General features: G+C 39.2%; 1 protein-coding gene across 1 annotated transcript; it reads right to left on the reverse strand.

Moving 5' to 3' along the window:
* Positions 1 to 15,301: 15,301 nt before the first annotated feature.
* LOC137498890 (chymotrypsin-1-like) lies at positions 15,302 to 179,402 on the reverse strand. Its single transcript, XM_068226608.1, has 7 exons — positions 179,284 to 179,402; positions 158,871 to 158,944; positions 118,285 to 118,394; positions 64,341 to 64,467; positions 51,575 to 51,688; positions 25,975 to 26,103; positions 15,302 to 15,521 (listed from the first exon to the last, which is right to left on the reverse strand). The coding sequence occupies exons 1-7, from the start codon at positions 179,336 to 179,338 to the stop codon at positions 15,366 to 15,368; spliced, it is 765 nt and encodes a 254-aa protein (XP_068082709.1). The 5' UTR covers positions 179,339 to 179,402; the 3' UTR covers positions 15,302 to 15,365.
* Between the last annotated feature and the right edge of the window lie 84,059 nt (positions 179,403 to 263,461).

A 263,461-nucleotide genomic window follows, 5' to 3' on the forward strand; every position in this document is an offset into this window, starting at 1 on the left:
TGTCGCGGTATGTCCTATATCCGTAAATTGAACTATATCCGTCAGGATTCGATAAGATGAACTTAACTGCGTTGACTCGATGCGAGTGTGCATTTCTTCCCCAGGTTGTTGTTTTATTTTGTAAATAATTTTATTTAAAAAACGGGACATTGCCCGTCTTTTTGTGACATGTAATAATTTTGTGCTAATTATGTGCACGGCACATACTGGAATTTCTGGCATTTGTTTGAGACATGTTTTGAATCGTTTTCATATTAATTTGTTTTTTCGAGTTTCAATAATGTTTTCTTAGATAATAAATCTATCTTACCCCCTTATTTTGAATTTTATTTCGGAATTATGTTACTGTTTCCCGTTCACATACACAGTGTATAATTGTTTCCTGAGATTTTAAATTTATTTTTGCCCTGATCATATTTTTACGAACCGAACACGCAGCTCTCCGAAGGCGCCGGTAGAATATTGTTTAAGACGGGAACGGCACAGTAGGGTATAGTCTTTACAGTGTTAATTAGGCTGTACGCCATCAGCGTTGCTTGTGTTATAGAACAGTTTAGTGATATCAATAGAACATGATCTATTTCTATGCATGTAGCACGAATATTTCAGTTGTAACTAGTTATGCGACAGTATTTCATTCATCGTTGTAATTAGATCACTATCTTCGACTTTCGGGGAAGTGAGTTCAAGGAAGGCTGAGGTGTCGAACCTATGATATGTTGCGTGAGAGACTGAAAATGCTATAAAATGTTGATGGGGCTACATTTATTCGAGATATGCGATTACGTAGTGATATATATAGACTGGGAGCGCTGATTGTAATGTGGAAAGGAGCCAACCAGCGAATTAGCTTAAGAATACTTGTGGCTGAGCGATGATATTTTTAAGAGAGATGTTGTGCATTGCTGCAGAGATAAAGCCGACCTTTGGTCCGAACCTACTCTTTGTTTCTCCAATCAGGTAGCCCGTCGTCAGCTATTGTACTTAACCCCATTTAGAAGGAAATTTTTTGAGTCCGCCCGCTATTTTCCAAGAACTACCGCATGCCACCCAGGTCATTTACGTGTTGTCGTTCTACAGCTGATTGTCTAAGTCACGTAGAGATTTACATCAGAGTGGTGTCTTGTTGAGACACATGTCTACAGAGCCTGGAAATACCGATATCGATTACTCTATCATTCCCAGTGTATTTGTATATGTGTTTGATTTGCAGGCGATTTCCTTTCTGTACCGTGTGCTGTTTATTTTTGTCTTGTCCTTTTTGTTTGTTTGTGACGGCGTCTTGTGTTAAGGGGATATTTTAGCCTGCACGGCTACTAGAGGGAAGCAGGTTTTTCCTGATTCGCTTGCTAATGGGAACGCCCCGTTATTACAATCTGTGTTATTTTATAAAGGAAAACTAGGGACAGCCCTAAACAAGTGTTTTATTTCATTGTATTCTAGTTTTCGGAATGTTAATCTGTTATTCGAACCAATTACTAGTGTACCGATTATTACCTGCGCATATAATAGACGGTTGTTTGGTCGAGCCTACGGGCAACAGACATAAGAATTTAACGATGCGGTCATACTTACGAAGCTATGTAACGCGACCCCAATTCCATGTAACATTTTGTAAATTAATTTACGGGTCGTCACCTACGTTGTTCTGTTTAAATTTTGATGATATGTAATTATCGTAATGAGCTTCTCACCGTTGGACCGATTTTGACGATCGATTTTATGTTGTTTTGATATTTCATTTTTATTAGTATGAACTAAAAACATGCTTTTAGATCCATAGATCCATGTTACCCGAATACCTGATTTCTTATTCAGCTATGTATCCGTATTTCCTGCCTATATTTTTTAGGATATCTAAGTTTTATTTAGAGGTTTCGATAGTTGCCCACTTTCGAACGTACCGCGCACTTCTACCCTGAGAGTAGCGAAATTTCTATAGGATACGGTGCAAGGCTGTTATCCCTAAGAAAGCCTGGAGATTTGGTCTGTATATACTTATTTGGTCATGCTATCAAAGGAATGTTTCCGTATCAGTATGTTTTTGTTGTGAGGGACGCTTTCTCAAAGTTAGGAAGGTAATATCCGATGAGAAAAGCCACAGGAATAGGTAGTAGTCGTGTGATACAAGATAGATTAAGTGCAGGAATTGGGTAATCCATGGAGAATACTGTCATACCGTTGGCCACAATTTACTTCTAGAAATTGGAAGACGATGATAAAGGGAATTAGGAATTACGCATATCTTTTCGAAGATACGGAATCCTCAGGGTAAAATGTGTGAAGGAGTGATGAAAACATTGAGTCGTACGTTTAGGTCTCTGGTACATGAGGAATATTCTGCCTGGTTATCACACTTACCTGTGATTGAAACTTGGATATACATCGTCCACCACGAGAGTACTGTCTCCATTTAGGTAGGAAGCCCCGGAATGAATTGACACGAGTCTTAGGCATAACCGAAGGACCTCAAAAGGACACCGAATATTATATGAGGTTGGCACGTGAGAATTTAATGAAGTCCGGTGAAAAGCGTAAGAGCCTACAGAAGCATCAAGTATTAAATGAGTTTCAGGAAATGGATTTGGTACTTTTAAGAGTTCCTGTGTTATCAAACAGTGAAGAGAAGGTTACTAAGAAGTTTTTCTTGTTATACCAAGTACCACATCTCATTCATAGCAGAGTAGGACCTTGTGCGTATAAGCTGGCAGACGGCGACAGTATTGTGCTAGGCTTTTACAATGGTAGAAGTTTACGCAATTATATTTCAGGCAACGTAGAGAACCGGTAAGGCTGGAAGTAGGTCGCCTAGTTTTGTGTCTGAGCTGTTATGTTAGGAGACATCTGTGTCCGTAGTAATGGAACCTGTTAAGATGTGTCACCGGGATGTTTTGGTTACGAGCGTGACGTCAATTGTGCATTAGTTAGGTCATTGAAATACACTTTAACTTATGTGAAGCCATGGATGTAAGCTAACGTAGTTCACGATCCGAGCTGCCAAACAAGGAAAATGAATGCAGTAAATATAATGTTCAGTTGAAGTAATTTGAAAATTGAATATGATTGCAAATATTGTCAAAGGCGAACCCCGTGTGTAATGACGTGTGGAGTGTGCTTTACAATAGATCATGAAGAGATACAGAACTTACAGGGAATGGAAAGAAAATGCATAAAACGTATTTTGTAAATGCTCTGTATGTCAGGATATTGTTCGGTGTTACGTAAATAAGCACGATAATGTCCCAACATAGTCACCAAAATCTGGTGATGCCCCAACTAACCAGCCACTCAGGCGTGTTCGGTCCTAACCCTATTACAGATTTTTGGGAACATATAATTCGATAAACAGACATTTATGACGAGTGAAGCTATCTGCTGAATAATGGGCAACAGTTGATTTAAAACAGATCCTAATTTATTCAAATAAGCAAACAAATAGTAAGGCAAAATAAACAACAATAAGTTAAACATCCCTGGATTCAATAACTGTAAACTCATTGCGTATATGAACGTCCAAAGTCCTTTATATAATTAACACGATATTCCCATTTACACTCGTGGATATAAATAACTTAATGTTGAAGCAAAACAAAATCTGTACTTGTATTTCATTTCTCGTGAATGGCGTGAGTAGCTAAATTTCATGCCCACAAATCATTGTGGTGAAATCCCATCCGACCTCAACGTAAATATTTAAGGGATGACTAACACTAACTCTAAAGCTTGGTAGAATGAATCGCACTAATTTCTTATGCACAAACAATATTACAAAATCATTTATATCATCCCTCACGTCGATTTCAATTTACCACGGACACACATTATTTGCAATATAAATTAAACACAAGACGCACTCACAACACCTAGCATATGCCCTTCCCAAGGTCATTTACCGAAAGCACTGTCTACTCATTACGTAAAACTGTGGGTGATGAATGCGCATGGCCCTTCGTTTATGACAATCCTTGGGATATTAACTATTCCCTTCGCCCGACCACACTAGCCCTGCCGGCATTTACACACTGGGAGATCACACACGCTCCCTAATCTCTATAACTTGAGGAATTACACTTCTTAATCTTACTATTACCTTCCCAAGGCCTGTCTGTATATTAATTTGTTTCTCTCGAATATTCCTTTGCCTCCTAGTACCTTCATCCTTACAATCTGATTTCACATGACTATCGTGTCATTGCAATGAAGACTCTATCCACGTCTAGTTAGACCATTCTATTAATACGAGGAACTGTAAATCTGAACTCTTCCTACGATAATATGAATTATTCCTTGAATTTACATCTGACTACTTGGTTCATTCCTAGATGCTGAATGTTAACACTTCTCAACACACATTTGACGGCCGAAAATCTCACTGATTTAATTTAACACTTTGAATTCTCTCGATGACTCTACTCTCGATTAGGATCGAAAAACTGACAACATGCATGTAACAATCACCCTCATTCTCTAGCATATGGAGAAAATCACACATATCCGTGCATGTCCTCATTCGTTTCAAAGCATGCATACTACTAGATTACACTAGGCCTGACATTATATTTGAGGCTTGTCTGCGCGTTTATTAAGAAAGGAAAAACTATCACTGAATGAAATGTAATTATCCACATTGATTTGACCCTTATTTTAATTTATTTCCAAATGACATGCATTCTTACGTTAAGTTCCCACACAAAACAAGACGAAATGAGATGAAATAGGTCGATTCATTTACCAATTCTAGCTTTTACTCTTACGTTACTGGCGATTGCCTCTTAGAAATACCAAATTCCACAAATTAAAACTACTATTTACAAATCCCCCTAAATTTCTACGTAAAGTGCTGCATAATTTAAATGGTATGTTTGCTACTCAGCTTTCAGGTCACTCCTTGCTTTGGATCGGACGGCCCCATTCTGTTTAAGCCATCATTGTAGTGGGCGTAGGATGTCCAGATCTCAGTTCCGTCTTCCCTTTGGTCCAGCTGCTGTTCTCCATTGTCGCGCCTTCGTCTTGGATAGGGTGCTCCTGAGGCTGCGTCTCCGGAATATCTCGTGCAATGATGTCTCGTCGGTAGCCTAGTGACACTATAAAATTATGGTCACCTTATGAGCTATGTGTAACTGAGCTCCTGAGTTTGTGTGGCTACTATAGCATCCTAGAATTTGTACTGGTGTTAAATTTAGGTGCTAACATTGTCTATCTCTCCCTCTGCTCACAGTTCATGTGTCTAACTGTTCGTTCGTGCCGCGGTCGCCCGATAGAACATTTCCCGCACTGCCGATTAACAATGTTCTGTATTTCCGGGACACAATTTGGACCTCGACGTCGGTCAAGCACACGTTTGCCACTTTGTGGTGAATAACAGCCTTCCACCGTCGCACATGTTCTGATGGACTCCACTGTGAAATGATAACTCGGAATAAGTAAGACGGTTTCTCTGATTATTATTTGTTTCCAAGTTCAGACGATTGCGTTTCCCGCCCGTGAGATTCAGAGTGCCTAAACAACTCTCTAACAGGAGGTAAAGTGATATCTAAATATTAACACAATGTAACATTGTCTCAACGCCTCTTTCTGTAAATACCAACGTCACCAGTCAATAAGTAGAGTGTATAAGTGAGACGTCCAAAATAACACGAAACAGCTTGCCGACTCACAAGTACAAGAGTCTGACCGTCTGAGAACGAGAATAAAACTGTCCGACGAATGATGCTAAGACTGATAGTGCTAAAAATGCTGATCTCGATAAGACTACGAATGCGATGACGATACCACTAAGGATTAAAGAGTGCCTTTCCATGCCCTGCGCGGCTAAATTTATCAATTCGGTTTTCTCCCTCCAGTATGTTCTTCATTTTGGTTTCTCTTGGACTCAATCAATCCTACAGGGATAATTTACACGACGCTTTTCCTCATTGGCTGGTCAGTTGTGATTCCTTGCGCTGAACTCGATTCTTCCCCTGTTTCTGCGAGCTAGGGTTAGACTTTCTACTAATGTTCGAGCTAGGCCATATTTTCTGGGCCTCCACTCTATATTTTTGACGTTACTTCAGATCGGTTGTGAATGTATCACTTGGCTCAATTGCGTTCCTTTTCAATTGTTTTTATGACCCTTCCGTCACTCTACTTTTAACCGTGAAGCTGGATATCGAGAGTATTGTTTCCTCCCAGTCAATTGTCTTTCCTCGGCCCCAACTTGCCTGTTGTTCTTCCCGGTCAGTCCTCGCGACAATTTATGGCAGATTTGGCATTTTAACTCCTCGTCGTAAACACTTGCCCGTCAACCCCGGGCTCTCTCTCCGTTTGCTGTATACGATTTATTTTCTCTTTCCTTCTTTACGAAATAATCTAATTGATGCCAAGATACGCTCGTATTGAAACGGGTGCAATAATCAGTACAAGAAAATTCACTATATATATATTGTTTTATGAGGGATGCGCACAAATTGTGGGAGAGAAGGGTTTATGTAATTTTAGGGATTCTGGGGAAAAGTCGAAATGGGAGATAATTAGGAAATAGTATGTGATTAATGTTATGTATATTTCAAATGAAATTGACGTTTGTATTACATGCCGAGCTGATGGACACTTGGAAAATACTCAGTGCGAAGAAATAATATATATATAGGCCTATGTAGTTAATATTTAGAAGTGTTCTGTAAGGGCGGAGGAGATAATAAGTTGTACTTTGACAAATGATGGTAGAAGTTAAAGGTGTGAGTCCTCAACAAAATATTGTGAATATTTGTCAATGACTCAGGAGGGCGCATGTGACTTCTAGGTCGTGACAGGCATCTGAAGTATGTTATAGTGTGTACAATTTAAAATAATGTTTGATAAAATTTAATATCGTGCTATATGTGTATATATCCACATATATAGATATATTTATAGGTTTATTTGATCATTTCATATTGTCATTTCATTCATTTACGTACGATAAATGTTAGCTAGAGCTGACAAGAAAGGTTTCATTCAAGTAGTATATTGCAACATATGTGCTAAAATTAACTTTTTACTTGAGCGTTCATGACAACAGCAAGTTGTATTTACTAACCCCAGACGGAGGCTAGCTTATTCCTGGAATTTAAAGACAGTAGCCAGCCAACGTCAACGTTTAAGATTCTCCTTGTTCGCTTCAATTTTAATGCGGCAACACCTCTTTAGCCTGTTAGCGTGGGACCCTATGTATGAAGCGAGAAAACTCGACCTATTAAGAAGAAACTGCTAGAATGGTCTTGATGGAGGGATCGATTGATGTAGGAGAGGGAGTTTAAACTTCTAAATGTTTGGAACGTAGGATATATCAACTGAGGAGTTCATTAAATTGTTATTACGAGAGACTTAGGACCCTCGGTCTCAATTGGCATTAGTATTTCGAGAGTTTCACTTGGAATTGTAACTTAGGTAGAGCCACATAATATTATGTCAGTGGAGAGACTTACTTCTGGACTGCGGTAGCAATGACTTATTGCAGTACTGCGGAAGAACTCTTATACTTTGATTTATTTTACTTTGTACATTCACTTACGGCGAGCTACTTCATTCGACGACTTGTAGTCATGTTTTCCAGTCCAAAACGGACAAGAGACCTATTGCTTCTCAACCAGGCAGAGATAGATGTTTACAGTATATCTAGTGGAAGCATCATTTTAATTTGGAAAAATTCCGATCTTGGAATTTTCTCTGCTATAAAGTACCTACGGCTGTCTGTTTCAGTAGGACTGATATCTGCTTTATAGGTATTGGTGTAATAGGGAGAGGTAATGATAGAGAAGACGTCTTTCAACTCATGATCGACGCACGTAACAGGCAGGTCAATACGAAGATGACGAGATGAGCAGCCCAAATGTAGGAATGCGACAATCACGGAACCAAACCATATCAGAAGGATGTCCAAATGAACGAGTCTACAGTCGCTGAGCGTTTGATTAAATTACAGCAAGCATTCGCGGAGTCAGTTAAAGTTAATGAGTCACTTTCCAATCATTATCAGCATTTCACTTTCACCTAATTAAATTGTTGTCTTTGCTTTATAATTAACTAGCAGAAGTACCCGTTCTTTGTACGGGTTATCAGAAACTGGCTTTAGTAACTCATACTATCGGTGTGACTGACTTCTTTAGATATTTATATCACTGGTGTATTTACACAAGTACGTAGACATTATTTGTCATGTTTGGAATTATAGTGTAAGTATCTTCTTCTTCTTTCCTTCATGGGGGCCTCCAAATATTAGTTCTTAATTAGCGTCGACCTCTAAGATCTTTTAAAATAATAATAATGTTATTTGTTTTACGTCCCACTAACTATTTCTTAAGGTCTTCGGAGAAGCGGAGGTGCCGGAATTTAGTCACACAGGAGTTCTTTTACGTGCCAGTAAAGCTACCGACACGAGGCTGTCGTGTTTGAGCACCTTCAAATACCACCGGACTGAGCCAGGATCGAACCTGCCAAGTTGGGGTTAGAAAGCCAGCGCCTTAACCGTCTGAGTCACTCAGTCCGGCTAAGATCTTTTGCTACCATGATTTTCCTTCATTCCCACCTAGATATACCTGCTCCCTTCACAAACTGCAGGAGTGTAAGTACACTTCCGCTAGATAGTACCACAAATATAAATACACTGACTGACAGAGCAAATGCAACACCAAGAAGGAGTGGTTCGACAGGGATGAAAGTTGGGGAAAAGACAGAGACGGCACGGACGAATAATTGATGTTTATTTCAAACCGATATACAGGTTACACAATGCGCACGGCATCGACTCAGTAGGATGTAGGACCACCGCGAGCGGCTATGCACGCAGAAACACGTCGAGGTACAGAGCCACTAAGAGTGCGGATGGTGTCCTGAGGGATGGTTCTCCATTCTCTGTCAACCATTTGCCACAGTTGGTCGTCCGTACGAGGCTGGGGCAGAGTTTGCAAACGGCGTCCAATGAGATCCCACACGTGTTCGATTGGTGAGAGATCCGGAGAGTACGCTGGCCACGGAAGCATCTGTACACCTCGTAGAGCCTGTTGGGAGATGCGAGCAGTGTGTGGGCGGGCATTATCCTGCTGAAACAGAGCATTGGGCAGCCCCTGAAGGTACGGGAGTGCCACCGGCCGCAGCACATGCTGCACGTAGCGGTGGGCATTTAACGTGCCTTGAATACGCACTAGAGGTGACGTGGAATCATACGCAATAACGCCCCAAACCATGATGCCGCGTTGTCTAGCGGTAGGGCGCTCCACAGTTCCTGCCGGATTTGACCTTTCTCCACGCCGACGCCACACTCGTCTGCGGTGACTATCACTGACAGAACAGAAGCGTGACTCATTCCCTCATCCAAGTCGCTCTAGCCCGGCACCATGCCAGGCGTGCACGTCTATGCTGTGGAGTCAATGGTAGTCTTCCGAGCGGGCGCCGGGAGTGCAGGCCAGCTTCAACCAATCGACGGGAAATTGTTCTGGTCGATATTGGAACAGCCAGGGTGTCTTGCACATGCTGAAGAATGGCGGTTGACGTGGCGTGCGGGGCTGCCACCGCTTGGCGGCGAATGCGCCGATCCTCGCGTGCTGACGTCACTCGGGCTGCGCCTGGACCCCTCGCACGTGCCACATGTCCCTGTGCCAACCATCTTCGCCACAGGCGCTGCACCGTGGACACATCCCTATGGTTATCGGCTGCGATTTGACGAAGCGACCAACCTGCCCTTCTCAGCCCGATCACCATACCCCTCGTAAAGTCGTCTGTCTGCTGGAAATGCCTCCGTTGACGGCGGCCTGGCATTCTTAGCTATACACGTGTCCTGTGGCACACGACAACACGTTCTACAATGAGTGTCGGCTGAGAAATCACGGTACGAAGTGGGCCATTCGCCAACGCCGTGTCCCATTTATCGTTCGCTACGTGCGCAGCACAGCGGCGCATTTCACATCATGAGCATACCTCAGTGACGTCAGTCTACCCTGCAATTGGCATAAAGTTCTGACCACTCCTTCTTGGTGTTGCATTTGCTCTGTCAGTCAGTGTATTATTGAAGGTATTTGTTTGATCCGACATTTCATAACTATTACAAATGATAAAGGAAATACGCGATGCATAAAAACTACTATAATTATCGAGAATTATAATTCTCTGGGCTTGTCACTCATGTCGCACATCATATAACGAATCCGAGTATAAATGTTGAGAAATTTATTCAAGTCATGGGCTGTTCTTTGCGTCAAGGGGCTTAAAATGAGTTTTGTCTCGTCCTTGTACGACAAATTCGATTTCGCCTATATCAGCCTATTATTTTAATATTTTTATATCTCCCCCCCGTCGCCCTCCCTCGAAATGTTTTGAAAATGAAATGCAGCCCATGTTACTCACTGGCAAAGTAGCTTTCTATAGGTGAAGTCATTTTTAAAATCGGTTCAGTATTTTTTGAATCTATCCGTTACAAACAAATATACACATTTTTCCTCTTCATAATATTAAGTATAGAAGTATAAATTACATCCATACACATACGGTTGACGTCAGGAAGGGCATCTAGCCGTAAAACAGGGTCAAATCCACATGTGCTACGCACTTCGCACCCGCAACCCCACAGGTGTGGGTAAAGCTATAGAAGAAGAAGATACCCATTTTAAAAATTCACCCGCTTTCTTTTCACCCCCTTAAGTGGCTTTTCCAAGAAAGTGTGTTCATTTTTAAAAGAGATTCCAAGTACCAGTTTTAAAGTCTGTAATTCATTTTTTGAGTTATATGTATCCTGACATAAATAATTCAACTCCTTTCTCACTTCTTTTCACACCCGTCCCCTTTAAGTGGATTTTCTGAAAACGAATGTTTGTGTTCTTTCATTTTTAAAGGGGATTCCAAATATCAATTTACATGTCTGTAACATGTTAAATTTTTGTGATTTATCTATGTAATTAAAGTTGAAGGGGGTCCGCTGTCTGTAATTTCGTTTGTTTTTGCAATTTTTCAGATATTTATCCATTTTGGGTCAACTAAAGACAGAATCGGTGGTTTTTACTTTTCGTGTCTGTTTGTCTGTTTGTCTGTCTGTCTGTCTGTTTGTCTGTTCCACCATCACGTCGAAACGGCTGGGTAGATCTCAACCAAACTTCATATTTAGAGCATACGCATCCAGGGGTAGGTTTCGATATGCATATCATTTTAAAATTTTTGAATAGACAGGGGTTTATGGGGAAACCAGGACGGTTTTCCTCCATTTTCTCTTATACTATTGATTTTCTGTAAACTCCGTGGATCGTACGTGAAACGTCTCTTTAAATTCGTGGTTGTTTCTTGGGTAGAAGGCAAGAGAGGCGTCAATCGGCCTATCTGCGAGATTTTGGCGGAATATTGTTTGAGGTTATAACCGCCCTCGAATAGCTTCTTATTTGTTTACTAAGAATCACTGCGCCTAAATTTCTCCTCTGTTACCGCTTTATTACATCCATAACTCACGCCAGCATAATTTATTGAGGAACATTTGATTTTCCAATACATTCACTTGGGATTTACATATTTGTCGTTATACAGCTCCTCAGTTATAATCCATTTTCTATTAATTTCAACTTTCTTAACTGTATTAGTTTTTCCTTAATTATTCCGTATGTACGCGAGTGCTAGAATCTACTGGATATATTTCCACCAAACTTCATATTTAGAATCCACCTGTCCTTCGGTAGGTCTTAGGGCAAATATTGTTTCTAAATCCCTGAACTAACTGGGGATTTATACGAAACCGAAACCATGATTTTGCACTCCCACAAAATATACACAACCAAACTTAATGGAAATCTACCTGCCTTAAGGGAAATTAATTTCTAAACCTTTTTTCGCATGTGCATCATTTCCATACGAGGATTCATAAGGGAGATATTACTAACGGACCGTTTTTCGGTACAAGTCCCATCGGACTTAACTCAAGAGTGGGTGCGTGTAAATCGTATTCCTTACAACTTGAAAACTACAGAAGATATTCGAACCAAACTTTATATTTAGCATCCACCAGTCCAAAGGTAGGTTTAAAGGTCTATAACATTCATGTTTCCGGAATGGACTGGTGGTTTATGGGGATCCGAAATGGTGATTCTTCCAAAATATATACAGTACAAGACCAACCTGACTGGAAATCGACCAAACATGATGGAATTCCATCTCTAAAACTTCTTTTCATGAGCATTTTTTCGTCAGGAGGATTAATAAGGGAGATATTATGAAAGGTCTGTTTTGCAGGTTAAGGCCAGCGGACATAGCCCAAAAGGTGTTGTACGTGGAGCAGATTCCTTATCTATCTATATAAATAAAATCGTAACGACTGTGTGCCTGTACATTGACTATTTTGGCGAAAGTTTTGCGCAGCTGCCCGTTTAAGCGGTAATAATGGCCAATTGCATATTTTTTTGGTTTAGTTTCCTGAAAGTCCTAATTTTTACCCTCCTCGCCAAAAATCTAGATTACGGCATAATCTGCCAGACGAAAAAGAAAATGGAAATTTGACAAAATTGTACGTTTTAGCCTGTAACGGACGGAAAACTACCAAGATCTTTAAATCTTTCCCTTTTTATCCCCGAAGAATATCGAAATATGGAGGCAATTTTAATGATGGTGCAGACCTTCGGAAATTCCTATCACGTAACGGATTGCACAATCTCCGTTCAATTTGGAATGATCTACAACCTTGGTCTTATGACCTTTCTGTCGTATCTGTATCCCTTTTACGTTTGATTTTTCTCTGCTAATCGATGTTAAGTAAATTTGGACTTTTCACATGCGTAATTCATATTTTCAATCATTTATAGGGAATATAGAATCACCAAACTTTTCACGAAAATGGGCCCACCCAGTAGCCATATGTGAGCCAAATGCTATGTATGTAGCTGTCACATAATTATCCGAAAAGTAATGCAATGTGAGATAATCTTACAAGAACTTTACCCTGTTCAACGTTTCTAACTCAATCTGACCCAAGCATAGATGAGATATCATAGGACCAGCCATTTAGGGCAGTAAATCCAGCGTCTTATGGTACAATGCTTTGTCGATATGACGTACGTTTAGCAGCAGTTATCTGTAAATGAAGGTCTGCAATATTGTAAACAAGTATATACTTTCGTATGTCGATCTATATATATTCACTGATGTAGATTTGTAGCGACCGAGAAAGGGTGTGTCTGCTTTGACTGGCAGTAGGAACGGGGTCCTTCTCCAACTCCTGTGTAACGGGCATTACTAAGGAAGGCCTACCATTGTAATGAATAATTCACTTCTCGATTTGACTTGCAGAAGGCAAGGGAGCATGCAGTTTTGTTTAAAACTCCCCTACCCGATTGTGTTTGGCAGTAGGCAATGGTGCTCGCAATTATAAACAAATGTCCTCATCTAAAATGTGACTGGCATTAGGCATAGTGGCCTGCTATTTTGATGGAACTCACCATCTTGGTGTGACTGGCAGTAAGCTAGCTGGCAGTAGGATAAGGGGCCTGACATTATAATGATAACTGCACAACTCAATTTCGACTGATAGTAGGGTAGTTGCCTGCCATTATAATAAAAACTCCTCAACTGTTATGTGTGTGGAAGTAGGAAAGGGGGCTGCCATTGTAACGAAAACTCCCCGAATCGATTGTGAGCGCGCAGTAGGCAATGGGGCCTGCAATGATAATGTAAACTTCCCAACTCGATTGTGAATGGCAGTAGGCATGTGAGCCTGCCGTTATCATCACAAATCCGTAACAAAGACTTTACATTGGAAACAGCGTATGGGGACCTCCCCATGTTGTTTCTCGGATAACGCTAAGAGATATGCGATTTTAAAACAATCTAATTTACTGCATATACAGTATTTACTTCGATATTCGAATACAATTTAGAATACCGTAGCGAAGCACGGGTACATTTGCTAGTTGTAGATAATTTCGCTGCTGTAGAATCCTAGAGCTGACGTTGCCATGGTTACGGCAGTTCATTACTTTATCGGATTCCTAGAGGAGGCGTAGTGTGGTGCCAATATCTCTGTAACGGTTGGTTTTAGGGCCTTAAAACATGGTTTTCGGGCCCGTAGAGCTTACCGAGTTTTGATTTTTGCGTCAAGAGGATTAAATTGAGCTTTGTCTCGTCCTTATACGACAAATTCGATATTTTGCCTATATTAGCCTATTATTTTTATATCCCCCCCCGTGCCCCCCACCTCGAATTGTTTTGAAAATAAAATCTAGCCCATGTTACTCACTTGCAATGTAGCTTTCTATAGGTGAAGTAATTTTTAAAATCGGTTCAGTAGTTTTTGAGTCTATTCGTTACAAACAAACAAACAAACAAACAAACAAACAAACAAACAAACAAACAAACAAACAAACAAACAAACAAATGTTTCCTCTTTATAATATTAGTATAGATAGCTTTAGACTATATTAATTATCTTTGTTCCTCAATATAGTACTAATGGCTAGTGACCTATCACCCTATCTCTGGGATTATCTTGTGTCTCTCCTTTTAAATAGTATAAGTTGTTACCTAGAGTCTTCACTTCTGGTCTGGCTTCCAACCACATCGCAAGAGAGTACTAACGTTAATTTTGGATTGTTAACTACGGAACTATTTTAATTAAAATTAATACTTTGAAGTATCTGAATGTATGCTCCATAATGTGGCAATTTATGGGCACATCACAATTAATCAGACCTTTCAAAGTAGTAATTGATAATATACATATTGTCGCAAGAGCGGCTCCACCACAGGTTTGTGCATCGTAACTGGATTAATCGTAACAAGCCTGTGTAGTAGCAGAATTAAAGCAAAAAATATCACTGGTGAACAATCCGGCAATGAAGTGCATTTCGTATAATCACCCTAGATTGCAAAAAACATCATCGAGGATGTACAATGCAACGATAAATTTCCAATAAGACCTGCATTTTATATTACGGTGCACAATGAGAAGGGCCAACTGTTCGACTTGTGGGCGTGGACCCAAAAATATCGCTATGTTTATGATTCTAAGATACCTTTAAGGAGTTTACAGGTGCAAAAACCGTAATTCAGTAGCAATATATCAAAAAATGGGGAAGAAATTGGTCCCAACATATATAACGTTTCATGCTGTATGGACACTAGAGATGTTAGATCATCTTTTCATTTTACACATACTGGGTCTTTTACTTCAGTAGAAAACTACCCTTAATAGACGGTGAAGTTGAACAAATTGTTGTATCCTGGCTTGAGATGCATGATTCTGATTACCTCTCAAATTTAAAAAAAGAAAAAAAAAAGAAAGAAAAGGATGGGGTCTGTGGAAAAAATGTACACCTCCAGGTTATTTCGAAATTATTTTATTTTCAGGTGGTTGCATTTACAACAATTGCTGTACGTTATTTCCTCTATTCAGTTTTCATTTTAAGATCTATCCACGATCGGTAGCTGGATACTTTGGTGTATGCAATCTTTGAAATTCGTTTGAAACAAAAAGTCGGAAAAAGGCCGTGTAGTTCACCCACCACCTTTCCGTCGACGAATAGTGGACTGCCGGAATCCCCCTATTATGAAAAGACAAAATCAACATTGACAAGACATATTTTGATATACTGTATAAAAGTAATAGAATTATCATCTACACGCGCGGCATTTGATTTAATCGAGTACAAAGCCTTTTTAACCTGATTTTCTGTGACACTGTGAAATGTGAATGGTGGATTCGCTGGAGGGGAGGGCGGTGAGTCGGTGCAGTTAACTGGGGTAGGTTGAATATTTATTCTACTAGAGTAATCGTTCAGTTCGTCAAGTAGAATGTCAGGAGTTGTCTGGCTCTGTTGATGTTTTCCTATTCCCAGAGCTCTAAATTGGTCCCATGCGCGACTGGAATTAAAGTTCTTAGCTAAATTCCGGAAATATGCACATTTTTAAAAATTTCTGATTAACTGCTTTGTGCGATTTCTTAAGATGCGGTAAGATTTGAAGTCTGTGTAATCTAAGGTTTGTTTAAAATGTCGAAATAACGAGTCACGGTAGGCCATCATTCTCTTGGTTTCAGCATCTAGCCATGGAGAAGGGCGAGAAACCTTTATTCGACGTGTATGTGTGTGTTTCTTTGCCGCATTAATCGTATAAAATGTCACATCTTTATAGCTTATCACATGACCATTATTATAATAAAATTACCGTATTTATATTCTGGCTTGGGGACTTGATGTTTGTCCCAACATTTTCCTCTTCATATTCAGACAACATACTACACTACCAAGCACCAAAGAAACGCACAAAAGTGATTACTTCGCTCCATATATGGTTGGCGTCGGGAAGAGCATCCGGCCGTAAAACAGGGCCAAATTCACATGTGCGACACAGTTCGCACCCGTGACCCCACAGATGTAGGAAAAACGGAAGAAGAAGAAGAAGAAGAAGAAGATGAAGATGATGATGATGATGATGATGATGATGATTACTATTAGCTTCCGGAATCCGCATGAATCCACCACTCTTACTTGGATCCAAGGACACTCACTTCCTTTTTAGGTATTCTATACCACCTAAACTCTGGAAGTTTGGTCACCTATCAAAATAAATGCCCCCCCCCCCAAACTGAAATCCTGGCTACGCTACTGGGGAAGTGACTCACCACTGTTTAGCGATTGCGTACCTGTGCTGGTTATGAGGAAGTGTTTGCTTAATGCGTGAATGGTTTTACATTTGTAAACTGTTAACCTGACTAGTGTTGGTCTGTGGGATGCTGGGCAGTGATTTGGATTATTTCCTCTGCGTCACCTTCTTTGGGCAATGTTTTTTGTTGTGTGGTACTGTCGATTGGTGTCAGAGATGGTTACGTGCTTGCTTCGTTCATAGCTTTGTGTCTTCACAGCATTCCGCCTTCGTTATCAATTGTATTCTAATCTGTTTCAAACAACCTTGGTGCCCTACTCTTAATTATTCTCATTATCTTTATGTTGAGGATACATACTGAAAAGGAGTCTACCACTAGTTTCATCCGCTTAATAATTTTCCGGTGTGGTATTAGATTAGCCTAACCTGTCATTCTTAAAATTCTGATTCTGTGATTTATTCAACGTAAATTGTAGTTGAGGTGTCATGGCATGTTTTATTAATGTGCACCCTGGGAATTAATTCTGCACACTGCGCACTGCTGTAATCTTCTAAAAATTCATATCCTCTTTATGTACTGTATTGTCCCGTTTGTGTTGTAGATCGCTTAGGTGTGTCGGAAGTGAGCCTATTCCACTTGATGGTGTTATTTTATGTAGTGTAAGAAATAATTCATAACATGAGAAGTTTATCTTCTTTTGACTCTTATGTTTGGTTTGGTGTTCCTCTGCCTGTGATAGTGTGTTACGTTTCCGTGGATGTGATGTAGGTTGAGTTGGGTGACTTATGGCATGACGTCGAGGATGGTAATTGTCATTTGACCATCGTGATCTGACGCATGGACCTGGTGTATATGGTTGTAGGTTGTTTACGGTTGGTTTGTTTAATGACACTTTAGTGGGTGGTTAATCACCTTTGTAATTAAACCTCTGTGTCTAGTGGAGATGGCAATTATTTGTTTGGTATGAATCTGCAACACATGTGGAATAATAATATGGTCTTGGTGAATGTAATTGGTGTTTACCTGCATAACCTGTTGCCCTGATATCACCATTAATTTAATATATGATACTGTAAAGCTAATTTTGAAGTTAACCTACCAGTATACGCTGTTTTTCTTGGTGGAATTTCTAAATATCTGTTGATATTGCTCATTTTATACCGTACCGTTCAGTGTTTTTGATGGATAAGTATGGGATTATTTGGCGATTTCCGGTCGGTACTAAAGTCATCCTGCTAATCGATTATTGGGTCTTTTAATGGAGTTACCTCCTTCTTCCGTATGTTGTTGAGCGTTTTCGATCGAGCTACCCCGTAATCAGCCATCTATATTCGATTTGCCTCGTTTCTGTGCGATTGGATAGGTACCTGTTTGCTGGGATGCGGCAGTGAGAATCTGCGGATGTCACCTATTTTTATACCGAGTTTGACCGAAGTCCTTCATGGACAACTGGTAGTATATGGAGTAGTGTCGTTGGTCTTTGGTTTTCCTGCTGGCCACATAATTTGAGGTATTTCATAACCTTTCTCTAAATTTACGAGGATTGGGGCAAACGTTATGGCAACTACTTTTATCTGGTAGATATGTGAACGGATCACAAACGTATATGTGTCGTACGAAGGTTCTGTAGGCATAGTGCATATGCAGAACAACAGATGGCTCTGTGATATGTGGTAGAAGCGCAGCGAGGGCTATGAAATCTCTCAGTTTCTGAGTGTCGTGTGAGATGGACGTAACCCGTGTTGAGCAGCGCGCTAACGTCAAAATAGCCATTCTCCGAGGGAGAAAGGCGATGGAATGTTATAGTGAATTAGTGGAAGTCTTTGGGAATAATGCATTACCATACCGTACAGTAGCACGGTGGGTAGGAAAGTTTCATCAAGTACGTGTGTCAACCAGTGATGAGCAACGTTCGAGAAAATCTGTCACTGTGTGGACCGACGTGGCACGTGCCGTCATCGAGCAGCGTCTGGATGAAGACAGACGATGGGCGCTACTGGAGTTAGAGAGGGCAAGTGGCATCGAGAAACGCACCGTCCACAGGATATTGTGTAATGAGCTGCAACTGCGCAAAATCGCATCGCGGTGGGTACCGCTTGCTCTGACGGAAGTTCAAAGGTGGGTGCGCTATGCAATATGCTCCGACCACCTTGCACACTGGCAAGAGGACGGCTATCAATTCTTGTCACGAATAATTGCCGTTGATGAATTTTGGGCCAGGGCATACGAACCAGAACTGAAACATCAGTCCACGGAGTGGCTACATGCTGGATCACCAAGGAGGCAGAAGGTCTGTCAGAATCCTTCCCCACTCAAATTGATGGTGATCGTCGCGTATGACGTCAGGGGTGTCATTGTTTGCCTTTTTGTTCCAGATGGCAGGACAGTGACCGCACAGTACTTCAGGGACTTCCTGCTGCGACAGGTACGACGTGGCGTTCGGGATAAACGTCTGGATCTTATGGACAGTGCAATAATCCTGCACGACAATGCAAAATCACATAAAGCATAGTGTGTAGAGCAGCTACTGCGACGTTGGGGATGGGAAGAATTTGAGCATCCACCGTAGTCTCCCGACATTTCGCCCTGTGACTTTGATCTCATTCGAAATATTAAGGAACTACTACGTGGTAGGCGATTTGCAACACAAGAGGATATTGTTAATACTGTGCGCCAACAGGTGACCCGATTCACACACGGTGCGGCAAATGCTGAGGCAGATGGTATTCAGCACCTCCCACATCTTTGGCAGCGTGTGGTGTTAGTCCCAGGGGACTACATTGAGAGTCTTTAGTACCAGGTTTGTCATGTCAACTTTATGTGTACTGTGTTGTCATTCTTTTGCACCGGGAAGGCCATATTGCCATGTATACTATCGTAATAAATTAGTGTGTTACGATATTTCAGTGCTATTCACAGTCCACACATGTAGTTAACACGGCCTTTCGTCTGTTTATGTCACATTTTCCAATCGGACTGGTATCTTCAAGAAAAAAATTAGTTGCCATGGATTTTGCCCCATCCCACGTAACTGAGTATACCATTTTGGAATGAAAATATTAAATACTTCGGTGAAGCTGGTTGGTAGTATGACTTCAGAAATGAGTACCCTCCTGTGCTTTCTTCTCAAAACTATTCCTATTCCATACCGCCCTTTGTGTTAAAGATGTATTTATCATGAATCAATTGCTTTTCATTCTTCAGTTATTCATTGCTTGGTGTTACTTGATGGATAGGTTGTTGATGACAGACTAATCGCGTCCCCACCATCTAAAACTACTAGAGGTCTCCAACTGATTCACTCAAAGTTATCCTTGCGTTAGAGAATCGTTATCCTTAACCCAAGGGTTTAGTAATATTCTTCATCATTTTCATTTTGTGTATTGTTAATTTGTTGGTGTGATTGTTTTTGATCTTTACTCTTGTCCGCTAGATTATGTGAGGTCATGTACATGAGATGTTGAACCAGACTAAGTTGAGAATTTATTAAATGAATTTTGTTGTGTATTTGAGAAGATTTGGAAAATTGATAAGCTCATTGATTTGTGATACTTGGAGGTACAGGTGAAAAAGCGACAATCAAGATAGGGGGAGAAATTATTGAACAGGTGAATAAGTATCTTTGAAGTATTGTGACTGAAGACCCTCACTCTATAACAGGCATAAAAGCTAGAATTGCCTTAGCCAAGGAAAGCTTCAACAAGAAAAGTATGTTTTGTAGCCCGCTAGAGAAAGAGCTCCGGAAGAGACTTGAAAAGGTGTTAAGTATGGAGTATAGCTCTATAAGGCACTAAAAAATGGACATTAAGGCAGGAAGAATAGAGAAGAATAGAGGCATTTGAGATGTGGATTTGGCGAAGAATTGAAGGAGAAAGTGGGATGATATAAATATCAAATTAGGAAGTTCTGAAGAGAGTGGGAGACATGAGGAGCATGCTGATCGTAATCCAACATAGGAAGAAAAATTGGATGGACATAATCTAAGACACAACACTTCACTACGAGTAGCGATTGAAGGGATGATAAAAGGAAAACAAGGAACGGGAAGGAGACGATATAAGTTATTAGACTGCACTAGAAAAAGAAAGGAAGATTATGCAGAAGTGAAGAAAAGTACACAAGATTGAGAGATATGGAGATCACAGCCATGAATGGACCTGCCGGATGGCAGAACAACCTATGATGATGAATTTTTCCCGAAGAAGTAGCTTGTTTTTCTTTAACTAGCTTTTACAGATTTCATACCGTACCAGAATATCCTCATTTGATGGACATTGGGTAATACCCTCTCCACTTGAGGTATGTCCTGTTGGTCACTTCTTTTTTGCTGCGTTAAGGGTGGTCTGTACATTTTGGTGCTGCAGTTAGTGTGCTTTTTATGACTACGCTAGCCTGGTGCAGTTAGTGGTAGCAGCGCGTGGTTTTTATTTTGAGTACGGACTGCTCATAACTACCCGAAGATTTACCGCATCCTTCTTTAGTTTTAGTGTTCCTGGTACGGTATTGAATTGGTGGGGAGTTAAAAGAGAGAGAAGAGACGCGAAAACCGTGTAAAATAACATTGTGAAAAGGAGTTCATATAACTCGATTCGAGTTATCAAACCAGCTGGTAATGTTGCTATGTATTCTGCCTCCCAGCCTTGCTGTTTTCTGGTGCCCTTTAATCATCCTCTCTTGTAACATGTAAAATTGGTGAGCCATTGCATGTCATGTATTATATTTTGTTGAAATTATTGAACAACTCATAGTCGAGAACAGATCAGTTGGCTTGGGGCTATCGGTGTGCCACTACTCGCAGCGTGTTTTGAATAATTCGTGTTGTTAAACTGATTTGTGAATTAATTTTCAACCATAGTGTACGGACTGCAATATAAAAGAGTCAATTAATTTGTTTTCATTAAGTTTTTAAATTTATTTTTCATTTTATATGTGAAGTTCCTCTGCTAAACTTTATTATGATTGTTGGCCTAAGATCTGGGAATATTGTGTAACGTTATTTTCCTTGGCGTAACTGTACTGGTTCTCAGGCTTGTTATTATTTCCTTTCTGGCATTATGATTCAGTAGTGTGCACGATAACTACGCTTATTTACCTTGGGTAATATTTCCTATTGCATTGAAACTGCATGTAAACATTATGAAAACCTTAACCTAGCTTTTGGCGAGGCACTACGTCTGTACCAGGACGGTATTGCAACAGGCGGCACCCGGCTGCTACGATGTTCCGCCGTGTTGAAAGACGCTTAAGGGCAAAAGGAGTAATTTCCAACCAGCCACGAGTCTGCGATAGGCCAGTTACATCAGGTGAAACAGAAGAAGCCGTCCTGGAGGCAGCTCGTAATAATCCACACATCAGTACAAGGGCGAATGCATGGCAGGTGAACGCCAGCCGTCTGGCGAATACTGCATGAACAAAACTTTCACCCATACCATCTTGAGCTGCACCAAGAGCTCCATGGGCGGAATTTCGAAGCTCGAATTGTTCTGGCTGTGGCTATAAGGCAGTCTGTACAATGATGCAGCATTCGTATCGCATATCTTGTTCCTGGACGAATCGCGCTTTCACAATAATGGGAACGGCAATCGCTGCAACATGCACTATTGGAGTGCTGACAATCCTCACTGGGAGCTACAGGCGGCACATCAGGTACGATGGGGAGTGAATGTTTGGTGTGGAATCCTCGGGGATCGCCTGATTGGACCTTATTTCTTTGAGGGCCATTGGACGGGCGCACGCAACCTGCACTTTCTCCGTCAGGAACTCCCACTGCTTCTAGGAGATGTGCCCTTGCACGATCGTTTGGTTGCAACAGGATGCAGCTCCATCACATTCGACTTTGCCCGTTCGTTCATAACCATCTGTACGAGAAACTGCCAGGAAAATGGATAGGACAAGGAGACCCTATTTCTTGGCCCGTCACATCACCGGATTAACGCCGTTAGACTTCTTCTTGTGAGGACATTTGAAGAACGTCGTTTACACTCAAGTGCTGGAAAATCCCGACCAGCTCCGGCAACTTTTCACGGTCGCCTGCCGAGCAGTTACACCTGGAATGCCTCAGCGCGCAAGACAATCTATTGGACACCGGGCCCGAATGTGCATAAACCAAAACGGTCATCACTTCGAGCATTTGCTGCGATAAAACATTGTCATCACATCGAGCATTTGCTGTGATAAAACATTGTCAGGGCATTTTTGTACCTATTACTTCCGGTCTGTCTATGTCCGGCCTGCTAACTAATCGGCCCTTCTTAGGCCACAAACATATCCATTCACACACAATTTGCATGAAAGGGGGTACTGAACTTACATTAAACAAATTTTTCCAAAATTTTTAATCTCCGCCCCGGACCCGAATCTCCTACCTGACATGGAAGCCCGTTCCGCCACACCTTTACCAACCACACTATGGTTCCGTACGGCAAAATAGGCAGCTTATAGCAAGTATTAGGTTTACTGCGGTCAAAATATTAATTTATGGTTTCGTCGGCGTGACAGGTTCATATGATATAGAAGGCACACGCATGTCTTCCAGTGTTTAACACGACCATAACATTATAACATGTAATGCTATCTAATTTTATGATTTTTCGTCACTAATAGTGATACGAGAATAATTCAGCACACAGTGATACATTGAAGAAACCTGCGGCTTCAAGTCATTTGTTACAGGTAGTGGTACGAGAATCAGAAAGTACAAAAAAGCTCAAAGAGTTCTTTTTCAGCAAGTTAACGCTCTGTAGTTCGAAGCTAAGAACATGTTCACGAGGCAAATGGTTGATGGAATTGATTGCCTGGCCGAAGATTTACGAAAATACTGTGAGAAACCGGCCACATTGGTTCATGCAATTCCTCACTGCCAATAGATAAAATGGTATATAGGATTGAGAAACTACTTTTTTTTGCGTTGACCGGGCGATTTGGCCGTCCGGTTAGAATCGCACAGCTGTGAGCTTATATCCGGAGGATAGTGGGTTCGAATCCCACTGCCGGCAGCCCTGAAGATGGTTTTCCGTGGTTTCCTATTTTCACACCAGGAAAATGCTTGGGCTGTACTTTAACTAAGGCCACGGCCGCTTTCTTCCCTATCCCATCGTCGCCATAAGATCTATCTGTCAAAGCAAATACAAGGAACAAAACAAATCTCGCGTTGCTCATAAAGAAAAATGAGAAAAGCATGGATTCTATGCTATCGACGCGGTTGGAGGCTGGAGGTAAATGTTTAGCATATTTATATTACTGGTCTTTGCGTGGATGAAACTACAGTTGTCAATTGCCATGGGATGTACAAGGTGCCAAATTTCGACGCATTTGTAGGTTCCGTAAGGCTATTTATTTTCACGCTCTTACCCATATTTGACAATGAACGCGAAAGCTACAACCCTTGTTCATTACTTCCTGAGTTCCACAGTCAACAATCTGCAGTGGACGTTGGTAAGAACTGGTAACAAAAATGGTATTAACATGGGCAAATTTCATAATAATTCTGTAACTCCAGCAGCAGTCACTCTGAGCTGGGAGAAAGCAACTGTCGGCAACTGTTTCCCGGCCTGAAAACTACAGTTGCCACCCATGAAAGCATTTTGTTAAACACTTACTCGGTGAGCAATGACACATTGTTGCTCACCCAATAAATATGAAGTCAAAATACTGCAGAAGAACAGGTCCCCAAAAAGCAAAATACACGTTAGCTATATCTGTGATCTCGAAGAGGAGATGAAGCACGAGGCTGATGAGATGGAATTTTTATGCTAACAGAGCGTTTTCTCTCGATTCAAATAATTCTAACTGTGGTCACCCCGTGCGACACGATGCTATGTTTCAATTTGATGATCTCAAGTAGTGTTATAGACTATTTTCCTTTTGGTATAGGTTTTTTCTTCATTCACGGTCCGTATTTATCTCGGCTTCTAGCAAATATCCGATTGACTACCTCATTTTCATTTATTGAGTTTTAATTATCCTGGAGTCATTAATGCAACTTTCACGCGTCTTACTTGGCATGTGATTACATGTTGCGAGCCAGCAACAGTTCTCTTTTCATTTTTATTTGTGATTTGTCTAATGCATTGGTTAAATAACCGTCTGGCTTGAATTCCGTTTGGTGCAGTGTAATTGCGTGCGTTTCTATTATGACTTGAGTGCATATGATTAGTAAGAATGACATTTGATTTCTCTCTTTCTATCTCTCAGCCAGGTCTGTTCATAGTGCAGCATACAGTTCTATGACATATTTATCTTGCAGGACCCTGCGTGGCTTTGGGTACTCGTTCTGGGACTGTCGGCAAGTGGCTATTGAAAATGTGTATTGGATACGAAATGATCTGCCAGATTACGGCTCATGATGATGATGAGGTTTTTGGGGAGGGATCTGCGAAAAGATTTTTGTTTGCTGTACGGCGTCTCCTGGGATTCATGTGAGAGGTACCTTATTTAAACGGCACAGTTTGCTTCGTGTGAATGTTATTTGAATGGGGAAAGTGTGCAATGCTCTCCGTCGGGTTTTATCTTTCATTTAATTCTGCTCTGAAGTTCATATGCTTTATATTTTATCTGTATCAGTAATCTTCTCTCTTTAATGATTTACGGATTGTAATGGACGCCTGGGAACGGTTATATTTATTTTATATTTACTTTCAGAGTTTTCCGTGATTTTTTTTCATGTTCTCCGTTTACCAGCACTCTCGTCCCATCCTTTTGTTGACGTCAGCCTTATCTCGATTTATCTTTGATTTATGCTTTTTCTATGATAAGTGCAATGTTATGGGGGAATAGAGTCAAGTGATGCCGCAGGATCACTGAGGATTTCTGGACCACTCATCCGATATTTAGTGTTGCTTTTGTGTTATAGCGTGGTGGTTACCGTGGTTATAATGGCTTTATCTTCGCCTTGTGCTAGGCTACTATCTGATGGAATATACATGAAAATTTCATGATCAGACCCTTCGTTGGGCGCCGATAAATATATATTGTGCTGCTATTAATGTCCACTATTCTTTAATCTGCTGAATACTTTAAGTAACGACAAACTGATTTATTTTTAGTGCATTTTGGTTTTACCTTTTCTCCCTTTATATTACTTGTTTTAGTGCTCATATTTCACTTTTCAATAAACGCAGTACCATCAATACATTTAATACCCTCTTTCTTTTGGTAGATGGCGCCTTTGTAGAAATATTGTCTCCTTTTATATTGTTAAGGATTGCCGAGTTCAAATTCAGGCAGTCTACAAGCCTACCCTATCCGAAGGTCTATGGCCTATATTTACCAGCGTTTCTACTGCATCTTCGACTCTGCGTTAGTATTGTTTGGTTTTGTTATGCACTTTAGCTGGTAGTGACTGGGTGTAAGAAGATAGAACGATGTAGGTTAGAATGCTCTCCTTTACTTACGTGGCATAGGCCTTTCTGGCTCCCCTCAATGACACACAGGATTTTTGCATCAGAATACAACATCGGACGGTGGCATTCGGTTAGTTTTGTTTCCATTTTCTGCAGTATCGTAGCTGATGAACCGTAAGCCTGTAACAAAGAAAAAAGAATAGAATACCTCTATCCCTAGTTCCGGATTTCCAGGAACTGGGGAGGGAGTAATCATTATTGCAATCTACATGATTTGACACATGCGCGGTTTTGTTACAATTAACTTACCTATTAACTACTTTAAATTGTACTCAATAATTACACCAGATCTCTAAATTGCAGTTTCTAAGTTTTTTATTTATTATTCTTGTAAAGACGTTAACAGTGTTATATAGTCTGGGACAACATACATCTTACCCCTATTAATTTGTGTTCATGCAAGTGTCTTAAGTCTTAACAGTGTTATCCTTAGCTTATAATAGACATTATGTGTTAACTGAATGACTATGTGGCGGGTAGATGGTTATATTATCATTATTATTATTTATTCACGAAAGATAGGGAGGTAACCTGGAAGCGACATATTCAAGTGCTGGGCAACGAGAGGTAAACCGTGGGTGGTACAAAGGGGGAAGATTCAAATAGCAATAAGTACGAGCAGTTAGAAAATACAAGGGCACTGGGGGATGAACAAGAATTTCCAACTTCGGATGAACAAAATAGATGTATTCAAACACGAGACACAAGTTAGAAATATCACAGCAAGAAAATGTTGGAGGATTATAACACACTTCACAATAGATTTTACAGATATCAGTTACACAAATACTATGACTCGGATTTTATCCGAATAGAATAAACGAACACGCACATGAAACAACACAGACGTTTCTGAACGAATTGCACAACGAGTAATAAGAAACATTAGGGCATTAGGAAAACAATACATTGTATAGGAGAGTGAGCCAAAGAAAACCATTTTAAATGATGAAGTCCAGGGATACCATAAGACTTGACCTGAATAGAGAATAGTGCGTTGTGGCAAAGGACAAGTTTTAGAAAACAGTTGATACAGTAGAGATGCATTAAGGCCCAATAGAATGAAGCTACCAGTCCATAAGTTGAGTATAAGAGGTCTTCAAAGTAGAAAAATATTTAAAGCACAGAAGTACGAAAGGTTTTCGAGTATATTGACAAAATAATGTTCATCTTCACATAAATTTCAACAGCATATAAGTTAAAGGAATTAGAGATCCACTTATCCGTTATCGATAACGATCGAGTGCAACTATTCGAAAACATAGTAATGCGAAGTTTACAAATTAGAAGTTTACAATACCCCATGGTCGAATAGTAAAGCACAAAGATGTTCCCCTCTCTCCAACAGCCGAAGATCGCCTCCAAGTAGTAGGCAAAGAGTGCTGCTTATACAGCCAGCTGGAAATGGGAGGTACAGGAGAAAACATGACACACGGCACTAAAAACGCCGAGAACGTCCATGAAGGGTGTAGAGTGGATGAGTCGATGACGTAATTCAGTTTTGACGCAGGTAATCGGCTGACAGTAGCCCCGTAGCTGTGGCAGAGTGGGGATGTCAAACATGGGGAAGAAAGCAGCAGAAAATGACGAATGCGGCGGAGGTGAGTTGACAATGTTACAACTCTATGAATGAATGAATGAATGAATGGAAGAATATATTATTTACTGAATGGATGAATTGCTTGATTAGATGATATTGGGACACTGCATGAATGAATGATGAATGAATGAATAGGTGATTGTATGAATTGAATGCTCTCAGCCTACAGCTACGGAACTCCAGCAGATAAGGAGATAACATTTCATTTGTATAAATGTATGACTGACTGTCTGATGAATGAATGCAGGAATGACTTACCTGAACTCATGCATGCGTGAAAAGAGTTCTCTCCGCGAGTCACTGAAAAACATCAACTGGGGAGAGAGCATTCGTTATTGAATGAGTGATTGAATGAATTGAGTGCCCTCAGCCTACATCTACGGCACTCCAGCAGATAAGACGAGAACATTCCGTATGGGACAATGCATGATTGAAATTCAGCGAATGTAACTGGGTCATGAGGGTGCTGCATCGCATATCATTCGCCGTGTCATGCCGCGCTTAAATTATGATTATCCAGGGAGATGATCAGGCCGTGGTGGGCCAGTTAAATAGAGTCCGCGCTTGGCTGATTAAACTCCCATGGACTTTTCTTGTTACGTGAAGGTCGAAGTTGAAGCGGGAAATATTGAACGTTTACTGTAATCAAATAATTGTGCGTGTTATTTCGTTCAGTATTTGATTCCGTTTACAATTTCTTTAAACTATGCGTAAGGAGCATCTGGAAGAAATAGTAAGTAACAAACCTCTACATAGGTACGGTAATTTTAATGATAATAAATTGAGTTCCTCTCATCGGTTGGCCGGCAGGTGCGCACAGCTTTTCTGCCTCCCGTTGACTCATCACTTCCCGTTACACAGCGCAGGAATGCCTGCACTTCGCAGTTCAGGTCCGTGTTTAGAACGTGTACTAAGTGTTGATCTGTCGCTACATCTGTTTTCCCAGTTGTGAAGTGTTACTTCGGGGTATAATTCTCATAATGCCTCCACCTGTGTACACTGTAGGGGAAAATGAATTTATGTACGATAATTGTGTGAAAACAGAGTCTTGCATGGAACTCGTTAGGCGATTTTTAACACAACTTCCAAGTGTACTCGTTACACGATAAGAAACCAAGTGTTTAAAACGCGTAGGCCTACTTAACGAGAAAAAAGTAAATAAAATTGCAGGTAGATTACAACATACGCCTAAAAATCCCTAAGACGACTTGGGCAAGAAGCTGGGATTTCGAAGAGATCAACATGGCGGGCTACGAAAATGTTAAAGTGGAAACCGTACAAGAAATAGCCTCAATTACGGAAGACGAACTTATGCGTGTGAATAGGAGTTTCCTAAGACGATACCAGAAATATGTGGATGCAGGAGGAGAGTATTTCCAACATCTCCTGTCATAAGATACGAGCTTATTTTCGTAATTCTCCATTTTCTTAGTTTCAATAGTTATCTCATGTCATGCGCGGATAAAGTGAGCGAAGTGCTATCCTTGTTGCTATGGTGCGGAGCGGGGAGTGATGAGTCAACGGGAGGCAGATAAGCTGAGCGCGCCTGCCGGCCAATGGATGAGAGAAACTCACTGTATTTCTGTATTTCAATTAGTGGTGATATTTTCTTATTATTTTATTCTGTAGTTGTTAAATATCTTGATTTTCCGGTTGTAACGTAATACGCTCACTGCAGGAAAATGTGAGCCGGGTTCCATTGTAATCTAGTTTCCTCCTTTTGTCGCCTGTCACCTGTTTTCCCTCGCTGCAGTTCAGAGAGCCAGAAGCTGGCCAGAGGTGAGACTGTCGCAGTTAACTCCGAAAGTAAGCGCTTTAACAAGAGATCTTGTGGCAGGGGCGTAACTTTAGGGCCTGCAGGGCCTGCAACACAGGGAGGCCCGGGTTCATAAGGTCACCCGCAGACTTCTCACAAGAAAAAAGTGTATACCCCAGCATAAAGTCGCCGGCCCCGTGATGTAGGGGTAGCGTTCTTGCCTCTTACCTGGAAGCTCCGGGTTCGATTCCCGTTCAGGTCAGGGATTTTACCTGGATCTGAGGGTTAATTCGAGGTGGGATAGTGGCCAAGGTCTAGAAAGACAATAATGACGGCCGAGGTGATTCGTCGTGCTGACCATACGACACCTTGTGATCTGCAGGCCTTCGGGCTGAGAGCGGTCGCTTGGTAGGCCAAGGCTCTTCAGGGCTGTAGTTAACCGAAAGTCACCCTGTACGCGTATGATCAGGGCGGTTTTGAAGAATAAATCGTAATATTGTTTATTTTCTATTTAATCTTTTACAAATTTTACGTAGTGGAATTGCCACTTGGTTGCATCTAGCAGCAGTTTATTGTGTTAAGTGTAACACAGTACAGCTGTGAAACGTACTTGCCCTTGCCGTGTCTCTCAACACCGCGACACGTTCTTCAGAAAGGATCTACATCAAATTGTAAAAACATAATTACAGCAATAAAAATGGATACCATAATATCATATTTTTGTTAGGAAATTATATTTTATTGATGTGTAGTGCAATCTGTAATTGTATTATGCACAAATTTCGCAGAACATTTAACTTTTCTCACACATTTATTTGACGACAGTGTATAATGTCAATATGAATTTGTAGTAACAATCAGTCAACTCAGCTTCGAAGGAGCTCTCTTTGCTCGAAGTTAATAAAAAATTTATCAGTTCTGCGGTTTAATATTTTTCAAACTTTCTTTGAACAGTGTTTATCATTTAACTTCGTTCGTGTAATATTCTGTGATGTAATCGAATAAATTATAGTAACCGGGACTTCAGTATCGGTTACACAGTATGGTGTTTGGAACAGTGTTTATCATTTAACTTTGTTCGTGTAATATTCTGTGTTGTAATCGAATAAATTATAGTAACCGGGACTTCAGTATCGGTTACACAGTATGGTGTTTGGAACAGTGTTTATCATTTAACTTTGTTCGTGTAATATTCTGTGTTGTAATCGAATAAATTATAGTAACCGGGACTTCAGTATCGGTTACGCAGTATGGTGTTTGGTGCTACCTATTTAACCGCATCGTTCGTGGTAAGAGAAAATGATATTTAACGCGGCCGAAATATAGCGTCAGAGCATCGAAGTCACAATTGGCGCGAAGCCGAGCTCAGCGTTTTTTAGGCGGATGAGGCCTGCGGCGACGGGCAAGACACAGGGAGTGAGCTAGAAAGAATAGCAGATGAAGGAAGGAAATAGATGGGTTCTTACTAAAAATTTACGCAGCAGGAATCAGGATTAACATTTTCGGAAATCAGGCCATATCTTCTCTCCTGGAAGGATATTAGAGAAATGAAAATCACACTTATATTCCTCATAATTTACTGGGTTACGTGATGTGTCTTGAGATGCTTATAAGAAGTGTTTCTCGTAACACAACATTCGCGCGGAAACTGTGGGAATCTAGCGACTCACTTCACATTGATCTGAAGTGTGTATCTTGATGAAGCCCCAGGCTTTTCGTCACCTACCGTTCCTTATAAATAGTGAAAGATGTGAAGAGGCACGGCATTCCATTCTAATATTTTCTTCAGTGCGGTCGTGAGTGTGTCAGTCCGGCTGATACTGCGCCGTGAACTTACGATCGTACAAGGACTTCCTCATTGAAGCTGAATAGATGAACTGTGTGCAATTCGAGAAAGGAGTGTAGCTAGAGCATAAATTAGAACGTGAGAGATTTATAGACTTCTAATGATTCGTGTGTGGTTGAGCACAAGGCATTAATTATGTACATTTCGGCTATCTAGGCCATAATCTTTACCTAAACGTAAAGTCAGACTTTTAACAAGTATTCGTGTGCGGTGTAGCGTGAGGCATTAAAATGTACATTTCGGCTAGCTAGACCATAATGTTTGTCTAAACATAAAGTTAGATTTATAACATGAGTTCGCGTGCGGTTGTTTTTTAGGCATTCAGTAAGTACATTTGGCTTCATACAAGGCAAATATCTGCCATAAAGTAAATGTGAAGGAGTAAGAGAGTCCGGAGTACGTCGCAGGCGACTGACAGGGTGTTTGATTGCAGTTAGTTCCATGGAAACTACAACAAGAGCTGCCAATAGCACGAGACCTTCCAACATTCAATTTCAAGAAGAAAGCATCACGACGAAGCCATTCCAGGAGCTGAGACTAGGGTTAACAACCCAAGATGACAACAGCCTGATGATGGGCTAAATACAACTACCAAGACCGCAATTAAGGGATCAGGAGGTCTACAGTAATAAGATAGGTTGAACAGGTTTATTTTGGCATGAGTTAGGGACAGCAATTGAATGGATGAAAACCATAACGGTATAAGTAGCATTTTGGTCATTCAGAGGAAAAGGCATTTAAACATCTTAACACTCATATAAAGCATGCTATTTGTAGTTACACCACCCATCACTAGAGCGCAGATTATTACCGCTATCACTTGTATCTCTTTGCTGGTGGAAAGATACATCCTCCCGGAGTTACATCCTGCACCTAACTCATTTTTTTAATGTCACTTATACTGTTATGGTTTTCATCCATTAAATTTTTGCAGATTTTTCTCTCAATTTGATTTAAATCTTTATTTAAGCCCTTTTGGAAACCAAATGTAAATATCAGGACTAATGCATCTGTAGCCAGTGTTTTAGCCTTGTTTTCTTATGTTTAACGAGGAGATAGGTCCAATCGAGGTTTTTGTCATGTAAATATTTTTTCCTTTGTGTGTGTTAACGTAGTTAGTTGTAAAGTCAGGGTCTTTAAAACATAAGGATCTGCTGCCTTATACTATTGAGTGGGAATGCATTTAGATACATTGGGCTACTTAAAGTCAAGGCTTGCATGTTTATATGTGTGTATGAATTTCACAGGAAGGGGCGAAGCAGAGAAGCACATCAACGTTGAAACAATGAGACTTACCGAATTTTTCAGGCGGGGCTTTCCACAACTGTGCACTCGATTTGAACCGGGAACTCAGAGATAAAGAGATATAATGTACGGATGGTACTCCGTAGATTTTGATAGAGATGTGATTTACGGAAGACTTTCCAGTTAATGAAATTGACCCGATATGAGCTCAGGCACGTGTGCCTTGATGTGAATCAGAATAGAATGGTCCCCGTGTGTATTATGATGAGGCCCAGAATACCGAAAGAATGCCTGCTTTGGGAGAAGCGGAATGTTAAAGTCCCATTACCCCGAGACAGTACCCCGTTGTAAGTAAGGCCGAGCTAAGATGGACCTGTTGATAATTTTTGTATGGCTGGAAGTATAACAACCATGTGTCCACTCCCTTGCCACGAATAGGTCATTGCCACAGCCCAGCAGAGTAAAAGGGAGAATTCCATCCCTTATGAAGGCTGCAACAAGTGTGAAGGGCTTTTATTCACATTGGTTTGTAATTATTTTCAGATGCTGCAGAATTTGTTTTCTTAATGTATGATATTTTTGTGCTGTTCTTATTTGTTAAGTTTTCATGTGTTTTGTTAGAATTTGCAGTAGTACGTACGCTACTTATGGGTTTAGGTTTCAAGCCCCATCCTTGTCTGTGATTTTGGGATCACACTTAACTTCTGTGATTTTGGGGGTAACCAATGGTCCTGCAGTTATATTTATGTTTATGTGTAATTATATCCCGTATGTGAGGGAATTGACGTTAGGTTTAAATTACAAATCTGCGAAGTGTTTCTGTTCCTAACATCATAAAATATAAAGGTTGTGCCTCGGCATTTTCGTAAATAACCTGTTAAAACTTATCGCAAAGTCAACTCTAAGCTAAAGCAATGGCGACGCCACTTCATGGCCAACGACTTAAATATTGTATTATGTAATGTGAATTTTTGTGTTACCTGTGATTTCTTTCTATATTTTTCGTTTATGCTTTTCATTCATTAAATCAGTTTATTTATTCTCTTTCCTCATTTACTCAAACAACGACGTTTACTGTCCTGTTAGATCTTTAAGATCCTCTTTAATTATAATTAAATTTAATACCGAACCAACCACGCGCCCTCCGAAGACCTAGCCAGGTGAAGAGAGGACAGGAACGGTAGTTAAGTTTCCCATCTCTGTACCCACCCATTTTGATTTATTTATCCACGTGTCTATCGGGTGTACTCTTGTGGTCTTTTTCCGAACCAGTTGCCTGAAGTGTGTTGACATTCATTTCATGTTATATTGCTGAAATGTCGCTCCATTTCGGTTGGTGCGTTTATGCGCTGGTATATCATCTATTACATGTCTATATTCAGTGGCTTAAGATATATTGCAATGAGTTACTGACAGTTCATTAACATTATAAACCGTCAGTCCGTAGGTGCTTTTTATGCCAGAGTACTTTCATTTTAATTGTCATTTCACAGCATATTTATAATTTTTCGCCGCTCTAGAGGAAGTAGTTTTTTCACAATTTCCGCCGTCAATCTCATAAGTCATTATCATTAAACAAACTTGATAATGCTGATTAATAACGTAATATAAAATTACTTATTTTGTTCAAATTTAAAAACATTTACCATTCTAATTCCATGCATGATTTTAAACCAGCAATTTTGATCCTAGTTGCGGTTTAAGATTAACTAATTGTGTTTTTAAAATAACGCCCTCTTTTTTTCTGGCACATTGTTTCATGGGCGCCCTATTCTTTCTTCAGAGACTGTGTGTTCGAGATCGTGGTGTGACGACTAGCGTTGCTGCTTCCCCCTCTTATGACTGAAGATATTAGCTCTGGGGAAATCTGCATATTTGATTTTCATACATTTCGTGGCCGTTTCCTTCCTTTTACTAATACTCCCTCTCCCCAACTTTTTAAATTCAATATTATAACCACCTTATACCTTGGGCGTTGTGCCACGGCCATTTATGGTTGCTGCTAGCTCCTAGAACATTCTCAGCACTAAGAGCCATACACTAAAGAAAAATAAGAAAGACTTGGTAATCCATTGGTTACCTCCAAAGATATTGCATTTCCTTTCTTTCATCTCATTGCCTCTCAGATCGCTTAGCTGCATGGAAATTCACTGTTAAGGTGACCGACTACCCCAATTTCGTGGGTTCGATTCCGGCTGAGGTCGTTGTTTTTTGAAGGTTAGGCAAAATTCTTGGCACACTATGTCATTGTTGTAGGCGTTAAGTACCTCTGGTGGTGCACTCACTGCCACCTGATAAAATGAAATAAACGCAGCCATAAGAACTGTAAAATAAATTCCACTTTCTTTGTAGAATATGATAAGCAGGACTGCCGAAGGTAGCTGAGATGGTGATGGCGGTTATCATTTTAAGAGGAAATACAACTTGGCAATCATCTTCTCTTAAACTAATCCAAACAAAACAGAAAAGGAAACATAAATTATATATTTGTGCATTTATCTATACAGGTTGCTAATCGATGTCATGGATAATTGGGATCATGTGAGATGTTTCATAATGAAATACTCCCAAACCCAGTAGAATAGAGGAGAAATGGACATTCGAATCTACAGCTGATATATGTGAATGAATGAGTCTAATGGACTGGCCGATAAAATTTAGGTCAAATTATATTTCAGTAATTGATTCACAGGAATAAGGAATTCAAATGATAATAATTTTTAAAAGAATAACCAAGTGGAAGTTTTCAATATTACAGTTGAAAGATACAGATATGTGTAATTACTGCAGCAAATACGGATTTGAGTTGTACAGTGTCGACTTCCGTGACAGTTCAAATTGCCATACATTCTCGCAAGAAAGAAGAAGGGCGGCCTTCATTCCTTCATATTCTATAACGTCAGACATATTGGATTGAAATAGGAAAACGCAAGAGGACACACTGTCTTACCTAGGAAAACGAGCCTTTAAAGATTAATAATAGACCAAGTCTAGCTCTGAGATTGCTTTGTTGGCAGAAAAGTACTACTACTAAAATGTATTCATTCCTACTCCGATGGGGGAGGCGGGCCTCTTAGACGGTGACGCCGTCTCTCAGGCCAGGAGGTTTGTTAGGATGAAGGAAATGCTCAGAGAAGTTGAGGGGATTGGCGGCCATGGACTATACTACCAACTGTCCCGGCATTCCCTCTGTGCTGGAGAATGGAAAACCATGGAAAACCGTGATGTGAGTATAATGGTGTGTCAGTAACAGAGATGAAAACGTGTTGTTTCTGCAGGTGACGTCACGCGGGGAGCATTGCGAGAAACTGGCTCCATGGCCACATACCTTGCCGCTGTTTTATAACATACTTGGCAGATGCAAATACAGACCACAACTTGCTATTGGCAGATATAAGAACACTGCTGAAACACATCAGAAGCAAACACCCTGGAAGGAAATGCGACGTAACAAAACTGAAGAATGAAAATGTCGGGATTTATGAGAAGGACTGAAGAAAAGTTGGAAAACTCGAGAATGAGTATGGATGTATCACAGGACAAACCTTGGAATAAGAAGTAGGTACAGTCGGAAGGAAAAGAAATAAAAAGGAATGGATAACGAAGGTTTTAGATGCAATAGATGAACGCAGGAAATGGAAAATAACTCCTCGGATAAGGCAAAAATACAATACAGAAAACTAAACAAGTAGGTGAGACGGACAACTGATAAGGCCAGGGAATAATGGATGAAAAACCAATGTGAAGAAAAAGAAAAGTTGGAAAAGGAGGGAAAAATAGGGGAGATGTATCGAACAGCAAGTAGCCTGATGAGGAGAAATCCAAGGAAGACCAGCAAGCAAGGAATAATTAATATATAAGGAAAGATGACATTAAGTTTTGAAGAAAGTAGGGGAGGTGTGGACGGATTGTATAATAGATCTATTTGATCATCAAGCTAATTATGAAACAGTAATACTGGAGAATGAGCAGGATTGTAACGAAGAATCCAGAGGACTAAGGATAGAAAAATGGGAAGTAGAGGAAGCAATCCAGGTCTTAAAGGAAAGAAAGCGATGGGCTATGACCAGATAACATGTGAAGCATTAAAGGCTTTAGAAAATGGTGGAATTAGTTAGACTGACCAATCTGGTGAACACAATATACGACACAGGCATTTGGCCAGAAGATCTTCTTAGGACCATTATGGTTCCCTTACCGAAGAAATGTAATACTAAACAATGTAAAGACTACAGAACAGTTGGTTATATATGTCATGTTACTAAAGCAGTGACAAAGGTAGTGTTGATAAGAATAGTAAATAGAGGAGAATAAGGGAGATGACCAGTTTGGTTTTAGAAAGGGAAGAGGAACCAGAGATGCAAATGGATGCCTAAGGATAATTGAAGAAAGGATGTTAGAAGTGAATAGAGAAATGTATATATGTTTCACTGAAGGGAAAAAGCGTTTGACAGAGTGAACTGGTGTATTCTGATGAGGATTCTGAAAGATATGTGTAGACTGGAAAGACAGAAGACTGATAACAGGGTTGTATAAGAATCAGAAAGTGTTGGTCAGAGTGAAAGAATATGAAACAGAAGAAGTGGGTATCGGAAGAGCAGTCAGACAAGGAAGTTGTTCAATATATATGCCGAGAAACTGTTACAGAAGGTCCTGTAAAAATCAAGAGGTGTTGTAGTGAGTGGAGAACCAATGAAGACCATAAAATATACAGTTGATGTGGCGGGATTAGTAAAATCAGAAAAAGATCTGCAAGTCATGTTGGAAAATATTGACAGAGTGGACAAAGAGTTCGGAATAAAAATCAACATTGGGAAGACTAAGGTGATGCGAATCGGAAAGGAGGAGATTTCTGTTAATATAACACTAGAATGGAAAGAAATTGGAACAAGTAAAGTCATTCAGATATTTGGGAAGTTTGATGACTGGGAATGGGAGCTGTACAGAAGAAATAAGAAGCAGAATATATATGGGAAAATAAGCTTTCGGAAACGTGAGAGGGCTTTTGACATCTAAGACAATCCCTATGGATTTAAGAAAGAGGTTCGCATAGTGTCATATGTAGATGAAAAATGGACATTAAGAAAGAAACAAAGTATTTCGAAAGTTTGGAAATATGGTTGCAGGGAAGAAGGGGAAAAGTGAAGTGGACAGATAAGAAATGATGAAGTGCTAAGAAAAGTAGGAGAGAAAAGACACCTGGTGAAAACGCTAAGGAGGAAAATATCCTGGTTGTGTCACATACTGTGACCGTTCATCACCATGCCATAGGCATGTTAGGAGGTTTAGTAAATTATATATGCCGTTTTCCGCAACATTCTGTGACATATAATGTCGTAATTAGCAGTGTACATGCCGAACCGGGATGTGATTCGCGATACGCCAGTCCGAAGGGAGCAGTTTTCTCACGCTGTATCGAGAAAAGGATAGTGCATTACTGCTGAACCTTGAAATCGCGCTCTCTTTTCGAGTGAGCGAGAAGGAGAGATGACTCTACGCGTGGAAATGCAGGTTGTCGGAAACTGAGCTGAATTGAGGTGTGTTAACCCCCTGAAATAAATGTCCTCTACTAATTCAACACCGCATTCATTGGTGCCACTTCACCATAATTTACTAAAAAGAGGAAGAAGAAGAACACATTCATCTGAAATAATTTTTGGAAATTTATGAGTCAGGTCTCATTCGAACCGATGTATTTAATGCTAATTGTTGATGTATATAAATGCAATACTTTAATAATGGATCGGTAATGACGTCTGTCATACAGTAGTACGTAGATTAAAGATGACTGCTGAAATCTGACAACGTGTGGAAAAAAGTGGGAGATCTTGCGTGATGAACCATGACGCGTGATTTTCTAAAAAAACGATCTTGAGATAGTGAATGACCCACTGATCGTTTTGGTTTTATATGAAATCAGTAGAAAGTAGGGATTGCGAGCTATAATTTGATTGTTTTCACGTCGCTGAATGATTCCGATTACCGGAGCTTCATTTCAACCAGGGGCATGATTTACCTTCCCCCTGACCATTCTGTCCGGATGCTATAAGTATAACCGGGACTTAGATACAGTATCCAATTGTCATTTGTGTAGCCGCAGTACTCACACGTTAGGAGTGAACTTCGATATCAGTGTATGAAGTGTTGTATCCATGAAGAAAAACACGTCAGTGCGATGTAAAATATCGCGAAATAAGCCGTGTGGTACAAGACAATGTACAGTATTGATGAATAAAAGTCTTAACTCAATATTTTATATTTTAAATATCAACGACAGACAGTTGCGGCTTATGATGCAATCATCAGTGAAAGGGCAAACGCGTCAGGTTGTTTAGAGGTAGTGAGACAGCTAATTACGTTCAGTAATTAATAGTGACCGATCCAAAGCATTTTAAGAGTGAGCGACTTTCAATAAAATTAAAGAACTATCACTGATAAAATTAGCGTTTGCATACTCCATGGACAGTCATGGTGATAGATTGAGAGATTAATGGGGAAATGAACAGTGATTTCTACAAACATGCCACTATTTGCATTGATCTATTTAAAGTTATTAGTGGATCTTATCACCAGTAGATCCCTTTTAAAGTATATAAACAGAGCTTAATAACTGATTTCCCATTTTTGCCTGTATGTTTGAGAGTGGTCGTCGAACCCCGAGATCTGGAGCCTACAAGAATCGCGCCTAAGTGCCTGCAGTCATTTCTGCAAGGGACGTCCAGGGACCCAACTAAGAAGACTACAGTTCGAGATATGGGTTGTGTTAGGATGAAGAGGAACCCAGGACTCTCAAAGAGAAGACCACTCATCATGACGGAGTAGAAGTCTAAGGTGTACCTCGAGATGACGGCAAACCATACCCAGCATTTGATAAGTACACCTAATTTGAATACATTAAACCACGATATTTGCATGCCAGTAGCAATTTTTATTTTGTAAATATTAAAATGTATGATTAACAATATTAAATGTAGGGAACACTATACGCGTGTGACTGGAAAAAGATTATTTATTATTATAATTAGGGTTTTTAGGGGATTTAAGAATAATCATTGATATTTAGCAGGTTTATTTGCATGAATTATTATATAGATCCCATAAATTCTTAGTGTATATGAAGCACATATTTTGAGAAGAATAGCGATTTCGCTAAACTTATAACTTCTTCATAACGTTACTATCTGGTAAAGATTTTCATAGTCATTTGAATATAAACTATATGTTTGCTTCAAGGTGATTCAGGTATTTACATATCCCGTATGATAATAGATGATCATTGTAGATGTTCAAACCGAGGTATTATGTGAATTATATAGATATGCGAGAAGAATTAAATAACCTGTAAGAATGGAGTCTTCTCTGTAAATTAATAGAACGGATTTGAGACGCAGTGATATGATATGGAAGGGTGAAGCTTGTGACATGTTTGTGATGTTGGAATGATAAAATATTATAATAATTATGGCTGTTGTGATATATTGAATTAGGCTGAATATATAGCCAAATAATGAATAATAAGAAGTAATGGCTCTCAAATGAATGCGTACTTGAGAACAAGCCGAGATGGTATATAAAAGAAAGAAAGAAAGAAAGAGAGAAAGAAAGAAAGAAATGACGAGTTCAATGTGTTTTTGTAGCCGCAGAGCTGGACACACAGCCATTGTCATAACTGACAGATTTACAACGTGAGGACTTGTAGGGTCTGAGGAAGATGGTGTTGTTCAAACGAGCCTCGAGTTTCACTGCGAGATCTCTTCATTTGCCAGGGCAGTCTCAATTCCATTATAATGATATGTTATGAGTAACGCGGATAATTTTCTGATTTTGCGAAGGATAGACCCCTTCCCATTTTTACGCATTAAATTAGCTCGTGATAGGAGTTTAAATTTTTTTACCTCGGAAGCCGGAGTACCTGAGTTCGACTCATGTTGGAACGAAGAATTTAACCTGATACTATGGCTTGATTAAGCCATACCTTCAAGATTTATTGTGTGATATATGTTTGATATTTTTCTATGTAATGTGTTTACGTGTTTTATTATTCCCCAAAGTGTTCTATGGTGATGGGTTCGATTCCAGAATTGGCTGATTTTTCTTTGAATGTAATTTCTTAGGTAAACCCAGGATACACGTATGTGTTCAGTGTAGTATATAAATTGTCATGGTCAAATAAACCATGTATTTGATATGCGGCGATGCAATCTCGTGTGTAAAGTAGATGTACTTGTGATACGAATCCATTCCAAATCATGACTATGGTAATTAATTAATCAATCAACAGGATGGGTGCTATTTAATATCCATTTTTGAACATCTATTAAAATAAGAGATGCCATTTAGTATCACTGTTATAGATAAATAAATCCACGTATCAGTGTGTATTAATCAAATGATTTGAGGTATGCCAAGGACCAACTACAACTGTGAATAAACTAAAAGGACGTTAAGGCATATTATATATATAATTTTTGCATCCGTCTTGATTGTTTCTTTGTTTATATGTTATAGTATGGCACCATCTCGTGTGATTTTATCAGCATAATAAAATGTTTACAAATAATATTTCAACGAAGATTCTTCTCATTTAATAATATTAGTGTATTCCTCTCACATTATAGAGAATCCTACTTTCGTTATATTTTATGTAGTGCCTATTTTCTTTTTCGAACATTCCATTGCCCGTATGCTTTATGAGTTCAGCCGGTGACTCAATGAAAGTAGGGAGGACGAGACTTCATGCCTGGTAAGTGACTTCTGGAAGTTCTCATCCAACAATTCCATCTATACATCTGTTTGTGAAACCGAATTATGTAATAGCTGCCCTAAATTACCCAGTATGGGTACAATACTATGTAGAAATTGACTTCAACAGAAGGTGATGGAGGGAAAAACAGATGGAAGAAAAGGCAGAGGAAGAAGATTTGGAATGTTAACAGATGTCAAACAAGGGAGATGCTATGAACAACTGAAGAAAGATGCTCACGACAGAGAATCATGGAGGATGTCCAGTTTATACCTGTCTCAAGACAGATTCAGAGAAGAAGAAGAAAATATTAATCTGTACATATTTACATTAATTAAATGTCAATTAAGGCGTGTATTCATCTAGAACTGTGAGAAGATCATAGGCGACAGGTACAAATTACCGTGTTAACACTACCTATCTGAGTTTACAGGTACTGAAGGCATGTTCGTGTTTATTATCAACCAGCACTCTACCAACAGAATGAGACGACATTAAAGAGGATCCGAGGCCTAGGAGGATGGGCCAGTATTTGATGGTGTATACAGGCTAAATGTGAGATAAAATCCAGGTTGAGTCCAGGGATAACCCAACAGTACTACATGGATGTATCTAACCAAGGACGTTGAATTGACTCTAAAACGTCAAATTACAGATACGTTTAAATGTTTCTGTTCTCTAAATAAATGCCCAAGTTGGTTATATCTCCATATATTTTTTCAAGTAGCACATATATTTTCCGTATGAAAATTTTCTTCCTTTGCAAGTTTAAGTTAAGAATATTATACATGTTGATAATATTCTTCCGTGCCAGCCCCGTGGTAGCCTCTTTCGGCACTTCCAGGAAGGGACTAGTGACTCACACGACCTGGGATCTCCCAGCCGGCTTGTAGGATGGGGCCGGCCTTTCGGTGTATTGTTCTCGTCGACCAGCTTACCTGTGAGTTTCTTGGAGATTCAACGGGAATGTTCTGTCTCTAGTGACATCGCGAATTTTCTGGCTCAAATGACACGAGCTATAAAAATAGAGGCTAGCCGCGGAATGTCTGTCAGTGCTGGACTCGGAGTTAGTGTTGGACTCGGAGTCAGTACTGGACTCGGAGTGACAGTTGGGCTCCGAGATGGAGTCGGTGTTTTGGGGTTCGGTGGCTGGGATGAGGGCGACAGAGGTGTTGGCTGTCGCTTGTGTTCCACCGAGGTCTGAACGAGCGAGCTGTTGTTAAGGTGTCCGAGAGTCCAGTGAGTGGGGTGGAAACGACAGAACGGAAGACTGTACTGTGTGTTCGTGTAATTCTGTGGACTGAAGATCGCCGTGAGCCAGCGAGGAAACCCGCTATCGTGAGCGCGAGGATAAATGGACCTGTGTTAATGTTCGCTGTTGTGAGTATCGTCCTGCTGTTGAATACTGTTGAGTTGTTCAGTTGTTCACTACACGTGTCTCTGTGAATTACTGGACTGTCTGCTGAATCGAAACAACGAAAAGTCATCGTGTGTTGTGTAGCCAGTGGCACTGTGTTCAAATCCAGCGGTCTACACACAGCTGCTGTACGAGTTGACTGGACTTGGGGAAGTGAAAATAAGGATTATAGCCGTCCCCAAGTCATTCCAACCGGCCGGGATTCCCTGGTGTGTGTACAGATGAGAGATTTATAAATAGACGGTAATTAGTAAGTGTGGCCATTCACAGCTGGTTAGAATTGTGTTTATAAATATGCGTGCACAGTTTAACCAGGGCGAGTGAGGAGTACGGACGTGCAGTGTGAAGTGTGCCAGGTGAGCGGAGTGGGAGCGAGGTGCGGGCAGGACGAGTTGAGTGATATAAGAAAGATGGTTAGCGTCGAGCAATATAGCGCCATCATTGGAGGATGGCAGGGAAGTAAGAAGATTGTTACAGCCAAAAACAATGAAGCCAGCTCAGGGAGGAGGCTGAAAGGCGGGATGCTGTTGGTGGCTGCGGTTGTCACTGTCCTAGTGGTTATTGGGGGTGTTGAAGTAAACCCAGGACCACAGGCCAGTGGAAACATGAATTGGGAGGACGTGGAAGTAATAAGGAAAGTGGTCAAGGATGTTATAGAAGAACTTTGCCCGTTTGAGCAGTTCAAACAGATGATACAAGAACAAGGCAAGGAGCATGAAAAGACAAGAAGGTGGATCTAAGAAAGCACTAATGAAGTCAAAGGCAAAATGGAAAACAGTGAGAGAGAGGTAGTACTTTTAAAGGAGAGAATAAAAAAACATGGAAGACGAGGTAGAGACATTGAAGAAAGAAGTTGAAGCCCACAGACACGAAACCATGAAGAAAGCTATTTTTATTTATGGAGTACAAGAATGAGTCTAAAGTGAACATAATATACAAGGTGGTAGATGTAATACAAAAAAAAATGAAAATCAACTTCAGTGAGGTAGATATAGATGACGTAAAGCGGATAGGAAGGCGGAAGGGATGCGGACCTATAAAGGTCACGTTGATATTCTCACTGATGGCGGACATAATAATCAGAAATGCTGGAAACCTACGGGACAAAATGTGGATTGAGAGAGACTGGGGGTAGAGATTGGAATAGAAATTTCAAAATCCTGAGAAAGCATTTGAATAGGGCAAAACTGCAAGGGTTGAGAGCTTATGTTAGATTCCAAGTGCTGGTGGTGTCCAATGGAAAGTCGTCTCGGGAGTGGGGAGTAGAGAAACTTTTATCCGTGGAGGACGATTTACATAAGGACGAAACGAGTGTAGATGAGGGAGTGCAGGTTGAAAATGTGCATATCACCAAGAGAGGAGCACCGTGTAGAAGTGATTCCTTCGAAGCAATCATGAAAAGAGGCGATGAAGAAGCAAATGGTAGGAGGATGGAAGTAGTCAGGAAAGTAATAAATGAACTAGTGATGGAGGTCTGCGCGAGAGAAGAAAGTAGAAGGCAAGAAGCAGTGCTGGAAGAAGAGGCACAGGAAAGGACGAGTGGGCATAAACGAATCGAAAATAATGGTTGCAGGGAAGGAGCAGAAGTAAGGGGTGCCTTGACTAAAGGGAGAAGCCTGAGACTGAAGGAGATATGGGGAAAAAGGGCGAAACTAATGAAGGAGTAATTACGAGAAGCAAAAGACAAGTGGCAATAGTAAGTAATATGGAGTGCCTTCGAAATGATTAGTGTACGAAAAAAAGTGTGTGACTGTATACGTGCTTAGAGAGATATTGAGCGTGATTTGTCTGATAAAAGGTAATTGTATTTGAAATGTCTAATGTCTTGTGTATATAGTAAGAAAAGGAAGCTGTATTTGGTATGCAAGTGAACGGTGGTTTGTGGTGAAAGTAGGTGTGTTGATTGTGAGAGAGAGGGAGAGGATGAGGTGGAGCTGGAGGTATTTATTATTGAGTCGGTAAATATATGTAGAGAGTTTGTTAGTGTGATAATGTTATCTGTATGGAGGAAACCTGCTGAAATGTTTAAGTGTGGAGATGGAGAAGTGATGGAATACGGAATGGCAGAATTGAAGAAATGAGAGGGAGGAGAACTGATGTGGTGTTTGTTTATAGGAAGTGTGTTTGTGTTTATTTTAATGAGTCGTAATGGCAAAATTGAACGTGGAGATGGTATATGGTGATATAAGGTTGAGAGAAGTGAATATTGGGTGTAATATTAGTTGGTATATGTCAGATGTGTTGTTTATTGAATTAGAGTGAAGTATGGTAATTCTAATATGGAGTCTGGCTTGGTATTTTAAGGTAATTTGGAAGAGTAATTAGTTAAAGGAGAAGAGTTGGACTCAGGTGGATAAGCATATTTGATTGATGAGTTGATGCGTTGTTTGGTATTTTAAGGTAATTTGGAAAAGTAATTAGAAGAAATATAAGAGTTAGGGTGAATTTATTGGTGAAATGTGATTTGGAGGTGTGATTATGGAGGTTGGTGCCTGTATAGTGAATTCAAGGATGGTGAAGTGTGATTATGAGATGTTTGTTTATAGCTTAGATGGTATATGGTGGTATAAGGCTGAGAAAAGTGAATATGTTGGAGGTGTTGTTTATTGGATTTAAGAGTGAAGTATGATGGTGTTAGAAGGCTGTGAAAAGTGAATATTTGGGGTAATGATAGCTGGTATATGTTAGATGTGTTCTTTTTTGGATTTAAAAGTTAAGTATGGTAATTTTAATATGACGTATGGCTTGGTATTTTAAAGTAATTTGGCAGAGTACTTAGTTGAGGGATAATTATAATTGATTGAAGAGTCGATGTACGAAGTATAAAATATGGACTTGGTGGCATGAGATTGGAAAGTTGGATGCCGATTTTAGGTCATTTGTGTGTTTGTTAAGCGAAATTAATGGTTTGGTTGGCGAAGAAAGACGGCATTGTTTTGACGAGGAAGTAGTTCAAGTGTTGGAACGTGGGGGCTGGATCAGCAGATTAACTAGGGGAAGAGATATGATAATAGCTGAGACGGAATGTGCCTTGTAGGCGAGGCCAGTCAGATGGGAGGTGTAGATCTTTCAATAGCTGCATGTGCCGTACGGCCGATGTTATGTTATAACTTTATTTCTAATTATGTGTTTGTCTTTTGCAAGGGCTAACGTATCTCCGGAAGTGAATTGACCGTAGGCCATTTGTTTATCTGTATTATTATTTTAGTTTCTATATAATTTTAATTTGCCTTATTAACACTGCCATTTTATTTGCCACTGTAATTTTGCCTGTGTGTCATTGTTCATCGCATATGACGTTTGCCGCAATGCCATGGTCACTGGACTTCTGAGAAGGAGCTCTTCAACGGCCACACATCAGTAACAGTTGTTCATTCCATTGTAACTTGTCCTGGTGTATAGGCTGGTTATTATTATTTTTTTTTCTCATTCAACAGGTCAAATGGGTATTGTTACTGTGGATCTGGAGAAAAATAATAAAGAATAATAAATAAATAAAATAAATATATATGTGCGTGTGCGTGTGTGTGTGTGTGTGTGTGTGTGTGTGTGTATGCATTTACTAGGTTCTACTAAAATAAATTAGAGTAATGAAACAGATGGAGTTTTATTCGTAACAGTATTTAACCTCTTTATATGAATATCAGGAACCTGAAATTTAGGTTCTTTAAAATAAATCAGTAAGGAATGTAATGTTTTGGTCTTCATAAAGTTGAATTCTTTCTTATAAGCCAAAGTATGAATTATGTAAATAATTTCAATACCTAATATATGATGATAACCTCAAATGAAGGAGAGACAGTCATCTAAATATTGATATATTACTTATATATGGTGTTATGTCAACAAGATATTCTGTGATAGTGGAATTGCCTAAAGTCATCCCAAATATCTTACTGTCTTCTAATTATAACACATGTCAAATGATAGATTTCAGAACTAGGTAGATAAAGTTGAGGATATTAGGTTGGAGTCATCGTAACTATGTAGCCTACATGTGATGTATGAGATGTAGGAAATGTGATATTTTATGGAAGTGAAGAATCACATGGAGGTGTATAGTTTCCAGGTTTCACTGAGAAAGACCTGAAGATATCGGCATCGAAACTAAATAGGATGCATATAGATAGACTACCTCGCACAAGTGCTTACTACAAGGAAAAGAAGAAGGCGAGGAAAGAAGCCAAGATAGTGGCTGGGACTTGGACGGAGAGGAAGACAAGGAACAGGGATCGGCGAGACGGTATGCCAATGACTATGCCCAAAAGGCCAAGATCGGAGGAAAGCACGTCATCAAGTTCGGCTACAAAACCACCCTCCAAGAAAGAGAACGAAACAGAAGTTACGTCCTTTTCGGAAAGACCTTTCCAGATGGAAAGCTCAAGGAGGAAGACGTAACTGAATTGTCATCTGCTCTGATAGCACAAATGAAGCCGCTGCCAGACTGATGTCTGCTAGGCTTCCTTGAGTCACAAGGCTGGAAAAGGGAGCTATGGTACTGATCTCTGCAAATCCAGAAACGAAAAGTTGGCTGGAACAGACAGTATGAAATTGTAAACCTTGGGGGGGGGGGGGGGCGAACCTAGAAGTGGTAAACGCAAGAAAGGTGCTGAACACGACCAAGTTCAACCCCAAGTTCAAACCTCCTTTTGACAAGATGAAAGTGAATGATGTTCTTGTCAGAATCAATCAGCACGATCCCAAATTTCTAACACAAGAGTGGAGAGTGCTGAATGCCACTTCAATCGACAAGACAGGAAGGGCGGTCATTTTGGCCCTCGGTGAAAGAGTCTTTGAAGTGCTCAAAAAGAGAAGCCTTAAGGCTAATCTGGGACTTGGGCAGATCAAGTTTCAGGTTATCAGGGGAAAAACGAAACCCAATGTTGATATAAATGGAGCTGTAGCCAATTTCGCCAGGAAGTCCAAGCCCGAGGCTATTGGCGTGGCCCTTATTCAACAGCCATGGGCAGTCAAGGCCAGAGTAGCAGGACTGGCGGAATATGGAGGTAAGCTGATGTACGATACAACATCGGCAATACCCAGACAATGTCTTCTTCTGAAGAGGAAATAAAAAAGTCTTATGTTCACGGGACTTAACCGTGGCCAAGATTAAACTTGGGAATTTGGAGTGACCCAGAGAAATACCCATAGGCTATGCATACCTCCCATATGACTCAACTAATCTGCCCCCATCAGACGAAGTTGAGAATCCAATTTGCAACGCAAAGGAGGAAGGGCAAACACCTAGTCCTTGGAGCAGATGCAAATTCACACAACACGGCATGGGACACGAACTGCAATGCAAAAGGTGAGTCTTTACTAGAGTTTATTATTAGAACGGAGTTGACGATACTAAACCTAAGAAAGAAGCCTACATTTATAAATAAAAATCGTAAGCACTAAGCACTACGCATATTGCAAACTTTATTAAAGACTGGAAGGGGCTGGAGGAACCATCAGGCAGACCACGAGCACATCCAATTTGCAATAGATGCGAGACTATGTGGGATTGAGATGTACAGGGACCCAAAAAGAACTAACTGGGACAGATACAGAGAAGTTCTAGAGAAGGCTGTACAAAAATTCCAACCAACGTGAGAGGACAGAAAGAATTGGATGAAGCAGTGGAACTATTAGGAGAGGCCATTATAGACTCGTTCCATGAAAATTGTCCTCTCAAAGAAAAGAAAAACACCAAAAAGTAAGTTGGTGGAACAACAAACTAGCCAAAATGGAAAAAAATAGGTTAGGATATTCTATAGAATATCATCTAGAAATGGTACGTGGGACGTATATCATAGGAAACTCACAGAGTATAACTTAGAGATACGGTAAGCAAGAAGAAAATCTTGGGGACTGTTCTGTGAGAAAGTGGAATCACACACTGAAGAAACCAGATGGGTCATTTACTCAGGCGGGAAGGGACACGCTGGAGATACTAATGGTGTGTCAGTTTCCTGAGGCTGAGGAGAAGACAGAAGAAGAAACTGTTGGAACAGAGACCGGAGCTCGAAGAGCAGACTTGAACTGTGCCAACAGAATAACAAAACATAACCATGTAAAGTGGGCAATCGACACGTTTCACCCCATAAAGGCTCCGGGGCCAGATGAGATACTTCCGATACTCATACAGGAAAGACGGGAGATACTCGTCAATGCCCTGACGGACCTTTTTAGAGCTAGTCTAGCTTTAGGGTAAGTGCCGAAATCATGGTCTGAATCTAAAGCAGTATTCATACCTAAGCCTGGAAGGGCAAATTATGCCCAAGCCAAACCATACAGGCCACTATGTTTGACCTCTTTCATGCTGAAAGCAAAGGAGGATATTCTGGATAAATATACCAGAACAACGGTGCAACTGAACTCAACGTTGCATGAAAACCAGTTTGCATATAGACCTGGCAGATCCACTGAAGTAGCACTCCACCAGTTGGTTTACTGGAGAAAAGCCTAGAATATAATGAAATTGCACTGTGGCATTTTTAGATATAGAAGGAGCCTTCAGCAATACAACCTATGACTCTATGATCAAAGCATTGGAAAAGAGCAAGGTGAGTAAAACCGTCGTCAAATGGATTAAATAAATGTTAGACGGAAGGAAGATAAAAGCAACCCTGTTTGAAGGAACGCTGACAGTTAGGGCCACCGGAGGCTGTGCTTAGGAAGGAATTCTTTCTCCTCTCCTGTGGAACTTCGTGGTGAACAAAATCATAGCTATGCTCAACGAACAAGGGGGATATCAACGGGGGATGACCTGAGAGATCAATCCAGATGAGCCTGGGCAAACACAATGCAGTCTTTCAAGCGGAAACGATAGCTATCACAACATGTCTTGAAGAAAATCTGAAAATGAACTATAGGAATAAGAACATTTTCATTTTTACGGACAGCCAAGCGGTCATTAAGGCACTAGAAGCAGTGCGGATAATATCCTGAATTTGCTGGTATTGCCATTCACTTCTCCTGAAGCTCTCAAGGTACAACATTGTCAAAATAATATGGGTACCAGGGCATGCAGCTATAGAAGGAAATGAAAAGGCAGATAAACTGGCCAGGAAAGGGGCAGAAACACATTTTGTAGGCCCAGAAACTGTATGCGGGATTTCCTATGGACAAGCCCAACACTACATAGTACTGTAAAATGGGTACAAAGGAAAAAAAAATAGAGAACTGGAAAAATATTCCAGGATACAGACTTGCAAAGAAACTGATAAAATGACGAAACAGGAAGCATACTAAATATCTGTTGAAACTCAGTAGAGAAAATATGAGATGGGTAGTAGAACTGTTGACAGGACACTGCCATTTGAAGAACACCTACATAGAATTGGAGTAATAAGAGACAATACATGTAGGAAATGCAATGGAGCAGAGGAATCAGCTGAACACATACTTTTCGAATTTGAGGCGCTGGGTAGAATCAGACTCTCCACTCCAGGACTACCAGGTGAAGAGAGACAAAGAAAATCGAAGAAGACCCAATAAGAACACCCTGTAGCTTTGTGAAGGGAGCAGGTATATCTAGGTGGGAATGAAGGAAACATGGCAGCAAAAGATCTTAGATGTCGACGCTAATTAGGAACTAATATTTAGATCCCCCATGAAGAAAAGAAGAAGGAGAAGAAGATAGGTGTCAGGTGTGCAAAGTTAGTCTTCGTAATGAAAATGAATATGGCATCTTGTGTATTGACGATGCAGATTTAATAATTTATGTGAGAGGTATTCTTCATATTATGAGTGAATAAGAGATCAACATTGGGTGAGAGATTTAAGCTTCAATTTCAGAGTTCCTGAGAAGATATCGATTTCATACATGTGGAATATATGTTAAGGTCTCTCTTACTTGCATTTTAAGTTGTTGCAGGCAACCAGCGTTGTCATGATAGGAGATGGTATATTTTTCAAGTTGCTGATAAATTTTTAAATGTTGTATAATAGGATAATACTGTTTTGAACGGAGTGAATCAGGATTAAGGGAACAGCCACATTTAAGGTATCTTATATCGAGGGGAGGAACTGATTGTCTTATCTCATAACATATGAATGAATTAATACATATATTGTAACTACCGTCATATTTTTGGCACTTTCATTCTGAGAATGTTTAATTCAATTCTGTTATTTTTTAAATCCATTAAAGAAATTGTTGGCGTCAATCATGATTTACGAACCTGGATAGGCGTTTTCATCGATACTAATTTTTATTTTTAGAACTGAACCAATATGAACATACTGAGGAATGACATCCTGTATAATATACTAACTAAAGACAGACAACAACAACTTGATTTCTTTGTGCTGTAACACATGTATCTTAATCTTTATATTCAATATAGGCCCCTTACGTTATTTTTAAAATTTTATCGATGTATTCTTAGTCATATTTACTTAAACTTCAGTCCGATATTAGTTGACATTATTGAATGAAGAAAGAATATTGCATCCTACTTCCCTATCCTTCATAATCATTATCACCCCCATGAGTGATAAGTATTGTGTCTCGACGACTGACAGCGAACCGGAACAGCGAATGGAATCATAATTATCATCACGTCGGTTTTCTTTCTGTATCGGTTGACCACATCCAGGAGAGACCTTATTATTATTATTATTATTATTATTATTATTATTATTATTATTATTCTCTCTTCACTCATTTTCTGAATGACTTTGGAACTGCTTACTCTCTTCACCTCATTCCACTGATTTTTGGGGTCGCTGGAGTCATCCAGGCTCATTTTCGTATTAGTCAGGGGACTTAAGTTCGGATATCCTTCCTGTCAGTACCTGACTTTTCACGTTAAAATTCCAACCAGGCATCAAGCGGGACTTGAATCTCAGTCAAGCACACGGAGGAAAGCCAGCAGCGAGACCATTGCCGTAAAAAAAACTCATAAATTTATGCAAAGAAGAAACACCAAAAATGAAGCAATCGTTAAGTGTTCCACACGAAATATCACTACTCTACAGAGCGTAATACTTACATCCGTAAATCCCGTGCCAATAACGATTGCCTTGGTAGATGCAGGCTCTTCGTCCTGTTCAGGAAGGATGGCAGCTTTCACCGTCACTCCGTCCAGCACTAGCGGCTCTGCTAACTGGAAGGCAATGTGAAAGAGAATTACGTGACCTTTCTCCAAAATATAACTAAATATTCTAAAAAGTTAGTACTCGCAGAACCATGAATTACGTTCCAAGTAGAATTTTCGGGAACACCTAGAAACATACAAAAAATCAAGCTGCGTAACCTTCTGATGATCGATTTGATATCAGTTTCCAATACAAATGCTGTAAAACCTGGGACAGCTTCCGTCTTTTAAGGTAAAATCCTATGCTCCCATGTGGGAGCGACTACGCTGGCGGCAGATTGTAACTTCCATGGAAATAGGGGTGTGACGTACTGAAAAAAGGAGACATCGTTCTGCTGCAGAATTAAATATTAGATATCCCTTAAAAATGAAAGTAGATGATTAAATTCCAAGTTTCTCTGGAAAGTATTTCTCAGGTGGGCATCACAAGGTGGGAAACGTAATGTGGGATAATTTCGTTAGTATTATGAATCGGGCTGTTAAGAAGTTCGTGCCCCTTGGAGCACAGATCCCGAATACTGTAAAAGGAAAACTAGGAGCCTTAAAAGGAAAGTAAGCAAAGCGTACAACCAAAGGCAATTTAGTTCGAAGCATATGGAGAGGTTTCACAAGCTGTCCAAAGAACTCGCTTCTAAAAAATGCTCATAACAAATATATGAAAGGTATAGTTTCTTCCAATGACAATGTATGGAAAAATCTCTATAAATATGTTAGGAAAAGGAAAGGAGCCAGTCAGGTTTCTCCTACGAGAGCCAGATGTCGCTTTTTCAAGATATTAGCGAGTCATTAGACAAAAAGTGTGCAAGTTGATGGTATTGAAATTGACATAGCTAAACCATTTGAAGTACAGTACCACATGCTATTCTGTTCCGAAAACTGATGGATACATCGGGATTCGGGAAATTTTGACAGACTGTACGCAGAGGGTAGAGGTGGAAGGTAAATACTCCGACGAATTTTCTGTAACGTCGGGAGAAGTACAAGGTGGTGTTATAGGGCCACTCCTATTTACGGCGTTTATCAACGATCTGCCCAAGAAAATTCGAAGTGAATGCAGACTGTCTGCTGACGACTGCATAATATAAATAAAAATACAGAAAGCTAACGATAATACGTTACTACAAGCTGATATAAAATACTCCATAAGTGGGCACTCGACAATAAAATGAAAATAAATTCTCTAAAATGCTATCTCATAAGAATAGGAAAGAAACGTAGGCAAGGGGACTTTCAATATTGTCTTTGGTCGGACGCCCTGGTAGAGAGTGACTCATGCAAGTACCTAAGAATCCACTTAATTAATGGGACATCCACGTGGAAAATCTAATTACTAAAGCGTACAAGTTCTTACACTCCGTCCTGAGGGTGCTAAATGGCAGCAGTTCCCAGGCGAAGGCACAGGGTTATATAACACTCATGAGGCCAGTCCTGGAATCCTAGAAGTGTTACAAGTACGTTAGAAAAACTTGGGTAGGTGACACTGCGGACTAGAAGGAAGTGAACACGGTTATGTGCCATGTATAATGCCTAATCGAATAAGCCATCTTGGGGAGATTTGAACAGTCGACTAGAAAAGCCCTGTTACATAAGCAGGACAGATCATCAGTAAAAGGTAGACCGCAGAAGCTATGGTAAATATTCGTTTGTAAATCGGGGAATTGATGATTGGAATGCATTACCTGCAGCTGTCTTGGAACCTTTTCCAAAAAATGTAAGATGCTTGAAGAACAGACTCCAGCACTATGTAAACAGTATATAAATTTCTATGCGATGGTGTAATATTTTAACGCAATGCTCAACCCCCTCTAAACTGTAGTATTAATACATGTGAATTATTTAAGGTATGTGTGAATTTGTGCATGAACATGCCGTATTTACAATGCTAAGATAATAGTGCACTGTTCCTGGTTCCAGGTCGAGTCACAAAGAAATCCTGACTAGCTCAATTAATCATTATCAATTAATCCAGTATCAATTTCAGGTCGTAGTTCCTGAGAGAAGAGTCATTAGTGAGATAAACGGATACATTTGTATAATATCAGCTCGTTGGACGTCTCCAATCTCGCGAATTAATTCATATCGTTTCGTAAATGCCTATCATACTTAATCTACAGATACTTATAAGTACTTATTTCACCTAAAAATCATTAAAAGAGTGAATACATTCATCTAACATCTCTTTATTGAATTAAAACATCTTAAAAACATGGAAATTGAATATTCTGTAGTAATCTGGCTATTTCTACACCTAACTAATAAAATTAATATTTATATGAAAATACTCAAAGACATTTGATATCAAAGAAAAATAAATCCTGACTACATGCATTACTTATGTTGAAAAATAGAAAATAATTCAGAATCTCTTCACAAGTTATCAATCAATTTACCTGCATGTATCTGTCAATATTTTACAATTATGTTCATATAAGGTTTATTAATCGTTAGTATAAGGAAAGCATTTTCTTATTTATTCATCGAGTATTTCATATTAAATGTCCTTTGTCTGCGTGCACTCAAGGAAGAAAAGATAAAGATAAGTCTAAACATTGCTTCATTTTCAAATAATAAAAAATTACCATTAATAACGATTATTTAGTTCATTTATCAAAAATATAATACAAATTTCCAAAATTAAGTGCCAATTATTTATATCATGTGTGATCTGTCACCGTGTCATCAGCAACTCTTAACACCTTATTCAATGTTATTTATGGAAATTCTGTGGTCTCTCATCTAAGAAGACTTTAATAACCAATGTCATCATCTAATTATGGAGAACCTCTTCAGTGATATCATTGAAATTAATAAGTAAGCATACTAACTCTATTTATTTAAAAAAACATGATTGTGGTCAAGAATTCTTGATAATATGGGCTAATTCCACTCTCTCCTCCATAAATGGATTCATTTTTTTATGATCTACGGGTACCTATTCGACATATGTAAATTACATGGATCATATTAAAACGCTGGATGTGGAATACTGAAGGATTAATATACGTTATGGAATTAAATACATTCACTCCTAACCTTAAATAGCGTCAACTAACTTAATATCACCATTAAAAACACATCCATCTCTTGTATCTCGACGAAATAGTAATCATCACCAGCAATATCACGCAGCTCACCGTGTTTGCCCGTACCCACTTCAACTGGCAACTTCGCCAATGGAGACCTGTGTTTTTCACAGACGAGTCCAGATTTCCCCTGACACAGCGTGATGGACGTCAATGTGTATGAAGACGTCGTGGTGAGCAGTACATGCCTAATGTTGTCCAGGAAGGTGGCTAATTCGGACAAGGTTCTGTGATGCTGTGGGGTGGCAGCAGTATTGTTGGTCGTACGGATCTTGTCGTCGCCCCTGCTAAACTTAATGCTGAGTGGTACATCGAGCAGATACTCATACACATGTGTTGGTTGCTGTATACGGTGTTGGCCTTGAATTCGTACTCATGCACGGCAGTGCCAGGGCTCATGTAGCGCTCATCACCAGAGCTGTCCTGCGAAAACTTGACATTCAACAGATGGAATGACCAGCAGTGAGTCCCAACCTTAATCAAATCGAGTATGTGTGGGATAGGCTTGACCGAAGTGTTCGTGGGCGTCCTGTTCCACCACAGACTCTCCAAGACCTCGAACAGTCTCTCGTTGAAGAATGGGACCTGATACCGCAACGTGATCTCCGTCTACTTATACGGAGCATGCCACGTAGGCGCCAAGCTGTGATAAATGCTCGTGGTAGACATACACGACACTGAAGCTCTCCAGCTGTAATGAAAATCCACCCCGGAGGACTGTTATCACTTTGTTTTCGCCCCGATTTGGACATTTCCGTTTGTGTTCTGAAAATGAACACGAATCCTTCGATGTTCTTTTGTATACCTCAACGGTAAAGAATAAAGGTTTAGTTAGTAATATACCTGGATGTGAGGTATTGTTTTGTGGAACACGGCATACGTTCAAAAACATATTCCCCTAATTTTTTGAACTGTATAATTGAATTTTGAATTACTTAAGATACGTTTGAATGTATATAAGACGGTGTTGTAATTTTAAGCTAGTAGTAAGCTCAACCTATAATATTGTAAGCCGTAGTATTAAGCACTGGAAATACTTAAGTTTTGTGTGAATTTGTATATGATGATGCTGGATTTAGAATGTTAAATTCGTAGTATTTCTTGTAACGTTTTCTTTTTATGGAATTTCTTGTTGTACTCTTGTTGTTGTTAGGTAATTATGTTTTAACTTTATTATCACACTAATGTAAGCGATCATCGCTAACGGGTTATTTACCAATTGTGATGTATTTGTTAGTAATAATGATATCGAGATAAAAACTGTTTGAATTCCAGCACTAAAGGGAATCTAATTTCAGGTTAATGTATCTGCGTGTGACTACTGCAGAATAACTCATCACGAGGCTTGCCAAGTTCGTACAACGAACAATTAGATTCACTCAAATTTTGCTCCAGGGAGAGGCAGGGAACATGTGTCACATGACAAGGTTACGCTCAGGTATACTCGGTTGGAAAAAAATTAACATATTTCAAAAATATATTTCAAACTGTCCTTATTATTAAACAACTAGCAAGATACCCGTGCTTCGCTACGGTATTATAATGAAATTTATAACTGAATGCTTAACGTTTTATATATAATCTGCCAAAATTCGTGATCTGACTCGTTTTCTGAGAGATTGCGGCAAAATTCCTCCCATTATTCAATCTTTCTTTCCAGCAATCGATTTCGTACTTCCCGGGCTAGGTCCAGGCATTTTACCCGGCCAGTTGGGTCTCTAAATCTTGCCATCTTTTCCTACAAGCATTTTAATATGGATCAAATCCTTGAAAAGATCCGGCGCTGTGTCGTCTTGGGTACCTTGGCGGGTCTGAACCCCCGGCTGGACTGCAATCGTAGTCATTACCCGACCAGGACCCGTTTCCAGGGCGGTCCGCACTTTTTGATGACGGTACAGAACATTATTATGATTATGATTATGATTATTATTATTATTATTATTATTATTATTATTATTATTATTATTATTGATGGTCTGGAATCCATATCAAGATGCAAGACCGCTACTTGGCGGTAAATTATATCCTCTGCCATTGTCGTTGCTGACAATGTGACCAGCACCATTGTCGCGCGTAGGCAAGTGCGCGAGATTTCTGGCGACACGAATGATATACTTCCGTGAATTATTTACCTTATTATAGAGGGGAACAATTGCGCTGTCAATATCATTCATATCGTTTATTTCAAATGTGTTTAAATTTTTATTTATATGCCGCGAGAATCTACTGTCTTGAGAAAAGGAAGGCGAAAAAAGTCTACTCAAATACGGTAGCTTTCAAAGTTAGATAGCGCAATTGTGAGCCTCATGTGTATCCGCCATTTTGCGGTGAAATCGGAGTTCGTAGCTTGCGATAATATTACTAGGCTATAACTCGAGAACTCGACCTTTCACCCCATCAAAGTAGTAATTAAAACTGAGAGGACTCTGTCACTGGTCACTGGTATTCTGTAGATAGCGTTTAGTGTCCATCTCCAAGCTAGTGCCGCATTGCCACATGTGGTAACTTGATGCACGAGACCGTCCGCCTGATGACATACCAGGCATTTGTCATCAGATACTTGCCCATGCCCTTGCAATTTCTCACCCGTTGGGATGATTTCATTTGTGTATATGTAGAGCGATACCCTCCATTCAGTCGGGATCCATTTGTTCCAAACATTTTTCTAAATCTGCTTCCAGTCACGATGTGGGTATTTGTTGTACTAGTGGAATACATTTATATTGCTTCAATCGGAAGTCGTATATATTCTTAGCTTTATCCAACTTTTCAGCTGTAATTTTTGTTTCTGGAAATTGTTGAAGAATGAAGAGAGCGTTCCTGAAGCAGCTACGAAATGAATCTTTTTGTTTCAGGTTTATTGTTACACACAATGTTAACACTGCACTATAAAATACATCTCCTCTTGAGTACAAAGCTTTTTAATGTTATATGACAGAAAGTGTGCTGTGCATTTCTTTCGACTGCAATTAGGCGCAAGCCAACATCCTGTTCAGTCAGATGAAGTTGGTCTCTTTTAATTCTGTATCTGTAGCCTTTTCATAGATAAAATCCAATTGCCATTCCAACACGTTGGCAAATGACATGTGAGGCTGGAAGAATTTGGGCAAGGTACCAGAGCTTCGACAGCGCAAAGATATTTATATCCAAACTTTTAGGAAAATGTTGAGTCGCCTTGAAAGTTCCTCCTTTAGTTGAAACCGTAGGGTGTTTAGAGCAGAAGTCCAGTTAGTCTCTATCGTCTCTGAAATATCGTTACTGAATATAATGTCGAATATCTTGCAGTGGTTTACAATTGGAATCCGGGCGCTGGCAAATATTTGTCAATTTTCATTTGAATCTAAAAGCAATAATGAGTATTTGCTATAATTCACTTGTGCCCCTGACACGTTACAGAAGGCCTCGAGAGTCTCTTGAGCATTATTAGCATCTTGGTGACTGGTCAAGAGTGGGGTAATGTCATCCGCATATGCGCGTACTGTGAAGCATTCGTTGTTAACAGTTAGTCCGGTTAAAGAATTTTTAAAACTTTGAATCAGGGGTTCTATCGCTAAAGCAAAAAATGCCATTGATAATGGGCATTCTTGTCTAATTGATTTGTTTATAAAAAATTTGGCTGAGAGAAATCCATTAATCAAAACTCGTGAGGTTGCCTTGTGGTATATGCGCTGTGTTGTTTCTATGATACTGTTTGGAAATCGAAACTTTTTTTAAACTTTCCAAAGATAAGAGTGTGCTATTCTATCGAATGCTTTGCTGAGGTCAATGCTAGCCAGTGGTCCTGAAGCATTGTCACTCACTGAATGATATATTATTACATCTCGAATTGCAAGTAGATTATGTAATATGTTTTCCCCAAGTATATTGCAAACCTGTCCATTAGTAATTAATGAAGGGAGTATAGTTCTGATTCTGTTCACTAAAATCTTGGCCAGTAGTTTATAGGTGGTATTTAATATGGTAATAGGTCTATACTAACTGATATACGTGCAACTGGAGAGTTTGGGAATTAGGATGATAATTCCCTCTGCAAATGTATCACAATTAATAACTTGTGTCTGGTCTTTACCGATATTACCGATAATGTTCCAAAATGTCTTATACCATTCATACGGGATCCTATCATAGTCTGACGTCTTATTTGGTGCAGTATGGTCTAACGCTCGCTTCACTACTTCTTTGGAAAAATTGTTAGTAAGATGTGCGATATCATCTCCATCTAGATGACTCTGAGATGCTGTCTTCTGCAAACATTTCACGGAAATATCTGTCACTTTCTGCAAGGAGTTGTTCCTTTGTAGTGAACATTTGTCCCTTTACCATTATACCATCGATTAATAAATTGCTTATTGGCTGATCGTCTAATCTTGGCAATGTGGTAGAGAGAGATTTTCTCTTTTTCTATGAGGGAAGTGCCTTTCACGCGCTGATGTAGTTGTTCTAGACTGCTTTCCTTAATACCTAAAATAATTATCTTAATATAATGTAATGCAGAAGAGACATTTTGGCCTTGCTGTTCCTTGTGATGCAGATCAAACATAATTCTGTCATATAATTCAATCATACTACTTGTATCCTGGTTGTGCTCATACGCTATTGATCGTCCGAGAGATCTAATGACAGGTTTAAGTTTATATGTCCACCAGTCCGTCACACTACTGTAGCGATTTTGCGCCAATTTGCATTGGTGATAACACTCAGTGAAACGTTGGATATCCTCATTATCATTGAAAACAGACCTATTCATCTTCCATATTCCTTTCCCCATGTTGCATCTGTCACTCCTTGTTGACTTCATCATTACTAGAACGCTATGGTGATCGTTAAAGGCGACTGGAATCACCTTACAGCTATTGAGGAGCTGTGCTTGTGCCGTGGATACGTACATCCTATCTATCCTGAATTTCGACTTCCCACGGAAATATGAAAATTCGACATGTGAGCCGTGTAGCTGCTGCCACACATCCTTGAGCTGCATAGACTGTATGAATGTCTGAAGGCCTGGACAATAGTTGAAAGCACCTGTTTGAACTCGTGAGTGAAGAGTGCAGTTGAAATCACCTGCTAGAATTATTGGACCAGGTGTCACTAAATGGGACACTATTTCATCTGTAAATAATAGGTTTCGTTCCTGTTTGTACTGTAACCCGGATGGGCTATATACGTTTATCACACTTGTGTTGTAATAGGTAGCAGACAGAAACCTTCCCGTAGTGTCCATGATGACATCAGCGAGCTGAAATTCCTTTCCTGTATACTATTTCAGTTCCTCTGAAGTTATCATCTACGTTCGTTATATAGTCATAGTTATATAAGAAGTGGAAGTTTGTCTCATTAACTTCCTGGAGGAATAAGAAATAAATATCATATTCCTTCACGAACCGACTAAGCAGCACTTGAGTTGTAACACCTCTTGCTCCATTAATATTAAGGGTGGCGTACGTTGTAAGAAGACTCACCATAACAAGACAGAAAGGGAAAGCAAAATGCCAAGAAACTATATTCATGTTTGCGTAGACGGTTATTTATAGATACGAAAGGTAGTGGTAGGTGCAGAGTCAATTAGTTACAGACGATTTAGAATTAAACCCTCTCCGCTCGCCACTCTTCTTTCTTGTATGTTTAAGTGGGTCCCTATGGCTTAAGGAAGTGTGTGGTACACTCTTCCGTTTCCACACACTCCTCTTCCATTTCGGTATCTATTAAGTCCCTATCGGGCGTATCTGCACTGCCCATAAATTCGTTCTCCTTCCTAGAGGGGAGGGGTGCGTTGTTCGGGGTCTGGCTAAGATACAGGATTAAGGGGGTCCTTGGAGTATCTATCAGGTAATTCACGATCTCCTGGGTAGGCGTGGAGCTTGCTGTGGCCAAGGATATGGAAGACACGTCTTTAGTTGCATTAACTTGTTCATGGATTTCAGAAGGTAGGGATTGGGAAATTCTATGTCCCAACTCAGTCTTCATACGTTTATTCTGACTCTCCGTGACCGAAGGAAATTCATTCCTTGTCAATAGCCGGGTTGTGTGCTGTGTTCTTCTCATTGTGTATATCTGCCCACGGGGCTTGTTTACTAGCGTTGTTGCGTGGCTCACTTAGCGAGGTTGAAACTGGTAGAGCGGGGTCTAGTTCACTGACGGAGGAGTTAACAGGTGTATGTGTGTGTGTGTGCGTGTCAGTGGATACAAACTATTGAAAACTTGGACCTGAAAAGAGACAGTCATAAAGCTTGGAGACTTCTGAGACGTCTAAGCAACGATCCAACCAAGACCACCGCACATCATAATATCACTGCTAACCAAATAGCACATCAGTTACTGCTGAACGGGAAGGCAACCCACAAATCACAAAAACCGAAACTGCAAAGAGAAGAGCATGAGGAGAGCGACGACCTAACATCATCACTCAGCATGGAAGAATTAGAGAAGGCTATCAAACAGAGTAAAAATGGAAAATCAGCTGGCTTGGATGATATACGAACTGAGCGAATTAAACACTTTGGCTTAATGACAAAGAAATGGATTCTCCAACTATTCAATAACTGTTTGAGCAGAAACCAAATTCCAAAGATATGGCGGAAGAGCCGAGTGATTGCCTTGCTGAAACCTGGCAAAGAAGGGAATGATCCAAATAATTTTAGACCAATTGCGCTACTATGTACCTTTACAAACTGCTGGAAAGATTGATCTTAAATCGCCTATTACCTGTAATTGACCCATTACTTATACCTCAGCAATCTGGATTTCGTCCTGGTAAAAGCTGTACTGGACAGTTATTAAACCTCACACAGTTTATAGAAGATGGGTTTGAGGCTCGTAAGGTAACAGGAGTGGTATTTGTTGACTTATCAGCAGCGTACGACACTGTCAACCACCAGCTACTATTAGTGAAGGTCTACAATCTAACCAAGGACTTTAACCTAACAAGACTCATCGCCACTCTTTTGCAGAATCGCAGGTTCTTTGTTGATTTCCAAGAACAGCGTAGTCGATGGAGACTACAGAAAAACGGTCTTCCGCGAGGAAGTGTGCTGGCTCCAATTCTGTTCAATATATACACAAACGACCAACCCGTAGCCGCCAATTGCAGTAGCTTCTTGTATGCTGATGACCTCGCTCTAGACACTCAGAGAAGAGATTTTGAAACAGTGGAGATCACCCTCACGGATGCCCTTAATGATCTTTCTAGATATTACAGCACAAACCAGCTTAAACCGAACCCCTCAAAGACACAAGTGTGTGCTTTTCATCTGAGAAACAGGGAAGCTACTCGTAAGTTAAAGATAGTTTGGTCAGGAGTCGAACTGGAACACTGCGAGTCTCCAAAATATCTAGGAGCACTGCATGAACTGCAAATCGAAAGTATCCACCAGGAACAATCTTTCACTGAAACTGGCCGGATCACAGTGGGGTAGCCAACCTGAAACCATCCGAACTTCTGCAATGGCACTATGCTATTCTGCGGCAGAGTATGCGTGTCCTGTCTGGTATAATTCAACATATGCCAAACAGGTGGATATAGCTCTCAATGAAACTTGCAGAATTATAACAGGTTGTTTGAAATCCACTCCAGTTGAATGGCTCTACCACCTTGCAGGAATAGCACCACCTTCTGTTCGATGAGAAATAGCTGCGAACAAGGAAAGAAAGACAGTGGAACAGGAAAGGACCCATCCTCTATATGGGCATGAACCGCATCTGCCACGTTTAAAGTCAAATAAGAGTTTTCTCAGAACTTCAAATGAACTTAGAACTACTACTGAAAAAGCCAGGTTACAATTATGGAGGGCTACATACTACCTTCCTCCTGGCTGGATAAGATTTTCTGAAACTCTACCTCCTGGCTACGATGAAGAATGGATGACCTGGAAGTCCCTGAATAGACTGAGATCTGGAGTTGGCAGATCCAAGGTTAATTTGGCAAGATGGGGCTACATAGATCAAGAAAAAATCCAATGTGACTGCGGAGAAGACCAGACCGTCCAACATATGCTCCAGTGTCGTCTATGTCCAGCCTCCTGCACAGAAGATGAACTATATCAAGCATCAAAAAATGCATTGGAAGTGGCCAAGTTTTGGGCAAATGTAATATAGTAATTATAACTGTGTACAACATGTATGCTTCTGATACGAGAATAATAATAATAGTGTTTATATTCCTTCTTTCTGCCAAGTGATTCTGTCGTAGCGGACACTCCGGTTCCAAGTGACTGGGTGAATTACAAGCAAGGCATGCCCTAGTTTGGCCGTCATAAATAACCTGTGCACGAAAGCCTTCAATATATAAGAAGGAATGTATTGGGTCTTTTAACTCCATTCTAATAGCACGTATAACGTTCCGTACTTTGAAGGGGTACTGCTGTGACCACTCCTCTTCCCTGTGTTCTACCACTTTCCCGTATTTACTTAACGCTAATGAAATGGACTCTATAGGCACTTCCGGGAGAACATTAAGTATTCGAACATTCTTTTGTACCCTGCCAGCTGGCATCACAGTGACTTTTCCTATACAACCATCACTTAACAGTATTTTCTGAATCCCTGAATAGTGACATATCAAACGTTCGCAAATCACTGTTGAAATTATCTTAATATATGCTGCGTTTTCCAGATTGTCCAGCTGGATCATGTCGATTTGGTCTGATGAGAGTTTCAGCAGTGACTGGATCCAATTATGTACATCCCATACCGAAGACTTATTCGCACGATCAAATATGAATTTCGGAGTATTCCTCGTTGCAAATTTTGTTGCGATGATATTACTTATCTTTTCACTGTTTCACTGAAATCAAATTAAACGAATTCACACAAGTAGAACTCGAAACAAACTCGCAGTTTCCTTAACAGGTACACTGTTGTGACACGTGCGACTATATAGCAGGAGAATGCAGAGCAGACAACCTTATCTCACCGCTAACAGCGGCCAACTGACTGTTCGCAGTGTCATACCACTATAGCGCATAATGTTTGCTCACTTTTCATAACCCTGCGATGCATTGATAGCTCCAGAACAATTGAACTGTCATTACACTATTAGCCACGAGTTGTATTGTTTGGTGTTGCGCGCCTATTGGTCAGCGCGCTAGTGCTGTCGTGTATTTTACCGTAGTGCAATCTTAAGAGATATTAACTTTTGTATTAAACCACAGGACATGTCTCGTGTTATGTATTTATTCTATATCCTTACCTACCTCTTGTCCCCCTCCGCAGCATAACGGTTAGTGTTAATAGCTTCCGTCCTCGGGGGCTCGGGTTCGATTCCCCGTACTGCCAGAAAATTAAGAATGGCAGGATGGCTGGTATGTCTTTAAAATAGTACATGCAGCACACCTCCATTGCCTGATAAGAGCTGCACCACCTCGAGATGAGGACAGGAGTTTACTTACAGTACCTTTCTCTTGTTTTCAGTATGGACTCAGCACCCATGCAGATCCAGTCTCATGCAAAACACAAACGGCACAGTACGTGGAAATGCCAACTCCCAAAATATTGTCAATATTGTATCATAGGTGTTGAAAATAGATGCAAGATAAAACTCCACAGATAAACCTATCGACGAAGAATCATTTTAAAGTTCTTACCTTTATAAGGGCTATGTCATTCGTTATTCCTGTGTATTCCTCGTGGACAATAAATTTTCTTACAAACATTTTTCTTCCTTCGCTTATATTTGCCGATCCTACATTCACTTGTGCCTGCCATGGGAATCTGGAAATAAAACAAAAATGCATTGGAATTACTATATTTACCCGTTATTCACGTAGGCATTTTATTATTTAAGCGGAATTGAATACTAATCGTATATAATTGATAGTAACAAAATTTTTGTGTACAAGAAAATATTATTCGTAATCATTTCATTTTAAAAGCGTATACAATCTGAAAGTGCGTTTCTGCGGTTATTCGTTGATATCTGGTCATACAGTACACTTTGTATAGATATACAGTGCATAACAGTCTTATTTGTACACCCCACTTAGCAGATATAATGTCCTCATAATTTCTAAATAGTACATGACCAATGCACCAGACTTGGATAAGTTTTTGCACAAGGTGTTGAAAACTTGATGTTAGTGATAAAAAGTCTCGGTACATCATTCGGAAAGAATAGGAGTGAAATATGTTGTGTAGTGGCCTATTTGCTTGCAACAGTCTTGTTTGTACGCGTTCACTACCTCGTATTTGCTCGGGAACACTTCTAGTTAGCTGGTGTATATCTGTGCTGTGCTAGTAAGTATAGTTTCGCAGTTAGTGCACGAGGCCGTGTGTTACATAATGAGTAAAAGAACAGAGTTAAATGACGAACTAAAAATGTAATTGTATCTTTCAGATTGCAAGGGTATTCTCTGCGTGAAGTTGGACGCAAAGTAAATAAACCGCATTCCACTATGTGTTGAACAAATTCAGATATAGAGTAGCCACAAAGAATTTGCCAAGAAAAGCAAAAGAAAATATACTGAATAAGCGAGATGAAAGTTATATTGTGAAACTAGTAAAACAGAATCCACACTTAAGTGCGCCTAAGATCCGCGTAATGCTGGAAGGAAGTACGAAGAAGAAAATGTCAAGTCAGACAATTCGTAGGGTATAGTGGAAATATGAGTATCACGGTCGACGACCACGGAAAAGGCCGTTTGTCACTAAGGAAAATCGACAAGCTAAAATTAAATTTTGCAGAGAGTATGAAAACAAGGATTGTACGTTATGGAACAAAGTTATTTGGTTAAATGAATCCAAAATATGTCTATACGGCTCGGATAGAAACAGTTATGTATGGAGAAAAGTAAATACAGCCAATAAACCTGCAAATACGCTACCCACCGCAAAACATGGAGGTGGATCAATTATGATTTGGGGGTACATGTCGTCTTGTGGAGTGGAGAATGTCGAAATCATCAATGGCATCATGGACAGATGGGGTTATTTAAACATTTTAAGGACGAATGTCAAACAGAGTGCAGTAAAAATGGTGTTGGGGTCTCGCCACATCTTTCAGAAAGACGATGACCCCACGTACACAGCTGATATTTGCAAGCAGTGGCTGATATGGAACGTACCAACCCAACTGGAACTCCTGCCCAATCCCCTGACTTGAACCCCATAGAACATTTGTGGGTCAATCTAAAAAGAAGGGTTCCTGCAAGGAAACCTCAATCACTAGAGTGGTTAAGAAGTATAGTTAACGAAGAATGTGGTAAAACCGACCCAAAAAGATGTGGGAAACTGGTTCATTCCATGCAGCGAAGGTGCAAGGCCAGAGGATACTTATTGGGGTATTAAAGGCAAGGCAACAAGTGTTTTTGAGTAAAATTTTCGTTTTCTTCTCTTAGTGTACAAACAAGATTGTTGCACGATAAAACGCCCGGATTTGGTGCATTGCTTGTATTTGTGTTAAGCTGTAAGATCACAGATCTGTTTTATTATTATTTACATTGTTTATTAGTGTATCTATTACGATATTGGCAATACAATACAACACAATAATTGTATACGAAAATTTAACCGTTACTTTGTTGCAATAAGTTGGTGTACAAACAAGACTGTTATGCACTGTATGTGTCAGTGTAGTTACATATGAACGGTCCCTCTCCTCGCTCACAACCGCTGAAATACTATATATGTTCCAACGAAAAATACGGTATCAGATAGATAAATCTTAACACAATATTATCTTCTGGATTTTGTCACTACCACCGACCTCAAGTAGCACAGATTTAAGTTTTAAAATTTGAAAATGATACAATATTTTACAACTGCCTTTAACGGGTGTATAATATAAAGTTTGGTGTTAATTTCTACTAACTATTAAGAGCTATAATTTATATGTAGCATTTATATACCGAAATTTGTGTAATTGAGCCACTAAGCTTTTCAAAACCATTGTCTTACGGTGCCCTGTGTCTTTGGCAGCCTGTAGTTGTTGCAGGAATATTGTAAGTAATTCATTAAAAGGTATTGTATTCTATTTTATAGTATTGAAGGTGGTGTTCAGTAGCTTGGTGTGTTGTGAGAGACAAAGGAAGGAAATGTGTAATTTTTTGCAATTCTAATTTTTATTTTTTAAATTTTTGTAGCTGAAATTAGAAGTGGTAGTTAGGTGTTAGTTTCTGGAGATGAGAGTGGAGCGTAACTTAGGACGGAATTCCCTGGAGCAGTGTTGAAGAATGACATGGGTTTTGGAAGAAGGTATGGGAGGATAGAGCATCACTTTTACGACTTGCAAGAAGCTATCGTGTTGAAGTCCAAGTCATTCTTCAAGGTATTCACTCCATCATGCCGGCAGACATATCGCTTGTTGGTTTTTACCTCCAAGTTGCATGACATTATCAACGGCCCTTTGCGAAGAGTTCTGTTCACTTACTGGCGGGAAGTGATTTCAAACGTTCCCTGAAAGTATAAGAGACAAATTGAGATGGCCATTCAAAGCTGTAGTTTCCAGTTGCTTTCAACCGTGTAGCAGTATCAACGTAGCTAAGTTATGGCAGATATTAGTACAAGGCTACATTAGTTAATTATCCACCTTTGCAACTTCGGAATATCTTCTAATCCCCTTTTGATAAACCATTCCTTAGTTTGGCCTCTCGACAGATACACACCTGATACGGTTGTACCTACGTCTCGGCTATTTGCTTCGTTGGGACGCACAAGCCTCCCTACCGCGGCAAGGTCCAATAGTTTACAGGGGAGGTGTAACAATTAGATAGAAAAATGTATTTACTGGCGTAGTTAAAGCCATTGGGTATTTTCTTATACTAAACCAATTGGTATACGTTGCAGTCATATTTAATACTACCGTAATTAATACCACAGTGAGACATACATATAATAATAATAATAATAATAATAATAATAATAATAATAATAATAATAATAATAATAATAATAGCTAGTAATGATATCGTAGTAGCACGATCAATTAAAGATTATAAATGCATAGTTTATTTGTATCCTGTTGTACCTATTAACGCTCTTTCAAATGACACTGCAGTTGGTATTCCTGTGACTTCGTCCGGTAAACGATTCCATTCTCCTGCGTCAAACAGCGAGAATGAACTGTTATATGCGGCAGTTCGATGGTGAAGGATGACGAGCAGGTTAAATGTTTGAGCCCTTGTATGTCTCTCATGAACATTTCAGAAGTAATGGAAACGCGAAGAAAGGTATGATGTAGTAAGAACTCGGTGAAGGAGATACAAGGTATAATGGTTACGACGAACATGGCGTGGCGACCACTCTAGTCGTAGGAAAGATGGTGGCACGTGGTCATATTTTCTTAAATTGCATGTATATCTCACACATGCATTTTGATCGCGCTGTAGCCTTAGGGAAAATTGCGGCCTCACATCATTGAAAACAACATCACAATAGTCTAAATGTGGCATTACAAGAGCTTCGATTAATTTCTTTTTTCATTTTATTGGAAATATATGTTTATATTTATATAAAGAATGTAAAGATGAATAAACTTTTTGACAGGTATGTAAGGCATGTGCAGACCAAGTCATGCGTTCGTCCATGGAAACACCGAGATTCTTCACGTGTGATACAAAAGGAATTGGAACATCCTGAAGGATTACTCTTAGCAACGGACGTTTAGTTATACCTGTCATTTGGCTTTGATTGCCAAGAAGGATTACTCGCGACTTTTTAGGGTTCAATTTCAGGCCGTGCGAAGCAGACCAAACACTAACAGCCTGTAAGTCAATGTTTAGTAAGCCGATATTTTCCTGTAGGTCTCGTGCTAAAGAGTATGTGTAGAGTTGAAGATCGTCAGCGTACATATGGTATTTTCAGTGTCTTAAATTCGATGATATGTCATTCACAAAGAGTGCGAAAAGAAGAGGAACAAGTACAGAGCCTTGAGGTACTCGTCTCTTCATGTAGAGCCACAAGGAAACTATTCCATTATTCCCTTTCACATATTATTGACGTCCGTAAAGATAAGAATGAATCCAAGGAATCGTACTCGTAGAAAAATGTAGAGCCTTCAGTTTTACAAGTCAGTGTCAACGTCAATGTCAATGTCTACGCTGTCGAAAGCTATACTGTAATCTAGTAGTACATGAACTGTGAATCGTCCTCTGTCTATTGCTTGTCTAACATCCTCAGTCACTTTAAGTAAGGCTGCAGTTTTACTATGTCCTTGTCGGAAACCGGACTTGAGAGGATTAAGGAGATTGTGCGTTCGAAGGTATTCAGATAATTGTGTATGGACTACATATTCTAAGATTTTAGATGAATCTGATAAAATACAGATTGGACGATAGTCTCCTTCGTTCGAATACGTTTGACTTTCCGGAAGAGGTAGCACAATAGCTTTCTTCCAGAGAGATGGATATGTCGAGTATAGAAAAGAGAAATTGATTATATGAGTTAAGCTTGGTAATATAAATCAAGAATTAGTTTCACCATGTCAGTCCCAATATCATGAATTTATTTTTGTTTTCATGCTTATTCTGAGGACTGCTTTTCTGACTTGGTGGGGCGTCACGTGACTGAAACAGAATTTCTCTCTGTCTGTGTACCGTGATAGTTCGTAAGTCTCTGTCTTTCGTCAGGTCGTACTGCGAAGCAATTAGCAGTAAAGTATTCGTTAAGGGTCGAGAGGTACTGCAATTTCTTCTCTGTTCTTGTTCTTCGTAAGTCCAAGGTTATTAAAAGATTTCCCCAATGTCATCGCTGTTCTAACGTCACGTGTAATTAAGCTGTAAGCGTGTCGCAGTTTAGCATTTCGTATTTGTTGTGTTGTCTTATTTAATAACTTAGTATATTCGTTTCATTAGTTGTGTAATTTCGTCATTTGACCACGGAGAGGGTCCTTTCGATATTCTCGCTCGCTGCTTTGGGGCATGCTTGTCAAATAGTTCCGCTTTTTTGCTATTCAAAAGTCAACTTAGTGGTCTAGATTGTTATAGTTCGTTATGTCATGCCTACGTTCTCAAAGAGTCTATCTTTATTTATATTTTTCAGTGGTCGATAGATGATAAATTTCTGGAAGGGTTTCGGTGGCCGGAGGTCATACGAGATGTATATTGCGTCATGTGCAGGTATACCAGGTACAGAGGTTTGACCAAACTTGAGAACTCTGTCTAATTTGCTGGTTACTATAAGATCTAATAGAGTGTGAGAATGAAATGCATGCTGAGTCGCAGAGAGAGGTAGGGTGTCCATATTATAGGACTGAAACAATGTTTTGAGCCCTGTGGTTTCGGAAGAAGTTCCGTCAATTAAGTCCGTATTAAAATTATCAAATATCAGTTTTATAGTACAATGACACATTGGGCAAGAATCGTGGGCTTTTAACCATTCGTCAACGCATTCTTTATGAAAAACATGATCGCATTTTGTTTCTACAAACATATTACTGCTCGATTAAACATATACAACATTCTAGTTCTGAAGTGGCATCTAACGGTAAAATGTTATAAGGAAATTTTATCTCTTGTATAAAGTCGTTGAATAATGTCTGACTAACCAAAATCGACTTTCAATTTACTTTATCTTTAAATTCACGAATGACGTTTCTGATAATTTTTGATATGTAGAAATATATTTCCTATTAACTTTATCTTTATTTTCACGAATGAAATTTTCTGATAATTTATACGCTACAGACATACAATCCCAATTAACTTTATCTTCAAATTCTCTTATAAAATTTTCAGATAATTTTTGATATTCTGTAATATCACGCCAATTAAGTTTATCTTTAAATTCACGCATAAAATCTTTGGATAAGTTTTGATATGTAGAAAAATAATCTCAAATAATCTTGTCTTTGAACTCACGCATAAAATTTTTTGATAATTTCTGATATTCTGAAATGTGATACCAATCAAGTATATCTTGAAATTCTCTCATAAAACCTTCTGATTATTTAAAAATAATGAATAGTATTGAAATTAAGGAAACTAAAAGAAATGTTAAAATATGGAATGATTTTATACATAAAATTGAAAGGGAAAGAAAATTTCGTGAAAACATTTTGAGACAGGTGAGACGGATGTAAATAATTGCACGATAAGTAAAAGTTCATTTTTAATAAATGGATAGCTATTTAGAATATTGTCAGATCTGTGGAAACTCTAGTATATTAGATAATCAATTTTATAATTGTTATCCACCGCAGATAAATCCTCATAACAAATATAACTATAGACAGGAACGTTTCTACAAATACTTGTTGGAGTTAATAGATAATCCTTATGATAGAATTGAAATTGAAGAAGTATTACAAATTTTAATGATACTTATAGAAAAAAGCTTTACCATATCAGTTTTTTATTGCAATGATAGCTGATTTATTAGATATTAAGCATAATGTTGTTAACTTTCAAAGAGGTATTAAATTATGGAACAAATTTTTAGAGATAAAAACTTTAGAGATAACTGAAAAGAAAAAAGTAGTTCAACGAATATTTTTGAATCAGTTTCAAGATTATGTAAAAATTAAATTTTATATAAATTATTTTAAGTTTTTAAGATGTTGTAATGGAAAAATTTGCAGGATTTTAGAAAGGTCAACTTTAATAAATGGAAGCTTAAGTGGCAAATAAACTTTACAAACAACTCCTAGAAGAATACGAAAAAGCTTATATGAAAAGGTATTTTCAATTTAAGCTGAGTTGATTAAAGTCATTTTAGATAGTATGATTAAAAATGCTTTAGATAATATACAGGATAAATCTAAAAAGACGAAACTATAGGTAAAAATGATATAATATTGTAAAAGTGATCTTATAAAAATATATTCTAAATTCAAGAAAGCTAATTTGATTCAAGCCATTTTATACAATATCCTCAAATTAGATAATATTGTTAAAAGTGTTTTTGATAAAATTAAAACAAGACCTCCATTTTTGAAAATTAATAATGAACGATATAATTTAAAAGCTAAAAGGAACAAGATAGATTCATTACAAATTTTGAGAATTATGATTTCAATAGAAATATAAAAATTAATAGAAAGGCGACAGCATTGAAATCAAGAATACAAACATTTGAAATTAATAATGTTGATAATATTGTAGAACTAGGATTATTTTAAAATCAAATTAAAGATGTTGTTATTAATAAAATTAAAAATCTATTAATACCAGAAACATCTTTAAAACGGAATATTAGATTGTATCGTAGCTTTATAAGGCACAAAGAAATACAAGATTTTTATTTTAAAACAAAAAACGAAGTTATATTACGATCAATTGATTTAGAAGAATATTATCAGAGATCTGCAGGTAAATTAATAACAGAAATGCAAGAATTTGAATCTGGATGGGCTTTATATTCTATAAATCATTCAGAATTATGTATTAATAAACATGACCCGATAAATGGTTCTTCGTATATTGATTTACCTAAAGAATTAAGGATAAGAAAGCTATTATTAATGTTAAAAATAGTGATCAAAAACATTTTCTATATGCAATAAAATCGGCATTATATAAAGCCGATCGTGATGGAGAAAGAGTATCAAAATATATAAATGAAAGATTAGAACTAGACGAAATAATTGAATAATTAAAAATTTTGTTTCCTGTAAAAGAACAAATATAGAAAAATTTGAGAAGATGTCAAATTTATCAATCAACGTTTATGCTTACGATGAAAAATTTGTTGTATATGCACTTTATCATACTAAAAATGAACAAGAAAAACATGTTAATTTACTTTTGATTAAAACGAAGACAATAACCATTACTGTTGGATTAAAGATTTATCTAGATTAATTTCAAGTCAAACAAATAAATCTAAATCTAAAATGTATACTTGTGATAGATGTTTGAGATTTTATTATTCACAAGAAAAATTATATGAACATGAAATCGATTATAGAGAAGAAAAAGAAGTAAAAATAGATATGCCTGGAAAAGATGAAAAAATAAGATTTAAAAATTTAAATCATTCGCTTAGAGTACCAATTGTAACTATCGCTGATTTTGAGGGTTTACTAAAAATATTAGTACTTGTCAACCAAATCCTGAAAAGTTATTTACTAATAAATATCAGAAAAATAAGCCCATATCTTTTAGTTATTGTATAAAATATGCTAATGGTGATTATAAACAACCGGTTGAATATGTCGGTGCAGATGCTCCTTAAAAATTTGTAGAAATGCTTATAAAGGAATCACAAGAAGTCTATAAATTATATAAATAAAATAAAGAATTAATAATGACAAAAGAAGATGAAATAAATTTTTAAAATTCGAAAACTTGTTTTATCTGTGAAAAATTCGAAGTTAAAGAAACAAAGGTACGAGATCATGATAATTTAACAGGGAAATTTAGAGGAGCCGCTCATGAAAGTTGTAATATTCATTATAAAAATCCATCTTTTCTCCCTGTTTATTTACATAATTTTGCCAATTATGATGTTCATTTACACATAAAAGAATTAGGAATTGATAAAAATGATATTGATGCAATACCAAATAATGAAGAAATATATATATATGATTTAGTAAAAGTTTAGACATTCGATTAACATTACGGTTCTTAGATACATTTAAATTTATGGCTTCTAGTGTAGATAAATTAGCATCTAATCTAAGAAAGTAACAATTTAGGGAAACAGGTAAATACTTTAAAGGTGGACAATTAGATTTAATGATTAGAAAAGGTGTTTATCCTTATGATTATATGAACTATGAAGAACATTTTAAAAACACATCTACCTAAGAAAGAATATTTTTATTCCAAACTAAATAAATCTGATATATCTACTAAAGAATGTCTTCATGCAAAACTAGTTTGGGAGAAATTTAATATTAAAACATGGAGGAATATACAAGATTGTGCGATAAATCTGATGTTTTAATATTAGCTGACATATTTGAAAATTTTAGAGATACTTGTATTAAAGCATATAAATTAGATCCTGCTTGATATTTTACTGCACCAGATTTAGCTTCGGAAGCTATGTTAAAAATGACTAAAGTAGAACTAGATTTATTAAACGATTATGATATGGTATTAAACTTTGCGGAAGGAATTAGAGGTGGAATTTCTGAAAGTATTAAACGATATGCAAAAGAAAGAAAGTTACGAGATCATGATCATTTAACAGGGAACTTTAGAGGAGCCACTCATGGAAGTTGTAATATTCATTATAAAAACCCATCTTTTCTCCTTGTTTATTTACATAATTTTGCCAATTATGATGTTCATTTACACATAAAAGAATTAGGAATTGATAAAAATGATGTTGATGCAATACCAAATAATGAAGATATATATATGATTTATTAAAAGTGTAGACATTCGATTAACTTTTAGAAAATTATGATCCAGGAAAAGAATCAAATTATTTAATGTATTTAGATGCTGATAATTTATACGGTTGGACTATGTCATAATTTTTACGCTATGGCGGTTTTTAAGGGTTAGAATTAGTTTATTTTAATAGTGAAAAAATGTGTAAAATACCGGATGCTTATATATATTTGAAGTTGCTTTAGAATATGCAGAAAAATTAATGATTTACATAAAGATTTGGCATTAGCACCTGAGGGTGGAAGTAAATTAACAACTTTAAAGAATAAAGGACATATGTTTTACATTATAGAAGTTTAAAATATCTAAATCTCGGATTAAAATTAACCAAAATTCATAGATTTTAGCTTTTAAATAATCTAATTGGTTACAAAACTATATCGAATTGAATTCAGAAATGAGAACAAAGTCAACGAATGATTTTGAAAAAGATTTCTATAAATTAATGAATAATTCCGTCTTCGGTAAAACAATGGAAAACATTAGAAATTGACAAAATATTAAAATATTTACTGATCCAGAAAAATATACAAAATGTGTTTCTAAACCAAATTATAATCATACAACAATATTTTACGAAAACTTGGCTGCTGTTCATGTGAAGAAAATAAACATAAAATTTGATAAACCAATTTAGATTGGAACGGTTATTTTAGATATTTCAAAAATAAAAATTTATGATTTTCACTATAATATTATGAAACCAAAATATGGAAACAATATAGATTTGTGTTATATGGATACCAATTCATTTATATATGATATAAGAACTGATGATTTTTATAGCGATATGAAAACAATGTTAAAGGAATTTGATACAAGTGAATATATAAAGGATAATTAATTTGGAATACCACAAGTTAACAAAAAAGTTTTAGGAAAAATAAAAGATGGAAACTGTAGTCAAATAATGACAGAGCACGTTAGTTTGAAATCAAAAATGTATGCTTGTAAAGTAGACGATAAGGAATGTAAAAATCAAAAGGTGTTAACAAAACCGTAGTTAAGAACGAAATTAATTTCGATGATTATAAACAATGTTGAAAAGAAAAGTAAAACAATATAGAACAATGAATTTAATTAGATCGTTTAAACACGAATTATGTTTTATTGAATGTAACAAAATAGTTTTAAGTCCTGATAATGATAAAAGATATATATTGGAAAATGGAATTAATATATTACGTTGGGGCCATTACGAATTAAATCTGGGAATTAAGGAATATATTTTTATCTATAAAAATGGAAAGCCAGAATATTGAAAAAATGAAAGGTGAACTTAATAATTTAAAAGAAGGAAATCATTCTACATCGTTTACTACATTAATAGAATTGCAAAAATTCTTACGATATTTCAAATGCCGAAATTATAGAAACTAAATAATGTCAAAAATAGCGTTAATGCTGGACAACAAATTTAAAATAACATTACCAGAACGATATACAAAAATACTTTTAGAAGGTGAAGATAAAATAGATAGTCTTACTAGTTTGAAAATGATCTATAGAGGGAAAACGACAATTAAAGGTAATTTCATTCACAACATTGAGTTTGTTTAAATCACAGTACAATGAGCTTTTTCATTTAATTTTTTTATTTTCTTTCTCTAAGATCTCTCGTGTCTCCCCACGGGAAGTTAGTAAGTGTCATACATTTTAGTAAATAATCGTGAATTTTCATGTATTTTCGTTCATTTTTACAGTTTTTAGCCATTTTACCAAGATTTTTAGCAATTTTTGCTAATTTTTAGGGGATTTTTGTGATTTTTTAAATTTTATAGAAATATTAATTTTTGGTCTATTTTGCGTAGAATTATTACTTTTGTAATTTTTGCTAAAATACGCGTTTTTGGGGGGTAAAAGAGGCGATTTTTAGTTGATCTTTTATTTTTTGGAAATTTTAACTTTTGTAATTTTTTGGGGAAAAGATGTAAAATTTGTAAAATTCCAAAGAAATGTGCGGAAAATCATGAAATATTGAGAAAAGTTGTGAGTGGGCTAGAACCCGGATTGCAAAAGATGCAAAATTCTAAAGAAATGTGTGGAAAATCATGAAATATTGAGAAAAATTGCGAGTGCGCTAGAACCCGGGTTTTACATCTACTAATGACTTTATCAATTTCGGGAGATCGTATCTTGTCCCCAAGGCATAAAAATTTGTGAGCGAGGGGCAAGCCACGCATTTGCCACTGAACTGAGTACATGAAACAAAGAGCTGGCTCGAATATTTTTCTTTGTTTAATAAGACCATGAGTACTTTTAATTTCAGATGAAATACACGTGTTATAATGTCGCGACGAACATTGAATGACTGTCCGTTGTAAATGGCATTGCAAATTTCTTCCCGTTTTGGATTAGTTGTAATTGCAATGCAAGGATCGGAACATGAATATTTTCGCACTTAAGAGAATGTGTCTTTAAATACCTCATGCATATATAGGGGTCCTCCAGTAGAACTGGACGGTAAAATTACCAACTGCTCCAATTCTCCTATGTTGCTCTGGTACTACCTGTGGGCTTCATTAAGGTGGATGTAGCTCTTAATTCTCTTCGGTTGAGTTCTGATATGGACTACATATCTTCCCAGAACTGATTGAACTGATTAGCCCGATAAGGACAGAAACGAGGAGTATTTAGCTCTCCGGTTCGTGGGTAAAGTAAAGTGGTAGCCATCATCTCCATGAGGGAACATCAGCGGATATCGGAGAGCGTCGTATGATTGGTGGGTTACAGATATTCGTCTTAGTCCCTGGTTCGGAACACGATATCCCGCCTTTCATATTCCTGTCCAACCAGCAATACAGCTACGTAGTTTGTTGTCGACTGGTTATAGCAGCCTCTGTTCTCACCAGCAGGAACTCGATCAGCGTGGATCACAATCTTGTCGGTGTCACCTAGGCGTGTGTCGGTACTGGTGTACCTGTACGCGTCACCTATTCTCGGAATGGAGTAGTGACAGACTGCTCCAGGAGCCTCTTCGCTATCGGTCCACTGCTACTGTGACAGTCTTGCATTGCGACTCGCAGTTTGCTGTACCGGCAAGAGTTGTCACCGCTACCCGCAAAGGGTTCAGTGGTACAACTGTTCATCGTCGTCGTCCTGTACCGTTACGGAGATTGTGACAAGAACGGGACGGAGATATACCGGTACGGTGTTTATTATTTCATGTGAGGGAAAGCAATGCACAGTAATCTACTTCACTAAAACATTTCTACAAATTATTATTAACATTAATATTCTTAAAAGATGATCATGTTCGACAGATTATAATTCTAGTTATAGTATCAAAAATGACGTTGGATTATTTATTGACTACGTTAAGGTAAACAACCAATAATAATAATAATAATAATAATAATAATAATAATAATAATAATAATAATAATAATAATAATAATAATAATAATAATAATAATAATAATAATAATAATAATAATAATAATAATAATAATAATAATAATAATAATAATAATAATAATGCGCCGTTCCCGGCTCCCTGAAAGGACGCATAATATCCAGGCTAGCTTAATTTTGATCTTTCCAACTAAACAGTTCAATAATTTGGGTGTTGAGTTCCGAATCAGAGAAAGATATACCATGCGGAGCCAAATAAGACTTAAATCACCTATAGAAACGACTTTCATATGTCACTTATTCTAATTCTTATGCTATCAAGATGTTATCGCTCTCATTTACTTAAATCTAAGTCTCTACACTACAAACACATTGAAAGAACTGTTTAACATTTTCTACATTTGTTTATTATATCAATGTTTCAATCCAGAATTCGAATATTGGACTATCCTCCACAAAAAGAAAAATCTGGTAAAGGAAATTGTATGGTCGACTGTTCACTTGGCCTATTTCGAGGGAACATGGACTTAACCTCATAGGTTTACCTATTTCTCCATTCAATATTTAATTACTCATTTCCTTTTTTTCTTTTAATTGCTCTATATCACTCCTTTATTCAGCACTTCCACGTTTCTGGGTGGAAAGAAGAATCGAAGAAAAGGGCGGTATCGTGCAAAAATATATGTAAGTAATGTTCATGGAAAATCTACCGGTATTTGGCATATCCAGCGCCCACTATGCATTCTAAAGTAAAAGTTGTTTGATATCGTCATCATCTGTAATAGATCTACTGGAATCCATTACGTTAAGTGTTCAGGTCATGCTTGCCCACAAAATCAGGGACAGAATGCAATGTATGGCAAGGTATTAAGTTCTGAATAGGCCACCATTAAGTTGAATAATATTATGCTCCAGCTCATAATTATTAAATTAAAACCCATAAGTCCAAAAGAAAATGTCAAATTCTCCCTCTTAGGCCCTTAAAGCAATAATTAAATTGGAATTAAGCGTTCAATTAATGGATTGAAACGAAGTCGAATATGTTTGAATACTTAAATTGGTGAAAGCATTCCTAACATAGGTAATTAAAAATTCGTATAAGTAATTGAAAACTTACTTGGATAACTAAAGAAAAACTTATCTGTATAGTTAATAACTTATCTGGGTAACAAGGAAAAAAATATTGGTCTGGGTGCACCCTAGCAAAGAAAAAAGAAAGAAATATTTACACCATGAGTTCCAATAAGCAAAATATAGACTGAGGGTGTCTTCCTCATGGTATCCAGGACGCAGTTTTGAGACTTATAACCATATCTCAAGAATTGGAATTTTTCCCTACTACATATCAGGTTTGAATTAACTATTAGCTCTCCCTCGGAGCTCATATTCATTTACTGCCATAGAATAATCCTATCCTTCTCAACATACTAATAAATACCTACGGGTGCTAATCTGGGAGGATAGTTCCCTAATGTTTTCATACATAATTAAATCACAATGTTGGATATGGAATAATAACCATTGAAAATTTAATTAAATGTTGAATGTTGAATATTAATGCTTCTTTGTCTACGTCCTTTTTATTCTGCATGAATTCCGATAAGTTCCCCTTTCAAATCAATGTAGTTCTCATAAAAGTTCAATCAGAACCAGTAAGACGCATATACCGTTTAAAGATCCAAATCCTCTCGTCATTTTAAGTTAAACATAGGTGCGATATTATACTTGTTAATGACTACCCTACTAGTCTCGTCTGAAATATGCTATCAAGAGTGGTGCATAGTGTGAAGACTTGACCGTTGAAAATCATTTCTACATTTCCATTTAGTCATCAGTGATGGGATGACGCCTAAGAAATTACTACGTTCCTCTCGTCTGAGAATAGATTGGTATTAAGAAAAAAATTTATGACAGCACATGTGTTCAGTTCGTCCTCCTAACTGAGATTTTGTTGACACTACCAAGTGAGCGTTCTAACCAACAGATGTCACTCAGATCTTATTTGTATTTCTACATGCTTGCTCGTGAGATAAACAGAACATGAAATTGCTACACGTTCATTTCCTAATTAGCGAAACTCTACATGAAAACCGTTAAGTGCATAGCCCGTCACCGTGTTCATCCTCGCGAAGAATCAATAACTATCATTATTCTCAATCATCAATCACGTATCAACTTCTCTTAAAATATTACTATTATACTTTCAAAACCATAATCTGTCTCCTTACTAACACGGGTTCACTTCTTACCATTGTGGCCCTTATTATTTCAATTACGGTTCATGGACACATTTCCAAATACTATGACCTTCATTCAGTCATAACCACCATTTATCATAAACAGATTTGTCTACCTAGCAAGCATATCCTACTGTTGGTTCCTAACTTGACATTCATTGACTATAACCAATGTACACACGTATCTATATCGCTCTTTTATGTATCATACAACTTACTGTCACTTTGACTAACTCAGAATTTCACACTACATGGATCACATTTCGAACGTAGGCTTTTATCACTGAGTGACTACCTATCTAAGGATTTGTTATGCACATCAGAAGATTACCTATCCACCTTTATTCTAATTTATCACACCACTCTTGTCGTTTAATCACTTCGCACCGAACAAATTAATAAATCATACTACATTTACAGTTGAATACAAACATTATTACACTGATTTAAAAGTAAGACTTATCTGAATTCAGCAGCTCCAGTCGCCGTCATATGTCCAGCTGACAGGACATATTGAAACGTCGTTACTTATTTCCCTGAGTGGACGGGAAATATTCGCATATTCCTCCTCTGGGCTCAGTCATCTCGGTCGGCAACGTCATCCTGCGGCACCCATTTGGGCAGTCTGACTTATCATCTCCTTAGAGCTTCATGTTCATCTGTGGTCTAGTTGGAATAGAATGGCATATGAGATTAATTAGCATTTCCATTGTGAATAACTGTGAGAAACTGTCTAATGTGAAGATTGTTCCCTCTGAAAGAGTTGATTTACTGGTCGAATATTTTCCTTAGGGTGATGTAATTTTAGAATTTGAAACGATTAATTCTCTTTCTTCACTCAATTTCGAGTTATTGTAGGATTCCCTTTGTAACTCTTCACTTCGGTAATATCGTGAAGTACGTCAGCAGGGACTGCAGTGACGTAAGCTTGTTGCTGTTATTTTCCTCTCTTCACGTCTCTTGGAGATCACTGAATAAAATTATTAGTCTCCCGTTCAATTCGCAATGTAGCTACTAAAAATTCCTTCTTTATCCCGTTGAGCTGATTTCTTGTTGTGCCGTCCTTAAGATTCTGGTGCAGTTACTTCCGTCTTCAATTCGTATATTTTAGGTAGCAATCCAATCTCGTTTTTTTTCATAATTGTTAGTAACAATATTCCCGTTCGATCCTTTTCACTGCCTTCTGGATCTTACTTCCTCTTCTCTCCCACTTGATGTGAGCACTTTCGCCTTCACATGCGGTATGATTCAGATCTTTCGGCGTTAATTATTCCAAGATACATGGGTTCCATCTTTGTTCTACTTACGGTCGTAACTTCTCATAACAGTGAAATGGCACAATAATAATAATAATAATAATAATAATAATAATAATAATAATAATAATAATAATAATAATAATAATAAGTTGGTCGTGTGGTTAGGGGCGTGGAGTTATGAGCTTGCATTCTGGAGATAGTGTCACTATCGGTAGCCCTGAGTATGATTTTCCGTGGTTTCCAACTTTTATACCAGGCAAATACTGCGGCTGTACCTTAATTAAGGCCACGGACGCTCCCTTCCCACCCCTGGCTCTTTCCTATTACATCGTCGCCATAAGACCCAACTGTGTCGGTGTGACGTAAAGAAGATTCTAATTTAAAAAAAGAACATTATGCCCGTAACTAAATTCTGTTCATATGAGTCACGGATTTTTGAAGGCGGTAACAGAGAAACAATTTAGACGCAGGAATTTTATATATTCAGATCAGGAGATGGCTGTTGATGTTATTACCTAAACCTAAACAGATAAGACAGAGGCAAGAAATTAAAGCAGAAAATGGAAGTAAATTAGAAATACAGTAGGAATTATAGCAATTGCCAGAAACACCTTACAGTGTGAAATAATTGCTACACTCCGCGGTATACTTCAATTATTAACAACCACGCTTAGCACTATTCGATAATACGACTGTAACGTTCAATGGTATTCCTCAGATATCCCACAGAATTGTAGCTTGACGCCTCTCTCACCTTCTATCCAATGAACAACCTAGGGTTAATCTCAAACGATGATGAAAATGGCATTACACTAATTCTTTGCTGGGAAGCAGACTGAGACGTTGCCATAGTAATCGGTAGAATCTCTAGTTGATCTGCGAGGGCGTCCTGTCACTCGCAGCTGAACACTAAACCCGCATAAAACAGTAATTTTCTCCAAAATTTGGTGAGTAAAACTAAATTATGAACAGAAAAATATGATTTAACATGAATGGTTGTTTCACATATAATATACAGATTTTCCAGAAAATTTGTAGAATATGAGACGATTGAAACAACTCTTCAGGTTTCCCAATAAACCCCCGTTTATTCAGTGATTCTTAAATCATATACATATCAAAACCTGCTCTTGGATGAGTAGACTCTACATATGAAGTTTGGTCGTGATCTATTCAGTCATTTACCCGTGATGGTGGAACGGACAAACAAACAAACAAACAGGTACGAAAGATAAAAACCACTGATACGGTATTGGGTTCACCTAAAACGGATAAATATATCAAAATATGGAAAAATAAACGAAATTACAGAGAGCGGACACCCTACAACTTGGTTTATGTAGTCTAGCCTACAGAACTGTCTTCGACAGATCAGGTTTAACTGGTTCAGGTAAATAGAAGAAAGCAATCCCAAACAAATCAGTTATCAGTGATCTGCTTTTAGGGTGGTTGCCTAGATGGCAAATTCCCCATAAATTGTTTACCTAATGAAAACCTACAACCTGTTTTCCAGTCTTTTACCGGGTCAGGGATGAAATGAATGAACCATATATAGGCTATTATTACAATGGGGCCGCCACTCCCAAGGTGATTATTAATGTCATCAATGCTATAAAAGGTTAATGGATAGTGTAGCTAGAATGAAAGGTGACAGGGGAAACCGGAGTACCTGGAGAAAAACCTGTCCCGCCTCCGCTTTGTCCAGCACAAATCTCACATGGAGCGACCGGAATTTGAACCACGGTATTGAGCCTTATCCTGACAGCACATATAACACACTCAGATTATCATTTGCCATATTATATAATTTTATTGAAATAAATTTCAGTTAGGCATGGTAAAAAGTAGTGGATCACGGGATAGCAGAGACCGGAAGACCATGGAGACATCATGTCGCTGGATATTGCGCGATACATCCTCGGGACCGTGAGAAAGGCTTAGCGTTACCAGAAGTCAGCACATTTCGGCTCGTGTAGAAGATGTTGGCCAAGAGGATCATTCAGCCAATGAGAACGCGTGGGTGTGGCAAGTATGGAGTTAATATCTCAGGTTAACCAACACGGGCAATTGCATAAAGATGATATTACTATAAAGGAATCATTTCTGTTAGTTGACGGATTTCCACAGGTAGAAAAGTGTAATATAATCAGGAATACGCTATAGAAAGAATCTGAGAAATTTTATATCAGCTGGAGTGAGTTTTATGGTGTGTCTTAATTAATATATAAGTCATTGTGAATGTCAAGCAAGCTGATTGGTTGCTCTTTTAAACATGCGGGAATCCCATAACTACAACGGTGTTAGCCACGCTTCTTCAGCGTCACTATGATTTGGTGAATCGTCGGAAGTGGACGTTGTTCCGTATTACTCTGATACTTGTGCGTGAATGTTACCACATGGATAGAGATACATAACAGTGTGTGGTTTTATGACCGGAAAACAGTGCTTTTAATCGTGAAGTTTACTGAATTAACTGGTGCAGTGTTAAATTGCTGTTTTTATTATGGCGCAAAGTTTTACTCCAGGTAAATAGACGGTAACAATAGCCGCAGACTGGAAAGTGAAGAAGGAATGCCTAGCTGTATCGAATTTTTGTGTCAGTCGCGTTTCGCGAAGAACTTTCGAACCGTACCGCGAGCCACTCTAACTAGCTCTATAAAAGAAACCCTAATTGTTTAATTTCAAGTGTGTTTGTTTGTCAGTAATATTGGCTTAGTTCACAGCTAACAAGGGTTTGTTCGGCACGTGCAAAATCGAGCGGTGAAGAGACACTCACCTGAAGTCTTCTGTGTTGCAGTGTTCAGGAACGTTCATCAAGAAGATGGCACCACCCAAGGAAGAAAGAAGATTGTTTCCATGTGTTAAAGCAGTGATCAACATGGAGTAACAGCATACCCTGGCAAGGATGTGAGCCGTTGCCAATGTCCAGAGAGTCGTCCAAGATAAGACGCATGTTTTTTTAAATGGCATGTTATATGAATTATGTTTAAATACTAGTGCAGTTTAGTGTAGGAATTGTTCTTTAACGTAAATTTAGCCTGACGGCATGTGTTTATTTTACACTTGTAATGTTGTAAATACGGATAAAAGAGGAATGCATGATTTCAACATTTTTATTCTACTTTACGATTAGTCAGATGGGATAATGAGGGAGTTGCTAGGATTTATTTTGTTGTTACATTATGCGTGATAATTAGCTTAGTATTACTCCGATATTCTTGTATATTAGAGATAGGAGGATTAGATTGACAAGATCATCCACTTTCCGAGTTAAACCCTTGCTACGATGAGAGTAAATTCAATTTAATGTTGGTCATTTAGAATGTTAGTAACAATTAGATTGCATGATGCATGGCATTTCAGGAAGTGACACGTGTGCAGCTGTATCGCAACGTTGACTGGAAAAGGAGTCTTCCAATGCAGGTTGGAAACTGTTTCGCACAATGATTTTTATGGGAATCGAACCTGTATTCATAATGGGAAAGGCTGATGAGATTGTAAGAAATATCAGAAGTTTTAATGAATGCTGATTTATGAAGTTGGTTATGCAGGCCGATTGCATGCATGATGAAGTGAAAGGAATGATGTGCAGTGTATATGTCCATACTATTGTATTCTGATAGAATATTGAGTAACAGAATTAACGGGAAATTGATGCCAGACCAATGAGTCTGATGTGTGTGATAAATTATTGTAGCATGCTTATAAGAATCACGATTGTATGTGAGTTTCCGTGCAGTTGAGTAAATATGAGATCGACTTACAGGTGTACTTATCAGCCGTGTTTACATAGACAGCGTGAATGAGATGTTATTTCCGTGATACAATCTTGGCGAACAGCAACCAAGCCTCAGAGCAGTATTGAGTTCTGACATTTCTTTTCAGCCCACAGCACAGCATGAAATATGTGACGGATGAACGCGCTTTTGGGTACGCAAATGCAGCAGAAGAATGCAATGTTGCCTATTGCTTTCCATATGTTTAATAAAGGATAATATGTTTTCTCTTACAGGATGGTGTTTTGTGATATTTCATGTTGTTTTGGATATGTTTTCTTGTTGTTTAATGGGGAACAGCCCGAGTGCTGATTGAATATTGGTCGTCAATGTAGTTCTCACTAGATCTGTTGATGATCCGCGTTTCACGCCATGTCAGTGTAGTATGTAAGATTTATTTTCCTTTATCCGATGTAGGTATTGGAGATACTTTGCTTATTTTGTGTTCGCTGTAAATATATCGTAGGGAAATGCCACTAGTATTTTTCATAATTCATATCATGTCCCATTGCGTCTTAATTTTCTTTTTATGTTAATTTTCGCGACGACTCTCTAAAATTAAAAACCGTATCAATGTGATACTAAACATCGTGTTACTCCATGCGAATCGCATACGTATACCATTATAAATATGAACTCTGGACAGTCAGATGGAGAATATTTTAAAGTTCATAAGTATTCAATGTTGTGCTTGAACTTTCATTTTTCACTTGAGTATTTGAACAATTAACGTTTTAATGTCCAGCTCTTTTTGAGATTATATTACTATCATTTTATTATTTGATTTTCTTGTTTTATGTTAGTATGATTCGGGGTTATTTTGTGAATAAACTCATCCTACCCCATATTATTGTTTCTCATTCTATTTATACCTCCATTTTCCTGTCATTCACTTATAATTAAGTGAGAAACTTCGACTTTTAGACTTGCCCATAGACAACCAAACCCACTTCTCTGCCCAAACCTGAGTTAGTCGGATGTTCATACAGGAATGGAGGCATCGTCCTAGAGGGTTGCGACCCCTGGGTACGGTACAGTATCCAGTGGTGAGAGCCCGACACGCTGCCATCTGAGGCACGGAGGCTTCTGTTTACCTCACATTTACATTTATTTATAATTGTTTACCTATCTTTTTCTTAAATATTTTCAACGAAATTGGAATTTTATCGAACATTTCCCTTGATATTCTTCTACTTTATGTCATTTCATGCCAACTCACCACTGACAGCTCGATATTCGTGACTGGCGTGAAAGTATGGTCTATGTTTGCAATTAGAATCAATGTCACCATATGAAACGCTCGATGAAATGTACAGCGACAAAAATAGTCACTTTTCATGAACAGTGCTACTGTACGCTTGCTATCTACCAGTACCAAGTCCCAGTGCTGGAATGATCTGGCCACAGAGAGTGGTGAAGGCTGCTCAGCTGTGGTGCGCTCGTTGGGTAAATTCCCTTTCAGTGCCTCTATAGCACGAATCGAATAGTTCTAATAATATGATAGACCAATGTATCAGTACCCGTAGTTATCAATATATGCACCCATGATTAAGAGCAACTGCAAAATAAAATAAGAAACAAAGTTATCCAACCTCAAGTCCCACCATCCCTTTCCCCTCAAGATCATCCTGCCATTGTTCATACGAGATTGAGTGATTCCTTTGCTTTCCGAGAGGTTCTTCATTCGGTTCTAATATAGCCATCTGCAACAGTTAACATTATGTGAGAATGGCATAAAGAGTGGACCCGCCAAATAAGCTTCTGTATATTAGCTAATCTCTTTGTCATATTTGTATCCTGGTCTCGCCGTAACATTCTGCCTACCAATTCTTCCACCCAAAACCTATCAAACAAGTCCTTAGTGTCGTAAGTTATATCCAACTTTCTTCTCATAAAATTGATCCATATCTTATCCTCTCACCGACTTGTAGCAGCGTCTCTCTGTACCCCAGTGTTTTGTTTTGTCCATATTTCACATCCTCACTGTGTTGAACTGCATGAAATTTGTCTTTAGCATGAAATTCTTATACGCACATTTTTTCATGAGAAAAGGTGTTCCTTGTCTAACTTATTTCCATGCAGAAGGTGATCACAAGAAATATGCCAAATGCAAATTATAAGCTTGTAATTTCCCAATGGGAGGTGGCACATCTCATTTGTCTAAGGAATCATAAGCGGAGTTTGGACCCAACAATTTATTTACCAAAACAGGAATTAGCTCAAACAAAGAACACCTTTTCTCATGAAAAAATGTGCGTGTAAGAGTCTTCTTTATTTATGTTATAATTACTTATTTGACTATCCAAGAAGCAGTATTCATCTCCTTCACATTAAGATTTAATATCCTACCCTGATGTTTCTTACATCACTCGACCTTATTCGGTAGTATTCCGTGACAGTGACCAGGCTGGATAAGGTCAAGTGGTAGTGCTGGAATGGGAGGCAGCCCTCCGAATGACTGAATCGATTGTAGTAATTAAAGCTCTCCAACGGTATTCTCCGATACTACTGCGAAGGATTGCGGATGTATACGGAGAACAGCGGAAAAAACGGAGCGAACGTGCTCTGCTCATTCTGACATTCAGTTGCTGCGTGTGACAGGTGAACTTTCTGGCAATGAAAATATGTCTGTGTTGCTAATATCGCGAAAACCATCAATTGTTTGTCACTTCTTTCCATGCAGAAGGAGATCACAAGAAATATGTCAAATGCAAATTATATGCTTGTAATTTTCGAACGAGAGTTGGCACATCTAATTTATCTAAGAAATCAAGCGGTGTTTGGAACCAACAATTTATTGACCAAAATAGGGAAGTGTACGCCTTAGGTAATGAAGAACAAAAGCCCTTGAATAGGAGCTTGGTTTCTTTTGCCTGTAGACATGCAACTTCTCGACATTGTCCAGGACGAGGGCTTCGGGAATTTTGTTAATGATTTTAATCGGAGGTATGAATTAACTTAACGCCAAACTCTGCCTTAGGTAGGAGGAAAAGAACTCATATTGCACCATTTATTACACCGAGCGTAGATGAATTGCCATCTATTACTTTGATCGATATCGATGTAATATTATTTTGTCGTAGGGAATTTCAGAAGAAATACGCGACGAAGTGCGTAATAAACTGAACATGGAACTGGCAGCGGCTAAACATGTCACTTTAACGACTGAGTGTTGGACATCCAATAGACAAGACCCATGACTGTCCATTTTTAAATCACCGGACGAGTTGGCCGTGCGGTTAGGGGCACGCAGCTATGAGCTTACATCCCGAAGATAGTGGGTTGGAACCCCACTGTTTGCAGCCCTAAAAATGGATTTCCGTGGTTTCCCATTTTCACACCAGGCATATGCTGGGGCTGTACCTTACTAAAGACCACGGCTGCTTCCTTCCCATTCCTAGGCATTTGCTATCCCATCGTCGCCATACGACGTATCTGTGTCGGTGCAACGTAAAACAAATAGAAAAAAAAATTCAAATCAAAGTTGTCTGCTTGCCTGGTGACGGAAATTCTTGAAGGAAGCAGCAGCAGGAAACTCCATATGCTTGGAAGAAAAGCCTGTTGCAAGGAAAAACGAAGGCAGATGTGATCTCTTAGAGATTCTGGTTAAAATGTAGGCCCAGAAGCGACGTGTTGCGACACCTACTCCTAAAGCAGTACACGGAATTAGAGCCAGGGCATAGGTTGACTGGCTCTGCCAAGTAATGGGCTCAAATGGAGAACGAATCTAATCCGCTTCATGAAGTAGCAGCACTCTGCTCCTACCACTCCTTTCCCAGCTCAATGGTGGAAGTGTGCTGGTTTTCTCAGCCCAAGTTGGCGGCTCACTGCGTTGGTAGTTGAACGTGCTCAAGTAAGGCAGCCTCATATGGGTAGACTTACATTAAATAATTCCAGAAAGATAAAATTCCCGACACTACGCTGTCCCCGCAAGCCGTAGAAGTACAGCAAACTTAGATCATCATCATCATCAGGTATTCAGTTCCAACACTGATCTTTGGTCACCAAACAATTCCAAGTCGCTCGATCGTTGGCATCTCCCTTCTTTGCTCCATGCCTTACTACACAGACGAGATCTAGACAAATTGAAAGAAAAGAGTGTAAGGGATTGTTTCAAGAAACACGCTGCACAAGGACTAAATGAAAAGGTGAAGACCAACTAAGAATCAATGTATAACTCAGGAGATACTAAACCTGATCCATATACGACGAAAATGCAAGAATACAAAAAATGAAGAGGGCAGAAAGAGTACAGGCGATAAATGAATGAAGTGGGTAGAAAGTGTAGAGCAGCCAAGGAAGAATGCCTGAAGGGAGAGTGCAAGGAATTTGACGGTCGTATAGTCCTAGGAAAGGTAGATGCTGCATACAGAAGAAAGGAAAACTAGGAGTATGAACATTAAGAACTCTAATGGAAAAATATTTCTAGGGAAAGAATACAGGGCAGAAAGATGACAGGAACATATCCAACAGTTATATCGAAGTAAAGACGTAGATGATATGGTTTCGGAACAAGAAGAGGCTGTTGATGCTGATGGAATAGGAGACCCAATTTTGAGGTCAGAATTCAACAGAGCTCTGAGGGACCTAATTAGGAACAAGCCACCTAGAAGATATGACATTCTCTATGAATGTTTTAAAAATGCTACTTGTTCGGTGCGTCGACCTAGAAAGATCTTTCGCCCCCTACTGATACCATATGTTATGATCCTGCATATACTGGAAATTGCGGAAGTGTAAATTGTTGAATGTGAAAAAAGGAACGTTAAGAACGACACAAACACCCAGTCCCCAGGCCAGGGATATTAATATTTGTTATTAAAAACCCTGACCCGGCCCGAAATCGAACCCAGGGCCGCCGGTGACAGGCGGACGCGTTGCCCCCTACACCGCGAAGCCGCACGTTTCTATGAATTACTGACTGCTTTAGGAGAAACCAGCATTGCGAGGTTATTACATTTAATATGTAAGTTGTATGAGGCGGGAGAAGTGCCATCCTATTTTCGGTTGAATGTTATTATACCTATTCCCAAGAAAGCTGGAGCTCACAAGTGTGAAAACTACCGCACCACTAGTTTAGTATCTCACGCCTGAAAAATTTAACACCTGTTACTTTCAGAAGAATAGAAAGACAAGTTGAAAGGAATTGGGAGTAGATCAATTTGGCTTCAGAAGAAATGTAGGGACACGTGAAGCACTCCTGAGTTTACGTCTTGTAACATGCTCCCTAAAATAGCAAGAAAAATAATTCTTTACCTTCTCAACACTCTCGTACAACCGACATATTTGCCTCCCAGCAACCTACTAACTATGCTGAGCTTCCATCGGCTTCTCTGACATGTGACTACTAACGTCGATCTTTCTTGAAACTGCTCCATACCTGCACTGTTCGAAGACATACCATCTGTGCTGTTATAAATAAGCCAATAATTTTTCTCTCAAATCAGTCTGGCTTTCACAACGGTCTTGTGTTGAGAGCCTTCGGCAGACGAGCGTGTCTTGTGCATGTTCACTATGATCCCGACGAACTGGATTTGTGCATCGTGTGGCGCTGGGTCAACTAACTGTTATGTTTTATTGAAGCATCCCACATCGAGAGCTTGTCTCCCATTTCGTCCTTCAGGCTGTAACTTGTTGTTGTTGTTGTTGTTGTTGGAAACGTTTTCATTCTCCATCCTGAAGGGGTGCGGTGGGCCACATTAAGGGTTACGCTCTCCCTCTGGCCGGGAGTTTGGGTGAGGTGGGGAAGATTTGCGAGAAGTAGGAGGTGGGAAAAGGCGATGTGAAGAATGGGGGATGGGAAAGGAAAGGCCTCTTGACTAAGGGGGGTATAGTGTCATGGAGAATTCTTTTTGTAGAGCGAACGACATAGTGCCTTGTTGAGAGTGCTCGTACATGAGTGCATAGAACAGTGATGTTACAGAGATGTAAGACATAGATGCAATGAATAAGGGTTTATGCAAAAGGGCGAGGTAGAAGTTGGAGGGCGAGGATGTGGTAAAAGGAAGAGAAATTGACTAGGGAATTGAGGAGAAGACTGAGGAGGTAAGGGGTAAATGGAAGTGGGGTGAGGCAAGGAGGCAGGGGTGGGATTGGAGGAGAGCATAGACGTGGGTGAGGTGATTGAGGAGGAAAGTCAGGCCGGGGGCGACTGCGGTATGTGGGAGGTTGGGGCAGAGTGATTGGGGTTGAATGGGACGGTTCGACCCTATGATGGCGTCCAAAGAGGCTTAGTCCACTGGCGAGAAGGCGCTGGAAGTCGTCTGGAGTCTGCAGTTGAAGGCGCACCAGGAAGGTCGGCCCATCAGCATTGTAAATGCGTGATGGGCGGCGTACTGGTAGGCCTGTCTAACGTAGTTCTTGGGCAATAGCTACAGGCGCGAGGTGAGGATCCACACCGCAAATTACACAACTGAAGGTGGAAGGGCTGTCTGGTGACGGTAGTGGCAAGGACGTCGAAGATGAACGTACCACTTGCGCAGGCGGATCAGAAGAAAGTCCCTCGGCGAATTGCTGAAGAGATGTACGCTGGGGGGTCAGGGGATCAGAGGTGGGAGCAGTGGGGAGAGACGATGTCAAGAGGAGTGAAGAATGAGATGTAGTCGTGATAGTGATGGGAAGGAGGGAAAAGGCGTGAGCGGAAGTGGTGATAATGGGGGTAGGCAGGGTGGACAGACAAGTTAGTGGTGACGGGAGGAGGGACTGGGCAGGTATACGAAGGCGCTGGAGGTGAGCTATACGGTGGAGGCGTACGGACAGCACCCTAAGCAGGGTCTTCATCATCCAGGAGCTGAGCTCTGATGTATAACGGGGGTAGATGGTGCTCGATGATGGCGGCGAGAAACAAACACTCCATTGTTCGGGACAGAGGTGCAGGCACGTGCAGAGTTGAATTTCAGTACTATCTCTGGGGCAGGATCAGAACCGGAGTAAATACGATGTACACGAGAGACCGCTAGCGGGCGAAGTTCATAGTAAATGTCTTCGACCGAGAGAACATGGCTGGGGAAGGACTTCCACCAACTTGGAGCCAGCCGATATGCTGTTTGAGCTCGGCGAGGTGCGGAGTAGAGATGTGTCGTCACCCCGGCCGATCAAAAATGTGAAAATAGGATAGCCAAATGATTCGTCCTCGGAGACAGAGATGGCGAAAAAAGCCTCGGTCTAACTTAAAAAAAAATCAAATAGTTATTTCATTCTCCCCATTAGGGGAGTGAGCCACCAGTCCAACAAAGGGACTCTTTGTCCGATTACATGTACAGATAATTGTTTTGAAATGTTTTATATGAGTTTGTGCTAGTAGCACACGTTTTACGAAAGTTTAAAAAGTAATCTTCTTCTGTAGAACACGTCAAAAGAAATGAGAGTCTTTTTCTTGAAGTACAAAGCACTACAAGCTCAATAAAAGAACAATGAACATTGTCTCTTTTGAAGTGAAAGAATGTGGAATGAAATGATAAACAATATCGAAATGTAAATATACAATCAATGACAATATTATTATCCATTTCTTGTCCAAGTGAAAATGCCAAATATTCATACGTTCTGAGAAAAGGTCACACATACACCGAACACTAATGTAGTCAGAGATGGCGGTGATATCGCCATTAATTCCACTAAATGCGTAAGGTGGCAATGAAAAAAAAACGAAATGAAAACCCCAGTCAGAATTGTGCTATCTGAAGTGGTCCATAATTTTATGTGCGTTTAGCTTTATCTGTGGACTGAGGTCTAGGGGGGAAGTGGTGTTTGATGAAAGGTGTTGGTTGGTTTGTGAGAATGGCGGTGACGAAAGGGGAAAGGCTAATTGCTTCTAAAGGTTCAGATGAGCTGCGGGAGACAGCATTATGTAAATAGCGATGTACCAGCCGTACCGGCGATCTCTGATACAAGTAAACAAAGAACAAATATGACCAGAAACCTTAAAATAATTATCCATCAAAATTGTCAGTAAATACTCACCTACTAGTTAGCCGACGGCCCATAATACAGAGAATAGTAGGATCCGAAATTAAGCATAGGCACGGTATGAAATGAATAAAGTTTTGAAAGAAAAACACCAAAATTTCTTTCTCCAAACAATTAAAATTTAATTAACAATCCATTTGCAAGAACTTCACAATTATTTGAAAGTATACCTTTCTTCTTCTTCTTTAAAACTTACGGTGCACCGTTTAAGACAAGTTAAAATTAAAAGGTAGAGATTAATTAAATAAAATAAGAATGGATTAAATCAAAACATTTTCCACTGAGAAGAGAGACGCCCATTAAGTTAAAAGCTAAAATTAATTTTAAAGAATAAAATAATTAAAGGGAAAAATTATCTCCTGGCAGAAACCCCTAAATTAAACAGTTTTCCAGCACATTAACTTCAAAATATTACAGAATTTCTCGCCCTTCAATTTATTAGCAGACTTAAAAAAAGAGAGGCCACGGATTCACTCAAAGAAACCAGAACTCAAGGGGACTCCACGAAAAGTAAAAGGAAAGTAGATCGGGTACAAGTTAAAACTCAAATGAAACACCAAGGTTAGATTAAACAGGTCACCAACATGACCAAAAATTCACCGGTGTTCACCAAAGATACAAGGAACCTCCAATTTGGGGGACAACCTGCGCAAATTAATCATCAAACCCCAAAGATATAGGGTTTAAACACATCAACACAATTACATAAACCATTAATACATAGCGAATGCCCTCCACTAAAATAATAAACGAAAGGAAAGAGCAACAGCTCAAACTTCAGGCAACTGCCAAATTTTCACATCAATGTACTTCTTTTAGTAATAATCATCAACATCATCAACAACTCATCACGAAGGGTAACGGTTGCCATAGAAACAAACAACAAAGAAAGCACCATAATTATTTTTTTAAAATATATATAGCATACAGAAAAGGAGAACTAGAGAAAGGAAATTTAAAGAATAAGAAGATTCGGGTTTCCTGAGAAAATCGCGTGGTCTCAATTATTATAGCAGACGACTACACGTTATAAAGCTATGCCATTATGCAATTACCCGAGCAAGATGCATAAACAAGGTAACGCATTAATATTCCACCAATACTGGATGGTGAACAATAAGCATAAGCGCGCAAGTCCAACGGTCATTAGCAAAGAGTAATAGCAACATCATTTTCAATCAGCAATGCAATAATCAGGTTCAGATACTTTTCACAACATAAGTTCATACCAGGTTAGCATGAAACACAACTCCCACGTACCACAAACACGGAGTTAAATAACAGTGCCAGCAGAATACTCACCTTGGTAAACACATAAAGGCAACGCCTACGTTACATGTACATTAGACACGTAATCCTGATCGACCACCACAAAATTAGGATAGCATAATCACACGTTGATCAATAAAGAACCTTTCTAAACCAGGAACACATCACACTGGCATACACCCCAAAACAGAGTTAATATCAGTTTTTTTAGAATATAACAGTCCCAGCACTTCAACTCGGTGAGCAATAATTAATTTCAAAATGCTTCCTTTTAAAATACATTATTAAGGTCATTGAATAAATTTACAACCCCTCGAATTATAATATATCACCTAGTTGAACAAGAAGAATGAGAAGAAACAGTTACTTCTATGAAACGATAACATCCACCAATTACACGTTATAAATTAAGAAAAGAAATCCTAGGTTTAGAGGTACAGATATTCGAGACAAGGATAAAGTTGTCAGCAACGGCTGGAGACTTCAATTTCAATAACATGGTGTGGTCCGGATAGGTTGGTCATCGACAACCAAACTAGCAACAATACCCAGTCAAGATTAATACCAAGACGGAAAAGAATAAATACTCAATGGTTCCTTCATAACACCACAGGAAAACAGGATAGACAATGGATTAAATAAATTCAGGAGGGAATATCAATCCGAAGTCACATAACCCTCAACTTCAAGTATTAACAACATTATATGTTCGCACAGGACACCCTATTAAATAAGAAAAGGCGATAGAATGCACCTCAAACCAGCTGACCCACAGGAAATTCAGAGCAGTGACCAACACAACATAATCTACCGTTTGCCTGTCAAAGCCTGGGCAAATAATCCGGTCTAAAAATATGTGACATCCGCAGATTTACACTGTCGTAATACCGCTAAACAGGTACCTTCTCCATACAAAAAGGAGATAAGGTAAATAAAATATAAAGGGCAGAAAAGATGGTAGGACATTAGAAAACGCTCAAAGGCAATGAAGAAGAAAAGTACGCAACCAATAGATCCCGTAATCCACCAGTTGGACGACTTCAGTACCGCCTAAAGACCATAAACCATTCCCATAGCTAGCTAATGATCCCACAGAACGGCAAGATGACAAAACAACCTTGTCAAAAGACAATTAAGATCCATTGAAGACAATAAAATGTCATAGAGTGACAGGTGAACTTTCACTGAGCTTTACAAAGGGTACAATTAAATACAAGGTAACGTCAGATCAACAGGCAATGCAAGTAGACAAGAAGCGAGGGAATCAGGACACACAAAACCAATAAGTTACATTAGACAAGTTAAAATTATTCCATCCGAGTGATAGACCCATACGGAAGGTTATTCCCAAATCTACAAAGATACAAGGTACAATCAAAGGAAACGCACACACTGCCCACCTGACATGTCATAACAAAACAATTACACAATACAATAACTACAATACAACCATGACAAACTTCAACAACACACGTCAGCTCAAATAGTAATAAAGGATAATACAACCCTCAACGTCATGCAGCGATGTCATCATGCCAACCCCAAAATATAACCCCAACAAATATCTACCTGGTACCAACATCATTCCCAAACACCAACCATTACCCAAGTCCAAAAGAATTTCAAATTCTCAGGTTAAGGTCCACAGTTGCCAACAGCAAAACACATTAACAGTAGAAATGCTGAGGGAGTCGATGGAATCCACAACTCAAGAATTTTTGGGAATGTGTAAAGGTCGGTCAACTTGAACTTCGATCTTTCCTTTAATATCTCGTTCATTCCTCTATAGCGAGGACTTAATTTTCAATTATTTCAATCTAATTCTGTGGAAGCTATAGTGCAACGACATGTGGACAAGGACTTGCTTTCAAAATTATTACACGAAATCCTAAACAAAGAACAGTGTCCCATTGCTTCCCTCTAGCTTAAATTCAAATAAATACCGATGCAGAGTTCGATCTTCCTCCGCTCGCTTACCCATTCCCTGTTCCCTACAAGTTGTTTTCTAGGTAGTTCAGCTTTGTATTCGTTTCCACTGGCAGGAAATATTTTAATTAACTACCACACGCTTGGCTTTCATTGAATTGTAATTTTCTATGGCCGATTTAATCAATTTGTACTATTTTCTTATGTGAAGATTCAACACTCTCTTTTGACATATGTTGTTCGCTCGATTCCAATTCTATTGATCTTGTTAATACTGTACCTGTTTTCTTTTAAAATACATGTTATCTCTTGGTGTTGATTATTAGTGTATATTTCCTCATATTTGCTTTTTCCTGTACCTACCACGCACCCCTTCGTGTTTCCAGCACCTTCTTGATACTCTGCTGTTGAAGACTGGATTTATGATTCTTTTGTACTTGTTCGACTCGAGTCTTTGACTGACAGAGCACGGTCATTGGTTTTGGACTTGGGAGTTTGAAAATATAATGGCAGATGATTTTCTGTAGGTAGAAGTAATCCTTCCCAAATTCCACCATACGTATCAGACTGATCTTAGAAGATCGAATTAAGAAGGACAAGCCGTTCGTAGGTATAGAAAAGGCATTCGATAATGTTGATGGAACAAGCTATTTGAGATTCTGAAGTTGATTGGGATCAACGAAAACGAAGAATTATCTACAATCTGTATATAATCAGTCCGCAGTGACAAGAATCGAGAGCTTTGAGAAAGAAGCAGAAATCCAGAAAGGATGTTTATATAGAACAGGCAATAAATATGACACGGTTGTATCTTGTTCTTTTGCCTTCTAACACATAGGAACGGAGCATGTCGTAAGAATAAGAGCTTAGTAGCGAGCGCTAGGCACGGGGATGAATAAAATAAGACACAGAACGACTTAGAAAAATGATTGGGGAAAAGACGGGTTGGGAATAAATTATAATTAGTACAAATTTCAATGGCAGCTAAGCCACAACTGAAAAGATAGAGAAGAAGGCGCTAACACGTCCCCATCAATTTCCTGGAAAATGTAAGTTCTTAACCATTTATGTTGGAAGTGACTTCCAGTATCCGGAAAGTTAACTTCGGACATCACAACTACTATGGATTTTGGTGCAATCTATTCCTCCCAAGTTTCTACTTCCTCGAAATTTGGTATTTTCTATAGTCTGTTGTATCTATCACCAGTCTTGGATTTCATTTATAAATATATGTTGTATTCATACTGAATGATTATGGGTACTAAACTTTATAGAAATAATTTCCACCTTGGTAAAATTAAAATTATTATTATTGTTAATTTTTCTAAGAAGTTAAAACGTAATCCGATTTATTGGTTTAATGAATTTGGCCTGTGTACGTTTTTTAGGCCCATATGTGTTTTCACCAAGAAGTCTGAAGTTTCATTTAGCTTCTCATTTCCCTACCTTTAATTTTTCCTTCCCTCTTTTTTCCTTCTTGTATTGGGGTTTTGTGCCCTTTGGTAACGACCTTTGTTTAATCTTAATTGGATTGGTCGTTCGTGGCGTTCTTGCTTGTGTTCCTTGCCATGTCTCTCCATAATCAAATTTAAGCCTCCACCCTCCGCTGGGGGGGGGGGAGGGAGTTTGTTATTCATTACCGGTACGGGTGCATTAGAATGCTCTTCACCCGGTCAATTTAGTGATAGTAAATTTAATTTTTAACGTTGTAGTAGTGAAAATAGAAAGTATATTTATATTATTTAATGTTTAAAAATTTACGTTGGAGGGGTTGTAACTTATGGTGTTGAAAATATGAGAGAAAAGGAGAAGTGGAATCTTATTTTAGCTGTATGGCTTAGTGGTTTTGGTACTGTTTATGTGGCGTTTTATGGACGTTCGAACTTAATTTAGTGTGACCGTGTGACTGACACAATTTTTAAGTTATTTTGGACGGTGGTATGTGGTAGACCTGTTAGGTCACCCATCCAGGTACTGACCACGCCCGTGATTGCTTTAATTCCAGCAGGGTCCATACCACCGATTTTTCGCAATTTACTCTATTGTAAATTATGTGCGGGTGTTATAGTGAGTTACAGCATGATGTATTGGCAGTAGGGGTGCTTGTGCCTCAGATAGTTGGTCCTGCCCAGGATAGTTTGTCTGTGTGTTGGTCTACAGAGCAGGTGGCTGTACCGGAGCAGAGGAAAAACGTTTGTAGTAGTGTTGCTTGTTAATTCGTGTTAGTAGTTTATTTAGGATGTTGTATGTTGATGTTATGAGTTGCGTAATATGTCCTTTGGAATAAGTATGTATTTAGGTCGGCGTTTGCGTTTATCATTAGGATCAGGGTCGTAGTTGCCTAGTTGTTTAATGAGTGGGTTAGTGTGGTTTTGTGTGTGGGAGTAGAATGTATTGGTGAGTTTTTCCGTATAGTCTAGTAGGTAAGGTACTTTGGTTCGAATGCGTATTTCAGTAGTACTTGTTGTTTGGTATTTAACTGGAAGACGTAGGAGCCAGTTCTGTATTGTCTGGAGTTTCTGGAATTCTGTTTTGGTAATGAATCCAATTGCTGGTATTGCGTATGTTAATATCGGTCTGATGAATGTGGTGTATATGATTTGTATATTTTTCTGTGATAATGTGCTGTTTCTGTGAATGAGAGGATATAATGTAAGTGTGATACCTTTGGCTTTATGTATTATATTCTGAATGTGTGATTTTAGTGTGAGTTGGGCATCGAGTGTGACCCCCAGGTATTTATGTGTAGGTGTCCATTGTATGCGTTGGTTATGTAGCGCTAATCGTAGTGTGGGTCGTATGTAGCGTCTGGTAAAGAGTATGGCTTTAGTTTTGTTTGTGTGAACTGCGATTTTCCATTTGGTGAGCCAGGTTTCCAGCAGTGTTAAGTGTTGTTGTACGTGCTGTGTTGCCAGATCTGGGTTACGGCTTTTGGCAAGAATTGCTGTGTCGTCGGCATATATGGCAGTGATGGTGTTGTTAGTGAGAGGGATATCATTTATATAGACTAGAAATAAAATCGGACCTTGTACAGGTATACTACCTTGGGCTACGCCCGCATGTATGTCCCACTAGATCGGATTTTACTCCATTTACTGAGACATAAAATTTACGATTGGTTAAATACTGATTTATGATTTTGATTTATGTTGGATGGATTTTAATTTTAATTAATTTGTATATTAAGCTGGGATGATGGACTCTGTCGAAGGCCTGTTTTAATCTAGAAATATAGCTGTAGTGCTTTGTTTATGTTGGAAGCCGTGTGTGATGTGTTCGGTAACTCTGAGGAGTCGGTGTGTAGTGAGTGTCCTTTCCGGAAGCCGTGTTATTCGTGAATTAATTTATTGTTAATTTTATTAACAATCCTGAGATACAACAATCTCTCAAAAACTTTTGAGATCATGGTGAGTAGACTAATGGGTCTGTAGTTCTCAGGGAGTGTGGGATTTTTGCCAGGTTTAGGGAAGCATATGATTTTAGCCACTTTCCACTGCTGTGGAAAGTATTCCAGTTTAAGCATACTGTTAAATATGATTGTTAATAAATTAAGCATTTTTGGATTTAGGTGTTTAAGTAGGGCATTGGGGATTAAATCATCTCCTGGTGCTTTATTGTTAGAGAGTTTGATTGTGTTGTTCTGGTGATGATTATTATTTTTCGAATGTTGACCGTGTTTTGTTGGAGTTGATTTGTGCCTTTGTGGCTATACTCCTAGTTCAAGCGGAATTTTGGTCATATTACTCGACCTTTTAAAGTTATCTTGTTATTTTATCCCCTTACTTGGTATTGATAATTCTGTCTTTGGATTTTTTTTCATTTTATGCTGACGTATGCATTTTGTGTTACACTCTCTTGGGGAAACTCACTGGAATGCACTGTAATGATTTAACAAAAGAATGAACATTGTTCCTTCCAAACCGAACTAAGTAAATGCTAGTCTCTGTTATACCTCTATGGTCGTTATGTTCACCAAAAACGTAGCATTAGTTATTTTAATCTGTATCTTTTAAGTGAGCCGCTCACGATTAGAGGCTAATTAAACCCCTCTGATTTGTTATTGAGTTTAGTGAAATTGTTCAAAATCTATTTTATTTGAGACGACGATGTTAAGGATTTACATTCAGTTTTATTTATTGAACTAGCTGTAGTACCCGGCGTTGCCCGGATAGTTTTTGAATCTTTACCATTAAAATTTATGTTACCCAATAAGGAAGATGGAACATAATATCCTAAAAAGCGAGCTAATGAAGTCCAGTAACCTATCCCGGCCATTTGAAATAACGGAATTACAGAAAGAGATTCAATGTACCAAAAATGGAAAAGCGGCAGGATTAGATGATATCACAATAGAACAAATAAAATACTTCAGTTCAGCTACACAGGCATGGCTTTTAAAATTCTTCAACAACTGCTTTACTTCCCTAAAAATTCCAAAAATATGGAGAAAATGTAAGGTGATCGCATTTCTCAAACCTGGGAAGGAACCTTCGAACCCCCAAAATTTCAGACCAATCTCCTTACTCTGCCACCTATACAAAATAATGGAAAGAATGTTGCTCAATCGCTTAATGGGAGTAGTAGACCAAGTCCTAATCCCTCGGCAATGTGGCTTCCACCCAGGAAAGAGTTGCACAGCACAGGTTTTACATCTAACCCAGCACATCGAGGACGGGTTTGAAATGAAGAAGATTACTGGTGTGGCCTTTGTGGATCTCTCAGCCGCCTACGATACAGTAAATCACCGGATATTATTACACAAAATTTATAGAATGATTACAGACATCAAGGTAACCAAGATGATAGCTACTCTCCTGGAAAATCGTCGCTTTTTTGTCGAATTCCAAGGACGCCGAAGCAGATGGAGGAATCAAAGGAATGGACTACCTCAAGGCAGTGTACTGGCTCCTATTCTTTTCAACATCTACACTAATGACCAGCCATTACCAGAAAATACTAAAAGCTTTATCTGTGCCGATGACCTTGCACTTACTACTCAAACTGATACATTTGATGAAGCAGAGATCTCTTTAACTGCTGCATTAGAAGAGCTAGGTACCTATTATGAGGAAAACCAACTCAAACCAAATCCAGCTAAGACTCAAATTTGTGCGTTCCATCTGCTGCATGCACAGGCCTCTCAGAAACTCAAAGTACTATGGAAGGGAAACTTACTGGAATACTGCTTTACACCAAAGTACCTGGGAGTTATGCTGGATCGCACATTAACATAAAAGAAACATTGCCAAAACCTGAAACAAAAGATAGCTGCCAGAAACAACATTCTACGAAAGGAACAAGTCGGGGAACACAACCACAAACAAATAGAACATCAGCTCTAGCTCTATGCTACTCTGCAGGAGAATATGCCTCCCCGGTTTGGTACAGGTAAGCTCATACAAATCAGGTCGACATCGCTTTAAACGAAAGCTGCAGGATCATTACTGGACGTTTGAAACCTACACCCATTGAGAAGGTCCAACTTTTAGCTGGTATTGATCCCGGTGAGATTCGTAGGGAGGTAGCAGCTAACAAAGAAAGGCTCCAGTCATCACCTTCAGAAGCACATCCTCTCTATGGATACCACAAGGCCACACAGAGGCTAAAATCTAGAAAAATGTTTCTCCACACATCAGTTAACCTTGAGGGGAAAGCGGAGAATGCTAGGGTCAAAATGTGGAAAGAAAGAATCAACCATCTTTCCAACTGGATAGAGCCACAAGAAAGTCGTCCATGTGGACACCAGGAGAAGTGTTGTTGTTGTTTGAGTCATCAGTCCATAGACTGGTTTGATGCAGCCCTCCATGCCACCCTGTCCTGTGCTAACCTTTTCATTTCTACGTAACTATTGCATCCTAAATCTGTTCTAATCTGCTTGTCATATTCATACCTTGGTCTACCCCTACCGTTCTTACCACCTACACGTCCTTCAAAAACCAGCTGAACAAGTCCTGGGTGTCTTAAGATGTGTCCTATCATTCTATCTCTTATTCTCGTCAAATTTAGAAAAATCGATCTCCTCTCACCAATTCGATTCAGTATCTCTTCATTCGTGATTCGATCTATCCATCTCACCTTCAGCATTCTTCTGTAACACCACATTTCAAAAGCTTCTATTCTCTTTCTTTCTGAGCTAGTTATCGTCCATGTTTCACTTCCATACAATGCCACACTCCACACAATAGTCTTCAAAAACATCTTTCTAATTCCGATATCAGTGTTTGAAGTGAGCAAATTTCTTTTCTTAAGAAAGCTCTTCCTTGCTTGTGCTAGTCTGCATTTTATGTCCTCCTTACTTCTGCCATCGTTAGTTATTTTACTACCTAAGTAACAATATTCATCTACTTCCTTTAAGACTTCATTTCCTAATCTAATATTTCCTGCATCACCTGCCTTCGTTCAACTGCACTCCATTACTTTTGTTTTGGACTTATTTATCTTCATCTTGTACTCCTTACCCAAGAATTCATCCATACCATTCAGCAACTTCTCGAGATCTTCCGCAGTTTCAGATAAAATAACAATATCATCGGCAAATCTCAAGGTTTTGATTTCCTCTCCTTGGACTGTGATTCCCTTTCCAAATTTCTCTTTGATTTCCTTTACTGCCTGTTCTACGTAAACATTGAAAAGGAGAGGGGACAAACTGCAGCCTTGCCTCACTCCTTTCTGGATTGCTGCTTCTTTTTCAAAGCCCTCGATTCTTATCACTGCAGACTGATTTTTATACAGATTATAGATAATTCTTCGTTCTCGGTATCTGATCCCTATCGTCTTCAGAATCATAAATAGCTTGGTCCAATCAACATTATCGAATGCCTTTTCTAGATCTACGAATGCCACGTACGTGGGCTTGTCCTTCTTGATTCGATCCTCTAAGATCAGACGTAAAGTCAGGATTGCTTCACGTGTTCCTACATTTCTTCTGAAGCCAAATTGATCTTCTCCCAACTCAGCTTCAACTTGTTTTTCCATTCTTCTGTAAATAATACGTGTTAAAATTTTGCAGGCATGAGATACTAAACTAATGGTGCGGTAGTTTTCACACCTGTCAGCACCGGCTTTCTTGGTAATAGGTATAACAACATTCTTCCGAAAATCGGATGGGACTTCTCCTGTCACATACATCTTACACACTAAATGAAATAACCTTGTCATGCTGGTTTCTCCTAAGGCAGTCAGTAATTCAGAGGGAATGTCATCAATTCCAGGTGCCTTGTTCCTATTGAGGTCACTCATAGCTCTGTCAAACTCTGACCTCAAAATTGGGTCTCCCATTTCATCACCATTAACAGCCTCTTCATGTTCCAGAACCAAATTATCTACATCTTTACCTTCATACAACTGTTGTATATGCTCCTGCCATCTTTCTGCTTTGTCTTCTTTCCCTAGAAGTGGCTTTCCATCTGAGCTCTTAATATTCATACACCTAGATTTCCTTTCTCCAAAGGATTCCTTGATTTTCCTGTATGCAGCATCTACCTATCCCAGGACTATACGGCCTTCCTAACATTTCTTCAGCAGCCCTACTGACTTCATTTTCATGACTCTCCACTCTTCGTCTATAGTGTTTCCTTCAGCCTTTTCATTTAGTCCTTGTGCAACATGTTCCTTGAAGCAATCCCTCACACTCTTTTCTTTCAACTTGTCTAGATCCCATCTTTTTTCATTCTTTACTTTCTTCAATTTCTTCAACTTCAGATGGCATTTCATGACCAACAAGTTGTGGTCAGAGTCTACGTCTGCTCCTGGGAAAGTTTTGCCATCCAACACCTGGTTTCTGAATCTCTGCCTAATCATAATGAAGTCTATTTGATACCTTCCAGTGTCTCCAGGTCTTGTCCACGTATACAGCCGTCGTTTGTGGTGTTTGAACCAAGTATTGGCAAGCACTAAATTATGATCAGTGCAGAATTCAACCAGCCGACTTCCTCTGTCGTTCCTTTGTCCCAATCCAAATTCTCCTACTGTACTACCTTCTCTTCCTTGGCCTACCACTGCATTCCAGTCTCCCATCAATTAGATTCTCGTCACCTTTTACATATTGTATTAAATCTTCTATCTCCTCATATATTCTTTCGATTTCTTCGTCATCCGCTGAACTAGTAGGCATATAGACCTGCACTATTGTGGTGGGCATTGGTTTGGTGTCTATCTTGACGACAATAATTCTTTCACTATGCTGGTCGTAGTAGCTTACCCGCTGCTCTATTTTCTTATTCATTATTAAACCAACTCCTGCATTTCCCCTGTTTGATTTTGTGTTGCTAATTCGGTAGTCGGCTGACCAAAAATCTTGTTCTTCCTGCCAACGTACTTCACTTATACCAACTAAATCTAACTTTAGCCTATCCATCTCCCTTTTCAGATTCTCTAACCTACCACAACGATTCAAACTTATAACATTCCATGCTCCGACTCGCAGAATGTCAGTATCCATCTTCCTGATGATCGCCCCCTCTCGTGTAGTCCCCACCCGGAGATCCGAATGGGGGACTAGTTTACCTCCGGAATATTTTACCCGGGAGGAAGCCATCATCAGTACATCATCCATACAGAGAGAGCAGCATGTCCTCGGGAGTTAGTTACGGCTGTAGTTTCCCGTTGCTTTCAGCCGCGTAGCAGTATCAACACAGCTAAGCCATGTTGAGTATTATTACAAGGCCGTATCAGTCAATCATGTAGACTGCCGCCCTTGCTACTACCGAAAGGCTGCTACCCCCCTTTCGATGAACCATTCGTTAGTCTGGTCTCTCAACAGATACCCATCCGATATGGTTGCACCTGCTGCTCGGCTATCTGCATCATTGGGACACGCAAGCCTCCCCACCGCGGCAAGGTCACATGGTTCGCAGAGGAGGAGGAGAAGTGAACAGTATGAAAAGACCTTAACATACTCCTTACAGAAGTCGGCAGAACAAAAGTAAATTTGCGGAAGTGGGGCTTCTCAAGTGATTCATTACTTTGTGATTGCGGAGAGCAGCAGACGATCCAACATCTATGTCAGTGTTTTTTATGTCCTTCAATGTGCACGATGATAGACTTGATTGCAGCCTCCCCCAACGCTATTGACGTCGCCCAATACTGGACAAGCATCATCTAACTCTCGAAAATTGTTGCTCTATCTGTGATTGTATAATAGACTTGTATATTTGTATAGTAGGAATGTAGATATCTTGTTGCTTTTTGTTAAATATCTCTAAGTAAAGTTGATACTTCTGACACGAATAAAGAAAAGATGTGTGAAGTGAATTTTTATAGAATTCCTTTTCGAAATGTTGATTTTACGATCTATTATGCAGTTTTAGTGTTATTAGTTTTATATTATTTAATTTTCGTGTATAACTTCGTGCTTGTGGGAGCTCGAATCGAAGTATTTAATCCTTTCAAAAAAATATGTATTTACCCATCGCACTATGAATATGATGTACACGATTTCAACTGCCATTTGGACTATCACCAATCAGCCTTGCAACACCCAAAGCAGTGGATTCAACACAAATCTCGGTTATTTTTGACTGTTTACTTTGAAGCCTCTCTCAGCCCCCGTCTCAATGCAGGCTAAACGTGACTTAAACGGTATCCAGCGCTTCACAATTCGTCTGAGCGATACATAAGGAGTGGAGTCGACATTAATATTTTTCACTATTTTTACATGTCGTCCCCTCCCACCCCCCCCCCCCCTCCCAGTGGTGGTTGGGATGTTTCATCTCAATAATATTTTTCTCCATATGGTAAGTCATATAACTATCAAGCTGAGAGCAATTCTGGAACATACCCACATATATCCATAACCTCGGTTATTTTTACATTTATTTTCACCCCTTCTCAACATCCATACTGATTGCAGGTGAAGTATGATTTGACCATCGAGAGAGTCAGTTCAACTCAGCGACCTCGGAAAGAATATATTGGACATCAATATCAGTCATTTTCATTTTCCCTTATATTTTACCACCTCCCCAAGGAGTGCTAGTGATGTTTTAGCCCAACAGTATTTTTTTCAGATGGTAAGTCATTTGAGTACCAATTTTGTATGAGCGGTATGCTGGAAAAAATACAAATACATCTGTAATTTCGGTCATTTTGAACTTTTTCTTTTCTACATTGTATACGTATTTGTATGTAATGAACTTTACACGTTGTAAGAGTTAAATAGCTCTTAGCGTTTTCCTAGGAACACCACGGGGTTGGCGCCATACATCACTTCTCATCAATAAATCCGGGTTGCGGAGATTTCACAATAATGACAGGCCCCCTTGCCTAATCCCTGTCACAATCGAACTGCAGAGTTCTCATAGAAAAGGCATACAGCTCTTCTTACTGCCTATCACCATCCAGTAGGGGAATTTTCATTGTAATGACAGGCCCTTGCCTACGTGCAGTCACAGTGGAGTTGGGGAGTTTTTATGAAAATGGCAGGCCCCCTTGCCTACTGCCAGTCACAATCGAGCTGGAGAGTTTTCCTTATAATGGCAGACCCCCTTGCTAACTGCCAGTCAAAATGGATTTGCTTTCAAACTGCAATACAACTCAGTTCAAGACTGCAATGGCTTAGACTATTCCAATGCTTGCTTATAAACAACATCTTTTGTCTTTCCTCTTGGAGCTCGGATAAAGAGGTGCTTGGGTGAGCCAACCCTGGAACATGCTACATAAAGCTGACCGTGGGAAAAACAGGTCGATTCTAGGTTAACCTCCACACCACTTGACTGATTGTCCTTGGGCCTTGTTGATTGTGATGGCGAAAGCAAGCCTTATAGGAAATTGTAAGCGCTTGAAAACGAATGGTAAGTCGGTTGGGATTAATGGTATCCGAGAAAGGAAAACGTCCTGACCCTTCTCTTTTCCTGTTAATATTGTAGCTTCTATGGTGTTAGCTGCCAGTCTTCTCACACTGAGCCTGGTACCATTGCAAAGTTTTGGTGGATCTAATTTACGTAACACCATAATGACGGAACCGATTTTAAGCTGGAGACGATATGGTGACATACCAGGAGGGTCTAGTGAGTTCAAGAATTCAATGGGAAAATTCACTGCATCACCATTGTCGACTACTGTATCTATAGATCTATACTCAGTGATGAGGCCTGGTATCATATCTTCAACTCGGCTGTTCAAGCCGTACACAGCTTCGTTTTTGGCTGCAAGAATGGCTCTTTCACATAACCACTCGAGATTTTTGTAATTTTCGACTATGCCTGGATAAATATTGTTGATCAGTTCTTCAACCGTTTCTACCTGAGTGCAAAAGTCATCCGGAAAGGTAATGTCACAGTCTGGCTCAGTTGGAAATGTGCCTTCACCGATTTGTTGAAGTGTATATGCAAAATTATTGGCAGTCTCATCTCTAAAGAGCCGAACCCTCATGTTTGTTTTTAACGTGAATCTTTTAACAAACTTCCATAGGGGTGACGTTTTAAGGCAAGCATTGATCTCATCCGCCAGAGTCGATTTTGGTATGACTGGGAGAGTTTGTCAGAAGTCACCAGCAAGTATCAGCAGAGAGCCTCCTACCAACATCATTCTTACTTAGGTCCCGCAGTGTCCTGTCAAGGGCTTCCAAAGATTTCTTACGAGCCATTGTGCATTCATCCCACACGATAATTTAACACGTTTGTAGAACTTTTGCCTGCCCACTTGTTTTGCTAATATTGCAAATGGGATATTCTACCTCATTTAATTTTAGTGCCGAATGCGCAGTCCGTCCACCATCCATGAGAGTAGCCGCTATGCCAGAGGAAGCCATCGCAAGTGCTATATTATTTTTGATCGAATTTCGGCTAGTATCAAATTGATTAGAAAAGTTTTACCAATTCCTCCTGGAGCGTCTAAAAATACGATACCCCCTTTTTCTTTGTTCATGCATTCCATTATGTGGTCATAAGCCTTCTTTTGATCATCCATCAACAATGGTTTATTGAATTCAACAAATTTTACCAACTCTGCGGTATTGTAAATCTTTTCGCGAAGAAGTCTGCATCAATTGCGTTGTCACGATTTCTTTCCGGAGCCTAAATACCCAACTGTGACAGACTTTTGCTGCAGATTGATAGGCATTTGTCTTCTAGAATAATGAAAACTTCGTTAAATATTTCTGCAGAGAACTGTATGTCTTCAATGACATTGTTTCGGCGAAGTGTGGCAAGGATGTCTTCACTCATACATTCACGGAATTTATCCCACAAAGTACTGGGATTGGATGGATTACAGCTAGTCAGTATAATTGCAAACAAATTTCGTATTTGATGAGGAGCTGGTGTCAACGTTCCTTCGGACATTGTTTTGTCCCAGTGTTCATCATCCTCCAGCAAAGCAAGTTTTTGACAGGCTTCCCTGAAGGTGTTACATACGTTACCATTTACAGTCTTAATCATTTCGTAAGAAGTTGGTCATTTAATTGTATGAAGCAGCATTCTTAGGAAAAAGCATTCGGCATTATTTAGATGAACAGTGTAAACACGTCCTAAAGCCTCACTCGCCACAACATCACTGCCTAAAACAGTTACTCCTTTTTTTCTTTTAGAAAAAGCTTTCCTTCCTGAATCCCAGGAATAGTAGCGAGGAACTTCCGAATAAAACAATGTCCTTGCAAATGGATCCTGTTGACATAACTGAAAGAAGGCTTTCAAGGTGGTCCTGGGTGGATCAGCAGCAACTGCTTGTGCATTTTCCCTCGTGAAATAGACTCTTTGTCCGTTCTCTAAGTGCACGCTAAGATGAACGACGGTAGGATGCCTCTCATGAATTGGAAAACTTAGTACTGGGCAGACAGCCTCGTTACTGCTTATGTATCGTCCCAAATGATAATTTGATACCTCTTCATGCATATTTGCCTTCGTTAAACCAAACGTAGCCATATCACTGCCCTTGTTAATGTATTTGCATACGTACTTTATGGATTTAACTGAATTGCAGGATTCGACATTTATATGAGCCTGGAACATTTTACAAAGAACAGGGTTGTACGGAAAAACCCATTTGTTGTCGATCTCGATTTCCTCACCTCGAATACTTAATTTTATTGTGTATCCACCGTCTTCTGGACTCCTCCTCCTATACTTAGGGTACCCATCATCCCCAGTTTGAGTCTCCATGATCAGTTGTCTAGGGTATTTCTTGCTACACCTGCATCTACATCTGCATTCATGCAAGGTGCATTCAGGTTAATGTTTCCACATGGCCCATGTATCATGTTTTTTTTCACTATATCCGTAAGAACATCGTCCACGTTTGGATTTGGTAACTCTGCAAATATAACATCATCTATTTTGTTGGGATGGATTTTTTCTTTCAACCAAATTAAGTTATGAGAATGTGGACCCCTCTTCTGCCATTCAATAGAATACATCCAACATCTGGTTTCCCCAAATATGTGAGTCTTGGTCAACACATTCATTAACTTTTGTTGTTTTTGTCGAAAAACTCTGGCTAATAAGTCATGACGATCAATAGATTTCTGCCCATGAGTTAGTCCTTCCTTTACTTCTGATCATGCTGGATTACATGTAAATGTAATGAATAGGTCAGGACGTCCGTATGATCTGACGTAGGTCATGGCATCTTGTGCGTACTCATGCATTTGCCTGGAACTCCCAGAGAAAGTGGCGGGCAATATCACCATTTTTCCAATATCGTCGACATTCCTCTCACTGGCAACGGCATCCCTTAAATGAATGTATTCTTCAGTTCGAAGTTTATTTTGATTAAGTCTGATGTAAAAGAGGCGCTGTGCTTCAATTTTAGCGTAAACGTCAACAATAAACTGATGAAACAGCCGCCGAGCCATTAAAATGTAATTAGTTGAGTTGTTTCGAATCATTATTCTGTATGCACAGACGTTCATCATTGAAACTTTCTTGTTAACTGTGGACTCTGTATTGGGGTTATACTGCATGATGTTGAAATGATATCCGTCGGCACCATGCCAAAATGTAATGGGATACTGGAGAGCATCATAAGAGCGGTGCGTTTCTGAAATGCGTTGCAGCGGATGGTTATGTTCTTGAAACATTCGTTGAAGATTCAAAACAATATCACGTCTCACTCCTGCTATATTGTCACATCGTTGATCCACTTCCAGTTCTTCGTATCCGATGAAATAACCTTGTAAAAACTTTCCATGTTCTCTTTCAAAAGGGAGGAGAGAGCCCCCTTTATGGTATATTTGACCCTGCACTCTGAACGTGGTTTCGAAAGCACTTTGTTGAACAGCGCATGAGGTCCCTAAAGAAGTCATTTGAAAACATGAATTGTATCTTCTTACATTCTTGAGGAAATGTTTCGATTCTGAATTAGTCCCTGATATGTAAGAGAGTAATGGCTCAGGTGGCGTTTCGAGTTCTGGTAGACGGACTTTCCCGTTACAACAGCACATGCCTGGAGGTTCGCCTTTATATTTCTTGGCAAAACAGTACTTACATATTTGGTCCATTCCTCCAATTAACACGCTGTTATGTTTGCTGTAGTCTTTCCTAGGATCGTAATGAAAACCTTCGAGAAATAAGCTGGAATGCCAGTTAGCCACCCGCGAAGTGGTAGCTGGTGTCCGCATTTTTTGTAGACGATATTCACGTTGGAGTTGAGATTCAGGTAACCGCGAGGTGGTTGCTTGTGTCCGCAATTCCTGAAGACGACGTTCACGTTGGTCTTCAGATTCAATGGCTCACGATTTTTTAGCTTGGTTCCGCTTAGCTTGAAGACGACGTTCACGTTGGTCTTCAGATTCAATGGCTCGCGATGTGCTAGCTTGGTTCCGTTTTTCTTGAAGACGACGTTCACATTGGTCTTCAGATTCAGTGGCTCGCGATGTGCTAGCTTGGTTCCGCTTAGCTTGAAGACGACGTTCACGTTGGTCTTCAGATTCAGTCGCTCGCGATGTGCTAGCTTGGTTCCGCTTAGCTTGAAGACGACGTTCACGTTGGTCTTCAGATTCAGTGGCTCGCGATGTGCTAGCTTGGTTCCGCTTAGCTTGAAGACGACGTTCACGTTCGTCTTCAGATTCAATGGCTCGCGATGTGCTAGCTTGGTTCCGTTTCTCTTGAAGACGACGTTCACATTGGTCTTCAGATTCAGTGGCTCGCGATGTGCTAGCTTGGTTCCGCTTAGCTTGAAGACGACGTTCACGTTGGTCTTCAGATTCAGTCGCTCGCGATGTGCTAGCTTGGTTCCGCTTAGCTTGAAGACGACGTTCACGTTGGTCTTCCGATTCAGTGGCTCGCGATGTGCTAGCTTGGTTCCGCTTAGCTTGAAGACGACGTTCACGTTGGTCTTCCGATTCAGTGGCTCGCGATGTGCTAGCTTGGTTCCGCTTAGCTTGAAGACGACGTTCACGTTGGTCTTCAGATTCAATGGCTCGCGATGTGCTAGCTTGGTTCCGTTTTTCTTTAAGACGACGTTCACATTGGTCTTCAGATTCAGTGGCTCGCGATGTGCTAGCTTGGTTCCGCTTAGCTTGAAGACGACGTTCACGTTGGTCTTCAGATTCAATGGCTCGCGATGTGCTAGCTTGGTTCCGTTTTTCTTGAAGACGACGTTCACATTGGTCTTCAGATTCAGTGGCTCGCGATGTGCTAGCTTGGTTCCGCTTAGCTTGAAGACGACGTTCACGTTGGTCTTCAGATTCAGTCGCTCGTGTACCAAATTTCGTTGAGAGATATGGTAGGACATACATACATCTCGGCCACTTCTTACAAACGAAGCCGATGGCGGATGTACTTGGATACTAATATCGGTCGTTTCGAGTATTTTTACCTGTACCCCCCGCCCGATAAGGTGCTATAGTGGTCGCTTTTACTTATACCAGAAAGGGGGCTGAACGTTGACTTAAATAGAAGGAGTGTCACTATTTATCTCAGCGACCCCGAAAAGTATGGATTCGATACTATTTTCGATTCTTTAATATCTCAATGCCCCCATGCCCCCAGGCCAAATGGGGCTGAACTTGTACTTTAAAAATTCTGGAGTGTCAAATTCATCTCAACAATCCCGAAAAATACGGATTTGACAATATTTTCGATTATTTTTTTATCTGACCCCCGCCCCCCTCCGCCCATAACTGTTCCTGGGGTGTCTTACCCCCACGTGGATTGTCTCTTGATACTAAATATCCGGAAGTGTACAATTCACCTCGGCGACCCCAAAAACTATGTATTCGACATTATTTTCGATTAATTTTGTATATCACTCTCCTTTCGCCCCCACCTCAAAGAGGGATGAATTTGGACTTACAAAGTATTCGGAGTCTCACTATTCATCTCAGCGATCCCTACAACTATGGATTCGACAATATTTTCGATTATTTTTATTTATCACTCTCCTATCGCCCCCTCCCCACGCTGAAGGTGGCTGAACTTGGACCTTTAAACATTCCGGAGTGTCACTATTCTTCTCAGCGACCCCGAAAACTATGGATTCGACACTACTTTCGATGAGTTCTATATCTCAGCCCCCTCGCCCCCAATCCACTACTAAGGGTTCCTGGGGTGTCTTACCCCCACGTGGTTTGTCTCCTGATACTAAAAATCCGAAGTGTACAATTCACCTCAGCAACCCCGAAAACTACACACTCCCATCGCCCCCCTCCCACGTTGAAGGGGGCTGAACTTGGACTTTTAAAAATTCCGGAGTGTCACTATTCATCTCAGCGATCCCGAAAAGTATGGATTCGACACTACTTTCGATGATTTCTATATCTCAGCCCCTCGCCTCCCCTCCCCACTTAAGGGTTCCTGGGTTGTATTACCCCCACGTGGTTTGTCTCCTCATACTAAAAATCTGTAGTTTCACTATTCATCTCAGCGACCCCTGAAAACTATGGATTCGACACTATTTTCTATTATTTTTATAAATCATTACCCCCACCCGGAATGGGGCTGAACCTGGAATTAAAAAAATTCCGGAGTGTCACTATTCATTTCAGCGAGCCCGAAAATTATGGATTCGACACTATTTTCGATTATTTTTATATCTCACCCACCTCGACCCCCCCTCCCCGCTCCCCGCCCCTAAGGGTTCCTGGACTGTCTTACCTCACGTGGTTTGTCTCCTGATACGAAAAATTCGGAGTGTAGAATTCACCTCGGCGCCCCCTAAAACTATGTATTCGACACTATTTTCAATTAATTTTATATATCTTTCCCCCCTCGCCACCACTCCAAACGGGGCTTAATTTGGAGTTTAAAAATTTCGGAGTGTCACTATTCATCTCAACAACCCCGAAAAGTATGGATTCGGCACTATTTTCGTTAATTTTTATATCTGACCCCCCCGTCCCTAGGGCGTGTTCGGGTTGTCTTAGCCCCACGTGGTTTGTCTCCTGATACCAAAAATCTGGAGTGTCGCTTTAAAGTGGACTTTAAAAAACATTGGAGTGTCACTATTCATCTCAGCGACCCCGAAAAGTATGAATTCGACACAATTTACATTTATTTTTATATATGACCCCCCTCGCCCCTCGCCCCTCGCCCCTCGCCCCTCGCCCCTCGCCCCTCGCCCCCAGGAGTGTTTGGGATGTCTTACCCATGTACCCGTGCTTCGCTACGGTACTCTACATTGTATACGGATATCGAAGTAAAGTAGTGCACATGAAGTGAATAAGATTTTTAAATTGGGTTTATCTTGGCCTTATCCGAGGATCAGTATTGTGAAATCCACAGACGTTGTTTCTAATGAAAGTGTGATTTGCGGAATTGCGATGATAACGGTAAGTCCACTTGTTTACTGCAATTCACAACGAAGAAGGTAATTTTCATTTAACGGCAGACCCCATTGCCTAGTGCGCGGCCAAAATCGATTTGGGGAGGTTTCATTACAATGGTAGACCCCAATTCCTACTCTCAGATAGATTACAGTTGAGGAACTTTTATTATATTTGCAAGGACCTTCCTTACTGCCAGTCAATAGTGAGTTGCGTTCTTATCTTTACAATGGCAGACGCATTTTCTAATGCCAGTCAGCTTCCTGCCAATCACACCGAGTTGGTGAGACTCCATTATAATAGCAGGCCACTATGCCTATCGTCAGTCACATTTTAGATGGGTCAATTTGTTTATAATGGAAGACACCCTTGCCTACTGACAAACAGGATCGGGTAAACTAGTTTTGAAAAAAAAAATTGCACGCTCCCTAGAGTACCGCTAGTCGAATCGAGAAGGGAATTATGCATTAAAAGAGTGCACAAGAGATGGAGGACGACCCCAATCTTACTGCCTGTCAAAATCGATGTGGGGAGGACTGAAAACAATAGCAGAAGCCCTACTTCTGACAGTCACTATCGATTTGAAATGTATTTAATACCAATGGCAGACAATCCCTTTCTAGACTGCTACAAATCGACGTCAATGAAATAATATAGTCGTCATACGGAAGTATAAGGATGTTAGGCATCATTTACAGAATAACTGCTGCTAAACGGTACATCAAATCGAAAAACGGATTGTACGATACGACGCACTTTCTGGCCATATCTTGGGGTCATCAGCTACTCCCGTACAAGTTTCAAATTTCTAAGATTTCTCGTAGTAACTCATTAATTCACGTCTTTTTTCATTTTTAAATATTTATATATACATCGCTCCAGCCCGACTTGCTTTTATACACTGACTGACAGAGCAAATGCAACACCAAGAAGGAGTGGTTCGAAAGGGATGAAAGTTGGGGAAAAAACAGAGACGGCACGGACGAATAATTGATGTTTATTACAAACCGATATGCAGTTACACAATGCGCACGGCATCGACTCAGTAGGATGTAGGACCACCGAGAGCGGCGTTGCACGCAGAAACACGTCGAGGTACAGAGTCAATAAGAGTGCGGATGGTGTCCTGAGGGATGGTTCTCCATTCTCTGTCAACCATTTGCCACAGTTGGTTGTCCGTACGAGGCTGGGGCGGAGTTTGCAAACGGCGTCCAATGAGATCCCACACGTGTTCGATTGGTGAGAGATCCGGAGAGTACGCTGGCCACGAAAGCATCTGTACACCTCGTAGAGCCTGTTGGGAGATGCGAGCAGTGTGTGGGCGGGCATTATCCTGCTGAAACAGAGCATTGGGCAGCCCCTGAAGGTACGGGAGTGCCACCGGCCGCAGCACATGCTGCACGTAGCGGTGGGCATTTAACGTGCCTTGAATACGCACTAGAGGTGACGTGGAATCATACTCAATAGCGCCCCAAACCATGATGCCGCGTTGTCTAGCGGTAGGGCGCTCCACAGTTACTGCCGGATTTGACCTTTCTCCACGCCGACGCCACACTCGTCTGCGGTGACTATCACTGTCAGAACAGAAGAGTGACTCATCGGAGAACACGACGTTCCGCCATTCCCTCATCCAAGTCGCTCTAGCCCGGCACCATGCCAGGCGTGCACGTCTATGCTGTGGAGTCAATGGTAGTCTTCTGAGCGGACGCCGGGAGTGCAGGCCTCCTTCAACCAATCGACGGGAAATTGTTCTGGTCGATATTGGAACAGCCAGGGTGTCTTGCACATGCTGAAGAATGGCGGTTGACGTGGCGTGCGGAGCTGCCACCGCTTGGCGGCGGATGCGCCGATCCTCGCGTGCTGACGTCACTCGGGCTGCGCCTGGACCCCTCGCACGTGCCACATGTCCCTGCGCCAACCATCTTCGCCACAGGCGCTGCACCGTGGACACATCCCTATGGGTATCGGCTGCGATTTGACGAAGCGACCAACCTGCCCTTCTTAGCCCGATCACCATACCCCTCGTAAAGTCGTCTGTCTGCTGGAAATGCCTCCGTTGACGGCGGCCTGGCATTCTTTGCTATACACGTGTCCTGTGGCACACGACAACACGTTCTACAATGACTGTCGGCTGAGAAATCACGGTACGAAGTGGGCCATTCGCCAACGCCGTGTCCCATTTATCGTTCGCTACGTGCGCAGCACAGCGGCGCATTTCACATCATGAGCATACCTCAGTGACGTCAGTCTACCCTGCAATTGGCATAAAGTTCTGACCACTCCTTCTTGGTGTTGCATTTGCTCTGTCAGTCAGTGTATATATATATGACGGATAAGCATGAGCACGTTGAAAAGTGCAGACTTCCACTTCGTGATACATATCTCCTAAACGGTTCATGATATTAACAAACGGTTTGCGCCATCAGACGCCTCATTTATCGCTCTATATGCCTGCCTCTGAACCATTTCCTCGTATCTCCCATATTAAGGGGGTAAATTGGGTTCAAATTTTGAATAGGGTGAAATTTGGGTACATTTTTAACATTTTACATTACTTTTTTGCCTACTTATGTATAAGCTAGAATCATGAAATTTTGTCCACATATGGCCCTTGATTGTGCCAATGTGTGCACCCAACGTGATCATCCTATCATTCTTATAAGTGTGTCAAACATGAAATATACTTGTAAAAATCACCAAATTTACGAACAATCCAGAAATACGGCCAAATTTAACGTATAAGGGAGATAGATAGGACAAAATGTCACAGGTCCAAAGGTGTAGATCACACCGAATTGAAGCGACATTGTGCCATCCGTTTTGTGATACGACTTACCGTTTAGCCAAAAAATAGCTCAAAAGGAATGTCTGCACAGTAATTAAAATTGCCTCCATATTTCGATATCTTTGGGGGTAAAAAGTGAAAAATTTTAACATCTTGGAATTTTCCCATCGGTTAGGGACCAAAAGCTATAATTTCACCAAATTTCAATTGTCTACCTCGTCTGGGAGGTTGTGCCGCCATCTTGATTTGGGGGACGGGGGGATAAAAATTAGGAAATTCCCAAAAAATTTTAAGCCCACGAAACCTATAGGTTGTCGTTTCGGACATATTATACGACGGCGTTCTTATGCTGAGCCCAAAATTTGAGCCCCCCCCCCAGCTTGCCCCCTTCAGGGAAATTTTAGAATTTCCGATTTTTCTAGGGATCCTGGGGTCATCAGCTTCTCCCGTACCAAGTTTCAAATTTCTGAGATTTCTGGAAGTGTCTCATTAATTCACGTCTTTTTTCATTTTAAAATATTTATATATATATCGCTCCAGCCCGACTTGCTTTTATGTATATATATATATATATATATATATATATATAGATAGATAGATAGATAGATAGATTAACATTTGTTATTTTCTTAACGTAAAGGTGTTCTTCTTTCACTCATATTAAGTAATTTGATACCAGGTACAGTTGCTTACTTAAATATCCATGGTTTGTCGGGACACCCCTCCATCTGTTCAGGTAAGTTCTTGTTTGTTAGTTTGTTGGTTCGTTTGGGTGGTGTATTGTAGTGTCTGTTTATGCTTCCACTTTTGTTGTTAATGAACTACTGTTGTTGATGAACTACTGTTGTTGATGAACTGCTGGTTCGAAGATTGACTGCCGTTAGCGGAGTAGTGGTTTGGACTGCGTTAACGGGTCAAATAAAAGCAAATAGGAATTCGGAAAGGGAATCACAATTCAAGAACAGGAAATGAAAATCCTGATATTTGCCGCTGATATTGTTATTTTGTCTGAGACTGCAGAAGATCTGGTGAATCTGCTGAATCGCATGGACGGAGACTTGGGCAAGGAGTACAAGATGCAAATGAAATAAGTCCAAAACAAAGGTAATGGAGTGAAGTAGAACAAAGTCAGGTAATGCAGGTAGTATTAGATTAGGAAATGAAGTCTTAAAGAAAATAGATGAATATTGTTAGTTGGGTAGTTAAAAAACTATGGCAAATGTATGGAGGACAAAAAATGCAGACTAGCACAATAAAGGAGGGCCTTTCTTAAGAAGAGAAATTTGCTCACTTCGAACACTGATATAGGAATTAGAAAGATGTTTGTGAAGACTTTTGCCTGGAGCATGGTACTGTATGGAAGTTGTTGAGAAATTTGTACATGTTAAGGTTGGTGATGTTTACTCTTTTGTATAAAACACTTCGGGTTTACTATTCTGTGTACTGGAATTGACATTTGATTGTGATTGGAAGTTGATTATGCATATTGAAAGCTGAATAAGTTGTTACAGGTAATGTTTATTTACGACATAAATAACACATGGTGACCGTGACAGTACTTAGCAATCGTGGTGAATTATTATCTGTTTATACCGTGTATAACTGTGCATGTATATCCGGTGCACCGAATCCTGTTGTTCTTATCGGTCATCGAAATTATGGTGTAAACACAAATAAGTAAGAGAAACGCGGTTATCCGTACATAGTTCACGAAAGCTTGCAATACTCTAGAAGAACTCGAGACGCAGGGACATGCAGATTTACAATTAATAATTGCGCGTTTTCTAGTTTTCGAAGAAAGAAGAAACGAGTTATCCGAATTGGACAGTCCGAGAAACCTCTACAGGCTTTCGTGGCCTGTACGGAGGTGAATTGGCTTTGCTGTGCTTTATTATCCAAGACTTTGTCCGTACCACTCATCACTTACCGAAGATTCTCTGGGACATACCCCTAAAGAATAAATAAATAAATATACTTACTGGCGTGTGTCATTAACACAGTGTGCGGCAGTTAAAATAAACCACTCGTTGAGGATCGTTCCACCACAATTTGTAATCGTTGCCCGGGTGAAATCTGAGAAGAAAATTACCTGAAATAAGCCAAAAATGCACCATGAATTCGGGTTTGAATATCAATTGTAAGTTATTTCCTGTTTATGAAGGAACATAGAAATAGTTATGGCTCTGGAAAAAGGATGGTCATAGTTGAATTAAACCTAGTTATGTTACTTTGGGTGAAAGGAAGGAAAAAAAGTGAAAAATAAATGACAGCAGTTGGGTGGTGGTGGAGGTAATGATGATTGTCGCAAGTGGCAAGATTGCAAGATCATAATTTCCTTGATTAGGATGTACGTTTCATTCAAGAGAAATGTCCGACTCGTTGGCTGAATGGTCAGCGTACTGGCCTGCGGTTCAGAGGGTTCCGGGTTCGATTCCCGGCCGGGTCGGGGATTTTTATCTTCATTGGTTAATTCCAACGGCCCGGGGACTGGGGACTGGGGACTGGGTGTTTGTGGTGTCCTCAACATCCCTGCAACTCACACAGCACAAATAACACTATCCTCCACAACAATAACACGCAGATACCTACACATGGCAGATGCCGCCCACCCTCATCGGAGGGTCTACCTTACAAGGGCTGCACTCGGCTAGAAATAGCCACACGAAATTATATTATATTCAAGAGCCATGAATTATGACAGTGTTAAGTGGTGGCAGTGGTAATGACGATTACCCCGAGTGACAAAACTGAGGGATCGTCAATCCCTTGGTTATGACGTACGTTTTATTCCAGTGCTGTGAACGACAATAACGTTAGGTTGTGGTGTTGAAAAGTTTGGCTGCCCTAACTGACGAATTTAAAGATTTTTAATTCGCTACTGGTTTAGCCATAATCTAAATTAAATTAAAGCCCTAGCATTTTCCTGGTGTGAAAGTAGAAAACCACGAAAATCACACTTAAGGCCAACGATGGTGCGATTCGAACTCATCAACTTGTGAATGTAAGTTCGTAGCTGCGTGATGTGAACCGCTTAGCCAATTCCCTCTGTAAACCACATGATAATCAGTCCCCTGAGTAGTATATACGTTGCGTGTAAGAACAGTGCATATCAACAACGTTAAGGTGAGGCAGTGTTAAATCTGAATTTTCGTTCGTTCGTAATCTGTTTACCCTTAAGGGTCGGTTTTTTTTCTAGGACTCAGCGAGGGATCCCACCTATACAGTCTCAAGGGCAGTGTCCTGGAGCCTCAGACTCTGGGTCGGGGGATACAACTGGGGAAGACGACCAGTACCTCGCCCAGGCGGCCTCATCTGCTATGCTGAACAGGGATCTTGTGGGGGGATGGGAAGTTTGGAAGGGATAGACAAGGAAGAGGGAAGGAAGCGGCCGTGGCCTTAAGTTAGGTACCATCCCGGCATTTGCCTGGAGGAGAATTGGGAAACCACGGAAAACCACTTCCAGGATGGCTGGCGAGGGAATCGAACCCCCCTGTACTCAATTAACCTCCCGAGGCTGAGTGGACCCCGTACTTCTTTTCAAATTTCGTGGCAGAGCCGGGAATCGAATCCGGTCCTCTGGGGGTGTAAGCTAATAACACTAATCCCTACACCACGGAGGCGGATAATTCTGAATTTTATCTATATAAATAAAGTTTTAGGGGTCCGCTGTCTGAAATTTCGTTTGATTTGCAAATTTTTCAGATATTTCAATCAATCAATCAATCAATCAATCAATACTGATCTGCATTTAGGGCAGTCGCCTAGGTGGCAGAATCCCTATCTGTTGCTTTTCTAGCCTTTTCTTAAATAATTTCAATGACATTGGAAATTTATTGAACATTTCCCTTGGTAAGTTATGCTAATCCCTAACTCCCCTTCCCAAAACTAAATATTTGCTCCAATTTGTCCTCTTGAATTCCAACATTACCCTCATATTGTGATCTTTCCTACTTTAAAAAGACGTCACTCAAACTTATTCGGCTACTAATGTCATTCCATGCCTTTTCTCCGCTGACAGCTCAGAACATACCACTTAGTCGAGCAGCTCGTCTTTTTTCTCCTCGTTCCTCCCAGCCCAAACTTTGCAGCACTGTTGTAACGCTATTCTTTTGTCGGAAATCACCCACAACAAATAGAGCTGCTTTTCCTTGGATTTTTTCCAGTTCTTGAATCAAGTAATCCTGGTGAGGGTCCCATACACTGGAACCATGCTGTAGTTGGGGTCTTACAAGAGACTCATATGTCCTCTCCTTTACATCCTTACTACAACCCCTAAACACCCTCACAACCATGTGCAGAGATCTGTACCTTTTATTTACAATCCCATTTATGTGATTACCCCAATGAAGAACTTTCCTTATATTAACACCTAAATACTTACAATGATCCCCAAAAGGAACTTTCACCCCACCAATGCAGTAATTAAAACTTAGACGACTTAGGGACTTTTCCTATTTGTGAAACTCACAACCTGACTTTTAACCCCGTATATCAATATACCATTGCCGGCTGTCCATCTCACAATATTATTGAGGTCATTCTGCAGTTGCTCACAATCTTGTGACTTATTTTTTACTCTGTACAGAATAACATCATCCGCAAAAAGCCTTACCTCTGATTCCACTCCTTTAGTCATATCTATACTAATATTATAAAGAGGAAAATTTGTTTGTTTGTAACGAATAGGCTCAAAAAATACTGGACGGATTTTAAAAATTACTTCACCTATAGAAAGATACATTGCCAGTGAGTAACATGGGCTGTATTTTATTTTCAAAAAAATTCGTGGTGCGTGGCACGGGGGGGAGGGGAGATATAAAAGTTATGGGCTAATATAGGCAAAATATAGAATTTGTCGTATAAGGACGAGACAAAGCTCAATTTAATCCCCTTGACGCAAAGAACAAAACTCGGTAAGCCCCACGCGCCCGAAAACCATATTTTAAGGTCCTAAAACCAACCGTTACGGAGATATTGGCACCACACTCCCCCTGCTCTAGGAATCCGATAAAGTAATGAACTGCCGTAAGTATGGCAACGTCAGCTCCAGGATTCTACAGCAGCGAAATTATCTACGATAATAAATCACAAAAACCTAACACGTTACAGACATGAAAATTGATATTTGGAATCGCCTTTAGAAATAAAAGAATACAAATATTCGTTTTCAGAAAATCCACTTAAGGGGCGGGGTGAAAAGAAATGAGGAAGGAGTTGAATTATTTATATGAGGATACATATATCTCAAAAAATGAAGATGTTACAGACTTTAAAGTCGGTACTTGGAATCTCCTTTAAAAATTAACACGCTCTTTTTGGAAAATTCACTTAAGGGGGTGAAAAGAATAAAAAGAGGGTGAATTTTTAAAATGAGTATCTTCTTTTTCTATCGCTTTACCCACACCTGTGGGATTGCGGGTGCGAACTGTGTCGCACATGTGGATTTGAGCAAAAGCCCGCAACCCCCCTAATAGTGCATAATTAGAATTTGAATATAACCTAAAACCTTCCGCTCTAATAAAGTAAGAAAGGCCACCCCAATCAATACACAAATGATCAACTCCTGACGGCAACCGTATGTGTAGGGATGTAATCTATACTTCTATACTAATATTACAAATAGGAAAAAATTGTATATTTGTTTGTAACGGGTAGACTCAAAAACTACTGAACCAATTTTAAAAATTACTTCACCTACAGAAAGCTCATTGCCAGTGAGTAACATGGGCTGTATTTTATTTTCAAAACAATTCGAGGGGGGGGGGCGCCGGGGAGAGATGTAATAATATTACAATAATAGGCTAATATAGACGAAATCGAATTTGTCGTACAAAGACGAAACAAAGCTCCTGTTAAGCCCCTTGACGCAAAAAAATCTCGTTAAACCCTTCGAGCCAGAAAACCATGTTTTAAGCCCCTAAAACCAACCGTTACGGAGATGCTGAAACCACACTACCCCTGCACTAGAATCGGATAAAGAAACGAAAAGCCGTAACCATGGCAACGTCAGCTCCAGGATTCTACAGCAGCTAGATTATGCATGTACGTTTGGGCATAGCTGCCAACCAAAATTGATACACATATGACTTACTATCTGGAAAAAATAAACTGTTGTGTAAGACGCTCATAGCACTCCTTTGGGCGGGGATGGAAAGGGAGTGAAGTATAAAAATAATAGCCCGGAGATCTCCGTACTACAGCGACCAGCGGTTGCCGACGGGCCTCCATTTTTACGTACTGGCTTAGGTTTCAGCATTTTGCGGAGTCTGTTACCTATAGTTTAAAGTATTTTCTATCAAATCATGGAGTATTAGGATGACTGATGTTATTAGTGCCGATATTTTGGTCCACTTTTACGATCATTGTAACCATGAAAACGACCTATATACTGTACACAACTGTCAAGATGGTGCGCCCATGACTTGAAAAAAATTCTCAACATTTATACTCAGATTCATTATATGATATGCGACATGAGTGAAAAGCCCTGAGAATTATAATTCTCGATAACTATAGTAGTTTCTTTTATGCATCGCGTATTTCCTTTATTATTTGTGATATTTACGAAAGGTTGGATCAAACAACTACATTCAATAATATTTATATGTGTGGTCCTATCTTGCGGAAGTATACTTACACTAAACCTGCAGATTTGTGAATGCAGCAGTTGTATCTAGGTGGGAGTGAAGGAAAAATCCTGGTAGCAAAAGATCTTAGAGGTCGATGCTAATTACGAACTAATATTTAGAGGCCCCCATGAAGAAAAGAAGAAGATACACTATAATTCCAAATATGACAAATAATTTCTACGTACTTAAGTAAATACACCAGTGATATAAATATCTAATGAAGTTGCTCACACCGATAGTATGAGTAACTAAAGCCAGTTTCTGATAACCCGTACGAAGAACGGGTACTTCTGCTAGTCATTTATATATATAAGAAAATGTAAAGGTCCAGTAATACTGCCTTGAGGAATTCCCTTCTCAATTATTACAGGGTCGATAAAGCTTCGCTTACTCTAATTCTCTGAGATCTATTTTCTATAAATATAGCAACCCATTCAGTTACTCTTTTGTCTAGTCCAATTACACTCATTTTTGCTAGTAGTCTACCATGATCCACCCTGTCAAATGCTTTAGACAGGTCAATTGCGATACAGTCCATTTGACCTCCTGAATCCAAATTATCTGCTATATCTTGCTGGAATCCTACAAGTGGAGCTTCAGTGGAATAACCTTTCCTAAAACCGAACTGCCTTCTATCGAACCAGTTATTAATTTCGCAAACATATTTTAATATAATCAGAAAGAATTATTTCCCACAGCTTACGTGCAACGCATGTCAAATTTACTGGCCTGTAATTTGCAGCTTTATGTCTATCACCCTTTCCTCTATACACAGGGACTACTATAGCAACTCTCTATTCATTTGATATAGCTCCTTCAACTAAACAATAATCAAATGAGTATTTCAGATAAGGTAATATATCCCAACCCATCGTCTTTAGTATATCCCCAGAAATCTTTTCAATTCCAGCAGCTTTTCTAGTTTTCAACTTTTGTATCTTATTGTAAACATCATTGTTGTCATATGTACATTTTAATACTTCGTTAGCATTAGTAAAAGCCCTTAAGAGACTCCGTACGGAAGTCGGCAGAACAAAAGTAAATTTGCGAAAGTGGTGCTTCTCAAGTGATTCATCACTTTGTGATTGGGGAGAGCAGCAGACGGTCCAACATGTATGTCAGTGTGTTTTATGTCCTTCAATGTGCACTATGAAAGACTTGATTGCAGCCTCCCCCAACGCTATTGACGTTGCCCAATACTGGGCTACCATCATCTAGCTCTCGAATATTGTTGCTCTATCTGTGATTGTATAATAGACTTGTATATTTGTATAGTAGGAATGTAGATATCTTGTTTGCTTTTTGTTAAATATCTGTAAGTAAAGTTGATACTTCTGACACGAATAAAGAAAGAAAGGAACATTAGTCATCTCCTCTCTCTTGATATTATCCTTCTAACCAACAATTTTTACATACGGCTGACTGAATACCTCTACCTTTTGAAGATCCTCACATACACACTCTCCTAGTTCGTTAATTATTCCTGGAATGTCCTTCTTGGAGCCTGTTTCTGCCTTAAAGTACCTACAAATACCCTTCCATTTTTCATAAAAAAATTTATGATTGCCAATTATGCTTGCCATCATATTAGCTGCCCTTTGCCGGTCTGTACACTCCAAAGACATCAAGTTCCTATTATCTTTAGAAATGAGCCTTTCACCTAGAATTTCATGTTTGTCATCTTTATCTTTTTCATAGCTTACAAATTCTTCTTTCACGAGAACGAATACCCCCCTCCCACCATTACTATCCTATCTCTACAACACACACTCCAGTTCCGTGAGATAATTTCTGCATCTATTATATCATTTCTCAGCCTTGATTCAACTCCTATTACAATATCTGGTAAATATTGTAACGAGTTGTCGGGGTAGTAAGATCAATTAACACTAGACTGGTAGCTTCAATACTAAGATTTATTTACTACGCACTAAACTACACAAGACTACACACAACTTTTGCTCATAACACACACGTAGTTCGCGCGCTTTCTCTCCCTTCGTTTCTCACTTGTTCTCATACTACACAGTTTTACACTCACACACAAGGTCCCGCGTCGCACGGCAACACGTTCTTTCCTTCGCCGACAGTCCGCACTGTACCACACTAGTCCGATAATCACGGCAGTTCACATACTTCACTACATTGGCAGTCGCTCACGACTGAACCACACCAACTTCTAACTCAGTCTAACTCTCACTAACTCCAGGCAGGTCATTCCTCTCTTATATACCCGCGCTGGACCTTCTAGAATAATCCGGATGCTTGATGGATCCAGGAGCCTCGCGAGATGGAACACTCCATATTAATCGTGGAGTCATTTCCATACTCCTCGTTTACGGGACCGCGGGCGGAAGCGAGTGGGGCTGGCCTAGCACTTAAGTGCTGCTCGTGATTGGCGCAGCTGAAGCCGAGCCCACTGCCAGTTGACATGGCGGACGTTATGACCATTACACTATTTATCTATTAAATTAATTCTATTCCTTTATTTACAACTAGCTGTTACCCACGGCTTCGCTCGCGAGGATTTCGTAAGTTGATAACAATTCATTGTTCCATGGTAACTTACTGCATTAAGACATTATGTAAAAATCACTAAAATATAAATTGTCGCCGAAAAATTGCATTTCTTTACCTAGAACCTCTTTGTAAACCACGTTTGTGGCATTGCCTTTTGGGGCTAAGATGACCAAGCTACCGGCAGACCTAAATCTGGAACATGCGACATGGAGCTCTACATGTGAGAAACAGTCCTTTTAAGTCGAAATAAAGGAAAGGGTTCTTTATTTCTAAAGGAGATACCAAATACCAGTGTTCACGTCTGTAACATGTACAGTTTATGAGGTATCCCCCCATGGCACTACATCCCTTAAAGTGCCTTGGCCTATCAAGCGACCGCTGTTCAGCCCGAAGACCTGCACATTCCGAGGTGTCGTGTGGTCAGCACGACGAATCCTCTCGGCCGTTATTGTTGGCTTCTAGACCGGGGCCTCTATCTCACCGTCAGATAGCTCCTCACGTAGGCTGGGTGGAACTCGAAACAGCCCTCAGGTCCAGGTAAAAATCCCAGTCCTGGCCGGTAATCGAACACGGGGCCTCCGAGTAAGAGGCAGGCACGCTACCCCTACACCACGGAGCCGGCAAGTTTATGAGATATACTGTAGGCATATTAATTTTAAAAACCATCCCACTCCTTGACTGAGTGGTCAGCGTTGAGGCCTTCGGTTTACAGGGTTCCGGTTCGATTCCGTGCTTAGTCGGGGAATTAAATCGCGTGTGATTAATTCTTCTGGCTCAGGGTAAGGTTGTTCATGTTTGTCCCAAGACTCTCCTCTTCATATCACTCAACACACTACTTTACCAACCACCAACCACAACAGGATCACGCAATTGTAATTATATCCCTACCCATAGGGTCGGCTTCAGGAAGGGCATCCAGGCGTGAAACAGGGTCAAATTTGCGACACAGTTCGCACGCGCGACGCCACAGGTATGGGAAAAGTAGTAGAAGAAGAAGATACTCATTTTAAAAAGTCACCCGCTTTTTTTTATTATTTCACCCCCTTAAGTGGATTTTCCAAAAATGTGTGTTCATTTATTTTTTAAAGCAGATTCCAATTACCACTTTTAACGTCGGTAACATGTTAGGTTTCTGTGATATGTTGTAGATAATCTCGCTAATGTAGAATCCTAGAGCTGATGTTGCCATGGGTACAGCAGTTCATTTTCTTATCCGATTCCTAGAGCAGGCGTAATGTGGTGCCCATATCTCCACAATGGTTGGTTTTAGGGCCTTAAAACATGGTTTTCGGGCTCGTAGGGCTTACCGAGGTTTGTTCTTTGGGCCAAGGAGATTAAACTGAGCTTTGTCTCGTCCTTGTACGACAAATTGGACATTTTGCCTATATTAGTATATTATTTTTATATCACTCCCCCGTGCCCCCCTCGAATTGTTTTGAAAATAAAACACAGCCCATGTTACTCACTGGCAATTTAGCTGTGTATAGGTGAAGTAATTTTTAAAATCGGTTCAGTAGTTTTTGAATGTATCCGTTACAATCAAATATACAAAGTTTTCCTCTTTATAATATTAGTATAGATACTTCTACATTTCAACACTAACATTTTTATGGCATCCCTACTTGACTACCAGATCTCTGTACCCTTATCACCGCTCCCTAGACAACCGCGTTTACCTGAATGTGTTTCCCTATTACCCTTCTAAACAAATTTCCTAACTTATACGTACCACTGCGGTTTAAGTGAAGGCCGGATGGACGCAGATCCCTATCTCTTACCCACCCATTAGGATCTAGGAATTTCACTCCCAGTTTCCCAAAAACCCACTCTATAGTTTCATTTAAATCCCCAATCACCCTCCAGTCAGTATCCCTCCTACACAGTATTTCGCTGATAACAATCTCCGTTATCTTAAACTTCACCCAGGCTTCATTTACCAGATCCCACACATCCCCAACTATATTGGTATTTATACGAGCTTGCCTTACGTTGTTGGTGCCAGCGTGAAACACTACCACCTTCTCCTTCCCCTCCTTCTCCTCTTCTACTTTTCTCAGCATCTGCCTCAACTTAATTTCCGGATAACACTCTACCTTGGTTCCGTTTCCTCCACACACTTTCCCCACGTGTCTAACGATGGAATCCTCCATGACCAGAGCCTCAACCCTACCCACCTCCTTTGATCTTCTCCCCTCCTGTTCAGCCCTATCTTTCCTAATAGCTGCAGAAGCTACTTCCTCCTCCCTTTACTCCCTCCCACGACCCTGTTCCACCTGTCTTTTCCTGTTCTCTGCTCTACATTTTCCTTTCCTACGTTTTCCCTTCCTCCTGCTTCCACACATCTCATCAACAGTTCCCTGTTCCTCATCTTACCTGTTGCTCTACCTGGAGCGGCTCGTAACGATTTCTCACAGACACCGGTCCTGAATTCTGATCCTGAATACAGTCCTTAGTCTGCAATCTCCTTCCCCTCAAAACATTACACCACCTGTCTTCTACAGTTCCCCCTTTCCTTCCCATCCCTCTTTTACACCTGCTGTAATCTGTACATTGTTTGAGGGAGGCCTACCTTCCTTCCTCTCTTCTGTGAGAATCCTAATTACCTCCCTCAAACTCTCCAACTCCTCCCTCATACCCCTCAATGCCCCGCCACACCCTCAGTTCCTACACTCGCACTCTTTAACGATTGTTTACGGAAAAAATGAAAAGAAGGGGAAAAATAAAATAACTTGTTTTGTGCAAAAAGTGAACGGAATGAAATATTGTCTAGGATAGTACTCAAGGTTCACACGATAATAAGGTAATTAGTATACTACTACACTACAATACTAATCAGTCGTACTCTATTTTTATCCTACAACACCATAACAAATAAAATCTTCTGTTAATTACTGAATACCGAAAGGAATACACACGAATTACACAATTCTATACTGCAGTTAAGCCTATCCTAATTACAAAGATAGAATTTTAGTAAGAGGGTTTCTACAGATACATCTACTATACTACAGAAGTATTTTACAATAATAAAATTAGCACGCTGATTTCTAATAAGATATTACTCATCTACTACTGAACAGTACGCTACAATAATTTTAAACTACGTTTATCCGATTTAGGTCAACTCAAGGACTTATTAGTGGTTTTTAACTTTCGTGCCTGTTTGTCCGTCTATTCCACCATCACGGCGAAACGGCTGGATAGATTTCAAACAAACTTCATATGTATCCACTTGGTACTTACATATTTGTCCTAACCGGCTGTCCTCAGTTATAAATCCTGTTCTTATTAATTTCAACTATATTAACTGTATTTCTTTCTTCCTTAATTACTCCTTATGTACGTGCGTGCTAATCGCGAAATCTGGACACTCTTCCTTATGAAGGAAAATTATGAGCTGTTCAAATGCATAATAATTTGGTATCGAAATAAGGAGGCAATTTCAGTGTCGGTGCAGACCTTCGTTTCGGGGGTAATTGGTGGCTAAATGGTAAGTCGTGTCCCAAAACAGATAGGATAATCGCCTTTCAATTTGGGAATATCTACAACTTTGGTTCCATGATATTTTGTCGTATCTCAATCTCTTATACTTTAGATAGAGTAGCATTTCACAATTTTAAGTTAATTTTGTACTTCTGACACCCATATGTTATCATTTGACATACTTATAGGAAGTATAGCATCATCTAATTCAGTACGCACATTGTCACCGACCAGTGGTCATGTGTTAGCCATATTTTATGACTTTTCTCCGAAAAATAGGGTAATGTGTGAAAACTGTACCGAAATTTCGCCCTATTCAACGGCACTAACTCTATCTAACCCAATATAGGAGATACGAGAAAATGTCATCGGACCAACCATTTAGAACACTAAAAGAAGTGTTTGATGTCTAAATCCTTTCGTCGATATGACTTACCTTTTAAAAGCAGGAAATCTTGAAATAATGATCTGCACTTATGAAGATGTCTATGCTTATGTTGTAGGGGTCCGCTGTCTGTAATTTCGTTTGTTTTGCCATTATTTCAAAAATATAAGCGATTTAGGTCAACTCAGGACCGTATCAGTGGTTCTTAATTTTTGTGTTTGTTTGCCAGTCTGTCGGTTTGTTTCACCACAGCGGTGAAACGGCTCGATAAATTTCTACCAAACTTCATATGTAGAATATATTCATCCAGGGGAAGGTTCAGATATGCTTTTGATTTAACAATAATTGAATAGACAGGATTTTATAGGAAAACCCCAACAGTTTTCTTCCATTTTCTCTTATAGTATTGATTTTCTGTAAAATTCGTGAACTTTATGTGAAACGTCCCTTCATTTTAAACAGCTTTTGTCATTACCACAATTTCGCTTACTCTTCAAATGACGAAGAAAGTGATTACCTTCAGCGGGTTTCATGCTCTGCATTGAGTGACCGACAGACCGACAACGAATCTACCGGTTACCATGGAAAGTTATCTGGCTGCTCGCCAGCGGGGAAATAACGTAGTGCCATTTTCATCTTTCCTGTAAACTCGTGGTTGTTCCTTGCGTAGAAGGTGATAGAGAGGCCAAGCTACCGTTTTTCGGGATATTTGCGGAATACCGTTGTATGTTACAATCGTCTTCGAATAGCACTAAGGAGTGCTGTCTATATTTGAACAGTACCGCGGAGTGTAGCCCATTATTTCTCACCGTGAGGTGTTTCTGACATTTGATATAATTTTTTAAAGTATTTTCCTTCTACTTCTGTTTTCCACTTTATTTTCTTGCCTCTGCCTCGCATCTGTAGGCTTAAGTAATAACACCATAATTCATCTTCTTATACCTTTACCTAAGAATCAATGCGCCTAATTTTCTCCCCTGTTACATCCTTCTTATATCCGTAAGTCACATCATCACGATTTAGTGAGGGACATTTCATTTTCCAATATATATACTTGGTATTTTCATATCTGTCCTGTCCGGCTGTCCTCAGTTATAATCCTATTTTCTGTTACTGGTAATTTCAAATTTCCTATATTACTTTCGACCTCAGTTCCTCCGTATGAATGCTAGTGGTAATCCAGAATCCTGGACACTCCTTCCTATGAGGAAATATTCTAAGGTGTTCAAAAGTGGCCTCAAAAATATCGAAACTTGGAGGCGATTTCAAAGACAGTACAGCCCTTCCTTTCGGGGTAACTGGTGGCTAAACGGTAAGTCGTATCCAAAGGAGGTTACACAACCGTGCTCAATTTGGAATGATCTTCAACTTTGGACCTATGACTTATTGTCGTTTCTCCATTCTTTATTGGTTAGATAGCGGTGCATTTCTCGATTGTAATCAAATCTCTTCACCTTGATTGTGACTGGCATTAGGATATGTGCCCTGCCATTGTCAACAAAACTTCCCCAACGTGCACCTTACATCGGAAACAACGTATGGGGTCTCCTCGTTTCCTTTCTCGGTTAGCGCTAAGAGACACTGAATTCAATGCAATCTTACTCAATGCGTGTACGATGATTTACATAGAATTCCGTGTACAAGGAAGAATACCGTAGCGAAGCACGGGTACATTTGCAAGTAAATGATAACACTTAAAGATCATGACTCCCTTGATTATTGAGTACATTTTATTCAGGAGTATTGAATGATAAATATCCGACTCATTGGCTGTATGGTCAGCGTTGAGGCCTTCCGTTCAGAGGGGTCCCGGGTTCGATTTTCGTCCGGGTCGGAGACTGGGTATTTGTCCCATTACATTCCTCTTCACATTCATACAATACACTACATTACCAACCACAACAGAAACACGGAATAATGATTATATTCCTCCTCATAGGGTTGGCGTCAGGAAGGACATCCGGCCGTAAAACATGGCCAAATGCATATGTGTGACACAGTTCACACCCGCGACCCCACAAGTGTGAGAAAAGCTGTAGAAAAAGAACAACATAATAATGCGACCATTCATCACATCACCAGGAGTGTATTACGGTGTCATGTATCAATTAATATGCCGTTTTCCGCGCTCTTCTACGTTAATTAGCGCCAAGTTAACGCAAGTTCACCCTTCACCGGATGCGATTCGCGCGCTGCCAGCCCAATGGGCTAGACTCTAGTTACGCGTACTCACCGTAAACGAGTCATACTTTGCCTGCAAGTGAAAAGCGTTTTCAGTCAGGCGCGACAGAGAAGAGAATACCCACGCTAAGAAGAGTGGGCTGAGTAGGTTACAAACATTGCATTCATCCCTGGAAAATGTTATTTCTTCGCTCTTTTTCCCGCGAAAACACCACTACCAATACAATTACTTCAACTCTTTTCAGGAACAGAAATAACGTAATTCGTGTAATACAAACAGATTTCCATGAATAAAGGTTCATTAGAAACAGCCAATGTTATGGTAATTTGTGACACAAAGAAGTGCTCTACATGATTATAATGAGATCATATACGCAGTAAATAAACACCCTAACAGGTGCAGGCCATCTGGGGAAAGCCATCCGTGAGAATGAAGCTAAAGGATCCCCGAGCCACAAATTCCTCCCTCACTGGGCTACCAAAGGACGTTTTCAAGATTGTAGCAAAATGCGCGAAGCGATCAAGATGGAAATCGATTAGTGGAAACTCGGGTAATCAAGCTTTAATTTTACACCTGAACCGATCCTGGGAACTTCGGGTTAACGCAGAAATATTCGCAAGTAAGAGGAGCTTTACCCTCTCCCTCGAGTCTGACACATTTTCCATATAAAAAGGGATGCGAACCAAAGCAAACCCCTTACTTCGATTCTGCCAGTTTCCTTGTGAGGTGGTACATGCTGTGAGTGACTCTTCAGTAATAGTATTCTTTGTTAGAGTGCTACAAAGAGTGACCAGTCAGTAATTATTTAAATAGTGTCTACGAAGTTGAAATGCTGTTAGTGTTATAATGATTTAACAGTGGATGTGAAAGTTTGTCGATGTTAACAGAGTACAGCATTTAATCCTAACTATGACGATTATGTAATACGTGAAATGATTGAGTAAATCATACGTGAGTGAAAGAGAATGTGAATCGAACGCTAGTAGGCTGCGTGATCGTGTAACTAAATTCACGAATCTATGAATGCCGCAGGAATCGCACGGGAGCTCAAATAACTGTGTAGTAATTTAAAGTCAGTTGTTACAATAATTAAATTAATAGGGGTCCTCCTATTCAATACACAGACATTTATTAATGTGAATCAATCACATGTCGTTTACATGAGGTACTAGTTTCGGCACTAAACTTGTGCCATCACCGGCCAACGAGTCAAATCAGGCAAAAAAAAAAAAACAACTAAAAACAACTTCGAGATGGTCATAGGAATTAGATGAAGCCTCCCGGCGTGGCGAATGTGAAATCACGGATGACACTCCGGACCAAGGTATAGACCATGACCAACCATAAAGGTTGGATGTCTGAGGAGAGAGCTGTGCAAGTCAACACTGAGTGACTGAGGTGCTACATAGTGTCCAGCCGGGTGCTGTTTACGAACAGGTAGTGAGGGCACTCGAGGAATGCTGCGGTGTAACAAGCTGGCGTCCGCCAATCGAATTCAACCGAAGAACAGGACACAGTACGCAGACGAATCGCAGCAGGAATTAACCGTGAAGGTAGAACAGCTGGCCGACAAGGCATTTAGTGGCTTACCATCGAAACATATACAGCAGGAGCCTGCCAACACCTGATGTTCGGTGCCTTAAAGGGATGCTCTCACGATCGATCTGAGGATAGAAGAGTCGAAGGTGACAGCAACTTGGACGTCATCGGCGAGAATAGCAGCCTTAATGGGTGAAGATAAACTGGTAATTCACTCGTCGTCACTGTAGAAACGCTCACCTCCACTGACACACCAAGGTTCTGGGGGAATAATCAGCTGGCTATGTATAGAGCACGCATGTCTGAAAGAGGATTGCCGTCAGGACATAACCCCATTGAAATGAGAACAACGACACAGAAACAATAAGAAGAGGGGCTCTTTGTCATCGTTATTAACATCCCTTATCTTCACTCTGAGCATAGTCATAGAGGAGAGTGACCGCAACCTAACTGCGGGTGGGTGGCTCGAAGACAGGCCGTGGTGCATCGGAATAGACTCGGGGATGGCCCTCACCATCGCTAGGCCGGACTTCACCAAGGGGCAGATAGAGAAGGAGCCAAACCACACTTTCGTGTTACGGATGAATTCAAGGGACACCCCCGATCTGAAAGAACTTCTGCTGGAGTTGACATTGGGGTAGAGTAATCTACGAGACTGGGCTTTCGTCAGAAAGGTGCCGGCCCCGGTTAAATGGTTAGCGTGCTGGCCTTTGATGCAACGGGTCCCGGACTCGATTCCCAGCCAGTAAGTAATTTTAACCCTCACTGGTTAATTCCGATGATTTGGAGGCTGGGTGTGTGTTCCGTCTTCATCATTGGTAGAGACCCATCATCATAGACGCTCAGGTCGCCTATAAGGCGATAAATCGAAAGACCTGCACCACGCACCTCCGGAGGTCACATATCATTATTACTACCGATGAGGTCATTTTGGAACTGGACGCTCTCCGGGCTTTAGAAACCATCGTTGACATGGAACGACGTCAGCTATACTTGAGTCTTCAGGAAGTTATAACCCGACACCCCGAAACACGTACTTGTCTAGCAAGAGTAACACTACCCAAAGACGAAGTGATACCTACCCGAGGTGAGGTGATAGTGGTACGAACGGAGAGACCTCTCTAGAAGGACAATGAAGTAGTGGAATTCGGACTGGCACTTACTGAACAAGGACTTTACCTGGCCAAGACGCACCTGCCGATACGAAGCTGAGTGCCCGTACGAATCCTGTTGAGGGACATCGCAGGACTAACGAATACCCTGCGGGACTTTCCTAGGAACGTGCCAATGGGTCGGGTGCGTGGCACCCCCAGACGACGAAGACACACAGATGCCTGAAACTTAGGAGACGGATCTGAAGGTTAAGAGGGTGATATCTGACGCCGGAAGACATCCGGAGGAATACCTGTTCGAGGAGTTCAAGAGGCTGATCACGAACTTTCGAGACATATTTGCGACAACAGAAGGGGCTGTAAGGGAAATGGTAATGTGTTCCATCGCATTAACAATTGCAAAACGGTCCCCATACGTCAAACACTGGACGGGTTACTCTGCCGATGGAAACCGAGATTGACCACCTTCTGCGCGAAAGGAAGCAATGTGAGGTGTTCGAAAAATTCTACAGTCCATGGTCGTTCTCAACCCTGGACCTGAAGTCAGAAATTGGCAGGTGGCACTTCACCTGGAGGACAAGGAAAAGACAGCGCAACGAAAGTTGAAGCTCTATTACTTTACCACGCATAGATAACAGCTATTTTGACTCGTTTATCGCTCGCGCGTTATGAAGCCCGAATGGCGTTACAGGAGAGAGGGAGTGATCTCGAATGAAAGAGTATTTCCCGACGAAAAGAACAATGTGCACGGTAGGTGCGTATAGTGTATAGCGACGAAATTATTGGCACTTACTTTCATGAAATCATGACAAATATTTTCCTATAGGGGCCCAGCAGTGATACGTATTCTAGGACGAAGTTGAAAATGGCTATGCCCATAATAATAGACTAACTAAGCTCGCATGGAATTGAAATCGACTTTCAACCTACTGTATGAGGTCGTGTTAAGTACATGTAGTATGTGTTGACGATATTGTGAGTTCGGATCCCACTGGTGGCCAGTTGACCATTTTTGTTCTGTACTAAATATCTCTTCAACACCTACTGCATGTATGTAACACGACCTAGTAAGTTAAAAGCCGATTTCGATTACAATGTGATCGTGAAAATTCAATATTCATCGCATGGATTTATTTAGCTCTTTGAGTTCTGGTAATTTGGATGAGCTTGACAGAACTTTTTTTATTTCTTTCTCCTCCTAATGCAAATATGAAGCGAATTTTCAGTTGTATAAAATCCTGATGAGTAAATAAGTAATTATTAACAAATATGAAGGATTCGGAGGAAGAACGATGGGGGTCCATGAAATAATACCTTTGAATTAGTGATCCATTCACTACGATATTCGACTTTAGTTAGTCCACTTTCGAGGAAAACTTCGAAGTTTTCTATGCTACTATACTTTTCTCCCTGAATCAGATAAACATTATTTCGCTGGCAAAGTATTGCCGGGTCACTTGCTAGCAAGTTTTTATTTAAATGTGTGTGACTTGAGTCTCTGAAACAAATTAATAAATAAGGAATAGCTATTGGTAGTGTTCAGTAATGGTCATTATTTACTCAGCGAGTTAATGCTTACCGCTTGAACATGCATAGCACATAAATGATCCCATTTGTGAATTTTCATAATTAGCCACAGAATTGAGTTCTTTCCTGTATGGTTCAATAATTAATTACGCAGCGTAAGGGTTAAGTTATTTAATGTACATTTAAGGGCGTTATTACCGATACAAAGGTATGCGAAATTAAAGATAATCTTGGCTTGTTACGGGCTTATGTGAATATCCATAAAAGATTCGCAGTAATCAACCACTAACAACGAACGGGAAATTAAGGCACAGAGGTGTAGCGACCACCTGAATAATGGGTAATATATTTGGAGATAACCTGTGAAGAGAGGCACCAAAGTGTAACTAGTGACATACATTAACAAAAATGATGGTCTAGTACAAACAAAATAAAATATGAAGTATTAATTCAGTTACTGTCTATTCAACCATATATTTGACAGTTAAGACACCATACCATATTGGCGACCCCGACGCAGGACACACCTGAACGTAAGTTACACATAATATTCCGATACTGGCCGCAACAAAAGCTATTGAAGAAGAACTAGCACGAGTCTCTGTGAAGATACCTCCGGTTTGGAAAACAAAATTAAGATATGGTTCACTTCTATAGGAATTGTTAAAGAAACAATTAAATTCATCCAGTTTGTTGCGTTATTCGATAATGTTGTTGCAGACGTGAAATCAGATTTCCTAATCAGACCCCCGACAAAAACCCGTTTTACTAACCTTAAAACCATTTTAATTCACTACGTTGGGAGGTTAGAAAGGTGTAAAGTTACCATAACTCTGACCGATTTAGGACTAGGAGATGAAAATCCATCACATCTGTTGAAAGAAATGTGTAACTAGAAGGTACAATCAGGTGGAAGACAATTTCCTTCCACCCGTATTGATTCAGAGGCTTCCACTGACAGTGCGCTCAATTTTAGCTACCAGCAGGGATGATCTTGACACGTTACCTATCGTAGGAGCTAAGATCATTCATTTTTCATTCAAAGCGTTAAATAATTATATACGCAGCACCGAATTTCCACCATCGTATGTCACCAATCAGCTATCAAATTCTCTAAATGACAGAATATCACGTTGGAGACACAGATAGCAGAAATGACAACAGCAGAAAACAGTTTACTTTCAAAATAATGTTTCCTCACGAACAAAGTCCACGTTCTCACGGGACAGATCACTTTCAAAAGGAAAACAAAATTTTAATCCCAGAGTCTGCTCGTTTCATTTCACATATCGCCAAAGAGCGAAGAAATTTGTCAACCCATGTTCATTCCGTCCGTCATCAACTATATACCCTACCGATGTGTTAAACTAGAGCACCCCACTGAATGCGGTATGTAATAGGAGCATTATTTCTCGCCGGCTATTTTCAAGGACAGAACAAATGGATATACACTTTTAATCAACACAGGTGCCGATATGTCTGTAATTCCTCCTTTGAACCAAGATCGCAGAAATGCACCAGAGCGAAACTATACGCAGCAAACGGTTCATCTATTAGAACTTGGACAAACGTCCCTTACTGCTTAAACTTGAACTTCGCCGTAATTCTACAGGGCATTTAGTTACCTCTACATTCCGACGGTCCACATATGTGGACCTCAGTTGTGAGCTAATTTCTCGTGAGTTTTAATGTGGAATTTGTTCACCATGTTGCCACAGGAACACTGTAGTACTCATAACTGTCACGTTAGGTTTAAATTAAAGAGCGGTGCGCGGCTAGATGCCTTCATCCCATCATGCTGAAAGTAAGTGTATATTTCCCAGCAAATAACTCAGAATCTTGCTAAGGTGATTTTTTCAGTGTTTTGTAGCATTTGTAGAGTCTATGAATTCCGTTTATCAATATAGTTAAGTGGTACTGATATTTATCGTATAACTAGCAAATGTACCCATGCTTCGCTACAGTATTCTACATTGTGTACGGATAAAACCAAACCAAACCCCATGGCACTACAGCCCTTGAAGGGCCTTGGCATACCAAGCGACCGCTGCTCAGCCCTAAGGCCTGCAGATTACGAGGAGTCGTGTGGTCAGCACGACGAACCCTCTCGGCCGTTATTCTTGGCTTTCTAGACCGGGGCCGCTATCTCACCGTCAGATAGCTCCTCAATTCTAATCACGTAGGCTGAGTGGACCTCGAACCAGCCCTCAGCTCCAGGTAAAAATCCCTGACCTGGCCGGGAATCGAACCCGGGGCCTCCGGGTAAGAGGCAGGCACGCTACCCCTACACCACGGATTGTGTACGGATATCGATGTAAATTACTGTACATGAAGTGAATAAGATTTTTCACATTGCATGTCTCTTGGCGTTATCCGAGAAACAGCATAGGGAGGTCCGCAGACGTTGTTTCCAATGTAAAGTGCGAGTTGCGGAGTTGTGATGATAGCGACAGGTCCACTTGTACACTGCAATTCACTATGCGTAACGTTAGTCACATTTTGATGGGTAAATTTTTTAATAATCGGGGTCACCCTTGCAAGGAGTCACCTATTCCTAATGATAAAGAGAATCAGCTAAAAGAGTTTTGAAAAAATGTACGCTCCCTTGTCGTCTACTAGTCAAATCGAGACGGGAATTATTCATTACAATGGCACATAGGCGTAGGAAGAGGACCCCATTCCTACTGCCAGTTAAAATTCGATGTGGGGAATACTGATTACAACAGCAGACGCCCTCCAGCTGACAGTCACTATTGATTTGTAAAGTATTAATTACAATGTCAGACACACCCCCTTCTAGATCGCTACAAGTCGACTTCAGTGAATAAACGTAGATCGACATACGGAAGTGTATGCATGTTCACCTTCATTCAGACAATAACTGCTGCTAATCGGCGCACGATATCGAAAAGCGGATTCTACGGTAAAACGCCTCTGGCCTCGTTTAGCAATCTAAATGGCTGGCCCTATGATATTTCCTTGTATCACATCTATAGTTGTATAAAGGTTGAATAGGGTGAAATTTGTGTAAGATTTTCACACAGTGAATTACTTTTCACATATTTATACGAAAGCTTCACACATAGAATTTGGCTCACATATGGCTACTGGGTGGGCCAATATTCGTGTGGAATTTGATGATCCCATCTTTACTATAATTGAATCAAACCATCACTTATTTGTGTACAAAGTGGAAAAATTAGGTAAATCCAGGAATACAGCCAAATTTAACGTACAAAAAAGCTATAATTTTGCCAAATTTCAATTTTCTATCTCGTCTGGGAGATTGTGCCGCCATCTTCATATGGGGGAGGGGGTTAAAATTAGGATTTTCAGGAAACTTTTAAGCCTATGAAACCTATAAGTTATCCTTCAGGATAAATATCACCGACTGTATTCTTATGCAGATTTGAAACTCCCAGCGTGTCCTCCTCGGTGAACTTTGTGAATTTCAGATTTTTCTAGGGATCCTGAAGTCATCAGCTTGTCTGGTATCAAGTTTTAAGTTTCTAAGGTTCCTAGAATGGTCTCATTAATTCACGCCTGTTTTCATTTTTATGTCTTAATTTATATATTTTTATATTTGACTCCCCCTCCCCACCCTATAGGGGGCCAAACATTGATTCTTAAAAAATCAGGGGTGTTACTATTCATCTCAGCGACACCAATAACTATGGATTCGACACTATTTTCGATTATTTTTATGTCGCAATCCCCCGTCGCCCCCCCCACCACAAAGGGGGATGAACTTGGACTTATAAAATATCCGGAGTCTCACTAATCATCTCAGCGACCCCGACAAGTGTAGATTCGACACTATTTTCGATTATATTTATGTAACATTCTTCTATCGCCCCCATCACGAGTGGGGCTGAACTCGGACTTTAAAAAATTCCGGAGTGACGCTATTCGTCTCAGTGATCCCGAAAAGTATGGATTCGGCACTACTTTCGATGATTTTAATATCTCACCCCCTCGTCCAACCCCCCGCCCTAAGGGTTCCTGGGCTGTCTTACCCCAACGTGGTTTGTTTCCTGATACTAAAAATCCGGAGTATACAATTCACCTCGGCGACCCCTAAAACTATGTATTCGGCACTATTTTTGTTTAATTTAATACATCACTCCCCCCCTCGCTCCCACCCCAAAGGGGGCTCAACATGGACTTAAAAAATTCCGGAGTGTCACTGTTCATCTCAGCTACCTCGAAAAGTATGGATTCGACAGTACTTTCGGTTATTTTGATATCTCAGCACCCTCGCTCCCCCGCCCCGAAGGGTTACTGGGGTGTATAACCCCCACGTGCTTTGTCTCCTGATACTAAAAATCTGTTGTGTCACTATTCATCTGAGCGACCCCGAAAACTATGGATTCCCACTAATTTCTATTATTTTTATATATTACCCCCATCGCCCCCACTCCGAAGGGGGCTGAACTTGGACATTAAAAAATTCCAGAGTGTCACAATTCATTTTAGCGAGGCCGAAAAGTATGGATTCGACACTACTTTCAATGATTTTAATATCTCACCCCTCGCCCCCCCCTCCCCGCTCCTAAGGGTTCCTGGGCCGTCTTACCCCCAAGTGGTTTGTTTCCTGATACTAAAAATCCGGGGTGTACAATTCACTTCGGCGACTCCGAAAAGTATGTATTCGACACTATTTTCTTTTTTATATATCAATTCCCCCTAGCCCCCACCCCAAAGGGGGCTGAACCTGGACTTTAAAAAAATCTGGAGTGTCACTATCCATCTCAGCGACCCCGAAAAATATGGATTCGACACTATTTTCGTTAATTTGTATATCTGACCCCCATCGCCCCCCACCTCTAATGGTTCCTGTTCTGTCTTACCCCCACGTGATTTGTCTCCTGATACTAAAAATCCGGAGTGTACAATTCACCTCGGCGACCCCAAGAACTATGTATTCGATACTATTTTCGATTATTTTTGTACATCACTCTCCCATCGCCCCCCACCACGAAGGGGACTGAACTTAGACTTTAAAAAATTCCGGAGTGTCACTATTCATCTCAGCGACCAAGAAAAGTATGGATTCAACACTAGGCCTACTTTCGATAATTTTTATATCACAGCCCCCTCGCCCCCTCCTGCCCCTAAGGGTTCCTGGGGTGTATTACCCCCACGTGGTTTGTCTCCTGATACTAAAAATCCGCAGTGTCACTATTCATCTCAACGACCCCGAAAACTATGGATTCGTCACTATTTTCTATTATTTTTATATATTACTCCCCCTTCGACCCCATCCCAAAGGGGGCTGAACCTGGACATTAAAAAATTCCGGAGTATAACTATTCATTTCAGCGAGCCCGAAAAGTATAGATTCGGCACTACTTTCAATGATTTTAATATCTCATCCCCTCGCCCAACCCCCCGCCCTAAGGGTTCCTGGGCTGTCTTACCCCAACGTGATTTGTTTCCTGATACTAAAAATCCGGAGTATACAATTCACCTCGGCGACCCCGAAAACTATGTATTCGGCACTATTTTTGTTTAATTTAATATATCATTCCCCCCTTCGCCCCCACCCCAAAGGGGGCTCAACATGGACTAAAAAAATTCCGGAGTGTCACTGTTCATCTCAGCTACCCCGAAAAGTATGGATTCGACACTATTTTCGTTAATTTGTATATCTGACCCCATTGCCCCCACCCCTAAGGGTTCCTGGCCTGTCTTACCCCCACATGGTTTATCTCCTGATACTAAAAGTCCGGAGTGTACAATTCACCTCGGCAAACCCGTAAACTATATATTCGGCACTATTTTCGTTTAATTAAATATATCACCCCCCTCCCCCACCCCAAAGGGGCTTAACTTGGATTTAAAAAATCCGCAGTGTCACTATTCATCTCAGCGACCCCGAAAAGTATGGATTCGACACTATTTTCGTTAATTTGTATATCTGACTCCCCTCGCCTCCCGCTCTTAAGGGTTCCTGGGCTGTCTTACCCCCAAATGGTTTGTCTCCTGATACTAAAAATCTGAAGTGTATAATTCACCCCGGCGACCCCGAAAACTATGTATTCGACACTATTTTCGTTTAATTTTATATATCACAACCCCCTCGCCCCCCACCCAAAGGGGAGCTGAACTTTGACATTCAAAAAAATCGGGAGTGTCATTATTCATTTCAGCGACCCTGAAAACTGTGGACTCGATACATTTTTCGGTTATTTTTATATATTGACCCCCTGACCCCCCAACCCGTAAGGGAGCTACAGATGGCTTACCCCCACAGTGCTCGTCTCCAGATAGTAATTCATAAGTGTACCAAGTTTGGTTGAAATTGCTTCAGTGGTTTAGGGGGAGATGTGTCATTTACATACATACATACATACAAACATTCATTTTTATATATATAGATGTGATGTTCCTCATACGTGGACCTCAGTGGTATGTTGTTTTTCTATAGGTTTTGTATGGGAGTTATAAGTAATAGCATCACAGTCATCGAAATATATTACAGGAAATACATTGTTTTATTGCAAAATAACTTTATTCCTTCTTTACAGGAAGAAGATTTCTTGATGAAAGTGATGCGGATCTGTCCGAGGGAGAGCTTGACGAATTCTCATTTACTGATGTTACTAACCTTGACTCATCTTTTGCGTACGGTAATGATGGTGATGTAAATGAAGGTGAAGGCCTTGGAAATGAATGTGTCATAAATAGAGAAAATGATGTGCATGGCAACAATGAAGACGAAGGAAACATATGTACTGAAGCGGCGGTATCTCAGGCGCTCACACCTCCAACTCCTAAGACCCGCGATATGAAATGGAGAAAGAAATATATGACTTTACAGGATCCCTGCGATGATGAAGTATTTTTAACAGACTGTGATAATGAAAAGGTAATTTAGATTCATTCTTAGAATACCTACCTCTTAGTTTCTGGGAACAACACCTGGAACTAATTAACATCTATTCAGTTCAAAGGCGTGACTTGAAATCCGTAAATACTACTAAGGAAGAAATTATGCATTTGGCTGGTGTGCATGTGATGATGGGTGTGCAGGGTTATCCACAAACCAAAATGTATTGGCAACGTGATACTGAGTGTATGGCCAGGGATCGTTTTTCTAACTGAGGAATTTTATGCATTTTGTAGACAATCAAGGGGAACATGAGGGAGCAATCTGGAAGGTGAAACCATTTCTTGACTGCGTGAAACAAAAATGCATATCTCTCGCACGTTCAAAGCATGTATCACTTGATGAACAGATGGTGACTTTCTCTGAAAAATGTGGCTTTAGGCAGTTTTCCCCTTCAAAACCAAACCTATTAGGATTGAAAAATTTCATTTTGGCAGCACCAGATGGATCAGTTTTAGATTTTATGTTTTACACAGGAGCAGGTACAGTATCGAGTGAGAACCAAAAAGATTAATTATGATCTTGGTGGTGCTATTGTCAAGGTTTTGACAGAAAGTATTCCATAAGATAAAAACTCATTGTGTTTACACTGATAGGTTTTCTAACAATGTAAAATCAGTGGACATGCTACTGCAGAGAAATATATACCAAACAGGGACTCTCATAAAAAATTGAGTGGGATCAGTGTCCTGAAAACTGATAAGGAACTGAAAAAGGAAGAATGGGAGGAATGAGTAAGGGAAGATGAAAAAATGTAAAGTGTAAAGCGGAAGGATAACATAAGTTTTTCTGCCGTCTTCATGTGTTGGCAGTGAGCCACCTACAACATGCAAAAAGTGGTCGAAGGGGGAAAAGAAAAAGGCTGTTATTCCTCAGCCGTTGATTGTTAAAAACTACAATGAAAAATGGGTAGAGAAGACTTGTGGTAGATTAATGTCATGCTATAGGTGTTACATTCGTACCACCAAATGGCCAGTGCGTATGTTCAACCACTTTGTTGATATGATAATTGTTTATTCATCATCTCAACCTACTAATTGACTTGCAACACCAACGGCTCATTAATTCCAACAGATACTTTTCAGCATCAGGCATTTTGATGAAAGTAGCAGAAATAGAATCTGTACAAGTTCAGTCAATCAATACGGATCTGCATTTAGTGCAGTCGTCGAGGTGGCAGATTCCATATCTGTTGTTTTACTAACCTTTTCTTAAATGATTTCAAAGAAATTGGAAATTTCTTGAACATCTCCCTTGGTAAATTATTCCAATCCCTAACTCCTCTTCCTATAAATGCATATTTGCCCCAATTTGTCCTCTTGAATTCCAACTTTATCTTCATATTGTAATCTTTCCTACTTTTGAAGACGTCAATCAAACTTATTCGTCTACTGATGTCACTCCACGCCATCTCTCCGCTGACAGCTCGGAACATACCACTTAGTCGAGCAGCTCGTCTTCTTTCTCCCAATTCTTCCCCGCCTAAACTTTGCAACATTTTTGTAACGCAACTCTTTTGTCGAAAATCACCCAGAACAAATCGAGCTGTTTTTCTTTGGATTTTTTCCTGTTCTTGAATCAAGTAATCTTATACAATCCTACTTATGTGATTACCCCACTGAAGATCTTTTCTTACATTAACACCCAGATACTTACAATGATCCCCTAAAGGAACTTTCATCCCATCAACGCAGTAATTAAAACTGAGAGAACTTTTCCTATTTGTGAAACTCACAACCTGACTTTTAACCCTGTGCCTTACCACCAAAAGTATGCTAACATCCAAAGAATTTCCTAATTTACTATGTGAAACCACTACCTTTAACTCCTCACCTTCTACAGTTTATCACACGATTGTTAGGGAACGTCATCCAGTTTTACCAAAAGCATGCAGAATATCACCCGGCAAACTTCAAGCTGCAAAAAAAGAATTCCAACAGATGGTCGACATGGGGAATCTGCCAACCTCCGCAAAACTGTTGGTCGAGCCCACTGCATTTAGTACCAAATGAAGATGGTTCATGGAGACCATGCGAAAACTACCGTGCTCTTACCAATATCAGGAAACCACAGGGATATCTGATTCCTAATCTTCAATACTTCAACACGCAGCTACACGGCAAACAAATATTCTCTAAAATTGACTTGTTCAGAGCCTGGCAGCATATCCCGATTCATCCGGAGGTCGTTGCGAAAATAGCCCTTATCAAACCTTGCAGAATGTATAAGTTCCTTCGGCTTACGTTTGGCCTTAGAAACGCAACCCAGACCTTTCACCGATATATGGAAGCTGTTCTTAGTTAATTGGACTTTGTCTACTGTTATATTGATGGTATCCCGGTGACATCAGGACGTAAAGAAGAGCACAAAAAGCACCTTCGGCAGATATACTACCACGACTAAACTATCATAGCATTAATATCACTATCGGAAAATGCCACTTCGGAGTGACTGAAGTCCCATTGCTAGGTTACATTATTGACAAAGGCGGTAAACGACCACTTAAAGAGATAGTTTAAACAATCCTTTACCTTCGACAATAAAAATTTACACCGTTTCCTTCGACTAATACATTTTAATCACAGAGCACCATCAAATTTCACACACAAACAATCTGCTCTATCTCAATTGATTAGTGGTATAAAACAGAAGTAGACTGCACCAAAGACCTTCACGAAGCAAATTCCCGATTAGGCACATCGGTGCCGATAAAGATGGACTATTACCGCCTTTCCAGAGATATCGATATCCCCTCACGATAACTGACCTTTTATCAAGAAGGCCAGAGGCTGTTCCATTGGTAGAAATCACAGCGGAAAACATATCCTATGGAATATTATCCACATGGATATCTCATTTAGACGTACCAGGGGTCATCCCCACCCACGGAGAAAGACGATTTGAATGCCAGCTTTTTAAGAGCCTGACCACTAAACTACCATTACTCTTATAAAGACTAGAGAGTATAATCCAAAAGCAAACGGCAAAATCGAAAGAGGACACCGTCAACTTAAGTCAGCTTTGAAAGCAGAGCACTCCGGCGACTGGGTCTTTAAGCCACCATTAGTCTTACATAATGCCAGAGGTCAACAGCACACCAACAGAAATGACGTATAAGAAAACCAATAAACTGCTTGAAGATTTCTTCAGTGAATCACCAATGTTATACATTTTGTTTTTAAAATAAAAGAAACCGGGCGAGTTGGCCGTGCGCTTACGGGCGCGCAGCTATGAGCTTGCATCAGGGAGATAGTGGATTCGAATCCTTCTGTCTGCAGCCCTGAAGATGGTTTTCCGTGGTTTCCCATTTGCACACCAGGCGAATGCTGGGGCTGTACCTTAATTAAGGCCACGGCCTCTTCCTTCCCACTCCTAGGCCTTTCTTATCCCATCGTCGCCATAAGATCTATCTCTGTTGGTGCACCGTAAAACAAATTGTAAATATATATATGCATGAGAACACTTCAACCATTTCCAACCGAACATCATATCAGACATAAAATTTTTGTTCATCCAGCTTTCATGACCAGTAAGTACGTCCTCATATGACACGACGCCAAAAGAAAACCTCTACAGCCTAATTACTATGGACCTTACCAAGTTCTGATTCGTATCAAGAAATATTTTAATTGGAAGCAACTACGGGAAAGCAAACAATAAGCATCGATGGCTTAAAAACTGCTTTTATACTACAGGACACTAGTTCAGCTCCTTAGAAAGCACAGCCAAAGCTGATTCCACCATTCACCGACCTTTGCTCACACCAACAGTCACCAACAAACACACATCAACACGAAGAACACCGTCGAAGTATCAGTTTCAATCACAAGACCAGGTCGACAAGTTGCCTTTCCCAGGAAATTCATGAACATTGTCACTGGGGAGGGAGTGTGTGGTGATCACCAGAGTGACGCCTAATATCTCTGGAAATAAATTGTGACGACAGACACCGGAGGATAACTAGTCATATACTTTAAGAAATGCTATGCATGTTCTTTGTAATCTGATAGATACTGTTGTTCATTGTTATCATACCTTATCTACTTTTCATCAAGTGCATACAAACCAAGAACATAAAGTATTAATTCAGTTACTGTATTTTCAATCAAATATTCGACAGTTAAGACACCATAACAGAGGGACTGAAGAAATTCACATGGTAAGAAGCGTAGGTGTTCTGTGATAATTTGATAAAATCAAACTTGTCCGAAGGCGATGGTGAAGTTACTAACTAGGTTATTGTTGTTTGTAATAGGTCTTTATTGTAGAGGAATCTTAATGCGAAAATATGCTGTGAATTTTTATTATATTTGTTATTTCTTTTGCAAAAGTTAAGAAATAAGTTACTTTCTAATAAGATAAGTTACTTTATAATCGATTCTCTGAAAATAATATCACAGCATGATTAAACAAACTGATGTTGCAATAGATCCACATTTCAATACCTTAGGTAAAAGGTGATAAATATTTGTCCTGTCCCGAATAAGTTTGTACTCTCAATATATTTTCATTTTAAACACACATAATTGAGGAAAAATAAAGATTTTGTTTAGTCGTTTAAAAGAAAAATACCATGAGCCAGTTAGTGCTATTTTGTATAATCATAATAGTAGTGCTTTTTGAAAGGCCAATACTCTTTTTTTCTCAAATCTAATTTATCTGGACCGTCAATCTTCTTCCTCCCGACTCTTGGCATGTTTCTCAAACTTATTTTAACTGTAACAAGTATAGTTGTAAAGATTTTATTCTTATTTTCTACTGAAATATTATACTTACTGAATGCAATAGTAATAGAAGACAAAGCATCAAATCTAGCTACCATTGAAGTATGCACTCTGACGTGGAAATTTGTTCGATGTTCAGAAAATGTTACATGATTTTTGATTTAATATTAAATGATATTTCTTTAGTCTATTCTTAATTGTCACTTAGGAGTAGCACATATTCTTTCCCTATTAGTTTTCGCAGTAGTTTCCTATACTGAAAAAGGATATGGAAACTATTAGCTGCTATAAAAAGTGAAGGTGAAAATTGGAAATACGACGCTCAAAACAACTGTATGGGAAAGATGTACTTAAGATAATATACACCGTAGTCGTACGTTCAAGGGGAACAGGGGTTGCATGTTCCAATTGCCGAGCAATCACCTTCAAACTAAAAACGAAAGTTTTAGTATAATTTTTCAAATCATTATTTACGACTATTTACCGCAAATCCCTGGTATAAAATGGTGGAAACAGATTCCGGAAGACATTGGTAGAAGAGATGAATGCTAAGCGAGGAATGACCTCGACTGACGAAGCTGTGCGTATGGATCGGCTTCGGTGACAAGCTCCTGTAAGGTAAATGAAGACGTGCACGTTGCGAAGGAGAATAAGGAACTTGGTCGTGGATGGTAAGAGAGGCAAAGGGAGACCAAGGGGACCACGGGTCGACTCGCCTTTTCATTATTTCAATATATATGTAACTAAACGAGGCAAGAGAGATTATTGCAAATATTGTGGAGGCGCTCAGTTCATTTTCATACTGAATACTGCGTACTGAATGTTGGAAGGCGTAATAGTCTATAATGAATATATCCGCATGGGTATAACTCAGAATTATTTGATAAGATAATCAGCTATGTGTGGAAACGCCATGGAACGGAATGTGGTTATAGTGGGAGATCTCCATTTAGCAAATGTCAATTGGGAAGGCAATGCAAATAAGTTAATATGGGATGGACAGCTGATTCAGAAAGTGATGGAATCAAGTAGAGGGAACAATATTCTGGACGTGATGCTATTAAAACCAGATGAGATCTATAGAGATACCGAAGTAACAGATAGTATTAGTGATCACGAAACAGTCTTTGTCGTAGTTAAATGTGAATATGATAGAAAAGAAGGTCTTAAAAGTAGGACTATTAGGCAGTACCATATGGCTGATAGAGCAGGCATGAGGGAGTTTAAAAAATAACTATGATCGGTGGAAAACGGTAAATAAAAACGTAAACAGACTATGGGATGTGTTTAAAGCAATTGTTGAAGAATGGGAAACAGCCTTGTATCTTTAAAGTGGTATAGAATGGTAAAGACCCACTTTATTATAATAGAGAAATAAAGAGACTAAGAAGAGTGTGCAGACTGGAAAGAAATAGAGTTAGAAATGGCTGTGGAAGTAAGGAGAAATTGAAGGAACTTACTAGGAAATAGAATTTAGCAAAGAAGTCAGCTAAGGATAACATGATGGCAAGCATAATTGACAGTCATGCACATTTTAGTGAAAAATAGAAGGGTTCTCGTAAGTAATTTAAGGCAGAAACAGTTTCCAAGAAGAACATTCCCAGAGTCGTTAAAGGACAAGGGGTGTGTGTATGTGAGGATTTTCAAAAGGCAGAAGAATTCAGTCAGCAGTATGTAAAGATTGTTGGTTACATGGAGAATGTCCAGGTAGAGGAGGAGACTAATGCTAAAGAAGGATTACATTTTCCTATGACAACAATGACATTTGCAATAAGATGCAAATGGTAAAAACTAGAAAAGCGACTGGAATTGATAGGATTTCTGGGGATATACTAAAGACAATGGGTTGGGATATTGTACCATATCTGAAGAACTTATTTGATTGTTGTTTTGTATGAAGGAGCTATACCAAACGAATGGGGATTTGCTATTGTACCCCCATTACGGTATTTATTACTCAATACAGTATAACATCATCCGCGAAGAGCCTTATCTTGGATTCCACTTCTTTACTCATATCATCTTATACTATATATAAAAATGGATGTAGGTGTGTGTGGGTCTGTGCGTAAATGACACATCTCGTCCTAAACCACTGGAGCAATTTCAACCAAACTTGGTGCACTTGAGACGAGCACTGTGGGGATAAGCAATCCGTAGCATCCTTAGGAGTGGAGGGTCAGGGGTTTTAGGAATAAAATTATCGAACATAGTGTAGAATCCACAGTTTTAGGGGTCGCTGAGATGAATAGTAACACTCCCGTTATTTTAAAACTCAAACTTTGGCCCCCTTCAGTGTGGGGAGAGGAGGGAGTGAGATACAAAAGTAATCGAAAATAGTGTCGAATACATAGTTTTCTGGATCGCTGAGGTGAAGAGTAACATTCCAGATTTTCCAAAATCCAAATTCAGCCCCCTTTTGCATATGGGGTGAGAAAGGGTGAAAAAATAAATTGTCCAAAATGACCGAGATAATAGACGTATATGTGTTCCATCGTGGTTATCAACCAAAATTGTTACAAGTATGACTTACTACCTGGAAAATATACTGCGGGAGTAAGATGCCTCTAGAACCACTAGGGAAGGGGGTGAAATATAATCCATATTAATAAATGGAAGTCATTTTGGAGTGATCTATATATACTGTAATATATATATTGTCGCTGCCGGGACAAAACCTCCTATATGAAATATTTTAGCTTAGAACTTTGGCCGGTAAGGTTCTGTCATCTAAGGTGCAATATTGTGTGAATGTTGTCAAGGCATTCTCGCTCTTCATAATGTATGCGCTGCGGGTCAATATATCTCCAAACATATTATCGCATAGGAGGTTTCTTCCCGGCAACGACGATATATTAAGGTATACAAATGAGAACAGGCGTGAATTAATGAGACACTTCCAGGCATCTTAGAAACTTAAAACATGGTACCAGACAAGCCGATGACTTCAGGATCCATAGAAAAATCGAAAATTTTCAAAATTCTCTAAGGGGGACACGCTGGAAGTTTCAAACATTCATAGGAACGCAGTCGGATATATTTATCCAAAACGATAATCTATAGGTTTGATGGGCTGAAAAGTTTCCTGAAAGTCCTAATTTTTAACTCCCTCCCGATATCAAAATGGCGGCATAATCTGTCAGATAAGCTAGAAAATTTAAATTTGGCCGAATTATAGCTTTTAGCCTGTAACCGACGGAAAAATTATGAGATGTTTAAATTTTTTATTTTATATCCCCGAAATATGGAAGCAATTTTAATGACGGTGCAGACCTTTCTTTCGAAATATTTGGAGGCTAAACGGTAAGTCGTATCTCAAAACGAATGGCACAATCTCTGTCCAATTTGAAGTGATCAATAACTTTGGTCCTATGACTTTTTCGTAGCTCTCTCTCTCTCTCTCTCTCCCGTACACGTTAGATTTGGCTGTATAACCCCCGAAAAATATCGGAATATTAAGGCAATTTTAATGTCAGTGCAGACCTTCGTTTCGAGGTAAAACAAATGCCACAATCTCAGTTCAATTTGGTGTGATCAACTTTGGTCCTATGATTTTTTGTCGTATCTCTATCCCTTATATGTTCAATTTGGCTCTATTTCTGGATTGTGCCTATATTTTGTACTTTGTACACGTATAATCGACGGTTTGAATCACCTACAAGAAAGAGAGAATCATCAAATTCTACACGAATATTAGCCCACTCAGTAGCCATATGCGACTCAAATCCTATGTTTGAACCTGTCACATTACTATCTGAAAAGTAATTCATTGTATGAAAACCTTACACAAATTTCATCCTATTCAATATTTCTAATATAATCTTACCTTTAAATAGACGATATATGGGAAAATATTATACGACCAGCCATTTAGATCGCTAAATGAGGCCAGAGGCATCTTACCGTACAATCCGGTTGTCGATATGATTCACCGTTTAGCAGCAGTTATTCTGCAAAAGAAGGTGAACACGCATATACTTCCGTATGTCGATCGATAATTTATTCATTGAAGTCGTTTTGTAGCGATCTAAAAAGGGTGGATCTGCCATAGTAATTAATAATTTACAAATCGATAGTGACTGTCAGTCGGAGGGCGTCTGCTATTCAAAATCAGTACTCCCCACATCGACTTTGATTGGCATTAGGAATGGGGCTCTCCTCCAACTCCTGTGTACAATTGTAATGCATTATTCCCTTCTCGATTTGACTAGCAGAAGGCAAGGGAGTATTCATTTTTTTAAACTCTTTTACCCGTTTCTGTTTGTCAGTAGGCATGGGTGCGCCCCTCCCACATTATAAATGAATTTACCCATCTAAAATGTGACTGACGTTACGCATAGTGGTCTGCTATTATAATGGAAACTCATCAACTAGGTGTCACTGGCAGTAAGCTGACTGGCATTAGAAAAAAGGAGCCTGTGATTATAATGATAATAATACAAATCAATTTCGACTGACAGTAAGGAAGGTGCCTGCAATTATAATCAACATTCCTCAACTGTAATCAGTCTGAATGTAGGAAATAGGGCCTGCCATCGTAACGAAAACTCTCCAAATCGATTGTGGCCGCGCAGTAGGCAATGGGGCCTGCCGTTAAATGAATATTCTACAATGTAGAATACCGTAGCGAAGCATGGGTACATTTGCTAGTTTATTTATATAAGAAAACATAACGGTCCATAAAGTTCCACGAAGCTCAATTCGTTGGATTCCAGCAGGATATAGCAGACATCTTGGATTCAGGACGACAAATGGATTGTATCGTGTTTGACCTCTCTAAGGCATTTGAAAATGTGGATCATGGGAGACTACTGGCAAAAATGAGCGCAATTGGACTAGACAAAAGAGCGACTGAATGGGTTGCTATAGGCTATTTCTAGAAAATAAATCTCAGAGAATTAGAGTAGGCGAAGCTTTATCTGACCCTGTAATGATTAAGAAGAGAATTCCTCAAAGCAGTATTTTTGGACCTTTATGTTTCCTTACGTATTGTACCCGCTCAAAGCCTGAGTCCCAACCAGCATTTATCTCAGGGAGTGTTGCGGTCGGAATCCATCGCAACTAATACTCAATAAAAAAATATTTTGAGATATAAGATCTCAAACTAAATGTAAGGGCGCCATCCAATCAGTACTACAGGGTTGAACGGGACACTCTAATCTTTATCTTTAAGGCTCATCATAAAACACACAACTTATATATATTCAGAACAAAGGGAAATTATGAAGGCTCCATCCTAGGGATGGGGACGGATATTTAAACGGTCACCAAGGGTTGAACAAGAACCTGGAACTGTTTCCTTGCAAATGCTAAAGGAGCATTTTATTTAAGTAAACAAAATAATTTTTACACACAACAAAATCTGTTGACCCTTGATTTGCCGGTAATTTGGCAAATTATTCCTGAAAAATGATTACATAATATTTGTCACTTTTGACCACCCTTCCATTTGGGTGGTGGAACCGTTGATATCCGAAGGTATCAGATTTACCTTCGTTAACACCATGACCATATTTGATCATGGACCAATTACCTGTTGGCTAAGTAGGCGCGATCACATGGACCATGTTATCGCCTCCACTTTGATTGAGATGAGACCAACCCGGGAAACTACAATCTCTCCCCGGATTCCTAACCAAGATATGCTAATCGTTAGTTGGAGGAATACGACAAAGGGACTCAAACCTAATGGTCCAGATGTAGGGATTTGCCTTCATTTTACACATATTAACTTAACTTATTATTTACAAACAATTGACATTATTACGTAATTCGCCAGCTGACTTCCCGAGGATCATCCATCATCAGCATCCGAAATAATAAGAAAAATAAATAAAATAAAATAAATATTTTATTAATTATTATTATTATTATTATTATTATTATTATTATTATTATTATTATTATTATTATTATTATTATTATTTGCGGAGATCATGATTATCGTAACCCGTAATCATCCTCGGAATAATGTTTCAACTTTTCGCGATTTTTATTTTCATCTGAAATAAATAAAAGTAGCTTCTTTGATTATTCTTCTTCTCCTTCTTCAAATATTCTCGTTGTTGTTATTATTATTATTATTAGTTAAAAATCTCAAATATTTCATTTCAACTCCCAACATCATTATTATGTCCAAAATATAAAAAAAGTAAATTCTTCTTCAAAAAAGTAGTTTTTTTATATATTTATTATTATTATTAATTTAAAAAAATAATTTCCCCTGTTCCACGGTAGTCCACTCTTAATATGTTTAACGCATAATCCCTTTCACAATTCCGATTTATTTTGGCACTAATCAATCCAGATATGATTTACTTGGAATATTATTATAATTATTATTAATAGTATTATTATTCTTTCGAGAATCTTTATTTTTATTCCCCATCTTTATAATTTAGTCACATACGTTCTCTCCCAAACAGAAATCACCAAGATCCGAATTCACATCGGTCGGGACATAATAGTGTTCGAACCCGCAATCTTATTTTCGTACTGTCGTTAATTCATGGAGACCATATGCTCCGAAGACAATTCTCAAATCCCATAACACCTCGCAGTTGGGCAAATACCTCCAATCTCTGCAAGTGTTAAATTATTCCTTCCTTTTCCATTTTGAAGTCCATTTATCCATTGGAACTCTTCAAAACATTTTCACTAATTAACCCTCGGTGTGTGGACTCTATTCTGCCACTCAATACACCGGTATATAAATACAACCTCTATGTGGGCCTTAAGATCCATCTATTTCTTCATCAACATCAGTACAATTCACTTTCATTTCGGGCCGGATTTCTGTCCCACAAAACTCCAAATCTCAACTTTTTGGCTCAAATCCCTCTGGATCTCAAACATAGCGTGACCATATTATAAAAGTGCCTATCTCGTTTCTACCAATTTTTTATGATTATTATGGAGTCCAAAAACGTTAAATCAAAAATTAGTGTTAAAACCGGATTCACTGCACAAATTATAATTATTCACGGCACATGTGATCTCCACATTTAAATTACTTTAATTTGCAATCATTCTATCCAACTAGGTCCGTGCCTTTATTCTCAAAGATTATTATTAAACACGCCTTTACACATTACCAATTTTTAATGTACTACTTCGACACTTGTACAGATTATTATTATTTTGTCCACTGGCGAACTTCGCGATATTTACAAACAAATCAATGGACTTCATTCCATCCCACAACAATTTAAATCACTTGGCAATCCTACCTCTGGATTATCTTAACAACATGCCTTAATATCTATAAAAGTTCCGATAACGGAAAAACACTTTGGAAGCACTTCTAAATGAATATTAACATTATCTTTAAGTGAAACGTGCTCCATATCATATCAAACAACTCAAGCACTTGAATGAACAACTCAACCCTACTATACTCTATTTAATAATCAAAATTATGATGAGTGCTCGATCTAATCATGTACATATTAATTTGTCCCTTTGTCTATATATCTTTGAATTTATACGAGCCAGAAACGGCTCGTTTCACAATCAAGTTACCATGATAAAATAATATGATTTCCTCCCCCTAACGATAGCAATCTACAAATATGTTAAAAGGTTACTCATCTCTGCCATTGTAGTCTGCTAAAACCGGACGAGAAGCACAGGCCCCGTCCAGTCTTTAGCCCTGCATTCCACTGGTATTCATGCCAGCTTGAAGAATTAATCCTTGACCCTCTTCAACTTTACACATTTTGAATAAAAACAAATAAAATAACTGTTGCACTCTGGAATAATTTCCACCCTAAATTCTACTCACAAATTGTACACTCTCGGCCTTGTATCTAGCCCACTTAATGTAGATATACATTCTTCATTCCTTTCCCGGACACTAGGAACATGGGATACCTCGGGATTCCCTTTACAACGGCCCGTGCGCGCACTTGAATTTCCCGTCTCACGTTCGTGTAGCTGACCAGGTATCAGTTTAGAATCGACTGTTTACAAGGTGACATAAACACTCGTGACCGTTCTCATGTAACGCACTTCCTAATCTGTTGGTAGAATCTCACACTCCGTAAGTTATGCATTACTGAGTCCTGTCTATTTGAAACACTTCATACTAGTATACTGATCAAGACTGTAATATGAGCTACATCACGTCATGAATCACTGTACTATGTAACAATATAATACTTCGAACCCTACTACACTCGCACCTCTGTTGTAATCACGGCTCGAACAAAATATCAGAAGTTGTCACGCACCCCAGGCGTCGTGACCGCTCGAACGCTTTGTCAAAAGTAGTTACGCACCACTGGCGTGGTGACCGACCGAACACTTTGTCAGAAGTAGTTACCAGTCCTTGTCCACGACCTCATATTTATACTTGTATCCCCTCTCTTCCGAGTTCAACGGAGTTCATCTTGGGACGCGCAGTCCCGATATCTTCATACGACACTTTGCGGTTTGGCCCGTGGCTTTAATATATGATCCAATGATGTAATTATGTTCTCAAATGCTCTATACCAATTCTCAACTATTATCGTTCGCTGGTAATGGATATATTCGCGAATTTAGCTGCCATATCCCGGCTCGGGATTTCGCGCTCTTTTGTGGCTTCCTTTGCCTTCAGCCAATCAACGAATAGCGTCCATGAATTCTCAGAATTACACCATGCAATCTCCCGCAATTATTAACTTTTTATAAGTTTTATGATATAGTAAGGCTCCTAAATTCCACTTTATTCTGAATTGATAATTCCCTTCCTTCTATCAGTTTAATCCACGGAGTTAGCCTCGCTAGTGCTTCTTACAATACGAAGTTGTCGCCTTGCTTTGGTCAAGTGAATTTTTCCATTGGTCCACCTAAACCACGTGACCGGGAAGGCTCATAATTTTTTCTTCCAGTGCCAACCCCGCGTTCAACTCCCGCTAGTTACATGGAGATACCCGGCCATCATTTCTCAGACATTTGCACCCGGCTCTCTGCGCTCTTTCCACTACCTAGACTGCCCGGGGCTATGAAAACCTTCCGCAACTAGTCAACAACTCGTGCCTTTCTATTTCCCCCTCGTCGCGATTTCTGAGAATTCTAATTCTGCTGTTCATTGTTTTGGTTAATCTCAGTGGAGACAATATTCTGTGCATGTTTCACCATACCATCTCGGCCTGGCCTGTTCTTACTGTATGTACAGTACGATCTTCTTGCTTCTGAAAATGAAATATATATTCCTCCATAACTAATTATAATTGCATGACGCTTATCACACCCCCACCAGGGCGCAGTATATTAATGATATGAGTAAAGAAGTGGAATCATAGATAAGGCTTTATGCGGAAGATGTTATACTGTATAGAGTAATAAATTACAAGAATGTGACAACTGCAACATGACCTCGTTAATGTTGTGAGATGGACAGCTGGCAAGGATATGATGATAAACGGGATTGAAAATCAGGTTGTGAGTTTTACAAATAGGAAAAGTGCTAAAATCCTCTCAGTTTTTATTACTGCGTTGATGGGGTGAAAGTTCCTTATGGGGATCACTGTAAGTACCTAGGTGTTAATATAAGGAAAGACCTTCTTTGGGGTAATCACATAAATGGTACTGTAAATAAAAGTTACAGATTCTGCACATGATTATGAGGGTGTTCAAGGGTTTGTCAAGGATTTAAACGAGAGGGCATATAAGTCTCTGCTAAGACACCAAATAGAATATGGTTCCAGTGTATGGGACCCTCACCAGGATTACATCATTCAAGAACTGAAATTATACAGAGAAAAGCAGCTCGATTTGTTCTGGGTGATTTCCTGCAAAAGAGTAGGGTTACAAAAATTTTCAAAGTGTGGGCTGAGAAGACTGCTCGTCTATGTGGTATGTTCCGAGGTGTCAGCGGAGAGATGGCATGGAATGGCATTAGTAGACGAATAAGTCTGATATTTTTAGGTAGGAAAGATCGTAATATAAAGATAAAGTTGGAATTCAAGAGAATAAATTGGGGAAAATATTCGTTCATAGGAAGGGGAGTTAGGGATTTGAATAACTTACCAAGGGAGATATTCAATAAATTTCCAAATTCTTTAAAATCATTACAAAAGGCTAGGAAAACAACAGATGGGGTAATCTGCCACCTGGGCGACTGCCCTAAATGCAGATCTGTATCAACTTGTTGAAAATTGTTTATGTGTTCACAGTACGGTCAAGAATAAATTTACTGTGTAAAGTATTCTTAATTCACGAAATAAGTTCAAAATATTGTACTGGCCGACAATGAATAAACAATCAACGTTTGAAACCTAATAATGATTTTTTAATAATACCCTCATCTCCCACTTAGTTGTAACGTTGCTATACCTTGTTGGTAGGTCCAGGTGATTGTTGTACTTTCCCATATTTTTGAGGCACATGCTCACTTTACTTATGAAACGCCAACAATCAAAACTCAGCCTTTGTTGAAAGGCGATTGAAAAACATCGCCTGTTGTTTATTCACCTCACAGTCTTCTTCAGTGGGAGACAAATCCAATAATTTAGTTGACCGGGCCAGAAGAGGTTTGTTGTAGTCCCGTAAGAAGAACATGTGGTCTTCGCTGCAGGCAGCTTTTCAGTGCCTTTAGCAATATGATCTCTGGCGGAAGGAGGTGTCATGTGTTTAGCCTTCTGGAATGGAACTTTCCAAGACGAAATTGATACAACAGGCACTCATAATAATTAGAGATGATGTGCTACCGTACCCAGTAACACTCTAGACCGAAATGTCTAGCATTCGTGCGATGTGCATTGTAAGACTACTATCCTGAAGGTACCATTCACCGGAGTATTGTTTATCAAGTGATCGCTGAACGCGATCGGAAGGAGTTTCTAATAAAAATGCCAATAATTATTAGCTTCTACCTGCGGCTTTACCACACGTTCGTGGTTCCCAACATTAGCAAACGTATAAAACAGTATTACATTTCCTGTTAACATACACAAAGCAAACAAATTGAAGCACGGCTACGCCATTAAATATTCAGCCCTCTTCTTGGTAAGTTCTTTCCTAATTGTCGGTAAATAGAACGCCTGAAGACAGTCGTAAAGAGCTGCTACATATTCGGGTTCAAACTTCGCTGACACTGCTGCACATGGCAGTAAGCACAGTTTCCTGGCAAAACATTTACAGTTTCGTAGAAAATGCTTATGGACACTTCTAGAGGAAGTTCCATTCTAAATTACTTATTTTCCTTTTCTGATAAAGCTCAAAGTTTGCCCAATTACTTTTGATTTCATCGGATGAAACATGCACCTAAACACATAAAAGCATAGTTTCCATGAAAACAGTTGGAATTACGAAGAAAATTCGTTTGAACTTTCCTCAGGAAATTATATTACTTTTAGATTTGATAACCTCCAATGTAACTGGATTCACTTCATATTTCCTTTGCTTCACGTCACTCTTAAGAGGCAGCACAATAGTAAAAATAACTTATTCTATCCAGACGCTAATTTTCCGTTAATGTAATTAAAATTAACCAAGTCATTCGGACGTGATAATTCCATAAATATCCAAACACATTTTCGATATCGGACACATGATTTTGTAAGTGTTAGGTAACTTAGTTTCTTACCTGAGTTGGAAACTCGTGTTCTCCTGCATTCTCACCTCTATAGATCCTTTCTTCAATCGGTAAGTCAATGTTCACTGTAAAAGATAGCAGTCATAACACTCCAGCGGTGATTTTCTAAATTTAATGTAAATGATCATGGATGTGAGAAGCTACCAATACATTGTATACAAAATTATCAGTAGGAAAAATTTAAATAAATAAATAAATAAATAAATAAATAAATAAATAAATAAATAAATAAACTTACTATAAACTATGGCGAATTCGAGAAGTTTGGATTTAAATTCAGTCAAAACAAAACGGTATTCTTCATCATGAGAAGAGGAGCTTTGCAGTCAAGTTGAGATTTAAACATATGAATCTGAAATGAATCAGTACTTCAGCCTACCTAGGAAGTCTTCTGTTGGCCGACGATAGAGTTGAAATTAGCAAGCCCTCTACAGTTTTCTTTTATTACTACAATTGGTAAAAAACTTTCCCTAAAAAGCAACAGTGTCATTTTATAAGACTTAAATACTACCTGTTCTGACATATGGATTGAAAGCTGCAATCCTGACTAGCAGGGACAAGACTCGAATTCAAGCAATAGAAATTACTCTCCTTAGGTCGAGCATACAGAAGACAGAAGGGATAAAATCGGAAACGAATCAGTCCACTTCTACAAGGGGAGGGGTCCAACCGAGCGTGCTTGATATTCTACAAGATTTACGATTGAAGTGGTTTGACCATATTATTAGAACTGAATCAATAAGAAGAGTCATCTGAATTACAAAAGTTATATACTGAACCCGACAGGGGCATGATCCAAGGACCTTTGGTTGATATTGATCTTCGTAATTACGCACGCAATGCTATTTAAGGGAAATAATGCTGAAACTGATTAATATTCATATCATTGATAGAGGTAATACCGAAACTAATTAATATTCATACCATTGAGATAGATAAATTGTGTCCTTTAAAAATTACTCTACGAGATTTCTTTGTCTGCGACTTATTGCGCAGTATTATCCTTTGTGTAGCGGGGGCCCATAGAGGAAGCCAAGCCACCTTAGACCCGGGAGGGGTTATGAATGGGGATTCCCCGTGACATCACTCGAGAGAAGACATCCCTCCTCAAGACTCACAGAATGAGGGGAAACCAACTTTTTCGAAACGAAATATAGGAGTCATCTTGGATTCGGACTAGCCAACTTAATTACCTACGATCCAGAAAATTAATGAAACTCAAATTATGCAGTCGTCTCCCGATTTAAAAGGGATAAATGTCACTGAGACATTTATTTAGAGTGCTTAATGTCCCTTTCTTGATAACTTTCAGAAGAAGAAAGAATACTGTGTGGTTTCTGCGTGGAAAAGTACTGGGCCATCAGGTTAGTCTCATGACACGTCCTCGAAGAAGGGAGTTCACCACGCAAGGAGGGGGAAGCCGGACAGATTTTAATTAATTGAAGGAGATCCATCGAAGGATAATTGAAAGGTTGTGTCTCAATCGCATCAACTAAATATTGGTCACCGATTAGCCGTACTATTATACCTCGAGTATGCTGTGAATAGGCAATACGTAAATTAGTGGAAGGGGTATCGCTCCCTTGTAAAAACTACTGCAGTAAAGGACGAGCGTCATTCGGGGCTAGCGGCTCATCGACGGCGAAGCTCTGCTCGGTTAAGCCCTCGTTAGGTCTTTGTTCAAGTGAAGTTAACTCCCATTTTAAGTGAAATAATAGAATTCGCATAAATAGTGTATAGTTTGGTCTCTGTGACGCCAGTGTTAACCTTTTTATAAAACCGTGATGTGTAAAGTAATATTATTATCATTACTATAGCATAATAATCTTACGTAGCAGCAGACTGAATAGTGGCCGAGAGATAGACGAGATTCGGTACTGAACCGCGGACTACGTAGTCGCTTACGGGATTGTGACCGGACGTTCACAGTGAACGCTGTTAACCGGAGTGTGAATTAAACAGTGACGTTGTGTGTGTACAGGATTAACTGCCAGCGGCTCCACCAGCATCGAACAATGGATCTTCAACTTCAAGATGGAATGGAAATGGGAGTAATCATCGCGATGCCCATGGACCAGGAGTAAGCTCAGGATGGACCTCCTGAGCTGACGAAGGTGTCATCATGTGATAGAGATGAGTACAATGTTTCAATATCTGGCATGCATAGAGGGGATGGGAATGTTTATTGTAAACTGACGCTATAAGAGATTAAAGATGTAGTCCTGTTGAAATAGAGCGCCGAAATGGGCGCGTAGTTCTTAATTCTTAGTTTAGGAAAACGACGACAGGTCTGAGTAATTGATTGTAAATAATTTAGGGAATATAATACTTTAGCTTTGCATGGGGTAGAGATTTATTCAATTATTTCTTTCTTGGGAGATTCTGTTTGTTTATTGGCGTCAGAAGACCAGGAGTAATCAGTTTAGGGGAGTGCAGTGAGAGTAGTTATTAATTAGAGTAATCATTAAATTGATAAGTGCATGGCAAGTAAAACGGTAAGTACTACAGTGCGTAGGGCACGTAACTACGAGGCTCAGCGGCCGAACTGACAGCCAAAAACCCCACCCTTTGAAATACTTAGATAGGAAGTGATACGATTTAAGTTGATTATGTGATTAAATTTACCAGGAAGTGATCATAGTGCGTGTGTCAAATATCAATCCGTGTGAATATTAATTAATTAATGAATGTACTGCCGTGTGACGATAAAGTAACCATGTGCTGACCATCGATTAATTAGCAGTCAGTAATCAGATGTTAATTGCCGCGCGATCACTTAATTGTGTTGTAATTGCTGAATAGATTCCGCAATAATAATAATAATAATAATAATAATAATAATAATAATAATAATAATAATAATAATAATAATAATAATAATAATAATAGTGATCGGGCAAAGATTACCATTGTAATACCGGAGTCGCGTTGTGAAAATGACGTGATACTGTTGGGTAAATATGTGTTGAATTCAAGGTGATTTGCGCGAGTCTTTGAGACTGCAGTTTATTGTAGACGTACTTCCGAGTGAAGTGTTACTGTTTCCTTTGAAAAAGGAATGTCACGCGTGTTATGTGGGCTGTTGACCCTTGAGGTGGCGGACGCGCCCGTCTGACCTTGCCCCAGTTGTGTTTCCTTTTTTTGTTTGGGTGTCCCGTAAGCTGAGGAAGGAGGGACATTGCTGTTAAAGAGAAGTTGGCTTCTTTGAACGGCAAAATATGTGATTTACCTAACACGCCAGAGCAGAGTGGTTATTAACAAGCGACCTGGCCGATAATGATAATGTTTGCCAATGAATCATTGTTAATTGTTCGAGTATAATATAGACAGGGATTACAGGACCCTGCCTTCATCGCAAGAGGTTGTCAGTTCGATGCTCAACGTAGGCATAGGAGGCCTACAGCGTCAGAAGATAGATCAAAGTGCCTTTACGTATTTGTTGCATATCATGTATGATTTATGTGTTCTTTATGTCATGTGTGGTTGTAAATAAGGTCAGTGGTGGTTCTGTCCATCAGCTTGGCGATGTCTATAATAGCGAGGGTCGGTTCGAACCCAGGCGTTGTATCATATGCGTGTATTTTCTTTTACGTCATTTCATTGGGGAATCTAGATCTTCATTAGAATAGGGATTGCTCAGACGTGTTGTCGGGTGCATGTTAGTTTTATGTGTTAGTGATAATATAGCCTCAGTGTTATGATAAAATTACCATTCGCTACATGTTACGATACACAACTTCGCGGTAAACGTACTCATTTCTATCAAGCCTAACGAACAGATGTTCACATAACAAGTCACAACAAACATATATACATTTTAATGTAATTCATTAGTGTTATTTAATGCGCCATTTTCCATCATCATTAAGGTTGAATAAACCGGTTTGTGAGTTAAATATTTTAATTCGAATGTGTTCTCATTTTAGTTATGTATGCCCCGCTTCTCCTCCCCTGTACGCCTTTAAGTTTACTTTAGTTCAGCGCCTATTTATTTCATTCCTCTTGACCCATGTGCGACCCTGTAGATTCCATGCCGGCGCCATTTAGGGCGGGGGCGGGTGCAATACCCTATCCAGCACTGAAGAAATAATAAAATTAACGCTGAATGTAGTAGCAACACGTTGTGCGCAGTTAATCAGTAACTACGAGTAGTTTCTGCACTCTTGGCCTAGAAGTACAATCTGGCTCGCTTGAACATCTCATAAAAGAACGTTTTAATTGTGTTCCTAGGAATAACGACACTTAGAACACGGCTTATTGATAATTATGGCATTGTTTTTGAAAAAAGTCAAATGTCGAGGAAACAAGTAAAAGTGTCTTAAGCATTGCACAGTTGATGATAGTGTAACTGAGTGAACATTAACCAGTATCATACACGTTAAACGCGCTGAATTCCGCACAGATACTTGGCATGTTCAGTAATATAGTCAGCTTAATATTAAACATAGAGAAACTTCACACATCCAATATGGATAAACCAATGTGCAGTAAAAAGAAGTGCTCCACGAGTTAGATAATATGTTAAATGAAGTCCGGTTGACATGCATGAAAACAAATATGATATCATGTTAATAATTATATTTAGTGAAATTAGCACGTTTATATAATGATAGTAACAAAATTATAGTGAACAGAAAATACTCTACGTAATAGAAAAATATATTATGTGATCACGTATATACGTACCGGTATACAAATATATTGGACATGTAAGTGAACAAATAATGTCCGTTATTCAAAGAAATTCACAACTGGTTAGAAAATGTGAACAATGTAATAAAATAGCCTTAAAGGTTTACTACAGTTTCAGGTAATAGTAGTTAAATGTACTAATTTTACTAATGAGATATGTTAAGAGAATAACATATTATATAGATTTTTCTGTTCACTGTAATTATATTACGGAAAATATCAAATAAGATAATCATTAAAGTTGTAAAACTTAATCATGTTTGTACTTGAAATACTCCGGTTCTATGCTAGACAGACACATTAATTTTGTTGTGTTCCTTCCTGTCAACCATTCTTTGTTGTTTGTTAAAAATAACTTTAGGTAATAGATTTTGTAATTGGATAAGATCTGTTAAATGTAATGTTGAAATAAATAAATAAATAAATAAATAAATAAATAAATAAATAAATAAATAAATAAATAAATAAATAAATAAATAAATAAATAAATAAATAAATAAATAAATAAATAAATAAATAAATTGAACAAATGGTCAACGCTATAAAAGTCGCTGGGAAACAGTGAAACTAACAACTGTTGCATAAGATCTGGGAAGTGAAGATGCCTGCAGAGTGGAAACAGCGTAAAATCAACTTTCAAAAGAGGTGACAGATAGAAGTGATCTAATTACAAGTTATAAACTGTTTGAGAGAATCATAGTATATTTTAATATATTTTGATATATATATAATATATTTTTCTATTCCGTAGAGTATTTTCTGTTCACTATAATTTTGTTACTGATATCATTATTTAAACGTGCTAATTTCACTAAATATAATTATTAACATGATGCGAGTTAGTCGGAGGATCATATGGTTTCAGGCAGGGTAGATCTGCTGTGGACTTGATATATGGACTCTCTTAATTCGTGAAGAAGTCTTACGAAATAACCAAGTTCTGCAGGTGGCCTTCCTGCATAGTAAAACGGCATGTAATGCCGTACATAGAGGCAGAGTTTGGATGACACCGAGAAACGTACTGTAGACTGTACTGTACTGTAGACAATATGTTGGAGAAGATTAACAATATCTATGAGGATTCCAGCAGCCCTGTCAGAAGAGAGTTATGAATGTCAGATGACTTCCAATCAAAGACGATATTTAGGCAATACGAACACATGTAACCATTTCTTCTCCTCACATTAACGCATAACATATAGCAAAGATTTGCGTCATCATCGGTAGAGATAAAATTAGAGTTATGTTTTTTGCAGATAACATACAACGTATATGCATGGGCTGATTGAAAACATCAAGTTCAGGTGTAAGTTAATGTCTGGACAGCAATAGTCGAGAAGTGTTTTTAATGAAGAAAAGTGTAAGGTGATAGAAAGGGGTAACCGAAAGGGCACATTATGTTGAAGAAAACTGAAGGTGAAAACTAAATTCGAATACCTTGACAGCATGATATCAAATACAGTTCAATAGATAAGGAAGTAACCATTCGAATTCAAGGTGGAGGAAAATTCTACCAAGCAAACAGGCACCTAATATGGAACAAAAACAGCCAATGAGATGCAAGTGGGTCGTATACCAAATCTACTACATACCGGTTCTGACGATGATGGAGACGAAAGAGGTGAGCAGGATCCAGGCAGCTGAGATGAGTGTTGTTCGGAGTATGGAGTACGGCAAGAAGAAGAAAAAAAATAAAAGTAACAGAATAAGGATTTTATATATCAGACACTTGGCCCAAGTTGGTAGATTACAGAGCGCTATATTGTCTACCATGCTGAAGAAGTAAGGATACATGTGAACAGATTACCAGAGAAAATGTTTGATTTACAACTCGAGGACAAGAGACTATGTAAGTGGAAAGCACGTAATGAGATATAGAGAGACGGAAAATTCCAACATCGAGATGAGAGGTGGAGATTGGCACACCATCAAAACTTAAAATAATAATAATAATAATAATAATAATAATAATAATAATAATAATAATAATAATAATAATAATAATAATAATAATAATAATAATAATAATAATAATAATAATAATAATAATAATAATAATAATAATAATAATAATAATTCCGCCTCTGTGGTGTAGTGGATAACGTGATTTGCTGCCACCCCCGGAGGCCCGGGTTCGATTCCCGGATCACGAAATTTGATAAGTGGTACGAGGGCTGGAACGGGGTCCACTCACCCTCGGCAGGTCAATTGAGTAGAGGTGGATTCTATTCCCACCTCAGCCATTCTCGAAGTGGTTTACCGCGGTTTCCCACTTCCCCAGGCAAATGCCGGGATGGTACCCGACTTAAGGCCACGGCCACTTCCTTCCCTTTTCCTTGTCTATCCCTTCCAATCTTCCCAACCTCCCATAAGGTACCTATTCAGCATAGCAAGTGAGGCCACCTGAGTGTTGTACTGGTCCTCCTACCCATTTGTGTACCCTAAGCGTATCACTCCAGGACACTGCCCTTGAGGTGGCAGAGGTGTGATCCCTCGCCGAGTCCAAGGGAAAATCCAACTCTGGAAGCTAAACTGATTAAGAAATAATAATAATAATAATAATAATAATAATAATAATAATAATAATAATAATAATAATAATAATAATCTACATAAAGTTTTTACGGTGTACGGTGCCTGTAATTTCGTTTGTTTTACCTGTTTTTCGGATATTATCCGTTTTAGGTCAACTCAAGTCTGTATCGGTGGTTTCTTATTTTTTTATTTTTCGTGTCTCTTTGTCTGTCTGTTCCACCATCACTGCGAAACGGCTAGACAGATCTCAACCAAACGTCATAATTAGAGTATACACATCTCGGGGAAGGTTTTGGTATGCACATGATTTAAAAATATTTGAACAGTTTTCCTCAATTTTTCCTTATACTATTCATTTTCAGTAAAATTAGTGGACTATATGCGAAACGTCTCTTCATTATAAACAAATATTGTTATGTTCATAATTTAGCTTACTCTTCAAATGATGGAGAAAATTACTATTTTCTTCAGGTACCATGCTTTGCGTTGAGTGACAGAGAGATCGACAACGAACCTACAGGTTACCATGGCAACGTCACTGACTGCTTGCTAGCAGGGAAGTTACGTATTGCATTTTCGTCATCATTCCTGGGAACTCGTGGGTGTTCTTTGGGTAGAAATCAAGAGAGACGTCTATTTTGCGGGATATTGGCGGAATATCGTCGGAGGTTATAACCGTCCTCGAATAGCTTAAGTAATAACACCATAAGTCATCTTCTCATCTGTCAAATAAGAATCCCTGCGCCTAAATTTCTCCTCTGTTACCGCTTTCTTATATCTTCAACTCATACATAATCATTTATTGAGTGACATTTGATTTTCCATTAACCGGGCGAGTTGGCTGTGCGGCTAGGAGAGTGCAGCTGTGAGCTTGCATCTGGAAGATAGTGGGTTCGAGCCCCACGGTCGGCAGCCCTGTAGGTGGTTTTCCGTGGTTTCCCATTTTCACACCAGGCCTTTCCTATCTCATCGTCGCCATCAGGCCTACCTATGACAGTGCGACGTAAGACGTATAGCACAAAAAAAGAATTTTCATTGCATCCAATAGGTGTTTACATATTAGTCCTATCCGGCTCTCCTCAGTTATAATCCTATTTTCTATTAATACCATCTTTCTTAACTCTATTAATTTCTTCCTTAATTATAGCGTATGAATGCGAGTGTTAATCCCGAAAACTAGACACTGTTTTCTTTGAGGAAAAATTGAAGCTATTCAAATGTATAACTTTTGGCCCCGGAAAATATCGAAATATCGGTGCAATTTTAATGACGGTGCAGACCTTCATTTCGGGGTAATTTGTGGCTAAACGGTAAGTCGTATCACAAAACAGATAGCACAATCACGGATCAGTTTGGAGAGATCTACAACTTTGGTCCTATGACTTATTGCCGTATTTAGATTGTTGATACGTTAGATACCGCTGCATTTCTCGATTATAATCCAATCTTTCGAACTCGATTGTGAGTAGGATTAGGAGAAAGGGCCTGTCGTTATAATGAAAACTCTCCATCTCTATTGTGAATAGCAGTTGTGAGGTGAGTCTGCTGTTATAGCAGAAACTCCTGAAGTCTATTGTGATTGACTGCAGGAAATATGGTCTGCAATTATCCTCAAAACTTCCCCAGTGCCTACCTTACACCAGAAACAACGTATGCCGCCCTACCTGTTTTGTTTCTACAATAGCGCTAAGGGGCATGCAGTTTAATATAATCTTACTCACTGCCTTTACGTAAATTACGGAGAAATCCGTATACACTGTAGAATACCGTAGCGAAGCACGGGTACATTCGCTAATAATAATAATAATAATAATAATAATAATAATAATAATAATAATAATAATAATAATAATAATAATAATAATAATAATAACATAAAATCTCTATTCTATCCGTCATTGATAGTGATATTGAGAAAATGAGAATGTTTCAAGAGCTGAAATTTGTACCAGTTATAGAGTGTTATGTGACCTTTACAAGGAAAATACTTACAATAAATCTCTCACGACTTTTGTACTTTCTTAAAGATAATTACGTTTTTGTCACGGAAATTATCTCATCACCACGGTGACTTTAAGTACACAGCGTGCGTTCGAAGTACGTACATCTTGACTTCTGTTTCCTTCCAACTGTTACCAGACCTGGGTTACAAGAACAATACAATGCTGACCATCATATGGTTTAGTGAAAAATGCTATCTTCCAGTAAAATAAATGAATCGTTTTTTTTATATTCTAGGGTATGAAGACACATATATCTTCAATGATAAGCAGGAAAATAAACAGGTTGTCTGTGGCTGTGGGCATGAAGGTATGAACTCTGAATGTTCTGACTGTGTGGGTAGCTGGTTCGAGTCCTTTTAGTTGAAAATATTTTTACCATCAGAATGTTAGCCGACAGGGTAAGGAAGGTGGTGATATTTCTAATCACTAGATCGCGTGCCAGAAGCCTGGGTTTTTTAAATTTTACAACTGACTTTGCATTGCACTGACACAGATAGGTCTTACGACGACGATGGGACAATTAAGGACCAGGAGTGGGAAGGAAGAGTCCGTGGCCGTAATTAAGGTACAGCCCGAGCATTTTCCTGGTTTGAATATGGGAAACCACCGAAAACCGTCTTCAGGGCTGTCAACAATGGGGTTCGAGCCCAATATCTCCCTAATGCAAGAACACAGCTGCGCGACACTACCTTCACGGCCAACTCGCTCGGTACAGGAAAAACAAGGAAACATTCGGAGAGAGGGAGATTAGGCGTATGTGACCACTTCTAGGGAAAGAAGACAAGGCAGAAAGATGGCAGGGACATGTCCAACAATTATTGTACCAAAGGAAAGATGTAGATGATAAGGTTCTAGAACAAGAAGACGCTGTTGATGCCGATGAAACGGGAGACCTTACTTTGAGGTCGGAATTCGCAAGAGGTTTGAGAGAACTGATGAGGAACAAGGCACTTGGAATTGATGACAATACGGTACCCTCAAAATTACTGACTGCCTTAGGAGGAAACAGAATGGCGAGGTGATTCCATTTAGTGTTTAAGATGCATGATACAGGAGGTGTCCCATCCTATTTTAGACAGAATGTTGTTATATGTACCTATTCCCAAGAGAGAAGGCGGTAACAAGTGTGAAAACTACTGCATCATTAGTTTATTGTCTCCCTGTAGCAAAATTATGACAACGTATTTTTGATAGAAGAATGGAAAGACAAGCTGAAGCTTAGTTGAGAAAATATCAGTAGGAACACGTGCAGCAATCCTGTATTACTGCTGACCTTAGAGAGTTTAATCGACGTACATAGCGTTCGTAGACCTAGAAAAAGCATTCGATAATTTTCATTGGACCAAGTGATTTGAGACTCTGGAGGTGATCCGGATCCTACCAAGAAAGAAGATTTATCTATAATCTGTGCAAAAAGAATACGAATTGAGTACTTTGAAAAAGTAGGAGCAATTAAGAATGGAGTGAGACAAGCCTGTAATTTGTACCCTTTCCTTTTCAATACTTATTTTGAACAGAAGAACATCAAAGAGGACTTTGGAAATTAAATCAAAATCCAAGAAGAGGAAATCAAATCTCTGGGATTTGCCGATGGTATTGTTATTTTATTTGAGGCTGTAGAAAATCTCGAGAAACTGCTGAATTGTATGGACGCAATCTTGGAGAAGGAGTACAAGATGAAAATAAATGAAAAAAAAAAAAACAAAAGTAATGGACTACAGTCGAACGAAGTTGGATGATTCCAAAAATATTACATTAGGAAATGAAGTCTTAAAGGAAGTAGTTGAGTATTGTTACTTGGGTAGTAGAATTAACTAATAATGGCAGAAGTAAGGAGGACATAAAATGCAGACTAACACAAATAAGGAAGGCCTATCTTTAGAAAAGAAATTTGCTCATTCGAACGTTGCTACAGGAATTAGAAAGATGTTTTTTAAATACTTTCTTCTAGAGCGTGACATTGTATGGAAATGAAACACGGACGATAACTAGCTCATAAAGAAAGAGAATTGAGGCTACTGAAATTTGATGTTACAGAAGAATAGTGAAGGTGAGATGGGTAGATCGAATCACGAATGGAGTCGAATTGGCGAAATTTAACCAAAATGGGAGATAGAACGGAAGGACACATCTTAAGACACTAGGACTTTTTCAGTTGGTTTTCTAGGGAAGTGTAGACGGTAAGAACGGCAGGGGTAGACCAAGGTATGAATATGACAAACAGATGTGCGCAGGTGTAGGATGTGGTATTTACGTAGAAATAGTAAGTGTAGCCCAGGATAGGGTGGCACGGAGTGCTGCATCAAACCAGTCTACGGACTGATGTCCAAACAACAACAACAACAACGACAACAACATAATGAGTATTCTCCATGGACGGTACTGTGGCAGGTGTGAAATTAATCTAGGTGCAACAAAGCTAGTACAGTGAGCTCACAGTCGCGATCTACATTATACTATACAAAAGAAGTCAGCACCCGGACGAAACTGTCTTTATATCTGTTTTTATACCGACTTTGCTGTGTGGGAGAGAAAGATGAATGGACTTAGGAAATGTTATTTATACATTAGAAAGTCTCGAGAATTATTGCAGGTACGAACGCTTGAGAACAGTAATTGGGAGGGGTACTTGAATGAGAAATCTTGATATATGGGGTATGCATAAACCATCCTTGGCAGCAGGGTCATGCGTGGCGAATGGAGGAAGGTACTCACATTGGGAGAATAACACTCTTCTACAAAGGGTCTACTTTTGGGATGAAAATGAGTATTTTTAGAGGAATTTACATTGCTGAATTGAAACCTGAGATCAGAATTGTGCTATCAGGGTTAGTTTTCCATAAATCGGAACATATATATCACATGTGGTATCATTTTTGCGGCAAATTTGGGTACTTTTATAGAAAGAAAATTAAATATTTGGCAATACTATTTCTGATTCTTTTTCGGACTTTGCTGTTATTGTTCAGATAGTGTGGCATGATCACCTCAAGATCACAGCGAGAATGCAACGATATCAACCAATTTAAAATGTATTTATTTGTCTTCTTCAGATATACCAATTGAGTATTTATGTGAATATTCTCTTCTTTTGTATTTCTATTAGATATGTCTGACAAAGAAAAGCGAGCCAGGATATGTTTCAAGAAAGTAACACAGAACTCCCTTGAAAGTAGAAGAGACCCTAAATAAATGCCGAAAGCCTATACAAATTTAGGATGCAATATGTCCTTGAAAGTACGTTTCATGGACTCGCACCTAGACTTCTTTCCAAAGAGTTGTAGCGATGTATCAGATGAGCATGTAGAAACATTTCATAAAGACATGGCTACTATTGAGAAATGGTATGAATGGAAATGAATCCCAACAAATATAGCCGATTATTGCTGGAGTATAATTCAGGACAAGAAAGATGCTCAATACAAAAGGAAGAAATAAGTCATGAAACTTTGTGGTGGCAAATTTCAGGTCCATATTTTCCATTTTTTCTAAACATTCCTGTGAATGACTCTTAAAAAAGAGAGAATATTATGTGAGCACTTCAACTATCACATTCTGTTACTCTCCTAACGTTCATGGACGCCGTTAATTGAATTTATGTCAGAATGTCTATGATACTAAGTTAAAATATAAATAAAAATTGTAATATAAATATCAAAAGGCCTTTTGTATTGTATTTTATTGCGTGTTATTGTAAATAAAGGATATTTGTGAATAAATTACTTCCATCCCCTGGTCTATGGAGGTTGGACAGCCGAAGTAGGGGACTACCTGTAGGAGTGAAGTACAGTGGGGACTTCGAGGACCCTAGGTAGCTGTGAAGGTTCTTTAGGAACTCCGTTAAGCGGTGGTTAAAGGGGGGTCTGCTTAAGCCGCAGCAGGTCGTTATGCTTGTTATGTTCAAAAATGGGTAAAATAAATAAATAAATAAATAAATAAAATAAATAAATAAATAAATAAATAAATAAATAAATAAATAAATAAATAAATGTGTTGCGAACGACGAAGCAACATATCGGCCGCACATAACAAAGTTCAGTTCCATATTCGCACAAATACAATTTTGAAACAAATCAAATGGAGGACCAGACTGCCCCAAACGAGCAGACACAAACACATCACTCACAAGGTGATTCAAACATTTATTACACATGAATAAAACACTGCATATTTACACATTATGTACAACAAATTCGGAGGTACACCAAAACACGTGTACTGCTGCCGGTCGCCATGTTCAGTGTCTGTGTAAAACAAAAACGCAGCAGCACATTGCCAACTGTTACAAAATGAAATGCGGCAGACGAGTACCAACACAAAAGCCGCAACATACTCCCCCCTTTGAGGGATCTCAACACTCAAAATCAAAGTCAAGTGTTCATGTTCATCACAGACAAATTAATGAAAAAGTAAACTCAGATACAACATATACAAATATACAACTATACAACATCCTTGGGCAATGGACACAATTTCACTATGGCACGGCGCAAAAGACCAGTTTTAGTCTTTACACTGACCACACGAGTAATATTGTCACAACCAGGATGGAGCTCGTGGATTATACCAGTTTTCCAAACCAGAGGAGGAAGGTTATCCTCCCTTAGAAGCACTAAATCTCCCACAGTTGGAGTCCACTTCCCTACAGAAGACCATTTACGTCTTTGTTGAAGTGATTGTATGTATTCTTTTGACCACCTCTGCCAAAAATCGTGATACAGCTGTTGCACCAAATTCCATTTAGTTAGACAGGAGTGGGAGCTGTTGGATATGTCTGGAGAGGGGATAGAGGTCAATCGTCTCCCTACTAGAAAATGTCCAGGTGTCAAATAGCATTGATCATTGGGGTCGTCAGTCATTGAACAGAGAGGTCTCGAGTTCAACACAGACTCAATTTGATACAAAAGAGTACTCAGCTCTTCAAAATTAATACATTTTCCTAGGGTCCGCTTTAAAAGTGATTTTGTGGACTTTATTCCAGCTTCCCAAAGTCCACCAAAATGAGGACTGGAGGGTGGAATAAACTTCCAATTCACATTAAAATTAGATGAATATTCCTCTATTTCAGTAGAACTATCCTTAATAAATCTTAATAACTCATTGTTGGCTCCAACAAAATTTGTGCCATTATCACTCAAGATGAGATTTGGAAATCCTCTACGCGCCGTGAATCTTCTAAATGCGGCGAGGAAGTCCTGAGTCGTTAGACTCTTCACCGTTTCAAGATGTATTGCCTTAGTGACAAGACAAACAAAGAGAGCAATGTACGCTTTAAAATTTATCTTACTCCTCGGGTTATCACCTTTTATGATGACTGGGCCACCATAATCAAGAGAAAACATTTGTGAGGGTAAAACACCTCGAGACAAGTGGTCAGCTGGATTGCTGTGGGTAGGTACGTGTCTCCAGTCTAAGACTGAAGTGAGGGATTGAATTTCAGCAACTCTATTAGCGACAAAGGTTTTCCAACAATTGGCGGGTTTCTGTAACCAACACAGAACTATCGTGCTGTCAGACCAGCAGTATGTTGAGAAAGGAATGTGCAATTTCAGCGATTCAGTTACCTTACTCATTAGGCGAGAAAGCAACAGAGCAGCACAAAGCTCTAAACGGGCAATAGATTGCTGTTTTAATGGAGCAACTCTCGATTTAGAAGTCAACAGGATCACTGATACCTCATCATTATCAGATACTGTCCTAATATACACACAAGCACCATAGGCAGCTTCTGAAGCGTCAGAAAAGCCATGGATTTCAATAACCTTATTCTTAGCAAAGGGCATTACATTTCTTTGCACTCTGAGGTCATTAAGCAAGGGGAGCTCACTGTAGATAGCATTCCAGATTTCAAGAATTTCAGATGAAGGTTCTAACACATCATCCCAATCAATTTTCAACTGCCAAAGAGACTGCAGGATAAGTTTACACTTAACTACAGCACATCCTAACAATCCAAGGGGATCAAATATGGAAGCAATGATAGTGAGAATGCTTCTCTTAGTGACTTCCTTAGGTGCTTTCTTCAAGTTTATTTGAAACTGAAACTCATCACATTTAGGATGCCACACGATACCTAATGTTTTAATAGCTTCATCCTTAGTGAGGTTACAAGGTGACAACATTTCTCTATCCTCTACAGGGACATTGGCAAGAGCTTCTGGACAATTTGACGTCCATTTTCTAAGATGAAAATGTGCACTATCAAGCACAGAAGAGATTTCTGATTGAAGCTCCTTAGCTTCTTCAACTGAACTAGTACCTGTCAGCAGGTCGTCAACATAAAAACAAGAGCTAATGATCTCTGATGCAGTGAGGTGAGATTCCTTGTGTTCATCAGCAAGTTGAACTAGACATCTCGTAGCAAGAAAAGGGGCGGAACTTGTACCGTATGTGACAGTAGTAAGACGGTAGTCCTTGATTTCTTCATCAGTAGATTCACGCCAAACAATTTTCTGAAGATTTCTGTGGTCAGGATGAATTAGCACACATCTATACATCTTAGCAATGTCAGCCGTAAGAGCAACAAAATAGGTTCTGAACCTTAAAACAATGGACAGCAAGTCAGGCTGAGTAGTAGGACCAACCATTAACATAGAATTCAATGCTATCCCATTTGATGATTCACAACTTCCGTCAAAAACAACTCTCAACTTGGTTGTAGTGCTAGAATCCTTGAGCACACAATGATGGGGCAAGTAAAAGCTTACAGAGTTAGAGGTCTCTGGAGGAGCAATTTCCATGTGACCCATTTCACTGTATTCACGCATGAAATCTACATACTTCCTTTTCAAGTCTGGAAGCTTAGAAAATTTATTTTCCATCTGTTTGAGCCTTCTAACTGCATTATGCTTAGACTCAGCCACAGGTGGCACTTCCGCACGAATAGGAAGTTTGACAACAAACCTACTAGAATCATCTCTTTGAACACTATTCACAAAGTGTTCTTCACAAGCCCTTTCTTCAGGAGTAAGAACTGATTGATGAAGTTCTTCAAGGTTCCAGAACCTTTGGAGTTTAGAGTCAATAGAATCAAGTTTTACAAGATTGGCACGACGAGCCTTGGCATTATTCTTAATGCACGATTCAGGGAAAGTGCCTGATAGCACCCAACCAAATTCGGTGTCTAATAAGGCGGGATAACCCTTCTTATGCAAAATGTTAGAAGACATAATTTCATAGTAGACATCAGCACCTAGCAAAATATCAATAGTAGAGGGCTGATTAAATGTCCTATCACTCAAAATAATATCATCAGGAATAACCCAATTGGAACAATCAATTTCCTGCGCAGGGAGTGGACTTGTGATTGTGTTCACGACTGCACAGTTCAACTTCAATGTATAATCTGATACATTTGAGAACAAAACAAGGTTACATGTGGAACTTACAGGAGACACATTCGAATTGCCTATACCAACAATAGGTAGACGACAAGACCTAGTACGGATACCAAGCTTCTTGACAAGATCAGAAGTCACAAAGGATAATTGACTCGCAGAGTCTAACAAAGCTTTAACTAGTATAATCTCTCCTGAGCTATTTTTTATTCCTACACACGCTGTGCTCAGCAAAACATTAGAACCTAGTCCTGAAACAACCTTCATGGCAGTGGGTGAAACAATTGCAGAACTTGTAGTATTCATATTATTATTGTTATTATTGGGACTTGTTTGTTCCTTGTGAACCAATAAGTTGTGGGGCCCATTACACTGGGAGCATTTGTTTTGCTTACAATGTTTAGAAACATGAGAAGCGGAAAAACAAAGATAACAAAGTTTATTTTCCCTCACAAACTTGCGACGGTGATCAATGTTTGCTTGTTTGAACTTTCTACAATCAGAAATGCTGTGATTATCAAGTTTGCAAAACCTACAATTCAAGGAAGTGCTATTGTTGGCAATGTGAAGGGCTTTTAGGTTGGATTTTAAGTCTCGTTTTTGCTCAATAACAGGTTTCTTGCATTCTGTTAGCTCTAATGTTTGACATTTTCTTTCCAAGAAATCAATCAAATTATTTAGTGTGGGAATATCAGTGGAGGCAAATTTGTTTTCCCATTCACTCCTATGGTTGGACTTGATCTTACTTAGAATCAATTCCTGTAGCAAAATTTCATGTAGTGGAACTTGACCCTCCAAATTGTCAACAGCACTAAGATTAGATTTTACTTGGTTTATCAATTTGCGATATTCAATGGGAGATCCACTAGTACAATTATGGAGATTGAGCAAACGGTTTACGTGCTGTGAAACAATCAAGCGTTTGTTATTGTACCTTTCATCAATTAAATTCCAAGCAACAGTGAAATTATCAGCACATATGGATGGGTTATCTAACAAATTCCTAGGTTCGCCTTGAAGAGACGACAATAGGTAGTGTAGTCTTTGCACATTGTCAATGCGGGTATTGTTAATAACCAAGCTTTGAAAGGTGTTCCTGAAACTCAAGTATTTTGTCAAATCTCCTTTAAAAACAGGCAATTCAATGGGAGGGAGCTTCAAGCTACAGCTAGATCGAGTAGAGTTATCAGAGACAATGGATGTGTTGCTAGGACTCCTGGGTCTTTCAAATGAACAAAGCAATTCTTGAATCCTACCAACTATTGTATCATACCTGTTTTCAAATTCATCATGCTCTCTGAAGTGAGTTTCGCTAGATTTTGAGTCTAATTCACATTCTAAATACTCCCTAACTGCACTGAATTCCTTCCAAATTTCTGGCAACCTATTCTGTTTGGAGATCAGTTCGTAGTGGTTGATATTATCTTGCTTTAAGTAATTTTCAAGGTGAGTTAATGACCTTTAAAGTAGACCACGTTTTTGAACAGCCTTTGCTTCGGATTCAAACACCATGATGAATACCGGTAGTTCAGGTAATCAATTATCGACAAGATAATAATAGAAATCAATCCTACAACTATGGTGACTATACAAACAATAAGCTCTATATTCAGTGCACTGCATTCATTTTGCATTGTTGAAATGAGTGACAGTCTTTGAATGGAAATAACGTATAATAAACCACGTACGTTCTAAAATATGCAAAATACACAAAGCGGCCCAACAAATTATTAGCACGAAATCGTATAATGCCCATGAGAAGTCAAGACAAATCTGTTATTCTATACACGGAAAGCGGTGCTGTATCATCAATCATCACTACCACTGGAAACTCCTTGGCTGTAATCACATGCCCAAAGTGACTGGAAAGTCCAAAGGATGACGTCTGCGATGTAATGTTCACTGGAGTCCAAATTCCAAGTAGCATTTAACATCTCGAACATCAGGGTATCAGATAAAGGCTGGCGTTGCTAGGGCTGTACCTTAATTAAGGCCACGGCCGCTTCCTTCCAACTCCTAGGCCTTTCCTATCCCATCGTCGCCATAAGACCTATCTGTGTCGGCGCGACGTAAAACCCCTAGCAAAAAAAAAAGTCTGGCGTAAACAGCTCACAAGAACAAATGCAATAAATAGCACGTGGTAACTTCCACAGATTGTTAACGTGCGATATCAAAGCAGTTCCAAAACAATGTAGACTTCGTTGAAATCTCAATATGACGAATTCAAACATTCATAGTAATTAGCCTTAAGCACGGCATCCTGGTGCTTTTATACAATAACTGTTCACGATGCTTTTCGCGCCAAGCTCGTTGCTATGTTCAAACGGCGATTGCAGGCAGCAATTCATGACGATAACAATTTTTAGGTGACTAGCACAATGTTCCAAGTTCACATTGATTCTCATCGCGGCCCGGAAGGACCAAACTTTTTATGTTGCGAACGACGAAACAACATATCGGCCGCACATAACAAAGTTCAGTTCCATAGGCGCACAAATACAATTTTGAAACAAATCAAATGGAGGACCAGACTGCCCCAAACGAGCAGACACAAACACATCACTCACAAGGTGATTCAAACATTTATTACACATGAATAAAACACTGCATATTTACACATTATGTACAACAAATTCGGAGGTACACCAAAACACGTGTACTGCTTCCGGTCGCCATGTTCAGTGTCTGTGTAAAACTAAAACGCAGCAGCACATTGCCAACTGTTACAAAATGAAATGCGGCAGACGAGTACCAACACAAAAGCCGCAACAAAATGTAATGTTAATTTTAATCTTATAGCATTTTTATAGTATTAACTGAAGTAATTCCACATACTGCATATGAGTTGATTATGTTTGGGAGTTCAGTAGATATTATAAGTAGAGTTTTGTATACAATATAAATTTATTGAAGTTGAGCTGTGTTTAATAGAAAAATTGTTAGTGTTAATGTTATAACACTCTATTCTAGAAAAATGTGTTCTTCGCTTGTTAATTTAACTTTTGGTTCTTGATAATAATGCATTTTAGTGTACCATTTGCCGCTGAGGTAGACACCTTATTTGAAAACAAAATGATTTTGATTTGATTTGAAATTAAATATCGAACTATTCTTAGACTATTCCTGATATATGAAAATTCAAAACAGATTTGAATTCAGCGTTAAGAGGTCTATAAGAACAACACATTATTACTTCAGAAATAGGACTTTTTTTTTAGAATAGTGAAATCGACTCGACCATGCAGGCTAAGAGAAGCTGAAGAAAACAAAAGAGATAGTGTTTGGAATCAGTTTTTGACGATTCAGTGTTGAGATGTGGAACTAAACGAGGCCGCATTACTAGTTGAAAATAGAGGATTCTGAAGGCACTTGGACAATTCACGTACTTTAATGATGAAGGCTAAAAGTTTATACGGTTGGTTACTAGTAGGGCCCAGATGTTTATGCAGTAATAGGGTAGAAGCAAACTAACTGAAGCGAGTAACAAGTAGAGTACCTACACGACGGTAATGTTATGAGGTTTGCATAATCATTAGGGGTTATAATAGGCCGAACCCTAATGTTTATGCAAACCTCTTAACATTACCGTCGTACAGGTAGACTCTACTTGTTCCTAGTGTCAGTAAGTTTGCATTCTAACCTATTATTGCATAAACATCCGGGCCCTAGTTACTAGTATCAGGTAACAATCATTTGTAATCTCTGGGTGTTGAGTCTTCAGTTCGAAAGCTCGAGGTAATATGAAGTGTTGGGATGCAGAGAAAATATGACAACCAGCCAGAACAAGCGTTTTAGACCACTGTTCTATGATCTAAATAATGAATTTGCTATACTCACAAGAGTCGCGAGCACAAACGTGCATTGCCAACAGTACCACAAGGAGTATACTCATGTTGACGGATGTATTCTGCTACTGCTAAGCACTGAACTGCTTGCTATATATCCAGTGAGCTCAGAAACCTCTCGTGACATATTCGGTTTACAACAGGTACATAGCATTCACTCTATACGTGAAGCACGACTGAAACATAAAAGAAGTTCGTGGTTTTGCAGTTATTCTGAAATTGAACAGTAAAATTATACTGTTGCTCAAATTATGTCGTGTTTAGACTCCAGTACTAAAAGTTGTTTATCACCATTTAACACAGTAAACAGAACGTTATTCCTTGTGTTGCTATTAAAATATATAGCTGACTTTAAGATACCCACTTTTTAATATTACTGCGTACTTTTTTCCATATCGTGACTTTCGTACAATCCTGAATACGATGTATGCTTTTCAAAACTGTAGTTATTATTCACATTTTTCATGATTCATTTCTTAATACTATGAACAATTTGTCCAATTCAGGATATCACACTTCGGTTTTCCCAATTGGAGAGTTTTCCACCGAACTGGTCTTTAAAACCCATAATTCACATTACTTTGAAGGAATTTCACCTAAAAGGTAACGAACGATAACAGAAGGACAGATGCACAAAACACCCGTAGTGTTTTGTTGTGTATCTAGATTCAAATAAATCACGGTAAGCCTAAATATAGAGTGTCATTTAGGGCTGAAAAATGAGCCATTTTATGGAAATACACATAATATACACTGCTATACAGTAGCTTTGTAAGTGGATATTTCTGTTCACTTCCACAACATTTATATTTTGAATTTTGAATCAAATGCAGGGTTCTATAGAGCCAAAGAGTCTCGTCGCAAGTTAACTTCGAAGGTTAGGTAAATTTTGATGAGTGACAATAAAACAGTACAAAGGAATGTTGGCACCATGTTCCGATGGAGTACCTTGGTTAGTGGTTGCAGAATGAATGATGAAAACCTTTGACAATCCAAATTTATTGTAGAAGTTTTCAAAGAAACTGAATCTTGCAAGGATATGGCCCGTCTGATTCCAGATATCAAACCGAATATTATGACGATTTGGAGAGGGTTATGGTCATGAAGTTCACACAGCCTACACCAAAAGCCACACGGAGATAGAGCTAAGCACTCTATCCCACATAGGGCTGACGTTGCATATAGACGGAGACTTTAGCTTTAACTCCTCCAAAGGCATTCACATTATTTATCTAGCTGTAATTATACGTACTCTTCACGCTCGGTAAAGAAATCTTGCAAAGTATAAATATACATGACAAGAAGCACACTGGAGAAATGAATCACTTGTACAGCTGGGCGTTGAGTAACTCGAAATTTTTATCATCCTTGTAGCAATGTCAGAAGCGAAGTAACTTCATTTAACAGGGCACGCAGCTTTCTTTCAGGAATGTTTAATCTACGTATTGAATAACTGAGCGCCGAACTGGTTATAATGGGGAATCATACGAAAATTGATGATAGCATTACAGCTTTGTAGGTCGATGTTGTCGAACAAAACTCGCTCACAAAAGCATTTGGCAAACTTCTTCCATTGACGAATAAAATATGCTGGTACTCTTAAAAACGAAATTCAACCATACGGTACGGTACGGAGTATTTCTATATGTGATTATCTGGAATTGTATACATATTTTTTTGATGGAGTGAAAAACAATCTAAAACCAGGCAGAATTTCGTTTCAGTGTTAAGATAGAGAGAAAGAGATTGATTCTGGCATTGTTGAAGAATATTCTTGTCCACTTCGTCAGATTTCCAACTCATACTTTATTTATTCGCGCAATGGACGCCGCCATGTAATGGACGCACTCCGTTTTCCCCTTTAAATTGTGGAGATATTCCCACTTACTAGACGCGTTTCACTTTTAACAAAAACTGGCTGCAGAAATATAATTGGAAGTTCAGAATTTATCACGAGAGAATCTGGATATTGATATGTAGTTATTTTGATCATTTAACGATCAAGTAAAAAATTAAATGTTAAAGTAACTGAACTAAATAAATATAAAACAAATGAAATACAGAGATATTTGATTTTATTATATCACGACGATTGTCTGGATTGCACACGGAGCTCAGTCATCATTGATCTGAATTTAGGGCTGTCGTCCAAGTGGCAGATTCCCTATCAAATGTATACATAGCTTTTTCTTCATTTTTTCAATGAACTGTGAAATTTATTGAATATTTCCCTTAAAAAATTATTCCAGTCCCTTACTCCTCGTCCTGTAAATGAATATTTGCCTCACTTTGTACTCTTAAATTATTACTTTATCTTCATGTTATGATCTCTCCTACTTTTGAAATCTCCGCTCAAGCTTATTCTTCTACGAATGTCACTGCACGCCAACTCTCCACTGACGGCTCGAGACATGCTACTTAGTCGAGCATCTCGTCTCCTTACTCCCAAGTCTTCCCAGCCCACACTTGCAACATTTTCGTAACACTATTCCCTTGCCGGAAATCAATCAAAACAAATAGTGCTGCTTTCCTTTGATTCTTTTCCAGTTCTCGTGTCAAGGAGCTCAAGTGTGGGTCCCATTCATTGGAATAATACTCTAATCCGGGCCTTATCAGAGACTTATTTGTCCCCTCCTTTACATCATTTCTTCAACCCCTACAATACTCTCATTACCATGTGAAGAGGTCTATAACCTTTCTTAATAACCGCGTTAATATGATTACCCCAATGAAGATCATTTCTTATATTTACAGCTTGGTACTTATAATGTTCCCCAACAACTCTGAAATTAAAACTGAGAGGACTTTTCATCTTGGTGAAACTCACAACTTGACTTTTCTTTCCGTTTACATACATACTATTTTCTGCTCTCCATCTCACAACATTGTCCAGGCCCCCCTGGAGTCGCCCACAATTCTGCAACTCATTTAATAGGTACTCTGTACAGTAAAACATCATCCTCAAATAGTCATATATGTGATTCCAATTATTTACTCATGTCATTATTATATAAGAAAGCATAAAGGCCCAACAGTACTGCCCTGCTGACTCCCCTCTTAATCAATACAGGATCAGGTAACACTAAGCGTCTGAGTTCTATTTTTCAGAAATGTAGCCACCCATTCAACCACTCTTATATCTAGACCAATAGTCCTCATTTTCGTCAGTTATATTCCATGATCTACCCTATCAAAAGCCGTAGGTAGTTCTATAGCGATACAGTCGACTTCAATCTATCTTCTATATATTTTTGGGATCCTGCAAGTTGAGCCTTACTGGAATCATTTGGTATCTCTTCTTCACGCAAACAGTAATTTAATAAGTATTTCTGATATGGCTCTATATCCCAACCCATAGTCTGATATATCCCCCGAAATATTATCAATCCCATATGTCGTTGTAGCTTTCAAATTTCCTATCATTTTTAAATGTATTTTATCATGGGTGAATATCAGTAATTCACCAGTATTAGTCGCCTTATTAGTCCCATTATTCTTATACCCATTCGACTACTTTTACGTACTACTGACTCAATATTTCTGCCCTCTGTAAGTCGTCACATAACTTATACACTCCCCCTGTTAGTTAATAATCACTGGAATGTCCTTCCTGGAACCTGTTTCTACCTTAAAATATCTATAGATATCCTCCCATTGCTCCCTGAAAATTCATATGGCTCCCAATTATAATTGCCATTATCTTATCCCTAGCTGTAATTTTTCGCTAGATTCAGTTTCCCAGTAAGCTCCTTCAAGCTTTCCTTATTCCCGAAGATAATCCTAACTCTATTTCTTCCTAATCTGCACCTCTTCCTTCATCTCTTCATTTCCGAGTTAAAATATACTGGGTCCTTACCACTGTTCCTTGCCACTGTTAAAGGTACATTCTATACTGTTTACCGCATGCCCTGGACCTTTCAGAAATGACCCTCGAAACTCTCCTATCTTAATCTATATGAAGAGTCCTTTTCAAAATTGCCTATCCTTAATAAACGATTTTGTAAACATCGCGGAAAATTAATAACTCTTTTCCTTTTGCTGGTAGTGGCCAACTTTTTTCAGCTTTATAGCTGGGTTAACACAAATGAATTATAATCATAATGATGAAAATCTAGGCTCGATATTGGGAAAATTATTGAAGATTTTTGGTTGGATGTAGAAAGTTTTGAAATTGTACACTAGAATGACAGAGTTTTGAAAACGACTTTATCCTTTAGATTAAAGTAATATTATAATTATGTACATCCCTGTATGCAGAAATCATAAACTTGAAATACTATTATCATTACCACAAAACTGTAAAATATTACAACAGCTTTCTGAAACTCAAACTGTATTTATAATATTAAACACGCGTTTCTAAGTGACATCATACATTTTTTTCCTTTGCTATGGAAAGTGTTTGAACATTAAATCAAACTTAACATTACAGTTCAAATCATCAGGTCATCGTCCTCTTCAGTGGAAATATATACTTCTTCGTGGCCTTCATTTGAGTCTGAATTGCCGTACATAGCATCTTTTATAGAATGGCAAATAGTTCACATTTCTCCATCCAGACCCGAATTTATCTCGGTTTGTTTTTGAATAATTGGTATGAAATGCTGCGTGAAATACTCGTATATCCTGCATTGTCAATTATCACAACCATAAACTTACTTTTTTTCTTCCATCCTGAAAGATTAGCGAGAGAAGTAGGCCTATATCTGAAGACAAATATATTAAAATTAATCAATACTGATATTATTTTGCATTAATAATGCCAACAATTCAATTTACGCGAAATTGTTTAAAGCAATAGGACTTGCACCCTCGAATTAAAAAAAATGGTACCCTTACCTCTAACATTTCTCTTCGTTTCTCCTCCCTTTTAACGGATCATTCAGTTGATAGCAATCTAGCTTATGCAGTGTTAGTAATTCTTGAAAACAGAACTCAAATTGATCTTGTATGAAGAAATAAAAGAGAGATGGTGAGAGTTTTGGAATTCAAAATACAAATAGCAGTAATCTTAATTGAAACCGACTTTCAACCTATTGGGTCGTGTTGCGTACATTTACTACATGTTGAAGAGATGTTAAGTATAGAAAAAAATGGCCAACGGGACACCAGTGGGATCCAAAACCACAAACTCTCAATTTCGCGTCGGTTGCTCTACCAATTGAGCTATGGTGGCCTAGGCCATCTTTGTTCTGTTGGAAAGGATCTAAGCTACAGGTCTGGCACTACTGCCATCACACTGTAGAGTGCGTTTAAGTCACCCGTTGAGGGCCAAGACAGTGAACAGGTTGAAAGTCGGTTTCGATTACAAGGCGGTCGTGAAATTTCTTGTCTTGTCTTTTAAGCAACCTGGTGAATTTATATTGAAAACAATTTCAGAAAGTGTCTGGGTGAAGGTCAGTTCAAATGTTATCAGAATTGGCATGCTACTTTTCAAATTTAAGTTCATATATTTTAATATGTTGTTTTATTTCCAGTTTAATTTCAATTCTTCCCCTGTTCTGGTTATTTGAATCAGCGTCCAAAATCATATGAGTACATTTATATACACTAGGGAATGCGAATATAATTTTGATGACTTGATGAACAAACTATTGTTGGCATGTTCTGTAATCATTCGCTTTGCATAACAGCCAAAATTTGTGAGCTCTTCACCCCCTTAATTTATGTTGGCTTCTATTGTAAAAAAACGTTACCTGTTTTCATGACCGACAACACTGAGCATTACAGCTTGTAAGTTCCTGGACTGCTAGTAATATACTGTAAGTAAGATAGTTTATATGTTATTATTTTTATTTAATAGCTTTTTCTGTACTTACATGTTGTTTTTGATCTTTCATCTTTCATCAGCAAGTTCAGTTTTGTAAAAGCTATTTTTTTTTGCTATTGACTTTACGTTGCACCGACATAGAGAGGTTTTATAGTAAGTTCTATAGAAGGAACTGATCATTTTTGACCCTTAAATATACGAAAGAAAGTGCCAAAATGCATGTTATTAAAGTTGTTTAGTACTGAGATTCTTAAAAACTGAATTCTCTTCTTTTTGCATTTTTAATAGTTTTTCCTAATTATTACGGTATATTACTAATTTCGCGTCCAATATACGCCCCTACGAGAAAGAATATTCGTAGAATGTATTTTAACAAGCGTATTTTTCAATCATCGTAAGGAATTAGCTTCATCTACTATCCACTCACGCTGGGCCCATTAGCGTGAGGTCATGAATCGTATTGCAAGGCCTTGTTCTCCAGGAGATGCTGCCACGGCCCAGTAAAGTCATGTGATTTGACCAGTCCGAGGACTGGCGGAGTAAAGCCTGTCAGCAGATATGTTCTTGCGGTGTTATTGTTAGTTTACTGTAAATTATGGAAGTAAGTCACGGAGATATTTTGTTTATGCGGAATATACAGGTGTGTGCGACAGTTCCTTACATTGGCAATATTGTGTATGGAAGTGAAGTAAATATTTATCAACAAAAAATGTTTATCTAACCTCAACGTTCTCTTCATTCAGCTATGTTAACCTGAAATACACGAGTTCCTAAAATTTTGGATAAATTACAGCTTCATTGATATGTATGTAGAGATAATACATTTATATACTCTTTATTTACAGATATGTGAAAACCTGAAAATTCCTCGTCGCTGTAGTGCCGACTATTAGTCGAATAATAACATGGAGACTGAAAAAAAGTAGGTACCATTTATTTACATACGGATGAAAGCCGATGTAATCTACGGCTTCGTCACATATCGATGGATTTTTCTAAACTGAAAAACACATTAGTAACGTACAGTATGCATAAAACATTTTTATAAGTCGTACATAATTCGAGTAAATAGTGTTACGATAGGGAGAATTGAAAGTATTCGCTGGAATAATTATTTAATTTACCTAAAATGCTGTGCCAACTATTTTTCGAATACACCTTCATATTGTTCGAAAGAACATATGAAGAGATAGAAGATTTAATAAAATATGTAAAAGGTGACGAGAATCTAATTGTGATGGGAGACTACTTTATACGTGGACGAGACCTGGAGTCACTGGAAGGTATCAAATAGATTTCATTATGATTAGGCAGAGATTTAGAAACCAGATGTTGGATTGCAAAACTTCGTCGGGAACAGACGTGGACTCTGACCACAACTGGTTGGTCATGAAATGCCATCTGAAGCTGAAGAAATTGAAGAAAGGAAAGAATGCAAAAAGATGGGATCTAGACAAATCGAAAGAAAAGAGTGTGAGGGATTGTTTCAAGGAACATGCTGCAAAAGGACTAAATGAATAGGCTGAAGAAAACACAATAGCTGAAGAGTGGATAGTCATGAAAAATGAAGTCAGCAGGGCTGCTGAAGAAATGTTAGGAAGGAACCAAAGATCAACTAAGAATCAGTGGATAACTCAGGAGATACTAGACCTGATTGATGAACGACGAAAATACAAGAATACTAGCAATGAAGAGGGCAGAAAATAATTCAGGCGATTAAAGAATGAAGTGGATAGAAAGTGCAAGGTAGCTAAGAAGGACTGGCTGAAGGAGAAGTGCAAGGATGTCGAAGGTTGTATGGTCCTAGGAAAAGTAGATGCTGCATACAGAAAAATCAAAGAAACCTTTAGAGAAAGGAAATCTAGGTGTATGAGTATTAAGAGCTCAGATGTAAAGCCACTTCTAGGGAAAGAATACAAAGCAGAAAGATGGCAGGAATATATCCAACAGTTGTATCAAGGTGAAGATGTAGATAAATTGGTTCTGGAATAAGAAGAGCCTGTTGATTTTGATGAAATGGGAGACACACTTTTGAGGTTAGAGTTTGACAGAGCTGTGAACGACCTAAATAGGAACAAGGCACCTGTAATTGATGACATTCCCGCTGAATTGCTGACTGCCTTAGGAGAAACCAGCATGGCAAGGTTATTCCATTTAGTGTGTAAGATGAATGAGACAGGAGATGTCCCATCCGATTTTCGGAAGAATGTTGTTATACCTATTCCCAAGAAAGCCGGTGCTGACAGGTGTGAAAACTACCGCACCATTAGTTTAGTATCTCATGCCTGCAAAATTTGAACACGTATTGTTTACAGAAGAATGGAAAAACAAGTTGAAGCTGAGATGGGAGAAGATCAAATTAGCTTCAGAAGAAATGTAGGAACACCTGAAGCTATCTTGACTTTACGTCCGATCTTAGAGGATCGAATCAAGAAGGACAAGCCCACGTACATGGCATTCATAGATCTAGAAAATTCATTCGAAAATGTTGATTGGACCAAGCTATTTAAGATTCTGAAGGTGATTGGGATCAGATGCCGAGAACGAAGAATAATCTACAATCTGTATAAAAATCAGTCTGCAGTGATAATAATCGAGGGCTTTGAAGAAAGGAGCAGCAATACAGAAAGCAGTGAGGCACGGCTGCAGTTTGTCTCCCATCCTTTTGAATGTTTACATAGAACAGGCAGTAAAGGAAATCAAAGAGCAATTTGGAAAGGGAATCACAATCCAAGGAGAGGAAATCAAAACCTTGAGATTTGCCGATGATATTATTATTTTATCTGAGGATGCCGAAGATCTCGAGAAGCTGCTGAATGGTACGGATGAAGTCTTGGGTAAGGAGTACAAGATGAAAATAAATAAGTCCAAATCAAAAGTAATGGAGTGCAGTCGAACGAAGGCAGGTGATGCCGGAAATATTAAATTAGGAAATGATGTCTTAAAGGAAGTAGATGAATATAGTTACTTGGGTGGTAAAATATCTAACGATGGCAGAAGTAAAGAGGACATAAAATTCAGATCAGCACAAGCAAGGAAGAGCTTTCTTAAGAAAAGAAATTTGCTCACTTCAGACATTGATATAGGAATTAGAAAGGTGTTTCTGAAGACTTTCGTGTGGAGCGTGGCATTGTATGGAAGTGAAACATGGACGATAAGTAGCTCAGAAAGAAAGAGAATAGAAGCTCTTGAAATGTGGTGTTACAGAAGAATGCTGAAGGTGAGATGGATAGATCGAATCACAAATGAAGAGATACTGGATCGAATTGGCGAGAGGAGATCGATTTGGCTGAATTTGACGAGAAGAAATAGAATGATAGGACAGATCCTAAGACACCCAGTACCTGTTCAGCTGGTTTTCGAAGGAAGTGTATGTGGTAAGAACGATAGGGGTAGACCAAAGTATGAATATGACAAACAGATTAGAGCAGATTAGGATGCGGTAGTTACGTAAAAATAAAAAGGTTAGCACAGGATAGGGTGGCATGGAGGGCTACATCATACAAGTCTATGGACTGATGACTCAAACACAACATTGTTCGAAGTCAACTCCTAATATAATACTTATTGCTGATGTAGAAGAGGATAATCTTCGAACATTTATTCAGAATAGTACCGAAACCAATAAAATTCCGTGTAATATCTAAATGACTTTGGTTTATTCCTAGGAACCCGACAAGTTTATTTCAAAGAGCGGAGGGTGATGATTAACCATGAGGGGAGTTACTTATTTTTCTCCTGGTATTTTGAGACGAGAATGCCTTGTGTTACTTCCTTTATCACTATACTTGAAGATTTGAAATTTATTGGAAACATAAAGACCGGTAATGTCTTCAGTGTAAGTTCGCCCTTAAAACACTCTATAAACGCTTTAAAAATTATTAAGTCACAGGTGGAAAAAGGAAGAAATAGTGCATACTATCAGGGAAAAGATTGAGTGCTATCAAATTTTACAAATTCTTCCCAGTTATAATGAGAATGAAAAATTCATTGTTGTTTATTCTTGAACAATGTAATGTGTCGCATGCCTCAAAATGTAAGAGACAGTGGCAATAGTAGCATCTTGTTTGTTTGTTGAATCCCCACGTACACCGCTCTTCGGAAATATGATTTAATGTTTTTACCGCATCCTCGTACCTTAAGAAACTAATTTTTAATTATTTAGTAGTAAACTAGAAAGGTTTTATAAAATCTGATTGTGACATATTAACCCTTGGGCCACTATGAAAAATACCTACTTTCCTTACATATCAGCAAAATTTCATGAGATCTGTCTCTTGGGTCGTTTCGGGTTCTTCGTCACTTGCTGAGGTAAAAGGTAAGGTTCAGTAATCCTAATATATCTACTGAAATGAAATGTCTATTCACAAAGTACTTGTATTTTTATTTTGAAATTACGGAAGAAATATTAAATCAATATATTGGATTCAATCGTTTCCACTTGACAACCCAATAATTTAACACAAAGGAGCGGAATACTGGTTGAGCCTTTGACTTAACTGCCTGATGGGCATCCTTCCTAGAAACCATTGTCTCATATTTAATAAAGAAAATAAAGTCTGGAGATCCTTAAATTCGGCTTCAATGCGAGACTGCATATAACATTACGATGATTATTTATGGCCCAGCACTCGTAACACGAACTCGGCAGTCCAATCGGTGTGTGCCATACACTGGTTGTGCGGCATGGACCCTAAATTGAACCGATGTGACCTGTGACTACGTCATGGACCGAAATCTAAACTTCTAAGTTATTTTAGAGTCATTGTGGATGATGACCGCAAGGAAAATGATGCCACAGTGGCATATGACCCTAATCTAAGTCACTGAGGTTGATGACCGTCAAAGTTTCTAAGCTGAAGGCTAATTAAGTTACATTGGTTGATGACCAAAGTTTCCACTTTACTAACATCAGCACATTTAATGCTCAACCAATCAAAGCCAAATAATACAACAGCAACAACGCTCACAATACTTTGTGGCAGAAAAATCCATTACCTTCGGATATGTCCCCTTAATCGTTAGGTTAACATTTGAATATTCCCCGAAAAATAAACTAAGATTTCCAGAATGCATTTTCAAGTTATTCACTTGGTTTAAAAATATTTCACAAATACGGTTTCCAGTGAATTTAATAATTAAATGATTTAAAAAATCTTAATAAATAACAAATTATATGTTCGCAGACGAATGGTTTCTTTCACAAGTCCGTACTCAAATTCTGACGTAATTAATTTTAATTCGGTTGATGTTTATCATCTGCTGTTATCGCGCAACTGGAAAAAGTTTTACATCATTTATTTCCAGTATTATATCTTGTTTCATGACATCACACTTTAAATCTAATCTAATACTGGCTATTATTAATACTTGGATAACCCTAATAATTAAGCACAAAACAAATCCCTGCATAAGTAACTCGCCGTACAAAGTAAGCCGATTACGATGTCATATCTCCTCATAACATTTCCATAACTTTGTGCACCCCTCAGAAACAAATCAATCATCATTACCATCACTCTATATTTTGGACAACCCTGAAATTGGCTAACCTCGCTCAGTATACTCTAACTTCGTGGTTTCAAATATACATTACGATCTCAATTAAACAAATTCACAGTATCTAATAACCTACACATTACTCCCGGGTGAAAATTTCAGCTAGTTCACGCAATTAATGATCTCCGTTTCCAGGAAATGCAATCTCAGTTCAACACGTAACACACTACACATCTCCCGTTATTCGACTGCCCCCTCTCGATCAGCTGGCGGCATTGAAAACAAACGACCCTCCTCGATGTCAGCTTTAATATGAAACACATGTTGAGGTCATGCTTGACTGGCCTCTAAGAATGAAACCTTCAATTTCGCAAATAGAATTAAAATATCATGACCAAACAGATATGGACATAGAGTTTACTTTTAAATGTCCTACAATAATTGTACACGTCGCAAATGAATACCTGCGTGGATTCTCTCGCTCTTTTCCATCCCAAACATTATACAAAATCTTCCTCGGGCTCACACAAAAGTCCTGGGTTCACTACAGGCTTCCAGACACCTGATTCACAAATCCTATCTCAACTCATACGACAAATCTAACCTCTTGTCTCAAACTCGACGACTCTCACTGACAAAAGTATTGGAATAACAATACTTAGAATGGACGACGCATAATTACGCACAAATACTTTAATAATGAACAACTCCGCATTAAATGATCTCGTATTTTAAAACTGGATTTTCACAAAAATGACCGACAAATATTACTGTTATTTATTGTCACATAGTCACAGTTAAACGGACATATAATAGCATTACACTTCGTGACTAAATTCACCGATCTGCATTACTCAACACTACAGCGCTTCCCCCGATTGCAAATGGGTAACCACGGATTTCTTGCACCAATCCCATCAAAATTTAAACAGACAATTTTTATGTCAGTATAAACATCTTAATTTGACATCACAAAATATAGGCAATAGATTCACGGAAAGGCCGATCGACTTTGGACGTGATATCACTTCGAAACCCTCACTAATAACTTTTTTACAACATGTTACACGGCACTCGCAATACCTTAAGAATTTTTCCAAGTAGAAAACAATACAAATGACTTTTCGTCATATTTCTGACATTCACTAAAACATATGAATGACCAACTGCGTCATAAATACCCATTCCAAATACATAAAAGTTTGTCATCATAAAACAAGATATAGTAGGCGGTAAGATGGTATTTTCACCTACCTTTCTTTTACGTCAGCTTTCATATTTGGCTCACCAGTAACCCTCCTATATTTATATTTATTTGGCCATTTTTACACACCTGGCATTACATAGGGTTTTCTCCATCTTTCATGAAAATAAAGCATTAAAATGCCCTTCACTCGGCGTCTTCGTTGATCGCACTCGACTGATTTAATTTGGTACCCGCACACGAATTACTTCTCTTTACGAACAATTATTTTCACCTCAAAAGTACTACTTCGGTACCTTAACCATCTTTTTTATCTGATTACTTCTGCTATGAACAACTATCTCCACGTGGAGTCAAGACCCATCCACATCGGCAAAATCTAGGTTTGTAGTACTTAGTCTACATTTTGACGAAAGATTTACTGAAAAGTTCAACCTTCTCTCTCAAGCTTCCATGATACAAATGCAGGGGTTTCAATATGGCGTCCCTTCTTATTTTATAGGAGCTACCCCCTCTCTCCAGGCATCTTTCCCTTGCCGCCAAGAAGTTTGCATACTTTTTCCGACTTAATGGAACTGTGTTTTAAAGATTTTGCTGTAACAACGTACTTGCTACCCTGCTAGCGTCAGTGTTCATGAATATTTAAAATTTAGTCTTACCAAATGAACTGGTTAAATGACCTCATTTGGTAGGCACTATTTTCTGTCGACTTAGTGTGGGTAAAGTAGACACGCGCGTCCTTCTGAAATAATCAACAGAAATAGCTTAACTGTCTCAAATCCGTCTTACTAAAGACCAATTGTCTTATAGACAAATACAGGACCAGCATTATACTGTGTTCACTACTAACTGTTTTATTTAAGTTCAACATAAACGTTCTTCTGTATCCGTCCACTTTTGACACGCGCGGATGACGTCACAGATCATAGCGTGCGAAGGAAGGTAGTCACCCCCTTGCCACGTGTCGCTTTTGATGTATATATAATAATTCGAGCTTCTTATTACAATTGACATGGGGCCTCCAGTAAAAATTTAATGCTTAACATTCTTAGGGTACAAAGGTCGTGGGTTCAATATACAGTATAGTGCCTTTACCTAAGTAAAGAAGTTTTTCTTAAGTAACTGGATAGAAGTAAGTTAACTTTGCCATATGAGGTAGTTGTATTTACTGTTGGATTGGTGTGGCATTCAGTCCTTTTACTTATGAAAGATTCCAAACAGCATTTTATGTCATGTGAGAAACCGTTCTTTGTTGCTCAAAAGATAAGCATATCAAAATTAGAGAAATCAGATGTAAATAATGCTGAACGTTCTCTTAACTATATACTGTTAAACGAACATGAAACGGTGTCCCTCTATGCAAACCAAATTCTACTCAATAATTTTGAGAAGAAGTTGAATGAAAAAATCGTGTTGTTCCAAAGACTTCCAGAAAGGTAGAAAAATTTAAGAATCTTGTATGAGGTTGAAGCCAGATATGGAGTTGAACAACTGTGAGTATAAACATGTCATTTAAAAATAGTTTTATGTAGCTTACGATACCTTTAATTCCGGGTTCAATAAAATTTCTAACGTGATTGTTATTGTAAATATACTTGTATATTAACCAGTTACATTAGCAGTATTTCCTTTCTACGAGTGTGCATATCATTATTGCAGTAAGAAATTTAGTTTTTATTCAACCAAAGATAGTAAGGTACATTATGTTTCATTTTATTCGTAATTGAATAGTGTACTTTTCATAGATTGAAGTGCGCTGAAACATATAACATTTACCACGCTACTATAGTCTCTCATGTCAGCCTCGAGGTGTATTCTCTAGGTCTAGGCAGACCGGCAAAGTCACGTGACGTTCTACGTGTGACGTGCGCGCTACCGCCGGTCTTTCTCGTCGGCCTCGTGGGGCATTCCACTGTGCATCCAGTTAATGAACCCTATCGTCTAGTCTAGCAACCGTGCCCGAATGGGACTGAATCCACATCCCGTGTGTAGACAGCGTCCTCAAATAAACAACAAAAAACAACACATCACAATGAAAATATACATGAAATGAACACAACAGAGGCATCACACCACCAACAACATAAAAACTGCATTGGAGTCCTGGATACAAAATATTTAAATGTGATAGCATCCAGTTTCCTTGTTTACAGCAGCTGCGTCAACGCCCAATAGAAATGTTTCAGACAGAGTGCACTCTAAGATCTAATTTCCGTTCATCCCTTAGCTGGAGAGGTGTGGCGTTGTTTGCGAACATCAAAACTAGCCGGCTATCTTTCAAACAATAGCCTATTACCTGACATTCTATTGAACCGTACGGAATTCCGTCTTTTCCTCATAACTCAAAACTCCGTGGGAATTCCAGCCAAACTATTCACGGATATACCACATCCGTATGTACCACAAGCACTGTTCATATCATACATAGTACTCATTTCCTTAATCCGTTAAATATATCCTTAATTACCAGTCTATGCCTTCATCTAATATATTTTTATTTCGCTACGCAGAATAACAATTTAAGGCCTCAGCACTTTCCACTTGTCATAGGGTTGTCACGAAAACCCGCGCAGTCCTTCTCCCTATCTAGAAACATCTTAATTACCCACAATACCGTAATAAACCCGAGGGTTAAATGTATGGATCTCCACATTGGAAACCAATACATGATTAACCGCGCTCACTCCATCCGCTGGCACCCGGAAATTCATACACTACACACAGAGAGAGGTAGGAAAAATTAAATCACTTGCATATTTAAACTCTACTGGATGCCTCCTGCCTCTTCCCAATACGAACCTAGCGTGGAAGCTCTGAATTCCACTTACAAATTACCACGAAACACAAACGCAAAAGTACGCACGACTCATGACAATATAAACACATTTACACTTCCTAAGCTCTCTAATCCCCTTTGGTAATCCAGACAAATAAAGAAACCCCGCAAGCATTAATTCGACCTCACTCCGGCCACTGCGACAAAGAAACTTCAGCGTGAAGCGACATTAAATATTTATACTACATTATTTACAATAGCTGGGTTCAAGACGACTCCTCTTCTTAGGACGCCGTATCTCTACGAATGTTGGCGATCCAATCCATTATGATAACTCTCGAAACAGCGGCTCGAAAGATTTCGACAGACGTTCGTCCATACCAACGGCGCAGGTCTCTAAGCCACGAATTACTCCGTCCCACCACAGATCGTTTTCCTTTAATTTTCCCCTCGATGCTGAGTTGGAGAAGCTCATACCTTTCAACTCTCATGACGTGCCCGATGTTCCTGAGCTTTTGTCACTTGACGAATTTTACAAGCTCTTTCTTCTTATTTAACAAGTTGTGGACTTCCTCATTGGTCTTCTCTTCTACTCAGGATAATCGAAGTGTTCTTCACAAGTACCTTTCGAAAGCTTCAGTCCGCCTCTTCAGCAAAAGACTAACCGTCCAACCTCCAAAATCATACAGAAGACAGGGAAAACATGCGAACTCGAAGATGGAGGTTAAAATATTAACTGGTGAATAGGTCCATCATACTGCTGAACAAATGTTTGGCTTGCCCAATTCTGGGTAAGATTTCACTCCTGGGATCGCAGTGCTCAGTCACTATAATCCCAAGAGACTTCAAGGATGACAATTGTGTTGTTAATGTGCAGAGAGGCCTGCTTAGGTGTTTCCGAAAATACAATCAGCTTGGTCTTGCCAACATTCGTGAACAGACCAAATGATGCTCTGATCCTTACGATATTATTAATAATAATTTGAAGATCAGCAAAGTTACTGGCTAACACAATGCTGTCATCAGCAAAACGGATGTTATTTATGACATTGCCATTTATCGTAATCCCTAGGTTTACATCCTCAACAGCTTCTCTGAACACAGCCTCAGAGGAGAGTGGACAGGACACAGCCTTGTTGCACGCCTTTACGTATAGCTATGTCCTTAGATGTGCCTCCCTCTATTTTCTCACAACCGCGTGCCGCGACGCGCCCCATTCATATCTCAGTGCCGAGCAAACGGACTTGAATGAGTCTCGAATCCGCGATTTCCGAGAACGAAGAGATTAGGAGTATTGGTCTAGAACCTAAGTGAACGTATAACAGCATTAAGAGGCCACCAGTAGTAAAAGGAGATTGGTCAAAGCTGTCTGACGACGGAGTTTGGAGGTGCCTAGTTCGAGTTCTTGATTTTCACTTCCCATTCAACAAGTCATCGCGATGCCCAAGGCGACTACGGCGTCTCGGAGAGAAGAATTAAGAGAGAATACGGAAGAAGGAGATGAAAGAAGCATTCAAAGACGAGCTAAGTATTCACCAAGTTTTCCAAAGCTTAGCATTTCTGAAGTAAAGAGTGTGCAGAGAAGTTGGGGAGACAAGGACTTGAAAGAGTCTACCTCAAACCTAAAGTTGTACATAATTGTAAAAAGAACAAGACTTTTGTAGAATTTGTCTATTTGTGTTATGCGCTGAGATTTAGGTAACACAGGTGAAGGTAGTTGTATGTGTATGGAAATTTAAATCTTGTCATTGCCTAGTGTAAGCTCGCGGAAATCCGAACCCGAGTATACTAATTGGTGATCCGCCCTTTTAAGCTGATTGATAATTATTTTGGGTTAAGTTGCAGAGCAACAAATTGTGAATCCAGAATTCCGGATAGTTCCGGTGTCACTCAGCGGCATTATACAGACAGAGCAGTAAATAATGGAGTAAGACCCAGTTCCAGAGTCCGGCGGTCATCAGTAGGATGAGTTGAACAGCTCGTTATGAAAGGATCTACTATTCAAGCTGTTCATCTTCCAGTAATGTTGGGGAGCATGTATGAGTAGTGCATGAAGGTCTTTATTTATCTGTATTTATCTGTAATAGAGGTTCTTACATTAATAGGTACAGAATTTAGATGGTACGCTACCTGCCAGACTGCGCGAGTTTTATGAGAACGTAGAGTCTGCTGTAGAGAAGGGTAGGCCAGATAATTATTATTTGTTTTGCAAACTAATTTTGACTAAAATTACTAAGAATGCTCGTATTAAATAATTGGTGCGACTTGACGCCCGAACTTTGGAGGATATAAAATCCGCCTTAGAGGAATACTACAGCGAGAAACGTACTGTAGATTTTTATGGTTGTCAATTGTTTGCCGCTATGCAAAGTGTAGGCGAAACGATAGCCCACTGGGTGCATTGGATAGACCAGATGAGAAGAGACCTACGAAATACCGCGGTACAGGGAAAAACACCCGTAGCTAGAGAGCACCAGGCGCGTTTAATCTATAAGCTCGTAAAAGCTAGTTTCGTACTGTACCGGTTAGGACCTGCACATGCCGTACTTTTTGATAATTAATTGTATTCAATCATCACGCAAGATATTCAGAGCGAACTTGGTTTGTTTACGTTGGGAGGAACGAGCAGACAAGCCGAGGACAGCTGTGTGTGTGACGTAGCTGCAGGGGCAGAATAGGCTACCCGCCTGACGCGCCACGTGTAGCCTGCCTGACCTGGTATGTTCTGGATATGAACGTCACACCTTCGCGAACATTCGATGAAAAAAATTCAAAACTTCTCTAATGGCAATCGCAGCGACTTGAGCGTTATGTCATTTTGAAGAGGATAACATAAACGTCTCAAATTGTGAATCTCAGTAAATCCGTCGAGGGATTCGCGAGATAATCAGCTTCAAAAGGATCACGTTAAATTATGACGTAGGAGCCCCAAACCGAATATAAGGAGAGCTCACTTTACCCAAATCAGACAGTCATAGCTGAGTGTTCAGCCTGACTCTCCACGCGACAGTGTTCAGAGGCTATCTTCATGTGGGACTTTAACTCTGACAGTCGTGTTGAACTTATCAATTGTGCGAGTGTGAACTCTAATGTATAACAAAGTCTTTATAATGGACATTGAGCCTAACAGTCAAGTTGAACTTGTAATTTTTGCGAGCGATGAAGAACAAATTATTCAAAGTCTTTATTTGAACTAATAAATTTTGTGTGTGTTGGAACTCTGATTATGACAAGTCATGTATTGGACTTAAGTGGCAACAGTTCAGTTGAACTTGTGTTCTGTGCGCTTGTAGAAACTTCTCGATATAACTTACTTTCGTTCTTGTAGAACTGAGTTTATTACCACGTTGCCTGTGTGAAACTTTATCTCCGAACCAATATTAATTTAAATGTGACACTACTGCAATATTCTAGGAACTGTGATTTTTCCTTTACATCTCAGTCAGCGTAATTTCCTTAATAGACACGAGTATTTATGAAAGTGTTCGAACTTTCCCATGAATGTTACTGCAAATAATTACCAAGATGAAAGTATAATCGTGTGCTGCAGCACAAGTGCTTCACTGTGAATTCAAACTGTGTTTTTTATCCAATTCAGAGAGAACTGTGTATTATTCTTCTGAACAGTGTGGATATTATTTGTGTGTGACTGACAGCAGTATCTTTGATAAACTCTCGAACAGTCACCTATTTTATTCAATGTCAAGTGCGCCTAAAACGAACTGTGCTTTTCATTTCAACCTTATTTCTTCGTCAAAGCGTTTAGTATTATTGCACGACTGACAGCAGTGTCTTTGATAAACTCTAGAGCGGTCATACATTTCTTTCAATGTCAAGTGCTAATTTATTTAGTGGAAAATCACCACGAACTGTGCCAAGTGCGTGAGCAATTTTCAGTTTCTTTATTTTTATTCATGAACTGTGCTTTATTTTCTTCCAATTTCGATACTACTCGCATTTGCATCTTTAGTGAACTTTTTAAAATTCTATCTACAAGATTAAGAGTGAATTCGACGGCGTATCCCAACCATATTAAATGAAACAGTGCTGTTAAACGAAATTGTCGGGGGACTGTGTAATTCTGGACACTCGTATAAGTTATGTGACGAGTGATTACCCCGCAACATCGTCGGAGGTCGTCGAAGAACATCGTAGAATATCGGAGATCGTCCGGAACGTCGAGAAGTTCGAGATTCAAACCCATATCAAACCGACTTGGGTTTTCCGGTCTTATCTCAACGAAGTATTGGCAACTTCCAGAACGTGTTCCAGCCCCATTCAGCCTGGTGAACCAGGAGCACGGATCATCAAAAGGCGATGTTGAAGACAGCGACTACCAACAGTAAGGTGACATGCACTTTGGAATGCATTTCCTGAATAAAAAACTATTATTCAATCTAACTAAATTTTTTCTTGCAGATAGGACCCTGCCTCCTGCACCAAGCCCTAGCTAGTAACCACCCAGTATTGCCCTGAGGACTCCTTCCTTAAAGTTAAATCATAAATTCGGGCTCTTACTTATACAGAGAGGAGGGTAATATACGTGGCACCCTACACGTTGGGGCACGATAGCTAGGTTAACAGTGCTATCAATTAATAGACAATTACAACATCCTGGACGTGGTGTTTCTTTTTGCAAAGTGAAACTTATGCCCTAGACGTGGCAAATAATTTATGTGTTTTGTGTGTTCTTGTTATATGGTTGATTTCTATATGTTAATATATACTGAACTGAATGCTTTTGAACTTTTAAAGCCGCTGGTATTTCCATTTATGATTGAAAATTTCTAAGTGTCACATTTTGAGGTATTAAAATTTCCATAAATATGGATAATTTACTTGCAGCAATTGAAGCCCTTAGGCTTAATATGAATGAGGTTAACGCCAATTTAGAGACTAGGCTTACTGCAACATGTGCTAACTTAGAGCGACGTATTACTGAGTCCAACACTAATCTAGGGAGACGTATTACAGAGACTAATAGCAATCTTTCTAGCATAGCTGAGGCTAAAGTTAATTTAGAGCGACGTCTCGCTGAAAATAACAGCTTTCTAGCATAGCTGAGGCTAACGTTGAAACTAACGCTAATCTTCCTGATGTAGACCAGCGTTTAAGTAACTTAGCCCAGGCAAATGTTGAAGCAAATGCCGAAGCTAAAGCTAATTATGCCAACTTAGATAAGCGATTGGCAGAATCAAATGCTAAGCTAGAACAGCGTTTAAACAATATAGCTGAATCACATACCAAATTAGAACAGCTGTTACATGATGTAGTTCAATCCCAATTTACTGAAATGTATGCGAACTTAGAATCACGCTTCAATCAGGCAAGTGTTAGGATAGAAGAAAGTTTCACTGAGTCCAATAGGAAAATTGATGACCGATTCACTGAAATAAATTCTCAGCTAACTCGTAATGTCGATGAGGTGAAAAAACTGTTAAAGACCAAGTCATAGAAATTGTTAAGGAAGATTTGAAGAAGGTTCTTCCTTCAGTCCAACAACTTTCGCAGGACATTGAGGATTTCAAGGCTGAATTAAGGAGTCACATGTTCAGCTCTCGCAAATGCAGGCTAAAATTGTTTCTGTCCAAGATACTCTTAGGGACACGGTTAAGAATGACACTTCCAGAGTTGGAAACGAAGTTGCTTTATTAAAAGCTAAGCGGTGGAGTTTGACAAACGGTTCACTCAGCAAGCCGATAATACGACCACACAAATTAGTCGTATTTGCAAAGATGTTGGTGAACTTAAAACTGAATTAAAGAATGATGTCAAACAAGTCGAAGGAATAGTCCAAGTCCAGTTGGGAGATGTCAAAAATAATCTCGATCAACTAGCTTCTAAAGTCGTTAATCTTGAATGTCGAGATACGTCCGGACCTATTTATAGTTCGATAGAGGGTGTCGAAGAAACGCCATACCAGACGACTATTGTTTAAGTCCAAGAGGAAAAACCTCCTAAATTCTCCGGTAAAGAAGATTACACGGCTAAAGAGTTTCTGATTAATGTAGAGGAATATTTTCAAGAGCACAAAATTAGTGAAGATAGAAAACTAAGAACAGTTGCCCGATGATTAGAAGGCAAAGCTCTTTCCTGGTACGCCGTATTCAAATTTAATTTTAAGACATACGCTGACTTTAAGAAGGCTTTAATTGAATGTTTTTGGAACGCAGAAACTCAGCACCTTATAAAACTTCAGCTGTATTCGAGAAGGTATAACACCTCCATCAACACCTCTCGATATGCAGATTTGTTATTATCTCGCTTGAAGAAAATGCAGTCTTTATTCCCTCCTTTGCCTGAGAAGGAACCCATACACGTCATTACGTTACAATATCCTTCTCACATTCAAGAGATCTTAGTAGCAGCGATTATTCAGAACTTGGATCAATTACATGCTGTATTACGACGTCTTGATATTGCTCATGTGCAGGGCACTTTGAAACCGAGCAAGAGTAAGGACGTAGCCGCCCATCCAGTTCAGATTAATACTTCTGAAAAACCGCGACAAAATCCTGAACGAGCGGATAGAAGGGAAGAGAGAGATACTCAATCTTCACCTGCGCGGTATAGATGGCATAAGAAACGCCCATACCGTGGCTAGGCGCCGTACCAAACCAAACCTACCTGTTTAAAACAAGAGAAAAGACAAGAAGAGAGTAGAGACTCAAACAATTCTGACTTGCACAAACGGTGGAAGGAAACGCAGGACTACCTCGATCAGAAGAACAAGAGGTCATAAACCTGGAGCGACATCTCTTGAATACCAAGAATACCATAAGAGAAACAACACCTTTGGTCAAAATCCAGAGTCCACAGGTGCTGTTGCCAAAAAACTTAAATTTTTCGGAAATATGATTGCCTGAAAATGATGAGGTCGGGTCATTCCATGTGGACATAATTCATTATTGGCACGTTGATGATGACGTAGTATTTGAAGACGAATTACCCATTCGTCAACATGTCCAACGAAGTTTACCGGTAATCAATATTACCATTGGGGAATTTCAAGTATCATCACTAGTGGATTCAGGAGCGCAAATTTCCCTAATATCTGACAAGTTGATAACATTAATCAAGGACAGATATAACATTCTCATTTTTTTGGTAGCGCAAGTTAAGATCAAGGACATTATTCCTGACAGGAATATCAAATGTAAGCAGCAAGTCTTCCTTGAGTTTGCTATCAATGAAGAAGTGTGTGAGCATATATTTCTGATAGTCTCGCCCATGAAGTTTAACCTTATCTTGGGTTCAGACTTTCTGTCTAAAATAAGGCTTCCATTGACTATTCTGCCAACATTATTCATCTATGTAGGATTGGATCTGTAGAGTTACAGCTGGTAGACGGTGACGATCTTAGACTTCAGGGGATTGATTTACCCCGTACACAAGTCGGTGGTGTGACTGGCATGCCGCCCCAGACGACTAGGCACAGAAAGAAGAGGGTGATCCCGAAGAAGAAGAAGAAGAAGAAGAGGGACCCATCGAGGAAATCCTGAATGACAAAGGGCCTGATTTTCTCACCCTCATCTCCAGTGTAACAAGCCCCAGCGTGCCACCCTAACATAGCAGCGGCGGAAGAAGAGATTTATCAGACATATCCGGGCGTCTTCGATGAGAGGCCGGGAAAGATTAAGAATTTTAGACACCACTTCAACGTCAAGGATATTTCGCCCTATAAACCCAAGCCATACCCGGTGCCAGAGAAATATAAGGATGAAACCATGACACTGATTCGTCAGATGGAGGCTGACGGAATTATCTCCAAGTGCGTTACGCTCTATATTAATCCGCTCACCATAGTACGGAAACCCGATGGTAACCTGCGATTATGCATGGACGTTCGTGCCTTGAATGACCGACTGGTACTTGAGTACGACCACCCTCCTCCGCTTAAAGATGTCATTAAGCAATTTTATGGAAAAACTATTTTTCAGGCATGGACATGACATCACCATATTTCTGTCTCGTGTTAGATGAACTCAGAAGAATCTTGACTCGATTTCTTCATAGGATAATGTGCCTCTGATCTCAAAAAATACCTTGACTAAAATGAGATCAAACGAAAATCCTCATAGTATTTTCTTATCCCTGAGAGGGAGGGATGTGTACCGTTTACAAGCTGCACATGCCGTATTTTTTGATAATGAATTGTATTCAATCATCACGCAAGATATTCAGAGCGAACTTGGTTTGTTTACGTTGGGAGGAACGAGCAGGCAAGTCGGGGACAGCTGTGTGTGTGACGTAGCTGCAGGGGCAGGATAGGCTACCCGCCTGACGCGCCACGTGTAGCCTGCCTGACCTGGTATGTTCTGGATATGAACGTCACACCTTCGCGAACATTCGATGAAAAAATTCAAAACTTCTCTAATGGCAATCGCAGCGACTTGAGCGTTATGTCATTTTGAAGAGGATAACATAAACGTCTCAAATTGTGAATCTCAGTAAATCCGTCGAGGGATTCGCGAGATAATCAGCTTCAAAAGGATCACGTTAAATTATGACGTAGGAGCCCCAAACCGAATATAAGGAGAGCTCACTTTACCCAAATCAGACAGTCATAGCTGAGTGTTCAGCCTGACTCTCCACGCGACAGTGTTCAGAGGCTATCTTCATGTGGGACTTTAACTCTGACAGTCGTGTTGAACTTATCAATTGTGCGAGTGTGAACTCTAATGTATAACAAAGTCTTTATAATGGACATTGAGTCTATCAGTCAAGTTGAACTTGTAATTTTTGCGAGCGATGAAGAACAAATTATTCAAAGTCTTTGTTTGAACTTATAAATTTTGTGTGTGTTGGAACTCTGATTATGACAAGTCATGTATTGGACTTAAGTGGCAACAGTTCAGTTGAACTTGTGTTCTGTGCGCTTGTAGAAACTTCTCGATATAACTTACTTTCGTTCTTGTAGAACTGAGTTTATTACCACGTTGCCTGTGTGAAACTTTATCTCCGAACCAATATTAATTTAAATGTGACACTACTGCAATATTCTAGGAAATGTGATATTTTTTCTTTACATCTCAGTCAGCATAATTTCCTTAATAGACACGAGTATTTATGAAAGTGTTCGAACTTTCCCATGAATGTTACTGCAAATGATTACCATGATGAAAGTATAATCGTGTGCTGCGACACAAGTGCTTCACTGTGAATTCAAACTGTGTTTTTTATCCAATTCAGAGAGAACTGTGTATTATTCTTCTGAACAGTGTGGATATTATTTGTGTGTGACTGACAGCAGTATCTTTGATAAACTCTCGAACAGTCACCTATTTTATTCAATGTCAAGTGCGCCTAACAACGAACTGTGCTTTTCATTTCAACCTTATTTCTTCGTCAAAGCGTTTAGTATTATTGCATGACTGACAGCAGTGTCTTTGATAAACTCTAGAGCGGTCGTACATTTCTTTCAATGTCAAGTGCTAATTTATTTAGTGGAAAATCACCAAGAACTGTGCCATGTGCGTGAACAATTTTCAGTTTCTTTATTTCTATTCATGAACTGGGCTTTATTTTCTTCCAATTTCGATGCTACTCGCATATACATCTTAAGTGAATTTTTAAATTCTATCTACAAGATTAAGAGTGAATTCGACGGCGTATCCCAACCATATTAAATGAAACAGTGCTGTTAAAACAAAGTGTTGTGGGACTGTGTAATTCTGGACACTCGTATAAGTTATGTGACGAGTGATTACCCCGCAACATCGTCGGGGATCGTCGGAGAACGTCGTAGAACGTCGGAGATCGTCCAGAACGTCGAGAAGTACGAGATTCAAACCCATATCAAACCGACTTGGGTGTTCCGATCTTATCTCAAAGAAGTATTGGCAACTTCCGGAACGTGTTCCAGCCCCGTTCAGCCTGGTGAACCGGGAGCACGGATCATCAAAAGGCGATGTTGAAGACAGCGACTATCAACAGTAAGGTGATGTGCACTTTGAAATGCATTTCCTGAATAAAAACTGTTATTCAATCTAATTAAATTTCTTCTTGTAGATAGGACCCTGCCTCCTGTACCAAGCCCTAGCTAGTAACCACCCAGTATTGCCCTGAGGACTACTTCATGCTAACTTTCAAGTTAAATCATAAAGTCTGGCCTTTTTACTGGTACAGTACGGGGCTTGCGCGATGAGCGAATTCATAGCTTAATTAAAAGCCAAAGCGCATAAACTCTTGAGCAGGCTATAGATATTGTGCACGAAGAAGAGACAGCTCTATTGTCCAGTAAGGCTAAACAACAAAATAATGACAGGCCAAGCAAGACGACCGAGGCAATTCTGGCCGAAGCTGAGACCCTAGGTGACCCAGCCAGTACCTAGGCCTAATAGTCAGATGCTTTAGAGACGGGCTAATGTGCGAGTGATCTGTTATACTTGTGACAGAGAAAAAAACATAGCACGTGAGTGTAAGGTTTCGAAAACCTGCGAAAAGGATCGCCCATTGTGTAGACACGTAAATAGGGCGGGCCATACGAAAAAAGTGTGTGATTAAACACAGGGAAAGAGTAAAAGACAGTTAACACGAAGTTAAAATTTGTGCCAAAATCCGTTGTTATAATTGCAACAAGACGGGACACAAACAGTTTTAATGCTGGTAGTGGCAAAGACAAGCAGGTGAAAGGAAGTGTTTGACCTGTGGCCGTATGGTTCACCTGCAACGAACCTGTTCGTTCAATAAGATAGAAAATACCCCTCGAAATAGACAAAGTAACTGTTTGTATAATGACGGGACGTCTTCGCAAACCTCTAAACGAACAGTTCAGTTAAGAAGTGTACTTTCAGAAAGGATCAGAAGCAAAGGGAGAATAAGATTTCCAGTGAGAGGGTCAAATGCTGATTTTTACATAATTGGTGAGAATGAACACCTTTATAGCAATAGAACCATTGGGAAAATATACTCAATGATAGTATATTAAATTTTAAGGAAGGGTATGCCCTTGTGAAGTGAAACCAATATTATATGTCGGGAAATAATGCTAGAGTGCTTATGATCTCTCTCGAACCAAGGACGGAGACGATTGTGGAAGTAAGAACGGGAAAAGAAGAGACAGCAGGTATGATTGATAAGCAAGAATTTCTGAATAACGGAGGCTCGTAATCAGAAAGCTTTAGTTAGCGTGTTCAATACAAGAGAAACCAAATTGAAATTCGCGAGCCCTTCATTTATCATTCGAGAGTTTGAAACCGCCGAGCCCCCTGAACGAGAACAGTCGAAATAAATAACTCAGGTGATTCAAGTTCAAGAAACATAGTAGAAAACCTCAAGAGCAGAGAGTAATAGATCAATTAAGAGTAGATCGTTCAGCGCCTATGATAAGGAACAATTGTATGCCATATGTGCTGCATACAATGACATATTTCATTTAGAGGGGAATAAATTAACGCGCACGGACGTACTGCAGCATGAAATTCGACTTAGGGAAAATCAGCCTCCAATTAATATGAGACGCTATAGGTTACCCAAAGCTCAGAAGGAGGAGATTCAAAAAATTGAGAAAATGTTAGGAGAAGAAATAATTATTCATAGTACCATAGCATAGGACGCACCTCTATTGCTTGTGCCGAAGAGAATGGGCGCCTCAGGGAAGCAGAAATATATTGTATGCATAGGTTATAGTGTGTTGAACTCTGTTTCCGTAGGTTCTGCTTACACAATTCCGTTAACCCCGGAGTTATTAGATGCACTAGGGAAGGCCTGCTATTTTTCAGCGGTGGACTTAGAGTCAGGCTACCATCAAGTCCTATTGAGGCCCGAGGACGGGAGAAGGTGGCATTCTCCGCCTTGGGTAAACACTACGATTACCTACGGATGCCGATGGGTCTGAACGACACTCTTAGTACATTTGTGAGGTTAATGAATGTAGCTCTGTCAGGGTTAATCGGTGTAAAATGTGTGATTTACCTTGATGAAATTTTAATATTTGCAAATTCAATTGACGAACACAACCAGAGGCTTAGAGACGTGTTTCAGAGATTGAAGGAACACCGGCTGAAATTACAGCCAGATAAACGCAAATTTCTAAGAACGAAGGTGGCATTTACAGGCCACATTATTACTGCAAAGGGGTACAGCCAGACGAACGAAAGGTTGAGGCTGTGAGGAATTTTCCCAGACCTACAACCACTAAGCAGCTAAAGGGACCGAGTAGGTACTATCGTAGGTTCATACCAGAATAAAGCAAGATAGCAAAACCTCGGTATGAACTTATGGAATATAATGTCCCTTATGTGTGGATGGATAAACAGGAGACAGCTTTCTGAATTCCGAAACAGAAGCTGACGGAGAGACCCATATTAGAGTACCCAGATTTTGAGAAACCATTCATCTTAACGATAGATGTCAGTGGCGAAGTTCTAGAAGATGATCCCTCGCGAGACGAATTAAGCAAGAACTTGCCTGTAGCATACGCTAGTATAACTTTAAATAAATCGGAAAGCAACCATTCAGATACCGGAAAAGTATTACTTGCTATCGTCTGGAGCGTGAATATCTTGAGGCCATATCTATTTGGACGGCACTTCAAGCTGGTCACGGACCACAAGCTTTTTAAGTGGGTATTCAATGTACAAGACCCGTCTTCCAGGTTAATGAAATTCAGAATAAAGTTAACCGAGTATGACTTCAACGTAGTACACAGACAGGGAAGACGAATAAGAACGCAGATAAGTTAAGTTGGATTCCCAATGCACGTGAGAAGGCAGTGAAAATGATATGTTCTCAAAGACAGGAATCCCACCAAGAGATAAGTGAGCGAGAATAGATCGATAGACGGAATGATATCGAGTAAGCGAAAACAGAGGTCAGGAGATGACTATCTAACTCAGGACTCTAACTCCGAGAACGCAGAGGCAGAGGAGGTTGAGTCTGCAGAGGAAGGAACTCACCTGACGCTGCAACGAAGGAGCTAACTAAGGAGGAGAAGTTAGCTATCTTACAGGACGGGCATCATTCTCTTGTTGGTGGTCATCAGGTCATTACTAGAACTTTGGCGCGAATTAGAGGTGTTTACCAGTGGCCGAATGTGAAGAAGGACGTAGAAGCCTTTTTTGCACTCACGTGCAAGAATAAAATTGTAGATCCAGGAATTAAGGCGCCAGTGGTTATTACTGATACACCTAGTACAATATTCGAAAAGGTGGCCTTAGACGTGATGGCCCCTCTTCCTGTAACTGAGAGAAAGCAAAGATAAATACCTGCATGTCTAAGTATGTAATAACCAGTCCAATGGTTAATCAAGAGGTAGATACCATAGCAAGAACTCTAGTGATGAATGTGATTAGTATATTTGAAATTCCAAGTGTTATTTTAACTGATATGGGTGGTAATTTTATTAGTCAAACTTTTAAGAAACTATGCAAAATTTTGAGGATAGAGAAAGTCCATACTGCAGCTTTCAGGTCCCAATGTAATGAAAGCATAGAGCGAGTGCACAGAACGCTTGCTGAATAGCTGAGACATTATATAGGTAATGATCAGAGTGACCTAGGTGAGTAATTACACGCCGCCATTTCTGTGTATCATACATCGCGGCACACCAACACAGGATTCACTCTGTATGAATTAATATTTGGATGGAATGTGTACATACCGGGTATGTTGCAGAAATGACCCGAGGTAAGCTACAACGATTACCAACATGTGGTAGAAGATTTAAGCCGTATATTAAAAGACAATCACGAAATCGTACGAAATGCTAAGAGAAAGAGAAGCAGAGGTATGATAAAACACAGCATGAAGTGACCTTTTAAGTAGGCAATCAGGTATTGCTTAGAGATGAGACGTTATGACGAGGAAGGAGTTCAAAATTTCCTTTGCCTTATAGGGGTCTGTATGTAACAGAGAAAGTTGAAGGCGAGAGTTGTCTTTTGAGAACGTTTAAAGAGGGGAAGGTAATAAAATGCATAAAAATATATTGCAATATACATTTAAATGGGCTGTGATATTAAGAGATTCGGTTCCTTCATTACCAGTAGCTTTGAAGATATTTGGTACGCACTACACATTTCTTGTAGCTGTCTGTACTCGTCAGAAGGACTGTGTAATTCGAGGCCACAATCCAGATATTAAATCGCGACACTGGGCGATCACAGTTCGATTCCCCATTCTTCCTGGCATTTATAGGAAAAGCCACGATGAATTACAGAGGGAGAGAGTAAAGTAATTTACATAGTTACAGCAATAATCCAAATATAAAGCATGTTCCTGAAATGCATCACTTGCAGATTTTAAAATTACCCGAAAAGGCCACGTGACTGTAAATGAAAAAAACACGTGTTATGAATGAGTGAAAGAAGGCCTACAGGTGTTGTTGACAAGGGTAGGCTAGAGAGAGTGAGAACGAATATCTTTCATCCCAGCGAGTCCAGTCCAGACAATTGGACACACCCATTACCCTACGATCAGCTGTTACGTTGAATGAGACCATTCTCTCGTGACGGAAGCAGACAAGGAGTTATTCACTCTTCCCGTGTGACATCGGGCTAGTACAAACAACACGTAGACACATAGAGATAAAGAACGAAGTACAAGTACACACGCAGAATAATGCCACGACCAATTCGGTCTCTCGCAGTAGGCGAGAAAATAATGCTTTTCTTTCCGTCTTAAGCCCATGTGCTATCTGTCGAGGCAAACATAAGATACCTTCTTCTTACTTTTCTTTCATTTCCAATAGGACATAGTTTGCTTACGGTTGACTAGTTGAAGGGAAGTGCAACAATACCGCTGAATGCCGTAACCACAAGCTCACCGGAGGCTATGTAACCTAAGTTTAAATAACCACGTCTTTCACTACCATCCTCTGGTGAGGACGTCACTTTCTAAAATAGAAGCAGTGATAATGGAAGCTGATAATTTTGAGAGACAGATTGTTTCAATAGTGAACAGCAGAGAATCATCTTAACCACTTATTAGCTTAAGCAGGATAATTTGCATTTTATGGTGTAATGCGAAATCCGAGGCAAGTGAGAGCCTTAGAAGATGAAATGCGAGCCTCATAGTCAGTGGTTCCATGTTGTATAAGGGTATTGCGCGCTTCACATGATGTTGTCTGCGATGAGTCCAACTTCCTGTGTTCTGCCACGGGCACTTCCTAAATAAAAATATACTCACCGCAGATGATTCTCTTCTTCAGGGATGGTGGCGTTCTCTTTACTCTCTGGGTGCTTCGCTACAAAGGAGATATGAGGCTACTAGGCTAAACCATATTATTCAAATAAATAAACTATTGGCTCAGACTTAGGTTAAAATGTAATTTATTATAAAAGAAAACTGGTGATTATAATTTTTATGAAACAAAATAAAAATAATAACTAATAAAGTGCGTTTGCCTGACTAGTGTAAATGACGGTGAAATCAACCACAAGCGTAAGCAAAGACGAGTAATTCCGTACCAGATGAATAATTAAGGAGGCTAAAATAAAATTATCTCAGTAATTAAATACACTCCAAAGCAACTAATGAAATGCAAATATTCTCATTACAATCACGCCATTAGAAATGAATGACATTCACCAATCGTCTCTGTAACTATAAGTCAATGGCTACTCATTCATCTTAATCGTGTATGTAAATTGATCAGAGCCTGTTCATCGTCGCCATAAGACCTATCTGTGTCGGTGCGACGTAAAGCAACTAGCAAAAAAGAGCCTGTTCACACAAACCTCATCGTTATTCTGATTCATCAATAGCGTTACACATATAATCCTAAAACTCAGAACATTTAATAATTTTCAGGATTCGATGCTCTCCTAAAGCAATCAAACCAAAGTTAATTAACATATTTCTTTATGTAAATTCAAGTGATCTTTAATGACTGGATGTCTCCATCGGAACTTTAGAATTTTTACTCAGAATATTACTAGCCAACACATGATCATAATACCTTCACAAATTTACTGCTGACATTACTGTGAAAATCATATGGTAGGATGTCAATTACCTCAAGTCAAATGAATTTACCTAATCATCTGAACAGCTATTACATCCAACATCTTTTTTGATAACAAGTTGTTGATCATATTTGGTCTCTCAGGAACCCGTAATTAGCGTACCTAGGCAAAACAAAATACTTCCCTTACATTCAAAATTAATGGAGCAATACATCTTAATCTAACACAAATACAATTTCCAATTTATAAAGTGCACTGTTCAGTGATGTCAAAATTTATTATATTTGCTGTTTGCTATAATTTATCCATGAAGTGAATCTTCGATGTGGTTTGGTTTAGTTGACTCGAGCTCTCGTTGTCCTAACATTTAAATTTAAGGCTACGGAAAATATTCAGTCTTAAAAAAGATCTATTTACAACGCGCATCACAGTTGGCCACTGCCTACCATAAGAACCATCTCTTTCCGAGGGAGGTCTGTCATCACTCCATCTCTCTCGCACAAGCATGCGTTCTCCCTCTATTTCTGTCGCCTTTGTTCAGTTACTGGGTGCAGATTTATGATTGTAAGATCCTGGTATCCGTGATGAAGCGCTGACCCAAGAACTTAGCTGTCAGCTTCAAAGTTTTATTTGAGGGTAGTTGGGAGTGCGATTATTTTCGCTGTACCCTGGAACGTGCCTTAAGCTCGGTGAAAGGGCTCGACATTCTCTCACCAACTTTTATTAGACTTGCCATGGTGCCTGCAGAAATATCTACCGCAGTGCCTGTCTCATATGCTTAAATGTTGAATAAGATAATTCATTACTTTTATGCTAATTCGGCATATGGGTGTAGTATGTAAAGTAGACTAAGCAATGTAGTTGTAAGTACAGGGTTCGATGACTTATTATAAGAGAGAGGTCAACTGTAATTGAGGTCGACGAATTCACCTGTGTGTATACCGAATGTGAGAATTAATTGGTGAGATTGGGCATCTCATACGTAGGAAATCTTTCATCGCTATTGTAATTTTCGTACTTTTAGGGTGATATAACTCTACGACGACAGAGTCTGCAGAATGATTAATTAGTGTAATATTACAGAGGACGTAGTTATAGGATGTTGAGTACACGAACTCATAGAGTGTATAGCGAGAGCATTCTTTCATATGCAGATCATTCCTTGGAGGAAAGAGATGGAGACTTCCACCCGGAAGGTGGCTTCGGTCATGAAAATAATTAATATATTTATATTAACATGGGAGAAGCATTAGATTTTCACGTGTTACCATACGAGAAAACCCCAGGAATATACTTTAACCCCTCAGCGTCGCAGCCGTTTAAAGAGCTTCCTATCCCGCGACCGGATGAGATTTCAACTACGCGCGACTGAAATACATTGATTCACTTAAAGCGTTACTACTAGTATAAGAGTGGCCCGATATTCACGAAATTTGGAATTCCTTATGGTAGAACTATGTACATGAAGATAATTACATAATTGTTTCACATTTCCTTAGTAATTTAGTTCCGTGTGATAGAGTTCGAAGCACTCTTCGAGACAGAGACCCAAGGCACACTCCTGGCAGCAGTACACCGATGTCTTCTTTTCACCGTGTTTTGAACACGCGATACAACGTCTCTGAGGTTTGGATTTCTCACCTTTGGGTGCTAATTTCCTGATAAAACGTATTTCCTGCAACCTTGGAACTGTATTATCTGATGCGCGCCGACCTTGAATATTTCGTTTCCCGCCCGAGAAGCGTATTTTGTACTACGTAAACAAACCTTCCATCAGCTGAAACTGATAAGATAACTGCTCAATGTTTGTCCCTGTGACTTGTCTAAATATTATTGGAGAATCTAGGAATAATAATTCACTGTTGAAAGCTTCCCTTTGACCTGTATGCGTATCTATAGCCTCCTACACGAAATTTCCAAGTACTGGTTCCTCCTCATCGCCACTCTCATCATTTACCACTGCTACATCATCTATTTCATTATCACTACTGCTAATACTGCCACTACTACTTCCGACTAAACTTTCATTTGAATTATACAATATTTCAAGCACGCTACACTCAGCAGGAGCTAGCCATTGAGCGCGGTGCGTCACACAAGCTGATGAAGCTGCAGCGGGACAGAAAGCGGCAGGACGAAACGGAATGAGGGGAATAACATTTATGACGAATCAAAACAACTCGATACATATTTCAGATTAAAAGGTCGATACATCGTCTTTCAAACGAGATATATACCATGCACAACTGCTTCTCGTGTCGTATGACAGAAAGCAGCACTAACTGATGCCTATACAGAGTACTCGTAGAGAGTTACGAAAAGACTACAAGCTGAGAAATAAAGACAAATATAATAAATAAACCGCACTCTTAATACAAAATTAGAGCAAAGAACATCACACGAAAAGACAAACTTCTCAGATCATCATTTCTTTATTTTATTCTGTGGGAAAGAATGAAGCAAACGGACTATTAAAAAAGCAGGGATAGGTGCTCAGACATAATTGACATATACTTATCCTTGCAAAAGCAGCTACACTTTAACGATTTTCAATACTTATTTAGAACACTGATAAACCCGAAAATGTCTTCTTGGAAACAAAACAATTTGCATGTCCATAACACCAAAACTCTTCGCGCTATAGCCGTAAATGCGAAACCATGTATGGGTCTATACCACGTATAGAGGTCGGCGGCTACGGAAGAAAAGGGGGTCTATACCACGTATAGAGGTCGGCGCTGAGGGGTTAAGAGAGGCTATTGGTATCAAAAGTAGCAATCTCCACTTTTCGTTGGAAATAAGTTACTGATACCGTTGTATTGTATTAATAGCAGTCTTTATTATAACAGCTACCGATATCCTTAGTTTACAGATTTCTCTTCCTTCTTTTTACTGATTATATGAACGATAATGTTAATTTTTAAATTTTATTGTACCCTACATCGAATCTATTGGTAATAAGATTGTTTTCAAATCTAAACTGATGTGTTTTGTGCTGGTGGTCTTCCGTTTTCCAGTCTAGGTAATATTATTCATCACTTTTGTAACCCTTAAATAAATGTACAGTACATTATAGTGACATTCTTGACCATTCAATCTAGTGTAAAGAAAAATAGTGTAGGTATCACAGTTCTGTATGCTATTAGCAAACAGGGCAATCTCCTTGCATGTTGGTATCAAAAAGAGCAATATCCATCAAAATCTGAAAGTTAGTATTGCACCCGTCATGCCGGGCTCAGCTCGGCCGGTGAGCGAGGATCTCCTGGGGTAGATCGTTCGCTTATCGGTTGTGCGGAAAATTTTAAGTGCAGGGATAGATGATGAACTAGTGGCAAATGAAAGAAAGCTAAATAGGTTTCACACATTTACTGCAACTACGGCTCTTCTCAAATTCAAAAAATAACTTACAAAATCTAGGGACTTTTCGTATGATTCATCTTCTTTTATGTTCTTACTAACATGGACACTCCATCGACAAATGGAACAGCAAATGCCTGAGTCTGTAAATATAATATTTAGATTTTAGTTAAAAAATAATTAAATGACTAACAATAATTAATTTGAGATTATCTCTTCCATTAATAATTAAATGATTTGAAAATAAAATTTCCTTCCTCAATGGACCGAATTTAAATCGAGTTTGAAAATGATAATTTTCACTCCTTTCTAAAAATTAAATAATTTTTTTCCATGAAATTATGGTTGAATCGTCTTCCTTAGCCTTTAAACTAGTTAATAAATTCCCTTTCATAATTATTCAGTAGTTAATCTTCACACAATAACTTGGAATTTGACATCATGCCAACCTACGTTTACCCATTGATTGATAATAATTGGTTATGTCACGCTTACAAATTCTATTTTGTAAATTCAGTCCACTGACATGGCCTATACTTATTTATATGTATTCGCAAGCTAAGACCCTATTCTTCCTTAAAAATGAATAAAATTCATTAAAGGTTTATATTCTGTTAAATAGTGAACCACTGAAGTTGGCATAAAATTGGCCAAAAATCCACGAAAACAGCGAAGAGCATCATCACAAATATGGATTGTAAAATTACAATGAGCAAAACACAGACAAATCACACACACTACATTCACACAAAGATACACGGAAATATTATATACATATTGATACGAATGCTAGCCCTTGATTATTATTTTCAAGTTTATTCAAAGTCGGGGAAATATTCTCCTGATGACACTATCGTGGGAAATTCCTCTCATCAACTGGAGATGTGATAGAGCAATGATTATCACTTTATTGAAGAATTCAGTCATACGACGATGTTCAGGGAAAATTTACGAGCAGAAATCATCCGAAAATTATCGACAAATTGCGTAAACACAGGTCAGAATTAACATTACGCGCACACGGTTCATGAGCTGCGATATTTATTTTTATTTCCACCATAAATGTGGCTCTCAATTAATCTGCGCTCACAACAAAGAAATTATGTCAGGTAACACAGCAAAAATATATAAATGTATCGGTCAGATACTGCCATTTCCCAGGCCTAAATTAATACAAATGAGCACACATCAACCTCATTCAATAATAATTATTATTACGCTCATGACCTTAGGTGTTCCTTTACGCGATAATTAGGTTAATTTATTATTATTATTATTATTATTATTATTATTATTATTATTATTATTATTATTATTATTATTATTATTATTATTATTCCTGGCCGCGCGAGATCATACATGCGGAAGCTACTGTACAACAATATCTCAGATGAATCTATCGCGCTCGGAATCCAACCATACGTCGTATAATCGAGGAATGAACTCTGATAAAATGGAATTCACGAAATAACTGTCTCATCTGATCTCAAATCAAGTATAAAAATTATTCAAATAATCCTAGTTTAACGTTGAGGTCGTATTACTTTTATTTCTCCTGCCACAATGAACTCGGAACAGTTGAAACATTTCTTGATGACATTCACTCAAAACAAGCTAATAGGTTCAAAATACACACACTCATTATCCCAAACTACCTTCACCAAGAAAGAAAAGACGGAAAAAATTCTAACTAATAGAAATTCTTCTAAGCAAATAAGTAGAGGCTATATCATTACACTTTACACTTTAAATATTACTTGGTGGTGACTGTCGATCGTAGAACTCAGGCTGATGACCTAGTGCATTACCGCGTTACGCACCATCGATCCTGGTCTCGCCCGTCTGAGCTGCTTCACATTCTACTCGTTCATTGAGGACATGCTGGCACGCTGGAAACCACACCATTCATATTGTAGGAAGACAGGCATCTTGACTTGCCCTCGAACCAATAATCTTCTCTGTAGAAGTTCTTGCGAAAGCTGAAACTGAAAATTAAGTCTGAGACAAGTCCAAAACACACACCGCTGTTTGACGAGATGGAAAAGCAACTTATCTTTTGATATCTTCAGTTAATTGTAAATAGAATCTGTGAATGTCTGAACTGCTATCTTTAACATGTTGGAAGCTCTAAATAAGACGAAGTTCTCCAGTGAGCAAAGTGCGTCTTTTCACGTTTGTAGTTGAAGTCAGAATAAAACCCCACTCGTCGCGTTCAGAGGTAGAAATCCAGAGTAAAGTTTCCTTAGGAAAATCCATAATTCACCGTCTTAAGACAGGGGTGCGTCTTCTCATTATACACGATTGGTCACTTCATTAACTTCACACGAAATTTATCACCTGATTGGCTGCCATAGTCACACGTCATATATCTTTGCTAGTATTTATCGAGTATTAGACACATATTTCGCCTGATCACGTGGTATTCCCGGCTGATTTGAAGGTCATCTGGCTAGCGGTATCTGCTTTGTTCCCCCTCTCTCGCTCTTAGCTGGGATTTCCATTCACCTGGTAACTGGTTCTAGCCGACTCAACGTGCTAAAACTCCCTTCCTGGTTCACGAAATAATGTTCCAATTCACAGTAGAAATAAAATATTCTCCCTTAAATGATTTTTACCACTTTTGAAGGGGACAGTATCAAAAGGGACAATCTCCGAAATACAATTTAAAATACCTAATTAACCATTAATTAAATGGTAGGTTTTCTTTGATTACTCGCTCACAGCCTGTCTGTTGTGTATATAAGACAAAAATCACCCAGATAGAGTGAATAGAAATGCATTAGATAAAAAATCACTCCCACTGTAAAGTGCAAGGAGGTGGAGATTGCTCCTTTTGATAGCAATAGCCTCAAGAATAAAGGGAATGTGGCAATATTTACGAGTGATTGGAAACTAGTTACTTATGTAAATGTTAGTAAATTAGATGATGCATTTCTGGTTGTCGGACGCAACGCACAGAAAACGCAAACACTGTGTTATCAATTACTACATGAATTAAACCACACATGTCAGCACGATATACAGTTAGAATTTATTCGTTTACAGAAGACATAAGAACTGATGGATGTAATTAAACAGGTCACTAAAAGTAAAGAGAAACGAGAGAAACGTGGGTTATTTATCTTTACTGGTACTCTATCGAAATCGTTTTTCGGCACTTTAGTTCAGGATTATGCCATTTTTATCAAGGAAAAATATATGCATTAGAGAGGGAACAGATATACATGTTGAAGATAGCCAAGGAACAGATTACAGTGGTTAAATCTACATTGCACTCAATGAATAGTACACTTTATGATGTAACAGCCAATTAATTAAAATTGAGCCAAAATTTAGAATTAATTCAGAGATTTATCCTAAAACGAAACAGGACAGTTAACACAGACATTATATTAGCAAGTACCAAGAGAAGCATAGACAGTATTAAGGCATGAAATGGTAGACTGAGCGGTAGCCATCTTAGTCGGAAATAACCATGAAAATCTAGTGAAGCCATCTAGGCATACAAGGATTAATTTATTCCCATTCCCCTTCGATTGAGGGAATGGTCCGACGTAGTTTATATACAAACGCTTGATGTGATGACAATAGCCCTAGCTTAGCAGACAAGGTGAGCTTACTAAACAAGCAAGATTTACAGGCTTTAACCATTTCTCTGATTTCGTCGTCCGTACTCTACCAAACAAACATTATCTGATTTTCACTCGGAATTTAAAGATGACTGAATGCCCCATAATGGGGTCTCGTGATAGTATTTGAAGATCATGGGCACAAGAACAGCTGAAAAACTACCTGGATTTTCTGATCGTGCCTCGTATGGCAGCACAGAACCCCATTCCTCAACACGTAAGCTAGAAAATGTTCCCCAGAAGAAAGTGTTTCGATTAAAGGAGCCTTCACCAGATCTTCCCGTGTTAGGCATTCCGTGCCAAATCTGTCATGAAGGATCATGTATGAAATAGCCAAGTTTTGCAATGTTTACTGCTCCAGGCAGAATTGGCGTTGGATTGATGTCCTTCCAATTATCATAGAGTGCATCAATATCACCATTCACGAATCTGAAGGTTAGATCCATGTAGCAATAGAGTTCTACCGGCAACCCTAGGAACAACGGCACCACGTGCTTCATGGTCCCGATGATCGCGGGCCTTAACTGAAGTTAGGATAGCATTGGACCACCTCAAAGCACAAATAGAGAAGAGACTGAGACGTCATTGGAACCGACGATTTCACCGATCACTGATCCTAGTCAAGCAAGCAGCAATTTCTGAACCTCCGATGAAATATTACCACAAATTAGCAGAGTTGTGCATCGGGCCCTATTAGGATACACCACAACCTCTAGAATAATGTTTACAAGATACAGTAAAAGGAAGGAAGAATAAAGGCCAATTACAACACTGCGAATCTCAAGCTTAACCGTGCCCCAGGTCAGCTCCCTGAAGAAGATGTGGCAGATGAAGGACCCAGTGAAGCCAAAGATGACAAGGAAAACACGGATCCTTTGAAATAATTGGCTGCAGATGTAGAATATGATGTCCTAAACCATATCCTGATGGAGATGGAGACGCGTCTGAGGCATCAGTCTGTGATGATCGCCCAGAACGCACTGAGAGGGCGGAATTTCGGAACGCCTTGATCAAACTTTGTTACCAGGTTTTACTGAAACACACTGAATTAACTAAGGAGGTCAGAGAGAAACGTGAACGTCATCAGCAACTACTTTCTGAGGCAGTAGAAGACGAAAAGAAAACTCCCTTCTTTGTGACTTTTCTTTTTTGAGGCATGGGGGAAATGAAACGGTAGAGTGACATGTGCATATCATTGGCAGTATATGCATATTTCCACCTCATTACCATAATTTCAGAAGTCGCGTTATCTGTAGCATATTTTTGAAAGGAACGTCCCCGGCACTAGATCGTTGTGTGGCCAGAACCGTACATTATAAAGGGTACTCGGCAGACAATAGAAAGAAGATTGTGAAACCAGTCCCCACCGCAAAAGCACTCTCCCTCGTCAGACACATCGAGGATTAAGACGCGACGCTGTAAATAGTCTAATACGCCCAGAGGTGGAGCTCATTTACAGTGTTCCACGCTAACAGGAGCAACGCCCTGTTTTTCTTCCATGTCTCACGACTTCCAACGTCGAATTTTGTCGCTTAATATTAGATGCTATTCTGATCCAGACCTAGGAATGTTCTGTAAGACACATCCATGAACAGAGCTGAATTATCTCTGTATTCCAGACTGAAAATAAGGAATACTTTAGCCACGGGGTGAATTGGGGTCACGAGCTGTCCAGCTATAATGAATGAAAACAGATGTGAATGCAGAGCGTCTAGAAGCCGAGAATTACTTCCAAAAGTTAACTCCACCTACCAAGGGACGCGTGTGCTCTAATTAGAGGTGGGGGCATCATTAAATGAAAACTGCCGATCGATCTGCGGTCGCATTCAGCCGATACGAAAGAAGAACTCAAGATCTATGACAAGCACCCTTTGAATGTTTTGAACTCCAGTTAGTAACGTAGCCGATTTCATTAATTAAGCGTGACAGAATCTCCAACCCCATGTGGTAGTCAGTCGTAAATGAAAGGAAGGCCACTGGCCGCTAGACCATCTCGCGACAGCTAACAGATGACGAAGTTATCGTCGGTCGTGATCGTAAATGCTCTTACCTGGGAGTTCATCTTGAACAATAGCCAATTATGCCTGGACAAAAGTCTCAGATTCTGTTTATAATTTAACAGGCTGCTAGAAAATTTGAATAAATAAATAGCGGGAGGTGGCTAGAACAATGCCGGCATAAGGTAAGACCCGTTGGCAGTGAACTATCGACGGGAATTTATGGCAGAATATTCGGCGGTAGAAATCGCGGCGATCAGAAATATTCGGCATTTCTGAGCAAGGGATTCTCGAGTCTATGAGTACCTTGCTCGTAGTATCCATATAGACCACCCATGTCTAGAATGACCCGTTTTCATAAGGGAAACTTCTGTCCTAATTTCTGTGTATATGTCCTTGTTTCCAGAAAGGAACGCCTGACGACTGCTGGAGCAGGGAGTGACCTACTGGATTATTAAAAGATTGTAGCAGTTGGACGACCCCACTCAACTTGCCCTGCAGTCTGCGAGGGTCGGATGTTGATTCTTCTGTCTACAGCGCTGAGAGGATGAACGGGTGGAACTCAACCAGGGGTTCTCCGTGTAAGTAAAATGATCACCAAATAGAATAATTGACATCCAGTTTGTACTAAGCATGCACTAAGCAACCGGGATCAATGATGTAGGGTTTTCTTCTTAATGACGCAAACACTGTAAATAATGCATGCTCTAAAATGGAAGTTGTTTTACTTACTGTTTTGTAAATGGTTCGGTAAAGGGTATAAGAGCAAACTATTCTCGACAAATCCACATTCATTTACGTGTTCTAAGAATTTCGTGAGCATTACTTTCATTGTTACTGATTTTCAATACGCTTGTGAATTCATGAGATAGAGGTAGGAGAGCTTGTTCCGTTTACGCTTCCATTAGATGTAAGGAAAACAGCAGTGTGGGGCGAGGGGAAGATACACTGTCCAAGAATTTGAGATTAATGTCAATATTGTTGTCATGGGAGATAGACAGCTGGTACCTCATGGGGGTCATTCAAGCATCTACATCCTAAGGTGACGTGTACCGTAGTTGTTAAGCGATGAAATATTAAAGAATTCCAGCTGAGAGAGGCCAACGATTGATGTTTAGAGATAGTGTTGGGAACAGTGTTTAAAATTTCACTTGATTTAGATGAGTTATTACTTGAACCGTATTTGGAGAGTTTCTTCGATTTCGTATGGAACAGTGTGAATTTGCAGCGTGTGCCGGGAAACTGAGGGAGTGATTCAATTGACGGCAAGTGCAGAAAGGCTTAATGAAGTGTGAGAAATAAAAGAGAGTGAGGAAGTGGATTGGGCGATAAAAAGCGAATACTAGGTAGTGAACTACTGGGTGTAATTAGATGGGCCTGACCCAGTCCTGTCAATGAACGAAGAGGGGAATTTTTTCTTGGTCCGTCCCTCCCCATAGCAAGTCAGACCGTGTATTGTACTCAAGTCATAAGTTCACTGCGATTTCGTAATGTGCGTCCTTTCTAGAGCTTTGTCAATATGGTGTGCCAGTGCCAGGGGTTATGGAGTATCGTCCTAGGATTTTCAGTTCGGGCCTGGTCATCAAAGCAGTTGACATGGAAACTATGCGGCAGTAAACCATTACAATGAACGTCCCGTAACTACACGAGGTGTATGGAGGAGGTGGCGGTTATGTACCCTTATTTGAGTAGCATGAATCGTAGTGCAACGGAATATCCATTTAAAGTTCATTAATTTGTAAATAATAAATTGATAGGGTTTCTTTCTTTAAATATGTAAATGTGCTATTTAAGGACACAGTGTTCAATTAGAAACAAGTCTGAGTGAATTAGATTTTGTAAATACGGTAGATTTTATTTTAACTTTTAATTTGGAAATTTTCTCGGGTTTGTTTTCCTTTCTACATATTTGACTTAGAATAGAATGGTTAGTGCCAATTATGTCCACTGGAATGTTTTCTTATATTGATTGGCACTAAGCCAGTGCTAACTTCATGCAAGCTATAGAATCTTGACGTAGTTTAGGCGTTGGATGGAAGGAGTGGAGGAGTGAGCTTGCGTGAGTTTCGAACCATGTCCTCCCATGTAGCCAGGCGAGAGACGCAGATTTTGAATTAGTTTATAAATGGGAAAGTAGTAATGCCATCCTAAGAACTTAGTACAATTTTCGATGGAAGAGTTTTAATTGCCAATTACATGGTAGAGATTTTGTGTCCCTGTACAACGTGATGTAACATCAGTGGCGAAGCGTTTTTTATAACTATTTTAATCATATTATAAAAATGGATGAAAACCATAACGGTATAAGTGAAATTTAAAAAAAAATGAGTTAAGTGCCGGATGTAACTCCGGGAGGATGTATCCTTTCACCAGCAAAGAGATACAAGTGATAACGGTAATATTCTACGCTCTAGTGATGGGTTTCATCCATTATTTATATGGAATTTTTATTTTCGACGCATACAGATCTATATTCAATATTATGTTAATGACTGGAGCTAAGGCAAATCTTATAACAACCTATAATCCTAAACGCACTCGTTTTATTTTTAAATATATGCGCTAAATGGGCAGGGGGAGTTGTCAAATAACAACATACTTTTAGAATTAAAAATAGCAATATATTTCATTGCTATGTAGATTTAAAAAGAGAAATAAGATAAAAATATATTTTTGTACAAGTCACCATAAACAATATTCTTGTAAATGAGTTCAATCCGCCTGTCCTTCATTTCAGTATCTATTACTCTTGTCTTGAAGTCAAGCGAATTGTTAAGATGCCACATCAGTTCTTTCTCTATACATAGCTAGGAGTTTCCAAGTTAGACAGTCTCTGGTTGGTCAGTGAATTCCTTTAATAGGTTTTAATTCATTTCAAGGCACTCACAGCGCGTTCAGTAGAAACTGGCGTTAACGGGATATACGCCATCTAGTTAAGCAATTTTGTTGTTTCCGCATGCACACTCTGGACTTCATTATTAACAATTTAAGCCAATAGTTGTAGGGGTTATCATACCCTAACTAATATTGGCGGGCAAGAAAATGCATCTACTTGAAGGGATTTCATGCTGTCATTCAACTATTAGGTGTAAGTTTGCTATATTTCGTATTTGAATATTATTATTTTATTTTTAGACGTGTCTTATAATAAATTCAAATTAACCACATTAAAAGCATGTCTGAGATGACAGCCAATAAAAGCACCTTTATTTGTGAGATCCAGATACTAGCCAATGAGAACAAGAAGAGACGCTGGCAAGTCTGTCCACTGGGCGGAGAAATCTCGCTATAGGAAAGTCATAGTTCCACAGTCAGCACCTACAAATAGCGTTAGTGTTGCTCTATCTGAAAGCTTTGAAAATCAAAGGGATTATACACAGAATGGACAGCGCCTACTTTCGCCTACGTGCTTCGTGTAACTGACGCGAGCCCTAACATTGCCGAAGTGAGCCGAACATAAGTAAGGCGGGGAATACGGCAATGTCATGAATGTGGAAACAATTAATGTTACAAAAATAATTGAATTAACTAGACAGTATTTCGTTCACAAAATGTTAAGTGTACACGCTGTCTACTCTGTCTCCCCTGACACTTCTCCCCTGTCTAACACAGGGAGACAGCAGAGATTGGAAGCCGGGACTGGGAGTTGGAAAGTTTGAACACCCGCTGTGACATAGAATATGAGATGAAATGCCTCTGTGAACCAGCATATTAACGGGCTAAGTAATGAATTCGTAAGCAACGAAGACATGAAAGCCGTGAAGGCAGGTGAAGTTATATGTGAGAGTGAAGTTTTGCGCCCGAATTAAGATGTGTGTCGGATGGCCGACTGGAGCAGATATCTATTTACGTGACAGGGAACCGCCCACAAGGGGACTCCCGTAGAAGGAAGAGAGAGCGGTGATTTTTTGTGAGGTGAAACATAGCCAGGGTTTTAGACATCTGGGTCCCATTTCCAAGAGAAGTGATTTATGTGTTAGGTGAGTCATTAAGATGATTATCCTTTTCTTTAAAGAACTTTGTTCAGAGAAAAACTCAATTAGCTAGTGTAATGCATCCATTTTTGCTTTTGCATGAATATGATAGTTAGGGATTCCAGTGCCCATCTGGGGAGTACGGTGATCGCTTGTTCGAACCTCACACCGTGAAGATACGTGTTCATTTGTATCTAATGTATTATGTTTTGTTTCATTGTGGCGAATGCATTTTATTTTGATTTGTCAACACGGGTTCCAATCCTGGGGTTGATTGTGTGCATGCTGGGTTCGATTCCGAACCAGAGCCTTTCCTGCTCAAATATTCCGGTGTGTTCAGTGCGAATTCTTTAAAAGTGGTTTATTTACTTGTTTATCAATTTGGATCTAGGATAGGCTTCACTCAGATTTGTATGAAAGTTATGCGAATACACCCCCGTGTTAGTGGGTATAATCTGAGTGATTTATTTGTTTAATATTCGTTATATGCGAGGTCATGATCAAATTTAGGTTTTAAACAATTTTCAACATGTTAGCTGCGAAAATTGTCATTATTCATGTAAGTTCAATATGGTGTATTTGCGTCATTTTTCATCATCCTCAGGAGAATGATAATAAATCCTTTGATTTTAAAATTTTAAATTATTGTTTCCATTCGATTCTAGTTAAATGACACCCGTTTTCTGCTACCGTTTATGCCGTTATGTTATTTTACATACCGTCGTTGCCAGGACAAAACCTCCTATGTGATAATATATTTGGAGATATACTGACCCGCAGCGCATACAGTATGAAGAGCGAGAATGCCTTGACGATACTCACACAATACTGAATCTTAGATGACAGAACCTTACCGGACCAAATTGTAAGCTAAAGTATTTCACATGGGAGGTTTTCTCCCGTCAGCGACGATATATTTATGATGCCCACTAGATTTGTACCCAATTAACGACTTCATGGGTAGGGGGCGGGGGAAATACGTCAGTTTTTTCGTCTGATATTAACCTATAACACACACGATTTGAGTCTCCCAAGCACTAGCGTCTGTATTGTGTCGTTCAGTGATCATATCGATGTTTGTGCCTGAAAAAGGACATTTACAACAAACACAAGTTTAGTCCCCTAAATACTAGCGTCTATGTTGTATCGTTCAGTGATCATGTCGATGTTTGTGGCTGAAGAAGAGCATTTGCGGCACGCATTGCTTTTCTTAATTAATCAAAAGTAAAAGGCTATGGAAAGTCATCGCTTGCTTGTAGAAAGGTATGGTGAACACGCTACATCGACTAGAACATACGAGATATGTTTTCGACCATCCTTTGTGTCTGTTGGAATGAGAGCGGTATTGTGTATTATGAAATTTCAAAGCCCGGAAAAACCGTTAATTCACAACTTTATCGACAACAAAAAATAATTTAAATCGCTCATTGATCGAAAGACAACTGGAATGGACCAGAAGTCATGGTAAGGTGATTTTGTTACACGACATTCCTTCGTCTCATACAGCAAAACCAGTGAAAGACACCTTGAAATCGCTTGGGTGCAAACGACAAGCAGTTTTTCTGCCTTGGTATCCATAACTTACCTGCATAATGGGCGACATTTTAAGAAGTCGATGGCCAATATTTTGAATTAAAAAGTGAATTTCCGTTGAAAATTACGTATTTTCTTTACCACAAAGTCCGTCAAATTCTAATGCGTACATCTGGTATTAAAAATAATTTCAGCACATAATTATCCACAAAATTATGCGTTGAAAGTAATCGTACTCGCTGATGCTACGCGGAAGAAGCAAATTAGTACACAATATTACAGAAAATGCCTGATAAAGGTGAAGATGAGGTGAATACTTTGAGGCCGATGAGGCTAAATATTTGGGTCAGAAAGTTTTAAATATTAGTTAAAAAAAGTTTTTAAATTGGAAATGTAAAATGAATAATGGGTTAAATAACTGGCATAAGAAACAGTGCACTTTAACGTTTCGAAATTAAAATTAAAACACTGGCGTTGATAAATCTCCACATTTCGACATATTTACTTCCTTTTTGGGTTTGCTACAACAACAGCGTCAGACCATCTTCTCGCCATAACGGAAGTAGCGGTGGCGGTGGTGGCATGTACTGTGATGGTGGCTGGTTTGGCTCCGGTGGCTACTGTTGCTGTGAGGACGACTGCTGCTATTACTGTTTTTGATAATGTTCTTCATTTACTGTATCTTCCAACAGCCATGGCAGTAGATAGATCCTGAGAGCGCCGGAGCAATTTAGACCAAATTAGCAAAACACGCAAAAAATATAAAATGTAGTGAAAATTAAAGAAGTATCAATGAAAAACGCATTTTTGCTACAAATTTCCAAAGATCTCAAAATCATGATCCTTGGCGCTCATCGAGCCTGCATGAAAAATTTCAAAAAATAGAAAACACAACAAATCACCCAAATTTACGAAAAATAACGCAAACACGTCTAAAAATCAATCATTTCACGAAAATCTGAAGAAACGCCCTGAATGAACCTGAAAATAAAATAAACAATGTTGAAACGTAAATCATCTCACATGAGTAAATTAGAACATCACTTCGATTCTAAACGGGACTAAAAAATGAATGCCTCTAACTCAGCTATTTATGGGTCAATTTTAATGAAAAAAGTTTATTGAACTTTATAATAATAAGCGCATTATATCAAAGACATATTAAAAATTATTAACATATCTAAAACATTATTTGAGAAATGAAAACAAACAGTAATTAACTTTAAATATTCTTCCAACATTTATTTGTTTAGTGTTAAAGTATTCAGTTACTATTCCATGTTTAATATCATAGGTTAAATTCTTTTCATCCCACATAATTATATAATGATACAAGGAATATTATTATCAAATGTTGCACAGAATTTCATAGTGGTTTTCTGAGCCGTTATCACATTTCCTTGCCTAATCATATGGTTAAAATTTGCACCTTGCTTTGCTTTCAACTACCTCTATTTCTGCAGGTTTATTTAAAAGTTCTAACAAACACAAGTTGTTAAATATTTGTAAAAAAATATTCTTACTACTTTTTCTGAGTAATAAATGGAAGTTGAAAACAGAAATTTTACTGCAACAAATAAATACCGTACTCTATTACAGAGTTATTAGGCAATAAAGCAAAACCAACCAACGAAAAATATGGAACATGGCTACTTACAGGAAATATAAATAACTCGAAACTTATTACAGATGTTGGAGATATTAATTACACAAATGGAGAACAAAATTTACAAGATTTTAAAATCAATTACAGAACCTTTCTGCGATAATATTATGGTTCTTAAAATTACAGATTCTACACATTGCGAAAGAGAATAAAAAACAGAAAATTTCTTAAAAAGAGGCATGTAGTTCCTTTAATAATTATTTGAGAATTTTCTCTAATTTTAATTTAGCAAGATATGGAGTTAAAGCAAAAATACCATATTTATTAAATTTCAATAGACAAGCAATTAAGGGTTTTACACACATTTAAAAAAGATATAGATATGATAAATAAAAATACCCTAATTCAGTTGTTATTCCGTATACAATAGAATTAGCAGTATAAAAATAAATACCATTTTAACAGACTTACCGGATGTTTTAAAATAACTTAAGAAAGCATTATTATCTCTTAGATTTAGTTTTAACACAAGCTTTGGATGTAATTTTAAGAAAGAAGAAATGAGCAAATATATAATAAATAATTTAATTTTCGAAAGCAAGGAAAATGTAAAGAAGATTGTAATGTAAAAATGAATAATAATAATTCTGTTAGAAAAGTATTATTTCTAACTCATTATAAGAGACAAAAACAAATCCTTCTTTCTTTAAATCTTCTGTTTTATTTTTATCCATTAGTTTATTTTTAAGTGTTCCTTTAATTAAAAACATATTTAATTCCACGCTTTCCACATAATACTCAAACATATGAAAATAATACTTTGTCCAGCAGAAAAACATTCTTGGTAATTAAGGTAAATGGAAGGTAAATGGAACTACAGATTATAATGCACATTCTTGTTTTTATGTACAAGTATATAAACTCCTAGATGTTTTAGGAAAAGAAAGCAAATAATTTGTATAACGAAGAAATAAAAGAACAAATAGACAATGGAATAATGGGGGAAATAATACTAAAAGTTAAAGGAATCGCGTTAGAAAATGTAGAAGAAGGAACAGAATTAATTATATCTAGTTTATCTAAAGTACATTATGGAGGAAAAGAGATATATATATTTAAATTCGAAAATATAGGAAGTTGTTATATATCTAATTATTGGTTAGAGAAAGAAATACAGAATAGAAAAATAGATTTCAATGAATAGTTTAAAGTTAAACTCGTTAAAATGAAAGCAACTACAAATAAAAATAAAGAAATAATAGTATTTATTTTTAGGTTTTAAGGGAATTCCATACAGAACAAAACCCCAAATAAAATATTTTTGGAAATTTAAACCTTGGTGATTTGCCGGGGTTAAGAGGTAACGAAAAATCATCTAAATTTACTAACGAATCTCAATTCTATTGTTTCGATTTTAACAAATTCGAATTCTGGAATAGTTATGTTGTTTTCTTTAAAACAGTTTAAAAGCCCTTTTGAATAGTCTATAGGAATTATATATAAAGATCTTGTATCATTTTAGTATAATATTATCCACTCGGATTCCAAGGAACTAAACCTCTCGCGTCTTCTTTATTATAGATTTGGTAAATATTTTAATCCAAATAAGTATATAAACAATAATCATAATTTATCTCGTATCTTATATTTATATAATTCTACACCGGAACTTCTAGGAGCTATATATTTAGATAATATTAATTTATACATTTATTAACTAATATGCAAATTAATTTAGTAAAACAGTGCTATTAAAATACATGAAAAATTATAAAGAATCGAAGAGTAACCACACAACTATACCTAAAACACTATTTTATTGCTAATATTTTAATAAAAGCAGCTCGTTTAAGATCTTTTAACTATATATAGAAAGTTAGTAAAATTCTAATAAAAGTCTCCTTTAATAACACAAGAAGACAAAGAAGTGCTAATAAATATGGAGAGTCCAGTAGACTTACCTTATATTATGCAACCAAATACACAAAATTAATCTAAATGTAACTAATAAAGAATAATATTTTAATACAAAACCAACTTGTTATAGATGTTTCAGCGAGGTAGAGAAAGACAGTTATTCTAGCAAAATTCTAATTAAAACAGAACAATTGTAGGGTTTTTATCTTTGTGTAGTACGTTGGTTATTCGATACCCACACAAAAATTCCACTTTTTAATATTTAAGAAACGAAGAATAATTTAATAAGAAACAGATAGTTAAAGACTTCTTAACTATATATAGAACACTGTAAAATTGTAATAAAAAACTCCTTTAGTAGAACAAGGAGATAAATAAGTATGTAAAAAATTAGGAATATTTCTTAGTAGCCTATAAATATATTATATTGAATGGTTTAATCTCTTTAATATGATATGGATAGAATTTGCTATGGACATTTACTCCTTTTCTAGACAGAAATGGAATAACATATTTTGTACGAGTTAATCATAATTCTTCTATATCTACATATTTCGCTATAGTAGAATTTAGAGTATTAGATATCGTAAAGTATGTTTCTCCAGTTACAATTAAATTTTTGGACTATAGATATAATACTCGAGTTATTTTCACCTTTTAGAGTTTCTATACAGTTGACCGGTAAATAATGAAAACTAAAAGCAGATAAAACAAATTTAATAATTTTTCTATTTCTTCTTGGTTCTCTGGTAAACGAACTTGTATCCCTGTTAATTTTTTCGTATTTTGATACCCCAATATACATATTGTACTAGATCTTTAATAACAAGACAACAACTATTTTGTAATGAATCTGTTAATTTTTCCCACATTTTAGTGAGTTGAACAGAGTAAAATATCCTGTTTTGGAAATATTCTCTCGAGTTTTCTAATAATTCTAATTAATTTTGTGTTGGATTAAATTCCTTTAATACCGGGCGAGTTGGCCGTGCAGATAGGAGCGCGCAGCTGTGAGCTTGCATTCAGGAGATAGTGGGTTCGATTCCCACTGCCGGCAGCCCTGAAAATGGTTTTCCGTGGTTTTCCATTTTCACACCTGGCAAATGCTGGAGCTGTACTTTTATTAAGGCCACGGCCGCTTCCTTCCCATTCCTATGCCTTTCCTATCCTATCCTCGCCATAAGACCTTTCTGTGTCGGTGCGACGTAAAACAAATAGAAAAAAATTCCTATGTTTGTGGGAAATTTTCGTTCGTATAATTATAAATGGTTGCTTCCAATCTTATTCCATTCTCTTTAGATAAAGGGAAACAAAACGTTCCTCTTAATCTTTTATCTGGACAATTTAAAAAATATTATATGGTTTTCAAGCTGTTTTTAACTCATGGGCTTGTTAATTGGCAAATTAATATATTGCATAATTTTTCTCTACAATTAGAATTTAACCAAATTAAACAATCTTTCCCTACAGAATTATTATTAACTATTACATTACAATCTTCTTTATATTCTTGTTTCTTTCGAAAATTAAAAGTTATTTATTATATATTCCCTCATTTCTTCTTTGTTAAAATTACCTCCAAAAACTTGTGTTATATCTAAATCTAAGAGATAATACTGTTCTTTTTAAGTTATTTTAAAATATCTGGTATTTCTGTTAAAAGATTATTTATTTTTACATCTTCTAATATTATTTTATGTGGAATAATAACTGGAATCGAGTATTTTTATTTATATTATCCATAACATCTTTAAAATTTGTTTAAAACCTTTAATTGTTTGCGTATTGGAATTTAATAAATATGGTATTTTTGGTTTACTCCAAGTCTTGTGAACCCGTGTAATAGGGGCCATAATTTAATCGTGATTTTATATCCGAAGTAGAATATGGTACGCGTATTAAAATGAAGAAATTTGGTTGACAATATTCAGACCTAGGTAATGTTGAAATACTAGCTGTGTACGCGACAAAACGGAGCCTAGGGGATTAAGCCTGTCACGAAAGGTAGAGTGCTGTCTTGGCAGGAGGCCTATTAATTTAGCGACCAGAAGATACGGATCGCCACAAATATGTTTCGTACAAGAAGTGAAAGGCGAGCCAGAAAACAATAGAAAGGTTCAAACATTAGCGCTGCGAAGGTATCTTTGTGTCAAGGAGAAACTTTCCGTGACATCACGTATTCTCGGAATCGGGGAATAGAAAGGTACAGAGCCCCAGGGCATATATCTGTCAAGTTGTTAAGTAGTATAATTGGATGGTTCGGCCGCCACCACCTCCTCCGGCTCCCAGAGGCCTCCTCCACCACCACCACCACAGCCAGAGGCCTCCCAGAGGCCTCCTCCACCACCACCACAGCCAGAGGCCTCACAGACGTCTCCGCCACCACCCGCGGGAAATTTGAATTTGTAAACAAAGCCACGTGCTTTTTGACAGCTATCATCGATAACAACGCATCGCTAACCTCACTGCTGCCATCTTGACGGGACTAAACCTCAGTAGTACTAACTTAACCTAACTAGAGCGAGGTAAACAAATCCACGTGTTTTTGACAGCCACGTGCTTTTCGACAGACAACAACGCATCGCTAACCTCAGTACTGCCATCTTGACAGGCCTAAACCTCAGTAGTACCAACTTAGCCTAACTAGCGTGAGATAAACAAATCCACGTGCTTTTTTGACAGCTGTCATCCGCCATCTTTAAATTACAGAGCACCGTGCTGCCCTCTTTATCGCAGTAGCTGCAAATTCGTCACCTGTCATCGGCAGTGCTGCCATCTTGGCGGGCCTAAACCTTAGTGCTACCAACTTAACCTCACTAGCGTGAGATAAACAAATCCTCGTGCTTTTTTGACAGCTGTCATCCGCCATCTTTAATCTATAGAGCACAGTGCTGCCCTCTTTATCTACTTACCTTTGAAATGTGGTGGCGGATAATTTGAAAAATGCTTTTTGATATTAGTCATCTTTAATCAACAGAGCATCGTGCTGCACACTGGTGACAGACAATTCCACGTGACAGCAGCCATCTTTAATCAAGAGAGCACCGTGCTGCCCTCTATGTGGTGGCGGCAAATTTCACATGCTCTTGTTTGGAAACAAAGCCACGTGCTTTTTTGACAGCTACCATCCGCCATCTTTAATCAAGAGAGCATCGTGCTGCACTCTCTAGTTGAAATGTGGTGGCGGCAAATTCTACATTCTCTGGTTTGGAAACAAACCTATGCGCTTTTTTTGACAGCTATCATCCACCATCTTTAATCCAGAGAGAACAGTTGTGCACTCTTTAGTTGAAATGTGGTGGTGGCAAATTCTACGCGCTCTACAAGCTCATGTGCTTTTCTGACAGCTGTCATCCGCCATCTTTAATCCAGAGAGAACAGTGCTGCACTCTATGTGGTTGCGGCAAATTCCACGTGCTCTTGTTTGGAAACAAACCCACATGCTTTTTTGACAGCTGTCACCCGCCATCTTTAACCAACAGAGCATTATGCTACTATCATGCGGGCAATTTCGTTAGCTGTCATCCGCCATCTTTAATGAACAGAGCACCGTGCTGCCCTCATGCGGGGCAATTTCTTTACCTGTCATCCGCCATATTTAATGAACAGAGCACCGTGCTGCCCTCATGCGGGAGCAATTTCGTTAGCTGTCATCCGCTCGCATACCCGCAGTGATGCATATTTAGACTTGAACACACATACTACTGTTCAAAACGTATTACAACTTGAACTGCATAATAGTGTTCGATGTTGTCGAACACTGCATTGTATAACTAGAATCGAGCACTGTTTAGAAAGAAAAACAAAATATCTTCTCAGCATACTTACTAAGCTGCTCTTCTTCCTCTGTCAAGGTACATCTCTATCGAACATGCATTGCAAAAGCAAGAATGTGCAAGTTTAGACTTGGACACATACTACCGTTTATAGTTCGATGTTGTTGAACACTGCATTGCAATCAAACACTGTTTAGAAAAAGAAAAAATTCTCTTCTCAACATGAGCTAGACAATAACTTACTTACGAATCTGCTCATCACCTTCTTTCTTGCTTTTCTTCTTTGAGTAATAAACGAAACTCTATCTTGCAGATAAGGAGCGGGAGGAAGGTAATACCTAACCTAAAATAAAAGAATATGCCAATTCTACATTATTTATTTACATCTTGTATGTACAAGTTTTATCTCGAATCATTTTACCCTAGTGATGTTTGCGTACTTCTCCCATTCTCAACGCAATTCCTGTATGTACAAGTTTAAACTTGTCGTACTACGCTCTCAGCGTACCTCTCCCTATCTTTATACAATATGTACAGTGAATTGTGATGTAAGACTGCGTAACGTATATATTACAAAGTACACACCTCTAGCATAATGTTTACACACATCTGCTTTATGTAAAGTAGTACCGATCAATACTACTATGCCCCCAAGCTAGAGTGTTGGTAGAATTTGGAATGACAAACCGTTTGCAATCAATATTAATAGGGGCTACCTTACTAATTAAATGAGTGTACAACTGGTGCTTCTTGCTTCTAATGACGGACATTTGCTTATGCAAAACAGGTGGATTACTTTTAATGCAATTGTTATAGTTTTCAAAACTTAGCTGATTCTGAACGACATTCTTTTTAACCCCCTTCAATCTCTTTATTTGTAATTCATTTAAGAGTTTTATGCAATATGACTTGGATTTAGTACCTACAAATGAATCAATAATATTCCCAGCACATTCATCTTTCATTTTACCTAGACCCTTTTTGTTCACTAGCGGTAGATGATATTGATTATTTGCAGGATAGTTACTTGTATCAAACCCGCCCAAGTCTGGCTTTATATCATTGTAATAGTCATCAGTTTTGATTTGATAAATAAACGAATCGGTATCTGTGTAGAGCAATTGCGCATTATGCGCGTACTTCTTCATCATATAATCGTAATGGAATTCATACATGAGTGTTTTAGCCAATTCAAGTACTGCAAAGCCGACGTAGGTAGGTTTGTCATACTTAACCTTAACACGATTCATCTGTATAATAACTAAATTCTCATGTATGATGGTGCAGCTGTGGAAATTTGGTTTACTTATTAAATAGTTAGCACCATACCTTTTCTTAATATTTTCCCAGGTTGTAATCAATTTTACATCAACGCGTTTGTCAACATTTTCCATAGTCTTACCAAACACACTGTTATTCATGAGCTTGTAGAAATCTTTTTCAAACTCGTTAACCGCATTCGTTCTTAAATTATTGTTCAGATCGATATATGGCTTTAGCCACGGTGACTGATTAAATTCTAGTACGCGATGAATTTTGGATAACTTCAAACCATGCTGCAAACACTGTTTTAAATTTCGGTAATGAATGATATACAGTACTTAGATTTATCACACAAATTAGCAATTAGCATTTTCATCGTTGATGCGATGTACGGAGTCTTCATATTTTCAGGGCAGAACGGTAAGTCATTATGAGAAGTGTGTAATTCTTTAGGATACTGTAAGTCAACTTCGAGGAAATAGCCTTTATCAGCTTCATCGCCTAGGGCGTGCAGCTGTAAAGCATCAATTTCGCACTGCGTTAGCCAGAGGAAACCACTCACCGGTAGATGCTGACTCATCGCCCACCCATACTGATTATTAGCATCGAGATAAACAATATACTGAGATTCCTGACTAGAATCGAAACTCGGCATGTACTTATTATTTGCTTTAGAATACCGCCCGCTGCACTGACTTAGACCGCCTCGAATATATTATTTTATAAAGTGCACCATATCAATATCGGTTAGCAGTTCCAAATTCACCTGCGTGTATTTTAACATGGCATCCCAACTTAACCCAGGCGCAGTAAAATACTGACATGGGTCAAGGCTGTAGGTTTTCTTGCAAACACAGCGAAAATTTTCAAGAACATCAGCTAACAAAAGTACATCCGTCTTTAAATATAAGTCGGAGTATTCACCTAGCGTTTGAATGTGGAACTGCTCCAAGATATGTTGTGCATGTAAATAGTCATCATCACTAATATCTGCTGAATTCAGCGAGCTGTAAAAGGATTGTTTCGATGGTAAGGCACGTTCTTCGAGGCGTTCTTAGCAGTCAAGATATTCATAACAAAAACGCCCTTACGCCGAGGTAAATTAAACTGCGCTTCTTCAGGAAAAACGCGTCGAATTTCCGTAAATTGTTCTGGCTGTAAATGACTAGAAAGTTTATCGAGGCTACTCGCCATAAAGCGAAACGAGTCAAGGAATCTCAGTTTTATAGAATGCTCCGCATCTACTTTTACAGACTTTGCAAACGCAATGTACCGCTCTTTATTCTGAGGGATTATATCTACTTTTTCATCTGAAGCTCCAAATTGTGAAATGATGAAAGGTGAGTCGTAACCAGATAAGTTATGAAAAATTACAGGGATAAATTTAGGAACTCTGTACTTAAGATTACAGCTATAATGAGCGACACATCTGTAAAAACCAGTTAAATGATCATGATCAAAAACTTTAGGGTCATTTTCGGAAAATTTCCCATCACAAATGCTACACTTTGTAGCACGTTCATGATTATTTAACTGTATTTCGGTGAGTGGCTTCATAGGAATATTAATATTTAGAATACGACCAAGACGAACTGCATCACTTTCAAGTCTTTCTAAAAGTACTTTAACAGCATCAGGTCCTCGATACAGCTCTAACTTGTTAAGCGTACTATCATAACTACACTTGATGTAATACGCGAAGCTATACGGGACATGCATGTGCGTAGTATTAGTGAAAAAGTTGTCAGGATTAGGTAAGCATGTGTTGCATGGCGTGAGGATGCTTCAAAGTCTGCATAACTCACGAAAGGTACCCATATCTGCTTGTGAAAATTTGTAAATTTTAAATCATTGCCTGTAGTAGGTATCTCTGTACGTACATGATTGCAGTCATTCTTGGAATGCTTCGTTAACTGATCTTCAGTTCTAAAATACTGCAAGCATCCATCACATAGCCACTTTTTACACCTTTCTTTGGACAACTGACTACCAACAAGTCTACTCAGATTTTTAATCCAGCAAAAGTGGCTATTCTCACTGTTTTCAATATAGAGTAAGTTAACATGAGTACTCTTCTTATGACATGTATAATACAGAGGACCTACTACAGACTTTTTCTCTACACCATACATATTAATGCTAATGTTATTTAGTTCCTCAAAGCGCTTAATATCTTTTAACTGCACAGGAAATTCTATACTATCGAAATTTAGCTGCGTTGAATAGTGTGGATACGATGATGTTCTATTCGCTACATTCCGTTTCACAGGATTTAAAGCCGACACCGCCCATGCAAAACATGCTTCGTCATTGTCTTGGATGTTTACAACAGCCTCTTTTCGCTGAATCCATGTCGGCAGCTCGATGTGTGAAGATTCTCGCATAGGATTGTACTTATTGATGTTAACTTCTAGATACATTATTTCAACTAAAGATCACCCTGATTCCTTTTCCTGAAATTCCTCGCTCTTAGTTGAAATAATGTTAGAGACATCCCTAAGTACATCACCAAAATTAGTCGACTCACTTATGACAAAATTCTTCGTATTAAATGATTTAATGTCCGTTATTTCGGATTCATCCGTGCTTTTAATGTACAAGGCGAAAAGTTCAAAATTAACTTTAAAAAAATTATGATTGGACAAAGATTTAGCAAGAAGCTGTTGTACATCCGGTTGAACACAATTTAAAAAGTTTGAAGTGCTCTGGAACTTTTGACTGGTGCGAATTCTGTAACTAGAAATCCTACTTTTAAATGCTGTATTAATTTCCTCGATGTTTGCGTTACTACCACTTCTACACGCATTATTTTTATGCGCATTACTCCGTAAGTGTCCCTGAAAATGTGAAGATGGTACATCAGTGTTACAGTGCTCGCAGTGAATAGTTTGACGTTCATGATTTTTTCTAGGTTTTTTACTACTAGTACTTTCTACAGCTACATCAGTTTTTTACGCTTTTCTCCTATTACCTGAGGGCAAGTAGATACCTGATGCGCTTCTACTAAGTGAGCCTCGTATCGCTCTACGTTAGCGAAATACACACTAAAAACTTTACATAAACCAGATGTTATGCTAGGGTGTTTTGATTTCATATGGCGCATGAAGTTATCTCGCCTTGTAAACGTTACATTGCATTCCTCACAGCAGGGGAACATCTGAAAAGAGAGCAACCAATAGAGATTAGGCGAAAGTTGCTATGTTCGAAAGAAACCAAGTTTCAACCTATAGAAGTCAGACATTGCTGAAAGTTTGGAATTATAAGATTAACCTCTTCTACAGCATGCTGACTGAAGAGAACAACTATTTATCATTAGACTAAAGTTGTTATGTTCGGAAGAAACCACGTTTGAACCTGTACAGGTCGGACATGGCTGTGAGTTTGAAATTATAAGATCAACCTCTTCTACAGCATGAGGATTGAAGAGAACAACTATTTATCAATAGACTAAAGATACGATGTTCGGAAGAAACCAAGTTTCAACGTATAGAGGTCAGTCATGGCTGTGAGTTTGAAATTATAAGATTAACCTCGTCTATAGCATGAGGATTGAAGAGAACAACTATTTATCAATAGTCTAATGTTACGATGTTCGGAAGAAACCAAGTTTGAACCTGTAAAGGTCGGACATGGCTGTGAGTTTGAAATTATAAGATTAACCTCTTTTATGACATGCAGATTAAAGAAAATAACTATTTATCAATAGACTAAAGTTACGATGTTCGGAAGAAACCAAGTTTGAACCTGTACAGTTCGGACATGGCTGTGAGTTTGAAATTATAAGATTAACCTCGTCTATAGCATGAGGATTGAAGAGAACAACTATTTATCAATAGTCTAAAGTTGCGATGTTCGGAAGAAACCAAGTTTGAACCTGTACAGGTCGGACATGGCTGTGAGTTTGAAATTATAAGATTAACCTCGTCTATAGCATGAGGATTGAAGAGAACAACTATTTATCAATAGTCTAAAGTTACGATGTTCGGAAGAAAGCAAGTTTCAACGTATAGAGGTCGGACATTGCTGCGAGTTTGAAATTATAAGATTAACCTCTTCTACAGCATGAAAGATTGAAGAGAACAACTATTTATCAATAGACTAAAGTTGCTATGTTCGGAAGAAACCAAGTTTGAACCAGTACAGGTCAGACATTGCTGTGAGTTTGAAATTATAAGATTAACCTCTTCTACAGCATAAAACATTGAAGAGAACAACTATTTATCAATAGACTAAAGTTGCTATGTTCGGAAGAAACCAAGTTTGAACCTGTACAGGTCAGTCATTGCTGTGAGTTTGAAATTATAAGATTAACCTCTTCTATCACATGCAGATTAAAGAAAATAACTATTTATCAATAGACTAAAGTTATGATGTTTTAGAAGAAACCAAGTTTCAGCCTGTTGAGGTCAGACATAGCTATGTGTGTTTGAAATTATAAAATTAACCTCTTCTATAGCATGAGGATTGAAGAGAACGACTATTTATCAATAGACTAAAGGTACGATGTTCGGAAGAAACCCAGTTTCAACGTATAGAGGTCAGACATTGCTGTGAGTTTGAAATTATAAGATTAACCTCGTCTATAGCATGAGAATTGAAGAGAACAACTATTTATGATTAGCTTAAAGTTACGATGTTGGGAAGAAACCAAGTTTCAACGTATAGAGGTCAGACATACCTTAAAATCTTCGCGCTGCAAACTGTTACTCGGATGAATAAAATGCGTGCGTTCAAGCCTGAAACTCGAATGATAATATTCTGGTCGTACCTAAAAAAGAAGAAACATATATGAATGTAGTGTAGGGTACATCAGCTAGCCTAGCTATCTTTACAACTCAAAGTTCGAAAACATACCTTAAAAATGCACGTGCTGCAGACTGTTACTCGGATGAATAAAATGCGTACTTTCAAGCCTGTAACTCGAATGATAATATTCTAGTTGTACCTAAAAGAAAAGAACATACATATATGAATGTAGATGTTTATTACATAGCGTAGAAGTTGCTTTGCAAACAGTAACTAACAGTTCAGGCTTACCTCAAGTTGAAGGCTGAAGAATAATATTCACAGCGGACAGTACTTAGACGGGAGATGTGCACGTAATAAACACATACAAAGAACTGTGAGCGCTTCACGCAGACTGCAGCGAGTAAATATGCTCCTTGTTACCAAGCGGATATCAAGAATTGCAGACGTTTGCAGTACAGTCGGAACGAAATGTTTATGCAACAAGAGCTCTCCTGAGGTTCTTACGCTGTGTTCTGCAGACTGACGTATTTAAGCTGGGATCGAACCTGCTGTTGATGCCGAGATGTCAGAATTTAAGAGTTCTGCAGTGGATAGAGCCTTGGAAAGTTAGCACGTGATTGCAATGTTTGAGGAAAAAACTAAGTTTCAACATATAGAGGTCAGACATGGTTGTAAGTTTGAAATTACAAGATTAACCTCTGCCATGTCTACATCTTCTAATCCTAGAGTGCTAAAAACCCAAAGCGCGAGTCAGCTAGCCTAGAGTTGCGATGTTTGGAAGAAACCAAGTTTTAACCTATAGAGGACGGACATAGATGTGAGTTTCCTCTCCTACAGCATGCGGATTGAAGAGAACAACTATTCATCAATAGAAATTAGCTAAATGTTACAATGTTCGGAAGAAACCCAGTTTCAACCTAGAGAAGTCCGACATGGTTGTAAGTTTGAAATTATAAGATTGACCTCTTCTATAGCATGAGGATTGAAGAGAACAACTATTTATCAATAGACTAAAGTTGCAATGTTCGGAAGAAACCAAGTTTCAACCTACTGAGGTCGGACATTGTCGTGAGTTTTACTAAGCTAAGTCTACATCCACAGTACCCCCTACCTGTTAGCAACAACACGAAACGCTGAGGTACCGAAATATACAAGTTCTACAAGCAGACGTATTTGTACTATGTTTAAACGGGAAGGTTTGAGCTCAGCTCGAGAAGCTGCTAATAATTTTAATGCGAAGTGTACGCGTGCAGCGGACTTCGTACTCTGCTGAGGCAAACGCATTCCAGGTAGGAGCTGGCTAGCCGGGTGCAGCTTGCGCGCGCGCGCGCGCGCGCGCGTGTATGTAGGCATGCTTCAAAATCACATCCCAGATATTTTTTCTCGTTCTAGAGTCTGCTTATTCTAAATCCGGTGCTAGTACATAGCTACTCGTAAGGCATAACACCTGAAATGCACTCGGAAGCAGCTAGCCGCTGCTCTCCTGTTTTTACATGAGATTTTAAATTGTAAGAACATATTTTACGGCCAGATGCCCTTCCTGACGCAATAATCTGTTTTACGGCCGGTTGCCCTTCCTGACGCTGAAAGACCAGGATTTAGCCAGTTACCCTTCCTGATGTAACAAGACTAGGATTTTTTAGACTGCACTTGGCTAGAAATAGCCACACGAAATTATTATATAGAAATAGAATTACCGGGTCCTACAGTTTGGTTTAGTGTGCTTGCCTCTCACTCGGCAGTCTCGGGTTCGATTCTCTTGGGATTAAAAATATGTTTTACAGCCGAGTACCCCCTCCTGATGCAAGAGTTTAAATCGCAAGAATCTGTTTCAGAGCCGGTTGCCCTTCCTGACACTGAAAGACCAGGATTTAGCCAGTTACCCTTCCTGATGTAACAAGACTAGGATTTATTTTTTTAGACTGCACTTGGCTAGAAATAGCCACACGAAATTATTATATAGAAAGAGAATTACCGGCTCCTACGGTTTGGTTTAGTGTGCTTGCCTCTCACCCAGCAGTCTCGGGTTCGATTCTCTTAGAACGAAGGTGCACCCCAAACACATCATTCAATGTTCTGATCATATGTTGTATTGATTATATTCTTAATCACTTATTTTGTAATATAATCTTCAAGTATTCGATAAAGCTATGCCTTAACAGAGCAGGGAAAAGGAGGTTATAACAATCGCTATGTTACGCAAGCCGTCCAGAACCGTAGTCTTGTTTTCTTTTAGAACAAAGGTATTCCTTGACATGTTCTTTTTAAATTGTCCGCCACAACGAAGAGTACGTCACGGTGGTCTCAGATTGTGGATGTAGAATTTGCCGCCACCACATGTCAAAGAATGAAGATGCCAACACAAAAATGGCAGCACGGTGCTCTGTTCATTCAAGATGGCGGATGACAGCTAACGAAATTGCCCCCGCATGAGGGCATCACGTTGCTCTGTTCATTAAAGATGGCGGATAACAGGTAACGAAATTGCCCCGCATGGGGGCAGCACGGTGCTCTGTTCATTAAAGATGGCGGATGACAGCTAACGAAATTGCCCGCATGATAGCTGCATAGTGCTCTGTTGGTTGAAGATGGCGGGTGACAGCTGTCAAAAAAGCATGTGGGTGTGTTTCCAAACAAGAGCACGTGGAATTTGCCGTCAACACAAAGAGGGCAGCACTGTACTCTGTTGCTTAAATATGGCGGATGATGGCTGTCCAAAAAAGCGCGTGGGTTTGTTTCCAAACAAGAGCATGTAGAATATGCCGCCACCACATAGAGGGCAGCACGGTGAGGGCAGCACTAAGGTTAGCAATGCAAGATGGTGGATGACAGCTGTGACGTAAAAATTACCCCAAGATAGCAGCACGATGCTCTTTTCATTAAAGATGGCAGCTTGTCAAATAGAATTTTTCAAATTAACCGCCTCAAAGGTAAGTAGCTAAAGAGGGCAGCACTGTTCTCTCTGGATTAAAGATGGCTGCTTGTCAAAAAGAATTTTTCAAATTATCCGCCACCACAAAGAGGGCAGCACGGTGCTCTCTTGATTAAAGATGGTAGATGACAGCTGAAGAGCACGTAGAATTTGTTTCCAAACAAGAGCACGTGGAATTTGCCGCCACCACATAGAGTGCAGCACTGTTCTCTCTGGATTAAAGATGGCGGATGACAGCTGTCAGAAAAGCACATGAGTTTGTAGAGCGCGTAGAATTTGCCACCACAACATTTCAACTAAAGAGTGCAGCACTGTTCTCTCTGGATTAAAGATGGTGGATGATAGCTGTCAAAAAAGCGCATAGGTTTGTTTCCAAACAGGAGAATGTAGAATTTGCCGCCACCACATTTCAACTAGAGAGTGCAGCACGGTGCTCTCTGGATTAAAGATGGCGGATGGTAGCTGCAGCACGGTGCTCTCTGGATTAGAGATGGCGGATGATAGCTGTCAAAAAAGCGCATAGGTTTGTTTCCAAACAAGAGAATGTAGAATTTGCCGCCACCACATTCCAACTAGAGAGTGCAGCACGATGCTCACTTGATTAAAGATGGCGGATGGTAGCTGTCAAAAAAGCACGTGGCTTTGTTTCCAAACAAGAGCATGTGAAATTTACCGCCACCACATAGAGGGCAGCACGGTGCTCTCTTGATTAAAGATGGCTGCTGTCACGTGGAATTGTCTGTCACCAGAGTGCAGCGCGGTGCTCTGTCGATTAAAGATGGCTGCTATCAAAAAGCATTTTTCAAATTATCCGCCACCACATTGCAAAGGTAAGTAGCTAAAGAGGGCAGCACTGTGCTCTATAGATTAAAGATGGCGGATGGTAGCTGTCAAAAATCACGTGGATTTGTTTATCTCACGCTAGTGAGGTTAAGTTGGTAGCACTAAGGTTTAGGCCCGCCAAGATGGCAGCACTGCCGATGACAGGTGACGAATTTGCAGCTACTGCGGTAAAGAGGGCAGCACGGTGTTCTGTAGTTTAAAGATGGCGGATGACAGCTGTCAAGAAAGCACGTGGATTTGTTTATCTCACGCTAGTTAGGTTAAGTTGGTACTACTGAGGTTTAGGCCTGTCAAGGTGGCAGTACTGAGGTTAGCGATGCGTTGTTGTCTGTCAAAAAGCACGTGGCTGTCAAAAACACGTGGATTTGTTTACCTCGCGCTAGTTAGGTTAAGTTGGTACTACTGAGTTTTAGGCCCGTCAAGATGGCAGCAGTGAGGTTTGCGATGCGTTGTTATCGATGATAGCTGTCAAAAAGCACGTGGCTTTGTTTACAAATTCAAATTTCCCGCGGGTTGTGGAGGAGACCTCTGGGAGGCCTCTGGCTGTGGTGATGGTGGAGGAGGCCTCTCGGAGCCGGAGGAGGTGGTGGCGGCCCAATCATCCAATTATACTACTTTGCTACAAGGGAAAATTCAAATGAACCGCTTGTTCTAGTCCAACCACAAAATTCATTTAGCCAGCCTGGACTACCATCTTGAAAGATATAAAATAAAGTGTCAATTAATTTCGAAAGTAATCATTAATCAATTATTGCAAGTATATGAATCAAATTAAGGAGATTTTTAGATGTCATGCCTAGAGGAATAATAAATTATAATCTCCAAATTAAATAAATTGAAGAATGAAATTCTTGGAAACAACGCAACTCAAATTATATTGACCGAAGGGTAACCACGCCCTAAGAGACCCTATCAAACCCGCGAAAATTCAGGCAGCGATATCTGTCCATATCTCCGAAATGTATGATCGTTATGAGATCATATTCAATTCAGTATATGTTGCAGATGAGGGGATTAGTTTGATATCAGTTATAATTTCCAGTTCGGAATGCAAGTGCCAATTTGAGAAATCTACCTTCCTCTCTCCAAAACATGACGTCAGCTAAGCCACCAGAAAGGCCTTCATCAATAAATTCGAGCGCAAGGAATACTCACTAGCTTATTCTAAAATCATTTTGACGCTAACTCGTCGTGCACCGCTGATTCAACATCCATTTTGTACGGACGACCGCAGATACTACATAATGTGCTCACGCTCGTGCGAAGTGACTTGTGATATTTTAAATCAGGTCGTAGTGTTCCAGTCAGTCAAATAAAGTTAGATATCCCAGATCATGTTACGATCTGAGCTTCCGAGTTATGTGTAATATGAAGTTAAATAAATAGATAATATTTGCGAGGAGTGAGAAATATAATTACTCTTTTCAAACAGTAAACGCAGAGGTACGATACTGTGTGACGAATAGTGCATGGGAATAACAGTAATTAATTGAGCCTGTACTTTAGGGAAACGAACCGCCATCATGAAAACTTCAGGAGTACGACGTGATTCAGACGTGCGGTGCCGGATACCGTAAACCGCGTCGGGCGATCAAATCGACACTCCGCCGTTTGTGTCTAGTCCCTTTGTACGGGAAAGGGACGAAGATAAAATAATGTAAATAAATTAGTTTGGGTCTAGGGTGCTTACTGTAAGTGTTATTATATTATTCAAGTAAATATCAATGTATCAGTGATAATATTTGCAATAGTAAATCAGGGTCATAATTAGTTAATCGGTGTAATAATGGCGGAATGCCAGGAAATCAAATGTGAAATGAAGCCAGCCGTTATGGAGGATTAAGCTAAGCCCACCAAGGACTTCAACTACAAGATGAGTACCGCTATGTAAATGTATTTGGGGAATGTTATCGTGTTTATAGGAAGTAGTTTGATTTTAATTGATTACGTCATGTAACAAAATGGATCGCTTCCCGATGCCAATCCAAATTTGTATAACGGACGGGATTAAATGATAATAACGTAAATGTCGTGTCGAATAATGTATTCATTTTGTTGTACATGTAATTCTGTAGGTGTAGGGTAGCGAGTAAAGTCATGCATGTATTATCATATTTGACAGTCGAGATTGTTCCACATTTTCTTTTGTGTAATGTTCAATCGACCCGGAGTTTGCTTTTAGGTCAGTCATTTGACGACAAGTTAGATAATAAGGTTTATGGGAAATCCAGCCATGTGTCATGCCAGCCGTGGTTGTGTTGTGTTAATAGTCTCTAATTGACGTTGTCAAAATTTGTAGGAAATGTCACAAACTAATAATGATACCAATAATAATTCATGAGATATCTTTTTTCTATGCGAACAGTGAGTAATATTAAAGTTTGAAGGGATAATATGTTGAGATTATCGGGAATCGTTAATGACGGTATAAGTTTCTAATTCGAAATTAAAAGGTGATAAATTAAATTGGTGAATCAATAATCCTGAGTTATAGTATCGGTGCTAATAAACCATAAATGTTAATAAACGTATTGTTTAAATTACGGTCAAATATTTTATAAATAAATGTCAGATATTTAATTCGCAAGTATTAGCGGGGAAACGTGGGACTTATATTTACGTGATCATAATTGTCAAATTTTGGCGAAAATTACTTCGGGGTGTGGAGAATGATTTCAGAAGTAAATTAGATGTGAAGAGAGACGCTATAAAGATCATTGCAGTCAGAATATAAAAATGTCGTACGATGTCGTCGATGAGAAAATAAGTCAGTTGAAAACTCTGTGATTAATAAATGAATAAAATAATGTTGAGATAGGAGGAGAGATAAATTCCGTATGGGAACACTTCCCGTTTAATGAAGCTGTGTTGAAAGATAATGTGATACAAAGAAAGGTATGCAATTAATGACAAACACAGAGAAATAAGTGTACAAGTACGGGCAATGTAACAGAGTAAAATTGAATTAGAGTAGAGGGCAGGATTCGAACTCGTGACAGCATGTAAGAAATAAATAGACTGCGCAGATATTCGTTGAAATACTACGGACCTAAAGATAACGAGAGATTCAGATTCCACACAAATGATCGTATGTTGTGATAGTTAAGAATGACGAGTGATGATAATCATGATACCGTAATGATAATAATAATAAATGTTGCAGATCAAAAGTTGGACCGTGTTAAATAAATGGACGAAGATAAATATGATAAAGGGAATATAACTGATGATGTGAAACTGATAATAATAATAATAATAATAATAATAATAATAATAATAATAATAATAATAATAATAATAATAATGTTAGGACGGTGATAAATCGTCGTGGTCAGAATAGTAATAATTATTATGATAATAACAATTATGACATTCTTTTTGTTGATCATTGAATATTTGTCAACGCGACCGGTATATTGAGACGTACGCAGGCGTGACAACTCATAATAATAATAATAATAATAATAATAATAATAATAATAATAATAATAATAATAATAATAATAATAATAATAATAATAATAATAATAATAATAATAATAATTGTTACCGTGTTTTGGTGGTAGGTAGAGGTGTAAGAAGGTGCGGGCGTGAATGGGTCTCAAACTACGGAATCAAGGTTAATGTAAAATTTAACAAGGTTATATTTTCTTTTCAAGATTAAGTAATAACAAAGAACAGGTACTTAGTAGCCGAAACACACTTTGAAATGTACAATTACAGGGATTACAGAATTTGGGCTTCGAGCCCTGAGTTCACAATTCTTGAGCAACTAGCCCAACTTTCCGATATACAAATTTTAACAAAGGGGCAGAAGACCCCAATCAAACCCTGGAGCACTTGCTCCAAATTACACAGTAAAGCCTCCTCGAGGCATACAACACTCCGTTTCCAAAAGAGCCACTCGCTCTTTAATTTAAGCCTCTCCCAGGCCACACCAAACTCCACCTTCAAGCTGTCCTCAACGGACATAAACACAGGGGTAAAATACCCAATCTACTGAGGTCTATTAAATGAAAAGCAGGTTAATTAAATGACCTCTAAAACAATTTGAGAGGAGGCGAACTTGCACTCCTAATACACTTTGATTAAGACCAACTTGGCCCTAGGCCGTTAATACAAGGGCTAATCCCATACTAAAGAGGTGACTTAAGAAGAGAACAATTTGTTTTACGTTAACGAAGAATAGATTGAGAAAACTAAGTTCACCTCACAACAATATGAGTGGGAGCTCGAGAGGGTTAGCACTCTCTATCCCAGTATGAAGCTTTAAAAGAGAATATATCAAAAGAGTAGTTACATTTTAGGAGAAGGTTACATGGTTGAACGCTTAGAACCCGCCCCGAAAGTTAAACTGCTGAGCTAGCAAAGAAAGAAGTTATTAATCGGCCATTACCTTGTTGTTGACCGCTGCCGAAGAAAGAGGCGCTTCCCACCCCCTGCTATGTACTTAACACACTGAAAGATGGAACAGAAGTGGCGCTGAGACCCAAAAATCAGCAGTTTATATCCTCTCGCGGAAGGTTCTAGGCGTTAGGGGAATGAAAACACCCGCCCACAATAATTTTATTGGGTAGGACCCCGCAACCGATACAAGTTGGGGGAAGATACACCAGATTGGTCAGAAATTAATAGAAGAATTTCGGGATTGGATACATTCATAACAAGGGGAAGAAAGGGGTAAATATTGCCAACTTAAACAATGACAGAAGGAAATTTAACAAAGAACAAACTCTTGAAATTAAATTTTCTCCAACAAAATAGTTCTTTGACTCCGCACTAGGTTGCACTATTGTAGATCTTCAGTAGTGTCCTCTAGGAGAGAAAGTTTACACTTCTTACTTCAGGCGAAACAAAAACACATCAAAAATGACACAGTTCAAAAACTCAAAATTTTCCACGTGGTGACATCTTCTGAGAAGGTAAAGAATTAACAGCGTAGATAAAGTTCAGCCCTCCTCCAGCAGAGGAGTTTCAACAGGCGCACATTTTAAATTAGCGGCGTGGAGGTGTACCACCCGGTACAGACCTCCCCCCCCAAAAATTCCACCAGGGGTGACACATGAAATTGTTTGAAAACAAGGTCCAAGTTTTGATGTAGATATGGAGATTAATTGCCAAAAAAATTTATAAGGTTTTCTTAATTTGTTTTGATTTAGTTTCAAAATTTTGTTGTTGCAGATGAAGAATAGTTTGTAAGTTTGTAGAAGTAGAATTCCGAGGGTAAACTTTTAATACTTAAAAGTGAAGGAAAATTTTGCAATGTCCACCAAATATTGCTGTTGAATTCCCATGAAACGGTATTAAGGTTGAACAGGAATGTCTATGTAGTTGATGTAGGCTAAGTTGGATGGCCAGACCGGCCGTTGCAGCTTGCGTACAAAAGGAGGCCGCTCGGACCCCTCAAGTACCCTGAGATACCGCTCGCCCGCACTATGAGGGGAGCAGAGGTGTTGAAACACGCCGCGCCCGCGGTGAACATATACAGGCTGCGGGCAAGTAGCAGGTCGTGCGCCGCACATCAGCCTTGGCCGGGAGGAGAGCTCCGGCTCGCCGTGCACATGTCGTCCTCGCTGGGGCCGAGGGGGCCCGTCCTCTGCTCCAGTTACTGCACGGCGCCGCGCGGCTGCGGGGGCACTGAAACATTAAAGCTAGGCGGCAGAATTGTGTTGGACCATCATCTTTTTTTGAGGGCACAGGCTTGGTGAGGAGGTTGAGGGGTCAGCGGCGTGCAGATATCCATGGCATTTACTCAAATCAAGCCACAGTGTGTATTGAAGCAGGAGACGGGAGCGTGGTAATGGCCGAGGCAAGGACAGAATGGCAGTTTAACGGATCGGGGAAGGTTTTACAAGAGGCTTACATATAAGAGAAAATATTATAGAAGGGGCAGAAAGCCTTAAAAGTTGAACTCAAAAAAAAATATAACCTTCATATTCCTTTCAAATTATATGAAGCAAGTTAACACAAAATTTACACTGGTTTCACCTGTGACAGGTGAACCCTAAATATCCTCTCGGTGGCTGGATTGCTTACTAACAACGTAACCGGAGTAAGAAAATCGAGAATGATGCATGGCCCCTGAAATCTGGGGGCAAGCTTGCCCGCGGGAACAAAATTCTTGACCATTACCTGGTCACCTACCTTCAAAGTGGTGGGTCTCCGTCCACGATCATACCTTTCCCTGACCTTTTCGTGAGACACTTTAAGATTGGCTTTAGCCTTCTTCCAAAGATCTTTAATATTATCCGAATCTATTGTCTCGGGTAGAATGTCACTCAGAGACCAGAGGTTAGAGAGCGGCGAGTTGGGAACAAACTTGAACATCAAAGAAGCTGGAGTGAATTTATGTGATTCATGAACCGCCGAATTCAAAGCAAAAGCTAACCAATGCAGGGACGTGTCCCACCTGGAATGATCATCATGATGATAGGCAATCAGTGCGGACCTGAGATTACGATTAACCCGTTCAGCCAGAGATGGTTGAGGGTAATACGCAGAAGTAGTTACATGAGAGATGGATAAGTCAAAACAGAATTTACGAAATAAATTAGATGTAAAAGCCTTAGCATTATCAGATACAATATATTGGCACGGACCAAAAGAAGCAAAAATAGAATTTAGGCAAGTAATGGTAGACTGAGCGGTAGCCAGCTTAGTCGGAAATAACCAAGAAAATCTGGTAAAACCATCTACACATACAAGGATGAATTTGTTGGCATTTCCCTTCGACTGGGGGAAGGGTCCTACATAATCAATATACAGGCGTTCCATGGGGCGCGACGCTTGATGCGAAGACAAAAGGCCTACCTTGGTGGACATGGTGGGTTTACTAATCAAACAGGATTTACAAGCCTTTACTAGTTCAGGGATTTCACCGTCCATACCTTTCCAGATGAACATTTCACGAATCTTTTCGCGAGTTTTAAAGATACCAAGATGCCCTCCTAATGGGGTCTCATGATAATACTTGAAGATCATAGGTACAAGAACCGCTGGAACAACAACCTTCATCATCTTGTCATGCCTCGAAGGGCAACATAAAACACCATTCCTCAGAACATAAGGGACAACATGTTCCCCAGAAGAAAGGGTTTCCATTATCGGAGCCAGCGTCGGATCTTCGTGTTGGTATTTCTCGATATCCCTAAAGAGCATGGGGGCATCAGTTAAAATGGCATTAACATCAAATAGTGTGGACTCGGGAGGTGATGAACGGACGACCGGTTCATGGTTCTCAACGTCGTTTGAAAACATACGGCTGAGTCCATCAGCAACTACATTTTCAGTACCTCTGATATGCCTGACATCGAATTGGAAGGCAGAAATACGGATGGCCCAACGGGCTATACGACCAGTACGACGCGGCCTACCTAAGACCCAGCTTAAGGCTTGATTATCTGTCTCCAGGTCGAATTTAACATGTTCCAGATAGAGACGGAACTTCTCTAAGGCGAATAAGACTGCCAAACCTTCGAGCTCATAAATGGAATACTTGGCTTCTTGAGCCGACAAAGTCCTAGATGCATAGGCGATGGGTCGCCTCCCTAGTTCAGTCTCTTGAAGAAGGACTGCAGCTACTGCTGACGACGATGCGTCGGTGTGGACAATGAATTTCTTCGAGAAATCAGGCATAGCAAGTACAGGGGCATTACAAAGAGCTAATTTAAGGTCTTCAAAAGCGGCTTGTTGAGAAGGTCCCCACTCGAATTTGATACCTTTCCTACGAAGAAGGTTTAAGGGCGCTGCTCTATTAGCGAAGTTAGGAATAAACTTCCTGAAGAAATTCACCATACCAATGAACCTGGCGATACCTTTAATGTCCTTGGGAGGTTTGAAATCACGGATGGCCTGTGTTCTAGAATGATCGACTGCTACACCATCAGGTGACACAATATGCCCTAGGAAAGACATAGAGGGCTTAGCAAAGGCAACCTTGGACAACTTAACAGTTAACCCAGCCTTACGAAGGCGATCGAGAACCTCTCGCAGATGATCTAGATGTTCTTCAAAAGTCTCTGAAAATACGACGACATCATCCAAGTAATGATATAAGTACTCAAATTTGATGTCGGAGAAGACCCTATCTAGTAGCCTAGTGAGTACAGCTGCTCCGGTGGGGAGCCCGAAAGGCACGCGGTTGTATTCGTATAAATTCCAGTCCGTAGCAAACGCTGTAAGATGTTTAGACTCTTCGGCAAGGGGAATTTGATTATAGGCCTGATTCAAGTCCAAGATGGTGAAGAACTTGGCCTTACGAAACCATGAAAAACAAGAATGAAGGTCAGGAAGGGGCACAGATTGCAACACCACCTTCCGATTGAGAGCCCTGTAATCAATGACAGGCCTGAAGCCTCCTTGGGGTTTCGGGACTAGAAAAATAGGCGATGAATACGCCGACTTAGAGGGCCTAATAATACCGTCCTTCAACATCTGATCGATAATTTCTTTCAGAGCCTTCATTTTAGGTGGAGATAGCCTATAAGGTGGAAAACGGACAGGAATCGAATCCGTGACCTCAATTTTGTATTCAATAAGGTCAGTAACACCAAGAGTATCAGAGAACACCTCGGGAAACGACTGACACAGTTTGCGAATACTATCAGCCTGCTCCTCAGGTAGATGTCTAAGGTCTAACAACATCTCATCCTGGGTAGGCGAAATAGAAGAACATGACACAGAATTACACTTTAATAGTGGGATTTTACAATTAGAAGCAAATTTGAATGTGCACGACCTACACTGGAGATCGAGCACAAGACCAGTGTGAGAAATAAAGTCAGCTCCCAATATAATGGGGCAAGACAATTGCTTGGCCACAAACAATTTAACTTTCCATGTAAACTTAAAAATACGAATTTTGACCAGTAAGGAACCTAGAATTTCTAATGGAGATGAATTAGCCGATACGTATTGAACAGGAGAAGAAACATAGTCAGGAAGTTTACAAACCGTTTTCAATTTAGAATACCATTCAGCCGAAATAATCGAACAAACACTTCCTGAATCTAAGAGAGCTGTTATAGGCTCGTTATTTAACTTAATCTTAAGAAAAGGAACCGGTGCGGGGGTATCCGCCGCAATCCTAAGACATTCTTTAGGGCATTCAAAAGATGAATTTGAAGGCTGATCGTTCTCTGCATTTACAACCTGTTTACTAGGGGCTGAGTCTCGGGAAGATGGATTAGTCGACTCAGCCGAAGCCACTAGTCACTTTTTATTATTGGCATAGTTGGAATTTGCACCGGAAGTTGAGCAGGAGGGGGTGCTATTTGAGTTTGGGGAATTCTTGGCGATATGTGAGAAAGCCCCACATTTAAAACAGCCTTCCGCTGAACCAGCTCTAGTATTTGCCCTACTAGTTTTGACCAATGGACATTTATTGCGAAGATGGTCAGGCGACCCGCAAGCATAACATTTACGGGGTGTGACTGGTCGGCGAGGTGGAGGCCGAGTGTTACTAAAGAAAGGAGGGGGTTCTTTTGCCACACGCAAGGAATCGGCGTACCTAACTCCTTCCGCTGAGACGGCCAACGCTTCGAGTTCAGAGAAAGTCTGCGGGCACGCCGCGAAACACAAGTATGACCTATAGGGAGGTGAAATTCCCTCGACAATAGCCTGTACAATCTGATCTTCAGGAAAATGAAGGGCAAACACCCTAGTGTAAAACTTAATGTCCTGTATGAAATCAGCCAAGTTTTCATCCAAGCGCTGTACACGATAATAGTACTTCTGAATAAGGGAGGACCTGGCCCTAGCCGGGATGAAGTTAGCTAGCAAATGGGCATGGAAATCCTCAATAGATGATTGCTCGGCAATGGCTCTTACGATTTTATCAGAGAGAATACCAATAGCATAAGGATAGATGATTTGCAAAATTTGACATGGAGAAAGAGAAAACACAAGGGCATGATCCTGAAATTCAACTAGAAATCTCAAAAATGAAATTACATCACTGGTGGTATTAACAGAAAACTTAGAAATACCTCTGAGCAACATTGCCAATGGATGAGGCAAGCTGCTAAACCCGGGTGACATAGTAGGTAAATGTTTCAATGCCAAGGAAGTTAATTCAGAACGGATGTTACTCAACGATGCACGGCGTTCAGGCTCGTTGTCCAAAGGGGCAGAGATAGTTTGGGCAGCAATGGTTTTCCTATTAACTTCTCCCTTGGGAGGCGCTTCCTCACTACCTGCATTCACTATGGTGGGTTGATCAGATTTGGGAGGAACTTCCCCAGTCAACAATAGAGTGACCTTACTAGATAATTCGGAAATATTTTCCAGGAGCGTACTAGCTTCCTTCCTCTGAACGTCATTCAGTTTTAGAGACAACAGATCGTTAACCCTATTCGAAAAATGATATAGCCTGCCTTGCACACGCTTAATTTGATTAGGAGACGGATCATTTTCATCAAAAAAACTAACTACAGAAGCTAGACCAGTAATATTCTCCGTGATCGTGGAAAGAGAGTCGTCAATTTCTTTCTCTCCCAAATTTGGGATGGAAATGGGCAAATCTAGGGACTCTCTAAGCTTGTTTGTGTCTACTGCAACCGTGCCTCCAGATTGTACATTTCTAATAGTTAATTCATAGATCAACTCCTCTTTGCGCAAATAGTTAAGATGGAGAACATCGCGAGGGCCGGGCATGGTGACAGAACAATTTTGAAACAAAATCAAGAAAAATTCCAGCAACTGAGAAAATTGTTAGAGTTCGGAAAAAACAATATTTAGCCGTCAAACGGGGCTAAATTGAGACCCATTCAACCACGCTCTGCTACCACTTGTTACCGTGTTTTGGTGGTAGGAAGAGGTGTAAGAAGGTGCGGGCGTGAATGGGTCTCAAACTACGGAATCAAGGTTAATGTAAAATTTAACAAGGTTATATTTTCTTTTCAAGATTAAGTAATAACAAAGAACAGGTACTTAGTAGCCGAAACACACTTTGAAATGTACAATTACAGGGATTACAGAATTTGGGCTTCGAGCCCTGAGTTCACAATTCTTGAGCAACTAGCCCAACTTTCCGATATACAAATTTTAACAAAGGGGCAGAAGACCCCAATCAAACCCTGGAGCACTTGCTCCAAATTACACAGTAAAGCCTCCTCGAGGCATACAACACTCCGTTTCCAAAAGAGCCACTCGCTCTTTAATTTAAGCCTCTCCCAGGCCACACCAAACTCCACCTTCAAGCTGTCCTCAACGGACATAAACACAGGGGTAAAATACCCAATCTACTGAGGTCTATTAAATGAAAAGCAGGTTAATTAAATGACCTCTAAAACAATTTGAGAGGAGGCGAACTTGCACTCCTAATACACTTTGATTAAGACCAACTTGGCCCTAGGCCGTTAATACAAGGGCTAATCCCATACTAAAGAGGTGACTTAAGAAGAGAACAATTTGTTTTACGTTAACGAAGAATAGATTGAGAAAACTAAGTTCACCTCACAACAATATGAGTGGGAGCTCGAGAGGGTTAGCACTCTCTATCCCAGTATGAAGCTTTAAAAGAGAATATATCAAAAGAGTAGTTACATTTTAGGAAAAGGTTACATGGTTGAACGCTTAGAACCCGCCCCGAAAGTTAAACTGCTGAGCTAGCAAAGAAAGAAGTTATTAATCGGCCATTACCTTGTTGTTGACCGCTGCCGAAGAAAGAGGCGCTTCCCGCCCCCTGCTATGTACTTAACACACTGAAAGATGGAACAGAAGTGGCGCTGAGACCCAAAAATCAGCAGTTTATATCCTCTCGCGGAAGGTTCTAGGCGTTAGGGGAATGAAAACACCCGCCCACAATAATTTTATTGGGTAGGACCCCGCAACCGATACAAGTTGGGGGAAGATACACCAGATTGGTCAGAAATTAATAGAAGAATTTCGGGATTGGATACATTCATAACAAGGGGAAGAAAGGGGTAAATATTGCCAACTTAAACAATGACAGAAGGAAATTTAACAAAGAACAAACTCTTGAAATTAAATTTTCTCCAACAAAATAGTTCTTTGACTCCGCACTAGGTTGCACTATTGTAGATCTTCAGTAGTGTCCTCTAGGAGAGAAAGTTTACACTTCTTACTTCAGGCGAAACAAAAACACATCAAAAATGACACAGTTCAAAAACTCAAAATTTTCCACGTGGTGACATCTTCTGAGAAGGTAAAGAATTAACAGCGTAGATAAAGTTCAGCCCTCCTCCAGCAGAGGAGTTTCAACAGGCGCACATTTTAAATTAGCGGCGTGGAGGTGTACCACCCGGTACAATAATAATAATAATATCATATGAGTAATATCATTATAATAATAATGAGAGTTGTACTTTGCGTCCAGTAATAATAATGATCATAATCAAAGTGTGGCAGTGTCAGAACTTGTAGATAATAATAACTATAGACGCAATAAAATTAATCATGTTTGATCGGGACAAGTTAAACGTTACGCGGACGTCGTTCGCATGAGTACGATAAATGGACGCAAATGATAATTTCGTGAATGAATGATAATTTTAATAATAATAATCTAAATTGTTGACGGCGATATTCTTCAGTGTAAGATTGGAACTGAGATGATTATCATATGGTGTCTCGTAACTAGCCAGCTCAGCGAGAGTTAGACTACCGAAGGACCCGTCTTGTTTATTTTTGCTTGCGGGGTGAGAAGAGGTTATCGCCCGGGATTTCCATTACATAATTTTTTGTGGCAGAGTGACAGTAACCTACCGAGACCACGTGGTCGAGCTTGGCAGTAATTTAGATCATGTGTAAATAATTTGTAGATGCTAGTTCCAGGGGCATGGCATCAGCTGGATGTATGATATAGGACCCGTTCGTGAATTAACATTTTCCTAAAATCATCGTAACTTTACCCATCCCGAGTGCCGACCTCGGGAAAATGTAGATAGTCGGAGGTACTCAATCTAATTTTAGTCGAGAAGCCGACGATAAACCTAGTTTATGCTCGGGCTCTCGATCTGAATAAGGCTCGTCCTTGTGGACCATCAGGTCATACGAACACGGGTTCGATCCTAACGTGATCGATCAGTGAATTGTACCCCACAGTTGTATTTCTTTTCCAGGATGAACATTATCAGCGTATTGTCACCACTTGCGGTAAAGCAAGTGACCTGTTAATTTAATGGTCGTCTAATCAATTGTTTTATTAAGTGTATCGAAATTCAGCGCGCTGGATGGCGCAAGAAACTGCTCCTTCTGGCAATTATTTCAAAGGAAACCATTCTCACAATATTTTTATTGTAGTTAGATGTCATGCCCTTTTGAAAGTTAAATGACACTTCCTAGTCCTATCATGGAGTCCTTCAATTCATGCTTACAATTGAGCTTTCCCCACTTTTATTTTAATATGCCCCGTTCATCCCTGTGTTCTCTGATGCCTCTATATTTAAATTTTGATGACTTAAAAAATGAACCGACACCCCTGAGATAAATGCTTGTCTGGGATTCAAAGGGTGGACTGGTGCACTTGCTAAATTAAAATTAGAGAACTTACTTCTTAAATAACTATTAAAGGAAATATATGCCTCTTTTCTACGAGAAAATTTCCGTTTTTTAAATTTTCCTTCGCAGTCTGTATAATCTGTAATTTTAACAAACATAATACAGGGTCTTTATTTATGCTTGGAAGGGACTTCATCGCTCGAAATTGGCCGCCGATGACAAGTCGCTGCCGGCCGTTGGCGAGCGCGGTTCCCGGCAGTTCTGCAGTTGTTGAGAGCTGATCTCCGAGATAGTGGGGTGTTCAATGAAGCTACTGCGTACTGTATGTCGAATTGTATAGTGTTTTATTGCGTTTGTGTATAGTGGTGTAATGTATGTGAAATATTCGTTACGTGAACGTGAACCGTCACTGGCGGCCAAAGTCGGGCGAGAAAGTCCCTTCCAAACATAAATAAAGACCGTGCATTATCCCAAAAAGGTTCCGTAAGTGCAAAAAATCGTGCGCTAGGACAAGACAAAAGTTTCGAGCGAAATTTCCAAGGAGACCCATTCCTATCAATCGGACAATAAAACAACTGGCCAAGAGGTTCAAACCTACAGGTTCAGTAAACAATAAAAATAGACGTAAAAGTCGTTATATCTTTACTGAAGCGTGTTTGGTACGAGGATCATAGGTAAAAAAATCAGTGGCCTCCTCGTAGCCCAGATTTAACGGCATGTGATTTTTATTTGTGGGGAATGTTAAAAAATGTAGTTTATGGGAACAACCCTCACACACTAAACTTAAATACAATATAAGAGCTGCAATTGCATCCATTAGTGCTGAAGAACTTGGTAGAATAACCGAAAACTTCATTAGGAGATGCCGATTATTTTGGCAGCGCATAGGGAACATTTTCAGTATAAACTGTACAAATGGTGAGTAAAATGCATGATAAATGCATGATACTGCACGATAATGATTTTTGAGCATAAATTGTAAACATGGTGAGTAAAATGCATGATAATGATTTTGAGCACCGTATTCTACTGTACATACGCACACGCTGTAGTCGGCAACTGAACCGTCACTGGCGGCCAAAGTCGGGCGAGAAAGTCCCTTCCAAACATAAATAAAGACCGTGAATTATCCCAAAAAGGTTCCGTAACTGCTTTAAATTCTTGTAATTTTCGTTCTCCATTTGTGTAATTGATATCTCCAATATTTGTAATAAGATTCGAGTTATTTATATTTTCTGTAAGTCGCCACAATCCAAAACTTTCTTTGGTTGGTTTTGCTTTATTACCAAATAACTCTGTAACAGAGGATTTATTTGTTGCAGTAGAATTTCTGTTTTCAACTTCCATTTATTACGGAGCAAAACTCAGAATATTTTAGACATTTCTATTAAGTTGTATTTGTTAGAACTTTTAAAGAAACCTGCAAAAGTGTAGGTAGTTGTAATTGGGTAGTTGAAAGCAAAACATGGTGCAAATTTTACCTACATGAAATACCTTTATCTAATGAATGATTAAGTGAGTTCTAATTTACTCATGTGAGATGATTTATGTTTTGCATTGTTTATATGCTCGTTCAGGCTCGTTCAGGATGTTTTTTAGATTTTCTTGAAATCATCGATATTTATACGTTTTTGCGTTGTTTTTCGTAAATTTGGGTGAATTATTGCATTTTTCTCTTTTTTCGAATTTTCTTACTGGGTCGATGGGCTCAAAAATGATGATTTTGAGATCTTGGGATATTTGTAGTAAACATTTGTTTTTCATTGATTTTTCTTTAATTTTCAATACATTATATAGTTTTTGCGTGTTTTGCTAATCTGGGCTAAATTGCGCTGGCGGACACAATATCTATCTACTCATTACCCCATGTACAGACCGTGGACTTGCTAAGCAGTTACACTCGAGAAATTCTGTCAGTTAAATTGATGTACTCATCAGGCGATGTCTCATCAATTCAGAACTGGAATGGCCGCAGCTCTGTTTCGGTTAAGTGGAAGACGAAGTGTCTGCGAGCGAGAGTTTCACCCTCTACGACTTCACTTCTTCCTTCGTGTGCAGCCTGCTCAAGCAGACATGCCAAAGGATAGAGTTAATACATTTCTGACCACCATGACATAGTGTACAGATAAACTTGTAGCATGAATCTAGAAGCCTGCCTGCAAGTACATTATATTTATTTTAGAGAAGAGAGTAAAAAAGTTAAATAAAATGTTCTGGCTAAGTCTCCAGCATTGTCTAAGAGGTATTCTTACGGGAAGATGATTTGTTTGGAGACACTCACGCGTTCTGCAAAACGAATGCCACGTTAGAAAGAGCATACGTAGACAGAGGGATAGGTGGAAAATCCTGAAACAGATGCTTTGGCATGCGAACTATAGTCTTGTGTTCATAATAATATATCTAAGCTGTGTTTTCACAAGAAGAATGTGTGGCATTACCCACACCTGCCACGTTAGAAGCAGCATACTAAGGCACAAGGTCAGTTAGTAAATACTGAATCAGGTTGTTTGGCATGCGAAATAACTTCTCGTGTTGATAAGACTTTCTAAGCAGTGTTCTCACGAGATGACCATGTAATATTCCCCGGACTGTATATATAATCTTCTGCGTTACCACGTTTGAAGCAGCACACATTGACATAAAGTAAGGCGATAAATGCTGAATCAGATGCCTTGGCACGCCAAATTACGTATCCTGTTCATAATAAGACTTAATAGCAGTACTTACTAGCACATAAAACATGATGCTAGATGAACAGGTTTTATATTTACATTTTTTCTGTTGGCAACACTTCCACCACTTCTTCCCCTTCTTCACCACACGCCCTACTCATGGTGTGATTCATGTGTCTTTCGAGTTAAGCACAAATTTAATTTTGTTTCGATCAGGGGCACCACCTGCATCCTATGTAGTTCACGCATACACAGTCTGCAGTCGTTAATCGATGGATTTGGTCTAACCCAATCAGTTTTACCAGTTTTTACCTCGGTGCTTTTAATTTCGGTGACAAAGTCTGCATACCACTACGTCTCTTGACATCTTGCAGTTGGAAGTGTAGGATAACCGAAAAATACTGTATGTAAGAAGCAGCATACGTGCACAGAAATCCAGGTGACAAATACTTAATCAAAAGCTTTGACATGCCATATAGTTCCCGTGTTCTTAGAAACACTTAATAGCGTTACTCCACGTTGCGTTCATGGTGTGATGTATGTATCTTGAGAGTTAAGCACAGACTGAATCTTGTTTCCTTCGTTTACCATTATACACAATAGTCCTAGAGGTATCGATTCGAAGAAGACTGAAACTTGTACGATATCCAACACAATTGAAAGGGATATCTTTGGCAATAACTAAGAAACCATAGGGTATTAAAATTATTACATTTTAATTAATGTCATCCTGAATATGATTTTTTATTACGAGCATCTTGCCGAAAGAGAATAAGGAGATTTGTAGTGTAAGGGACCAAATAATTTGGAAAATATGGATACGTTTAACACAGATAGAAAATATCTACTCCAAAATATCTGCCTAAACTAAAATCGTTATTCATATGATTTTGCTTGTCGCAGACGTCATCGAAGATTCTTCGCTTCTTGGCGATGTACTACGTTTAGTTTCTGTGTACTGCAAATAGGCCGTTTTTTAAGCAAGGCTATTTACCACTCACCTTTTGAAATTCGCTTACTGGGCTATCAGTATTGCCTCGTGGAATAGACGCATACTGGGCTACCAGTATTATCTATTCGTGGAATAGACAAAAGGATGTTTATCAAATGCAAATAAGAATCTTGATTTAATGTCTTCCAATGCACATGCATTTTTTCTGCAACTTTAACTTTTAGGGTGCGTCATAGCTATAACGTAGGGTTTCGCCGTTGTTAGATGGTCTGCTAATGATGCATCGCATCGTATTGGGTAAAATTATGCCATGACGATGTTCTCTAGACGTTTATTTCTTTCTCTTTCGTACAGTGAGTAGGAAGCGTGATCTTATGGCTTCACGATCGTGGTTTAGTAAGCTGTTTCTTTAAACAAGGCTATTTACCACCCACCTTTTGAAATTCGCGTAACCGGGCTACCAGTATTGCAGACCAGACATCCGTTTAGAGAAAGCCCGTTAGATGCTGCTTTTAAAGAACACGAAATCGTGCACCTAGACACCAATGCAGATAAACGTCCTGAAGCTTATAAAATTAAGGCTTCGAAAGTTTGGTCGTAAATCGAGAAACGCCTTGTCAAAAGAACGATTAACCGGAACTACTGCAGCCGCTGCTTATGAAATCAAAAGCAGAAAAGAAACTTGGTGGATATAACAGATATATAAATAAAGAAACACATTTTTACGGGAAGTTATAAGAACAGCAAAGTTGGCCATACGCCATAGCACATTTAACACCTGGTATAATTTGCTGCAATAGCACTGAAAACAGGAAGTTATGTTGACAGGAGTATTAGAAAGAGCAGAAAAGCGTTAGAAAGTGTTATTCCTATTCCAATGAGAGTAGGTAGTGTTTTGCCGCTTATACATGTATTCACTGAGCTTTCTGCATTGGGAACGCTCGTCGGAGGAGCTGTAGGTGTGTCGAGTGCCGCAAATCGTGCTTCTACTGCTCAAAACCTACCATCAGAAGAAAGACGAAACAACACAGTTATGGAAGCTATTGCTCTCCTCAAACGAAAGTAATTATACTTATCACCGTATAAGAAGGGACTTAAACCTTCATGTTAAGCCGTGGCAAAAGAAACTTGTCCCAGTAGATGGCTCGTTCTCACCATGATGTGTACAAGTATGCTCGACGTCTCCGTGTTCGATATTTTCAAGGTGTACACATGGGAGACACGTTGCCTAAACAAGTGTTACAGAACGAGAGTGGCATTGTAAACTTAGAACTGCTAGCAAAACCCCGATCTCACTGGGTTGTCTATGCAAACCAAGGTCGTGAAGAATTCTATTCTGAAAACTTTGGTAACTTACCACCTCCTCGAGAACTGATTTTCTTTTTCCGTTCTTCAGTACAAGCATCTGCCCTACCAGACATACAATAGCGATATACAGTTTTTAGAATTTCTGTCTTCTGCTTTTAGCTTCGTTATAAATACGACTACCACCTGTTGAACTGCAGTAGATGTTAACGTTGTATTGAAAAGAATACACTCACACTTTGACCGGTCGTATGTTAGAAATTAGCGTCACCCTAACGCAAAACATTGTCTTGATGATCCTTACGAAATAGATTTTTATTACTTTTTATGTATCTCATTCTATACCAGACGTGACTTGTGAAATTAATCGTGTATGGTTTACGAACCCGAAAATGGGAGAAAGCATGTGCAACTGCAAATTCATATGAATTGCTTTGCAGTCTGAGTAGGTAGAAGGTAGCGGTCAATTGAGGATGAAGGAGGGTAAACATTCAGACGCAATATTCACTTCATCATTAAATGTTCCTACATCAAGTGTGAGAGTGTGGAACAATTGTAACATCGAGTTCAATGCAGACTTTGCTATAGGACCACTTCTTGCTTTTAACAAAAAGAAGGTGATATATGACCTCCTACACTTTTATTATTATTCGGAATTTATTGTCGAATGCAGTATCGCACGTGGCACCGTTGCGAATGGTCAACAAACGCACACTATTCTTGACTTTTTTCCTTTAGTTGTTTACGGATATAAAATTGTTCAACATCCCGCTCCTGTGCTTTGTTACGCGATCTCTACTCTCTGCGTGACCAATATCATTCTTACGCTCGTTGATCAAGACTGAATGAAGATCGACTTTCAAGGAGAGGAATTTTCTTTTTCACTCCTTATCTTACCATCCCTGCAGTGTATAATTCAACATCCAAAGGTAATATTTCCAGCGACATGAGTGCTTACTCGTTAGCTAATGTGATTTGGCGCTATGTACAATTACCTGGCTACTCTCCGTTCGTGTATGGGGCCCTATGCATCCTGCTCTAAATTAATACGAATATAAACAATCCTACCATTCACAACATCCTATCACGAGTGCTTGGCACGAGAAAAAAACTCTTGTATGACAAGAGTGTTGCTGACATAAAAGAGGAGAATCTCTCCTCCGCCCGCAGGCGCCACATTTGCCAACATTGATGAAATTCGGATTTCTGTTCACTCGAAGAACCAGTGTTCATCGTCACCAAAACCGCAGATGTAGAATGATGGGGTTATGGCTAAAGCTACAAGCAGAGAAAAAATGAATTTTACCGCTTACTCATATTTTCGTTATAAGCTCAACCTCACAGTGATTGATCGTATGCGTTTTCCAGGACATAGAATAACGATGAAAACTCTTGCATCGCTTCATAATACTGATCCTTCTTACTTACACATTGCTGGATGGGTAGTTGTTACGGATGGCACTACTGGGATATTCCACGAACTTATTCCACTTACAATATTCTTCAGGTTCATGGAAGATCACAAACATAAACTATACACGTGAATTGGTTCTTATTCAAACCAGTTATGGTGTATGTGAATCGCATGTAAGCGCATTATATGACACATAAAGAATAATGATAGGCCTATCCGGTGAAAAATGCCAAGATTTTCACTTTCTGATTCTAGTCACTTATAAACTTTACGAACTATTGGGAGTAATAAACCACTCTACCTGGCTTACTGCTTGTTGGAAATGCATGAGTTCCCTTCATTGCATTAGACTACGAAGCATATTTGGGAAATTAATACATTGACACAGTGGTTTGGCACTTTCCTTACCACATTAGAAGGAGATTGGTTATATGAAGGATGAAACGAAAGGTGAAGTTATCACGACGTTCGTAGGTAATTATGGAAGATAATGAAGACAGTCTTTATAACAATATTTTCATGATATTTCAAAAGTACTCCATACGTTCTCGCTTACATCTTGCGTACACTGTGTGCCTTGAGAATATCTCGTTCTCTTCTGATGACCACAAACGTTGCAAACTTGATAATGTTTCCGCCTTGCCGTCTGGGTACTATCAATTGCAATAGTGGTAGACCGTCTACCTCTATACAACATACTTCTGAACGCTTTACATACAGTTTTTATGATTGTTTACTTTTTAATAATATCTGTGGGGTGCAAATTAAATGCCAATCTAAGCCAAGAAATAATAGTCAATGCATCCATTTTCCTATAGGCTAGAGTATCTGTTGTGTTCATTAACTAAAAAGTGTGGTAAATTACCTGACATTCTTTTATGTATTTTTGATTTTTTATAACAAACATGTGTGCTCTATACGGTCTCCTAATTTCATTCTCCTCACCTCCCTCACCTATCAGGTATCCTAGTCGTTTTACTTATAAACTTAGGCTAAAAAAATCTCTATTTCTCTGTCTATTACATATCCATCATTCCCCGTCTTGGCTCGAAAGGTTAAGGAGCCGCGATAAGTGTATTGCGCGCACTGCGTGAGGATCGAATCCTGAACCTAGAAGGCGAATATTTTATTTTTGCAAAGACAACAGGAAAGAGACATCTTGGCGAAAATATTTGTAGAGGGCTGTCAACGTAAGCACGTGGCTCATCTCCCGTAGCAACATTTTGCCACAATGTGCTGCTAAACACAACCGCTTACACTAAAATCACCTTCTTCCACGTTAGCACTACGTTAGCAATCAAGAAACTCTCACTAGTGATATCCGACACTCTCTCGAACCTCTTCAAGCCTTGATGGTCACTAAACACGGCCACTTCCTGTATAATCATCTCCCTCCATGCTGACACTACGTCAGTAAACAAATGTCCGACTCGTTGGCTGAACGGTCAGCGTACTGGCCTTCGGTTCAGAGGGTCTCGAGTTCGATTCCCGGCCGGGTCGGAGATTTTAACCTTAATTAGTTAATTCCAATGGAACAGGGGCTGGGTGTATGTGTTGTCTTCATCATCATTTCATCCTCATCACGACGCGCAGGTCGCTTACAGGATCCAAATAGAAAGACCTGCACCTGGCGAGC

Source organism: Anabrus simplex, chromosome 3 (assembly GCF_040414725.1).
Source record: "Anabrus simplex isolate iqAnaSimp1 chromosome 3, ASM4041472v1, whole genome shotgun sequence".
NCBI lineage: Eukaryota > Metazoa > Arthropoda > Insecta > Orthoptera > Tettigoniidae > Anabrus > Anabrus simplex.

What these genes read in the sequence shown, in the direction of transcription:
- LOC137498890 (XM_068226608.1), bottom strand. Translation starts at nt 179,338, where the DNA reads ATGAGTATACTCCTTGTGGTACTGTTGGCAATGCACGTTTGTGCTCGC. An exon ending in TGTGTTAATGACACACGCCA is followed by an intron (nt 64,468 to 118,284) that starts GTAAGTATATTT and finishes TTTTATTTCCAG; the next exon opens with ATTCCCATGGCAGGCACAAG. An exon ending in GCCAGAAAGGCCTATGCCAC is followed by an intron (nt 15,522 to 25,974) that starts GTAAGTAAAGGA and finishes TTTTCATAATAG; the next exon opens with GGGGATTCCGGCAGTCCACT.